The sequence below is a fragment of the Agelaius tricolor genome, unplaced genomic scaffold, assembly GCF_023055355.1.
Source record: "Agelaius tricolor isolate 1412-34295 unplaced genomic scaffold, bAgeTri1.0.p SCAF_11, whole genome shotgun sequence".
In the NCBI taxonomy this organism is placed as follows: domain Eukaryota; kingdom Metazoa; phylum Chordata; class Aves; order Passeriformes; family Icteridae; genus Agelaius; species Agelaius tricolor.
In genome coordinates, this window is record NW_027269271.1 from 19,138,982 (window position 1) to 19,427,339 (window position 288,358).

Here is a 288,358-nt window from a genome sequence, read left to right on the forward strand (position 1 = left end):
GCTGGCTGGAAAAGTCACTCCCTTATTGTTCAGTGTTGTTTGGCAAAGCTAACAGGCACAGAGAAGAATGTAAGCTGCAAGCAAAGGAAACTGTCAAAGGCATCATTCTGACTTGGAGCAAAGATGAAGAAAATAAAGCAGTTTGGAAACAATGAGGGAAGCAAATGCCCTCAACTCTCAAACTATCGGAATAAACCAGGATTTTACACACTTCACTCATGCCACCAAAATTTCTTTTACAAATAACTCTGCAAAACTGTAAATATGCATTTTGGACCTTTTGCAAGCATTAACCATGTTCTTACTAAACCAGGCACTGACTCCAGACTTGTTCATCAAGTTATAAAGCTGGTATTTATGCATTGAAAATTGTCGTCATTAAGAAGTGTTGCAAAGGGCTGATTATCACACATTCCACTTGCAAGCAATAAAGCAGCATGCTGGCAATTCCACTCCCATATTTCCAAATGCCATATTAAAAAAAGGCGTAATCATGATTTGCCACAAATCTTGAAAAATATTCTTTTTCCCTATAAATACTACTGAGACAGGCTATTTTCTTGCATATGTACTAATGCATTTAATTGAAAACCCAAGGCAGCTGTTACACTGCTATTCATTTTATTATAATCATAAAAATAATGGATGTTCAACACAGAGCTGAATACAGATTAATGCCAAAGCTATTTACTAATCCCTTTTCCCCTGATCATTCGAGAGACTAACCACAAATTTGAAAGGCCAGAAATACAGGAGGAGAGCATTCTGCAGCAAGTTTAGCAGGGTACAAATCACTGGCATTTTTTTATTTACTAGGGACCAGAAATCTAGACAATGGAGAAAACAGTGTCCCAAGCAACAGTCTGCAGCATTACCCACAGACACCATTTTGTCTGCACCCTTTCTTCAGCCAAGCACAGCTAGAAGATGAACAGAGCTTAGCTCTGCCCCCTCCTATGTCCTGGGCAACTCAGTGCCTACCCCCAAGTCTAGATGAAGAACTTCTCTCACCTGTTCCTGGGGATAGGAAGAAACCTTGGCAGCCTCCTTCCCCACACTCAAAAGTTGCAGTGATGGCTTTAAACACAGTTCAAAGATAGAAAACTTAGTGTAGCACACCAAATCCACACAAAAACCAGGATCTGTCTTTTAACACCAAAAGAAAAGTCCAGTAGCTGTGGATGGAAATGATTCTTCTTGACTTCCAGCAGCAGTAGCAAGCTCAGCATTCCAGAGACATCTCCTCCCCTGACACAGCTTCCATACATTTAGCACACAAAAGAAAAGCAAGAAAAGCCAACATTCAAAACCACCTACTCTGAAGAGAGACCTCAGGAGGGCTTTGGCATTGCTTTTCAGTCAAAAAGGCAAGTTCCTGCATTCCAGTTTTAAAAAATTCTCTACAATCCTACCTGCCTTTTCCAAATCTGTCCACATTTAAATTCAAACTGTGAGAGTTCAAAACACCTGGCAATTAAATACAGATAAAACAATTCTTAGGACCAAAAGGAACCTACTGGGGGATCACACCTTGTTTGCTGGTGCTCTAGCAACCATTTCATACAGCCTCTCTTCATAAAAGTTAAAGTTCTGCCCTAAAACCAGCCTGGTTTTTGTCCCCATGCTCTTCCCTTGTACTGTTCCATTTGTGTTAGAAATGCTCCTTAGTGTTTCCAGACTGAAGGCAGCTGTGGCCACACCTGTATTCTTGGCAGTGCAGTTGGTTGGCTTGAAAAGCCCCTCTCTCCAAGATTCTTGACACCCTAACAAATTCTTTTTAGCGGTACCAAAAACACAGGATCTTCAGTTTGATGTTTAAAGATTCTCATCATCACTTTATTAGGCCTTTTTTCCAAATCTGTCCAATGGTTAAACAACAGGGGAAGCCTGCACTGAGGAGAGGGTTGAAAATAAAAATGTCACCATTGCTCTGGGTTGGAGCATTACCTCTCAGTTTCTCCTGGTCTTCCTTCCTGTGATGCACATCAGTCACTTTTTCCCAGATGCAGCCCTCAGGTGGGTTAGTCATTCAATGAATGACAAGTGCATCAAGGTATTTTTCATGTAGCATCTCCAATTAAGAACTTCCCTCAGTCCCTAAAATTTGAAGTTATGACCTGTCATTTTAAAACACTGAAATATTAAAATACTATTAGTCACGTTTTAAAGGCAGTCTTGTTGGACAATATTCCACTATTCTTTTTTGTCATGTCATCTTTCCCAGTTTGTGTCCTCAGCAATCTCATTAACATAAGCCTATTTTTTGTGCCATGGTTTTTTTCTGCCTCTTTAAAAAATAAATCATCCCCCAGGTCAATTCTTGAGAAAGTCTTCTGGTAAATTCACTATCTCAATAGTGTGACAATTAGCACAGCTCAAGAAAAGAACTGGTTCCCTCACAGGCAATGTATTACTTGTCTTGGACTTCCTGAGCCAAACCACCAATCTGAGCTGAGTTTCATGAACCTTTCCCTTGCAGCAATTCACTCTAACCAAGAACCCTGCCAAGAAAAGTGCACATTCAGTTGGTAGCACGGAATTCTAAAAGACAAATATTGTCAAAGCTATCTTCACTTATCCTTGACACTGAAGGGAATTAGCTTGTTCTTTACCAAAGGAGAAAGTAGTTAGAGCATATTTATCTAGATCTTCACCTCAATTCACAATGCTCCTATTCCTGGAAAGAGAGCATACTTGTAACTCCCTTTCTTTTCTGGTTTGCTTTATAGATAATGAAAACATATCAACTGTGAAACAACATGCACTTTGAGTTTGTTGACATAGAAAGGACAAGGCTAACCTCCACTTTTGCAGTCCTGCAATTAGGATTTTTTCACTATCAAATTGTACTTGCTATTGGCAAACATCCATTGGGCATTTCAGGTATTGTTACCAACAGAGCTAAGATTTATGTCATTTTGTTGATTGGTTTCTGTATCTGATCATTAAAAAATTAGCTTACTTCGTTAGAGATGCTCCAAAAAAAGGCTTACTGGTTTCAAAATTTAAGCTCAGAAAGTAAAATTCTCTCTTAAAACACTCATTGGAAACTAAATCCACATTGTAAAAATAAGAATGTTTGGAAAGTATGTGTGAAGGGTTTTAAAAGAGATTTCAATACTATGATATGAATGCCAGGAGACTGTGACTTGCAATGGATTTACCATGTTTGCTTTCCCATTTCAAGCCAGAGAGGGTTTTTATACATAAAGTACAAATCTGTGCCTTTACTGGAAGAGCTGTCAAGTGAAAGGATTACACAAATCATTGTCAGGTCATCTGTGTTACAAGCACAACTTGTAACTCTGAGTCTGTCATTAAAAGCTTTTTCAACTAAACTAAGAGGTCTCCTCCCTCACTGCTCACCATTATTTCCCTGTTAAAAGCACAAAGTAAAGATTTGGGAAAACTTTAAAAACCAATCATTTTAGTAAGCAGAAGCTTGCATTATTAGATATTGTGGTGCAATATGTTTCTTCAGCTAGATCTCATCTAAAATTCAAATACCTTATTTCCTTCATATAGTTAGTTAATGCAGTTCATGCTAGAAAAAAAATACCATAAAATATTTTATTATTCATCCCAAAAGAAGGCAATAATTTCTATACTACATTCATGAGCCCACATTCCTATCAAACATTGGCAGGGCAAGAGAGCTCCTTGGCAAACATAGGAGCAGCTCTGCTGACCAGAACCACTGAGGCCATGTACCCTACACCTCCACACTGATCTGGCAGGGATTTACATTGAACTGCCTCTAGTCTGACCTGCAGACTTCATTTCAAAAAAAAGCAGACCTTTCTTCCTCCCTGATTTTCCCCCTCTTCCAAATACTATAGTAAAATCAGTTTATGACAACTTGAAAATCTGCATTAGCTCTCAGGGGACTGGGAGAACCCCACAAAATAATGATTCAGGTATAAAACCAACAGCTAAATTTCTCTGAAAGAGCTCAGACATCACAATAGAGATTTAGGTACGGAGTGGCATTAAAGAAAACTAAAAAAGCTGTTCACAACCTCTCTGTTTAGAAACAGCAGAAGAGGAGAGATAAAGACAATATCAATATATCAGGAGATTGCTTCTATTCAATCTACTGAAACTCTGTTGTTGTATTTAGACACTGTGTTCTACTTAATGACAGTGCATGTTGCAAGAGGTGAAAAAAAGATATTTTCTGTACATTTATGCAGTCTCAATCTATTTGAGTTGTCAGGGCCTGAATCTCACACATTAAATATACCTTTTCTGAGGACAAAGTCTGTACTGCAGGCTGCATACTTTTCATTCAAAGTTATTACTATGTACAAGTATTGTCGTGAAACGTTGAGGATTTTCTCTTTGATTTCCAAGTCTGTAAATTTGTTCATATTTTCATAAACCAAACCAGAAATCTTTTAATGCATAACAACATCTGAGTGCAAAATGCCTTACAAACATATTGAGTCAGAGAATTGGACAGGAAAACAATACTGAATATAAATTTCAGATGAAGCTCTTACTGCTAGAGTTGAGTTCTGAAATTCATGGCAAAGATGCCTTTCTTTCAAAAGGGGAAAGAGTCAAGGCCCTGATTTCTAATTGTTCTGAAATATCTCCTGGCAAAAAAAAAAAAAACAAAAAAGGAAAAATAAAAGTGCAATATATCATCTTACTACAATACTCAGACTTTGGAAGAGACATTCTCAGAACTCTTTTCATCAAAAACAATATTTAATTTGAAAAGTAGGATAAGTTCTCATTAAAAAGCAGGAAGAAAAAAATCTAACAAAATATTACAAATTAGCTTAATTTTAACATTAATATTGCACTTTCAAATTCACAAAAACCAAGGTTTTCAAAGCTTTATATTACATTTATCTCAAAAAAAGAGACATTAGAAAAATTGTGATGAAAATTATATAAAGAAATGAGTGTATGCATTATTCAAATATGACTAGTAGACACGATTTTCCTAAATAGACTTGATTATATTAATAGCTCTTTGAAGAATAGCTGTATGAATAGAGTTGCATAAAATCAGGTTTAACTGAAGTATAATTTGGCATATTAAAGGTGTCACAAAGATGTACCTGTAATTTGCAAAATTTGTTCCTTTAAAAGTGTAAAATATTCATTGCTCATCACATGTTTTAAATTATGAGCTCAGAACTTTATGAACACCAGATTTCATTAAATCCCCTTGTTGCATCTAAAGACTACCTAACAACTCTGCAAAAATAGAAAAAAATAGAGCTGTGTTTTCCATTGTCTTGAACATGGCAGTAAGTCTGGAAGCAAAGGCACAAATTGCATCTGTCTGCCAGCTCCCTGCTGGCCCTGCACCAAATTATAAAAATAAGGAATCAGGCACTTTCAGAACAGCTGAGTTTGGGCTGAGTTACTGTTCTGGGCTGTTCCACCAATATTCACCTCCACGTGCAGCACACACTAACAAGATGTTTATAGATAGCCCCACTCTGATCAGCACTTAGATAGAGCTGATGCCTTAGAATTAGTTTGTCTAACTAACCTGGGAGACTTTTGTAGTGACATTTAATGAAATTTTCACTGTACAAAGCATTAGTGTCATTATTGGCTAGGTTTTAAAGGCTGTATTTTATTAGTAAAACAATGTTAATTTGCTACACAAATCACTACAAAGAGAGAGAAGTATTTATCATGCTTTATAAGGCAGTGTGATTCTCATCTGACAATATATTCATGCATGGATGGAAAATGCAAATAATCTAGCAAATTAGATAGTGGTACCTGTCTTATATGCTGAAAGTATTGAGTGCTTTGAGAACACTGAAAAAGTAAGATATATTGACATGCTTTATTGCAGTAAATGCTAGTAAAATTGCAGTCACTATTTAAATCTTAGGCCTGAAATAAACTCCACAAAAATAGGCCACTGTGACAAGAGGCAGCTCTCTGTAGAATTTGAGCTTCAGAGATTATATTTATCTTACTATTTTATCAGTGCAATGAGACAAATTATTCCCTGAGTATAAATTGATTGAACATTAATTTCTCAAAATAAAATGACTGGCCAAAACACAAGGGGTTCTCTACTACAGGCAACATTTTGTGCATTATCCATAGTACTTTTTGTCTTTTTTAAAAGGAATTCTTCATTTTAATACATTTTATAACCAGTGGCATGTTGGTAACACTAATGTACATAAACACGTCCACAAAATTTGACATTTGAGTTTTATGATTCGAAACCAACAAGGAATTCTTGGCATTTCCTTTTTGCTTTTCACCTAGAAGTTTAAAGAACAAATTATATGCCCCACAACACTTTAACCCCTCATTACCATGAGTAAATTAGCTAAAGTAACCCTGCACAAGACAGAGAGTGTGCTCCACTGCAATAGAAGATTGTGGGCTCAGACTTGCAATTATTGAAAAAGAAGAAATGCTCAAACTCCTTTTGCAGAGTAATACATCCTTGAGAGCCCAAATGAGCAATGGGATGTACAAAATTTTACCATCTGCTTAGAGTTACTTCAATTTTATTTTCAAGTTTTACAGAAATTTGCTGAAGTGGAGTTTAGAATCCTTCCTCAAGAACCTAGTAATGAGAACAAGAACCTGTTCTCTCAATGATACTTCAAAGTGTCACAGATTCAGACAAAAAAACCACTGACATAGAACATGTAAAGTTATTGGCATAATCTTTATTTTAAAGAGATCTCTGCAATTCAGTGAAAGACATTTTCTTTATGTAGTGATTTAGAAAAAAACTTTGTAGTAATTATTACGTTATATTCTTATGCAAATATAAAAATAATAAAAAGATATGACACCTTCCCAGGCCAGAACCCACATTCTCATTCAATTTCATTTGCAATAATCTCAGATTTATAAGTAAAAAATTAGTAGTCAAAATAAACATTTATGTACAATATAATTGGAAAACCTAATATCTAAGATTAGTTTAACATATTTTTCAGGGTCTAGGCATGCACTCTCATCCAAACTAAAATTCTTTGTGACTTTACAATAATATCTTTTGGGTTTGAACACCTTCAATATCTCTCTTGTGTTGCCATGTTGAAAAAACACACAGACAAGAGGGGAACTCCATGGGATTTCAAGAAATCATTTAGCATATGCAAAGATCAATTAAGCACTTAGTGATACACTGCAGTCTCCAGTGCATTAATATTAATGCATTATTCAAATGCATTAATATTAATCAAAATTAACATTTATTTCTTTCTATGCAGTTCCTATTGCAATATTATGGCATCTGAATAAAGCAGCAGCTTCCTGGTTTAAGCATTTCTACTCTACTTATCTCAGTAATAACCCAGACAGAGCATATTATGACTCAAATGCAAGCAAGCCTTTCTCATCCAAAGATCTTAGTTTTCATGTTTCAGAGGAAATTTTTTTTTCCCTGAATATGGGTTCTAAAGAAACAGAGTAGCTTCTTCCCAGCTTTGCCTACAGTAAAAACAATGTCCAGGCCAAACTGTGAGAAAACATAAGGCTTTAGGTTAAGACATAGGAACAGCAGAAAACCAGGGAACTGCAGCATGAAGCTAGGTAGTTTCTCAACAGCTTTATAAACCTCTCTAAGAGACAAAATAATCCCAACTCCCAGTTGCATATGTCTAACACTTTTCAGAACATTGGTATCAAAGTGTATGTACAATAAAAATGACCTAATTTTCATAAAATTCCTGTATAAATATATCACCTTGACACTCTCCTCACAGTGACTTCTATACATAAATTAAATGTTTTAAATTGCAGTTGTCAGAAGTTTGGGGTTACCTTCATTTATATTAGAAACCTTCCTTTGCAAAGGAAAATCTCAGGTCAGAATACTTGTGCAAAGCACTCTGAATTCACATCAATACAATTATTACCATTCTGATGTATTTGTAAATCACTTTGTATTTTCAAAGAGGGGATGATAAACTGCACAGTTCTCATTCCAGTCGTCCTTGCTTAGCATCACCTATTGCTCCCCATACATCAAATACAAACTCATCTGGAAATGCAAAGTCTCCAAGAGTTTCATCCAAGGCCACTGCAAATTCATCTGGGTTTTTCTTGTCTCTTCCAGCTTCCACAATTGTTGCAGCTAAAAAGCAGCAAAACAAAAGAATGCAATTATCATGAAAGTGACAGCTAACACACAGGGCAAAGATAGGGATGGATGGGACTTGGGATGTCTATTTTCAACAGCTGGTGAGGTCAGCTTAGGGAGATGCAAAGTCTACCAGGTGAATTTAGGATTCAAGAGGAAATTATGCACTTAAAGTTCCTGCTTATGACTCTAGAAAATGAAAAAGTTATTTCTGAAAATCTCAGCCAGGTGGGTCAAATTGTGCAGAAGGAAGAGAAAGGCTTTGCTGCTGTGCACAAGAAACTGGAGCCACCAAGGAACCTCTTGGCATCCAGGAGAATGAAAGCAGAGGAGGGATACAATGGAGTTAAACTGTGATACCTTGTATGCCAACACTGTCCAGCATTTTCTCTTATTTACCACAGAAGTATCAGAATTTATCAAGTGCCAGAGCACACGTTAGAAATGGCTACACTGGAGCTGCAGCTTAGGATTGACTCCTTAGTTGCTGTGATCATCCCTCACCTTTTGCCACTGCAGTTTCTCAGACTCTAGGAGAACATAGAAGTCTATCCCAAACACGATGCTGACAACCCATGGGTATTAGAGCAAATGAAAACATCTCTTGATCATGACACCTGCACCTCCATGAAGGGTGAAAAGAGTCAGCACAGAATTTTCTCCTGGTTAAGCTGGGCCCAGAGAACCACTGGCAGCAGGCTACCATGGTTTGAGGGCAGAATGCTCTGTGAGACACATTCAGCACAAACAGCACTGCTGAATACAGTTTATTTTCTGAGCTGTATCTCTGCTGCACAGCCTCTCTTCACAGGAAAATGATGGTATAGTACAATAGATAAAACATCGAAGTCTGCTTCATTTTGTGATTACTTTACACCCCTGCCTTAAACTGCTTGGTGTCCTCCATCTTTTGTTAAACATCAAATACACACCACTTTCTTCACAAGCATATCAAATTCAAGTGTCAAAGTGAAGGATTTGATAGCTTCTAGCCTTTTCTTAGAGAAATGTCCAAATGTAAAACACATAATATAGTGCCTGAGGAAAGGAAGGAAGTTTTGAAGCCACAGAAAAACATCTTTACTGGGACAGTCTGCCATCTACCACCTGCACTGTATTGAATCAACATAGCAAAATCTCGCAGATAAAAATAAAAATAAACATTCCCTGCTCTGAAGTTCTACTAAATTTAATTAGTATTGTTTTGTTGACCTAAAACTCAGCTCAACTTTATTGACAGTTACGAACTTCTGGCAAACAGCACTTGCTGTGGTGCAAACATGTAACAAGCTGTAAGCAAGCGTGAGCCATATTCCACATTGTAAATGTCAACAACAGTAACTCTGAGGAAACTTGATGTTTTGGTTTTAACTGTGTTCAGCTGTGAGGCTCCAATCCCAGTGTGTCAAACAACACAAAGCTGTCCAAGGAAAATTTATGTAAATCTTGACAAGTAAACTGCTGTGATGGAGACAGTTCAAGTGTCCCCAGCTTCCTTCCCAGGCACCCAGGAGTGGTTCTCAAGGACCCTCAAGGCCCTGCCAGAAGAAACCCTATCCCCATTGCACTGATTCTCTCTGTGTCCCCTGTGAAGTTCCTCAGACTCTGACTCAGACAAGTCTGGACGGGAAATGAGCATTAAAAAGGGGACTCGTTCCTGGTAAGTGGAACACAAGGATTTGCTCTATAACACCACTCTATATTCCCTGACAATGGGGCACAAGAAGGTACTTACAGGGAAGCAAGCCTGGAGATAATGAAGTGAAGGGTATAACTGAAACTCCACAGATTTCTGGATATGAAGCAGGATGTAAACTTACTTTTTATAGACCCTGGGAGAAGGGTGGAGAGAAAAGAGCTGTGCAAGGTGGAGTAAGAGCAAACACATCAAGAGATGTTACACCAGATATTTAGAAATCAAAAGAGTAAGGATCTAGACAAATGTTCAAGCAGGGTGGGAGCAGGAATGTAGCCATTTTTAAGATAAATTGGCCAAGAGTTATGGAAGAACCATATGACACAGACAGCAGCAATAAAACAAGACAACAAGGCATTATATCACAGTCCCTCTGCCCTGGCTGAAGCTTCAGAATTGCACATAACAAACTGTCATTAAGAGAAAGTGTAATTTCAAACACAACTTTCATTAAAGACTGATCTTCCCAGATAACTAAACAGACTCTAAAAAACTGATTTATTATAGATTTACAAAACTTGAAAACAAAATCCACTAAAAACTTTGCGGATCAACTTTCCGCAAAAACTTTGCGGATCAACCCAATCGAGCAAGAATCAGAACATCGCCGCGCCAAAGCAGCATCAAAAAAACCCCATTTTCACCTGTACTAACAGTGACCAGCACTGCAGGGCACATTTAACGCAGAGGCACAGCGGCATTCCCAGCCCCACCTGCTGCCGGAGCCAGGCTCCCTGGCAGCCGGGGCGCTGCGGCAGCGCGGTGCTGACCTCCAGCGCCGCCCGCCCGCACTGCCGGGGCATCCCCGCACTGCCAGAGCATCCCCGCACTGCCGGAGCATCCCCGCACTGCCGGGGCATCCCCGCACTGCCGGGGCATCCCCGCACTGCCAGAGCATCCCCGCACTGCCAGAGCATCCCCGCACTGCCGGGGCATCCCCGCACTGCCGGGGCATCCCCGCCCGCACTGCCGGGGCATCCCCGCCCGCACTGCCGGGGCATCCCCGCCCGCACTGCCGGGGCATCCCCGCGCTGCCGCCGGCATCCTGCCACAGCCCCGAGCCCCCTGCACCGCCTTCCTGCGGGCCAGCTGTCCTGCCAGCCCCTGAGCTCAGCCCCCATTCCCTGCCTGATGGCCCAGGCAGCTGCCACAGCCGCGGGACGGCGCTCCCAGGGCGGCAGAACGCGCCCGGTCGCGCAGTGACATTCGCGGAATGGATGCGGAATTCCCAGGGCAAATCAAAGCCCGCTGACTGCCAAGGCATTCAGCAGATACTTGCCAGCTTGAAGAAAACTTTGCTGGTTCTCAGAGGGTGACAGCTTAGTGCCAAATTGTCTCCACTCCCCTCCCTTTTCCCCACTGCTTCTTGTAATCATTTATTGTGCAGCTCTTACAGGAATTTTATTCCAATAGAATATTTCTCCACAGTCAAAAGAGCCTCAATTGTTTTCAGATTTTCCTTTTTTCAGTTCACTTCAGGCAATGTTAGTGTCTGATTAATTTTTACATAAAATGTGGAAAGTTCAGCAATCTTAAAAGTGTTGAAAGGAATTAAAGTCTCATCAACTTTAACTGAGAAGTTAATGTCAAGCTTCCCAGAACATGCACAAAGTAATATGTTGACTTTTCAAATATAGTTCCTTTAAAATAACCTCAATGATCTTTCACAAAATCCTTATTTTCATTTTTAATGGACACATGGGGCACAAGCCATGGAAGCTAACTTCTGCCTGCCATTCTTATTATCTACCTTACATAGTGGTTTTGCTACCTATATCCTATACTGTAACTTCTGAAAAAGCTTTTTTTCAGAAGTCCTGACAGGAGCCTCAAAATTTATTTCACTGTAAACTTCTAATGCCATTAGAATTTTTCTCTTCATCAAAAGGTAACAAATATTATTGTTCTGTCCCGTCACTCTAAAGCAGAAAATAAAGCATGTTATTGCAGTTTTCAGTGTTTAACATTACTTGGTTTAAGTTTCATGTTGAACATTGTCAGATCTGGTACTCAATAACTATTAGAAATATTTCTCCTCGTTCCTTTTTCTTAAGTACTAATTCTTCTTGAAATTTATTTTGTTTAACTGGACTTGCTGCCCTTCCTTTTATCAAAAAACTCCCATTATTCTTTCAGAATAAATGAACACTGTAAACAATATACTCCTGGATGTATGCAATAGAATCCTTTGGGAAAGGAAGTCTGGTGACAGAAGGAGAAAACAACAGATTCAGGGAGAATATCACTTCAGTTAAAGAATTTAGAGATAAAAACATCTATTGAATATTGATGGGTTGGATTTGCGAGCCAAGAGAAAAAGCTCGGGTAACACAAAAGGTTTAAACCCATTAAGATATTTTGACTTGATGGTAAGTTTGAAAAATGAAGTCAAAAATGGAGAAGTAGAGTCCAATTTTTTTAAACAGAAAGGACAGACTATGCAAGGATATTTCAGCCTGATCTCAGTGGTAGAAGATGATGAGACAGACTATCTCATGTGTGATCACACACCATGGACACGACAAACAGGGGGTCAGGCCCAGCCAGCATGGGTTTAGGAAAGGCAGGTCCTGCCTGACCAACCAGATCTCCTTTTATGAGCAGGTGAGCCACCCACAGGATGAGGGAAAGGCTGTGGATGTGCCTACCTGGAATTCAGTAAAGCCTTGGACACTGTTCCCCACACCTTTCTCCCAGAGGAGCTGGCAGCCCATGACTGCACCAGGGGATGTTCAGCTTGGACATCAGGAAAAATTTCCTCACTGAAAGGGTGGTTAACATTGAATAGCCTGCACAGGGAAGTGGTGGAGTCACCACAGCTGGAAGTACCCAAGAAATGACTGGGTGTGACACTTAGTCCATGTTTAGTTGGCATGGTGTTGTTTAGTCTCGGTGATATTGGAGCTCTTTTCCAACCCTAATGACACTGATACATCATGCCTGATAATATTATAGAGAGCAACAGAAAGGAAACAATCATCCAAAAGCAGAAAAACAGAACACCAAAAGGTGCTAAAAAATGTGGACAGGAAGCCCTTTTGCCATCAATTACCATCGGTAGCATTCTGGGGTTGGATCCAGGCTTCCTCCCACCAGAATTTTTGGGATTAAATACAGTCCATAGCACTTCAAGTCTTACTGATTTAAAAAAATAAATGCCAATATTTTTAACTAGCACTGTTTTCTGAGTTGGTCCTATTAATCAACTGCTCAAATTCCTTTACCAGAAAGCATTCATAGAATTTAAAATAACCTGAATTATCTCTCAGCTGTGTATTTATGTTTTAAAGAATACTGAAGTCAAACCTTGCCTCAATTTCTAATATGCCCATAAAATGGCTGAAGAATACATTTCCAGAGCCAACTGTCCCTTCTCTGGATTACATATAGTTTTCAGTACAAAGGGGTAAGGAAGTAAAAAGGTAAAAGTGCATCCAAAAGCAGGTATGTAAATCTCAATAGCATTTAGATCTCTGAAAAGAAAAATAAAAAACTGTGCCAGAAAAAGTGCATGCATTTTCTTTAACAATTTCCAAGTATTTTGGTCCAGCCTAGGGATTTGTGTGTAGATTTAGTCAGCTATTCTTGAAACCGTCAAGATACTTAACAAAGCAAAAATTAAGGGCTTTATCTCACCTTTAATTGTGTCTGCAATTTAACATTAGTTTTTCCTTCCTTTCTTTCTAACTTATGTCTTAAAACTGGGGCACTGTTTCAGAATTCAATCACACCATGGAAGTGTCATTTTAATGGAGATGAAAGAGTAACATTAACTGACATCCAAAGATTCTGACAAACAGAAGTGCATGGAAGTGAGCAATGATTGAGATCTTAATCACTTGTCAGCTGCACTTTGTGATGACTTGCATTTTCAACTAATCTGGCTTGAGTAATGAGAGAAATTTCGAGCTAAGCGGTGATTGGCATTCTCTGAATGAATCTTTTCCTCATATTTCATTTTCATGGGTGACTGATCACATCCAGTATGTGAAAAACTGACATGTGTTAATTGAACAGATTTGTGACAGGTGATTAGCTCTCCTTTCCTAAAGAATCCTTGAGCTCTTTCATTGTTTTGAAATGGTAAAGTTGGGGGATTTGAGTCATCAACACTGGTTGTTGACTCTTAGATTTGAACTTCAGGATACGGCTTCAAAGGTGCAAACTAAAGCTACATGAACCCTATAGTCTTTGATTTCTGACAGCTTCTCTTGGTTTCACTACCTTTTGGGGAGGAAAAGAAGAGGTGAGGGACAAAACAACCACCCAGCTGTGAAGAAAAGAGCCTCTCTATGAACAAAGACCTCTTCCTTCTTTGAGTATTCTTTTAAGGCTTTTTTTTTAAGTTTCCAAACTACATACTGAAAGATGAAGGGCATTAGATCTTTTGAGGGCGAAAAAAATTCCAGGAATTCATGGGAAAACTCTACCAGGTGCTTGGCTATTAACTCAACCATATGCGTTGAAAGCTGAACTTCTCAGTCTACTGTACAAGAGCCATCCTGTTTACAGTACTGAGAGCCAAAAATACAGGGAACACCAGTTCCCACAGGACTGTTCCCATGGACACCAGAAGCAGAGCACCCACAGCTGCTTATTCCTGTAGGGCAAGGAGCCTGGGGACCTTGGAAGTAACCTGCAAGGACAGGAGCTTCCAGAAGCCCAGCCTGAGCCAGGACTGCAACAGCTGCAGGACAAAAACAGCTCCCAGAGGGACAGCTGGCAGGGCACTCAGAGCTTTGAAGCCTGAGCCAGACTGAGGCACACACAGAGGTTGCAGAATGAGATGGGACATGGAATCCTCCCTAACCTAAACATGGCTCAGCAGCACACAGGCCTCTCCATTGCATGGCAGCAGCATCACATATTAGAGCTGCTGGGAACAGAAATGTTGAGAACTTCTAGATTCCCGGGAATTGGAAAGTTTAGATAAAACCTACAAAACAGAACTCAAGTTTTGGGCAGCTCTGCCCTCTCTTGTATGCCAGGAAGCCCAATTCTGCCTTAGACTGAAGGACAAATACTGTTTTACCTACATTTTTTCCTGTGAGAAAACTAGTGGAATCTGCCAAACAGATGCTTGCTGGTAGGAGCACCCAACACCCTTTTGGCTATTGAGATAACCACCTTTTGTTCCCACTCCTCTGTGCTAGCTGCTTCTGCTGCCCCTCCAGCCCTGATGCTTCCCCTCTGCAGCTTCATGCCAGACCTATTTTCTCTTCTGCTTTGCCTTTTCCACATCTCTCTCATGAAAGGTTTCTTTTCAAGATCACTTTCCATTTAGCCTATTCTTTCCTTTTTCTTGGCTGGTTCTTTTAAGATATTACCATAATAATAAATACCTTCCTCTTTGTCTCAGTACCAGCAGTTCCACAAGATCCTAGGAGGATTACAGCAGCCAGAGCAGGCTACAACAGCTAGACTGCAGCTTCTTCCCACACAAATAGAAATTCCTATTTAGTTGTTGTCAGAATAACAAAGAAAAGCAACAGCTGCAAGGACAAGTTTGGTGCATCTTTAAGGAACTTATGACACTGGAGTTACATAGTTTCTTTCATCATAAATCAATGATTCTTATAACTAGTAAATATTCTGTAAGTTTTCTCATGTTCATCAGAACACAGGTTTTAGAGATTTTGATAAATTTGTGTAATTATTCTGTCAGTTGCCTTGCTAAATAGTTGCTTGTTCACTGATGAAGATCTCAGGTTCAGACCTTAGCAATCAACTTTGATGGGTCTATGCCAAGGGGCAAAAAAGCAAATAAACATTCTTATCCTTAAGAATTCTTAACCATGGCACACACAAGACCCACTAGAAAATATATGCCAGAAAGAATGCAGTGGTGACAGTTACAGCAAACAACTAAAAAATGCATGCAACAGTGTATAGCTAATGTGCAGAAAGAATAGAGGATTGATTGAGTAATTACATCATAAGGATTGAAGTGGGAGGGGGATTCTTTTATCAGAAAAACACATTTGTAGAAATACAGGAAAGTTTTTGAGACTGCAGGCTGGACAAATTTTGGTTCACTTACATCCAGAGACTAAAGTACTCAATAAATGTTAGACTACAGAAAATGAGAAATTATTTACTCTTGTAGTAATGTATCTGCTAAAAACTCACCTAATTCAGTATCTCTTATGCCCATGTATGTTTCAAGAAGCTCATCCACTTTTTTAATTGCTTTTTCTTCAACTTCAGTCGGCTTTGTTGGAATAAAGGGAGAGAAGAGCAAAAGTATTATTATATCCATGCAGATTTCAAAATAGCCAGCAATGTGCCAGTGATTATCCTTACTCCCATCTTGGCCCCCTAGACTTACAAAATCTACAGATAAAACACACTCTTCTCACAAACATGAGCTTTCCTCCTAATATCAAGCCACACAGCTCATGCATTCAAACTGAACAGGGGCCTTATATCTCCAGACAATACAGATCTCCACCAAATCCTCATCAGCTTTAGAAGAGCCCAGAATTAATAATATTCATTCATCAAACTCTAATCCTGGTTTTGCACAAATTCATGTCAATGTATCTAATCAGCCTCTCCTAACAACAACCCTTTCACCAACCCTGTACACTTCAGAGTCAGAACAAATTCTTCACAACCATCCCATCTCTCCCCACCCTGTCCTCCCTTCCCTCTTTTAAGCATCCCTTGGTTTAATCTAAATTCATTCATGTAGTCCATGACATCTAAATCTGGGGTTTGTGCTTCAGGTTCTTCAGCCCCATCCTATCCCTGCTAGTCATCAACTTCAGTTGTTCTCTTCAGTCCCACAAGCTTTGTAACATTCAATTTTTCCTTCCTACTTATCAGCCTTGGGGAAGAATAAATCAGCAGCTGAGGGGCATTCCACACCATACCATTTCCTCCACAGTAGCAGGGCCTTTGGCTCTCAGGCGAAGTGTTTCTCTCCCTTTGGAGATTTTAGCTTCTGACAGAGTTCTGCCTTTGGACCTTGGCTCCAGCTTTTCTAAAGACAAAACAAATCCAACAAAAATAAAATATCAGCCAAAACTACATATACAGTACAGCAGAATATGAGGTATCTGTTTTGGTTATTACAGTATCTTCACATTTAGCCTAATTGAGATCTAGACTATGTAAAAATCTAATTACAAATTAACTATTCTAAGGATAGCTTTGCTGACAATTTCTTGTCTTCAAATAAGATCTGCTCAACTGCACTGAGGCTAGAACAATTGACCAATATATCTAAGCAGGCCTATGGCATTCATTTGATATATGTACCTTGTGTAATTTTATTTCCCTATTCTACAGAGAAGCATTTATACCTTTAAATTAGATAGCAGCTGAAGTCACTGGCCAACTGCTGATTTATTTGGATCTTCACAGACAGAACACATAGCAGGTTTAGTACTGCAACTTTTCTGTTTTTCACTGATGCAATGGTGCAAACACTGCTGCTAAGCAGGTGATGATGATGAGCCACACTGAGCTGAGTTAACAATCTGCTTATCAGCACTCACAGAGCTGGAGTGGCCATAAGCAGATCTGCAGGTTTTCCACTGGTTTCACCAAAATTATTTCACAGCTGATAAATCTCCACGAAGAGCATCTGGTTTACACTAAGTGTCCTTTACCTGAATTCAGCCTTTCTTGTTTCATCCTGGGTAAGGGCAGGCCAGTGAGTAGATGGAGCACAGAATCATTTAAGATTTGGGTTTCTTGTTTCGGGATGCAATTTTATATTCAAGAGTGGCAAGGATTTAATTTACTTACTGACATGGGAATTACACAGTGAATCTGGAAAGTGCTAGAAGAGAGGAGATAATTCTGCAGAACTGCTTTTATTTGTCCTGTTTTGTCTAACAGATTATTCCTCCTCTTAATAGCAGGACTTTCTAATAAGCTCTTATTGAAGGGAATACTTTAACGTGTTATATTAATTTTGCTCAGATAGATTTCAGCTCATCATTCTAGCATAAGTGGTCACAAATCCAGATTATTATGCTGAACAGTATGCTTGAAAAGTAAATTTTATTAGCTTTCATGATACAAATAGGTATGTCAAAGTCTCATACATATCCTTAGGATCAACACTTTTTCTTTATCCTTTTATTGCTTCAAGGACAGTTTAAAACATCCTTTAGATTGTCATCATTTCTGCTAGACTTGTTTCAAAAAGTCATTCCTGATAAAAAAACCCCATATTTTTCAAATTCTGTCACCATTATCACCTTAGAACTCATGATTTGAGATAACCTTCATTTGCAGTACTTTAGACCAAAACACTCTGGCTATCACTAAACTATTTTTCATGTTCACATAATTAAAATGCCGAGTTTGTGTTATGCTGCCTTTACTTTGTTTCTGTTCATTTTTCACAATTCACAGACACTTGTGACTGGTACAAATCTTTTATTCTGTGCTACAAGCCTTGCCTAGGGGAGCTGAGACAGCCTGTGTGTATATGGTAGAAGGATGTCCAACCAGTAAATTATGCTTATTTCACATTTCACTGAGAGGAAGAAAAATAAAAATAATTTCACACAGAGGTTTGTCTCTTATTTCTGTACCCTCACCATATGCTGTTGAAATTAACAGGAATTCAGCACCTACTTGTTGAGCAGGATCTGGATCTTGTCTGTCATCTCCTCTGGGGCTATTCTTAGTGCTTAAGCTGCAGCTTAAGCATTATCTTTGTGCCTGAAGCCTAACTGTACCAAAGGCTAAAGGCAGGATGTTTTAACCTACTGAGCACTGCAACTTGCAAGTTAATTTCTGTAGGGTAAAAAATAATGTGCATATTCCAAAAATCTGCCCACAAAGCTCTGGTGCCTCTTAAATCAATGGCAGAAAAAAGGTATTGCCATGAAATTAGTGCATTTTCTCCTCTACATCACAGGCAGACTAAAAGGTATCTTAGTCACCTGACTAAAGTAAAAACTACTAAATTATGGCTGAAGTCATCCATCAAATGCTGATTTACCCTGCTCTTTACAAACAGACTGTGTAACACTTCTAGCACTGAACACAGATTACAGGCCCATATTAAAAAGAGGTATTGCTGCATTACTAATTGTGATGGACAACATATGCAATTCTTTAGCATAATGTATAACATACACATTTACTTAACAGCAGTACCAACTTACCTGCAAACACATTAGAGATCAACTCATAACTCCCTTTCTTCACAGAAGCACCAAAAGCAAAAAAAAAAAAAAAAAATCTTTCCTTTTCTCTCATTTTCAATTTCTGCTACTATTCTGACACCAAGTGTCAAGACTGGTGTATGACAGTAGCTGTAAACTACTAACACATAAAGAAATTTAAAAAACAAACATTAAAAATTTTTGCTGCTGTAGTGAGGACAGTGATATTGAATTGACTGTTACTGCAGGTGTGCAGAAGGCCTTATATAGATTTGTGATTTAGCATTATTTTGAAGTTTTTATTACAGGAAAATGTTACATGGTTTGGGGAGAGGATCCAAAAATTGAGATAATAAAATTTGTAACTCGGTCTCTATTTTGACTGTCTGAGCAAAACTTCCCTTTTTTGTTTGTTTGTTTTCTACATTGATAAGAGTTTATATATACAAGAATTAACAGTAGGCATGCATTCCTCCTATTTAAGCAGCACTTCTCATAGCATGCAGGTGGCAAGCAAAGACAGAGCTTTGCAATTCTGCTTTCTTGCAATTCTGAGTACAGCTGCTGCATGACTGGAGATCCACAAAAGGCTGGGGAGGGGGAGAGGGAGAACAGGCAGGCAGCAAAGGAGGTGCTCTGGGGAACCCCAGACAGTGCCTGCTGCAGACTCCTTCTGCATTAGAGAGCACAGACCCCAGTAAAGGGTACAGAAATAGAAAAGTCTGACACACAGAACAACAGGGGTTATGTATCAACAGAGGAAAAAAGGAGTTTTGAGGATCAGGACATTAATGAAGTGATCCATGCTTTAAAACTGTACCTATGAAACGATTCCTGTTCTAATTTTGCAACATCACGTAGTGGCAAAAGAGACTGACTAAGGCTCAGGTGAGGTAACCCACACTAGGATGACTGCTGGAGAAAGCAAGATGGAAGACAATCCATTCATCAATCTTCCACTTCAAAGAAAAAACCTAAATGTACCTTCTTGTAGTAGTTATGTTACCACAGGTGGACACCTGGCTGCTTTCTGAAAACACACCCACAATGTAATGCAAGGATGGGTGGGATTTTACTATCAAAGTGTTTTACTGAACAAGGTGGACAGTCAGGTCACTCACCAAATGCTTTCAAAGGCTCTACCAGCTCCAGCTTAAACTTCTGACCTTTCTCCAGATCTTTTAGCATTTTGGCAACTTCATAATGCCGACACTCTGACACATTTTTCCCATTTATGGTCTCTATGTGATCACCCACGCAGACAGTTTTGGTTTGGTCCATAATGCTGCCTTCTTTGATTCGCTATTTTGAAAAAAAAAACCACCACCAGAATTAGAAACATTTCTTTAAAAGGTGATTGTTTTTAAGAGGTGACACCACCAAGTTTCAAGAATGTCAGTTAACAATATCAATATTACTGAGCTTATTATTCCAGCAGTGTGTTTTGTCTATAAGATTATCATAAAACATATTTTGAAAAGCATTATTTTTCAAACAAAGTGTTTTAATAAGCATTGAATATACAATCAGGGGAAAAAAGAATGCAACCACACTTTAGAAATAAGGAATTCTGAATAACCTAATATTTTTGTGCTTTAAAACTGTTTACAGACATCTCAGTACTGTGAATGGTTATTCAAGTTTTTGGGGGTTTTCTATTTAATAGCTTGACAAGCATAGGAACCAAATTTTTCTCTTCTCAAGTTTAGTCCAGGGACTTATTAAAAAATTACATACTGTAAAGGGCTGATCTTAATAAGACCCATCCTAAGTGCTGAAACTACTGTTCTCTTCACTAAGAACAGTAGTTTTCTTAATGAAACTACTCACAGTAGTATAAATACTGTGAGCTGTATATTAAAGGATATCCTCTGAAATAATAAATAAAATTACTTTAACTGCCATCTCATGGAAAATACAAATAGTCTAAAGGTCATAACAGAAGTTACAGCTTTTATGAAGTGTAAAAAGTATGGGGAAAACTATGGGGAAAAACCTTTAAAATATCTCTATGATTTACCACACTTTAAATTTCAGTGATTCTGTTTCTTGTTGTTACATGCAGCCATATTGGTTCATCGTGTGCATACATCCCTTAAGCCATTATTATACAGCTATTGAATAGACAAGCCATGACATAGTAAAATACCTTTTATTTTGCAGATATAAATTTCATTCTAACGCGTTCCTGCATAACAATCTTTTCCACAAGGACTGCCGTGGTTCAGCTGACTGTGTGTGAGATCACAGTGAGCCAAGGCAGATGAACACCTGCCCCCTCCCACTGGAGCAGCCAGCCTGGCTGCGAGCGCTCCGGGAGCTGCTCCTGGCCCACACATGAGCCTCCATCCGAGAGGCAGTGGGAAGTGTGAGAGTGCTCACTGCCATACACTGCACTGCCATCATTTTAAGCTTCAGGCTGAGTTTAACTCTTTCTGGCCCTAAACAGAAGCCTGGTGGTGAATGTGGATGTGGGTATCGTACACACCAAAAACCAAATGTGCCAAAAGAGTTCCTGTTACCAGGACTCAAAAACTGTCCCACACAGCTTCAATCAATGTTTAGTCTATGTCAAATATTCATTTAGCTTTTCTTCTTAGCACTTGGATCCACACACTAAAACTGTTGAAATAATATTCACTGGCTGTTATTTGTGTCACTTTTTATCATCACTCCAAGTTAACTGACTGAGACAGTCAAGCTACACTGTTACAGTAATTAAGATGCAATTGCCTGTACTTCAAGTGCTCTACAGTCCATTGAGAAGCTATGAGGATCTATATTTCCCATGAAATGCCTACTCCATTTGATAATGTCTCCATGTACACCACTCAGTCATACTTCAAGTTCTACTGCTGTTCTTTGAATGCTAATTTGACTCCATAATACCTTTTCCCACCTGCCTGTGTACCCCAAAACCAAATTTGTGAAAGCAGAATGACACCAGGTTTTGTTCTTAGTAAGGCAAAACAAGATTAAATTTCACAGGAAAAAGCCCTGCAGTTCAGTGTCAGGTTTAAAATTGGTTGGGTTACCACATCAAACCTAGAAACTTCTGTGTTATTCAAAATGCAGTAAAATAACTACAACCCATAGCAACCTTCAACAACCGCCAATCAGTAAATTCAGTATTAATTTTTAATTAAGAATGGGACACACAGCCACAATTTTTTATGTATATAAACAAAAAAAAAATCAATAAAACTTTAGAGACAGTCTCTGCTTAGTCATTTACCTAGACAACGAAGTAATAAAAAAGATGCAGCCTTTACTTTTGTATATATGTGTATATACATAAATCATGAATTTCTATGCTGATTTAAAAGATCCATTAGCTAAATCTGCAACAACAACAAACAAAGTATGCTCCTAGAAACTCCTTAAAACTTCACCTTCATTCCCATGAAGACCGCATCATTTTCATTACAATGCTTGTTATTAGACCAGCACAAGGAAAAATAATATATATTTGCTCAGAGGACTTTTACTCAATTTACTGGAAGTTACAGCTTGTCTGGCTAACGTTGTGAGGGTTTTCCAGTGTGCTCCAATTGTGCAGTAGTCTATGTGAGGGCTGCTCTCTCTGCCTGTTACCAAGCAAGCACAAAGGGAGTGTCACTGCACAGGGCTGCACTCGTGAACGCTGCTCACTGAAGCATTGCTTCAATGCCTTCTTTTAAAATGCCACATAAGCAGCAGCATGACTGAATGTTATGGGCTGCATAGATGCCACCACTAGAAATTCACAGTTCCTTATAAACATAAAAGTTAGGATATAATTTTGCCAAAATGCTTAGCGAAACCTTTATTGCATTTTGACTTTCACAAACGTGACCTCAGTCCCATTTTTCCACAACAAAGACAAGCAAACTGATTTCTAAACCATGTCTTGTTTTATAGCCATGGTAGCTAAGGAATGAACAGAAAATACAACCTCTCCATACAAAAGCTCTGTTTACAGTGAGAACAACGATTGGGGCAGCAGTAATCAAAGATAATTGTTAATACCTCACTAATAATGGGTAACTGGAGTATATAAGAGCAAAGAATCTCAAAAAGGCAGAAAATATGATTAAGGTTCCTAATACCTAGTCTAGCAAGAAGGGCAGCATCATTTCATAAGCCTCTTCTTGTCTCAAAACATACTGCCTCTAGGTCACATAGAAGAGGAGAAGGAAAGCAATTATGATTAATATACTGAGTATGTTACTGCCCATACTTGCTACTCAAGCTCATTGTGGTAAATTGTGGTAATCCACATCCTTGTAATTCACCCTATCTAAGGCAACAATACAGGAAAGCTGAAAAACCACTGTACTTGCCCCTATTCTTGTGCAGCACAAAGGCTTCTGCCCTAGGAACAGCCAAAGACTGAAAGAACATGATCTCATTATCACATGAGCGACAGAAGTTCTATAAGCATCTAATAAATGACATCAGAAAATCAGTTTAAAACAGGAGGGGGCAGATGCAAGCAGTATCTAACACCTACCACCTCAGGGTAGCTCAGGAGATACAATGGTCTCATTGTAAAACTGATACACGTTACAGAAGCAATGAACAAATGAACTGATTTTGAATGACATGCAGTACAGATTAGCTGAACTAATTTTGAATTTTGTACCTAAAGAAAAGCAACTTTATTCTTTACTTACCATATATATGATGATAAAAGATTTTATAGTTCTAAAGGATCATGAAACCAATAATTAATCAATTATAGTAACAGGAGCTTCTATAGAACAAAGTATTTCACTGTTAATTAAGTTTACCTTTATAAAGGCACAGCCAGTTCCATTGTCTGTAATGGTAAGTCCCAGCATATCATCAGTTTTAAGAATTTCCACTTCTTTTCGCTGTCCTTTCACATGGGCAAATATGAAATCTTCAAGGCCAATTTGTGCACCTAAGAGCTTGTCCATATCAACTTTATGAGTGTTCAAAGTGCAAAACATGATCTGTGCAGAGGGAAAGCAAACACATTAACAGTGCATTAGGCTTGGTGAGCTCGATAGGAAGCATGAGAGCTTATAAAACGAGAGCACAGTTCAGGCCCTGTGACAGGTCCAGAGCTTAAGTGATCCCCCTTCTTCTCCAGCTATACCAGGAGAAGGAATAGTCCCCATCCACACACAACAGAAAGCATCAGTAGCTCAAAGTGCAGGTGAGAGCTGGCAGGAAACACAGGAAAGAGACCTGGCTGTGTGAGCAGCCTCTCCAGGCCTATCTCAGCACACCAGCCCTGAGAGAGGCATCTTGAGCTGGTACAGCTTGCACCAGGCCAGAGTAAGCAAACTGAAGAGCCATCACCCACCTCAAATTCCACCTGATCCAAAGATCACTAGGGACTACTTTAAAACTTGATTAGATGAAAGCAGTTTAATGGGAAGAAAAAAAAAGAGAGAGCTTATCAAAACAAGAGTCATGAGAGAGCATGAAATGCTTTGTATTGCCCCATGTGTTCCCTCATTAGCTCAGAGCACATTGTCTCCCATGGGCTTCCTTAGTTCCTACTCTTCCCCAGCATGAGCTGGGGTCATCCCTGTTCCAGTAAAAGAAGGGCTTAACAAAAAGGTCAAATTGCTTCCTTATAAATCAGCTTTTCTGAGGGATTTCCCTTCAGCACTGGATATCAGGCAGTCCTTTTTCTCCCTACACTCATGCCAGCTCTTCAGCAGGGAGGTTTCTTGTCCTGGCCAGAGGCAGGGTGAGAGCAATCCATCTGCAGTGCCTGAGAACAGAGATGCTTCTGCCCACCAGGAGCTGCTGAAGGAACCTGGCCAAGCCCAGCACACCCCTCACAGCCACAGTAATGACAGGTGCCCAAGCCTTTCCAAGCTGCAGCAGGAGAGGAGTGAGGGCCAAGGGAAGCACGGAGAGCACAGGGCAGCAGCCAAACCAGAGACTCTGTGCTCCAAGAGAAACTTGGGAAATCCCTAAAATCTACTTCACTGAGGCAAACACATGGGGTTTCTACACCAGAACACTACACATGCCCTTTTCTTTCCTGCTGGCATCACTGGATGAGAGCAGAAAAATTGAAATGACAGTCACCAACCTGTTCACACTGATTCCAGGTCAAATGAAGAGTGGATACTTTTACTAATGTATTTCACAGAGAGCATTCAAGTTTCTGGAGCTTTTTAGGACTTAGATTCTGTAACTATGGGGGTTTTAATCTTAAAAGACTGAAAGTTAATGGAGAGATTGTATTTCTTGATAGAGGTCTTGTTTAGTTGCTGTTTTAAAAACAAAACAAACAACCCCCCCCCACCAAACAGCCTTACTTCAATGGCTACTTGCTTATCTCATTTAATCCATCAAACACCCACTGCAATCTAACACCTTATTTAACAATGAAAGTTGTAACAGCACACCCTTAACAGACATTAGTTTTATTTGCTCGGGTAATGCAAAGGTTTTTAGTTAAACAATACTCCAGAAACAACACCTAGAGAAATTAATCTGGTTTTAAGTAAAAAATTGACTATAATAATAATGATAATAATAATCTCTAATGACAAGCTCTTTTTTAAAATAAAAAATTAAAACCAGATGATATCAAGTTCACACACACATTTTCAGCTCTCTCAAGCTACATAACTTTGCCACTTTAAAATGGTAACTCAGCTCTCTGTTCATTGTTCCTGTGATGAATAACAAGCACTGTCTTTACATTTTAGACATTAGCATCCTTCATCTGACCTTGTCAAACAGACAATCTAGTAAATACTGTCACACCTTTGAATAGATAAAATTGGCAACAGAGCAGAAATGTGATATTTAGAAACTTGATCCAGAGTTTCTCTTTATAGATCTTCATCTGGATGGCATTCCTACTACAGCCTATAAGTCTGCAGAATTTTTTGTGAGTCAGTTCTGTGTTAGCCACAAGGCTGAGAGAGCATCAGCTAGTCAAAAATAAAAACTTAAATCATTCTTCATCCTCTTTAGTGAACAACTGCTTTTTCTCAGAAGAGATATATGCAAAGAGTAATGTACTAAAGATGTATCTACCCAGAAAGATATACCACTACACCATCTACCAGTTATAGCATAGCTTTATTTGTACACAACTGAGACCTATTGATTCAAAAATGGCATTTTTTCATAGATTTTACATAAGTTTAATATTGGTACCTAATGCCAGATTATATACTTGAATACTTAAACAACAGGTTTCCACTCACTCAAACTTTTGCATATTTTTAATAGTACTTTTCTTATTCAAAAATGAAACAAGAAAAAAATTCAATGTGCAATTCTCATGGTTAAGACTTTTCTGTCCTTACCCTAAACCTTCATAGGCATTTGGTCTCTAACTCACTATACCAATTCTGTGAATATTTCTTGCCAACTTTAGCAAGATATTATAAATCAGAACTGTTACATCAGTCACAAAGTATCTAGGATACCTCCTTCACCAAGAGTTATCATCTTCTGCAGCACTCAGAGGAAGGAAATTCCATGTTGCTGGACATTAGGGGCTTATTCTGAGCTTTATAAAATAGATTTGTCCAATAAGATTACTAACAGATCATTCCCTGCACCCATATTTTCAATTGGAAGAGAACAGATTAGCCAACAAAACCAGGGCTATATAAAGAAATATAAACATGTGTTATGTAAAGAAATGGTATTAGCTAAGAAAAAGAGGGTTACATGATGTGTTATATAAAGTATGTATGCAGTACCATATTGCATGCTCTATACATTAATTGTACTCTCATCTTCCATATTGAGCTGACACCTTGAGAAGAACTCAAAAATGAGTTGGTTGATAGATTACATACTCAGAAGCTATTGAAAATGTATTAAAAATCTCAGATAACTTTACAGAGATCGTAATAACTTTCTGTTTAAGAGGTAGGGAACTGAGAATTTTAATTCTGATCAAGATGTAACACCCACTGACATATTTCCCTATATATGTAGATGTCATCATATCAAGAAATCACTAACGCATTTTCTCTGTATTACTCACTTTATCTTCCCCAAGGAAAATGTGAGAGCCTTGACCAGCTTCAGCAACAGGAAGAGAGTAACCAGCTCCTCCAAGTTCTAGTGTGCTTTTGGTATTGTCAGATATTCAGCCTGCTCAATACATTTAAAGGCTTATAAAATAAGCATTCAGTGTTTTGCTGTTTGTTTTAGATTTGGTTGGGGTTTTGTTTTCTTTCGGTTTTTGGTCTTTTTATACACAAGTATTACAGTGTAATACAGTGTACACAAGTAATTACAGTGTAAATTTTTCCATCCAATTATTTCCATACTAATATTTCAAATACTTTCACAAGCATCACATGCAATATGGGTGTGACATTTAAGCATTGCTTAGGGAAACAGCAAGCAAACAATTCTTGCCATAGGGTTGGGAGGAGGTGTTTTGTAGGGAGTGTTAAGTTTGCTCATTTAAAGTATTCAATCTGTAGGCGTGATTGTGAGCAATTCCTTTCAACAGATAAGCTTAACAATAAAACTTTCAACATTTTGGTGATGAGGATTTCACAAGCTAACCCTTTTCTCTAAAACACACTTCAGAATTTTTATTATTAAAAGGGCAGTTTTGTTCAGAAAGACAAGTTTCAGCAGTGGCTTATTTGTCAGCAGTCTTTCATAAAAGTTTAAACTGAACAGGTTTAAATCAAATAGTTCTATGAAAGTTTAATGTGGCACAGCCTCACTGAATACTTGACTGTTGAGCATGAGGAGGCAAGGCCTGTGCAACTACAGCCCACACAAAGCTCAGCAGCTGAACTCCTGCTACTGGAAGAGAAAGAGGGAGCTGCATTTCTGCCCTTACTGCTGCCAGCAAGGTCTCTCCTCTCCTCAATTACCCTTGCGATGCAAAATTCCTTCCACTGTGAAAGAAACCCCAACCTCCAAGGGCTCTGGACAGACACAGCCATCGAGCATCAAGTTTAGTTCACCAGCCCCACCACATTTCACCTTTCAAAGCAAACAAAATAATCAAAAGGCAAATTGCAAGTAGGCAAACTAGAAGTCCTCACAGTTTCTATGGGTTCCCTTCTCGTCTGATCAAGAAATAGCCCTGCTACAGCTGGACTTTAATATCCACGTTCTCAGTGCCTGATTAGCCACTCTGAATACTTTAAAGCCCTACCATGTGCTCTCACAGGAGCACACCACCACCAAATGCCTTAACAGACCCACATTGTCCTTCAGCCAGTGCTCATTTATTTATCATACAGGCTGCACTCAGCACTTTCACCCTCATGGGGAACATTCCCTGCTACATTCCCAATAGTCAGAGTGGAGTAGTAATCCTAAAAGGCCAAAGCTACACATAAATACTTTTTCCAACTGTTTTTCCTACTTCAACCTCCATAGAAAAAATAAGTGAAGATATTTCTATTATTTATGCAAACAGAAACATACACGTAACTGTGTGTGGGTTGTGTTTTTAGTTGAGTTGCATCTATCTATCTTTTTTTTAGCTCTGTGCTTTCTTGTTGAAAGCTTGTTGAAGTAATCAAGTTAAATGTGATGTACCTCAAACAACACTCATAATAATGATGCTGGAAATTATAAAACTTACTTTTTTAATGTAACTTTAGTAAGGGGTTGTTCTCCTTTGCACAGGGGGAGGAGAATTGAAGTTTCTCTTTACAAGACTCTTCACCAGGGTTTAAAATTTAATTTTAACATTCACAGATTGGGAGTAGCCAGAAGGTACACAAGAGATAAGAGATTATCAACCATTACCCCCAACATCAACCCCTGGTGAGGCCTGAGATACCTGGTCTGGGAAAAGACTGATGAGAGAACTGAAGTATGAGGACCAACTTAGCATTGAAGGCAAAGGGATCAATAACCAAACTAATTTAAGACCAGTGAACAAGAATTTCTTTGGTTTTTGTCTGTATTTTTTTTCCTGCAGTTTTGGTGTCAATGACACTGGCAATGTATTGCTAGAAGCCATATTCACTCCTCTTCCCTGGTGAAAGAACCATCACCTTGGACAGAGAAAAGCAGAAATGCTGGATGTGGTAAAAGTCAGAGAGGTAGGCAGAAAGGGAGGCTTCTGCCTACCCCTCAGCTCAAAAGGGGTAAGAGATATATAAAATACCTAGAAGAAAGGATGAGTACAGGAAAAGCCTCAGAAAGCAGCTGTTATGTCTCACTCCTTCATGGATAGCCAGCAAACATACATCCCCTTTGAAGCTGTACCCATCCTGTCCCCATCCTCCCCTGCTCATGATCCAGGTCTGCACAGAAGTTTCTGTCAGTGTCTGTCCAACAAATACTGTGTTTTATATAAGCTTCTGTCACTGTTGACAGTCAATCACAGAACCTGGAATGGATTCTCCAGCAGAAACTGAACTCAGCTGGTCCCGGGAGGTGTGATCCAAAGAGGAAAAGAAGTGCTTTAAGCATGTGGAGTCAAAAGGAAGAGTGACAGATTATAAGTACAGCTCATTCAGAATGGTATTAAAACACTTAGGCAGGAATTTCTCCAAGAATCCATACTGCTGCCTGCCCTGCAGTAACCTCACATACCATACTAAATGTATTCACTTCTGCAAAAGGCATCTGAATGCTCTCAGCACAGAGCTGAGCTCTGCCCCTCCACTCCCCCCCAGTATTTTCCAGCCCAGCCACTGCAGGGTGGAGATCCCTGTGATAGGACCTGTTTCAAAGGCTGTCACGTGTGGGTATCACACTGCCTGCAGGCTTCAGCAGAGCTGGGTCACTGAAACTTTCCTAGACAGGTAACACCTACAAATGGCATTTGAGTACCTGAGCATCCTGCAGTCTGCTGAGATGTAGCTTCTAGCATTATTCTTTACTATCTAGTTACTAGACTATCTGTCCAAAAGCAGTTTTAATGAATAGATAATACAATTTAAAATAAATTCTAATAAATTCACATTTCTTGGCTGTTCACTGATCTATCCTGTCTCTATGCAAAAATCTGTTGCATGACTCTATGGCCTGAATTCTTCACTCTGTTATGCCACCTTTACACCAGGAAATATTTTTGTTCACTGTTTTCACATCATACAACCTTCTTAAAGCCAACTGAATTTCTGGAGTGGAAGATTTTAAGCTCAGTGCCTCCAGCAATAATTCTCCATCCATTTTTAGCAATAAGCCACATTAAAAAAAAATTAAAAGGATGGAACACTAGGGAGAAAAAGGAAATAAGAAACTTCTCCAGTCTGGCACATGGCTGGCAATATATGCCTATGATATGTCATGCTTCCTCTAAAACCTCTGAGGGTGTAAGATTATACATCTAGCAGGAGAAACAGGAGCACACCATTCATACCAAATTAAATTTCACTGTGAAAGCTGTTCTTTCTCAAGTCAGTGGAGCCAAAAGTTCAACAGTGAAAGGAAGAAAACTAAAATAGAAGACAATCTGGTGATTATGAGAACTTGAGAATACAAGGTATAACTGAGATGGAACAGAACAAAAGGGAAACAGCAGCTCAGGATGAAAAGAAAACAAAGGAGCAGAAAGTCAGAAAGCAGCTGGGAAGGTCTGGGACACTAATGCATTGCTTCTTAATTACTTAATGCAACAGTGACTGATTCAACTGTATTCACTGCTACTGCCACTTTCCCTTTACAATTTACTATTTGAAATGCTACGTCAGGCCACAGCAAACTCAGAACAAAGCCTGTAGTAGTACTCTTTACAACTTTTTCAAAAGTCATCTACAAAGAAGAAAACAAGTAAAGCTGTACAGCCACACGTAGGCATAATGAAATGTTAGCCCTCTGTTTCAACTTGCCACTCGGAGGTTAAGGTTCAAAGAACCACATAGGAAGAACTTGATATGGCCACTACCTTTTAACTAAGAGAAAACAATGCATTTACAAACACAAATGAATCATTATCCAAACAAATGTTTAGAACATGGCTCAGAAAAAAAAAGATCAAAAAGGCAGCAGAGCTTAAAAAGGAATCCTGTTACAGACTTAAATTTAACTCCATTGGAACAGTGAACACTTTAAAAATAATTACCTGATAAAGCAGAAAACTTTCCAAACATCACTTTCGGCCGAAATTTTAAAATGCAGTACGATTCAGGGCATTTATACCACATGCCCTCCCCTTCCAATGCCTTCATTCTGGGTATTTAGCCTCATAAATCCGTTGTCCCTTTTTTAGCCAGAATGAAGCAGTGCCTAAGAGCTGTCTCAAACAGCAGCTGGCAACAGGTTAACCGAGACCCTGGAGTTTTGGTCAAGAGGACCATTGTTTTTACCGTGGAAGAGTTAAACGCAGCCACATTTATGCCATTTGCCGCACGGTAACGCGGATTTGGAATAGCCAAGGGAGATTTTTCTCCCAAGCACTGTAAAGCAGTCCCGTCCACACGAGCCCGTGCAGAGGCCGGGGCAGGGCGGTGGAACAGCCCCGGCGCCCGCTGGCGCCCCCGGAGGCCCGGCGGGACGGGGCCGCGGCGGTGCCGGCCCTACCTGGGCGGGGTGGATGCCGAAGGCCGCTGCGATGCGGGCGTACAGCTCGCGGGCGCTGCCGAAGCCCTCCACGCGGCCCGTGGGGCTGCCGTGCGCCAGCTGCGTGTGGAACTGCAGCCGCGCCGCGCTGGCCGACGGCGCCGGGGCCGCCGCGGGGGCCGGGGCCGCCGCCTCGCTCTCCACCAGCTTGAAGGTCTCCTTGGACTTGTCCTTCTTCTTGTGTCTCAGCCCCAGCGGCATCTTCCGCGCCGGCCCCGGGCTCCTGCGGCCACCGCCGCCCGCGCTGGACTCTGCCCCCGTCGCGGCGCCGCCCCGGCCCCGCGGCCATCGCGGCCGCCAGGTGCGGCCCGGCCCCGCCCCGGCCCCGCCCCGGCCCGGCCCGGCCCGGCCCGGCCGCCCAGGGCGCGGAGCGCTGCGGGCCGGGAGAGCCCGGGCACCGCCGCCCCTGCCCCTCCGGGCAGCCCGGGGCCAGCGGCGCTGCCCCGCCTGCCCTCACAGGGGTCCTTTATCCACCCCGCTCCTGCCGCCGCCACAGAGGGGTCCTTGGCCCACCTTCCACTCGCTCGTTCAGGAATTTCTGCTAAGAGCAAAGTACTGAGTACCGACTAGTATAGATTTATATCCAGCATATAAAAGAAAACCAGAAGTGTACAAGGACTTCAGGCTACTCTTTCTCATTTATCACAGACTATAAATCTCTAAGGGTTCATAAAGCAACAGTAACATAACTTAAGAGACTTCCTATTGTACTGGGCAACAGCTCTGGAATACTGAGATTTAACACAGAAAAAACACTTTTCAAGTATTTCTAATACTTAATGAATTCAAAATGTTTCCTCTACTGTGAAATAGAGCTACATATTGTAGTCAGAAGTTCACATTACAGGAGATATCTGTGCCCCAAAGTAACCACGCTCACCTCAGTGGAACTGCTCCATTTTCAGTAGTGCACGGAATCCACCCAAGATGTGATGAATGCAAAATTCATGAGCAACATTCAGCACTTCTAAAGGAAACTGCTCGAAAGGCACAGGGAGAAGCAGCACTGCCTTACCACATCTTCTGACTTGCACAATTAAAAAGACAAACAGAATTCTGGCACATGGAGTCAGACCAGGCAGGCAGAGACAATGAATTACTGTGAGGCAGCCCTGAGTCAAAACTTCTTAGCAGATCTAATCAGAGCACCTCTGATTACAAGAAATTACATACAGGTTTTAAACTGCTTATGCTGTGAGGTAAAAAAGGTTTGAAGCCAATTTGACTTCAGCTTTTCCAAGATAGCATGTAGTAGATTTAAATGAATACTCAAAAATGGCTTTTATCCAGTTCTAGTTGGAGACAATTGGATTCAATATTGTTACTAATTTTGTAGGAATTTCCATCAATAAAAAATCTAACAAAACTGCACAATAAACTTGCCTCCACACTTAAATAGTTGATTGTCCAGTTCAGTTTGAAATCACAGAAGTTAAATTGGAGGTTTCTCTGAAGTTGCAGAACTGTGTGTACTTTTTCCCCATTACTGGAATGAAATTCAGACAGCATGGTGGCATTCACGGGATCACATTGCAGTGAGACAAAATGAGATATTAACTAACAGTACCAAACTATTCATGTTCATCTTGATATTCAGGGGGTTTTGCTGCTTTTCAATTTAAAAAAAGCAACTTCTTTTAAAAGAAGTCATCTTTTCCCATTTACTAAAATGTACTATAAAGGAATTGGTGATAAGTATTTATGTCTTGTCTTGACTCATTCCTTTTCTTGTGAAAAGGTAATTGACTCTTACAACCCAGTTAATACTGCTTATTAATAATTTTGTTAATGAGATTTACTAAATGAACACAGTCAAGTTTCCATATATACAGAAGTTGTGCAGATTTATTTAAAAAATAATTCATGGACATTAACAGTCCTAATTTAGGTATCTGTCGCATAACTTTCCTCAGTGGAAGTGTATTTCATATGGAGGTGGATGGAGAAAAAGAGCTGAAGTTGGTACAAAAACTATGCTGATCCTACCTACAGCTTGGAGCTATGGCATCAGCTTTTAACAATGGAAAGAAAAAATGATGAGGGCAATGGAGCTGATCAATTAAACTGAAGACACATGTATATGCCATCATTTGTTACATGATGTAACAAGTGAAATGAAACCTTTTTTGTGACATTTAAATCAGAGGAAGATGACACTGCACACATGCCTATTTTCAAAACCCAAACCTATAGAAAAGCATATACATGAAATTGCCATAGCAGTCCCCTGCTTTGGAAGGAAGGGTAAAGAAGAGTTCAACAGTCAGTTTCATCTCTGTTACTGAAAAGGTTTATTACCATGGACTTATTTTTCCTCATCTCCAAGTACTATTTATTAATATTGCTCAGATCATGGATTAGCAGTTTCAATGATTTACATTTGATCACCATAACACAATGCTGATTGAGTGGATTGTAGACCTGTAAATTAGTCTGCTGAAGGAGAACCTCAATGAAAAGAAGGCTGTAATGGACAGAAAACACTTTCTCCAACTACAACAAATCCTATTTTCAGACTCCCTTGAATGTGCACCTTCTAAGGAAGCATCTGCCAACACTAATTAATGCACACTAGATCAACCAATCCAAATAAGCCTCCAGCAACTCAGGATACTAAGGACCTAAAAATTACTTCAAATTAACTTTTTGAAGAGAGTTAACAACTGAAATAAAATTGCTATTAGCCTTGGTTTTAGAAAGAAAAATAAACCGTGTACTTGAAAAAAAGAAAAATTGATTTAATCCTTTCATCCCAAGTATATTGCACACTACAGGCTACCCCATTCTTCAGTTTCTCACACATGATACTTGGGATGCAAAAATCGTGGCATGCAACAACCATAGTTCGTGGAGAATGTATGTGGAACAGTCACCTTGCTGGCTATGAAATGCCACTATCAGTGAGTGTTTCACTACACATGGGGTACCTACCCTTACTCAGGGAAATGCTATATGGTGTTTCAGGGTTTTTGAATGCAGGGCAGCAGGGTGTGAACGTGGCAGTTTGTCCTTGATAAAGCAATCAGGCATGACTAAACAAGATTGTTGTTTGTACAGCTCCTCCCTTGGGTAAGCCAGAATTTCCAGGGCAACAAGCACAAGGCATTTCCCCTTCCACACCCAAGGGGATCAACAACAGATCTCTATTTTCACTGTTCAAATAATAGAGCAATTAACTGGAGAAGCCTGAAGGAAACAAATCATGCCAACCAAGAGTCAATTGCTGAGCAATCTGACAAATGAAGGGTTGAGGTTCTGCACCTCATGAGGAGATTAGTGCTGCTATTTGCCCAGTTTGGGTGCTGAACAGTAAGTGGCTGTACGACAAACTCCCTGGTTCTGTAAGCAATACAGTAAGAACTATTCATGTCAGCTGCAAGAGAGGACTAGCACTTACTGACTGGAAAACTGTCTCTTAATTATATTTACTGTATCATGTTCATGGCACATATTTTTTAGGTCTAGCACATGAATTCAAGTGCACAGAATTTCACCCTAAGTTATAGCAAATTTCACTGTTTAAGGAAAACCTATTTGATCCCAAAAAAGTCTGCTTCTGGTGAGTCAGACTAGCATATAAGATGCACATACTAGAAAAGAACAGAGTGCATTTCTTCAAATAAGCTTCAGGAAGCTTCCAGCACAGCTACTGCAAAAATGGCTGAGTGAAAGAATGGAATGCTAACCCCCTCAGGACAGCAGAAAGCTGAGGAGCAAACTGAGTACCACTGCATGGCAGGAAGGACAAAGGGTTGTAATGTAGCCTGACCTACTCTTCCATCAGCTTGAGGTTATCCTAAGGCTTGGATGTTGGTGAGATTTTTAAAAAAGGATCTTTAGAAACAGAGGTTTTCAGACTTGCTGGATGAATTCCAAAGTAATGACTTCTACTTTCTATGGTACCTAAGCAACCTTCAAGAGATCAAGAACCCATCCCACAGTTTCATGAATGACCATTTTATTTTCATGTATTTCAGTAGTTACAAATATAGTAGTTGACTGAGTATTTGCTTCCTTCTCCCAAGTAGCTTTATTAAATAATCAAGTGGGTTTTAAAACATAGCTTTTAAGCACATTTTTGATTAGAAAAATATTTTTTGTGAATCCTGGGTTAGACAGATATTAATGCTTCCTCTCATACTTTGAAGTACTTTTACATGCTGGTTTCTGAAACATATACTTTTTTATCTCTCCATAAGAAAAGAAATACAAGCATTTATTTCATACCAGTTCTATAAGTTTTGTATTTTGAGCTTGAAAACAGTTGGAAAAGTTTAGTTTGCTATACACATATATATATATATATATACACCTCTAAATACACAAGATACTGCAATTCCTCAATTTAACACTACTCCTCTTACCTGAAGATGGTTACAAAAAAAAATAGTCTTAGCTGCTGTAACTTTTTTTTACAAGTTGGATATAGTTACAAGATCGTGGATTACAAAATGCTTGATTCCATTAGCTTTTAAACGGACAAATAGGTATTTTAGGTTGATATGCTTTAAAGTCGTGTAGCTTGTAGCATTTGCCATCATAACAAAATATAAGAGAAAGTTAAAAACCAACTTTACACTTTTTACTTAAAAATCACGTAAGAAATGCAATACGGAACATACTGAAATGGAAATTTTTCAACAAACAATATATAGTATTAACAATATGCAGAAGCACTAAGCAGCAATTTTTTTTCTTTGTAATACTGCTCCAGCAATTGTTTACTTCCTGTAGATTTAGGACTACAGCTAACTGGTACTGCATGAAAAGATCTGCAGTTGAAAAATTGACTTGAACAATAACCCACAGAAATTCTACTCCTTTAAAAATGGGATTATTCTTACACTCATGTAAAAAATACTGTAAATTAAATCCCAACTTCCATATGATTTACTTTCTGCAGTCACATATACAACACTGCTATTTTGTAGGCTACCTAACAGAGCAGGTGACCTCTAAATTTCCACAGGCAAAAGGCTGACGGCAAATTTTGAAATACTTTATGAAAAACAACAACAAAAAAAAATCCCAAACCCCAAACCCTTTGAAAGTGTTGTTAAAGCACTGTATTATGGTTTTAAACTCAAGTAATAAAGCATGCCCACAAGGCATTTCTTCCACCAATCCATGCTGCAACCAAGGGAACCAGCCCTATTACTGTATTATAAAACTAGACTATTACAGAGGGCTCTCCATCTCTCTATGCACCTTTGAACTCTAAAGACAACTGACTCATATTTGAACTTTGAAAAAGTAACTCAATTCAAGCATAGAAAGTCTCTGGGCAACCCCTATCCCACACTGACTCTTAAACAAACTTTGCTTTAGATACGACCTAGCCTTTTTTTTTTTTTTTTCATGGGAGTAAAGTTTGGCCTTTGAAAATAATGAATACTTGTGATCAGCATGATCCTTAAATACCTTTCCTAGCCAAATGCTTTTACAGGGTTCTTTGTGCATCTTTCCAATCTGGCACACACCTGCTCCATAGGGATTTGTCACATGAGCACCATCTTTAGAATAAGCCTCATTTACAGAATATGACCCATAGCAAAAAATGCCAAGCCCAAGTTCAAAGAATGATTTTGCTTACAAGAAACCTCCTGGCATCATGTAGTCCAGTGCCCCTGCTCACACATGGTCAGCTGGAGCAGGCTGCCCTGCACAATGTCCAGTCAGGCTATGAGTATCCAGGGATAGCAACTGCTCAAACTCTTTAGGAAACCTGTTCCAGTGTTTGATCGTCCTCTTAGTAAAAATCTGTTTCCTTGTGTTCAGATGGAACCCCTAAGTAACTTGTGTCCATTTAGTCCTGTGACTGAAAGCTACTGAGAAGAGCCTGACTCCTCCCTCTTCATTCCCTCCTGCCAGGTGCCAAGATCTCCCCCAACTCTTTTCTTCCCCACGCCTGCAAGTTCCAGCTCTCTCAGCTTCTCACACGTGGTTCTGTGCTAGAGCTGCTCCACTAAGTTTATATCCTTCAAGTACCAGGGAGTCCAGCACTCCAGATGGATGCTTATCAGTGCTGAGAAACGAGGAAGGATCAACTCCCCTCACCTGCTAGCAAAGCTTTGGCCTCTGTTGCCACAAGGCTGCATTGCCAGCTCAGTCAGTTTCCTGACAGTCTGCTGGCCAGTTACTCCCCAGTGCAGCATTGCCCCTTACAGAACTTTTTGAGAATCCTGTGTCCAGTTCTTCAGCCTGTCAGGGCCCCTCAGAAAGGCAGTATCATCAGCTGGTGGCACTGCTACTCCTCCCAGTTTATATGGTTTGTAAACTCCATCCCATAATTCAGGTCATTAATGATGATGACTAGTACTGGCCCCAGTAATCAGCCAGAGGGTACACCACTACTGAGTTGCCTCCAAGTGGACTTTGTGCCACTGATTAAACCCCCTGTGCCCCCTCATTCAGCCAGCTTTTAATCCATCTCACTTCCCACTTATCTAACCTGTACTTCACCAGTCTGCCTACTGATATAAAAGGTAAACAACACAGACTGTTCTCCCAAATCCCCAAAGCTTATTGGAGATGGCAGTAAGACTGGTCAAGCAAGATTTCCCTGTTGTACAACTATGCTGACTACCCCGACCACCTTTTAGAAATGCTCTCCAGGAGGATTCTTTTCCATCATATTATCAAGGACTTAGGTGAAGCTGATTAGCCTGTGGATTCCCAAATCTTCCTTCTTGGTTTTCTTGAAGAGTGGTATTTTCTCTTTTTTAGTCTATTGGAACATCTCAATCTCCCTGGCCATTCAAAGATAAACAAGAGTGGCCCTGCAATGGCATTAGCCAGCTCCCTCAACACTTTGGGTGCAATCTGTCAGGCTCACAGAATTCCAGGTAAAGTGCACCCTAACCCAATCCTCCACCACCAAGGTTCCAGATTTCCCCACTCGTCTCAGGGGCCTGGAATTCCTGCATGGTTGTTTTACTGGTAGTGACTGATGCAAAGGCAGCACAGAGTACCTCAGCCTTCTCCATGTCATCGGTCACCAGCTTCCCTGCCCCATTCCACAGCAGGCTCATCTTTGCTGTTCTTGTCCCTCAAGAACCCTTCTTGCTATTCTGCCTGAAGGCTGAGGAACCATCCCACAGCAAATGGCTACTCTGGCTCCTCAGGCCATGTGCCCTTTGCCACACCCACAATGCAGTCCTGACACTTCTGGAGGCAATAGAGAGAATGCTTTCATTGCACAGGGGAGCTGGTCAGGAGTCCAAGCTGATTTTTCTGGCCTATGCTTTGTGCAGTGGAAGGCAACATACTGAAATGATCTCTCTCATGTGCTCTTTAAAATATTTATACCTTTGTGTATCTCTACTATGATTTAAAATTTCTGTATAAATGTGTAATGTTACAGACACGGTGAGGATATAAGAAATAACGTACTTGGAGGCTCAAGTACTGTATCAGAAATATGCACTGGCTTTGTAAAAAATTACTGTAATTATATTAAGCAAAATAATGACTAAACATTGCTGATTAGGAAGATGTAAAACAAAATGAGTGGTTTTCCCTGTAATTTTTACTGCAGAATTCATCTGTATGACTTCTACTTAAACCCTTTTCTTCTCATGCAGCATTACAGTATTTTCCCCCCACCCATCCCACAAAACAAAAAAAACCAAAGATTCCACTAGGTGTTACAGATTGCACTTTAAAGCAGACTCGCCAGTCTTCTGCATTTCCAGTGTCCTATTTTAATCTGTTGACATACACAGTCTTCCATTTTATGAAACTGGAAGGTTTCGCCTAAGTACTTCTTTTGATGCTGGAGAAATGTTATCTGGGAAAATTACTTCAAACTCTATAATTAAGTCTCCCCGTTGGTCAGGATTTTTGGGAAATGGCAAACCATATCCTATAATTCTTCTTCTCATCCCAGGCTTTACCACTTCATTGACTGTCATGGGTATGGTTCTTCCTTCTATCGTTGGCACGTTGAAAGAGCTGCCACACAAAGCCTAAAGAAAGATTGTAATATGACAACAAGAAATTGGTCAGAACTTTTTTGTACCTATAAATGAATTTAGATTATTTAAAAGTGACTTAACAGTCTAAATACCATTTCTCAGATTTCAAAATTTTAATACTGTGTTCCTCTCTTAAAAAGAGAAAACTTTAATTTGTTGTTGAATATCACTGAATTTATGAATGTTACACAATGGCTACTGGAGGGTAATTGAGCTTTTATGTCCTTCAAAGACTTTATCAAATAATAAAGAGAGCTAAGCAAAATGAACTCCTCACTCATACTTCTCTACAGATTTAAGTCTTCTAAATTTCCATTGGAAATTTCCATTGGAAATCTAGAATCCCATTTCACTTTTTGTTTGTTTACATTGCACAGGATTTTTTTCCTAATACCTCTAATTATCAAGCTCTATTATATCAAATTTCAGAACATTTTAGTGTCTCTAAGCAGAGGCATACAGAATCACAGCTGTCTTATGTGAACATTTATGGTGCCTAAAGAAATTCAAGCAACAATATTGTTGCACCAAAATTCGAACATTACAGACCTTCTGCTTTATCCAACAGTTTATTTTCATTACAAGGATCTCTCAGAGTAAGACTTTGATTCCTGCAACTTCACCTGATTCAGCACGCTTAGTATACACTGATAATGTCCAATTTACATAACAATGCAATGAGTCTAAATAGGCTTTTATCTGTGAAGGAACTGTATTACCCACATTAACATTAAATATTGTCTTTCTCCCTCCCTCACTACTTTAAGTGCTTCACCTCACTTCACACTTATTGTAGAATCCCTTAATGTAGCTTAATTTACACGAAGTTCATAATGAAATCAAGAGTTTATTTCTCTACCTGATGCTAATTAAGAAGAAAAAAATACCTTACACACACAGCTACCATACAGCTTTAACCATTGTATCATATTGAAATAACATCAAACACTTGGAGTTCTACAGCAAAAGAAACTTACCTCCCTTAAGCTGATCTTAACAGGATAGACAATATTTGATCCATCTCTCTTGAAATGAGAGTGAGGTTTATCTTTAATGATAAAAACAATATCAGCTGGAATCGTGTTGGGTGTTTCATCGCCTTCTTTTGGAAAAGTGATCTTGGTGCCTTCTTTCCACCCTCTTTTGATCTCAATAGTAAGGATTTTGTCCTCTGTTCGGACGCTTCTGCCGTCTGGGTTAAGCCTTTTACGGGAAATCCTCATTCTTTTTGTGCAGCCATGATAGATCTCTTCCAGCGACACTTTAAGTTCATGGATTACAGGGGGATCTTGTTTGCGACGTAACTGGCTGCCAACTGTATTCCTTTCCCTTGGAAAACCATTCATACTAAAACTAGTGAAGGATCCAAATGGGTCACCATCCACCTCCATGTCTTCAGTGTCTCTGCCACCAGGCATCCTCCTCCCAAAGAAGATCTCAAAAGGATTTGTGCCACCAAAGAAAGCTGCAAATGTAGCATGTGGGTCTCCATGGAAGGAGTACCGGAAGGTACCACCCTGGCCATCAGATCCTCCAGCTCCTCCTTTAAGACCTAAATAGGAAAAATAATGCAAGTTAAAAACAAATTGGGACTTAGTATAAGCTTTCCTGCTGTACAGTGTAATGATATCAGGACTGATGAGTCAGAAAGATATTTGCAGTAGAGTGAAAGGTCTGCTTTTCAGGGAGGATTCACCATGAGAATGTGAGGTACTAACTAGCAATTCAAGAGCTTGAACAGCAAGGTTTCTGAAGCTCTAGAATGACTTCAGAAGAACAGGTATTCTGACACTGGCAATTTCATTTCATGTGATTGAAACCAGTTATTTTAATCAATGAGCATCTTAAGAGCAGAAGACAGGTTTGCGTGATTTGAACTCTTCTTACTCTGCAAAGTGTTTTGGGAATTGCATCCTTCTACAAGGTCACTTCTGGGGAAAATTACTCACTATCGTATGTGACATATTCCATAGCCTCTATAGCTCAGCTGTAACTCGGTGTTCATTAGTTTTACCAATTTTCCTGCAATTTGTTCCGAGTAAATGGTACAAAGCAGGTACAAATCCTGGAAGTCTCTTCAATGCAGCCACAAATAAAAGCATCATGGAACTTACCAAGATCCATTTGGGTACAAAACCCCTTGTATACATTATCACTGTGTCCGTGCAAAAAATCAGAATGTTCTCAACAATTTTGTTCTGTCTTTCACATGGTGAGATCTAAATCTCATTTCTTCATGCCAAGAACTCTCACTGAAAATTCTCTTGTACTTCCTGTGCTCCCATTTCAAATCAAGCTAAAATCAATTTTTTTCAATGCCTCTTTCCCAACAAGTGATCGATTACTTCCCTGTAATGGTGCTCTTCTGCTCTAACCATTTCAGGGTGCTTTCTCAGACTATTAGAAGGCTGAAAGTCTTCTTAAGGTACTTTTGTCTTAAAGTAAACAGTCTTAAAATCTTAAACTGAAAAAGCTTGTTTTCCAAACTTTTTTTCTTCAGTCTTAGACCAACTCAAAACTACAGCTGCTATCATACTTTTATAACCACAGAAAAACGAAGGCTTACATTATGAGGGAGGCATTCTATAAATTTGAAAGAGGGGTTTGTAGGGGTTTTTTTTAGCTCAGTGTTCTCATGCATAACCTTAATGTTGGGTACCGACACTAACCAGCTAAGACATTAGACATTTCAATACCAGAGCAAAAGTACTTAACAAACTGTAGTTTGTTGGATGTCAAACATCCTTCTGACACACTACTGTTAATGCCAAATATGCAGATCAGGGGATTCAATCTGTGATAGCAGAAGGACACCTCCTGGAATAGCTGGCCAGAAGTTACTGAAGGTACATCCAGTTCCTGGCTGCAAAAACACTGAAGATTCCTCCTTCTTACAAACCCCAACCCTTTGCATTTCCATTAAAACCCTCTTAGAAGAGCTTAGAGAGTAACTGAGGCATCAGGATATATTCCCACATTCAACATTTTAAAAGATCATACTTTATATCTTTGCCCAAAATACTAAATAGTGCTATTTAATTGTAAAATAATTGTAAAAAACATGGCCCCGAGCAAACAGCAATGAGCAGGCCTACTTGTCACAACGGAAGTAGTTATTTTAAAAGGAATTCCTGATACCATACACATTTATGGGAAGGGATGTTAATGACTTCCTCTGTTGCTCAATCATAAGACTTAAAGTCATGTCGGTCAAAAATTTAAAAAAATAAAAAAATCATCCTCTCCAGATAACCATTTTAGGATAAATGTGACATTTCTGAGGCCTCATTCTCTTGGCATGTTATCACTGTTTACAATTAAAGCTAAAAAATTGTTCTGGTATTTCATGACATCAGCCAAATTCTTTCCTCTCTAGGCACAAAGCCAAGGACAACTACAGGCTGGACACCTGGGCTTTTGCTCAGAAGGACTGCATTGCCTAGATCAAGCAGATTGGCCTTAAGCAAAAATTTAAAAAAAAGAATACACGCCTTTTGAATTGCATCTCAAAAACTGCTCTGGCAAAGGAAGGCAGCAGTAAGAGATCACAGAAAGCTATTCATGTGTGATAGAAACTTTTTCTGTTCAGTAACTTTTTGCCTGCCAGGTATTTGGGGTTTGTACAAAACCCCATTAAATTAAGAAATTAAAACTTTACCAGCATTAAAGCCCAGCAATGCATTCTATACTTAAAATCTCATGAGCAGAACAAAGACATTGTAAATACGCTGTCTAAAGAGGAACACATACTATATCTTCATGTTTACTTTGCTTCATTCAACACGGTGAAAGTGACCAACAAAGTATAACAAAGACATACATACCTTCCTCCCCAAACTGATCATAAATATCTCTCTTTTTGGGATCACTCAGCACTTCGTAAGCTTCTGCAACCTCTTTGAATTTTTCTTCTGCATGGGGAGATTTGTTCTTATCTGGATGCCATTTCAGTGCTTGTTTTCTGTAAGCCTTTTTGATATCCTCGTCAGAAGCCCCTTTTTCAATTCCCAGGATAGAATAGTAATCTTTCCCCATCCTGAGTGTTGGAGGAACTCAGATTTTCTTCGCTGTAAAGGAAGCAGCGTCCAGTGTCTTAGCAAGGTGGAGATGCTAGAGAAGGAAAAATAAAAATCAAACTTTGAATCGAAACAAACAAGAGCTGCTACAAAACAACAAACTCTACGCTACAGCCAGGAAAGCCCAGAGAGCGTGTCCGTGTTTCATTCCCTGCCCCGTGGCTCATTTATAAGGCAGTGCACAGCGGGCACGCAGAGCCCTCCCCCGCAGGCCGTGTCCGCGCTCTTTCTAGAACGCCGAGCCCCGCACGTCACTTCCCCGCCGCCCGGCCGCGCTCCCGCTGTCCGCGCCTGCGCACGCAGCGCCCGGCGCCAGCCCGGCCCGGCAGCGCCCGAGCGGAGCTGAGGGTGAGAGCGGAGCGGGAACAGCGCCGTGCACCAGCCCGGCACAATCCAGCCGCTCCCAGGGCCCATCTGCCCCGAGCGACATGCTGAGGCCCACCTAGAGTAATTATAGCATTTTACTTCACTGTTTCTATAGAGACAGCTGAACATAACTCTTTTCCAAATATATCAACATGGAGCTGTACCCTTTCCAGCAAAGGCTATGAAGAATTTTACACCCGTATCAACGACAAAGCTTCTGAAAGCAAAATTTCCTTGCTTTAAAAATAAAATTAAGTCACCCTCAACCACAGCTGACCATAGCCATATACTATTAAGCAGTAAGAATGAATCTGAGCAAAAAAATACCACTTTGTTTACCACAACTCAAGCCACTAAATTAAAGCAGATCAAAATGTAAATCCTGTCTCAGCCTTCTTCTATAGAATAGGAAATACCAAGATTATTATACAAGTATGGCAATATACCAAACAAATAGCTTTCATCTGATGAGATGCTAATAACAGAAAAATACTTGTTTCTTACGCATTTGTTTTAAAATATATAAAACAAATTCTACTACTGAAGTATTTCTCATGCTCCATAGAGAAAATGCTATGAAGTTTTAGCCTGCAAGATTTCTTCCATACCTCTGTTAAGAGCTATAGGTCAAAAAATTAGCTACGTTTATCAGTAGGGCAATGAACCACAGGACAGATTAACACAACCGAAAAATTACTCCTCCCTGGAACAAAGTATTAGAATACAACACTCTGGGTCATATCTAGACGTTGTCTGTATGAAGACAATTCTAGACTGAATTATGGAGGTAATTAAGCTCAGCTGCCTTCCTTCTAACAATAAAACCCACTAATCCTCTGACTCAGGGAGCATTATATTTGAAGCCGTTTTCTAGAACCTGCTCAAACTTACAAGAGACTGACTGATAAAACAGGAGGGAAAATGCTTCCTTAACCAGAAAGTACTAGAAAAAGATGTGGGACTTTACTTTCACTTTCTTAGCTTGCGTCATGCTCCTAATCCTCACACCATTATCTTTCCTTTTCCAATGTCAGCAATAGAATTTACTGGATTCCTTCCAGTGTTTCCACCTTCATGTCTTCCATCAGTACACCCATTTCCCAGAATCCTTGCATTTCAGAGGCTGCTGCTTTGTGTCCGAGTCCCGCAGGTCCCTGCAGTGTTTGGAACCGCGGCCCCTGGGCTGGGAGCTCACGGCTTTGCCCCGCAGCAGTCAGAGCACAGAGCCCCAGCGATCCTGCACAGCCACGGCTGCTCCCAGCCGTGACAAACCAGCAGCAGTGAGTCCTGCAAATCACTCAAGCCTTCCAGAAGCACTAAACTACACAGCTAGGAAATCAGTAAGGCCATAACCCAAGCCTTGATGAAGCATGCTTCTGTAAGAAAGCTAAGGAAATTCTCAGATATATAAATCCAGTAACATCCTTGGCCAGGAAGCCACCTCAAAAACATAACAGAAAAAAACTCCCTCACCATCACTTAACTTTCTCCCTCACTCTACCACATTAATTCTCCAAATGATATATCACATTATGACTCAATTAACCTTTTACATAATCAGTTATTTGTTTATACAGTCTTCAAATACAACAGCTACGTTCCATTTCAGGCATACACAGAAAAAAGTTATCATCCTTCCAGTATCAAGTGGTATCTCTGAAGCTCTTGGGTATTGTCAACCCTGTAAAACAATTTTCCACCAAAATAGGCAGTCTCAGACGTGACTTTCTGTTCTTATAAGCTACTTCAGGGTAACGTCATGGTACTCCTATTCTGTACTGAGAAAGCTAACAGCCTGTATTTGTCCAGTGCTTTTTTACATCACTGGTTTTTGTTACAGTATAAACTAGGGGGGAAGGAATTTCAGTTCAAGCTTTTTAATGTTGACTGGGGGGAAAAATGGTACATTTTCAAATGTACCAAATAACTAAAATGCCAAATAGACTATTAAAAATGTTATTGTCAGGAAAACTGAATAAAATTTTGAAAATATGCAAAACTTGCCTAATATAAGTAATCTCTTACCTAGGAGATTTTTTACCTTCTTTGATCAAAACCTACGATGTCCACTTTCAATACTAGACTTCCTTTTTTCATCTAAACACGTGTATGAAATACATACTATGAAACTGAAAATTGTTCCTTCAACAGCTGCACTTCAGAGACAGAGTCTGACTAATGCATTCCACTTGAGAATTGTTGCTTTAAAATGTCTTTTCCATTATTCTCTCGAACAACTACAGTTTAAAACTCACATACTTATGGCGAAGAGCTCTACATCTTGTTTGGCAGAAAGTGGGGGCAGGGTCATAGGAACAGTAGTGCTGACATCATCAGCTTTGAATCAGCTGCTTTCTTTAAAAAAGCCTTCACAAGTGGGAGAAATTCTGGAAGCATTCGTAATAACATACTGAACTCAAAATTATAGATTAATCATAAATTAGCTCCAGCGTGTTAAGGAAAAGCTTCTTGGCAGAACAGTGCCAATATTCCCTGAAGTTGAATAAAAATGCTCATTATTTGCTTCAAATTAAACCATTTCTTCTGTACTGCTCACTTATTAAACCACAGAAACAAAACTGAGAAAGACAGGACTAGATCACGGAACAAACTGAAGAGCAAACAAAACCACAAAGGCAAATTCCAGACAGATCACAACTATAAATACACATGTGCACATAAATGTCAAGGCACAGGAGCCAAATCCCTCCCCAGGAAAAGCTTTCACAATTAAGTGCACAATATTTGCAAACCCACATTAATGAATGGAATAAATTTATAGTCATCTACAACGGTTTGAAGAAAGCACACCCATATACAATAAAATAATTTCCTGTAACATCATCCATTGTTTTACCTGGAAAAAAAATCCTACAACTCTTTTCCCCACCATCTTTAAACTGGATGTAGCTGCTGCCTGAGCTCTGTTTGTACTTTATATACAATTTATACTGTGAATAAGAGCTGGTACATGCAAGCCCCATCCATGAGCTCTATAATTAAATCGAGTTTCACCTCAGAACTATTCAGTAGCTGGTATCATACACAGAAATAAGTTTTGGAGTTTACAAGAGAAGCAACAATTAGTATAAAAAATATACCTAACAGAAAATGCAAAGTGAAGCCTGCAGAGCACCACAGTTCTTTTCAATTGATGGCCCTAAAAGAAAAGCTTCATTTAGTCATACCCTTCATACCACAGTAAGAACCAAATGAATCAAATTCTTACTTGAGTTTTCTGTGGAAACTGCTACTGTGACAGAAGTAAAAAGTTAACTGTACATAAGGATTCTGGGGCTGACTTTACATCTAAATGAATAATCTTAAAAGCAAAGTGAAATGCCACATGACTTACAATAAATTCATTATATTTAGGTTACACCAGTCCTAGCATCAACAAATATGTTTTATATTTTTCATTGGCAATATGTCTTTTAAAACAGTGTCTATAATATTACTGGAACATACATTAAATTCTGCCAACAGGCCAAAGGATATATTTTTAAAGTCTTTTGTGGAGAAGCTTACTTAAAATACACATTCCAGAAATTACATTAATTATTGAGTGTAAAATCTCAAACCAGAGATACACTGTTACCACTTCTGAATCCCAAAAATGTATTTTTAAGCATGTGATTCACATAGTCTTCAATTTCATTTGGAAAAGACTACATGACAAGATGTTAGCAGTTTTATTAAAATTAGTTTTAACTTTCTTATTGCTTTTTGTAACAATAGACCAAAAGTCAGTAATAAAATGTACAACTGAAAATATTCATCATACTTTAAAACTTACTATAGTTTATAATAAGCTAAGTTATGGGTTGGGTTCTTTTCTTCAGGAAATTATTATTTCCATTACACACTGATCAGAACATAGCAAACTTACATCTCATACCTTATTCCTGTTTACTAAGTCAATCTCTACTATGGCTGAAAAACAAAAATGCTCTCAGAATAAACATCCACATTTTAACTTTTCACTACTAAGAGGGAATGAACACTTATGTGGAAGCAAGCAGAGCTCTTGGGATTCAGCAGTGATGTACAGATTGATGAAAACACAGGACTGCGCTTAGAAACGCAAAAGGAACCGTCCAAAGTAGGGCCAAACAAAGCAACACAAAGAATTTCCATCTACAAGTTAAGACTTCCCCCTTCTAAAAGAATACACATTCCAAAGGTGCTTTTCAATTCCTTACTCAGATTCTGCGCCCATTTCAATCCCTACCAACGTATTTCTGTGAAGAGATTCTTGCTCAATTTGAGTGATGATCAGAAAAATGCCAATCATGCAAAACATTCACCAGGTTCTCTCCTGTAACTGACTACGCCTGTTTAACCCACTACTAGGAACTTCAAGTAGTTAAGAATGTTCTCACATTCTTTTGTAAATATCTGTAGGGAAAAGTGCAGTGTTTTGGTACAGAGAAATACCCCCTGTTATTAGCAAAAAATCCCCTCCATTCACAACAAAGCTGAAGTTCTTTCCTCCAAGAAAATGTTTGATTTTTCACAAGTTCTGCACAATTCACTACTTAAGCTGTAAATCTGGGGCAAAGAAAACAGAAAAATACCCTAGCCAAACTTCTTTCTCTTAGTTTTACATATAAAAAGCCCGGATTTTTGTCCTAACTACCTGCTGCTCTGATGGTTATCACTCAGGAATTTGCACAAGCCTTAAGGAATTCTGTCCTGAAATAGCCATATGCAAATGAAGAGTCAGACTTAATCACATATTTATCACACTGTACTAGTCAGGTTTCTGACTCACGTGTCACCAACCTTCTCATGTTATTATATAACAAGTAAAGATATTTAAATAATGAACAGCTTAATGCTTTGTGTATGCTCTGCTTCCCTCCAAGACTAGCTGCTTTTAATTTGATTGTGAAAAGTCTTACAGCCCTTCTGTTAACTGTTTTAAGCAAACATACTGCTGCAATCCAAGTCTTTCAGATTCTCGAGTGCCAACACACCGAATGTTATCAATACCATCACAAAGGACTGATTTGCTGGATTTACTGGGTGTACATGTACTTTATACTTAGCCAGGGGCTTCCATGCCCCACACCGTTTTCTCAGCATGAAGACTATACCACTTAATAAAATATATGTTGTTTATAAAAGGTTTAAAAAGTACTGCTTAATTCTGATCAGTGACAAAAAGACTACAAGATTACTTGGTAGCCAGAAAAAAAAACTCCAAAAAACCAACAAGTATTAGGAGATAGTAGGACACAAAAATCCCAGAAAACATTACTGTACTCATGTAAACACTACAGTACCAAGTCCATCTACACTTAACACTCAGCTATTCTGCCTGCTTCAGCCCCCCCAACCATGTGTGTTATTTAAAATAAAAAATGTTCAGAGACCCTAACAGATCACTTAAAAAATGCAAGCATTTCCACGTGAGAAACAACTGAGGAGGATTGAATTCTTCAGTCTCCAAAAAACACAGAAGTCACTAAGGTCTGCAAGGTCAATAAATGATGGAGGAAGGAGGAAATGAATCGTTTAAGGTCTATGCCCATTGCCAGAGGCAAAGTGTAATCAGAAGAAGCTAGTTTAAATAATAAAGTGAAGAACTTCTGTAAGTGATAAGTATTCTCTGCCAAAGGACACTGGAAACTCAATAATGATGTCAGTGGGACACTGAATAAATGCTCCATAAGAGATGCACTGCAAGTTTCTTAACAAAGAAACCAGAACAGGAATGTCAGACAATTTAAAAAATACTAAAAAAATGTGTAGACTTCTACTTGTTTGTCCTGCAGATGTGTTAATTCTAGAAATATTGGAAAATAATGAGTAAGTATACTATACTATAATAAGTATATCTGTATTAATAGTTTTCCACCTAAATAAAGAGGTGGTGTTTACAATAAATACACTTTATAAAACAGGCATTTAGTTGCACTTGTTAAGATGTTTTCAGTAAACTGAGGCTTAACTTGACATTGCCAGTCAAGAGATTCAGCCCCCTCCTGCAACACAAAAGGGGCAGAAATATCTCTAAAAACATAAGGCCAGAATGGGCAGCTCATTCTGCAGGCCAGCATTCCCCACGGCACAGCCCAGGGCCAGCTGGCACAAACCAAAGCACCATTTGCTCCGGGCTGGACACAAGGGCAGGCAGCTCAGACCCTGAGAACTGCATTGGCTCCCTACCAGATCTTCCACCCATGAATCCTGGGGTAGGAGAACTCCTGTGACCTAATACGAGTGCTATGTACCGATTAACAGGAAAAGGACAATGGAAAACTCAGCACAAGTTTCCACAATAAGCCCAGCTGACTTTCCTTGAAGAAACTCGAGTTGAAGAAAGTGTTTTGAAGGCATTTATTTCAACACCCTACAAAAGGTCAGTTATTACAATTCTGACCCGCAGGAAACATTAGGATGGGCAGTATGTTTTATTTAATATCTACTTCGATGGCTGTACTATAGTACATCATCTCTTTTAGCCTTTCATCTGTAGGAAAAGGAGGGTATCTACTACCTGTAACTGTTTACTGTTTATCTTAAGCAAAGTAACAATTCCTTCATGCATAATCAAGTAACCCAATGGCGTTTTATCCACCAAACGATACAAGTAATAACCTGCCATCTTAGCAAAGATACAGAAATAATTAATCAGGGCACCTGTAGAATAAAGATATTCCTCACTGATTAGCACTTGCAAAAATGTGTCTGTGTCTCTGGCACAGACACAACTCAGATGTGACCTGATCTGAACCTGAAGTCTGTCCTTCCAATGGTTCTCAGCCTATCATTAGGTATTTGGATTTGTTCTACTAAAAAAAAAAAAAAAAAAAAAAAAAAAAAAAAAAAAAAAAAAAAAAAAAACAACACCCACTGCCCCAACACACTGCCGGTTTGGAACATTCATTAGTGGAACATAACACCCTACAGAAATATTTTCCTAACGATGAATAAACTCTACAGGTTTACACAGAAGGCTGACAAACTCATCTAGAATTTTATCACTACTTCAGTCATGTTCCATAACTAAGGAACAGACAGAAGCCATGTCTGCAAGTTATTTTTTCTTCTTGCAAAAGCATTAGATTTTTTTCTGACATAATTAAAATGCTATCAATGAGAAACAACTGATCGATACAGGCCACACACGAGATAGGGTGGGTGAAAGGTAGGTGGAAGATGCTTGCATAATCCCCATGCAAATTCTGCTTGTGTTTTCTTGAGATTTTTTCTCATTAATAATGTGAGAAGTTATTAGTTTCCAGTAGAAAATGAACTATTTTTTCAGCCTTGATGAAGAGATGACCTGCAAACACAATAAATCCAGCTGAAAAGCGACTCGGCTACACTGTATTGTTTTAATTGCTCTTACACTCATGCAAGATCAAGGTTATTAATGCACTACCAAATAAGGAACTGCCCACATTTTTGCTGTGGACATGTGATCCTACTGGTCTTACATAAGGCAAAGGAGGTGCTCACACGAGATGCTTTTTCCAGAGTGTGCTCGTCAAAATCCCACCCAGCAGCTCTGATTCATGCAGCCAGTTTTACATGCAAGGCTGAAAACACACGCTGAACTGTGGTACAAAGACAGGAGTTTAAAAAGGAGATGTCAGCACAATGCTGCTCAACATGAAAGGAGAACAGATGTCAGTAAGAATGTATTTCACCTACAGGAGACAGAAAGACAAGCAGCCCTAGCTATATTTACTACAAGCTGCTGTAAGAAAAGTCAAAATAGTTGCTCACTACTCTTTGCAATGTTTCAACCACATCCCATAGCTAAGTTGTGTTTCATAGCTGGTTTCTCCCTTCTTCATCAGCCTAGAAAAGTTTCAAGATAAAAAGCAGTTCAATAGATCTACTTTGCGGTTAATATCTTAAATTACTTTATTCCTCTAGATTAAATAGTGCTTAGCTAGCTAAGAGGTAAAGAAGGTACAACATGGAAGGTACAACTCAGCAGAAAAATATCTGTGTTCTGAAGTGATACCAAATTTCAGTATCTATTCTAGTAAGAAACTATCAGAATTCAGACTCAGAAAAGATTTACCTTTCTATGTTTGGGGTTTTTTTACATTTATGCTATGATACACGAACCATTTGTTTTAAAATAAGATGCTCTGACTCACAAATTAAGAAGTACATTTGTTAGCTTAATTAAACAGTATCAAAAAGAATACTACTAGAGATCAGGCCTGGGTAATAAGGAAGTACACCAATCAAGCTTTGTAGCAATCAAGCTTTTCCCACTTCAGGAAGAGAATTCTGAATAATAATTATGCCTTAAATAAAGTACTTACTCACTAATTAACAGGTCTTAAACGCACTCTCTTCAGTGCATTGCTGACAGAGGGATATATCAAGACACTCCCATCCTCTACAGCTCCTGCTGCATTAATCATTTGTTCTCCTTTCACAGTCTCTCAGTCCCCACCTCAGCCTTTCTTAATCCCTATTCATATGCAACTTCCACACCTCCACTGCCCAACTTTTCAAGCAAGGCCTTTCACTATTCTCCCCCATCAGGGAAGAATTTTGCAGATGCTAACAACAAATTCTCTGTGCTCTCAAAGCTTTCTTTCCCATGACATCGCCACAAAAACACCCAATCCCCTCGAACAAGTCAGTGCTGAGCACTGATGACACGATCATGCTGACTAATATTATCCAGCTGCCTTTGGCACAACATTCTTTCAACAGAATGATCCAGTCTCTTTGCACACAGCAGCTGTATCTAAGGAAGAAGTGAGTGTTCTCTGACTTATCCTCCTATATCGGACATACCCAATGCAACGGTGGCTTAGTGCCATTTGATAGCCTCCTGTAAGGTAATCAAACTTTTAAATCAAATACATATCAAACGAGAAGCACAAGAGTAAAACGTGCAAGGGAAGAGCTCTAAAGATTCTACATTTACACAGCTTCTCTATGAAGTTTTAATACACTAAAACCTTTTTCTAGGAAAGGCAGCATGACTAAATGTAAGCCAAAACCATGACTTTTTTTCCCCCCAAACTCGCTATGTAAAAGCTATCCAAATACTACCCAAATTGTGGATCTGAAAACTATAACTACTACTTTGGTGCACATGTGGTAAATATAAAAACTCACGACAGATCAACAGTTGTTTGGACAGAGAGCACATGCTCAATCTTTTCTCAGCAGTTCTTTAAGGGAGTTTCCTACTGATAGCGTTGCAGATCCTGGACACACTTTGCCAGGGCAGGAGTAGCAACTGACAGGATCTGATCAATTGATCGACATGTCCCAAAGTGAGGAAATCGTCAGACAGCGATTGCAGATTTCAGCAGAGCAGCAATGACTTGCAGAGAGCATGGCAGGCACATGCACAGCTATCACAGAGGTTATCCTTCTCTCAGAGAACACCACACTTCTCTACAGGCGTTCAGGGTACTGAGGCAAAGCTAAACAAAACATGCTACCCAGAGGGTTGCACAGGCAACTTCAAAAGAAATGCAATTCTTTACTTATGGACCTTGGGAGAGGTCTCCTTACTTGTACCAGAGAGCCACCTCTTTCAGGGCAGCCTTACCTTCTGGTCTGGTCACCACAGAGCTAAGTTGAAGTGAATTGTAGAAGAGAAAAAAAACCCAAATCAACCCAGCAGAACTCAATGCACTGAGTTATGCAGAGGATTTGTGTCAGTTCCACACTTTTACACTGATGCCTTTGCAATACCTAAACCAATCTAGAAATACCCTGAGGACCTTTTGATAAAAGGATTCTTTCACACACAGTATACAATTACTTTTTTTTCCTCAGAACCATCCATTACTTAAATCTGTGATAACCCACACAAATAAAAGGTTTTCTGACTTGTCAGGTATTTACACTCGCTGTTTCTCAGTAAGTCCATCTAGTAGAATATTTTAGTCTGATGATTACTGCAAAAAACAACCATCATGGCCTGAAAACCATGGGAGATTTCATAATCTAGCAAGCTCAGTTAAGGGAGACATCTTCCTTCAATCTCTAAAAGAAACAGTGAAAGGAGCTTTTAAAAATCCGTATTCTTCTATTTCTTATACTGCCAGCTATCTATTAAGACTCTGAGAGGTAAGATGTTCACTTCTCTACTATTCATCCTTCTTTAGTAAGAATAGTTACTGTATGAAGTGAACCGTATTTTGCACAACAAATGCTCTCATGCTCTAGCAGCCCAAGCAAACAACTCCTTACATCAAGCACATTGAACTTCCTAGAAGGCATCAAGGAAAGAGGCAGTGCAGGTAACTCCTGCAAGTAAGAACGCAGGACATCCTGCTCTGTGCTGCTGTGACAGCCAGCAACGAACTCGGATAAATACTGCAATTAGCACTGTTAAGGGGTTAGATCCTCACCCTACTCCATTAACAGATTAAACAGAATGAATTCATCCCATAGGGATAATTTTCTTAACAGAAATATCATATAATAAAGGGAAATGAAGATAAGAGTACTTAAGAGATGGGGTTTTCTAGCAGATAGGTTTTAAGTGCCGTCATGGGAAATGCAGACAGACCCAAGTGTTAATAAAGATCATTAGATCAACTTAGGAACAGTTAAAGTAAAGGCAAAATATTTATATAGTGTACAATATTGAGATCGTTCTCCTCTTCAGTTTGCTAAATCTCATGTTGTGATTGTAAACCCTACAGTGACTTCAAGAACTGAGAAGATCGAGGAATAATAGACATACTAAATATCACTCTTAGCTTTTAAATAAAGCATCACCTCAAAGAGTAGCAAAAAGCTGATTAAAAAACCCTGAAAATTAACATTCGCCTCTCATCAGTTGTTTATGAATTCAACTAGAACACTTACCGTACCAGACAAGAGTGTTTGCATTAGCCCAAGGTATTATGAATGCTTAGAAATTACCAGCATTGCATAGCTACTGGCTAGTCTCACAGAACTTAGCAAAGAAACACCAGCACATTCTGTAACTGTAAAATGCAAAGCACACTGACGCTCCCCTTCATCCAGTGACGGGAGAGCCATATAACACATAGCCACTGGCCAGGAGTGGTTTCAATGTGTCACAGTCAACTACTGTTGCTCAACTCAAATTATACAAGTAAGTACTTGCTACACACAGTCAAACTATTAGTAGCTAAAAGAATGAACAAAGAGTGTTTAGCAACAGCAGCTAAAAGAGCCAAGCATAAGAATTAGATTCCCACTCTCCAAGAGTAATTTAACTTTTTTTCCCCAATCTCATCAGCTAACACAGCTACATCAATGGAAAGTATAAACTAATTCTTATGTACAGGCTTTTCCAGCAAAAGTATCAGAGCAGCAAGTTTCACCTGGCTGTAGCAATACACTGTCACCTGCCTAGAAGCATATAGGAATTTTAAACTTTGTGGAATATATTATTCTTATAACCCTTCTCAACTCTACTACCTCGATAGTGTTACTGGAGTTAAAAATCAAGCAATTTTTTAGTTTCCTTTAGTGAAGTTACCTGCACTAGAGAATGCAGGATAATCTGAGCTCAGCAACACTGTGACTTAGAGTCTATTAAATTTATCCCAATTACAATCGCCTTAAGGCACCAAGGAACTACAAGGCAGCACTGAAGGACAGGGAAGGGAAAACACTGAGAGCTATTTTCTTATGCGAATCCAGGAGTCCCTACACACATCCCCAAACCAGACCAAGTCCAAAACAGTTTCTCAAGTAAAAGCACTGACAACAAAAAACCAACACTCACTTAAGGCTGGAAGAGACCTGCCACGCTTCAGTTTAAAAGCAGGTATGCTTAAAAATAGGTATGGCGTTTATGTAAACCAGGAGCCGATGAAAGAGGAAGAGTTGAATGCATAGAAATATTCTTTAAAAATTGTAAAGCATGTCCTCAGAACGGTACAGAACGCCGTCGTACAGCCGTTCCGATCCGGTATTATGCAGTCTCTATTGCTACGATTCCTAAGGAGATGTTCTACGACCTTATCCTGATGTAAAGCCTCTACAACACCGTCATCCCTATTCAGCATGACAGTTCATCCCCACCAGGTCACAGGACCTTAACAGGACCCAGATTAAAGCATTACAGACTCCAATTTTTCATTAAAGCTTGTGCTTGCGCAGCCAAGAAAAAAAGCCCAGCTGAAAAGATCGTACATTAACAACGAACATTTTCAGCTTGGAAATAAACAACCATGAACAACCGCAGGACGAAGCAAGCGAAGCTCCGCGAAAGGAGAGAGCTGATCCCGTTTCGCGGGGTGTGGAACGACCCAAAAATCCGTTCGAAACGAGCGGCCGCGCCCGCAGGATGGCAGCGGGCCGCGAGCAGCGGCGGGACGGGCCGGCTGCGGGCCCTGCCCCTCGGCCCAACGGCTCGGCCGCTCCGCCGCCTCGGCACCGGCCGGCGAGCCGCCCCCCGCCCCTGCCGGCCGGGCTGCCCCGCCAGGCGCCAAGGCGGCTCCCCCGGAAACAGCGCTCGCAGTATTGTCTGTGACAACGCCCGGCGGCCGCGCACCGCGGGAGCCTCTCCCCGGGACACCGTCGCGCTCCGGCGGGAAGACAGCCCGGCGCCCCGGCCCCCCCGCCTCAGCCCAGGGCAGAGTCGCCACCGCCGCCACAGCCGGGGCAGCAGCCGGGAAAGCGGAGCACCCCTAGAGCGCAGTGCGGCGCGGGCAGGAGGCGCCGCCCCAGCCCCGGGCCGGTCCCGCGTGCCCTCCGCACTCACCGAGCGTCGCCGCCGCCTCAGCCCCGGACCCGACAGCGCTCCCGGCAGCCCCCGCAGCGCAGCCTCCGCTCCCCCGCGCGCACCCGCGGCTCCACAGCAAATGACGCGAGAACTGCGCTCTGCCTCCCCCCACCCCCCCCCCCGCGCTACCCTTCCTTCGCCCCACGTGACTCTCCCGGCCCTATCAGCAGCGTCTCCAAGCGCTCGCGCCTCTCGTGGAAACATCGCGATCTCACCCCACCCCCTGCAGGGCGGCCCCGGAGGCCCCGCGGGGCCGGCTGGGCGGGGCCGGGAGAAACGCCGCGAGGCTTCTCCGCCGTTCTCTGGCGCCCACAATGAAATCCCGCCCGAGATCTCGCGAGGTTTCGGCGCGCTCCCCCCGAGCACGATGCCGCGCAGGAATGTGAAAGGCGCGCGCCCGCCGCCATTTTCTCTCTTTCTTGGCAGACAGCGGCAGCGGCCGGAGCGGCGCCGGGGAGGCCATGGCGGACTATTCCACGGTGCCCCCTCCTGCCGCGGGCGCGCCCGGGGGAGGTGGCGGCGGGGCTGGAGGAGTGAACGATGCCTTTAAAGACGCGCTGCAGAGGGCTAGGCAGGTGTGTGTGGCTCCATCGAATCAATGGGGTCTCAGGGCCTGGAGGCCGCGGTCTCGGAGCCGCGGGAACAGTGAGGGCGCTTCGCACTGGGCTGCGGGGAGCGGGGCCCCTCTGCCAGTGTGAGTGAATGAGTGTGTGTGTGTGAATTGGGGGGAGCTTTGTCCCGTCCCCACGCCCCCTTTGCGCCACCCGCCCGCCCTGGGCCGCGAGGTATTTGTGGCCCCGTTCCGCCATTGCCCGCGAACAGTACCGGGAGCGACCCGAGGGGATTCGGCGGTGAGAGGAGCGGCCCCGCGGGATCCCTCCCCGGCGGTGGGGAGGCGAAATCTCGGCGGGCGAGTAGCGGCGCGTTATCGGGCCGGGCCCGGCGCGGCGGAGGGACGGACGGAGGGCGGCGGCTCCGCGGCGCGGGCCGGGTTGTGGCGCCTGCGGCGCCCGCAGCCTGCTCGGACCGGTTGGGCAGCGCGGCGGCCTGCGGGGCCAGGGCGGCCCTTGCGGAAGCTCTTTATCCCGCAGCTTTATTTGCAGCTTCTGCACCACGGGCGATATTTTCGTCGCTTCTCGGGCGAAATGTTCGCCTTGCCTGTTTATAAGCGGTCGCGGTTTTGGTAGTGTTAGAGGACACGGTGTGGTCGGATTTTGAAATTGTTTGGCCGGTAAGGCCCTGCCGTGAGATACCGCGGTGTTTGGCGAAGAAGGCGTAGAGAAAGAAAAATCCCGTTTAGGAAGAAGGTTTTGGTGTTTAAAGGCCAAGTTCTTCCTGGGATTTTTTTTGTAGGTGAGGAAAATTGAGGAGACTTTGCTGCCGAAGTCTGAGCACAAGTCTTTTAAAACACTAAAGAAAACCTCTATGAACAAAACTGGTTTTGGCCTTTTGTTTAATGATTTGGGTTCTTTTTATTGCGCATTGTTTAAATCCCTGAAATCTTTTAGAAGATGGGGAATGAACATGGGCCGAATTAATTATTTTTTTTCTTGGCTCACATCTGCCTTTTGTTTAGATTGCAGCGAAAATTGGAGGAGATGCTGGAACAGCAATGAATTCAAACGACTACGGTTATGGAGGGCAGAAAAGACCTCTTGAGGATGGAGGTACGCACTCATTCCTGCTGCATTTATTTTTGTGGAGCGTGGCCACTGGGCTAGAAAGATTGAAGGTGGTGTTTTTGTTTGTGGATTCGGTTTTTTTTTTTTCCATGGCAGAGCATTAAAACATTTTGGTCCCCTCATAGATCATGACATATTTTTTCAGTTTAGTGGGGAAGTTTTAAATCGTTGTGCTCTAACCTGATGTGAATGTAAGCCTATTTCACAGTATTTTAAATGCGGTTTAAGTGCTGCAAATAGAAAAATGCATGCTGGGGAAAGGGACAGAAATATTCAGGTTGCAAAATGCCTATGCAGGTGTCATTAAAGTCTTTTGTGGTTGAGTGGGATTGGTTATAACTCATAAATTGCAATTAGGGCAGGAAGTGCTGGATTGCTTCATTAACTTTATTACTGCACTGTTTCAAATAAAAGTATTAATGCATTTCATTGTAAAAGCATAGGACTTTAAAAAACATAGGAAAGTAAATTTTCTACATTGAAGACTCTTTTGTATAGTGTAGTAGTTCAGCCTACAGCACGTGTGAACCCTGATAAGATCATACTTAAATCCGCTGACTTGTTGCAGCTTTTTTGATTTGCCTTGCACTGCAGTAAAGTTTTCTCCTGAAATGTGTGTGTGTCGTCTTCTGTCTCTTACAGAGAATCCACTTTGAACTTAACAGGGTTTGATATGGTTAATATACGCACCAAATCCTATCTAAATTACAGGAAGAAATATTGGAACTTACTGAAGTGTTCTCATAGGTCTCACAAAAGAGAAATGCCTTTTTTTTTTCTTTTAAGAGGATTGAAACTCAGTCTACAGAATGTAACTAAGGCTTTATATCAGGATTTCTTGTGTCCTACAGTAAAGGTTTTTTTTCTATTAAAGGTGAGGTTTTTAATATACAAAAATGAGCTAATGATGCTTCAGATGATATATGTAATGTATTCTTTTTATTTTATGTGTAGATGGCTCTTGGACAAGTCCGAGCAGTACAACACACTGGGAGGGAATGCCCTCTCCTTTTAAAGGCAGGAATTTTTATTTATTACCTGTGTTTAGTATGTAAACATGACATAAACTAGTGGATCTTTCTGGATTGACACAAATATTTCTTGGAATATGTGGCTGAGTTTTTGCTGCACATAAATTATGGTGGTTCGTGTAGCCTTTATTTTGGGGTGGGAAGGAAGCATCTGAAGTGTTATCTTTTCAGATACAGGTTCATGATGCCTTTTATTTCTCTACTGTACAGAAAGGATTTTGACAGTAGTGATGTAGTTACTGTGAATCTGCTTTTTTCTTTTTTTTTGAAGTTTTATGCTATGAAATGCTTGATATCTGGATAGAGATTTCATATCAACGTTCAGATTGAGATTGCATTGCCATGTGATACTGTTGTATTTTCAGATGTTCGGTCTAGATTTGTGGTCATTGTCAGAATTATTTTTTAAGTTATTGTTGATTTTTGTATGGATTTGATTTTTTTTCTTTTTTTACTATAGAAGCATCATTAGCTTGAGCAGCCAACAAAGCTGGACTTTGTTCCTTGTCTTAGTTGAGTTACAGTGACTGGGTATCTGTGAGCTATCTACACACAGTGCGTTCTGAAAGCTGCCTTTTGTTAAACTGATAGATACATGGAAAAACCTAACGTCTTTTCAGCTATACTAACCAAGTGCTGAGTGTTCGTGAGATTCTTTCTTTTATTCAGATGATCAACTCCCTGAAATTGGAGGAGGAAAAAGAAAGAAAGGAAAAAAAAAAATGGGGGCTAAAATGCACTGGAAATTTACAATTCACACTAAAAGGCTTAAAGACTTCCTGAATTTCTTGGCAAAAAAAATTTAAAAAATCTTAATTTTTCAGATCAACCAGATGCTAAGAAAGTTGCTCCCCAGAATGACTGTAAGTAATTTTTATTTTGTTGCCAAAAAAACCTAAACAAGTGTAACATTGTCAGAACAAGAATTTGAAAGTGTTCTGGTAGGTGACACTTGAATAAGTGAGATCCAAAATGTGGCTGGGGGTTTGTCTTGCATTGTTGAAGCAGCAGGAGTCTGCTTGGTAAAACTGACAGTGGTGGTAGCAACAGTGGAGAGTCCTTATAGTTTTTAAACCTCTTGATAACACTTCTTAAAAGTAAACTTGGACAAAAGTTTGATACAATTGAGTTTTGTTCTCAAAGGAGAAGCTTAGTTGTAACCTGTACCACTTGTTTAAATTTAATTTTAACAATGTTTGTTTGTAGCTTTTGGAAATCAGCTACCACCGATGCATCAGCAGCAAAGGTAAGAGTTTTACACTACATCTTACATAGGATTTTTATTGAAACTAAGCAGTTTCAAGCAATTTTTTTGAAAAAATGGTATCAACACATGAAGCATTTATTCTGTCTTTCTGTGATGTGTTGAAGTTTAGCTTTAGCAAGTCCCAGGTCAGACAGTTAAAATGTACCTACTTTGCTCTCCCTTTCTTTCTCCACGGCCTAGGCTGTGGATTGAGCCTAATAAAAGAAAAATATATGGGCTGGTTTTTCTACTTCAGCATAGGTAGCATAGCTAGAAGTGGGAAGCAGATCTGAAGAGAAAGGTGATGTCATCTTGTAAACAAAAAGCAAAGCTGAATGACCTAAAACCAAATAAAATCATTCAGACTACAACTTCGTTGTTTTCTCCACTCATTTCTTACCTAAACAACTAGATCCAGCTGTTCTTCTTGTGGTTTGGACACTTCTGAGATACCAGAATTTGCAACATCCTTTGATGGTATACAGCTGAAACTTAAAATGCTACAGAAAAGTAACCTTTTCTGTACTGCATGTCTGTTAATAAAGAGAATGAAGGAAACTTCTGATTGATTTCTACGACACTTGAACCTTTTGTGGTGTTTCTGTGTGTTGTCAGCTTATGTAGAACTGTGCTTGCATAATGACTTTTAATGTTACTGGGAGGCAAGTAAGCCAGGCTGCTGGTGGGGCAGTAGCTTGCTTTAGTTTAATGGGAGGATAAATGTAAATGTAGTACTGGTTTGTTCTCTGCATGGTCATGTCTTTGTTTGGCATTGCCTGTAGGTCTGTGATGACAGAGGAGTACAAAGTTCCAGATGGGATGGTTGGATTCAGTAAGTACACGGCTGTGCTCTTGTGCCATAGCGGGTGGGGGCTGTTAGCAGATGCTGGTAGTACAAATAACCTCTCTGTGTTTTCTTTCCCCAAGTAATTGGCAGAGGTGGAGAGCAGATCTCACGCATACAGCAAGAGTCTGGCTGCAAAATACAGATTGCACCTGGTAACTATTTGTGAGGGGGTTTAACTTGTCTGTCTGTCTGTCTGGGGGAATGGGGGGTGGTTGGTGGGAAGTGCAGAAGATTGCTCATTGCTTCTCATTGGCTGAACCTTCATTTAAGATACAGGTGAATTTTTTTTGTGCTAATCACTACTATGATGGGCTAAAGAAATGCAGAATGGGCTACAATGATTATTCTGCTTCATTGAATATGAAAATGCAGTAGTTTGTGTATTATGGTTAATTTCATAGTCTCTTTCTGACTTAACACTGCTGCTAAGTTGGTTTTATTTTATGATTGCAGATAGTGGAGGCCTGCCTGAAAGATCATGTATGCTAACTGGGACACCAGAGTCTGTTCAGTAAGTATTTTTAACTGATGTCAGGACTGTAATCATGATTTTGCTCTCGTGGCAGCTGACCTGACACATGTGGTGAATATATACTTGCTTTTGTCCACTGTTGTGGTAGTGGTTACAAGTACAAATGTCCTTACTTTGCATGCTGAATCAAGCAGCAGCTTTTGTTCTGAATTAAGCTTTGATGAGTGTAACTATATTCAGGGACCTTGAGGAGGTAACTTCATTAAATATGATTAGTAAAGGACCATCTTTTAAATTCCAATATGGGAGTGGTTTTATTGCTCTGCAGTTAGTTTAAGTTACTTTTGCAGATTGATTGAGATTGCTTTATATTTCTTAGTAATAATAACCATAATTCTTTTGCAGAAACTTCAAATTTTAAAAATTGCCAAGCAGAATAGGTGTGGGCAAGAGATACTTGCAGGGATACATATTTATGAATGTGTCTTTTCTTTCACAGGTCAGCAAAAAGATTGCTTGATCAGATAGTTGAAAAGGGAAGACCTGCACCTGGATTTCACCATGGTGATGGACCTGGAAATGCAGTCCAAGAAATTATGATTCCAGCAAGTAAAGCAGGATTAGTTATTGGGAAAGGTGGAGAGACAATTAAACAATTGCAGGTAGATATGTATCATCTTTTAAATATGATGGTACTGAATGTGGATTTGAGTGAGTATTGACCTCCCTGTTGTCAAATAGGAGCGGGCAGGTGTCAAAATGGTCATGATTCAAGATGGCCCACAGAACACTGGTGCAGACAAGCCCCTTAGGATAACTGGAGACCCTTATAAAGTTCAGGTAAGAAGTGCCTCACAATTAAATGCTTTTAAAAATCGTTTGGATGTTGCAGTACCTGAACAAACTTTTGTTCTTCTTTTAGCAAGCCAAGGAAATGGTGCTGGAGTTAATTCGCGATCAAGGTGGCTTTAGAGAGGTGCGCAACGAATATGGGTCAAGAATAGGAGGAAATGAAGGGATAGACGTAAGCATGGTTGAAAAACTTGTTCACTGTATTTTGAGATGTTAACTTTGAAATGTTAAATTGGGTAATACCACTGAAAGCTTTTAACCAGATTTCAAAAGTTGATTGTGGCATGTAAGTATTACTTGATCATTGCTGAGTTTATGACACTAAATGATGGGCAGCATTCACTTTACATTGCCAGCAGTTACAAATAATTTCAAGTAGCTGGAGATTTTATCAAATAAGCAAGTAAATTTTATGGTCAAGTATATAATGTTACAACATTATTGAAAATGGACTTCGGCCTTTACAGATCTTATTTAAGGCCAGCTGCTAAAGCAAGTCACAAGCTAGTAGCTTCATCAGGGAGAGGCTTAAAGCTTCATCTGCTAGAATCTGCCTTTTAGATGCTCTATAAATTCTTCCTTTCTTTTTTATTCTGAGAAGCATAAAATCCTCTGGGATTGCCCCCACTATGAGAATTTCTAAAGCATAGGATCACTTTTTTTTTAATGATCTTAGTCCAGTATGTGCTAGACTTGTGACTTGATAATAAAAAATCCATCCTTGAAAAAGCCTGAAGTGGCATTGGTCTTGCCCTAGTTAACAACTCTAATCCTTTCATTATGTGGATTTTTCAGTAATATCTGTGTCATCAACATCTTGTTTGGGGTTTTTTTTTAGGTTCCAATACCACGATTTGCTGTAGGTATTGTAATTGGAAGAAATGGAGAGATGATTAAGAAGATCCAGAATGATGCTGGTGTTAGGATCCAGTTCAAACCAGGTTTGTAACACATTCGTAAGTTTTTGTGACTTTAATGTGAATTTACTGGATTGCATATACTGGAATAGTTCGTTTTTATTCCAGATGATGGAACAACTCCAGATAGAATAGCCCAGATCACAGGGCCTCCTGACAGATGTCAGCATGCTGCAGAAATTATTACAGATCTCCTTCGCAGTGTTCAGGTTGGGTAACGTTGTTTAGTGTTTAAAATCTCCTGCCTGCCTTTTGGAAAGACCCACAGTTTTCAAAAAGTGTGTGTAACTAGAAAAAATAATTTAGTTGTGCTATCTGAATCTACTTCAAAGTTTGGTCTGGAATATAAATGTTTACAGTTACAGTTTTGCAAGTGACCATACTGATTCAAAGTCATGGCATTTCTTGATATGTCTGGTTTTAGAACTGGTCCTTCTGTTTTGTGTTAATAGCTAATATGCTCTTACTTTTGGTTGTAATCAGTGTTTAAAAGCTTGTTAGATGAGCCCCACTGCTGCATTTACAGAAGGCAGACAAAAATTGCATCTTTGTATGTGTGAAATTTCTGCTTGCTTCTATATCCTTCTTCATCTTTCATATGCAGAATTGTACAGAACATTTTTTAGAATTTAATTTAGGCCTTCCATAAAAGGTACTGCTTCAACTACCAAAATTGTCTGAGCAGTGAATCAGTTTTTTCTTAACAATGATGTAATCTAACTTGTTTGCATTATTTGTTTGCAGTAATTTTATAGAACATGCTCATTTGTTGCTGCTTCTTTTTAGGCTGGTAACCCTGGTGGTCCAGGACCTGGTGGTCGAGGAAGGGGTAGAGGCCAAGGCAACTGGAACATGGGGCCTCCTGGTGGATTACAGGAGTTCAATTTTATTGTCCCTACTGGCAAAACTGGATTAATCATTGGAAAAGGTAATATATCTTATGTATGTACCTTGTATGTTACTTTAAAAACCACTCAGCTCCTCTGTTTGGACAAACGCCATGCTACAGAGATGTGTGATGAGTATGATGCTAATAATGCTGAGTTTATACCTTTAATCCCTGTATGGGCCTTTCCCTACGAGTTGGACTCCATGGTCCTTGTGGGTCACTTCCAACTCAGAATATTTTGTGTTTCCATGATTTTGTAAAAATTTTTAATTGCCCAATTTCCCCTGTTTTGGAGACTTTGTATATACTAATGGTACACATAACTTTTCTGGACCCTGTAAGAGAAGGATCCAGTTACCTTGTCAGCCTCTGTGGGGCTTTTTTGTCATTTGGGCTTCCTTGCCCTTGTTATAGGGAGGTTGGGTTATAAGTTTATATTTACTGGTAACCATGTGTGTCAGTTGTTTTTAATGTCTAATATTAGATGTTTACATAAATAAAAAATACCTACAAGATTGTAGGAATTCTTTGCTGCTGTTTCTGAGTAATATTTTTATAACCTTTAAAATAATTATTTTACTTGTTTATTGCTATTAAAGCTCTACACTGTACTGAAGAGGTTTTATTTGAGTTGTTGGAATGTTCTTGAACAGCTCAGAAGAATAGGTGCCTTTTCATGTCTTTTTGGCTTCCGTGCAGTTGACTTTCTCTGATGTGAATCAGTATTTTTTGCTTTTATGCACATCATAAAAACTCTGTATTGCATTGCAGGTGGTGAAACTATTAAAAGTATAAGCCAACAGTCTGGTGCTAGAATAGAACTTCAGAGAAATCCTCCACCTAATGCAGATCCAAACATGAAGATGTTTACTATCCGTGGAACACCCCAGCAAATAGATTATGCACGACAACTTATAGAAGAAAAGATTGGAGTGAGTGGATAATTAACTGCTTTCTTTGTTTACTATTACAGCTAAACAGAGCAGAAAGCAAGTCTCCTTTGTGGGGATTGCTCTTACACTTCCCAGATTAATTTAATCAGATAATAAATTGGTAATAATGGTCATCTGGATTTAAAGTAATATAACAAAATATTGAAAAGAAACAATTCATCTCTTCAGCATCTCTTCACAGTGTGCTCTTGAAAATGCCAATTCTCTGTGTATATGAAAAAATTCTTAAGTTCAAAGATGTCAGTGATAGTAAATTGTGTGTTTTGTTTTTCAGTGCAGTTATGTTCGGGTAAAGTTCTAATCAAAGTTACACTTTCAGTTTCACAGCATTTTTGTTTGCATGTGTGTGCATGTAATCAAATGTACTAGAGGCTTTTTGTGCCTGATCTTACAAGCAGGTTTAGTTAGTCAGATTTAGATGAATTGATTTATTTTAGAACTGATAGTCTTGTTAGAGTGTGGGAAGTTTAGTGCAACTTGTGGAAAAATCTGCAGGTTTTTTGTAAAATCCTTCACTTCCTCAAGAAGGAGCTGAAATAAATGCAGGTTTTTAGTTGCTATTACTGCCACAGCTGCCTCTAACTACCTTTAAGCCTAATCAAACTTTAAATAGCCTGTTTTCTGCAAGGAAGTGTCTTTAAAACCAGTCAAACCCTTTAGACCTTCTTTGAGTGTTCAGATAAATGCTTTAAAAATGCTGAAGAATAGAGAAGCTCAAGGTGTATTTTCATCTCTGTCCCACCCTTGTACAGGGTCCAGTGAATCCATTGGGTCCACCCGTTCCCCATGGTCCCCATGGTGTTGTTCCTGGCCCGCATGGACCTCCTGGGCCACCAGGTCCTGGAGCTCCCATGGGACCATATAACCCAGCTCCTTACAACCCAGGCCCTCCTGGTCCTGCACCTCAGTGAGTATTGCCTCAGCTGACTTTTTTCTGTGTGGGATGACCCCGGCACTGCCTCTCACTGTTGTGTGTGTGATCTTTTATAGTGGTCCTCCAGCTCCATATGCTCCACAGGGATGGGGAAATGCTTATCCACACTGGCAGCCACCAAACCCACCAGACCCAGGTAAGAAATGCACAGCTGTACTGTAGTGCTGGAATATTTCAGGTACATCCATTCTGTCCTTACAAGTATATGCATTGTACAGTTACTTATGTTACACTCCTGAAGCTGAAAAGCTCCTGTTTTTCTGGCTTTTGTTCACTGATTGTCACTTTACTTATGTTTTGCACTTTCCATATGTGCCTTGTGAAATGTTGAAATTTAATTGTTACAATTGGAGTACGTTTTTTTTTTACAAATGTTACTGATACTGCATCACTATTTATGATACATTTTGCAAGTCTTGGTTCACTGATATTGTGCAATTCAGTTTTCTTAAAATCAGTGTTTTTGCATAAAGTTCTGTAATAAGGATGTCTTTTCTCTAATAGTAAATGATTTTGTATTTTATTTTAAGCAATCTTTACTGATTTGTCTTTTTGCAGTTAATGCTATGATATTTCTAGGTTTTGTTCTATTACAATTACTTTCAAAAGTCTGATGCTCCAGTGTATTTTGTTGACTCCCTTTTGAGGGCTAAAACCTTGTTGAATTGCTGTTAATACAGTAAAACTAGTTAGGGTTGTGTATTTTGAGCTTTTGCTTATCATAGTTTTGTATTTTCTTCTGAAACCTATCTTTGTAGATTTTGTTTCTTCTATTTCTGTTTATCTTTGTCGAGTTTGGGAGTTCTTACTTAATTACAGCTTCCAAAGTTGTAGTATCCTGCTTTTCTTAAAGTTTACATCCTTTGGTTGGACTAGAGGATATGGGGAAATGGAACATCAGCCACAGAAGGCATGGTAAGGCTAGATGGTTGAGTTTGTTGTACCTCATTGGTTTGAGGTGGAATTATAATTCCTCACAATTTGAGCCAGAATATCTCAATTCTATTTTTGTTATCAATGACAGGTATTTTATGATGGCCACTGTTCCTGCCATAGATTCAGTTAGTGCAGAAGGGACTCCATGTATGTATCACATGTATCACTTTGCAAAGAGCCCTTGCTGGTTTTAGTTCCCCAACTTCTGCACAAGGTAGCTCTGCATGTACTCAGCTCAGTGTTTCAAATGCCTGCTGACTCCATTTAGAAGTAGAATGGCTCAAAGTGACTTAGTCTCAGCAAAGCAAAGTATTTCATGCAAAACCACTGCTAAAAAGTTACAGCCTGTTTGACACAACCTTTTTTACTCTTCTGAAGTTACTTATCTACATAAAGGCTGGGTAAGAAACAATGGCAAATATTCCCTTGATGTCATCTTGATGATTCTGTAACTGTTTTTTTGATGAACACTTCTCTTAAAAATCAAATGAAGTTCTCATATGTGCCGTTGAAGTTGGTGTTTCTTTTGACTAGCATTTGTTTGAATGATTTTTCTACAGTTGTCACTTAGTTTCTCATTCCAGTGTAACAAATGGGTTGTTTTAGTACTTTTTTCAGAGGTGCTTTCTCCAGAACAGTGCTTGCCCTTGTCATGTGAAAGTGGAGCTAGTTACTACAGTCAAATTTCTTTGGAAATTAATGAATCCAGCTCTGTGTTCTTCTGCTCTAGAGAAGTAGCTAAGGAGGAGGGGGAGGAATTGAGCAATGGCTTATTTGATATTTGCAGGTAACCTTAGAATATAGGAAGTGTTAATTTAAATCCACTATTGTTGATGGAAGCAGTGCAATTTAAACAGAAAGTAGTGTGTTAACATTTTTTTCTGTGTGTATTTGAAGTGGTTACATCTGACTTTTGTCACAGGATTTCATTTAGCATTAATTTATTGCTCTGGGTTCTTCTTGAATGCCTTTTTCAGGGGAATTCTTCCTCTTCCATTACTCACTGCCTTACCTGTTTCACATTTAGGGAGGATTGTATTTCCATTCCCATGTATAGTTACTCTGTCAGTTGTGTCCATGTCCTTTTGTGAAATTCTCTCCTCAATTGGCTGAGTTTCTTTGCAGATACTTTTATTCTTTAAGACTGCAAATACTGTTCACAAATATTTGCTGGTTGTGTAAAACCTATTATGTTCTCTAATAGTAGATTTTCAGGTATTGTCAATTGCCAATCTTGTAATATAATAATTCTATGATTCAGCAAGAATAAGCCATTCCTAAAGGCTGAATGTGAGAAATAGACCCCAATAAAACCCTAGGAAGCAGCATCATTGGCCTACCTAGATGTAGATACAAATAATGAACCATGGAGTTAGATGCAGAAGATGCAACTGTTTTATTATTTTGTAATACTAAAAAGTTGTAAGTAAACAGTGATGCTTAATAGCCATGTATGTGGATTCAGGTTCTTAAAATGCTGTGTGTTTCTCTATTTTACTGTTACCTTAAAGTTTAACTGCCAAGCATTGCAAACACCTAGTAAGTCTTGTATTCTTCTGTTTCAGAAAAATGTATTTGGCATGCCTCCTCCACCGGTGCCAGTGTCATTAGCGTGAGGTTCTAACAAAAGTAAAACCACTGAAATCCTTTGGTGCTAGAGTAATTCATTGCTGCTGCCATTTATTGACATGACTGTTGATTTAAACTTGAAAAATCTGTTTCTGTTTACCACATGTGAGATTAAGTGGCATTGTAGTAGTAAAGGTTCTAAAGTTATTTTATCTCACCAGCTCTATGAAAGTACAGTTTGTATAGTACATTGGTCTGAAACCTGATCAAAAGTTTATGCTAGAAAGAAAAAATACTTTCAGGATGTACATGGATATTTTGTTTAGATAGATTTTTCCTTGGAGAATAATAAGAATGCCTAGGACAGGATTAATTGAGGACAGCATTCTGTTCATAGTAGTGCTATTATAAATGCTTATGTTCTGTTTTCATAGGTAAGCCAGGAACAGATCCCAATTCAGCAGCGTGGGCAGCTTATTATGCTCACTATTATCAGCAGCAAGCACAGCCACCACCTGCAGCCCCTCCTGGTGGACCAGCTACAACCCAAACCAATGGACAAGGTAGATATTGAGTGAAATGGACACATTTCTCATTGCTGCAGGTGTACATACCCCATTATTTTTAATTGTTGTCCTCCTGTGTCAGGTAAATTTATTTTAAGCAGCTGGTTTTCTTGGAAACCTATTGCTTGTAGCCTTCAATATTGCTTTTCATAATTTCAGCAGTAACAAGGGTAATGTATTTATCTTGGAATATACTCCAAAGAGAATTTTGCTGCAATGTGGGCTGACTTAATGACTACATAGAGCAGTCATAAATAAAAATGTAATGAGCTAAGCTGGTGATTGTCATTTCCTTAAATGGTTGCATCACTTCCAGTGGGTTTAGGACAATTACAGTTGTGGTATTTAGTTGTATTATTTTAATTTTTGTGCCTGGCTGAGGCTTACCACTTGAAATTTGGTATTTTGAATTGCTAGTGGTATGCACTTCCTGAATCTTGAAAGCATGTCTTTTTTTACTAGTAGTTTGTAATTGTAGTAGCTTGTACCACAAAGGTTTATAGTGTCAGATTTGAGTCATGTCATGTGGGACTGTTACTGAAAATTTCAGTGGATTATTACTTGAATTATGTGTGAAACAAACCCCTGTAATTTTAGTTTAACTATTTTTAATGTAATTTAGGAGATCAGCCAAATCCAGCACCAGCAGGGCAGGTTGACTATACCAAGGCCTGGGAGGAGTACTACAAAAAAATGGGTAAGTGTGCAGGGGGTTTTCTGTTTGTTTTTTCTGTTCCATGTTCACAGTGGAATGTTGTAGGAGACTTGTCTATTTTGCTGGATGAGATGAGGGCTTTTACCCCCCAAAAAATGAAATGCACAGTCATGTCTTCTGAACCAAATACTGCTGAGAAACAGACTTGAAATTTTGTGTTGTTTTTAGGCACTTCATGGTACTCAGGCTAGTAATCAGCTTTACAAAAATGCTTCAAACTTAATGAGATGTCTTTGATCATTGGGAAACAGCAACTTTTAAATGTTTCAATCTGAATATTATAAAGTACATTTCCTAAGTTTTGAAGTTCACTTTGATCTACTTTATGAAGCTATTGGTTTTTTATGTTTGGTAATTGTTTCCAATTCTCTTCAGATTACATATGATTTTTTTCTTGTGCTTTGTTTCCTGTGTTTCCAGTTACTATACTAAAGCATCATCATTAGCTATCATTTATACTGTGCCTTTTTTAAAATAGTATTTGCTTTGCAGCACTTTAGAGCTGTATTCAAACTGCAGATTATATGTTGTTGGTAGCTTTCTTTATAAAAATGAAATTAATGTGCTGGTTAAGTTGATTATTTCATTATTTTGTGTATAAGGAGAGAGTATGTGGTTTTCATGCACTGGCAGAAGGTGCCATTACCTTTTAAATCATGGTAGTGTTATGTCTGTGGTGTCCTGCCCTGGGTGCTGCAGGACATGGAGGGCTGGGCACCCAGGAATGCCAGTGCTTTCCCAGTATCTCTGGCCTGGCATACAGCACCATCTGGTTTGGGATGTGTCTTTGTCTGCAGGGGAGGGTTTGGTGGCTGTTCTGCTGTCTTCCTACTGCACTGTGTTCTCATTGGATATTAAAAACATTCAGATTTAAGATCAATAACATGCATAATTCCTCTTATCAGCCTTCTGCTGCATTGATAATTATTTGCCAAGACATAACTATATTTTTTATTTTGGCACAGTAAAAGTGATCAATTCTACAGAAAATACGTAATGAGTATTTAGTTCAACAACTGTCAGACTAAGAAAATTACACCTCCCAAACATGTGATTTCTGAGATAATAGGCCTTCCCATTTTTCTTCTTCCTGGTTCATTCAGCTATTTCTTTTCAATTTAATGTCTCTGTTAGTTTGGCTTGCATTCTGAAATGGGTGGCTTTCACTTTTCTTTAAATCATGTAATTTGTTGGTAGGCTCTCTGCTATCTTTCTAATTTGCTGTCTTGGAAAGCAAAGTCTGGGTTGCACTAGTCTTGCACTTGCACAGATTAAATAATAGCAAGTTACAAGGTGTTGGGGTAGAGTTTATGGGAGCAATTCCAAAGAGGAGTTGGAAAGAACACATTGGGAGATAAAAAATAGTTGGTCTTGAAATGTCAAATGTGAAAAATGCCAAGACAGTCAAATAAGAGGAAAAACACAAGGGCAGTTCTCATCTTAATTCCTTTTTCTAGTTCAGATTGAGTTGTTTGCCTGAAGGAGAGCTCCTGGCCGGACCTACATAACTTACCTGTAAATCATGAGAATTTTTTGCTTCAGAGGCTTGTTGTGGTAGATACCATTTATCTTGAAAGCCACTTAAAAAAGAGGAATTCAGCTGGAGTTGACATAATGCTAAATGGGGCTGGTTTTCCCCACCTCATGAACAGTAGAACATCAGTAGAAGACCTGATGGACAGCAAGGCTGTCCACCAGCAAGGTCTTGTCGTCTCCAGGCTTTCCAGTACCATTTGTGCTTCCTGTAGTACTGATATCTTCTGTCCCCATGAACTTGTGCCAAAGGATGGCAATTACAAGTCACTTGCTCTTTGACAACTCAGGTTTTTCATAACACAGGTGATTTCAGCAAGCACTGTTAGGGAGAGCTGAACTGAAATTCAGACTTGCTGAGCCCAGTCAGTTCTGGTTTTGCTGCTGAAAAAAACTGTTTTGATAATCCTTGTGGGAAGCTGAACAAGTTGCCAGTGATATTGCAGTTGGTGCTTTGGATTTTCTTGCACTTAGTTAAGTATGAGTGATCTGAAAATGCTAAAAAACTCCAGAATATGCCCATCCAAACAATAATAGGGTTTTCAAAGTGGCTTCCTACTGGTGTGATATAACTCTACTAATCATGGGGAACACTTTACTGTATTTTTCATTGAACAGTGACTTGAATATTAACCTGTTTCCTGAGTCAGAAATACAGTGGCAAAGTCCATCTCCCTTTTCAGGGGAGATGAACCCTTGAACCCTTTGAACCCTTGTTTCAGGGGCTACTGCTTTGAGTAGCAAATACTCCAAAAAGTTTCTCATGGATAACAGTTCCCTTTAAACATGAAGTTATGATCATTAGTAAATGATCCATATGTCACTATCAGAATTTTTAACTTTATTATTTAAAGTCATTCCCATATATTGTGGGCTTGACATACAGTTAAAGGACTCAATAATAAAAGAGGAGTGTTTTTAAAAGATTCCTTAGCATTGTAGTGGAAAGAAGAAACAAAACAGTTTACTTTTACTAGAATCACCCTTGATAATGTTGAACTATAAAATCTACTGGTGTTTCCTTTCTCAGTCCTCCTTAAAGGGGATGTGTTCTATGTTTCTCATGTTTCCTCTTGCAGTGACAGTAATTTATAAGTGCAGTTATTATCTCACAGTAATGGTGAAATTGGAAAGAGTGTACCCTGGGATAATTTGTAACCCTGTTAAAGATAGTTTTTGTTAAAATAATTGATCAGAAGTGTAAATTGTAAGCTGTAGTACATTAAAAGTTGTTAAATGTGAAAACAGCTCTAAAGATTTTAAGAAATGTAACTTTTTTTTTAAGAAATTCCATTACTGTATAAACCAAAATAAAAGATGGATAGACTTTCAGAGCTTACCTACAGTGCAAGTGGAAAAAACTAAGTTGTAAGGAGAGTTGGAAAATAGAAGGTTGTATTTTGATGGTTTTCAGGATCATGCTTTGCCAAATATTCATATTCTCTGCTCACACTTGATGTTTTTGAGAGGATTAAAGATTACACACGTGTAGGAGTAGTGTGAATAGCTAGGATTCTTCATGTGAAGTTTCTTTGTTTAAGTATTTAAAGAAAAACAACCAAACAAAGCCAACCTTCTGGAAAAAATACTCTAGAAAAACTTCATTAGCATTTCTGATCCTCACGTTCCTCACAAAGTTGCTCAGTGGTGATCTTGTATTCAAATAAAAAGTGAGGTGGTTTCAGGTAGAAGAGAAAACTTTGAACCCTCATCATGTGGAAGCTGCCCCTTTCTGTTCATAACAGAATGGACACTTTGGGTGCACATGGAATTGTACAGGGTGCAGGTTTGCATTTTGCTTGGGTTTATTTATTTCCTGTGGGATGATGTGATATGGTGATTTGTTTTTGTTGGGTTTGGGGGATTTTTTTCCTAGTATCTTAGAAAAAGCTTGCAGAAGTAGTGGTTTTTTGGTAGTATCCTAATTCTGACTAGAACTTTTGATTTGAAAAATAATCTGTTAAGACTATAAATCAATAAGTTTCATAGGACAGTAATAAAAGTTCTGATTTGGAAGTTCAGGAAACTTGAAATAAAGCCCTGCATATAAAACCATTCTGTCTGGGTGCCTGCAGGTGTGTGTGGACAGATATTTAGAGTATAGAGAGTGTTGCTTTGCTTGGAGTCTCACACCTCTCAGAAATTGTAAAGATGAGTGGTACTAAGAGGGGTGTATTTGGTGTTTCTGAAGTTGGAGGAAAAAGAGAGTAAAGATGTCTGTGACAGATCTCCTGTGGAAGAACAGCACAACTAAAAGGTTGGCTGTCATTTTCTTGTTTTGCTTGGTTTTTTAGTATGCTGAAGAGTCCCTGTGTATCAGTCTGGCACTGGGATTTTCGTCTGTCAGTTGATTTTATTGAAAGGAGAAGTAATTCTGAGCTCTCTTTGAGAGTGTGTCTGTACATGCTCTTGTTTCTAGAGATTAGAACTTCCACTAAGTGTGGAAGCACATTTCAGGACTGTATTCTGTACTGGAGTAAATGTTTACAACAAATTATTGCACTTTTTGAAAAATGTAACCTGCAATAACTTTGAAATTAAATGAAGTATGCCAGTATTGGGGAAGTAAATGAATTGGCATCTGCTGAGCTAATGAATGCAGTCTGTAAAATAAGGTAAAATTAGTCTAGGTGGATTGCTAAAAGTTTTGCCTCTTGGTGTGTATTTAAATACTACTGTTGTTTAGGTCAGCAGGCTTTAAACGTGATTCATGACTATGAATCAAGAGGCTGAAAAAACTGTCCTTACGGTTCCTTAATTTTGATTTATATGGGAGTCATTACATTAAAGTAATAGAATGTGTGTTCAGGCTGAAAAAAGCAGCCACAAGTTTATTCAGAGTCTTGGAGGAAAATTGCTAGGTGACACGTGTTAGGTGCTGAGATGTTGAGATTTTCTCATTTCTATTGCAACGACAGAGCTGTGTAATTCCAATTCCTTGCAGGTCAAGCTGTTCCTGCCCCCGCTGGGGCTCCTCCGGGCGGGCAGCCAGATTACAGCGCAGCGTGGGCTGAGTACTACAGGCAGCAGGCAGCGTACTACGCCCAGACAAGTCCCCAGGGAATGCCACAGCATCCTCCAGCGCCACAGGTACAGTCCTGAAGTGGTTTTTGGCTGGCTTCTGTCTCAGTGGTTGTAGATATTTTTTTGCATGTCTCCTGCTTTGTTCCTTTGGGGTATGCATCTTTTTTTCTAGCAAAATAGCTATCAGAATAATGAGTAGATGACTTTGTTTACCTGATAACTTGAGTTCTGTATCTATCCATATGTTTGGTGATTGTTTTTTTTATTAAAAAAAAGAAGAAAAACTTTCTCCTCCCAGGGTTTTGAAAACCATGCAAGAAGCCACCACCATTTACATTAACCAATTTTTCTTTCTTAAAGGCTTCACTCCTGAGTTAGCTCGATTTAAAGGATTTTCTTTAACTTTTTGTGTATCTCTTATGTATCTCTTCTGCACAGGGCCAATAATAAGAAGTGGACAATACAGTATTTGCTTCATTGTGTGGGGGAAAAAACCTTTGTTAAATGTATGGATGCAGACGCCTTGATGAAGATCTTAAATTTGGTTAAAAAAATAGTGTTTTTGAAAATGTACAAAATATCTATCACTACTGATAGGAGGTAATATTTCTGTGTAGAAATGAAAAAATGGTTTGTTTTTAGTATTAGTGTAGATGTACACATTCCAGCAAATGTATTTGCAATTATGTGGTCAATGCTTTGTGATATAAATGTACTTTTTCAATGTATACTTTATCACTTTTAAAATGCCTGTTTTGTGCTTTACAATAAATAATATGAAACCTCCTGTGTCGGTAAGTTGGATATGTGGGTATATGCAGTATTGATTATAGGATTGATTTGCAACGCTGAATCAAGGTACCGCTACACAAATGAGTTGGGTTTTTTTTTCCCCCCATAAACCTTGTTGAGTTTAAAAACTTGTCATTAGCATGTTTTTCCCCTCTTGCAGAATAGCTGTAGATGGAGGATCTCTTTCATTCATTGTATTTTGCTGCCTAGCACCAGTAATCTTGATACCTTAATTTTTTTTCTACTTGATTAAAACTGCATGTGTTTAAGAAGATGATCTTTTGGCATACTTCCATTGCATTAACAGTGAAATTTCCTTTTATACATGACCACTGTTTCAGACCTGTGCAGCTGCTATAACAGATAACTTTTGTTTTTAATTGAATACTTCAAAACTGTTCCTGCATAACTATTCTACGGATTTTTTCAGACTAGTTATAAAACTTACTTTAAATGTAATGTGCTTATTAAGCCTTCAGTTTAAAGTAGTCCACTTCAAAACTCAGTGTAGAAAAGTCAATGTGGTAATGCATAGTAGTTACAAAAATTGCGTCTGTCCTTAAAACGCTGTTTTGTTTGAGTGATGGGAGTGGTTGAGAACTTCCTGCAGAGCAGATAACTTGTCTTTTTGTAAATAGTCAAGTATTTGAATCAACTGATTATTTTTTTATATATACTTGAAGCTTCTTATTGCTCTAATGCTCATACTAAAAAGCTGATTCTCTTGAAATCCTGTGTTTGCTCTTTGCATATTTATTGGCTCTTTGCATATATTAGACTACATGCACTACAGTCTGTCTTGCCATTGTCTGTTGAAGTGCAGGTTTGATCCAGCCAGTATAGAACTAGCTCTATAGGGGTGAGGAGGACTGTGCTGTGTATCATCCTTGATTGTTCCTTCAAGGAGCATTGCACTGTAAGTACATCAGAATGACAAATTGATGAACTGCAACAGTATCTTTTTGTCAATGTTCCACATAATGCAAATGCTGTGCTTGTGTGATATTATGTTGGAATACAGTGCTGGTATCTTAGGAAATCATAATTGCTTAATTCAGAAACATAGGTTTGCTTATATATATACATACACATAATCTGAGTTTTGTGGGTAAGTATTTCTGAAACTTCTAGCAATAGCTAAAGAAAATCATGTTTCTGTTTATCTAAGAGTTTCTTTCATTAGTACTCATGAGACAGCTGTCATTCAGTGTTTTAAAGTATGCATATCATAACATTGAAGTCTTTGGAACCACTTGTTAGACAGAGTTGTCTTTGTCTCCAGATAGTTTGCGGATATGTAGTGATGTAGCTATGTTTTAAATAATTCTATAACTGTTAATTGCTTTAATTTTTTGGAACACCATGTTGTTGCTTTGAGAATAAATTTTTTTAGGGTGGCTGCACAGAGAAGTAAAAGTTAAGGCTTGAAAACTGAAGTAGTTTTTTCAGGTAATCAGCAATGTATGCATTGTGCTGTAGAAATAGAAGGAATTATTTTTATCCTTTTAAAGCTAGGAATTTGCTGGTAGCTTGAAGAAGGCTAGGACAGTATTTGCTATCTTTAGTGTAGGGTATTAAGTTTAATAGTTCAGGTATTTTGCATGGTATTTTGTGGATAACCTTACAGAATGGTGCATTTATTATGTACTAAAGTGAGCAAAATTAAATTCACTGGATTCTTTATCATTCGCAAAATGGAGGCTGTTGATTTTTATTCATTTAAGGTATAAAATCTTTATTAATTGCAAACAGTGCAATTATTTATACTTCACAGTGCCTTCCCAGACCTTCCACCTTAGGTTCTGCTGCAAAAAAGCAACAGGTAAGCACAACCTAAGGAAGTATATAAATTAATATATTTCAGTACATTAATGTTGTCCCTGTGAGATCTTTGTGGTTGTGTATTGAAAAGCAATCTGCTGCTTCCCCAAATGCATTGTTACTCACGGTTCCATTTGAGTGGAAAATCTTAAGTTTTTAAACAACTGTTTATATTTCTAGGTCAATATGTATTTTTTCTTTTTTCTTTTTTTTTTTTTTTAGAAAAGATTGTTAGATTGCAGTAATTGAACTTGATCAGAATAAGTAATTTTTGTTATTTTACCCAAATAGATAATTGTTGCAATTAAAGAATCAAAACCTTTAAAATGTGCAGGAATTGCTTTGGTTAGAAATGTCAACAGCCTTCACAAATGTTTTTTTTTTATATGATAGGGCACTATTCCCACTTAATCCGTAAGACCTAAATGTAAAGAATGACTTCTTGTTGTTATCACTGAACTTGATAACTTGTCTTACAGTTATAGTGTGTTAGTGGAGTTTGCTTATTCATACCTGACATGGTAGGAAAAGAGATTTTGGAGTTTGAGATGAGTATGTTTTAACTGAAAAAGCATGAGCACCAGTTAACAGTACAGCAAATAATATTTTATCGCTATAGCAGTCAGTGTATGCTGTTTCTTGATATTTTTAACTGAATTGCTGAATATTTTGATAGTATAAAATGTTAAATGTCTTACAGATGGTCTGGTACAGGTTTTTATTCTGAGCTTTTGTTGTTGGTTTTTTTAGCTTAACATAAAGCAGCATCTGTTTGGTTTTTGTTCATTATTCTGCTTCTAAAATGTGCTGCTCCTCTTTCAAAAGTCCTGCTTATCTGTACATCAAAGAAAAATATTCAAAAATACTGCCTTCATTTTCACACACAGTGCTGAAGATGCTGCAAGCACCAAATCATAGCTCATAGAATCAGGTCCTGAGATAGTTACTACCAGTAAAGAGGAATCCTTTGAGTGTATGCCATTGGTGAGCCGATGAGCATGGACCGTAGAAGGGCTCCATGTAGAAGGTAAAATTGGCAAAAGCATAACAGATTTGAAATGTATCCCATACATAATGATATAGGGTATAATTTTTGTTTTGATCACTTTTCATTCTTTAAAGTATTCTTTGTTTGACCATTAATGTTCCATAATCTGTTAAAGTTTTTTTAACTGTGATTTAATAATATAAACCATCTATTTTACTTTATATTCTTCTAAACAGTCAAGCTAATTTTTGAACTGAATTAATAGTTGTGCTTCAGTTTCTCAAGCCACTTAGTATTTCATCTGTAGCTTAACATGTAACTTCATTTTTGACGTGAGAAGAGGGTAGGTGGTGTGTACCATTTGGATTTTGATACTGTGGATTTAGTGTGGGGGTGAGTCATTTGTTCACTTCCTTTTTACATGGTACTTTTTCCTTCAACTGTTACTCCTAAAATATCTTGAACAGTCTTTCAGTTGCTAATTTAGCCTGTGGGAGGAGATAGAGAAGAAAAAGCCAGTGTATTGGGATGTTGCTAGTGTGGAAGGTGAGATGTTCTTCTGTGTAGCATTTGAGGTGTATTGGCTTCCAGCTTTCTCACTGCAGGGCTTACAGGCATGCTGGTTTGTGCAGAGCATAGTGTTCCTTTTCTGTTTCAACTCTTGTCTCAAAACTCAGAGTTCCTGGGACAGCAGTAGATTATTGGAGTTACCCCAGTAGCCAAAAGATAACTGAACTTGCTTTGAAATGCAGTGAACTTGTCCAAAAGGTGTCTTGAAATGTTTCCTGCTTACCCCACCCATCACCTCTTAGTGTCCCACAGTGAATGTGAAGAGTAAGAAAAGTTCTAAAAGCAAGCATTATGTTCCAAGTAGGAAAAGAATTTTTATATCACTTTCTGCAGCCTATACTTAATTAGGACATTGAATAAAATACCAGGTGGATTCTCTTTAGTGTGGCTTAATTGTAAGTCATCTGTTTCACTTGTCAGGCAGATAGGATCATGATTCACTTGCACAGCCTATCTTGAAGTATTTCATCTTTATACTAGTGATATTTTACTGGATGGTAGAAACTGTTTCTCCCCATTTCTTTCCAGAGTAATTCTTAAGTTTTCCATTGCATGCTAAAAGCTTTTTTCCATTTTGCTTTTTCTCCAGAAGTGGGGGGAGGAAGGGAGGACTGGGCTTTTCAGAAAGCAAACAGTTGACAGGATTCCCTCTTCCCTAGTAATAGCTTATGAAACTCTTGTGTATGCACAAATATTTCTCTTGCGTGCATGTGAAATGCCTTTTCGTCCTGAGAAAAGTGTTCTCTGCAGAAACTACCCGTGTGTAAACAGAAGATTGGCTTTAAAAGGCAACTGTGATGGGAACAGTGTCTTAGGGAGATGCAGCTTGGACTTGAGGTAAATTGAATGCTTTACAAAAATGTGGTTTTGAGCTTGCATTGACATTGTATGTAATATGGGTACACATTAACTGTATAATGGTTTTTGTATGGTTTTTCTCAATAAATGTAAACTGATGAATAATAATAGCAATGGTTTTGTCTTTTTTATGCTCCTATCCCTGCCTTTGTTATTTTGAAGTAACAGCGTCAGAGCAAAATTATTGTATCAACGTGTACATCTGTGAATGAATGTCACCCACAAAAAAGGAAGTAAAATGTTCATGTGGTTATTAGAGTAAATACTAATTTAAAACACCATGCAGCTCGTTACCCTTTTTAATGAGGCCAGAGAGTGACTTGCAGCAGGTAACTGTAGAAAGAAAGCAGATTCAGCCACAGTATTATACACGAGTACTTTAAATGTGACTTCTTTTGTAAAGTTACTTCTCCCAAAGCTTCATCTCTGTGGTTCAGATGGGTGTTAGCAGAGTAACATCAGTGTTGATGTCAGGAGGTCTTAGAAAAAAGTAGTACAGTAGCCTTCAGAAAAGTGTTTATAGATGTGGCAATAAACTTACTGCATTAAGATTGAGAAAATAGGCACTTTGTGAAAATATTCTCATAGATGTCACCACCGGTTTTGGTGTCATTCAACCAATGAAAAAAATCATGAGTTTTACAAGCAAGTGTTGGTACTTTGAAGACTACTATAAACCTAAAGGAGATGGTTTTTATTTGAGATTATCAGCTTCATAGGTTAATCAGAGCAGAACATTTTCAATGCAAGCCCATTTTAAAACGAAAGAAGTTAAGCTGCTTCAAGCAATGGTGAGCGGTTACGTCATCTTTTATTCTTTAAAAATAGTACACTTGGGTTTTTCAAAATCATCAGTAAGTATTTCCTTTGCCAGTTCAGTGCCTCTGGGATAAGGTAAAAGAGCTTAAATATTCAGTGCTCATGCAGGGTACACCAACAGATTTACACTACTACACAAGTTCCAGATCGTGTATTCAGCTTTATTCTTTTACACAAGAGTTGGTCTTCAAATGCTGGAGCACTGTGATAATTCAGCTTTTTCCTTCAGTTGATCTTTCATACATTGATTCCTTTTAGTTTCAGCCTTTGGTACTAGTTTTTGCATTGAGTAGGGAATTCTCACAATTTGAAGGGTATATTCTTATCTGATGCAGGAATGACAAATTAATGCACATCCTTGCTTTCTTTAGTTGGCCCCATCAGAGAAAGAGATGATGCAGTAAGAAAGTTGAGGGGAAGAAAGATTCCAGCTAAAGTAGAGCATTAGTAGTCATCAGCTAGAAAACAGAAAGAGGGTTAAGAGAGAGAGGAAGTTAGATTTTCATAACAGGAAAGATAATAAGACAGAGATACAAGCAAATTAAAATGCTAGCTCTTACTTTCAATGGTGAGAATACAGGTGCTAGCAGCTGAGCCTCTATTGTTGACTGCTTTACACATATATTCCCCTTCATCTTCTGGGAAGGTTTCTGGCAAGTAAAGGCAGTAGGTTTCTCCTCTTTCAATATATTGATAGTCCTCAGAGTCCTGCAACATTTCCCCTTCAAACCACCATGTAACTTCAGGTTTTGGTTCTCCAGTGATTTTAACTGTGAATCTGACTGGCTCGCCATCAACAACTGATGTGTTTTTCAGAGACTTCTTGAACCAGGGAGCTCCAGATCGAGCTTGATCCTCATCTTCACAAGTAGAACCATTAATAATGCTTCCCTCTTCTTCTTCTTCCTCTTCCCTTTTCTGTTTTAAAATAAGTTGAATTTAAAGTAGCAATAGCACTCTGACTGATAGTGACACATGTTTGATTACAAGTTACTGTGTTTCTGAGAAGAGGAAATTCCACATCTGTCCTCAATACATAACAATGCACCCAATCTGGGTATGCCACAGGCAGTAAAATGCATTTTAATGAGGCTGGAATGTTGGTGTAAAATACAGGCAGGAATGTCAATTCCATTTTCAGACTATTCAGAGGATGTCACATACTCTGACACAGGGTGTCAGCCGTGTCTCACGCTCTTCTGCAAGTGTTCAGGTTGGATGGAGCTTTGAGCAGCCTGATCTCGTGGGAGGTGTCCCTGCCTACATCAGGGGAGTCAGAACTAGATGAGTTTAAGGCCCCTTCAACCCAAACCATTCTTTGATTCCATGGAGAATATGTGCAAACACCAAAAGCAATTTTATATTATTTCAGCAATTCCTAGCACCTGCTAAAAGAAGCAGAACTTTCCTTTTGTATCTGGTAGTGTTGCCTACAGTGGTAATTAGAAGCTAAGTTAAATGACACAACTGGAGAATATTATTTTGCAATTTATACCTTTTGTAATGCTGCATCGATTTCTTTCTGTTCGAACTGCATGCGTAGTAATTTCTGTTCCTCAATCCTCCTCTGCTCCTCTTCTTCTCTGGCTCTTGCCATTTGCTCAAAACGAGCCTTCATGTTGACTTTGTGAGTAAATGGAGCCTCAGATTTCATGGCTGGTCTCACATCTACGTCGTCATCCTTGGGAAATGATAATTAAAAACAGGGCTTAACTATTATTTATTGCCACAGACATATATATGTTAGGAAAACTAGTTTTGTGTTCCCAGAGTTTTTTTTTAACTGAGCAGAGCCACACAGAGACCTGTTTTTTTTCAGAAGTTTGTTTGTATGTAGGGTGAGTTTTGTAATAGTTCATCCAAGGATAGGACAAGATTTTTGCAAAAGTAATTTCAAAAATTCTATGAAAAAATATTGCTGAAGTTTTATTCATATAGAAGTTGAGCACTTCTTGGCAATTGTAAATCCTCAGTGACTGGATTATTTTGCCATGATGTTGGATTGGGTTTAACACTGAAACAGTTGACCGTAAGAAAACAATGAGTGTCAGTCATTAAATTAAAAGCTCACAAATAGGACAGACTTTGAGCTGATGCTGAAGTGACTCCTGTGGAGAAGACCCAGAATGAAGTTCAGATCAGGCTTAGTACTGTTAAGGGTTTTACATTTCATCACAAAAGCTCACACTGAGCGTATGGATTACAGACCACTTTGTCACTGCTAGCTCCATTTCTTGGGGTTTCCCCTCTGAAAAACTGAAGGTTCTGGTCTGAAATACAGATAAATAGGAACCCTCTTCTGCTGTACCCTGAGGAGTGAGTGTACATCAGAGAGACTTGATCTTCAAATGGTATTGTCTGGATTGGGTAATTGAGTTTTTTATTCCATTCATGTAGTGGAGAATGAATTAAGAGTTCAGAAGGAGAAGCAGTTCCAAGTGATGATTAATAGGTAATTCTCAGGTATGGATGTTTTAAGCCCTCAGACTGGCAGGTTTCAGGTTAAAATGCTGAGTTGTAGGGCTTTGAGCAGAAAAGCAGAACTCTGCTTGACCAAATCACTGATAATAAATTGGTGCTGTCTCTTTAAGGGATGCTGAGGTGTGATATCCTTAAGCATCCAAAGGAGGGAACAGGAAAGAAGGGAAAACATAATTTTGGAAACAGCAAAATTTTATCAAAGCAGCAGCATTTTCCACTGCTGGATCATTAGTGTGCTGGTTAAGTAGATCATTAACATACACAGAATGCAACTTACCTCTTGAAATTTTTCAGCTTCCCTTTCTCTGATCTCTTTATCCATGGCTCTTCTCTTTGCTCGCTCTTCTTCAATCTTCTTCTGTATTTCTTCTTGAGACAGTTGTCCTATTTTTTCAAACTTGCTTTTTAAGTTCTTTGCCTGGATAGAACCGCTTCTTTTTAGCTTTATCAATTCTTCATATTCTTTGCTTAGCTCGAAAGTTTCAGACTCTTCCTCCAGCTGTTCAGAAATGACAGAATGTGTAAGATGGAAAGTGCCCTCATTATTTTTACTACCTATTCTCCCTCCAGATGGTATAATTCAATACATTACAGTTCTGTTAGTTATTTGAAATTTCCCCTATAATTTTTTTTCTTTGCTATCTCATGATGAATGCATTTGTATCATATCTCAACTAGATACAGATTTTAAAATACTTTGCTTGAATATGCCATTTGTTCAAGGGTTGCTGTCAATAAACTGCCCTTCTTGGATTCAGAAAACCACACACAGACCAATACAAAAAACTTGCCTGGAGTACAAAATTCACCGCTACTTGCTTGCAATATGATATGAAGTAATCCCCTAAACCACAGCTGTTTTGTTAAAAATAAAGTACTGCCTTTTTTATCTTTTCCTAATTCAGTGAAAAAGTAAATGACATTTCAAGATGTCGTGGCTGGAAAAGAAAGGGCAGTTGTGGATCCTGTAGCCAAACCATGTGGGAAGCTGTAATTACTGATCTTTTTCTCCCTCTTTTTATGACCTCTGATTGTAAAGATGTACATGCATTTTAGCTGGGTGTCTCTGTCTCTTCCTGCTTCCCCAGGATTAGTTGAGAACATCACAAGCCTTTACTATTTGCTCGAGCTTTACAACAAAAATAATAGAACAATAAATTAATGTTGTTCTCTAACATTCAAAAGGGAATAATAAAAGAATTGCCACCCACAGCCACACTGAAGTGTAAAGTTCATCAATGTGATGTTTTAAACATTTAGGATGTAAAGCAGATTTTGTGTGTGATTTTTAAAATCAACTATGCCAGTCTTCAAACCCTTGAAACACCAATTAGAAAAAAATTGAGCCCACTGTATTCTCATTAGGTAGCACAGTATCTCTCTAAGGAAAAGCAAGAATATTGCCCTGTCTCTTACTTCTGTTTTTGTATTGTCTTTTGGGAACCAGATATTTATGTTCTCCCAAGATCGTAAATATTATCTAATCATTTTAGTAATTGTCCAGAATTTTCAGAAATTATTGCAAAACCAAACTACAAATTCATAACTGTACTTGCTTCTAAGGTGGGAGTGGATAAACATATTTTCCTGATAAATTACTGACAAAAAATGTCATTACATAAAATGTTTTACAAATAAGGTTTTCTATTTTTCTTTCACATAATATTGAATGCATTAACTTAAAACTTCTTTCAAAGGAGTTTTTCTTTCCAGTCTTAAACTATTAGTAACAAAGTGATAAATTTTATTTTTACTTAGAGCACACTTAATATATAGCTTGATGTACAAACCTCTCCCATTTCTTGTCTCAGCTGTTGAAATTCTTGCCTTTCCATTTCCAACTTTTGCCTACGCTCTTCTTCTGTGCGCCTCTTTTCCTCCTCCATTTTTTGTTTCAGCAACTCTTCAAAATTAATTTCCAGTTTACCAGGTACAAGAGATTCTTGAGAAAAGGTTTTAAACATTTCTGGTGATTCATCATCCAGCACCTGCTGGAAATTCAGAGCATTAATTATATCTGTGATGAAATCACAGCATTGTTCAGACACTTCTGGTACATAAAGACAAGTGACTATTTGTCACATCTGCCCCAGCACAGACAGGTGCACTGTGCCAGTGTGGCCATTCCTCTGATGCTGTGGGAGGGAGTGCTTTGGGGCTTGGTATTTAACTTCAGTTACAACACTAAACTTTTATAATGAAGATTAGGTGGTTTTTTAAAATGCAGTATTTTCCCTCTGTAGGGGAGGATGTCCTCTAAATGCACCTTTAGGACCTAAACCAATTAATTCTTGTTTACTTCAGACAAAGTGTTTGTATTTAAATGTCATTGCTCTTAATACTGAAGTACATTTATCTGTGAGCTTTCTCTTAAGCAATCTGAATTATATTTGTGTTCTAAAGCAGTATTAGTACTCCCAGTAAGGATAAAGGAACAGAACATGCAGAAGAAGCTCTTCTTTTTGCACAAATTGTTTAAGTTAAGCTATGTGGCTAGTTTATTGATTTATACACCCACTAGCAGGGGTTTCCTCCTCTCCCTGTCCCTGAATGGCTTCAGAGCAGGGTTATCCTGGTTGGCATTGGGAGCAGCTGCCTATCTTTTAGACTAATCTGTAAGATAGTAGGGCCTGGGAAAGGCAGCTTTCATTATGTCCAAAGCAGCAAGTGCAAGAACTAATATTTATCAGTCTGAATTTGCTGAAATACTAAAATACGAATCTGAATACTACAAAAGCAGCCAGTAGTGACAGTGTGTTATACAGGAGTTTTAATGGAAGTTTATGAATAAGAATATATGTGTATGTAACTATATAAACTTACTAACAGAGATTGTCTCAACAGGAATGTTCTGTGGGTAAAGGTGAGGTGAGGTCAGGCACTGGTCAGGTACTGAACTGGGGGGTGATGTGGCTTTTGGCACTGAAAAGCCTTGTGGCAAACATGGGAGAGCTCAATGTGCCCTAAGTTGTAGGCATTTCCAACAGCAGTAATCAGTCAAATGATAGCAATAATTAAAGGAGCAATATTTCCTTTTGAGAAAGTGTTCTGACTATAAAGGGACAGAGAATAGGCATTTCTGTTAGAGCCTCTGGCACTACTTGTATTTATTGCTGCTTACTGCCACTGTAACCCACACCTTTTTCTGCTGTTGGTGTTATCTTGGTTCATACCACACTCTTGGCCTACTTTGCCCATATCATCTCTTTATTTGCCACAGCTCTTTCAGTAGTTTTTTAGCCCAATCCCACTCAAATTCTCCTATTCACTACAGATTTTACTCAGCTTTTCCCTCTAAGCTCACAACTGGACTTCAGCACCACCATTCCTTCCATTCTTCATTTGTTTTGTGTGATATGAGCATAATTGTTGAAATTGTATTAGAGAGAAGTGAAGTCAAAAACCAAAGCTGTGAACTCCTCCCTACAGTGAAAACTATGCCTCACAGTTTTTAGAGGCTACCCATAACTAAATTAGCAAAGCAACATGAAATTCTCTTGCTGGTGGTGCATTAGTTCATAAGCTCATGACTTCAGGAAGATACCAAACCTAAGTGACCACAAGAAGCATCAATTCAGAATTTGCCCTAAAGAATTCAAAAGCTGTGCATGCACTAGCAGCTGTCTCTGTATTGCTAAGTTATGAAAAGACAGCCACCTTATCCCTGGTTAAAAACCACAAAGATTTAGCTGAGCTGTGTGATGTGGTTAGTTCAGTAAATATTTTAGCCATATTTTGTGAAATTAGGCCACACTTCTTTTTTTCTGCTCAGTGGAAATGGTTGGTAGTGATGAACATTCCTGTAACAGTCATGGTTTGCAGCACAGTCAACAGGATTTTTTTTTTTTGTATTGTTTTGGGGGCTTTTTGTGCTAAGACAGGGTTTTTTTGCAGTCTCTACGAGAAAAAGATTGATGGGGGGGAAAGACAACTGCTTCAGTGCAGAAGTGATCACACTGATGCTGGGGAGCATGGAAATAGCACAAGGAAATGTGAAAGAGGGAGATCCAAAAGGAGGTGGCATTTGTGTTTTCCAGCCACAATACTGCCATTGCTACACCTTCCAAAAGAAAATTGAAATGAATGAACATTAAAAAGTTCCTGGAATAACAACTTAATGTTCATTTTTACTGCCTTTGAAAGGGAGGACTATTATATTTTTAAACATTTTAGGACAATCTTCACTGCTGTTACATTTTGTAGCAGTGGGAAATAAGGAAAACAGAGGATTATATTCTGTTAATAGTAGAAAATGTAGTATTCATATTCAGGATGCTACTTAACAAAGAACTTTCAAGTGCATAAATGCTAAAAATATATTTCAGGGTTTTTTTAGTTCCAGACCACCTTCACTGTCTGCAAGTAGAGCAGTCACAGCCACTCTGCTGCATCTCATGGATTACACCCTGTTTATCAGTGAGGCTTTTCTTGCCTGGACACTTGGGTTTAGGTTCTTGCTACACTGAGGCCAAAAAAAGAGTTTCTCAAGAAAGCAGGAAAAAACAGAAGCAGCACATGCTTTCTGTGCTTCCTTTAGTTCTCTACTGCCTTTTCATAAAAAGTCTCCAGTAGCATTCTTTTGTTGGATTGAGGGTATTTTTAAGTGGCTTTAGGTTTTGTTTTCTGTCTTTGGAGATACAGACAGACACTATTTTTCAGTATAGTATCAAATATAAATTCACATTGTAGCTTCTCTAGGTAGTCTTTCAGCACAAGTCTTTGGCCCAATTTCCAGGCAGAGGGAGCCCTGCTGGCAGTATCAGTACTCATACAAAGTTTTCATTTCTCTCCCAAGTATTGCTTTGAGTGATTAAGAAAATGTTACTGGGCACACAGTTGGCCTTTCCCAGTTCAGCCACAGAGGATGTAGGAAGATGCTACCAGATGCCTGGGTTATTCCACAGTTCTAGCCTGGCAGGTCCTGCCCTCCCTTTTTGAAATAAACACTACTTCATTCTAGTTTATATTTTTGTAATTTAATGCTGTATTTCCTGATATCCACCAATAAGTAACTGGCTTATACCCAAAAGCCTGCAGAATCTTGAAATGGTTGGACTAAGTATGAGGACCACAGTTAAAAGCTCTGTGGCCACTTTTTTTTTTTTTAATATAAATAGTAGCCAACCTCTGAAATCAGGCATCTTTCTATGCTTTCAGGTAGTGTCAGTCAGTCCTAAGCCCCTGAAAATTTCTCTCCAGTTTAATCCTAACTCAAATTTTAGAAGTCCTTGCATAGGACAGAAATCTGTGTTTGTCAAGGGAAGATAGTATTACAAAGTATTCTAGTGGTAAACACCACAAGTTATTGTTGTTTTTCCCTGAACAAGCATTAAAAACATCAAGTAGCAGAGCTCAACCTTTTAATTTTTTCTCCCTGAAGAGCCACAGATGGCTGGAAGATACATACTTGCAGTGAGCATTTTTCTATTATGTCATTAATTAGTAGTGCTTTTAGTAGTAAAAGGTAGGGGAATGTAGAGGTAGGGGAATAAACTTGGAGCTGTAAAAGAAATTGCTCTTCCCAAAAAAAACCCAAAACAATTAACCCTCCTTGTGGAAACATTTTGCTTCCCAAGTATGTTGCATCTAGTGTAATAATACCCACTGGATATGATACCTGGTTTGGACTAAATTATCTGAAATCCTCTCTAGGCTGGCTGTGTGGAGGGATTGTTCTCTGATGACTTTTGGTAAATGAACCTGAGTAGTTTACCCCATTACCTTATAATAAATAGTAAGGTGAACTAATTAATGAAGGAGTTGAAGCATGTATTCCTGACTTTATTTAAAAGTTTTTCCCAGAGTTTCTTTCCAGATTGGGATTTAGGTAAAAATTAAATTCTGTGCTAAACAAAATACCATACCATGTTCTTCCTTGCTTCAGCAAATGCTCTTTTCTCCTCCTCTATGCGTCGTCGTGCATCCTCTTCTGCTTTCCTCTTTTCCTCTTCTCTCCTCTGTCTTTCTATCTCCTCAAAACTGAGTCTGAGTTTACCAGGGCGGAATTCTTTAACAGCATTTTCAGATTCTTCATCACCATCTTCATTTATCTTAAGAGAATAGGGAGAGGAAAACGTAAAAAGCACTTACCCAAGCAAGAAAAAATATTCTTTATTGCAAATAAATACTCCATTCCTTTCTGATCTTTTATAAGTACTGTTTTCTCTTTGGGGGAAAAAAATGCATCAAGACTTAGGTTCCTGTGAGAATCATTTTAATCTTTGTTCTAGCCAGGGGAGCAAGAAAATAAATTTTCAGTATCCTACACATAGCTTTTATAATTTTTAAAACTGTGTTGAGTGTGTAATTCAAAGAACAGTGTGTTACCAGGAAGAGGCTGAACAGTTAAGTACATACTTTATGGTCTCATTGTTGGATCATTTACTGTAAATCACTCTCTATTCTCTTTATTTACATCATTTTTGTAGATGTTTATATCATCAAGTCTTTTTGTTTGTATAGAAATTGCTTTCATCCGTGCACCACCTAAAGAAATGCTGTACAGTCTTATAGCAAAACTGAATCAGTTAGCATTTTGCTATTATCCCAGACTGAGATTTTTGTTTCTTTTATTTTTAGACATTTAATCATCACTGAAGAAAAGGAATTGAGATACTCTGATCTCCTCGCTATAGTTCTCTCCAGTGAACTCTGACGTGCTAAGAGAAGCCTGTGGTTTGCAAGCTGCAATCAAGAGCCCCTTTCAGAGGACATCCCAGAGAACTTTATCTGTTCATGGAGGAAGTGACTGGGAGCTGTCAGAGCACTGATAATCCAGATCTCTATACTGTAAGCAGCCCTGGGACTGCTATATGGGATAGCCCATTAAGGGAATTAGAGAAATCTTTGTTTGAAATTTGTAAGGGAAAAAAAATTGAAGAATTTAAGGAAATTAACTGCTGAATTCTTAAGAAAAAGATTTACTTCAAATTTTGACAACCACTGGTCAGCAGCTTCATGTTAAAAAATTTATTTTGATGTGGAGAATTTGTAAATTATTTCATATTACGTGATAAATAAATGCATAAGCATAAGGAAGGGAGATGTGAACTAATCTTCAGTTAGAACACCTAAGTGACTTCATGGAGTTCACTCTCCTTCAGTTTCTTCACTCTTCTCCTTCACTAGAATCCCTTGCCCCAAACATAAAACAAACCTTCTTGTTATTGACATAAAAGCAAGGTTTTTGGTGTGAAACAACAGCAGTTTACTGGAGGTGGAGATGAAACAGTAAACTACAGTTTGGGTATCTGCCTAAACTAGAACTCTCTCAATATGGACCAGTTGGGAATTTGTGTGTTTCAGCTTTCTAGAAGTTCTGTGTTGTTGGTTTTGTTTAAGTTTGTTTCTGTAGAATATAAATGTCCTGAATGTTTTGGAAATATAATCGAAATAGTGATCTAGAGCTGTTTTTCTAAAATTGTTCATGCATAATTATACTCTGTTAAAGCTAGCAAATTCCTATAAATAATATTTTCCAAGTTTTTATGGAAGATTAAAATCTCATTTCTTGTTAATCTTGTTTGTATGTGAATTTTGTATGCGAATTAAGAAAGTCATAGTGATCATGACTATACAGGGGAAATGGAGCATGGAAAAACAAGCTAAGCTAAACTATCTGGTTAGCTTAGGTTAATACTAAGTGTGTGATTCCTGCAGTATGATTAAAGAACAAACTATATAGTGAGCTCTGTTTATAGCTGATCTAACTCTGACTTATGATAAAGAACACATATGGAGGCAGTTTTCCATGTAATACAAAACAGGATCTGAGGGCTGCATTTCTGAGAATTTGGGGCACTCCCTCTAGTAATCTATAGTTTGGGGTTTTTTATGTTAGTACATAAAAAAGAGCTGATCTGTCTTTTTTTTTTGCCTTTCTTCGTAAGAGGAGAGCTGTAATTGATGTATATTTCTATCACATTTACAAATAAATAGGGGGATAAGAAACAGCATTCTGTTACTAGGGAATGTTTACATCAAAAACCAATTACTGAACCATCTGCAGCACTACTTCAGAGAAAACAGCCACTCATCTTCTTGAAGGCTTACAGCTTAAGATACTACAAAGCATAGATAAAAAATCTACTAAGTTGCTGGCAAAATCAAAACACTGTTATTTTTTGGTTTACTAAAAGAATGTCTAAAGCATTATGCCAGTGTGGTTACTGAGTTAGAGCAAAGCTCAAAAATGTCTTTTAAAAACTCATTTCCAGTCTCTTAACAGCTTGAAATAGAGATAAGGAATAAGAAAAGAGAAGAATCACATACAGGAAGGAATGTGCAAATTGTGTACCAGCATGAACAAAACATGTGCTCACCATTCTCTGCCTGGCTTCCTCAAAGGCACGTTTCTCCTCTTCCAGGCGCTGCCTCGCTTCTTCCTCAGCTTGCCGCCTTTGGTTCTCCTGCCTTTGTCTTTCCAGTTCTTCAAATGTGACTTTAAGCTTACCAGGAGACAGAGGATCTTGAGCTTCACTGTTTTCATTTTCACCCTGTGTAAGAAAAATGAAACAGTTGTATCTGAAGCCAATAAATATCTATTATGTAGGTATTTTTGGATGACTGCTTTACCTGGACTAATGAAAGGCACTTGGGTTCCTTAAGGAGTTGGTTTTGTTCCTCATCTTTTAGTGCCATTTCTTCATCCCGTGTCTTTCTTTGCTCTGCTCTCTCCTTTCCTGTATTCTCTGAGATTATTTTCATCTTCCTGGTGCTTTTTACAGGCACTACTGTAACTAGCAGTGAATCATCCCCTTCCTGTCCAAAAAGATATTTATTACATTTTCATGAAACTTGACTTCTAGGTAGCCTCATTTCTTAATGAACCTGCTGTTTAATGTGCGTGCACCAAAGCTTCCAAAAGATTTACTTGTAGTGAATATTACCCACAAGAATAAAGTCAATAGTTTTCTTCTAATATCTAAAGAATATAAAGAACTGAATTATATTTTAAACATAACGACTGGCAAACTCCTTAATTTCTTTATGGATTTTCATTAACTGTTTGCCATAAAAACTCAAGGTTTGGGACAGAACAGGTGTAATTTTGAATACACAACAATTGTAACCACACTCTACTTCCAGTTTTATATTTATTATGTAAATTATAATAAACTGCAGCTGGAATAAGCCAATAGCTCAACACAGAAATATGTAATTTGTAATTTCTAATACGTAATTTGTCAGGTACAGTAATTGTTTCTTGAAGGATGTTGCTGCTTCAACTCTCTATTTACAACTTATTTGCCAAAATATAATTTACCCATATTTTTCCCTCCTGCCAAATAAGTTAAAACTGATGAATTTGCAGGTTTAGTTTTTTCTTTCCAAAACTGTAGTAGGAGTGTGATTTTCTTGTGTTAGTGAAAGACAATAGGACCTGTGGGCCCAGTTTTTGAAATGAAACATTTATTTGCAAGATAAATCAAAACCCATATGGTATATTAGTAAGCAAATAACAAAGTTAACTGAGTGAGGTGTTCAAACATCTGTATATTGTCAGAATCCCCCTTTAATTTCAAGTTTAAGGCAAAGAGCTTTTAAGATAATTCTTTGCAAAGCCAGAGGACTTAAAAGAATCCTTAATATATATATATATATTAGGAAAAGAATTCCTCACATATATAAAATAATTCTGGTGGCTTTGAATATTTACATTTTAGATGTTCTTAACTAACCACAAAGTATTCATAGTGCAGGCTCTTTTTCAGACTTCATTATATTGACTTCAAGTAAAGATATAGTTCCATATACGTTAAAAATTTGTGAACTCCTTGGTTGAACTTTAGTTAGGTATTTCTGTGCTGTTTTCTAAGTTTTCCCAACCCAAATTACAATAATAAAACAAAGTGAATAAAAATGTAGGTGAACATTCTTTTAAAAAATCTGATTACCTCAGCTGCTGATTCAGTTCCCGTATTGTTAAAGTCATCAATCTATTAAATGAGAATTTCATATGATTACATTAATTTGGCTCTTTGCCTTAGAGTTGCAAACATAGAACTGGAAATTCTTTTTGTATCAGTGATATGTATGTAGCACATAAATTCACAGAGGTGGTAAGGCCAGAGGCTCTGCTGGAATACTTCAGATAGGTCAGCTTTTCAAGGAAGAGGCAACAAGACATAAAACATCCCACACAAAGTCTGCTAAAGCATTCTCAACACTGCTGAACCAAGAACAGTACTTGAGATGTCCAGTCTTCATTTAAACATTCCAGAATTGTGGAAAAAAAAAAAATTAAAAAAAACCCAAAGCAAAGTCAATGATCATTTCTGATTCAAGTGACATTGTCTTCCCCTCAGTTCCTGAAAAAAGCCTAATGCTGAGCTTGCTTCCTATGCTGTGCCGATGCTATGGCCTAAAACTGACACACATTTTATAAAATTCTACATGTAAGTACTTCTGCCTTGCAGGGTAGATTAAATATGTGCTAGATACTATGCAAATTAAATGTACAATTTTAACCATGTTAGAAGTTCTAGTAGAAAAGACTATCCAAAAACTAACTTCTCCTATAGCACTGCTTTTTATTTCTTACAACAAATTCAAACCTAAATGAAGTACTACTATCATTTGGTTAAATAGAAATTTGCATATGTTTTTAGTCTATCATTTAAATGCTTACTCTCACTGCAGTATTTGCAGCACTGAAGAAAACTTGCAAAAGGAATTAAGTTTGATATCCTACAAAAGACAGAATTTGCTTTATTGGCATCAATAAAAGTTGGAGTCTGTTCATATGTTATATATATATATATATATATATATATATATATATATATATATGCAATGATGATTCAGAAAATGGCAAGTGAATAAAACATGACCTGGATCTTCATGATTTATTATTTTTACTGCATTAGTGTTGTCTCATTGTTACCTGCCACTGGCGTTTTCTTACTACTTCTTGCTTACCTTAGTTCATGTATCACTGAGCTCTATCCACTAACTTACAAAGAAAGGTTGTCTAAAGTATGAGTTTATAAAATACAAGAAACATTTTCAAATTAGTTTAGTAAACTTATATGCATATGACACCAAAATTTGTGCATGGTTTTTAACAGGTTTATGCCTGCCCAGTTTCATCTGCAACTCAACTCTGGAGCTTACAAGAAAATTTTTACTGTAAAGAAATGAAGACTGTTTGAACATTATATCTCACTTCCACCCCACTGAGCATCTCCCATGTAAATCTCTACTATGAGAAATCTTAAGATCAAATCTTTCTGATCAATACAAAACATTTTTAGTGTTTGTTGTTTACAATTACATCCTGACTGTTGTGATCAGATAAACATACCTCCTGTGCCTTTTTTGCCAATTCTCTTTGAATTTTTCTTTTCTCAATCATATCTTGTTCAATTCTGCGCTTTCTTTCTTCTTCTGTTCTTTTTCTTTCTTCTTCTTGCCTTTGCTTCTCCATTTCTGCAAACTTGCCTTTAACAGTTCCTGTGGACATGAAATGCACAGCTCAGCAGTTCCATCTAACACCCAGGGAATTCTGTGGCCTTTAAAGCCAGGCCTCTCTTACCTATGAGCTTTGGAACATAACCCTTTTCTGTTTTAGTTAGTTTGGTGTCATCCTCTTCATCAGATCCAAGCAGTTCTTTCATCTAGTTGATGAAACACAGAAAGTAAAGTGTCTTTATAACTTAAATGAAATCCCAGTAGTATTGTCTTCAAATAATGTGAATAGATTTTTAGATATAATATTAAATATTATAACACAAAATATTAGCAAAGACAATAACCTCCTGCTTTCTCCTGTTCCATTCTCTCTCTCTAACATATTGTTCTTTTCTTCTTTGCTTTTCATCTCTAGATCTCCTTTGATTTCTTTCTTCCCTTGCTTTCTGCATAGCTTCAAATTTATCCTTTACATCACCCTTGTGAAGCTTGGGCACATAGGACTTTTGGACGGGTTTAGATGAAGAAAGCAGAATCTTGGTGAAGATATAGAAGAAATGAAGATAAGAAAAAGAAAGGTGAAACAGATGGACAGAAATATTCTGATAGATTGGATTAGAAAGAATGTAAGAACATAAAACAGAAGTGCAATTGAGATTATGAACTTTGTGCCATGAGCCATCAGTTAAGCATCATTATATTTGTTCATAAATAGTCATAAATAATAAAATATCCAAAACAAGATTCAGCATTATATTAAACTATTAAATAAGGTACAGATTTTTATTGTTGCTTTCAATCTTAAGCAGTCACCAAAGAGACTCTCTACCCCCAACATTTAAAAGAGATAAAAAGACATAGATACATAATGCAATACATGTGAGAGTTTTTCTGCAACACTTCAACGGCCATCTATAGTTTTTAAATAAACAGTAGTACTTCTTAATTTAAAATTTGCAATATGCTTATTTTCAATATCTAGAAAAAAAACAGGAGCCCAGAGATTTTATGTTACAAAGTGCAAAGATCACTGGACCACCAGGGCTCTGATGCTGATACAGCAAATGGACACTTCTTTGCCAATGGTTACTCTGTGGGTGTCCAAACACCAAAGGTTCCCACTTTCAGAACTACTGTGAACTTTTGTCTTTCTACAGTGATGACAACAGGAATGTTCTCAATAAAGTAATACTGAGAAAACTGTCTAAAAACATGCTTTGTTTCATATTTTCCCTGTCACACCAGAAGTTTTTGTTCCTGCTACTCAGTAAGTCTGTGGAGAAGAGGAAATACTTGAAGTAGCCTAGTATATTTACATTCTAGCATCAGATGTAAATGTTACCCAGAATTTCGCCACCAACATTTAAACCTTTTCAATATTTCACCCTCCTCCTTCATGTTTTTCTAATAAGAACATAATTCACAGATTCCATCAAATCTTAAGCTATTTAACAAATCCCCTTTCATTGTCTAAAAATAATGGCAATACCAGCAGACTTTCAGTATAATTGTCTTTTACAATTATTTGTAATTATTACTTTTGCAAGCATCAGTTGTAAATTATTACATTGCCTTGATTACTTTAAAATTGGTACATACCTCAGTTTTCTGTGCAATGTCATTCATGGTTACTGTATTGTGCTCTGCACCTGGTATGTTTAAGATGGCTTTCAGTTTCTACCTAAAAGAAACAGTTGTAGTTACATTCCTTTCTTTTCCTTTTAAATCATGCTTTAACCATCTTCCTGTAAATAAGTTTGCATCGGCTGAAATTGATGGATCACAATTTCACTTGGTCCGCTGGGGCTTTTGCAGACATGAATAGGCTCTAAGTATGCCACAGTAATTAAAAGAACAAGCTAATGATTCACTATTCATGCTCATAACTCCTCCATATAGTCCTAGATATTGGGTTCTAATTTCCATTTAACAAAAAGCAGAACTCGGAGCCAAGCCCTGGCTGCCGGTGCTGCTCGCTGCCAAGCTGCTGCTCCCGGTGCTCGTCCGCAGCTCCGGGTCCCGCCCGGCCCGAGCCGTGAGCGGGGCTGCGGCCGCCGAGGAGAGATGGGCTGGGGCAGCCCCCGCTGCATCTCCGGCCCTTCGCCCAGCACACGGGCACCAGTCCTGCTGTCCCTCCTCCCAGGGCTGTTCTCCAGGGAAAAGTGGTGCCAGTAACGATGAAATGGGAAAGGTAAGCCACGTACAGATAAAGCATTTGTATAATTCAGCTGTGTTCCGGAAATTACATAGCATTTTTCAGAAGAAAATTGTTAGAAATTTTAAAGTACACTGTATACTAGGGAGCTAACAGGAAGGCACTTTCACTTCTTTTTCTTTTCAGCTTCAGGTCTATCAGAGCTCGTGGGAGGAAGGAAATCATGATGTGACTCCAGTGCTACTGCTGTTGTATTGTATTGATCCTCTGAGTCCCAGGAAAGCCTAAACTCAGTGTGCCAAACATGGTGCAAATAAGGGGCTCAAAGATTTTAAGCAAAAATGCTGGAAAAGCAGCTTACTGCTGGGGGGAAGGGACTTCTCACTTGTGGTTTAGAGGAGCTGAAGTCAGGGATTTTCATGATATGGAAAGTTAAGCTCTAGTTTTTCAAATTGTCTAAGTGATAATTGCAAACAGATTATAAACACAGAAATATTTATGTACTTTTGAAAATAATTAATATTAAGAGTTGTTTCCATGTAAACTCTTCAAAAATATACCAACATCACCAGTGCTCACTGGCACAGCTGTAGCTACACGAAAGGAATGGGATTCTTAGAGATCTTGGGATGTTTTTCCCAATGAAAGCAGTCACAACATATGAAATAAGAGCATTTAGCTACCAACACGTGCCCTGATTATTTACAAATTCTAAACGCTTCAAATTTGCCTTCAATAGAGATGTTCTGGAGAACACTTTGGTGTTCCCTCTCAACCAGTTAGTAGGGAAAGTCACACCACCCCCAGCCCACTCCTTCATTTGTAGACTGATAGGATTCCAAGGTATTTTGGTTTCTCACTAGTGAACACATGGACATATAATCACTAGGTAGCAGTTCCTACTGAGATGGTTTCAGGTCAGCAACAGCATGTTAGAATTGTGTGGAGTCTAGAAAGGCAGATAATTGCATCAGCATTCTGTAGCCTCAGGGTCTCCATAGGCTTTAGCATCCACTTGTACACTGCAGGATTTGCACGTCTCTGTAAGCTTTAGCTGACTTCTATGCATGTAAGTAAATCCCCACTGTGATCAGTGTAACTTCACTTCAAATCTTTTAACTCCCTTGTTTCTCTAAGCAGGTCTTAGAGAAAGTTCTCTGTTCTCTTCTTTTGCTGCTCTGCTCATTTGATGGCTCCTTCCCCACTTGGGGCTGGCATCCTTTAGCCTTGTACTTAACACCCAGCAGCTGACTCAAAGCTTTACTGCAGGAAGCCATCAGAAAACAAAGGAATGTCATGAATTGGTGCAATCTTTGCACTGAAGTGACCTGGGACACAGAGACCTTTTACCCTTGACATGGGCCTGGAGCAGAGAACACTCCAAGATAATCTGTCACAAGAAATTCCATCTTACCTCAACACCTCAAGGTAAGGTTACCACAAATCGTGACCACAGTAATGCACCCCATGGATAGGGCTTCATCCTAAAGTCATCTGAAAAAGGACTATTCCAAAGTCATTTGTGCATTGTGAGACTATTCCAAAGTTTATTATGTGCAATTAATTGTAAGAAGATGATGTTCCTGAGTCAAGACTTTGTCTTGAACCCTTCTCATAGCTCCAATTACCTGAACCTCTTGACAGTGGGATAACAAATCTGAAATTTTCCTTAGAAGTGCGAATGTTGGAAGAAATCTTCTTTGCAAATTCCTGCTGTCTGAACTTCCAAAATAGTGCCAGTCCAACAGGTTGTGGGCCTTCAAGATGGCAGATATGTTTCTGCCATTTGGAATACTGCCATATCTGCTATTACTTTAGGCTACTTTCCAGTTCATTGGCATCACTAACTCTAATATGTTTGAAGGTTAGCCAGCTGGCTCTAAGGCATTTTGCCTCTGCAAGTCATCCTACCTCCACCTCTGATGCTAAAAGATATTGATATAAAGCACCAGCACACTGCTAAACATGATAGCACCCATGTGTGCACTCCCACCCCGCTCCATGGCCATTAAACCTTGAGCAGGATGAGCAGCTGGACTCTGCCTCAGGCACCCCTGAGGGCAGATGAGTCATTTCCAATAAAGACAACCAAAATATTGAAGAAAAAAAGAAGCACTCTTGATTTTTGGGTTGGGTCTGTGAGGCAGTGGCCACAGCTTCAGGAACAACCACTGCAGACAGAAGCTCCTTTGCATCTGCCTCAGGGAGCATCAGGAGAGGCTCATGGTCAATGAATTGGTGCTGAGAAAACCCAAGTGGCTGCATCAGGAATTCCTGACACCTACAAACTGTGGAAGAACAGTGCCCTCCTCACCTGCCAATAGCTTTGCAAAGTATGCAGTAATAGATTTTCCAACCCAAGAAACCTTGACCTACTAATTCCCTTTTGAGATGAACTAGTTATATTAAATCACCCATTTATATGTATATATTCTTGTTTTGTATTTTCCCAGAGTTCATCTAATAAAAGCAATTCTTATTTTTTGAGGCAACACAAGCCTGCCTGTTTAGTTGCTTACTTCACAAAATGTTTCTTCTATTACAAATCTGTCCAATCTTAATATTCAGTCTCACCTTTTCTTTCCCAAGATCAACATAGCTCAGCAGAAGATGTAAGAGCTCCTCATTGAAGCTTCCCACTCAAAAAAAAATCCCAGATGATAATTTTGAACATAACTGTGATCAAAAAACAAGTTCAGCTTGTTACCCTTTGCATCCCAAACTCATCACTCCAGCATTCACCTGAAATAGTGCAATTTTTTTTTTTCTCTCCACATTTTATCTTTCCTACAATTAAATGACATATATTTGATAAAGTTAGTCTGGTGTTAGGAGCTTTATACTGAAAGTACCAGACTGCAGGGTCCCTTTGAAGGGTCCTCTCCTCAAGAAAAATTTAACCTGCACCCAGTGATCAATGGTCCTAGCTCTGGAATTGGAAAAGAGAGAAAATGCCACTTAATTTGACTGGCTGTAATGCAGAGAGAGTGAAAAGTTCAAGTGAAAATTTAATACAAAAGCAATTACTACATAGGAAACCAGGCAACAGATCAGAAATGTTCTGTAAAATATAAATTGCTGCTTTCAAACATCTTACTCATTTACTGTAAATGGACAAGCAATCAGCTCTGATATGCCTTGACCTGTTATGATCATAGCACTTTTTAAACTTTTCATGCAGCCTCCCTAAAATCTTACTTTGGGCAAAAAAAGTCAAAAAAGAAAACCATTAAGGGGACACAGAAAGTTTGATGGCTCACAAGTCCCAAAATCTATCTCCTTAAATTTAATTAATTTCCATTTCTGAAAGCAGGTCATAGTCCTCAATTGATAAAAAAAAAAGTTGTGCAGCTTTAACCAGACTAAAAAATAAAAAACCTTCCTATAAATAATAAAATTCACTTTCTTTTAAAAAATTCTTGGTTTCAGGGGCATGATAAACATCTTCACATGAGACACAAAAAATACCATCATTTCCCTGAACCAAACAGCACTCTTTACAATAGGAGTATGAAGGCAGGACTTTAAAAAAAGGTCCAGTTCCTCTGTGATTTCTCCTTTCAAAGGGCCCCCTGCTCTCCTCCTGGGTACTGTGAGTTATAAATAAGCCCTTCATGGCACGGTCTAAGCTACGTTTACCATCTGTCTCCTCTTTGTGATCTACTTGCAGGGAAGTCTCCATTATATAAGAAAACCAAACTGTGAGAGTTGGAAACTCACTGCTTGCAGCCAAAGCACCAAGCAGAGACAAACACAGTCCACAGCCCTGGAATATTTAATAAAACATTAAACAGAACTGGACAGAGGGGGGGAAATGGTCATCATTTATGTCCTGCCTGTAACTGCTCTGGAATGACACTACCAGTTGTTGTACCAAATTACAGATACTGAAGTAGATACTAAAATTATCATGCACAGGGGAACATCCTGAGCTGGCATCAACCATCAGCTCCACTGCAGCCAGTAAGTTATGACAATTAATACCAGCTGTCTAAACTTCTCATTTTGTATAAATACAAAATGCAAAACTACTTCCACTCACTTGTATTTCCTTCATTAAGCCTTCATCATTAAAGACCAGAATGCTTACCAACAAGTGACCCAGATAATTTTACAATCTTTTCCTCAATCTTTGAGCTTATCACACTTTGACATTTATTGAGAGTCTTATTTTGTTGTAGAATACTCCTTGCAGATAGGGTGTTATTTATAAAAACATATGTATTATAAAGGATGCCTTTATACAGCTGTAAACACTCCTAAAGCAGCAGTGCCAATCAGCCCAGCTGTTAAAAAAATGTAATCACCCTTCTCTGTACAAAAGGTCTGTTGTTTCCTTACTCTATTCTGCTGTTATGGGGTACACAGGCTCAGAGCAAACTTAGTGGGGGTTCAGAGACTGCTCTGGTAGTGGGCAAGTCCTGCTGGGATCTTCTGGCCCACGATTTCATGTTCCATGGTATCTGCTGATCCTAATGGAAGTGGCAGTAAATTGTGAACTGAGGTCCCCAAGAGATAAACCAGGATATTTTGTCCCACGCCAGAGTTCCTCCATTCCCCGCTGTGCCCAGCAGCTGAAGATGAACCATGTGCTCTGTTGACTTCAATGACAGGACTTCAGAGACCAAGGAAACACCAGTGCTGGCGAGGTGCTATTGCAATTGGTATCTTCCCTGCTGACAGGACACAGCCTTTCTGCCTCTTGTCAGAAATGCTCTTGGCCAGCTCAGACTCAAGCAGGGGTGGTCACCCACAGTGGCCATGGCCTGAGCTCTGCCTCTGCCCTAAAGGAGAGGTCTCCAGGGCTTCCTAGAGCCACGCTGCTGCTTCCCCTGGAGCAGCCCTACCCTGCTGGTGGTGCCGATGCCTGTAAAAAGCTGCATCACGAGTACCACCTTCACCTGAGCAGGCACAGCTGCCCTCAGTGTGCAGCAAGGGTCGCTTCCATTGCCTCCCGCACTGCTCTCCCAGTGCCATGAGCTTTCCCACTGCCTCCCCACAGCCAGCTTGACCACGGCACTGGTTCTCCTTAAAGGAGTTTCAAAGCTGGATAACCACATCAATGCTTGCCTGGCTTCTTTCAGTGAGAAAACTACTCATCTAATACATTCCAAATGCAGTCAAAGTATTCCTTACTAATGTCTTAATTGATCTACCCAGCTCCTGTATTTCACCAGACTGTGCTTTCTGCATAGACCAGTCATATTCTCATACTTCTGCATGCTCCTTAATGATACAGTTGGCCCTCCTATAGGACTAATTATAATTCATAATTTCGTTTACTTGGACAATTTTCTAGGAGAGCTAATGTCTCTTAGGACCTGAGATCTAAGGTTAAGAGTACAGTGTTTTCTACCGTGCAACTATTTGCTGATTAACTCTTGAAATTCTAAGATGCTTCATTAAACATGTTTTTTTCAGTACTTATCAGCTTAAAAGAAGCCCTTATTTACCTAAAACAAACGTGATAATAACTAATTTGCAACCTGTCACAGAAGCCAGATATTTCTTCCAAGCCCCTCTGTTTTACAGCCATCACTTCAGAGTGAAGCAGAACCAATGGACGCATCCAGTATGCCCTCGCTGCTGACCACCACACCAACAAAACTCAACTCCGCGCCTAGAGACACGCAGCTTCCGAAAATCGGGGATTTCGGGGATTTTCAGCTAACTTTTATGAACCGCACATCACTCACCGCGGGTCCCTCACGGCAGGGCCGGACGGCCCTCCCGGGCTCCGCGTCCCCCGGGCCGCCTCACGGGGCCGGGCGGGCAGAGCCCCGCGCACGGCGGCGCCTTCGGTTAAACCGCTGCGGCCGCGCCCGCCCGGCCCCGCGCCCTCAGGGCCCCGCTCCCTCACGACTGCGGCCGCACCGCCCCCGGCGCTGCCCGGCCCGGGCCCTGCCCGCCGCGGCCGCGCTGCGAACGGGCGGCTGCCCCGCAGCCCTGCGGGCTGTGCTCGGACCGGCGGCCGGCGGAGCGGAGCGGCTCTCGGCGGCGAGAGGAGACGCCGCTCCCGCCGCCGCTCCGGCCGAGGGGCGCCGCGGGCATCCCCAGCCCCAGCCCCGCCGCCCGCCGGGGCAGCGGGGCCAGCTGAGGGGCGGCGGGGAAGGGAGCGGGGCGGGGGGGCCGGGCCTCGCTGTGCCCCGCGGCGGCGGAGCCGCTCTTACCTGTGCGCTGCCCGCGCTGCGGCTCGGGGCGCTCCGGCGGCGGGCGGGCTGCGCTGCCGAGCGCCCCTTGGCTGCGGCCGCCGCTCCGCCGCTGCAACTTTCCATAAAAGTCGCGACGCGCGCCCGGCGCCCGCATTCCAGGCGAGCCCCGCGCCGCGGCAGCTGGCCCGGCCCGGCCCGGCTCGTCCCCGGCCCTGCGGCTCGGCGCGCCGTGCCCGGCCCCTCGCTGGCCGTGCGGGGGGCGCAGCCAGCCAGCCCCCCTCCCGCAGGCAGGCAGCAGCACGGCCAACAGGCTAATTTTGGGCTGGAAGCAGCACCGAGCTATAAATAACCGGGGCGGCGAGGCTCAGCTGCGCGTCCCTGGCCGTGCCGGCCCTGCCGCAGGGCAGCGGGCGAGCGGCGGGCGGGGGCTCCGCGGGACGCACCGGGACCCACCGCCCGCACCGGCACCCACCTCCCGCCGCCCGCTTTCGCCCTGCCCGCCCTCGTCCCGAGCATCGCGGCTTCTCCCGGCTCGGTCCGGAGCCCCCCGGCCCGGTACCGGCGGGGCTGCGCTTGCCCGGCAGCCCCGCGTCAGCCCCACTCACCGCAGCCCCGGCCCCGCACGCAGGGAGCGCTCCGCTGCCCCGGCTCTGCCGGCCCGCGGGGTTTTATACCTACGGCGGTCCGGAGCCGGGTCGGTTAATGGCACATGGAGAGCGATCAACTAATAATAGTAATGTGACAGTTCGCTGATGGAGCGGGGAGGAATCTCCCCAGTGCCAGACTGCGAGAGGCAGAGCGCGGTGGCTCGAAGCAGCGCCTGTCGCTGGGAACTTTACAAAGCAGCGGCAGAAACGTGATTTTATTACATCTGAACACATTCCTTTTCCTGCTTGAAAATGACTTTTTTCCTACGTGTTCAGCTGCAAGGTTTCCAGTGTAGAACTTTCCTCTTCCTATCTCCCTTGTATTGTGTCTGCCGGACTTGAGCCCAACTTTCAGCTGGGTTATCAGCATTAGGACAATAAGCACATGACCCTAGGCTGTGCAGATCTGAACCATGGCCATCACAGCTCAGACACGAAAGGCGTTTGCCTTTTCAAGGACAGAGCAGGCGCTTTCCCCCAGTGCCACCCTCGTACTGAAGCACAGGAGCGGCGCCGGGGCTCCTGACTGCCAGGGACCCACCCGCTGTCAGCAGATGAACACATAAACACGCAACACAAAACAAATCTGGGCAGATCAAAGCACGGGCACATGGCCCTTCCACAGCAGTAGGGGTTAAACTCTTTATGTCCTCCATTTCATTATTCATATTACTCCATAAAGGAGGTCTTAATCCACAACTGGAACTCAGTACGGTAGTTTGGCTTGGAAATAAGCCTGAAAAAATTGATCTCCTAAAACCAAATGAGACAACAGCTTGGCTGTTACAATGTAATAGCTGTATACAATGAAACTGGACAGCCCAAAGCCTGCTCCCATACAATATTTTTTTAATTTATATAATAAATTTTGTAATAGTTGTTCTTTGTTGATTTCAGGCAGAAAACTCCAATTTCAGGATGACTAACTGGTATCAAAATTCCTCCCATAGTAAATGATTTTGCATTAGATTTCAAGAACTGTTCAAATTTCAGATACAGTTATATGAGCAACAGTTGTTTCACTGAAATATTTTATTTTATATACACAGCTGCAGTTCATTTAGGCAATAGAAAGGTCACAAATACTCTTACTGACACTTGATTTGACACATTTACTTTGACAGAAACCAAACTACAAAAAGGAAGAATAATAATCATTAAGAACACATTTAAAGGAAAATTATTATTACAACTAAATTACAAATTATATAAATATTTGATTCTTCATAATCCCTGTGCATTCAACATTTCTAATCTTAGGAGTACTGTTATGGAAGAAGAGGATGGCTTTTAAACTTAGTTTGTTCTTATTAGGATGGAAAGTATCATTCAAAACTACCTAAATTTAGACACTATAAACTAAATTCTGAGTCTGATTATGAATGAACTAGAGTAGAACTGCATCATGCTATCACTGCTGTGGTGCAGCTCTGGCACTTGTGTTTGCAGAGATGGTGCACTTCTGAATTCTTTAGCCACACTTTAGCTGGTTATCAACAAATGTTGTGTCCAGCACAAGGGGCAGGCTGTAAGAGAGCTGACTGCAGTTCTGTGCTGCAGGGAGAGAGCCTTCCCCCACTGAAACTGGCATCTCTCTCTGGAGCTAGTTACTCACTCAGAATAGATGGGTGCTTTTTAGAAAAAGATCGAAAAAGACTCAGAGATCAAAAGCCTTCCCACCTGTACCCGGACATTTCCCTGTCTCTCTATTTCCTTCTTTTTGGTTTCTTTACCATTTCTCAATCACGTGTTTGTTGGTGGCATCTTATAACAACCAGATCCTGTTATTTCTTATTTTGTATGGGAAATACATTGGTTCAATTCCAGCCCAACTCTGTGGACTTTTGAGCTCTGTGAGTGTCCAGAAGTGCTCCTGTTTGAAAGGGACACAAATGCTGAAGTCAGGTATTATGAAGTTCTCCCCAGTTTCTAAATAGTTTGGTGTTTGATTAGACCTTTCTTATTCTTCTGTTTAAAACAATCTTTTTGTTTTTGACAGAAGACCAAGTTTCCAGGTTTAATTTTTTTCCAAGTGTCTGGAAACATTTATAATCTCATCTGCAACTCCGTTTCTTCAAGAGCTTTTTGTAAATAATATGAAAATCTCAATATACCTCTAATTCTGTGAAGAAGTGCATTTCTGTTTCTTTGTGATATATGTTAAGGTATAATTTTCTTCATACAATTTTATTAGACCAGACAAATCACAGCAGACACTTTGCTCTGTTACCCACAGGTCATACATTTGCTGTAGAATATGCAGAACACTTACTCTGTTCCTTCTATTTCCAGCTATTTCTATCGATTCTGAATCCAACAAGACACCGTTATTGTTAAATAGAATTTCTTTCATAACTTCCAAAAAGCTGCCAAAATGCACATAGCTTAAACATATTTGTCTTCTCAAAATTTAAGTGAGGTGGGTGAAAAAAACTTCACATGCCTGTATTGAAGACACATTGCAGACAAAAAAAAAAAATACAGCAAGGAGGATGGTGCCAAGCTCAGCAAGTTAAACAGTGGAAATAGGCCAAGAATAGCATTTGGAATTTCTGGTTTATTACATATAGAGTATACTCTTTTTTGTTAAATAAACTATAATCAGTTGGCATTTCACACAAGTAATATGACACATTTTCATCACTTTTTGTATTTATCAAGTGAGTACAACAAAGGAGCAAAATGCTGGCTTCAGTAAAATCTGTGAATTAGACAGGCCCTCATTTTGAATAGCATCCTTTTGGGTTGTGTTTGACATGAAATTTGAAATGTTGCTAGTCTCAGTTTGTTTTGATATCCTAGATTTTAACAACATGCTTCTCAAGTATCTGAATATTTGGAATTACTCTGTATTTCTTGACATGGGATAGATTCTTGTGGGCTGGCTTTGTGCAGCAAAGGCATGTAAGTGCAGTTTTAGAGACTAAACTAACTGTGAAGCATTGCTTCAGTTGACAGAAATTCAAAGATAACAGCTCACCATTATTTATCACCTCTGGAACAGGAAAAGCCATTACTGCAAGGTGCCTCATACCTTCTGAAGGTGCTGTGCTCCTGTCTGAAGTTCAGGGCTCCATGGCCTGAGCCACAGTTTTACACTGCACAGAGGTGGCCACAACTGCATAAATCTCCTCTTAAACAGACACCTGACTTCCCACAAAGAAGGGAGGAAGACACAAATTATTAAATTATAAAACACTGCCTTCAATTCTGTTTCATTATTAATAAATCTTATAATACATACTTATTAAAAAATATATTTTGAAATGCTACATATGAACTGAGAATAATATTGGTTCATTTACCACCATATTGAGTAGTAATGGTTTTAGAACAGGAAAGTTTTAAATTAATTGATGAAGCTAGCTTTTCAAATATAAAGAAGTATTTTAAAACACCTTAGTGATGTTTAGATATTTTAAATCAAAATAAAGTAAAGATTGCATACTGGCAGTCATTCCTGCCCAAATGGTGCTTGCATTTCCTGCACTGCTCCATCACACTGTAGTACAAAATGGCTGCTTACACCCACACAAATGGAATTCTGGGGCAGGGGCAACATGTTCAGTTCTGTGCGTGTGATTCCTTTATTGCACGTGTCACATGACTCAGAGACTGCAGACACCCCAGTCAAAACACCTTCTAGATCTAGACACCTAATGCTTTGGAGACTCTGCAATGAACATTTTGTACTATAAGCTTTTAAAGGAAACAACTCCATCAGCTTCACTTACGAATTATTTGTGCAAAAGTACAGTATTTCATAAATAAACTTTACCCGAATATTACAGAAAAAAGCTTTGGGATACATGAAATATAAATACAGCGACAGCTGAGCTGCAAAATTAATTTAGGTATATACAGTAATACACTCCCCAGTTCTTTCCACAGATGTACATTTAACCTCCCTGAGTCCTTTTCCATACTTAGCAACACGATGCATTCCCAGATGCTTGCTCAGTAACAGCCACAGTAGAAAAGGGTGGAAAAGAGCACATCTGTGTGCACTCCCTGCCATTCACCAGGGATTTGAAGCTTACTGTACTTTTGCTTCCAGGAGCCCTGTGGTCAGGACAGGCCTGTGGCCGCTGACACAGGCCCCAACGTGCCTCAGTGAGTCTGCCCCCAGGTAGGCCAGCAGCAGCTCCGTGTGCCGCATCAGCAGCTGCGTCAGGTCCTCGGCCAGGCTCTCCATGCTTGAGTATCTCACCTTCTCAAAATCAAAAATGTCTTTGAGGAAGAAAAGCACTTGATCCTAGTAGGGAAAAAAAAAGGAAGAACTTGTTTTCAGTTACAAAAAGGAAAAAAAAGTATGCAATGCTAACAGCTCTTTCTTTAACATGTTCCCAAAAAGCATCCAATTATGTATTATTTTGGTGCTGAGACAGAAGTGTGCTAAAACAGCCTTTGCAAAACAGTTCCGGGCTTAAAACATTCATATGAAAGTGAATGTTACTTACTTCTTATGGTTTCTTACTGTTAGCCTTAATCTTAGGAAAATGCAAGTGTATACTAATAAATAAAATCTTAATTTATTTTAGTCTGAAAGATTAAAAAAATTATAAAAGTGGTAATTAAAAAGAAGTTTCAAACCTTGAAGAAGCAGCATAGATCATACAGTGAATTTCTAGGGCCCAAAAAGCCCCAAGCCAAAACAGGGCTGATATGTTCACATATAGCATAGAAATGTGCAAAAAATCCATCAGGCACCTAGTGATGTAAAAATCGTAGACAAAAGTTACACAGTAAATTTAGTATGTAGCCCTATTATTCAGCATTAAGTCTTCATAGAAGTCTAACACTTCCCTCCTTGGTCTAATAAAATCCCCCAAAGGTAGGGAGCTGTGGCACAGAGTTCTACTGAGTCCCTGCACAGAGAGGTGAGGATGCAGAAGGGGTTGAGGGGAGGCTGCAGCAGAATTCCTGGTGCTGGTGAGGAACATGGGGCTTCAGGCAGGGAACAGGGCAGGACTGGATGGGATTTGGCTGTGGGATTATGCAGGGAGATGGGGCTGACAATCCCAGCACAAGCGGGTGAGACACAAGAATCATGACCTTGGTGTGCAGAACTCTGTGATCTGCATTAGGGCAGGAAGTGACTGACACCACCACCAACAGAATGTAAACTAAACGTTGGGAAAACGTTTCAGTTAAGGCTTTTTTGCTAAAATAGGTATTAGGGTCCCAGGACCTAAACTTCTGCAACTGGCAAACCTTTTGTCTAAATTAACAAGTCTACAGGACTAAAGGTTGATCACTCATTTATTTTGCCAAACCTACAAAAAGAACTTCATATTCTTAGGAGATCAATACCTTTGTTCCACATAATTTGAGGGGCAGCTTACCTTCATTTGCTGTCTTTTTTGCTTCAGTACTGACCAACAACTTGAAGCCACAGCCTAATTGTAACAAGAAAAAAATAAAGCAAGCCCGAAATAATTTTCCATCTCAAAAGAACTTATCTGCAGAATACTGTATTTCTATATGCCACATTTCAGGGACATGTATTTTCTTCAGTTTCAATCTTGTGACAACACAAAGTTCCAAACCATAAAACAGCAGCTGATATAAAGAACAAGTTTATATGTAGCTCACACTTGCTATTCCAGATCCATCTTTGCAACAATTTTGTTAGTTCAATTCAAATGTAATTTGGCATCCTTGACTGATTTTACAGCTACCACAGTTAGCAACACTCACTGGGTTTAAGTCAGGACCAGTCTTGTATATTAAAGTGTGTGCTCAGACATCAGTAACTATTTTAGATATTAAGTGGCATGTGAACACATTGAAATGTACTTTTTCACTTTAGCAAAAACATTCCTGCAATAGCTTCAGATTCAGCTATGGAGCTTTGTCCAAATATGGACCTGTGAAATACAATATACCAACATCAGTACTGGGCTTTTTTCCCTCCTAGCCTCTGACTATCCTCATCTGACTCCCCTCAGTACTGCAAAGAGAGTTTAATACAGACAAAGCACACTGTATCCATGAAACTACAAAAATATATACATGTTGTCTTTATTTTTTTCCTCTAGAGGGAATATTTCAATTGAAAAACAAAAATAAAAGGAAAACTTGCAGTGTACAGATGAAAATGGATGAAATGACAGTAGTCTCTGTACCAGCTGACCATGGCACTAGCCTGTGTCTCTACAAGAGGGATGAGATCTATGTGGCAAATAAACAGCCACACATGAAAAATCATTAGTTGTAATCAACAGCTGAATACCTGTATTGTATTAATTTACTTTTGTTTGCTTGTACCTTTGTCCCTTATTGCTAAATCTCTGGTCTATGAACCAAAATCTGGACCTGATGTCTAAGATGTGGCTAACAGAAACTCCCCTTCTAAAATTCTACTTCCTCAGAGAAAGGAAGGACAAGGTTAAGTATTTTCTCCAATACATTCAATCATTCTCTGTTTTGGGCCAACTTGTCACTTTTACATTCCTATTATGAAAAACCTGATAATAGAATCTCTTAAATTCTTCTGAGGAAGATCTCAGGTACATACTCAGTACACTGCAATGTACTACAGATCAATTAACACATGAATACTTACAGTTTCTTTAAAAGAGGAATTTAACCAGCGGTTATTTACGACATTCTGTATAGATATTGGTGGATTTTCTAAATCTTCAAATGAATCCATTAATATGAAGTCCAGGACAACATCATAAAAATTCAGATTTTTCACCTATATTAAATGAGAACATGATCTAAGTAACCTAGTTTCTCTTTCAGCAGTGGAATTCAGCATGCACCGTATTGTAATTTGCAGATGTGCAATTGTTTTTAATGAACATTAAAAATACTTTGTCAGTAAAGGAGAAGTTTAAAAAAAGTGTGGTTTCTGGTACTACTAAACTGGTGAATGCCATTTCTCTAAATCAGCAATATAAACAATAAAGAGCTGCCTTTCCCACAATTCTGAACTGTAAAAAATTATTTTTAGATCCTATGGCATTAGTAAGGGTAAAAACACTTTTCAGAAATGCAACTCACTCCTCTAGCAGCAAGTTCCATTTCGGTATTATCCCAGTGATCTGTTTGCTCCAAAAAATATATCATTTCATCAAAGACATCTTCAAATTTTTTTGGATTCTGTAAAGTAAAAGCAATGAGTATCAAGCAAATGTAAAAAGAGATATGGTTGATCTTCCCTGGACAGTGAATTCAGGTAGAAGTTACATAAACAACAAAACATTGGTAAAAAAGGCTTTTACCTTTCGCGCTTTCACAATTAAAGCAGACAAAATTTTTCTTCCACTTTCAGCAAGAAATATTCTGTTTGATGTTTCTGAAAGAATTATCTAGAAAAGGGTTCAGAAAATAGAGACAAGTTCATTCACAGGTTATACCAAATGACCTTAAACATTTCAATCAATTTTAATTATCACCTCTAGTATAGTTAACAGGTTCCTAGTAAGCTTTGGGTGCAAAGGTTCCAAAGCTAATCATAAAATCTGGACTCCTCTGCAAATACATCTCATTTTAGAATAACAAAATTGTAAAAGCAACAAGAAAATATTTAAATACAGATTACATTATAAAAATGCTTGCACAAAGCCCAACAGTCAGTTTCAATGCTGGGTACTTTAGGTTAGGCTTAACAAGACAGACAAATCATCCCTTCCAGTTTACCTGAAAAGCTTGTCGAATACAATGAAGCTTAGCAAGGAAGTCACTGTCTCCTAGACATTCAAACATTTCAGTCCTATGCAAAATAGAAAAGTTTTCAGAGACTATTTAAAAAAAGCAGCACAAGAATATCCATCTAAATTGAATTGCTAGAAAAAATACCTAGTACAAGTAATTTCTAAAAAGTGATTTCTAGAGAGAATATTAAACTTTAATTCTTGCCTTTCCTGGAAATAATTAAATAGACATAAATCAATACCTTAACACCCGTGAATAAATTTTGCCTTCTTCTGCTAAGTGCATGGCTTCTTCATACAGGGGGCAGTGGCAAAGGGAATCCAGACCATACGTGCTACGAATCTCTCTGTGCTCTGAAAGCTGAAAAAAAAATGTTTTGGAAGTTCACTAAAGAACTTGATGATATAATTTTTGTGAAGATAAAAAAACAATTAAAGAAGTTTTCCTGATGTTCTACTTAAAGATGCATCCTTTTCTGCATCTGCTTAAAACAAAGGGGTAACACAAGTGAACAGAACAGATATACCAGGTCACAAGACTTAACTTTGTAACTCTTAAAATCTGAAAGCTACAGTTTCAAGTTTCAAAACTTTTTAATTAATAAAAAAAAGGCAGCTTACTTTTGTATTTCATTTGCATAGTTAAGTTTTTGAATTGTCTCGTTAAAATAAATCTAACGGGTCTCAAAGCTGTTAAAAGAAAGTAATTGCCAGGATACAAAGTACAGAATGATTGCACCATACAATTCCTTAGGAAGCTGGAAATAGTAACATCCTTCCACACCTGTTTTAGTTTCACTGGTAAATAAGTCTCCCAGTTACCAAACATACTGTACAAAACATGAATATTCAATGTTTTACACTACAGGCTCCCTAAATGTTTTCATTATTGACAGTGTTAATTCTATAGTTAACATAAACATGAACTTCTAGATATTTTCAAAGAAAGAAAACAAACAGATCCATAACAGAGCACATAAATAATACAGAGAACTCCTGTTTACAGGGTATCATATTTAATCCACAAAACAATGTCTAGTGACAATTTCACTACAAAGATTACATTATGTTATTAATAATAAAAGAAAACATCTGATGTTTACACATCACTCAGTTTAGTTAATGACTAGAAAATTAATTCTAGCTTTCTTTTTTTTTTTTCAATATCCTGTATGGGGCAAACAAACCTGTGTTTCTAGGTTTCTGTGTTTCTGGCCTTTGGGGTCACAGATTAGAACAGGGACTGATACCTGGGTATTGGGTGAGGCCCTTGATTATATATATATGTTTTTTTTAAAGAAAACAACAATTCCTCTCAGGCTAACAGTTAAAATAAAATATCAGGAGAGAAAGGTCTAACTTCCTCCCCTGAGAAGATGATTTTAATTACAGATTAATTCCAACAAATAATGTTTGGAAAGGGGGAGCAAATTCCTCTACTGCTGACTTCTCTTGGCATACAAAAAGTGAAGGGGAGAAAAACCAAACAAACTGTAAACCAGAAACTAAATGCTTAACTAGAAAAGGTGATTCCAGACAGGCTCTGAAGTTGCACCATTAATGCTCCTGGAGTCATTATGGATTTTCTTTGATGCTTTCTAGTATTTAAAAATATATTGCTATATCACTATTTTATATCTAAACATATAAAGTATATAGATGTAACAATATATAGATGTAACATAGATTATTATGCTTAAAATGATCTTGCAACCAGTAGGGGCCATTCTTTGGGATTAAATTAGGTGAATGCTTGCCTATATAAACATCCTGCTTAAAGTAAAACTCATTAGAGATGATTTGTAAAGATACATCCATAATTCTAATGTTGAAGAGTTCAGCTATTAGGAAAATTCACAAATTTTATTCAATATTTAACAAGATTCAGAGCATACAACATTTTCTAGACAAGAACCTCCCAAGATGACATCAAAAGGAAAATAAACTCTTCATTGTAGAAGTCTCTGAGGACTTCCTGCCTTTGAGGAAAAAGGTGGGCAGAAGGGTTGGTTTTCAGTTAGATGGCTCACTGCAAGTAACTTATATCAATTGGCATGTTATTTATGCTCATGATATTTATTCAGGTACCTGCTTTTTACCTCACTGTGTACCCCTAAGCACCACATAACTCTCCTCACCAGGGATTTGGTACTAACCAGAAGTTACCAGAAAGCTCAAGCATCCAACATCTTGGCATCACAGCAAGCTGAACACTTCCAAGCTCCCCAGGTCCCTTCCTGCCATTCTGTAGTGGCCACCTCTGTGCACAGCCACTGCCACTTTGAGGCTCCTCACACCCCTCTAGGCATGACAAGGAGCTACATCACAGCTACCCCAGTGCTGGCAGCAGCCAGGAACACAGAGGCTTGTGATGGTGGAGTGGATGTGCCACCCCCTAAGTGTCTGCTATTTCCTCAGTGTCAGGGAGGTACTTGGAGAAGAAAATGAAAGTGCAGACAAAGAAGATATAGAAGATGATTGACACTAGAGCAGCAATCTCATCTTTTAAGGCTTCACTTGTATCCATTCAAGGCTCAAGAAGGAGAGAACAAAGAGGTGACCACCACAAGGACATTTCTGATGGCCTGCAGGGGATTCCTAAGATCATGATGTTAGAATAACACATACATCTTCAAAACTCCAGAGCTTGTAGCTCTAACTTGTGTCTAACTAAGCCTGCTGTGCTGCAGAGCAGCCTCTGAAAATTCCAACACAGATATTGTCCAGATGCTAATCAGTTTTCTCTGTTCAGCTTTAGGGCTGTATCTGCAGTAAAGAGATGCTGAAATCATTGCTCTAAAGCATCAAACCTTTGCCACCTGCAATCGTTTTTAGGTCTGAGATGCTCTGACTGCTTTGGTTTAAGGAACAGGCTCAGTACTCTCATTTGCCACTCACAAATTGTTTCCTAATAAATAGAAAAAAATTCTCAGCTGTGCATCAAGACCTTGTTGACTACCAAAATAACCATCTACATGAATGTAGCAAAAATAAACAATGCTAGACCTTTCAGGAATTCTTGCTTGCTTCTCCTAATAGAGAGGTCACTTTACTGGCACATTCAGCATTCCTTACATTCTGAGAAATTAAGTTTACCCTATATTAAAAAAGCTGATGATGATCTCCTTAAAATATAAAGACATTCAGAGAAAAGATTTCCTTAAAAAAAGTAAGTAGCTGCAGGATGAAAGTGAAACATGTTTGGGGAGTTGGAAGATGTGATGGTGATTAGTAACTAAGACCTTTGAGATGGCATTTTAATAAATTGAAATGATGAAGCGCTGTGTTCCACCTAAGGCCTGGAAGAAAACAGGAAGGCTGTTACCAATAAAAACCAGCAAATGCTTTATTCACAAGTCTAAAAAATCTCCCAAGCTTTGGACTAAGGAAAGCAAAGTTTATTTGATAATAGACCTACAGATTCAGTACTAGTCAAAACATAAAAATAAGATATGATAAATCCATGTGCACTGACAAGGAAGAAGCAGCAACAAAGCTCACTGACAGGGAGGGCAGGAAAGAGATTCTGTTAGGAAGATGGAAAAGAAGCCAGGAAAGAGAGGGCAGAGGCCTTTATCTGGCACACTCACTGCTGTATTGTTGTCAAAGGTGGCAGCTATTTTGGTCACAGTCGATGGGAAAGCAAGACTATGAAAAGCATACAAACCCTCATCAACACAAGCTGAAGGCAGCCAGGCTCAAATGGGGAAGGAAATACCACTATTTATCACAGCAGGAGTATTAATAACCTAATTAGGGCAATAGTTGTGCTTACCACCCATTCTGCAATGCTTCTAGAGCCTAAGTGTGTTTAAGAAAAGAAACCTGCCTGGTCATGGGGATGGCAACTGTGTCTAAATTGTCTTTAAAAAAGATTCAGGCACCTGTGTATATTGTAGCTGCCAGACAGGCACCACTCTGTATGAGAAGTCATCAAATGAGTGATCCTCAGCATCCTCTTGATCACCAGCCATAGCCAGATGAAGTTTTGGCTCACCCTCCTGCTATCCTATAGAGCTCATCAAAAGGGCACGTGATGCAAACCCTGCCAAACTGTCCCAGTTTTGTACAGCTCTTTCCTATATTTTGTTCTAATATAACAGAGCATGACATTCTTGTTGCCTCCTAAGCAGTATCCCTATCAATTTCCATTCAAGCATCTATCTGTGTCTTGTTTTATGAATGTTCTCTCTCCTGCGGGCAGGGAGCTAAATTTGACCTGACTGTGCCAGCACTGAAACATGAACACAGTCTCCAGTCTCCAAAATCAGAGTCACACAAAATACTTAGTCCTGCTCCTTGGGACAGGATACAGTGTAGAATGAAGCCAAGGAACTGTCAACACAAAGCTTGCAGCATGATGAGGCCACAAAAAATGGTACCACATTCTAATTTCCTGGAAGGTGAAATTATTAATTCCAGTAGGGCATAATCACAGAGCAGTATAAACACACATATGAATTTCAGATTTAAAAATGTTGCTAAACATTTCAATCAAGACATGGAGTTTAGGACAGTTACTACTATTGTAACTGCAATCAGGGAGCTTATGATGAAGGAAGTTCCTTATTTGGCCCTTAGGTGAGACAAATCCAAAGCTGGAAAAGCCTCAGACCACTTAGCCTAAATTAAAACATTCCACTGTTTCCCTAATGCAAGAAAAAAAAATTAAGAAGTAGATAAGCTAGAAGAAGCTACTTATCATCATGTCTAGAGTAAAAGAATCTGGTATGTCAATTGTAATCCTGTTAAATCAAAGCAATTACTGTTCTCTGCTAACAGCTGAATACACTGGGAAGCTGTTACTGCTTCTTCTCATTGCCATAATGTGAAGCATTTCCCCACCACAAACCCTCCTGAGGATGGACAAAATATTAAATCCAGGTAGCAGTGGGTTTGTACCAGAATACCAATTGACAGCTTTCTTTTCCCTGCACCACACAATGATGCCCTGTAGCTACAACTCCCGAGCTAGCTGACCCTGCAGTTTAGGCCTAATGGCTCCCATTTAACCCAGAACATTGATGGTGCTCTGGCTCAAACACCAAACTGCAAGTTGTTCATGTTCTATTAATCTTCAGGACTTCTGTCACCTAAGAATTTCACTAGATTCTTCAATAAAATCTGAGAAAAGAGAATTTGTTCCATTGGCAAAGGTTAGAACAACTGGAAAGGATGAGAGAATCTTCATAACTTTATCCTGGAAGAACAAGTTGACAGAAGTGGCTTTGATGTATCAAAATGTGAAGAATGTTTTTAGGATACTTAAAGACAATTACATGTCCAATTTTGATTGCAATGTTTTTTTGCAGATACTGGGACAATATAGCTTCAGGAAAGGATGATGATTCCACTGATACATCCTGGGGTTTCTGTTTGCTTGGTTGATTGGTTGGTTTTCCCTTTCTTTAAAGCCAAGCATCACAAATGAGCATAAGGGGTTGTTCCCATCCTCACATACTTGCAAAAGCATTATGAAAGTTCATATGAAAAAAAACCAAAAAACAAACCAGATACAAAATGTACAAACTAAAATGGTTTACAGCTCCTCTCATGAGCTGGTAGAGTTGAAGCAAGCTTGAATTGTGGTGTTGTCCAAATTACAGCAAAGAGCAACCAGTCTCTATGGATACAGTCCTCGTTAGGAATGGATGCAAGGCACCACAACTTAATGTGAGTTACTAAATCAAGGAAAACACTATTTAATGTGAGTTACTAAATCAAGGTAACTGTGTTATGGAAAAAACAAACCCCATAAGAGACAGTCAAAACAATTGCAAAGAATGTGTGTACAATTCTCTCTTCTACTGACTTCAGTAGCTTAGTTGTGGTATGTATATGAGAGCAGTATCTATCACAAAATGGATCCTTTGAGGCCAACTGCCTCTCCTGTTTTTTGGAGAAGAGTGCTATTCAGGATCACCTCAGCTCCCCAGAGACTACAGAAGGAGATATTCCTCATTCAAGTAAGTGTGTCACTGCTCATGAGTCTCTTCCAAATACTTCAAGGGAGCTGTAGCAGACTCCAGCTGATAGGCTGGTACCCAGAGGTTACCGCGTGTCCTTTGTGCCCTTATCCCACAGGATTAGCGCGTGTTAGATCAAGCACTCTACGTTGCCAAGGAAGTTTCCCAGTGTGGCCAGTCAGGAGGCTCCCTGGCAGCCCCACTGCACCTCCAGGGACTGTCACTGCCAGCCCAGGGCCCCTTCCCGTGTGGCTGCAGGGAGCTCTGGGGTCCCTGCACACCCACACAGCCACACAAGCTGCCCCAGCTCAGCCCAGGGCTCCAGAGCAGCCTCACACCTCTGGTTCCTGCTAAGTCATTTCATCCCCGTGCAACAACAGAGCAACAGCTCAACCTGGTGCCTTCATATCGTGCATGGAATGTGCTAAAACAGGTAGCTGTCAATTTCTTATCATTTCCTCTCAAAAAACCCCTCCAGGTTTAAACAAATACAAAGCCTTCTTCATACATCTTTATAGTATGGTAAAGCAATAGGAAAAAAGAACAGAAAAATATAAATCATGGTGAAAGGAAGCACTATAGCCTCAACTGACTGCTTCTTCACTCATGAAAATGTGATCTGTTTTTCAAAAGCAACTTCTATTTAGGAGGAGCTGGGGATGCATTATGCCAGTACACAAAAAATAAACCCAAAACAACTGGGTCCAATGAAGCCTGGAAAAGCTCTGTTTTCCCCCACAAGAGAAATATAGTTTTGCTTACAATGATTAGCAAAAAATAAGGATTCTTCTGTTCACTGTTGAAATAGATCAATAAATCTTTAAAAAAGCAATCTTTAAGAGTCTTACCTCAGCTGTGGAAACAAAGGAATCCGTGGATGCAATGCTTAATGTATCTCGAAGGCAGAAATCGTCCCCATTATCCTTTACAGTAATGTCTGTATTTTTATCTTTAAAATTAAAAAAAAAAAGTTTATTAGACAATCAGAAAATTTCGTTTACATCTTGAAAATGTATTCCATGTGTACTTTAACACAGTATTTCATTTGGAAGGCACAACGTTATACTACTGTAAGAGTAAATTCTTTTATGACCCACTAACATATATAAATGTGACTGTTTTTCTGCCTTTAAAGTGGATTTTCAAATATCCACAATGAACTGGAAGAAGACAAAAAGACTTGGCCAAGGTTTTGGCCTTTCTTTTATAGACTACTGATGATCTCTTTATCTTATGATATTACTTTGCTACATTGATCTAGATCCTCAGTCAAGTTCTTGACTTGGCTGTGTTATGTAACAAACTGCTCCATGTCCTAGCCACCACTTTTATTCTTCTAAATAAAAGTTTATTAATAAAAAAAACACCACCACATTTTAGTTTTACTTGAATTTGCTTCACTTTCTACTTTTCATGCCTTTTTCACTTGCTGGTTCTTCTGGAGAGCAAGTGAAGCTTTTAATCTTCACTGCATCCTCTTTCCTCAAAAAGCTTCATCACTGAAATAACACATCCAGAAGTATTTCCTACAGTACAAGAACTCTTAAAGCCTTTACAATAACTGTTATTTTTTCTTAAAATCTTCTACAATACAGTTTCTTTCAGTTCTGCTTTACTTTATTCTCAGATTTCAACTCTTGCACTTCAGGAATGGTTTCATTTTCACCATATAGAAACACTTCCACAGAAGGATTAAATCCGTAAGTCGGTAAATCAGACTTTGGCTTGATGTGACCCATCCTACATTCCCAGTAGAGCAGATACATTTATTTTGGGTTCCTTTACCTTCAGACATTACACATGTGTTCCTAAAAGCCTGTTTTATCTCCAAGAGTCAGCAGCAACCAGCTACCCAATGTCATTCAGGCTTGTTGCTAAGGCAATACTTCACTAAAAACTCCATTACACAGTGGAGTGGCCAAATGCCAATTTACTGGGATGGTTTACTCATCACTTGAAATGCTACAAAGCCACATTACTTAACTATTACTTTGGTGGTTGTTATGGTTTTATTAGTTATGGACTTGGAATGACAGCTCAAAAACTGCACAGAACAAATATCTGTCTTTGGGAATATTCACTGAGGGAAAAAATTATTCAGAGTTTGGACAAAGATTTTACTAGAGCAAGTTAGGCAAATTGCAATCACGACTTCACCACTATTCATATGAAGTCTGATTTTTTTCAGCTCACTCTTACTATTTCTTTCTTTTGACCTCTTCAGACAAAGAGGAAAAGTACTGCAGCTTAAAAGTTGGTCAAGAAACAATCACATACAGAAATCCAAAGTGCTGGAACAGAAAAGCAAACTGTGGTTTGTAAAGCACTAGCTTGAGGTCTGCTTAGAGTGGATGGGTAACATGATTTTTTTTCTTATTTCTAACTCATTATTTGCATTAATTCTCTTCTAATATTACCTTAGATGATTTTCTAATATCACTTTTTCACAAAAGAGTTTGCTGAACTTGCAATAATGCTGTTAAACCCAGGATAGTACAGACATTATAGACTGGCTGCAGATTTTTTGGCTCTCCTTTTTTCAACCTCTCCTTTTGCCTAAGTTGCTTTTACTGTTATATGTGAGTTTATAGCTCAATAACAAGAACCTATCCCCGGACTGATTCTAAATAGTTTAACTCTGGGTTATGTGGTTGATTACATATAAATGGGAATTATGCTGTTTAACTAAAATGTATTCCGTGTATGTTAAAAAAATAATTGGTGTAAATGAAGGAATCACAGCCCAGAACAACACAGAATCAGGAGTTCTTCCATAGATCTTGTATTCAGCCTGTTAAAGACTACATGAAGCTCTAGAGTTAATAAAATTTTTACTTAACCTATCTTTGTTGAAAAAGTCATACTTCCAAGTTTTCTAATATGGCCTAAAACTAACTAAAACTATCACCAAGCCAGTATGTTTTCAGCATGTTAATTAGTTGAATATGGAGTATTCTGAGTTTTCACTCAAAAAAACCCTCACTGCTACAGAAAAAGACACAAAATTTGCATTTTATGAGGAAGAAAAAGATTTAAAATAAGGTTGGAAATGCTGAGTGAAATAATACCTTTGGCAAGTGATAAGTGCACATAAAGCACAGCCTCCCTAAAGAAAACCAAACAGCCTTGTCAGCTATTTCTGACTTTCAGGCCATCACCGCCCTAATACCCTAAAACATCCTTAGCCAAGCAGGTGCTTATCAATACCCAGGCTGTGAAGGGAGCACACTCTTATCAAAATTCACCATGGAATTTCACTAGGGTGAAAATTAACTTACAGCTGGAGTACATACCAAGCAAGCACCAGCAGAACATTCTTAGACACAAGAACACAAAAAAAAAAAAGAGACAGTGGCACAAAGAGACTCCTGGAATGAACAGCTGCAAGAGGAACCCACCCAGCAGCGCCTGCAACTGCTCACACACTCATCCCTGCTTCTTATGGACTCCAATAACTTCAGGAGGGGAATACTAACAAGTATGTGAGCTTCAAATATACTTCACCTATTTGAGGAGCCAAGGAGTTATTTTGGGTTCACTTATGTTTGTAAAGTGAATGAAGCAGAGTTTCAGATGTTACAATCATGGCTCTTGATTGTAGTGCCTTAAAATGTATCTGTGGTCCCTAAATTATATTACGGTATTAAAAACATGGAACAATATGGAGGACTGCTAAAGCTTGTAAAATTACTCCTAGCTTTATAAGGTTTTGCAAACAACTATCTATTTAAAACTAAACAAGATTTAAAGAAAAAAGAGCAGAACCAAGCTATTTTCATATCTATTTACAAATCTAATCCAGAATAATTGGTTTTGTTCTGGTAGGTTTTCACAGTAAGACAGAGCACAGAGCTAACCCCCTAAACTCTCAGAGCAAAATCTGACCTTCATAACTGCACAGAAATCAGCTTTTTAGTATTCAACTGGGAAGCATTCACCTTCACATAACGTTTTAGAACTCTGAAAACCGTTTCCATGTTATCTTCCTGCCAACCCTGAATGAAACATGGCAGGAGATCACAAGTGAGTTTGGCACTTAGCTGACACATTTAAAAAAGGAAAGCACTTACCCACTAGTAAAGAACTCACTGGGAGTTACAGATTTTAGTTTCAAGCACCACCATTAAAGTCATGGTTCCCCATTCTGCCCAGCCCTCCCACTTCGGTGGAAAATCAATGCAGTTAAAACATCACAAGCAGGAAAGCAGGATAAGAAAGGAGAAACTTTATAGACTCTGAAGAGGAAAAAACCTTGCAAAGGAACCACTTATGAAAAGTCATGGTACCCTCAGAGCAGCAGGGACCCAGTGTTCTGCCAGCCCACGTTGTGTGCTCAGACCCCTTCTACGTGTGGCTTCCTGTCCAGTGAAAGAAATTCCAATAATCCGGTTCAGACAGCAGCATGAATCAGTTCAGTTCCAGGAGAGTGTGCCACAGTCTTCTAGCTAGTCACAAGTGACACAGTAGTTTTGTCACCCCTTGCTGCAACATCCAAAAGCAGCTTTATTTACATTTATAAATAGTCATAATTCTGAGAGTGCTGATCATCACTTCTACCAAGTAGCTGCTAAAGCATTACATGAAGTCTTACAGGATGCACCCTGAAAGCAGTGAATTTTACATCATTTCCTATTTATAAAAAGACTACAATCACAGCCTTCATGCTCACAGACCTTTGTCAAAGTAAGCTGTGGCTGAGCTTACTGCTGAGCCTTCAAATGACATCCCTAACAGAAACCTCAGTAGTTTTCATGCAGGGAATAATCTTCTGCTTATGTGTGAATAGAGAGCCAAATCTTACTTCCTTGGAAAAAAGTTGACTCAACAGAGCTTTCATAGTTGTTTCCAAGCACAACTATAATATTCAGGGTTCACATAAAAGCCTTCTACTTAAAACACACTCATACAGGTATGAAAAGGTCAATTTTCCAAGACACTGGGTTCTCACCTAATTATCATTATGGAAAAGCCAAGATGTTGTTCAGTCACTGTGTTCTGTATCACTTGGACATCATTCTTAAGACAAAAGTAGTACAGCTGACTAAAAGCTGAATTAAAAGCACGTGTATAGATGACAGTAATATATTCTTCATAAGGAGAGAATGCTTATAAAAATTTAATAGTACAATCCATTCAGTTTAAACACACATAAGCAATAAAATCCACCTGAAAACTGTGATGTACTGATTTGCAATATTTGTCATCTGGAAAAAGATGCAATTTGCTTAAAATAATCTCATAATCTTCAAGAGATTTTCCAAATACTTTGGAAAGAAATAATAACAGTTTATGTGATGTTGATAATAGTTTGATTATTTTCAGACATCAAGATGCCGACTTTGTCCCTAAAGTTATATTACCTGCAGAATACCACATTTAATGGTGTATAAATAATATAATATAATAATGGCAACACAACATGGCTACTGTCTTATATCCTATTGCTCTCATTCTGCAAAGGTAAATAAACAGCACAAAATTACATGTGTAATCATTTTCGTCTCTTCATGTAAAAATCAAGTGTACCTGAGAAAGGAATGTAAGTTCAATTTATTTCCCACAATCCATGCACACAGGTACATCAAATTAGAGAAAAGTATTAGGAAATACTATATAAATTTGATATTCTGGAACGGTGATAAATGAAATGATTCTTTCAAGATTTAAATCTGGTAAAGCATTCTTCCATAAATTTGATAACAGAGTTGGAATATTTTCTGATAGTTGTTATTTTTTTTAAGCAAAGAAAATACCAAAGGCTAAAAATATAGTTTTATTATAGAGAATATGGCCTGTGAAAGCTGTGTCTGAATCATCATAGCAGATTTATTGTAAAACCAACATTTCAAAATGGAAAGACCTCATCATGAGAAACTCTATGATCTCAAGGAAGAGGCAGAGTAAACACACGTGGTACTACATTGCTGAAATCTGAATTTTAAGAAAACAAAGCAGCATCTGATATGTATTTAATACCCTGAATTAACATATCATGTGTACTGACAGCTGAGAAATCAGCTTTGTAAACACAAAATAGATGTATGCATGTGTTCACTTATTTTACTTCACTGACTCTCTGCTTTACAGACATACGATTCTGAAGTAGATTTGAGACATATCTTGTGTAAACTACATGTCACTGAGAGGTCTCTCCCTATCACACAGCCTTTCATTTCACTGAAAATGTAAACATTGATTCATAACTGCACATTATATGATTTTTACTCTTATACAGGGTTACATTTTTTTCACAATTTCTTTACCCTGAACCTAAATATCTTCCCTGATTTTAAGGTTTCAATCCCTATTCTTTATAGAAAAGTTTTGCTTCTGAGCACTCTACTGTTTTCAAGTCCAATAGTTTAGGTAACAGCTTCTGTACTTAGATTTGATTTGAGAGAAAAGATTTGGCAACCGAGTGAATTTGCTCAGTTGTGTAATCCAGACAGAGTCTGTTTGGATGGATGTGCAGCACAAAGTTGTTGCTCCTCTTCACAGGGGTGCTCCATTCTCCTGCAGTTCAGAAAACACCGTATCTCTGCTGCCCACAGCAAAGACCAGCTTGAATTCCAGTGCTGCTTATTTCAAAGCTGAGACTTTGAGGCCCCAGGCTTTACAGCACAGCCCTGTGGAGCCTGCCAGACACCTCAGTCATCAGATTTAAACGTCACTGCCTTTTCTCAGCTCTTCACATCTCCAAACCAAGTGCAACCTACTGCTATTTTTGTACAGCCACCTTCCAGTGACAATGGAATGGTCTGTTCAACCCCATTCAGGGTGACAGTACATTAACTCATGGGGATGCAGAGCAGATTCAAGATGCAATGTCACATTTAGAGAAGAAAGAAGTACAAGGTTAACTTTCAGGCTTTCACAGCTAGAAATCAGTGCCTTCAGTACCTTTCCTATACCAGAGGCCTCCACAAGCAGGTTAGGTAGAAAGGTGCTCTCACCAGACTGACAGAGGAGTTTCAAAAGTGAATTTCTCCCTATGGTCTCAGCTCTTCCACACCTGTGAGTCAGCGGGTACTTAAAGGCAGGATGTTTATACCAGTGCATTACCAAGAGTATCCCTTCCTTTTTTCCAAGGCAATTCTCATTGCACCCTTCTTGCCTTTCCCACCACACATTTCTTCAGAGAGAGACATTACCACACATAGTGATGAAAAGGACAGTAATAACCAGCAACTGTTGCTCAGCTCCTGAAACTTGTTGTGCTTCTAATTGTTTCTTCAATTTACTTCTTTTTCAAATCAGTTTCTTAACATGTTAAATGAAACTCAAAAGAGCAAACATTGTAGTATTCTGGCACAAAAACTACTTGGCTGGACACAGCATAAGAGTATGGGACTATCCAAGATGATCTTGTCAAACTAAGATTTCTGGGAAGGTTTTTCTTTAGCCAGTACATCATGCCATAGGGATGCTGACACTTCAAAGCAAGAAAGACAGCCTGACAAAAGGAACCCACACATTCATTTGTTCTCCCATTAAAAGAAACAGATGCTGCCCAGCAGTTGATAATTCCACTTACATGTATGAAGGCAGTATCAGAAAAATCTGATAGCTTGTCATCCCTGAATTATCAGACAAAGACAGAACCAGCTATACAGCTGGTGATCCTCAGTGAAATAAATACCAAAAGATGCAGGCATACATGTGTGTTTTGGGCTCAGACTTAGACTCTGTATTCAGAATGTTTGACACAGAAAAACTCTGTAAGAACAGCCTAATAACCTCAGTGCTCCCTTCAATTTCAGGGCAGAACTATTTAGCAGAACACTGCAGACTCCAGTGACACTGATCAGGAATGTGACTGGCTTCTGCAAACCCAGCTGCACACAGACATGGTTTAACAATTTAAATTTCTAAGAAATATGCTTAACTTTAAGCAATAAGACTTAAAGAATATCTGGAGTGCCCCACTGACTGGAACCTACTTGTATTCCACTTGTCCCCAACAATGGGAAAGAATGAGATAAGAATTCTTATAAAGTTGTACTCTATATAGAGTTCTTCTGAATCTTTAGCTCACTAAATAAGACCAATTATCAAACTTAAACCAGAAAAACAAATTAATAACACTATAAGGTTGCAAATGCATTAGTAACAATACATTAATACTTGAATCATAACGCAAGTAATTATTAGAGCAACCTGACCAGTGCCAATCACCTAAGCTATGTACATTCTTTACTATTCAAGCCTTGCTTTATTTTCCCTTACTCTGGTTTACCACAGATAACTAATACATTGACTAGACAGCAACTTGAACTGCATCTGTTTGAGCAGCTGCTAACCAGTGCCAAGCCATGTGGAAATATGCATACATTTACCTTTAAATACTCACAGCCTTTCTCCATGTAGAACAAGGGCAGCTTTAAATAGCAGGAGAGAGAATAAAGCCTGGTGTGATCGACATGTGCTCTTGAATCAGTTACACCACAGCTCTTTGCTACAAAACTGGATTATTAGGTAAGGTGGGACATGTGCACAGTCCAGAGAGCTCACAGAGAATTAGAGACAGTAATTTATTTTAAAAACACCCTGTAGTTTGAACCATCAAAAGGGAAATCAGACACATCTCAAAGGCAGTTACTTTTTCTAAGAGTTTTAGCAATTAGCTGCACAAATGGAAGCATGAGAGAAAAATAACACATAAATAATAAATTTTACTCCCTCCATTGTTATTGTTCACTATTGCTATAACTTTCCACAAAAATTAATTTACTCCCACATAGTTTCAACTTCAAAGCATTTCAAGCTGAAACAGAAGTTTAAGAAAATTGTAAGATATTAAAAGGCCATTAGGAATGAAATGCTTACACAAGCTACTTGAGCCTTCCAGTTATAGGGTAAACAATTAGAAAAAAAAATCACACTCCAAACGAAATGCTTGGCAAAAATATGTACTTTTAAAATAGTTTTTTAAAAATTGAAAAAGAGACAATTGCAGCTGCCCACATATTGTAAAGAACAAGCAGAATTAGTTGAGATGCATTTTGTGTTAGGAGGCCTGAGCAGGGATGCACAGGAACAGCTAACTGAACAAAGTCTGGGAAATAAAGTCATGTTGGTGGATTGTGGCTCCATTATAAACAGCTTTTAGAGGACCAGCTTGTATTTCATTTGAAGAGAAGTTCCCAAGGGAGAGAGACCTCTCAAGAGAGGAATAATCTGGTCAGAAAAACGAGCAAAGGTGATTTTTATAAACAACAGTTAAGTCCATGTCAGACAAGCAAGTTTTAAATGGAGAAGGCAAGACAAAGCATGGCAGGAGTCAAGAAGTGAGAGAGACAAGGGCAGAGACAGGACTTTTGGTGTGGACAGAAAGAAGACAGGGCTCAGGGATGCCATTTAAGGGAAAGCAATGGGGTGTATAAATAGCCTGCACTGCTGGATCTAATGGCAAAGTTGTTGGGCAAACAGTAATGAGAGTCCTCAAAAACCAGAAACATTCTTTCTCATCTTATTGGAAGTGCTTTTGGAAAAACTTCCAAGCTAATTGACCATAGTAAGTGACCTTGACTTCTCCATTGCTGGGTCAGTGAAGAGTAAAATAGAAATTCTTGAGCCACTGTTGAAAAGATTTCAGTTTCTAGTTTTAACATAAAAATACACTCCATGTTAGCAAATAGCTACAAAAAGATACATACTACAAATAGCAATATTGTCCAGCAGCAGTAACTTCACTGCCTGTCTATGCAAAGCTACTTTGCATTTTTAGTAGAGTATTGCCAAAACTAAGAGTATCACTGAGAAAGTCAAACATTATAATATTTTTATAGACAAAATGTTCGCAAAAATATTCTTGCTTCAGGATTAGATTGAACTTCTAACCAATCTTATTCTATTCAAGAATTGTACCTAGGTGCTTTGTGATAAGAAAATTTACGGACAGCCATTTAGAAAGGAAGTGTTATTAATATTGGACAAAATGCCTTTAAAAGGAAGATTTAAATATTAATGATTAGGGAAGACATAGAATCCAATTCAAACATTTGCACTTTGAGTATCTCTTGGGTGTCAGAAATAAGGAGTTGCAGCAATAAGCTTCAATATGTGAGACCTCATGTTTTAGCAGTTACCGAACTCCAACAAAGTGAAATAGCTAAAAATTATGTTTAAAATGTGCATTATTTTTTTTAAATAGGATTGGAATAACTTCTGTGGGCTTTTCCTCAGACTTAGAAATATTGTTTTCTTTCCTTTTCCCTCATTTGTTGGGATGAATGCATTTTCACACTCAGAGAAAAAGCTGCTGTTTTCTTTTCGATTTCAATCCTGTTCGAGCCACTAGAAAAATGTTTAGGCCTTCTCCAAGAAATTAAGAAATTATTTAATGGAAATTTATCTTGAAGGAACAAAGCAAGCAAAAGTTTCCAAGCTAACATAAAAAGTCACATGACTCTAAGTTATTTTATAGCATTACATACTATAAAAGTATGTAATAAATATAAAAGAGCTCACCTAAGTGAAGTATTACAAACTGCTCCTCATTGGAGATTAAGAATTATAACTAGAAATATTTATTGTATATAGGCAAATAAAATACACTCAAAATAAAATTTTTCCAATAACATTTAGAGGAAGGAAGAAAATACAAGCTGTAGATATTAATCCATGAATAGGAAGACATTAGAGAAGTCTGCGTTAATAAATTATATAATAATTAGTTTTCAACAGCTTCAGTGATTATGCAAAGATTTTGGTTGGTTTTAAGAGCTGCTGAAGAAAAGGTTCCTAATATGTAAATCAGTTCTCCAAACAGTTTTGAGACTAGGTTAAAGGCTGTGCTTATTCTCTCCAAAATGCCAGGCATATCTTTGAGTGTGAGAAGAAAATTAAAAAAAGAAACAGACAAACCTTTCAACAAAATCATCCAACAGCACAGACCTTTGTGACAGATTTTACTGTGGTAGCTCAAACACTTAATTTGTTTTAAGCTGTGTAACTGATACACAATAAAAGGTAAGTATTATAAAAATAAAATGTATTAACTCTAAAACATTTTATTATTGTCAAAAAGTTTAAGGGCCAGTGTACACAAGTCACCATCAGTTTGAATGCCTGCATTCCTTTTTACAGTAGAAATTAAAATAATAATATGAAGTATTAGGAATTTAGCACTGACAAGGAACCCTACGATTTGAGAATTTTCCCCTCTGACCTGAAATTCTGCTTGTAAGTAAAGCTATTGTTTCTCTCCCAACTCTTTGCATTCCTCCCAAGTTAACTCGACTAACATTTCAGTCTGCTAGAAAAGTTCTAAACAGGAAAAAAAAATGGAGAGAGCTTTCTTCAAGGGCAGACTACTGAAAGTCCTGGAAGCTTTTAACCCTCTACACACCTTTACATTCATCACTCAGAAATAACAGGATGAATATTTTGTTTCCCAGTTCTGTGCCAACCTCCTCCTTTCTGACAGACTGCAGCCTCATGGCTGCCTCAGGACAGCCTGTTGCTGTTTGTGGGCTTTCCATGCTGGTTCATGGTACTAAAAGAGGCACAGCGTAAAAACAACCACAGTTCAGCCCTACATATTTCTTTTATTTCCATGACCAGAAGTACTTTTTCTACAGAAATCCTATTTTAGCTCACTGATTTATATGATAATACTGAAAGTCCAGTGGAGAATGCAACAACAGTGAACGCAATGGAATTCCATTATTTCATCTATTTAAAATGCAAGTCTTTTCCAGGGTGGTATTAATAATTTATAACTCAAGGACAGCTTACCAAGTTGAAAATTATTATTTGCAATTATTTTTATTATTATTATTCTTAATAGTATTCTACTCACAGGGAGAAAACATAAATATGTTTGTTTTTTTTATTTATACCTCTGTCTTCTGCACGGCTGAAAGCTGAATATTTAGAAATATCAGAAGTAGCTGTCATAGCAGGCAGAAGAGAGGCACTTGAGGCACAGCACATGAAGAAAGACAGTGGCTGCAGTGCTAAGCTTTTGTATTCCAACAGGCCCCCAGGTAACTAATTCCTGACTCTCCCTTGTGACACGTCCCCACAGCCTCCTCCAGAAGGCTCCTGCTTGGCAAATTGTTTATCATGCACAACCAACTTAAAATAGTAAGTGGGATCACAAAGTGCAAAGCAAGTCTGTGGTATGATTTATCAATGGCAGCACTAAGATCTAAATTTGATTTGGTAGAGGGAAATGTTGGGAAGAGTAACATTTAAAGGTTTTGGGAAGGAGCAGTATCTCTGAACCATAGATAAATAGCAGGAGAGGGGTCTCAGGAGCTCCAGAAGTTTGATAGAAGAATTTCCAGAGAAAGCCAAAATTGAGAAATTGCTAAAAATTTTCACGTCTCTAAGTTTCCTTCTGAACAAATTTGGAGTTCCTTATAAATCAAATTATAAACATCTTCCATTCTTATAAGGAAGAACAATAAGTGCCTGTCAGGCATTTATGTAGCACTTGATAGCATCTGTCCAACTGTCAGAGCCTCAACTCCAGCTGTGCCTGATCACAAGCACTTCAGGCAGAGGAAACAGAAGAAGAATCCACAAACCATACCTATCTTTCCTATGTATAGGAGAAAAAAACTAGAGCTAAACATTCTCTGATTATTGTAGCTGGTGAACAGCTGAAACCCTGAAGCACATGAGCTGGTTATAAATGTTTTTAACGAGCTCTAAGTGTCATCACAGAATGGTTTGGGTTGGAAGGGCCATTAAAGACCTTCTAGTTCCAACCCTGCCAACACGAGATCAAGTGGCTCAAAGCCCTGTCCAGCCTGACCTTGAGCACTTCCATGGATGGGGCAATTATGAATTAATATATTAAGGACAAAGGGTTTATCTTATTCACTCCAAGACTCACAGAAGAACGAATAATAGTAGCAAGGGGAAATACTTAAATGCCAGAAAGACCACACTGACCATTTAACCCCAGGTTTGTATCTTCCTCTCAAAGAATGAAAATCCCTCAAAACAGCACTAAAAAAAAAAAAATTTGCCTCTAAAGTGAGTTGAGGGTAGCTTACTACAGAACTTCACTTGTTTCACTTGAACAACTAGAAATTTGATCTAGTTATGACTCTGACAACAAGGTCTACAAGTCCCCCAGCACCACATACCTCTTCCATGTGTAAGCAGCTATTCAGAACAAGTCAGGCACCCCTCAGTGTTTTCTTCAATAAGGAGCTGACATGCTCAACATGAACCATGGATTACCTTGTTTTTCCAAAACATGGAAAATTTTTATGGCTTGTTTTGAGCTGTCTAGAATCTCCAATCTTCTGAAATATGACCAAGAGAACTGGACACAGCATTCTAAAACCACACCAACCCAAGACTGCATCTCTGCCTCTAGGCTGTTGCTGTTCTTTGCACACAGCCAAAGGTTAGAAAAGTTTTTTTTCTGCAGCCATGTGCCAAGAGCTTACACTGATTATGATGTGTAATTTTGCTTAAGTGTTTCTTCATGATTTTTCTTTTAAAATCTCTCACTTATATGTACAATTCATACCTGCCAGGATTGGTAGTACAAATGTAGTTTGTTACTATTTAAAGAGATTATTCAGATCTTTACTACTAATCTTTGCTTTTTGTTCATTCAGTACTTTAAATGCCCTAAATTATAAAATTTTATCAACTTCCACCTCTACAATGATTTTATAATCAATTATATGGTTGATAAAATTACAGCATTTAACTAAATATCTTCCCTAAAAGGTAAATCTTTCTTTTAACAGTGGGCAGAAATATAAATAAATGTTCATGTCAGTGAGCTAAATATTATCACCTAATTTATGCTATACCAATTCACCAAACTGCAGATCTCTCAAAAACCTTCAGTCCAAGAAAACTTACCTGCTTTGAAATTGTATCAACTGGCACTATTTAAATACTGTATTATTTTGGCTGAGGTAACAGAACTGCAAATTAGCAACTCTTGTTTCACAGGCATGACATGCTGGAGATTGTTCCAAATGATTGGGAAATTGCCCGTTTATCTCAAAATCTTAACAAACAAACAACTCCCATTCTCATTTTCCCAGATAAGTGAATAGTAAATGGTAGATTAGGATGCTTTCTTTATCTAATTTCTTTAAGAAGATTTAGGTATAAATCATCCAGAAAAACATCTCAGCTACCTCTTTTGCCACAAATTATAGTCATTCCTACACAGCATAGGACCCTCCACTTTTGTTTCTGTTCAGAACTGTAGTTTGTATTTTGCAGTAGAGTATTATTCCTATTCTTAGTAGTGCAAAGAAGGCTGTACTATCTTTATTTCTTTTGATCACTGGGATTTCATAATTTTTTTGGACTTGCTTATTCTTGTGACTCTTGAACCCTTCAAGGCACCCTAAGTGCTTCACAGGAGATTGTCCTTCTGATTTTTTATTAAAACATTCTGAAAAAAGTGAAGCATCCTTTAATATACTTGCTGTTCAAGTCAAAAATTCAAGAAAGATAATGATGAAAAGCTCCAAATCCTGAACACAGAAAACAGTATTCACTAAACCAGTTCATTACTTTTTTCCTCACTCATCTGGGCCAGTACAAATAAAATTTAAATAATAAAGTAACTCAAGAGATCACAGATTATTTCTACAAAGAACATTTGAAAGGAATCAGATTCTCAGAACATTCTTGGTAAACAAGAATTTAGTTATCACATCTGAAAAATGAAATATTAATTGTAAATACTCCCAGGGTAATCAAACAAAATAACTAATCACATTGAGCATTCACATGAAGTCCTTTGAGTACCATTTTATTAATTTGGCCTGAAGACAGAAATCACAAATGAAATTCTAATTATAATGGATATACAATGCAACTTGACTAGATGGTTTCAGATACCAAAATGAAATGTTCAAATGCTTTTTTGCTTTAAGGGTTACATTTACAGGTGTATGCAGACAAGTCAGAAAGCCAGCTCTGACCCAAATGTAATTCCCCCCTTGTCAAGGCTGCGTTTGGTGGATGCAGGAGAGGAGGGCCAAGCGAGGACAGCCCAGCACTGCCACCTCGTGCCAGGCAGCACGGCTCCTGCCAGACTGAGCCAGAACGTGCTCTGCCTTTAAACTCCACACTCCTTGGAGAACAGATGCTGCATCTTGAATTATCAAAGGGTACAACAGCATCCATCTTTAATATCCAATTCTTTCAATAAAAATAATCAATCTGTAGTTAATCAGCATGTCAGGCAGCAACTACTCATTATATTCGCTGCTGTAACAGCCTAGGCACTCAGAACTGATATATTTCACTCACCAGAGATGAGACCTTTGCTAATGGACATCTGCTTTTTGATTAAGTCTTTCTAGTATAATTTTCCATTTTGGTAAAAAAATTATGAAAAAGCATATCAAATGTCATAGTTCAGAAGATGCATAAAACCTCTGAACACCCATGCTATAAAAAGGGTCATATATTCTTCCTGTATAAATGTTTAAATATGACAAGTTACAAAGAAGACAATTTCCTTTCAATCCATTGTTATCTAAAGTAGAACCACTTCATCAAACACAACATAATAACATAAAGAATGTGATTTTTTTGTTGTTGTTGATTTACTGATAAATATAATTTTGCTCAGTGGATATTTCAGTCCTCTGCCCAAGAGCCATGATTACAAACAAAAGGGGTGTAAAGTAGCAGTACTCACCAATATCATTAGCTAGAGCAGCAGGATCAGAGACCCCAAGGGTGGCTTCAAACTCTTCCTGAAGACGATAAGCTCTTTGAAGAAGAGATTCAAGCTTATGAATGAATTCAGCACTAATGATATCCTGCAAGAAGACAGACATTAGCTGCTTTTCTATTTGCTTTCAGCCTGTAAGACTCCTTTGTAAAATCCAAGGATATTAAGCCTTCACAGAACAAACCGTGACACATTAATTTCCTACAAACCACACAGGGACACTGTCAGGTGAAAACTTCAACATCCACAATAGATACACTTTTCAAAACATACACATATTTTATTTAGAGTAATGAAAAAAAAATCTAAATTTAAAAATAATTTTAAATTATCTGTGATATTTGCTGCACTAGAAATAATGAAAGTAACACATCTGTTTATTTCAAAATATTTTTTAGCATTTTGTTTATAAGAAAGGAGGAAAACAAATAAAGTTTAAGCACATTGTTTGTGAATATGCACAAATTGATTATTTTTCCCTGAGACATTTATCTTTGGCAAGCAGATACCCTCTCACATAATCATAAAAGAAAGAGAGGACCCAAGGGATTATGGGCAGGGAAGCTGTCTGCTTGATAGCTCAATAATACTGTCCAGAAGCAAACACTGATGCATCAACAATTGCCAAAAGATAAATACTGTTGGTTCCCTTCCCATGCCCTCCTCCAAATAACCAACCAAAAAAGTCAGAAGAATTGACCTCAGATCTCCTTTAAATACAATACCACTAAACTGGAAATTGAATCAATTGTCAAGTTTGGTAATTGAATTTGCAAAGATTCAGGTAATCACACAGAACAAACTGTCAGGGCAGCACCAGCAGATTACAGATGGGATGTACTCACTTCTACACTTTCTTCTGCAATTGCATCTCCTGCTCCCAGCTTAATGGAACCACAGATTGCCTCATCTTCAACTTGCCTGTTCCGAAAAGTTAGAGCCTGCTCCCAGCGCCTCAGTGCCTCCTCAAACAGCTCCATACCTAGGGCAGAGCAGGAGCAGCTTCAGCTGCACTCATGTTTTACAGACACGGGAAAATATGTAGCTAAAATAAGCATAATTATCAGAGAGATGTAAGCTGAAACAACATCACTTCCCAGCCTATATCAGTATATACCCAGTACATATTTACCTTCTTTTTGTGTAAAGAAACGTGATCATTTTCCCCATGTGTCAGGGCTTGATTTTAAGGATTACTACTGCAAATAGTGGAGGAAAAAGTGTTATGGAAAACTAACTTTAGATCAAGTATGATTTCATTATTTTATGGAAATGTTCTCAGACACTTGCCAACAGGACACTGAGAAAGAACACAGTAATATTTTGTGTCACTTTACCATAAAGCAAAGAAATAATTTACATACATTGTAAGCCAATGCTGAATATTCTTATTATGACTTACCCATCAAATACAAATTTTCAGGCGTAGTCACTGGAATATTGACAAGCTTAAGGTCATCTTCATCTGCTTTATCCCAGGAATTAGAATTGCCACAAGCACAACTGTGACAAGAGGTGGCACTCTGAACCTTGAAAAACAAAAGAGAGTACCCTTAAAACGTTCCTGCCTGAGTACATGACATCCAAGCCATCTGCCTAGAAACTGCTTTTACACTGTGGTAAGGACAGTGGCTTCTCAGCATCTCTAGCTGCCTGTGCAGGTCATCCAGGAAGCTTCCTTCAGCTCAGTGAAGCCTTTAGATGCATGTTCAATACAAGTTAACAGACATTCAAGAGCCTTAAAACATTTTTACTTACCGAGGCCAGGCTTTGAACTGAACCAGAGTATTTACTGAAAAGTCCTCCATTTGCATAGATACAGGACTGAGATCCTTTTTCCTTGGCAGAGCTCAGAGAAAGAGTCAAGTTTTGTCGACTGCTGGAACAACTAGAACCTAGGAGACACATTTGTTTTAAAGCTCTTGCAAACTCAATATTGCTTCTTGTGCAAATCTATCAAGAATTGCATTTACTCTTTTCAATAAAATCCAGTTTAGAAGCTAACAACAATCATTCTTTTATTTACAGTTCTACTTGAGAAACTACACATTAGAATTCACTGTCTGTAACAATAACTATGCATTCTACCTTAATAATTTGCCTATTCTATAAAAAAGCAGATGTGAATTTCTCCATATTGAGATACACATGTAAGAATGGCAAAACCCATTGTTAACATACTATTGATAAAAAGGGTTTTAATCCTGGTTCATGATTAAAACTTCACCTTTGACAAGAAGCCCAGCTTCTTTATAAGAAAGATACTGTAATTTTGTTTCTAATTTGACAAATTCAAAATTCAAAGTCTAAAAATTTGAACCAACTCAGGTGTTCCATCCTATGGAGATGATTAGAGGGATGGAGCACCTCCCCTCTGAGCAAATGCTAAAAGCTGGGGTTATTCAGCCTGGAGAAGGTTCCAGGGAGACCTTACTGCAGCCTCTCAGTACTTGAAGGGGCCTATAAGAAACATGGGAACAGACTTTTCAGCAGGATCTGCTGCAATAGGATAAGGGGTTATGGTTTTAAAACTAAAAGAGGGCTGATTTACATTGGATGACAAGGAAGAAAGGTTCTACAATGAGAGTGCTAAAACACTGGAATGGATTGCCCAGAGAAGTCATGGATGCTCCATCCCTGGAGACACTCAATGCCAGGTTGCATGGGTCTATGATCAACCTGGTCTAACTGAAGATATCCCTGCTCAATGCAGGGGTTGGACTGGATGAACTTCAAAGGTCCCTTCCAACCCAAACTATTCCATGATCAAAGGAAAATAGTTTGATTTACTACTACAGTTATGCATACCCATCCCCTCACACAACGTTCTTTCCTCTCCAAGAAAAAAACAAAAAAACCCCAACTTGAGGGTTCCATGCCTTACCTTTTTCTGAAGCAGCTGCTTTGGTACACTCTAATACAAGATGAGCTGGCTCCCATGGTGGCACTTTCTTATTTTTCTTTCCACGTCTTCTTTTAAAGTGATGGGCCAGAAAAATCACAGATATTGCACTCACTGCTGTTACTGTGAAAAGTTTCTTTAACCCCGGGGAAAGCTTTATCTGAAAATAAAAATGTGATTTAATTGCAAATATACATACTGAGAGACAGACTGCAGCACCAAGAACTATAAAGTATATTGTAAACCCATAGACTATGGGGATCTAAGCAAATGACTTTCAAACAAAAATTTGGGTTTTTTTAATTTCTTCTTAATGCCAGGACAACGCAGGGCTTCAAGTAAATCTCTATTAGCAAAAAAATACTGAGAAGGAACTTGCCTTTCCCAACTACACTACTTCTTGCACTGTGAAAGAGTGGAAGATCCTAATGCCAACATTCGTCTGTGTTTCAGTTTGAGTAGAACATGTATTTAAACACATTTCTCTAAAGTAGGCTTTGAAAAAAAAACTTTACATTTTATTTTGGATCTCTTTCAGTCATGGGTGTATAGGTGTTTAAATTAGTAAATAAGAGCCACATACACAAACAACTTGTATCAAAAGCCATTAACAAAATTTGTAACATGCAAAATAACAAGGAAAGTGCCATTTAACTGGAAACCACAGTTCACATTCATAAAATCTTCTGGAAACTTATGCTGCTTGAGGAACAGAATGCTGGGAGAAAAGCAGATCCACAGTCCTCGGGCCTCATATGGTGTTTGTGTAACACGATTCCTCATACCAGAGAGAGCACACAGAGCACTCTGGCACTCCTGGCTGCGGTGCAGTTGCTGAAGACTATCACCACTGTGCAATGTGAAGAAACACTGAAGGCTTCTCTCTGCACTGAGTTTACAGTCAACAAGTCAAGCACCTTTGACATATTGAGAACCCTGCCCTTCCTGGTACCATGCCTTGACTGAAGTCTACAACTATCACTGTACTCCAGCACCAACACAAAGCTTACAAAATTTACAAGACTACTGCATTTCACAGAAGAGAGTTAACAACCAAACACCTGAGATTAAAATCTCTGAGATCACAAAATTAAATGTTAACACATTGCAGTTTCAAAGAACTGCAAAAGGATTTTTCTAAATTTGTGTGTGCCTACAAACATGACCATAAATTGATTAACAGTGAAATGAAAACCTCTAAAAAGAGGAATGTTAATAGCTGCACATAAGGGAGTTGCATGTGGTATTTTAAAAGGACATAAGTATGCTACCACATGAAAAAGAAAAGAGTGATCTTGCAGTGAGAGTTTTGAAGTATTTAATATAAAGAAAAAAAGTGGAAATGAGCATATGCAACTAAGACTCAGAATATCTTACCCTGGTTTTATATGCAGTAAAAGCAAAGTACTTATAGGGAACTGTGAAATATGACATAGCTTTTGCTTTCAAGTCTGTAATTCAATACAGTCATATTAAAGACCTAGTTTGAAAAGCAGAACTCAATACTGTTATTCAAAGTTTAATGACAGTTTTGTTTAGCTTGTAAATACCAAAAAAAATCTACAAAAAAAAAAAGGCAATTTGAAAATGTTGATATCTTGAGAATCACTGCACTGTTACAAAATGGAGATATACAGACACTGCAGGTAAAGCAGATGCAGGATGATGTACTAAGTATTTATTAGCAGAAAAAGACAAAAATACACACTTATTTTACTGCAGTGTTATAAACAAACTAAACCCCAATGTATTCTGTACAAATTTGATTCACTGTCATAAGAGTACATACAACACTACAATAAACTTTAAAGGTATAACAAAAGTAACAAAATTTAGATAATGTATTTATTACCTGGTTAAGAGAATAATACCAGGAAAGGGGAAGATGAAACACCCGCAAAGCTACTGTCTTCAGAGAAAATCGTGTCTCAGTAACAGCTTCTTCTGACATGGCTCCTTCTCTCCCATACCTCATTAAGCGAAACTATCTTGAAAACAATCACAGATGGTCTCTGGAATATTCTGGCAAAAGAAGGATACATACTATGAAGATGTAAAGGATGCATAACTATGGAAGGATGCATCCTTCCTAAAAGAAGGATGCATAACTACACAACAGAAGCCCAGGACATTTTTCTTCTACAAGCTCGAATCTCTTCAATCACAAGTACATTACTTGTTTGATTGATGTTTTTGACTGGAGGCAAGACTTAATGTGGAGACAGCAGATTTGCTGGTTCAGCTTAGGCCCCGTTTGTCCAGCTGCTGTGTGCAGATGGGCAGCTGCACAACGCCCAGGACTAAGGCGGGCTCGGTGTGCTTTCATTAGCGGCCGCTCCCGTACTACATACAGCCTCCAAGGCACGCACGACAACAACCCTGCCTCTGAAACCGCGACTGTTGGAAGAACCTATCTGCCGCCTGAAAGAATTAAAAGATTTGTGAGCAGCTAGAAAAAGTTTATCTCATTCAGCGCCTCGTTTATTTGCAGATACACCACGAGACACAACCACTACAGCCTGACGTAATCTCCCCGACGCAGGCACACCTCTCTCACTCCCCGATGCTGAACACAAGGCGAAGCCTCCGAACCGCGACCCCGGCACCGCAGCCGTGGCACGGCGGAAAGCGATGGAGGCCGAGGGGCAGAAGCCACCTCCGCCCAGCCCGCCCGAGCCCTCTCCAGCCTGGGCAGCCCCGGCTTCAGGGGCGGGCAGCGGGCAAAACCGGGCGGGCAGCGGGCAGAACCGGGTGCCCTGCGCGCTCCTCAGCCCCCTCCCCGCACCCGCCCGGGTCAAAGCGGGCGCCCCTCTCCCCGTACCGTGGCCGGGTCGCTACAGCTGCCGCACTCAGTTGTCACCTACCTGCCCGCCGAGCACCGGGGCACGGGCAGCTCCCTCCGCTCCGGCCCCGGCGCTGCCCGGAGACCGACGGGATCCGCTTCCGGCAGAGGGAGAAGCGGCGGCTGTCGGCCGGGAGGAGCCGCTACCACGTGAGGGAAACCTGCGGCATCAGAACTCCGCGCCCGCCATCTTTGCTGCGGGCAGCTCCCGTTGCGGGCAGTCGGGCGGGGGCGGGGTGCGCGCCTGGCGCCGCCATCTTTGTACGGGGCAGCACTCACATGAGCGGCTGAGGCTCTCGGCGCGGCCATCTTTGTACGGGGCAGCGCTCACATGAGCAGCTGAGGCTCTCGGCGCGGCCATCTTTGTGCGGGGCAGCGCTCATATGAGCGGCTGAGGCTCTCGGCGCGGCCATCTTTGTGCGGGGCGCGTCCGCGGCGGCGTCGCGGCAGCCGCGTCCGCCCGGCCGCGCGTGTGCGGGGCGGCACCGGCGGAGCCGCGGCCCGGGCGCGCCCAGCTCCGCCACGGTAGCCCCGCTGCAGCGCCGTTGTCCCCGCAGGCAAGGGCGAGACGCGGGGCTGGTCGCGGCCCGGCTGAGCTCCGGGATCCGTGCGCGGCGCATCCTCCCGGCTGCTCCGGTAAGAGAGGAAGGGCCCGCTTGGGCAGCGGCGGAGGGTTCGGGCTGGCGGGGGCTGGCAGCGCGGCGGGCCGTGTGTCCGGCTGGTCCCACAGCCCGAGGCGCGTTGGTGCGGCGATGGCGGCCGCCCGGGAGCCGTCCCGGCGGTACCGCAGGGCTGGGCGGGGGACGGAGGTCGGCGGTGCCCGGCCCGGGGCAGCGGGGCCGTGTGGGGCGGGACCGCCCTCCCCCCGGCTGGAAGCGGCCGCAGAGCTCCGCAGGTCCCTGCTGAAGGTGCAGCTGTGCGGAAGCGGGACCGCGGCCACCGCGCAGTCCCTAAAGCCGGTAATTGAGCGATACATGGCCCTGTTCGCTCCTCGAGTTACCCGTGCGGATGGATCGTCGGTATGAGGGCTGGAACTGCCTGCGGGAAGAGTCCGGGCTATCACCTAGTGGAAAATCACTGTAGCCTTCTCCTGCGCTCAGGCAAAGCCCGAGTAGGACAATCCTCTTAGAAATATAGAGGTTAGCTAATGGGTTTCATAGTTAGGATTTAGCGTGGTGGAAGAAAGAAACGAAAGAGTGGCCTGTATGCCCTGAAAGCCAATATAAAATGAAAACTGTCTAACCTTGTAAGAGGATATACCCTCAATTCCAGAATATTTTTAAATGTCTTTTCTCTGTGGGAGCAGTACTTAAGGGCAGAAAAGGAAAGTAATGGAAGTGACTTATCAATTTGTGTCTTGCTTGAGTGGGTAGCTCTTGGTGCCTGAGGAGAAAGAGCAGGTACCTTTGACCAGGTTTCTGAGCACATTTTTGTCATTTAGTAGGAAAATACCAGGTTTTATGCTAAATAGATATAAAGTAAGTTCTCTACCAGTGCTGGAATTGGTGGTGTCATTTTTTCAAGAAATGCGATGCACTTCTTTATTGTTGATAGATTGAACAAAGATAAAAATACGGAGGGATGGGAGATAAAATTCAAAAGTACCTATTGATTGATGAAATATAAAGGAACTTAGGTCAAGAATAGGAAAGATGAACCTTAATTTGACACACTAAAAAGATTAATTTTAAGTTTGGTAAAAATGTCATTCATGTACAAAAGTAATTGAAGGAATTTCTGTAAAGTCTAATCAAAACAACACAGATTTTTAGAAAAGTGATAAAAAATGTATCTTAACAATTGGTATATGCCTAAGGCTATCACTTCAGTGGGCTTTTATAGCTCTGAGTGAATGCTGGTGGGTTTTTTCTGAATGTGAAGAATATTAATATGGTAAGTAATTACTGAACTTCCAGACCTCCTTAGTATTCTAAGTAATTAAGTGTTCAGGTACAAAGTTGCACTCTTATGTCACTCTTGCTTTGTTGCTATAAAATATAAATAAATGTTAAATGAAATTGTTCCAGTGCTTCACTGGTAAAATAACCATGAGTGCAACGAAGAAGCCTGAGCTTACAGATTACTGGTTTGAGATGCTGTAATTCAGAGCTGTACTGACAAAATAATAAAAGCCTGTAATGAAGACACAATTGCTGCTTCATGTAATTGATGTCTTCAGAATAATCCTTTTATTCTTAAAATCTTCCATCAGCATTCCCTTACTGAACTCTGTAAAATGATCTCTTAAAACAGCTCCATATTAAGAACATCAGTGGAATACATAAAACATACAATTGTTTTTTTCAATATCTGTTGAAGTGTTAACTACTGTAACTAGGCAGATGAAATCATTAATCCAAAAATTTTTCAAATAATTTAAAATTTGTTTTGTTTCTTTAGGAGATATTGGGTTCCTTATATGACCCAAAGATAATTTTCGAGATCAGGTGAATTCCATAGTGTTTGATGGGGGTTTTCTGTGGGTGTGATAGGCTTTCCATGGTAGGCACCACACAAGTCTGTGATGCTGTGGAATTCTACTGAATAATAAGCAGGTTGCTGGTCGTGATGCTTTGAATTACAGTCAACATTTCTCTGAAGGCTGGATTTTGTTCTTCTTGGGCAATGCAAAGACTTGTCAAGAACACAAAAAAACCCTCCAAGACTGGACTTGAAGAGAATTTTTTCTTTGAAGTGTGAGTCTGTGCATGCTCAAAGCAAAGTTCTGTTGATGAGTCCTACTTTGGAGCATTAATTGGTTCAGTTCATGGGATGGAATAGTATGAAGCATTGAGATAGGTGAACTGCAACCTCTGAGGGGAAGCAATGGAGAGAGCTGGCAATAGACTGGGAGAGAAATCCTCTCCCAGACCTGTGGGAAGCATTTGTTGAAAACCTTATTGCATGAGTGTGATCACGAGTAGTTGGTGTGGAAACAGGCTGAGAGAGCTGGGGCTGATCAGCCAGGAGAAGAGAGGGAGGCCTTACACAAGAGACTTGGAGCAGGACTTGTCACAAGGGCAAGGATAGGACAAAGGGAATGGCTTTGAACCCAGAGGACAGGTTTAGTTAGATATTAGGAAGAAGCTCTCTATTGTGAGGGTGGTGAGGCACTGGAACAGATTGGTCAGAGAAGCTGTGGATGCCCCATCCCTGGAAGTGTCTGAGACCAGCCTGGATGGGGCCCTGGGCAGCCTGATCTAGTGAGTGGCATCCCTGCCCTTGGTGGGGCTTTGGAACCAGATGATCTCCAAGGTTCCTTCCAGCCCAAACCATGCTATGATTGTGTGATCTCCTTGGGATCATGGAATGGAGATATGCTCCAGCTTCAGAACAGGAGTATTAACATGGAATGTAAGAGAAACTATGAATCCTGTTGGATTATTTTGGGCTTTTTTTCAAGTACTGAAAATGCAGGAAAACAATTTTTTCTATGACGCCAACGCAATGCAGAAGCTGGTGTAAAAGCAGATGTGATAATGAGCTGCAGGGGAAGAAAAGCAATCTCTTCACATAGAGTAGGAAGTGGTGAAATGGAGGAAGGTCACTGAGCAAGGGAGGGGCTACCCTGGGCTGGCTAGGACTTAGGTGAAGGATGAGTCATGGGTTTTGAATTAATTTTACAGTTTTAGACTTTAACATAAAATTCTACAAAATGTGTTTCTACAGCTATGTGTATTAAGCTACCAAGGTTATGGCAGAGTTATCATAGTGCTGCAAGATGGAAGGAGGTGTGTAAAGAAATTGTTAACAAAAGGTGAAAGAATGGCCACTCAGCTTTGTTCATATAATGACACGTGAAGAATTTGTAACATGAAGTACACTTCCACAAGAGGTGCTATGCACAGGAATAGGGACCACATCCACAGGGACGTGAGTTTGAACAGCTTTGGCATTTCTGATCATTGTTAGAAAAGAGATGCAGATTGCACCAAGAAACAGAAACTGGCATGAGCAGAACTCCTGGGTTTGGGTTTGTTCAGGACTGCAGGTTTGGATTTGTGGAGTTTTGTGTATGAAAAGTTAAATACAAATTAAATACAAATCTGGCAGCATGAGATGAAGTCTCCATTCATTGCTTGTATTACTTGTAATAATGCATTCAGAAAGCTTCTGCCATAAAAAAAGCCTAAAGCTTTACTAATCCATTATATCAGTCTTTTTAAAGCATTTGTATTAAATCATCTCACTGCATTTAACGTGCTCAGGGCTTTATTTGAAACTCACTTGTCCTTTTTAAACATTTTAACAGACCTTGCAAACTGTGGGAGATGTAACATGCATTCATGTTGCCATTTCTGTTCTGGAAGGGAACCTTGCAGTTCAAAGAGGAATTGCTAATATGATGGAAGTTGAGGAGGTTTGGCTTGAAAAACTGTTGCCTTATTTGAAGTGTCTTTCAGTAACAGTGCATATAGATTATAGTCAGTCACTGAACTGAGCAAGTGCTTCTCCAGCTGGAGCTTATGTTTTAGAATAATGCATTTTAAATGTCATGCCACTGGTCCTGGAAGAGAATTCAGATCTCATCTGGAAAAAAAATCCTAAATGATTTTAAAATCCTGTAGTATTTTCAGTCTTGCGAGATAAGTTCTGAAATACCTTATTGAACAACTGTTAACATGATATTAAAAAAGACTGAAACATTTATACTCATGAGTCTATATATACAATTCTAGATGTAATAATTATACTGTTATATATAAGGAATTGTTTATATATAAAAATGTATTTAAGTGTATATGCATGTGTATACATACATGCATGTAATAGGACATGAAATATCACATGTTATTCCATAACAAATAATATATAATACTTCAATAATATTACCTGTGTAACAATTGTTTATAGCAATAAAATATTTATACACATACACACACATATATAGAAAAATGACCAAAGGGAGCTGAAATGGCTCTTGATTCAGAGGTATCTTACTGCATGGCAACAGAAGGAAAAAGTAAGTCAGACATGATAAGCTGAAAGTTTACCTGGGAGTGTGTCTGAGATGCCCATTAGGCAAGGTTTGATTTCCCCACTCTGTCAAAGCTGTAGGGTGCTTAATATTGAAATGAGTGATTGGTCCTCTGAGTGGAAGGAGCAAACCTAAAGCTGCCAAAGCACACAGGCACACAGGCAAAGTGGAAAGAGGTGTTGGTAACAGTGCTAAAGGCTGCAAACAGATCAAGGAGGGTACATTACTGAGTTGAAGTTTAGTTGCAAGGCTTGATAAGGGAGTGCTACATTAGACAGATATTGGGCAGAATAATTGAACAGAACAAGTTAATTTTTTTTTGGCCTTTAGAGAGATTGAGTCATCAATAGTAATTGCTTAAGTGACAAAACTGAAACAAAGTTATTGGATAGTCCCTGTCTGAATGAGTCAGTTGGAGTATTTATATAAAAAGAACATTACAGAGTTAGTATTTTTATTTTCCTTCTGTTGTTTTCTATGCAACTATTGACATAATAATAACAAAGTGGTTGTATATAGCATTCTTTATTTCTGATAAGTTTCTTTGTCTACACCAGAGACCTTGGATGGGCAAAGAGAGCAAGATAAAAGTGTTGCTGAGTGTTTAGTGCTACATGTGAGTCACAAGTTTGTCTCCTTTTGATATATAATATGTCTGAATCTAGAATGTGTCTTTGTAAATAAATAAAACCAAGATAAAGTTTCTCTATCCTGTGATAAATGAGTCTTGTGTTTCTGCAGTTCAGCCTTCACCGCTTTAGCAGTGTTGCAAAGATCCTTTTCCAGAACATGCAGGCAAAGCCACTGCCAGTCTAGGTTGGCGTGAAAACTAATGTTTATAGCATTTGGGTGCCATGGCAGAGTGCAGAAAGTTAAATAATTGACCCAAATCACCTCTGCTCCATTCAGAATTCTTTTAGTTTGACTTAGAAGTCCTTGGATTTCATTTTAGAAGTCAGCAATAGTTTTGGGCTATTGGAGTCTCTTTATAAAGTTGTTTATACTAACTTAGTCTAAAGAGGCACATTGTTTTAAAAGTTATGTATATGTTGCATGTTAGATATCTAGTATTGCTGTCTAGTCTAAGGAATTGGGTTTTACTCATTGTTACTTCTCTTGACAGGTGATTCCCTGGTGTTGAAAATTACAGCTACAGCATCTCAGAAAATACAGCTTCAGCCATGTCATCACCCAGCAGCAATTGCCCACACCTGGAATCAGTTGGTGAGATAACAAAGGAGGAGTTGATACAGAAATCTCATGTGAGTTGTAGCAATTCACTTTCTTGCTATCACTGTTAACTGGTCAGGGTTTTTAGGTCCACATTTTAGTGTATTATTAGTTATAAGGTGCATTTAAGTGTCAAGCATGGGTAAAAGCTCCTCTGCTGGAATAGTAGGGTTTAAATAAAGTATGAGAAGAATTGTGGGATTGATGAAGCTGCAAATCCATTTTTCAGCACTTAAAGAGCACCTTTGCCACAATTGATGTTTTATTGGACTCATTAGTTAGAGTTATCAGAACACCAAGCTGAAGTTCATTTTCATTGCCATTGCAGCATTTAGTTATTCAGACTGTCAGTGTAATATAGCACAAGTGACTTCAAGTAGAAACTGTAACAAAGAAATTTATGCTTGAGTTTACTTGGGTAACAGTTCTCTTTTTGATGGAGAACTCTTGGTTTCAAACTAATATTAATAATGGAGCAAGAAAGATCTTGTAGCTCATTTAAGTAGCTGGGAGGTGATGAAAAGTGAAAAGTTTTCTGTCCATGGTGCTTAATTTCTGTAACAGTTCTTTTGCTGCTGAGGAGTACAGTGTTTTCCTCCTGTTGCATCTTGTTTCTGTAAACCTTTGCAGGTAGTGTCTGCATGAAGCAATATGAATTTACTAAAAGTTCCATCACTATAATTTCTTTTTATGTTAAATTCATAGCAAAGACCAATTATGAGGATTATTATAATTATGTGATAGGGTGATATTTATGCCTTACTTAGAAAAGCAAGTTTTGGTTTAAGATGAAAACTCAGAGATAAATCTGAGATTTTAGTCAAAAAATATGCTGATCTTGAGATTATGGGAAGCAAAACCTGGATTGGTTATCAAAATATCCCTTTTTAAAAGCTAACTTTAAAGTCTTAAAGGTATTAATCTGATACTAAGCTTTACAGTATTTTTTCTCATTTTGTCTTGAAGTTGTGGTTCACTGGTGAAAGTAAGTGAAATAAAACTTGCTTTTGTGTTGAACTTTATCAGGGCACTTGTCAGGACTGTAAAGTCAGAGGACCCAACCTTTGGGCATGCCTAGAGGTAAGTTGTTCTGTTGTTCTGCAGAAGAGTAATTTTCTAGTAAAGATAAAGTTGGTAGAATTTTTTTAAAGAAAGATCTGTAATGAAGTACTTGAAGTTAGTTTGTTTAACTTCTCATTGAAAAGCAAAATTTCTTCTATAGTTCTTTATTTTTTAAATTATTTACCTTCTATCAGGTACATACTTCTTGTAATTTAAGAAGAATATGCTTAAAATGATGGTTTTTTATAAGAAGGAAGATAGCATATTAGTGTTTTTACTTGAGTTATGATGCTTTTTAGCTCTTAAGTTTTGAAGGGTTTTTTTAATCTTTTCCCTGGGTAGATCTAAAAAATAATGTATTATTCCTGAGTTAATTAAATTATTTTTTATAAGCCTTTCTTAGCAGTTGTAGTCATAACATCTAGTAGTAAATGCAGACATTTTACAGAATAATGCATACTCTGACTTTTATTCTTAAGGAAAACAAATAAAAAATTCCTTGTTTTGAAACTTGCATAATCTTATATGAACATTCTCCTTATTTTGTACAAATTTCATACAGTCTGGGTATGGCTCTGTCATAAATATGCTTTTGCCTGACTCTCCTTGCTGTCTACAAAAAACTGTAATTTTCACTGTGTTTAAAGAAAGTACAAATATGTTGCTGAGGGATCTATGATCCCAACTGGAAAGCATATAGTTAACTTAGTTTTTAAAATGTCTTGTGAGTTCTTTGGACTTTTTGCAGATGTTTACAGAGATTGCCCTGTAGGCTTGACTTCATTTAATGGCAATTTTTCTTTAAGTACTGTCATAAGGATCTCTAGGCTAATGGCCCCCTCTAAGTGTATGTATGAGCATCTTAAAATGCTCTTCATTTGTGTCCTTTTAGGTGGACAGTGGTAACAATTAAGAGATCATCTTATTTTGCTCCTTCTTTCAATAACAGACATGAAGGGGGAAAGAAGCAGTGTTTAATGTCTTTTGTTAGATGGCCTGAATTTTTAATTATGTATGAACAAACCTCTTGGGAGTGGGGAAGAGGTGTTCAGGGATGCATCTACCTGGCAGGTGGGAAAATGCTGTGAAACTTAAACCAAGGTTTTGTATTTTTCACATAGAGCTCTTAGACTATTACTGAAAAACTAAATTTTGTACTAACATTTCCATAGGAGAGTCTTGTAGTTGCAGTAGGACTCTTAATGTCATGCTGTGATGTTTCTCCTCTTGGATGAATTGGCATCTTGTCTTCACCTTTTTCAGTAGAAAAACCTGGTGAGATCCCAGCATGTAAACAATCTGCAACTTATCAAAGAGCTGTGATCATTTAATATAGAAATTGGCCGTGTTGAGCTACTATTTGATTGCATAAATTAACATGCTTAGAGTTACACAGATAACCTGCTGTACCCTCCTGTGTGATTGGCCTGACTCATGCAAATGAGGAATTAGCAAAAATTGCTTGAAGATCAGCAGCTGCAAGATTCCACACTCGACTCGCCAAATATATTTTGCAATGAGCAGGATTAAAATAGGCAATTATTTTGCATGTTATAACTGGAACATGGCAAGTTCTTAGCCATATAGTGCTGGAAACTTATGTAAAGGTGAAGAGCCTTATTAGTTGCAAAGTAATGCTCTGATGAGTAGGCACTGCAGATAGGGACATGCAGGGATTTTTGTATAAATGTGTCTGAGGCTGTTGCCATTCAGTATTTCACCACTCAGACACTGGATTAACTTTGCGTTTTCTGTAACAATATTTACCAAATGAGGAATTGTAAAAATACATGTTGTCAGTAATATGAATAAATATATAGGAATTGCCAAAAATATTATATTCTACACATTGCCCATCAGTGCGAGAAGTTGAGTTAAATCTTGCAGCATTCTTTTTTGCTTTAAGTGATATTTATTTCACTGTTTTCTGTGCATGTCTCTTGGTTTGTGTAGGACTCAAGTCCAACAAGTTTGAAATTTGAGTGGATTTAAAGGGACTGGCAGTATGTTCCTATTCTGTAAACCTATTTGAGACCACGTTTTAATTCTCTGTACTTCTGTGTATGTTGCCCAACAGAACAGGTGTACGTATGTTGGCTGTGGTGAATCCCATGATGATCACAGTACCACCCATTCCCAGGTATGTGTGTTTGCTGGTAACACAGTTCCTTGAAGCAGTGGAGTTAAAGAACTTTTATTTCAGTGAAGTCAATAACCTATGTTAGCTAACTGTGTGGAGGTTTGATTAGCTGTAATTGTTTTTCATGTTACAGAAGTGGATCTTGCTAATTTAGGAATATGTGAGTTTGCAGGTTCTGTGCAGCTGCATAATTATGCAATTCTTCTAAAGAAGATGGTGCAAATGAAAAAAAAAAAGACAATTAATACTGATGATTTTCAAGATGCACAGATGAAAGACTTATTGAGTACCTCAGCTTATGTCTAGTACTTCACTACTTCAGTCTAAATTTCTGGGACTGTGGCTGCCTGATTGGTAGGAAGAGGAAAGTTGCATTAATGGGCAGCTGAAGAGGTGCAATATAGGGAGTATAAATTACCAGAGAGAGGTGCTTTGTTTCTGCAATATGCTCCTTGTTTCAGATGAAGAAACTGTAGGCTGAGCTGAGCATTTGCTTTCCTGCTCTGTCCTGATCCTGGATCCAGCTTGGTGGGAGCAGTGGAGTGTGTGCACTCTGTTCCCCAGCATGCCAGGTTCTGCCAGGGCTGGGCAGCTTCTCTGCATAGGTTTGGCTCTAAACTCACCGTGTGTTCTGGGCACACACGTGTGCAAGGGCAACACTTGCCAAAACAAGGTATTCTGGGCACCAAGAGGTGGCAGTATTATAAACATGTCATTTCTGAGTTGCTGATTTTGAGACTAATGAAAGTCTTGCCATCAGTTTACAGTTGGTCAGTAAATGCATCTAAAGTTCCACAGAACAATTTTTGATCCCTACAATTACTGAAAAACCTTGGTGAATATTAAAATGAAAGAATAGTTTATACAGGGGTTTTACAAGAGGTATGTGGTGTTATGACTGGGTTTTACCACCACTCCTGATTTTTTTTTGTTTTGTTTTGAAACAGGAACTTGAGAAGAAAGAGTACTTATACAAATAGGTAGTGCATTAATGTAAATCTATATAAATACCTTCACGGGTTCTTTATCAGCTGTTAAAGCTGAATCACAGTTCTAAAGCCTTTACAAGCGACTGAGAAATGAGGTGTTTCTAGAGTAGTTGGAGACCAGATGGTCCCTGAATTTCTTGCATCAAACCAGTTGAAATAAACATTGTAGAGATGGTAGCTCCCATTGTGGCTAGTTACAGATATTCCTTGAAAACTGGTTCATTGTGAATTGTAGCACTTCTGACAAGAATAAGAAAGCTTTCTTCTTATTTTTTTAATTACAGAGAGGCATGTTAGATATTGCAGTGTCTTGATTCTGATTGCATGTTATTGCTAGTTTGAGTGATTGTACTAAAAATGAATGTTTGTGTTAGAATTTAGTAACTGAATTGTTCTTTTTCAATATTCTAATGTGCAGACTTGTTTCATTGTTGAAAAACCTAGAATTTTGAAATATCTATTCTAGCTTGCATGTAGCAGTATTTAGTCTTTCCCAGTTTCTGAATCCCAGTTGTGGTTTTTGTTCTGTTTCAGGAGACAAAGCACTGTCTAACTGTCAACCTTACTACTCTCCGTGTTTGGTGTTATGCCTGTAGTAAGGAAGTATTCCTGGACAGAAAATTAGGATCTCATTCTCCACTACCAAGTACAAGATTGTCTCACCAAGCACAAGAAAACAGTGTGCAGGTATTTTTTAACCCAAGGGAGCAAAGGCAGCTGTAGTTTTGCAGTAAAAATTATGTTTTCTCTTAAGTGAGAGACTAACTTTTCCTCCATTCTTGTGGCTGAACTTTCTGTTAATTCCTCTATATTTTCATAAAACTTTTTTGGCTTTACTGGCATCAGTAGTGTTCACTCTGATCTTTTTTTTTTTCTTAGATAAATGTTGTCTTAGAAAAAGTTACACTGCAATTGTTTGGAATAATGCTTGTAGCTGAAAAAAGAAGTGCTATTTCTTATTGTGTGTGTCATGTAGTTACATAAACGTGACAGGTAACTAGGTTAAAAGTCACAAGTAGAAGTACTGTATTTCTAAATGTGTTCTGCTTGAGACAGAGAGCAGTAGAAGATAGATCATCATGCACTGGTTGAACAGAAAGATGGGCAGTTTTTCAATCTGTATAATAAATATATTTACTTCAAAGTTTAGTATTTAATATTAATGTAATCTGATCATTTTCTCAAACTGCCAGCAGCTCAATTGGAATGTCATGACTGGAATTTAAAAAATTCTGTTGTCTAAAAATTCTTGTCACTTGATATAAAGTTGAGTTCAGACTTCTGAATTTCTCTTCTATTATATTTAACCTTTTTTAGTTTTCCAAGGAAACAGGTATAATATGCAGAAAAATCAGTGGAACTTAAAAAGTTTATGAAGCATTTTGTTCAGGATTTTTATTTATGTGCTCACAAAAAGAGCCTGTAATTCAATAAATGGCTGCCTGTCTACTAGTTTGTTTCTCTATTTGTACATTTTTCTTTCAGGAGTTTAATTTGTCTTCATTAACTGTAGTGAGCCATCTGGTGGCACATCAAAAACACCTACATGAGCTTAGGTGATAACTCCTGCCTTAGCTGTTCCATGCTGGCTGCTTTGTTATCCAGGGGGAAGAAATGCCATCCCTGGCTTTGTTTTGGTTCTTCAACTGTTGTTATAAAAATCACTCAGGGATCTGATAACAAAAACATGAGGGAGTTCTTAGTAAACCTTCTGAGGGTACCTGTGAAATCCTGGTGTTCTCACTTCTGTGCAGTGAGATTTCAAAATACATTCACAGAATTTTCCAGCTCTAGATTTGTTGGTAAAATTACACATAAGCTTAATTAAGTGGAAAAGTGATTAATTAAAGTAAATATTCTTTTCCTCCTTTTAAGGATTTTAAAATACCCAGTAATCCCACACTGAAGATTCCATTGGCAGCTGTATTTGATGACTTAGATATAGAAGTGGAAGAAGATGAATTGAAGACCAGAGGTAATAAAAGCAAAACCCTGTGCATTATTTTTCTGCTCCAACTCAGGTGTTTAGTTTTAGTTTTTGTCTTTCTTGCAGCAATCTTTCTTACCTCCAGAGCAGAGGCTGTTGCCTGAGTTTGGCTATTGCCAGAGCATGTTGGAGTAATGTTCAGTGCAGTTGGTATTGTAGCCACTCTGGTTCCAGTAGGCCGTTTAAAAATCTGTTCTACTGGTTTTGCCTCTTCGCCCTAAAAGATTCCTGATTTAAATACTTTCCTCCATTTTGAATAATCCTTTTCTGAGCCTGTAGTATCCTAGTGTGGGGTTTTGGTTATTTGTTTTCTCCTTGATGTAATTGATTTCATGCACTGCCAAACTTTCTCATATCAAAGATTACCCCACCCTAATACTAAATCTAGTGTAAAGATGAAAATTAGAGTGATGAAATCCTAAGAAGCAAAGCTAATCCCAAGCAGTGAAGCTTTAATCTTTCATTTCATAAGAGAACATAATAATTACTATTTCTTTAAAGCCTCTAATTATTATTGATAGTTCTAAAAACTGTCTGTGTATTTGATGGTAAAGAAAATACTGCTCAGTACCATTTTTTCAGAACAATATGACTAGCAGATTGTTGAGCTGTTATTTTTGAGATACCATTGCATATGTCAAGGCAGTTTGTTTTCCATCAGTGATGAGAGAAAAGTTATTCTAATTTATGCATGTGCCACTTTTGGCTGGGCAAGAGTGAGTTATCTTCAGAGTAGCTGTTATGGGGCTGTGTTTTTGGATTTGTGCTGAAAACAGGTTGATAATGTAGAGATGTTTCAGTTATTGGTTAGCAGGGCTTACACACAGTCAACCTGTGCTGTTTCCCACACCACCCACCAGGGAGTGGGTTGGGGGTGCACAAGAAGTTGGGAAGGGACACAACTGGGACAGCTGACCCAAGTGATCAGTGGGATAATCCATAACAAGTGGCATCCTGGGAGAGGAAGGAGGGAGTTTCAGAGTTAGGGTGTTTGTCTTGACAATTATTCATGATGGAGCCCTGCTTTCCTGGAGATGGCAGAACACCTCCCTGTCTGGGGGAAGTGGTGGATGAATGCCTTGCCTTGCTTGTGCAAACAGCTTTTGCTTCACCTGTTAAATTGTCTTTCTCTCAACCCATGAGTTTTCTCCCTTTTACAGCTCCCTGCCCATCCCAGCATTAGGGAGTGAGTGAGTGAGTGAGTGAGTGAGCAGCTCTGGGGTGTTGAGTTGCTGCCTGGAGTTAAACCACAGCAATGGGTCTCATTTCTCCTTCACTCAGCTGCTACCAGCTTTCCCTCTCCTGAGTCTGCTGGCATTGGTCAGAAAACGTGCCTTGTCCCTTCTGTTGTCTGGCACAGCCTTACAGGATGTGACACCACCCCACTAATTTGCCATCTGCCCTTACATCATTACACCATGTGTTCTATTCCTAGTTAGTGTCTCCAACTAACGTGTCTATTTGTATATTTTTATCTCTTCTTATATTAATATTTTGGGGGGTGTAGCTTACCTTGCAATAATATACAATTAGAATTGCATTTAAGTTCCCAGTAATGATGATGGAACTGTTAAGAAACTTATTCAAACTGAAAGGAAGAATCTTCTTTAGCTTTGTTTTAACTTTGCTCCTAAAATTTCTTTTGAAATGCTTTTGATGAAACAAACATTAGAATATATCTTCACAAGAAAAGAAGTCTGTTTGAAAACTTTCCTTGCAATACTGCAGGCTGGAAAAATGCAGTGAGAGTATCTTCCTGAACTATGTGCTGCTTCTGAAAAAACTGAAATAAAATCAAAATCCTCTAACTGTTCTTGCTTTCAGATTTCAGTGTAAGAATGATTGTTCTCTTTGTAGCAGAATTTTTAATGCATGTTCAGATGCAGGAAGCAGGACTGCATTTCCATTCAGACAGATAGAAGGACATTTTAAAACTTAATTTTGAAGTCCTGTCTATTAGAAACTGTAACTGAAGTAACCCAAGTGGTTTTCAGATGTAGAAAGATTTTATTAGTAACTTTTCTTTTTCTGCCATAGACCAAAACTACCAGGAAGGTTCCTGTACTTCAAGAATTGCGTAGTCATCAGTACTGATTGCTGAATGTTTGTCATGATTTTTAAATTTTGGGTCTTAATGATTCTTTGCTTAGAAATGTTACTGTTCCCTCATACAAAATCAGTTTTATTTTGATGTATTACTTCATTAATGTAATACTTTCGTAGCCATGAATAGTATAATTCATAATTATGGAAAGAATATATGTCAATTTGTAACTTTCATGTGTGTGGAAAAGCTATATGTGACTATCTGTAAAGAATGTAAATAGTGTGACTTAGAAAATAAACAATGTGGGAAAGTCTGAATTGAGCACTCTGTTAATAAAAATGAAGGTGTATCATTGGAATGGAAAAGGACTAATTGCAGGACTAGCCTGGGATAATCACATCTTGAGTAGGTTTTGAATATTGAGTGTAATCTGATTTAGTGTGAATTTGGAACAGAAGAGTGAAATCTTAGAGAAGCTTTTGATAATGTGATTAGTTACAAATGCAGCATAGCAACAGTTGAACTGAACAGGTAAGTCATTAAGCTGAAGTAAAACTTTGGCGTTGAGAAACATATTTTAAATTAAAATCTGCAGGTGTCATAAACCATGAAAAGTTAGTAAGATGAAATACAATCCACTTTTCTGAAGTGTTCTTTAGTCAATTGAGATCAGAACAATTAATTACTACTTCTAGTTAGATTGGTATTCGTTTAGGAGTCCTGTGTTTCTTTTAGTTACAATTCTGCATTATATTTGGCATCCCAAGTGTTCCATGAGTATTTTGATCAGTATATATTTTCTAGGAATTATTGGATTAACAGATTTGTATTTTTTCTGTTTTCCAGGTCTAACAGGATTAAAAAATATTGGAAACACTTGTTACATGAATGCAGCTTTACAAGCTCTTTCCAACTGGTAAAGAAAATGATAGTTAATGCAATTTTATATTTGCTTATGCATGCATTTTTTTTCCTGATGGGCTTAAGGGGTTTGGAGAGGTGCACTACCATGGAGGAAGACATCTATTTGTTGAATCTGTCTTGTATACTGCAAGCAATTTATTTTGTTATATGGCCCACTCAGCTTTTTCTCTTTTTCTCTCATTCTAATGCCTCCTAAATAAGAGTATATGCAGTTTTAGAGATAAGAAGAAAATCTGAGAAAAGCTGCAGAAAAAGCAGAGGAAATGCATTAGAATAAACTTTTAATTCAAGAAAACAGATATTAGGATCAGAGCATGGCTGTACTGCTGTATACATTTATACAGTTCAAATGTAGGAACTGTATAAATGTACACAGTTCATACATTTATCAACTGTACTTCCTACATTCATAAATGCTGCAACCAAACATTTCCTGTCCTACCAGGATTTATGAATGTAGGAAGTGGAATTGTTCAGTCATAGAATAGCATTACTCTTATGATATAATCCTGTATGAAATGCAGAGTTCCTCTTGTATTTTAACAACCTGAACAAATTACTGTTTTCTTCTTTTTATTCAGCCCACCTTTGACGCACTTTTTTCTTGACTGCGGGGGCTTAGCCCGAACGGATAAGAAACCTGCAATTTGTAAAAGTTACCTCAAGCTGATGACAGAACTCTGGCACAAAAGCAGGTATTAAATAGTGATGAAATAATAATAAATAATAAATAAATTCCAAAGTCATGAGGGATGCATTAATCTGCCCTAGGTTTATAATTTATATTTTATGTGTTCACAGAATTCCTCTTAAAAAAAAAATCAGGAAGGAAAGATTGACCTGCAGGGCTTAAGCACTCTTATAACCTGTTATTTTTTATACATACCAAAGATAGGACAAGAAATAGATTGGATTACAAGCATTTAGCTCTTAAAAATGATTATATTTGCCAGAAATACATCTAAAATATTTAGCTATTTTATCCTCTCTGTGTCCTTTGTTCCGTAACAATATTTTATCAGTTTCTCTTATTTCCTTATATGGAATTTATGTAATATCTAGCTAAGAAAATACTTCAAAATATAAATACAGAGGTAAAGAAACAGTAATTATTCACAGAGCCAAGAGTATGTCTGATTTGTTTGATTGTCTGACAAGAAATGTGCCATAAGATCCCTGATACACTTGCTGTTTCAGTTGGGTGACAACTGTTTAAAAATTGTGTAGTTAATAATTCAATGCCACTATTACATTTTGTTAAGATTAATATTATTGGTTCAGTTGCAGGTAATGGTATGATCCCAGTAAAGATAAAAAAATCCCTTTAAATTCTTTATTTTTCAGTGTTTATATATTTAAAACTTTTTTTTAGGCCTGGATCTGTTGTCCCTACTGGTTTATTTCAAGGAATTAAAACTGTTAATCCAATGTTTCGAGGCTACTCTCAACAGGTAAAACTTTCTGATATCTTTTAAATCTGCCTAAACCGTAAAATTATCTCTTAATCAGAAATCTAATGCTTAAGATACCTTACTTCCTATATTTGTTTAAAGCAGAAGCAACATAAACTTTAGTTAATATGACTTGAATGTAGATCATCTGAAATGGAATAATCAGTAGTTAAGTCATGTTTTATATTTATTTATATCAAATTCTCAAAAGGCTTTCAATGTGGAATAACTCCTTTTCTTTCAGGAAAATTCAAATAATATCTGAACTTCTCCTTTGTGGGAAATAATGCTGCTAATGTTTGAGCAGTCTCAGAAAATGAAGATGTTAAAAAATAAAAAATAATATAACAGATTTTTAATATATGTCTATCAATGATGTTTTACAAGAAATACACAGGATGCAGTTTCCATTTAGTGTCTTGGAAAAAAGCCCCACTGTTTGTGTGTTATGGGAGCCACAGGCTGATAGCTTGTTAAATGGGCAGGGTTCATTTTATAGGAAAAGCATTCTTCAGTTGCTGCTTCATACAATATCTTGGTGCATTCATACAGTGTGGAGCACTATCATTAAAAGCTTTAGGAGTAGGGGAAAAATTTAAACCTTGTAATTAGCAAAGCTTACTGGTGTCTTCTGGGAATCTGCATGTATTAATAGGAACTTTGCTGGTTCCATTATGTTTCATATTTGTGGAGTGAAGGATTAGGACACATGTTTTCATGTTCAATTGCTGCATGATGCTGTAAAGTCAATGTTTAAATACTAAGCTTAATGTTCTGTAATCTGCTCATGAATTTCTGTCTGAAGTGCCACCTAGCTTTCTGAAAAAGCAGAAATTCAGCCTTGATAACCAAAAAGAAACTGTATGGAAACTTAATTCTTGCAGCTTTGAATCCTGATGAAAACATCTTTTTCCATGCAGAGCAACACTTAACGAGAACCTTTTTCAGTTAGGCCTGGACCATAGTTCAGTTGTATGTTCAGCAGTTTCATGGCAACAATTAAAACACAGCAGGGCTTTCATAGCCAGCACTCTCCTAGGGCAAGTTGGGCAGCCACGTCCAATCTTCAGGGAGAAAATTACATTGATCAGTGAAAAATGTTGATCTCTTAATTGGTGTCTTGATGGTTTTGTTAATTTTGTTTTTTTTGTGAAAGAATTGTCAGCAAGTAGGCATACTGGGGTTTTTTTCATTACCCAAATCCAAACTCAGTTCTGTAAGTTGCAATTTTTAAGAAAAGAAATGTTTTGTAGTCAGCAGTTTTGAGCTTAATAAGTAATTGCTATGATAGATGGGAATGTTGAGCAGCAAAAATTACTATTATGAACAACCAGAATACAAAAAGGAAAACAGAAGAAAATAAAAGCAGTAGTAGTTGCCAACAAGAGGCTTTTGTTTTCTCACATACCTGCTTTATTGGATATTTTCTATTGCCAAGATAGAAATAGATACTGCACTGATTGATGAAATTTGGTGGCTTTTAGGATGTTTTCAAACACAAATTAGACTTGTAGTATTACAGCTCTTTGTGGGAACACATTTGGGAAATCTTGTTGAGGCTTTAGAAGAAGAATTGTAGTATTGTTGGCAGTGTGATGCATTGGAAAGACAGGCTAAGTAACTTCGTAGTAATTTTACTTCCTACCCAGTGAAAGCAAGGCTCTGGTTGATTTTAATGGAGCATTTTATCTCTAAATCTTAATTTATTTTGGGAATTGGAGTGTTTTGGAGGAAACTTGTATGATAAGATTACTTGTGACATGCAAGAAACGTATGCAGGAAACATACATGGTCTGGTAATAAAAGTGGTTTTGAACATTAGACCTGGGACAGAGGAACTTTCTTTATTCTTCATTAACAGGCAGCTTTCATTTTAGTTATCTGTATCTTTTCTGATGTGAATATCCTCCAGATAAAATAGAGTAACATGGTAAAACTTGTTTAAAATTCTAGGATGCACAAGAATTTTTGCGTTGTCTCATGGATTTGCTGCATGAGGAACTTAAAGAACCAGTTGTAGAACTGGAAGATGCCCAGCCTATGAGTGTTGAAGAGAGTATGGAAGAAGATAAGAGCCAGTCAGACTTAAGCTTTCAGCCCTGTGAATCCTGTGTAAACTGTGATAAAACAGAAAATGACACAATTTTCAAACCTGTCTTAGAGGATCCTGCAGAAACAACCATGTTAATTCAGGATGATGATAACAATTCAGTCACTTCCAAAGACTGGCAGAAGGAAAAAAGCAACAAACTTAAACGAGCAAATTCTATGGAAGACTTGGAAAAAGACACAAACACTGCTTCAGAGACCACTGAATTTTTAAATAACCAAGGAACTGTCAAAGTACAGATACACAGCAGATTCTCAGGTAATGCATTGCTAAAGTGCAATTGAAATAGTCAAAATCTTAGCCAGAATATCTGTGGGAGTAGAAGTGAGTTATAGAATGTAGTAGAGGTATAGGCCAAATTAGCTAGGTGGTTTTACTTGTAAACCATGTCCCTACTTAGTTAATTTTGTCTGTTTAGGTCTTCTGAATTTGATTTTAATTCCCTTGGTGAGCTAACTGTTTGTACTGAGTAAGGTTTCAGATAGACTGGGTTTTTTTGTTTTGATCTTAACTGCAAAGGAACTGAAGTGGTGCTACATGCCTAAATGTCCAGTGGCCTGACAGTGGGGTTAAATAAGTTACACGACCACTGTGTCTGTTCATTCTGCAGTAATTTTTTTCCCAGAATTTGTGCAACTCTGAATTGCAGATTACATCAATGACGTTCACATGAATGATGTATCTGCTGCCCAAACACCATCCTCAGCTGAAGGGATGAACACACGCTTATCAAACAGCCCTCCAAAGTCATTCCCATCGTGCTCTTCACTGGCACAAGTCCACAAAAAAGGTAGAGGCTCTTTATTTTCTCCTTCCTGGTACTGAATTAGTCCATATTATAGTTCTCATTGTGTTTCTTATGTCTTGTGTAACAATGCAGGGTTGTTCCTTAGGGGCTTTTAGCTGGTGGGGAAAAGAGTGTGTTATGTAAGCTGGACATGCAAGATTATTCCCTGTATTTCTATCATCTTCTGATTCTTTTGAAGCATGAATAGTATTTGCCTTTATTTTAGGAAGGCAGAATATTATTTTTAGACCATTTTCTCAGTTGTACCAGTTTGGAGAGAAGAGAAAGGTATGAGAAGTTAGTAACCCCAAAGGTAATGCTCTCCAGAGAATAAGCTCATTGGTTATTCAGCAGAAGTTAAGTAAATCAGCATTTTAGTCAATTAAGGTTTAAGGAGCAAAGTGTAATTGTACTGTAGATAAACCTGTAAATGCTGGCTGCTTCGTGGATGTTAATGTCCCTGCAGTGCTGAGTATTTCTTTTGGCACTGCAGCAAGATGCCTTTATGAGCATCTGGAATTTTTAGACTTTTACTGCCTTTACATATAAGACAGTGCTGCTTTAGGGCATGAGGAACAATATATAATTTTATTTTCCCTGATTTGTCTAACAGTAGATTACTTTAAGCTAAGCTTTTCTTTCAGGGCATGCTTTTAAGGCATTGCACCAAACCAAATCAAAAAACAAATACAACTTTAATATTATGATCCTGCTTCATTTGATAGCCTGTGCAGATAAGTTCTGAACATTCATATTATCTTTTTAATGCTTTAGCATTGGTGTTGCATGACAGTGATTTAATGGACTTAAATCATTGACCTCCTTGGTTTGTTTGTTGAGCAGCTTTGACGCTGCATCTGTGCTACTGTCTCCAGTTTTGGCTTTGCCATTACAGGAGGGTTTTAGACAACCTGAAGTGAGTCTGTCAGAAGAGGTGCTCGGTCACTGGTGCTTGCCCAGGAGAGGTGTTTAAAAAGGTGTATTAAAAAACCTGGGGTTTTTTAATAAGCAGCTGTTAGGCTGGGCTCCTGTTGTACCTTTAGTCTGCGTCAATCCTCTGTCATCAGTGTTGTGATACAGTAACCTTGTGATGCTGCTCTTCCGCCCAGCATAGTTGAAACTTCCCAGGAAGATCTGATCAAATTAAGTGTCAAATAAAATGTTCCCTTTTGTACCTTGGGGGATTCCTGCCAAGATAAATCCATCATGTAGCAATAGGCTGTAGACTGACAGTTTTAATTTTACCTACAGAGGAAAATGTTTCTGGTGATTGTCCCCAGTGGTTTGAGGAACCCATAGGAATTGCCTGTAATGGCAGTAATGTGATCTCATAATTCCTAAGAAATATTTAGTAAATAGAAAACAGGGCTTGGCTCATAATTTAACTCTGAACATGAGACTTCTAATTATATTACACAAAGCTGAAGTGCAATCAGAATCCACTGTACTTTGCCTTACTGCAGCCTTTTACTTTTGTCATTTTTCTAGTTTCAACGGTATCGTCCCCAAAAAGGAAGAAGCGCAAGAAGTACAGGAGTGTTATCTCTGATATATTTGATGGGACTATAATAAGTTCAGTCCAGTGCTTGACCTGTGATCGGGTAAGAAGAGAAAGTTCTGGCTTTTAATATGTTCTTTTCTTACTGCTTTATGAATACACTCATTCTCTGGTAACTTTATATTCTTTTGTGGCAGATTTCCTCAGAAGGTTGGGGTGTTTCATACTCGTTCTCTCAAATTGTAATAGTGGCTACTACCAGCACTTTGTGTTTAGAATAGCTTGTATTCATTGAGCTGAATATTTACTCAGAGCTGAAAAAAAAAAATTTGAGAATTGGTTTACAGCAAGGATGAAGAGAGAAGCTTATTCTTCAACTTCATTTAGGTCTCATTCGTTTTTAATAATGCTCTGAATATCCTAATGCATACATGCTACAGTCCTAAATTCTCAGGTACCTAATGTTTCAAAGAAAAGATAAGACAGTGATCTAATACAGTGCTGTAACTGTCTTATCAGATAGAGACTAACAAAATAAGGTCTTTCAAAAAATGCAAGTAAAGACACTAACTTTTGCAATGATATGAATCATTAGCTGCTCTCTGAAGTTGTCCTCAGGTGAACAAGTTCAAAAAACAAGGACAAATTTCTAAAATGTGTTTGATGTTTGACTCTGTGACTATGTGATCACTAAATGAAGCACAGGAGCAAGGAAATGCACAGATGGGTCTCCCTTGCAGCGTGTGCAGTTGCATCAGGTCAATATAATGTCAGAGTAAAATACTGTGGAAGCAATGGACTGAAGCTTTCTGAAACTATTATGTGTAACATGGCCTGAAGCAAAAATCATAGTGCTTTGTATGACTGATATGAAGAAAAATAATAATGACCTAAAAAATTGTTTCCATGATAACAATGCACAAGTTAATTTTAAAATGTTATTTTTTGGTTCCTCTTTTTTAGAAAATGAATTCTTGTTAATGTGCTTTTTTATAATACATTCCTACCTAGTGGAATTTTCAGTGATGCAGTGACTTGGTAGTTACTAGTGAATTGTACAGAATTCAGTCTAATTAACCATTTCTCTTCAAGCCTAACTCCACTGTGTTTCATTTATTTTTTTCCTTAGCTGTCTGTAACCCTGGAGACCTTTCAGGATCTGTCCTTGCCTATTCCAGGGAAGGAAGATCTTGCTAAACTCCATTCTGCAAGTCATCAGACATCTCTAGTCAAGGCAGGGTCATGTGGAGAAGCATATGCCCCCCAGGGATGGATAGCCTTTTTTATGGAATACTTCAAAAGGTAAATAATATTTACCTTGTTTGATTCAATTATCTATTTTGAATTTCTAGTTTCTGCTCTTCTGGCAGAACATTTGTTGGTTTTCTTTCTTTTCTGTCAATGATGTTTCAGGTTTGTTGTCTCATGTGTTCCTAGCTGGTTTTGGGGTCCAGTTGTAACCTTACAAGATTGTCTTGCTGCCTTTTTCGCCAGAGATGAGCTCAAGGGTAAGAGGTTAATTACCTGAACATGTTTCTTCTGTGTATTTTTTCCTCCTGTCATAATGAGATGATTAATATCTTCTTAGCTTAATGCAGTTAAGCAGAGGCCACCTGTTAAGGTGTAATACAGTCAGTCCTTGTTCATTTGGGATCATTCATTTCAGAAAGGTAAGCTTCTCATTCAACTGAGTATTTGAGATAAATGCCTATGAAAGCTACTTTAGAAATGTCACGTCAGTCTGAATTTGGTTTAGTAAAATTGTATCGACTGAAGGCTCATAAAAATTTCAAACCCACTATATTAATATTCATTCTCATAACCTCAATTTGGACATAGTAAATTATTTCCCTTTCAAATTATATAGCATTGTCTCTTCAGATTATACTGTACTGCTTCAGAGTTGAAGACATAAAACCTAAGAACCTCTCCTGTAGTTGCTATGTCAACACTATTATGACTATTAAATACTGAATGCAACTTAAATTCCCTTGACACTGTTTTCTATCAAATGTACACACTTAAAGGATAACTGTTTGGATTTAGAGAATGATGGCTGGTTTTCTTCTCCCTGATGTTTGCAGGTGATAACATGTACAGCTGTGGAAGGTGTAAAAAGTAAGCTGGCTTTTACCTTTGTTTTACTTTGTCTTAATTTGAGGTTTTACTGTTTCTGTTAGTCAAGAGACATTTATTTCTGTTGGGTATGTCCCAATACTGTTCATCTTTTGATATGATCCTGTGTTGTCAGAAATTCTGTATTCCCAAGGAATACTTTCCAAGGAAGCACTGACTTACCCTACCACGAGTGCTTAATTCTTTCTCATGCTCTTCCAATTTAGATGTAAATTGGTTTTGTTTGGCAAAATAAAAGCTCTTAGCCCTCTCTAACACTAGCAGCTTTCCCTTGATATGCAGTAGCTCACTAAGGTGTGTTAAATAAATAAACTATGGCTTTAAATACTGAAGAATCAAGAAACAGAAGTGGTGTGAAGGCTGCTTGAAGCCCTTTTTGGTACTGGAATGTTATTCCTTCTTGCATGTGCTGTAGATAATTTCTTAGAAGTAAACTTAGTTCATCTTTTTTTTTGTCTTTTGCTGGATAATCAGCTTTCATGAAGCCTCAAGTTTTTTCCTCTATGTTAAGAGAAACTGTTAGCTAGCTGGGACTTGATTGTACTTGCTGTTTTGAATTTTTCAGCAGTACAGATTGTCTTGTCTTATGAACCATCATTGTTTGTATCATTTTGGCTCCTCCGTGTCTAGTCTACATTCCAGAAATATTTTGGGTTTACTAAGGCAATGTTCAGCTTAGGCTTTTGCTGATCTAGTGCAATAAAGTAAAACCATTTCAGAATTAATTATTGGTTGTTTTGGTTTGGTTTTTCCTTTGCTTAGGTTAAGAAATGGAGTGAAATTCTGCAAAGTACAAAAATTTCCTGAGGTACTGTTACCATATGCACTTTAAAGTGCTTTTTCTGCATGATTATGAATGTGGTAAGAGTAAATGAGTTGCACAGAGTAAATTGTGTTTATAATGCTGTGTGATGGAAGTCTACCTTCATATTGGCATTTGTTAAGAATGTGAGTAACGTGGTTGTTCACCCTGTAAGGAAATGAATCTTGTACGTGACAAGTACAGGAATGGGATTTCCCTGTGTTATTGCTGTTGGTCTGCAGGCAGTAACAACATTTCTATTCTGTGTTAGTATATATGCTACTGTTTATATTGTGTTCACAGAATTAAACACCACAGCCAGATTAGAAAGCTTTTCTATAGTAACATTTGTAACTTTGCATTTAGGAAGTAGTCCAGTCTTACACTTGAAAGCATGAGTTGATATCTGCAATAATCAGGAGGAATTAGTGTCCCTCATTACAGGATTGTGCAATATGTGCATTGAGAAAAGGTACATTTTTCAGTGCTGCATCAATGTTAGTAGCCACAGCTGATTAAAACACAGAGTTTATTAATATGCTTGAAGTCATAGGGAAAACTATCCTTTTTGGGATTATAAAAGGAAAAGATGGTACACACAGTTTTTAGGTATTTAATATCAAATAGCATGTATAGTTCTTGGCTGAATCTGTCAATCCTTACAGATTCTGTGCATTCATCTCAAAAGATTTCGACATGAACTCATGTTTTCCACAAAAATTGGGACCCATGTGTCCTTTCCCTTGGAAGGCCTTGACCTTCAACCTTTCCTTGCAAAGGACAGTCCAGCTCAAATCGTGACTTACGATCTCCTGTCTGTCATCTGCCACCATGGAACTGCCAGCAGTGAGTATGAGCTGATTGTTTTATCTTTGCAGCTGGTACATCAGCACTCTTCTTCAAGGATGAAAACTGTATGCTGAAGGGTAGAGAGATAAACAGTGGTAATTAGAATGTGGAAGATGAATGCTGTGATTTTCACCTTGATCCTGAAGATTTAAGGCTTGCTCTGAAAGAGTTGGCACAACTTTGAAATTAAATGGCATACCTAAATGAAATTGAAGGTGGAAAAAATTTAACAGATCCAGGAATATTAAGTAAGAAAACTATTGAACAACATAAATGTACAAATAATATTGCCAGCAGATGACCAGTTGATCAGCTGCTCTACATAACTGCTGTTCATGTCAATGCTTTAATATTTGGAAACTGTTTACCAAGCACTACAAGGATACCAGTCATTTTTAAAAAATATATTCTTTTGTATGATCACTGCCATTTAACCCCAAAAAGAGATTCTGTTTCTCCCATTTAAGACTTGGGGGGGGGTTTATGACTTAGTTCCTTTTCATGTGTTACAGAGTAAAATGGGCAGCTCTAGACCCTCTTTGGTAACTCTTGCTTCCTGCACCCTAGGTGGACATTATATAGCTTATTGTCGCAACAATTTAAATAACTTGTGGTATGAATTTGATGACCAGAGTGTCACAGAAGTATCAGAATCCACAGTGCAAAATGCAGAAGCTTATGTTCTCTTTTACAGGTAAGAAAGACATCAAAAGTACAATCATACCCCTATGAATCATGTATGTAAATACCTTTCAAGCCATTGGGCAGCTTTCAGAATTAGCTGCCCCGTGAGAATTATAATGGAAGAATTTGACCAATGAGAAAAGCCTATGCTGGCAAAAAACTTAATCCTTCAGTTATGTCCTTTAACACTTGCTCTGTAAGAGCTAAAGTGTTTATGTTAAAATGAAATCTGCATAGTAAGAGAACTTTAAGCATCAATTAAGAAGTAGCCACCTTATTTTCAGTTAGAGGAAGTGAATTCTGCACACAAGGAGGTTTTGCACACAGAAAGTTTTTAACTGTTAGAGCTCTAACTGGAATTGTCCCAAGTATTTATCAGATGGATTTGGATGTAGGACAATAGAGGTTTTAATGTGTTGTAATTTAATCCATTGTATTATACATTTTATTATGCATTTAGTTTAATGCTATTTATAGGCTATTCTGTTTCTGAGAATTTAAATAAAAGGTGAGAAGTCATGTTATTACCATCTTCAGTCTAGGGAACTTTTGTGCTTTAGATAATAAAAACAACTCAATATTCAGATTTTAAATTTCTGGTACTAAGATCAAATTTCCACTAAAAGTTGGCTGCAAAATAGATTGTTTCAGAGTTGCATAAAAAACAAGATGTGTTCTGAGTGTTTGAGCTTTCATAGGAGCACTCCCACCTGTCACTGTTCAAGTGGAGCCCATGAGTCTCACTTAGTGGGCCTTTTAAAAGGAATTTGGAAGTCATGCCATATTGCCAAGAAAAAACACTAAATCTTTGATTGTGGGTTAACATATTCAAATAAATAAGAAAAGAATAGCATTAATAAAATATGGCTTTAAAAAAGAATATATCCACAAAAGACTACTACTGGCTTGGAGAAGAGAGATTCTATTCCATCTAAAATGGGAGAGCAGAGTTACTTCCAGTTTACAGTGAGAAAAGCAGGAGGATACAGGAAGAGTAGGGGAATTACCTGATCTGCTTACTGTAACCCTACTTGTGAAGGTAAGAAAGGATCACCTGGCCAGGAGTGCAGCTTGCAAAGCTTTATCTCAAACACTGCAGAGAGGAGCTGAGCAGATGGGCTCAGCCCTTGGGTGCTGCACCCCCTGTGCAGCACAGCTGGCTGCTCTCCTGCAGCACAGCTGTTCGCTTTCTTAGGCTGTGCTAACTGGGAAGCACAGGCAAGGCCCAGGTGATTTACTCACAGGCAGAGTTTTCTTTTCACAAAGTAAGTTATCTGCACTGGACACAAGGATCTGTATCTGCACTGGACACAGGATTTGTATTTGTTTAATGATTTCTGTTTCTGTAATAGAAAGAGCAGTGAAGAAGCACAGAGAGAGAGACGGAGAATATCAGGGCTACTGAATATGATGGAACCAAGTCTTCTGCAGTTCTATGTTTCCAGGCAGTGGTTAAATAAATTCAAGACTTTTGCAGAGCCAGGACCAATTTCAAATAATGACTTTCTCTGTATGCATGGAGGTGAGACTGTAACTGTGAATCATTTAAGAATAATTTGTCAACTTCTAGCTATAACAGTGGTGTAGACTTGTTTTAATTAAAGGAATTTGACTATACTAACTTCATATTATAACTTCTTTGGTAAATTATAACTTGTAAGTAAATTCTTTCTTATTTTAGTAGCTGACTAAGTAGAAATTATACTGTGTGAAGTTGTCCTATTTTTTTCTTGTCTCTGCACATTTGGTTTTGTTTATAAACTTTCCTGATTCTTAAAGAGGAACAGTTCCGCTTGTCTGCTTGCTTCTTAAACATGTATATTCACATTTTAAAAAATCCTGTCACTGTATCATCATCCTTAATACTTTCATCTGCAAATTGAAATTATTTTCTCGGCTTGGGGCTATAAGCAGTGAGAAGATTTGAAAGGTGCTTTGGAAGAAATTGATCTGATGCAGAGTATCCAGTGCATAGTAGTGTGAAAATCAAGTAGTAATTCTGTGTATTTTGTATAGGAGCATAAAAATTTTACGTTGTGCTATATGTTAAAAAAAATAAGAGCATTGCAGTAAGCAAAACACATTTGTGGAAATAACCCATATTTGAGTGCTAACAATCCAAGAAATCATTACTATGTAGTACCTATTTTCTAATAAAAATACAATTGCAATAGATTGGAAGATGGAGGTGCTGCCCCTGTTGCTGAGCCAAAATTTTAACAGAGGATGATTGTGTCCCTGTAGCCACCTGCAGGGTACCTGTGAGCCCTTTGGCTTTCCCTCTGCCGGGCTGCAGCAGATGACTCTTGATGTACAAGTGCCCGAGTACTTGATTTTCTCTGTTCCCAAGAATTCCTGCATAGTCCACTGCTGTTTACCATGTGCTTCAACTCAACACTGCTAATTCTGCAAGCCCCTCCAAATCTGCCTTCCTCAAAATTTATCTGCTCTCAAGTATTCATGCTGTTTGAAGTAATTCCAAAAGGTCTGCAGCAAATAAGTGAATTTTGAGTAGACAGTTTGTTAGTGTTTACATGCATAATCAAGATATTTAATCATCCTGACATTTTAACTGTACACCTTAAGAAGCTTTTGGAACTCATTATGTAAAATGGATTCTAGCCCTTTAACTTTAGCCATTCATATAGTTAGTTTGCTTCTGCTTTTTATAAGCTTTTTAGCCTCATAAAGGACTAAAATCAGTGGTGTCTCTAAATACAGTAATAGATTATGCCTGGGTAAAACTTATTTGATATAATTTCTCTGAATTCATTGAAACGTTCTGTTTTTTATTTATTTATGAACGTGTAATCCACAAGTGTTTTTTTATTGTCTGGGGGGTTTATTTGTTTTTGTTCCTTCTGCAGGTGTTCCTCCACACAAAGCTAACTTCATAGAGGACCTCGTTGTAATGCTACCTCAGAATATATGGGACAATCTGTATAGCAGGTAAGTTTGGAGCTGTAATTGGGAAAAATCCAGTGATAGTTTGAGAGCCAAGCAGCAGCATCAGATTTAGAATTAGGGGCTCAGGAAAAAGACAGCCCTCTGGGCACCCAGCTGAGTGAAGGGGCTGCAAACAGCCAATTTATATCATTTCCTTATGCAAAGTAAAAGACTGCATAGAGTAGTATGTTACTGGGTTAGTACTTCAATATTAAAGCAATAAACATGTATGGTATGTATGAAATAACACAAAGTAGGTCAGCAAAAGTACGCTTGGCAGAGGTTTTTTGAAAGAGCTCTCTGTATCAGCTTCCTGTTCTCTTGTTGGCTGGAGACAGCTTTTCTTTTAAGTTGGCTTTGAATCCATAGCCTCAGCTGCCAGTACTGCTTCAAAATAACTTATATCTGAGTGTTCTGTGTTACTGCCCCACACTTTAATGTCAGTCGGGTTTGAGTGCTTGCTTACAAAGCAGGAATTCTTACAAGCCATGCCTTATTCTAAAGTAACAAAAAGCTGCAGAAGAGCTTTGCTGATGGCTTTCAACACTCTGTATTCCACTTGCATTAAATATTTTTAGCTGTTAATTTCCTGCCACCTGAACGATACATCTAAGGATTTGGGGAATTTTTTATTGATGTTTTAAAGTTTTGGTGCACATAAGTAAAAAATAAAAACAATGGTATTTGCAGTTTATTCCCCTTTTCCTAGATGTACTGGATTTTTCTTCCATTATCCATTTTCTGTATGTAAAAATAGCCTTCTCAGGAGGAGTGCCCCTGCAGACTTCCACGGATAAAATTTCACACAAGAAAAACCTGAGGGAAGGGTCAAGAATAACCTATTAAGAGCAAGACTATAAATAAGTTTAGAGGCTGGGGTCAGGGAGGTAGCAAAGCTAATGAACTCTGCAGTGGGATGGAGGAACATGTTTAAGACAGAACTGGCTGGAATTTCCATAGGTTGTTTCTTAGAATAGGATTAGAATCTTCTTTGGTAAAATCACACCTGGTGTACATAGAACAATACTTGCTCACTGGCATGTTTAACCATAGCAGCTCCTTCTGAAGTCTGTGATGCAGCTGAGTTTGAGATGGTTTGTACTGGCATGAGGCAGTCAGAACTTGCAAGATGGTCTTAGGATGGAGAACAGAATATTACTAAGAAAATAAACTATGGCTTTTTGGCATCACTGTGACTGGCATGTGTCAGCCTTCTGTTCATACTGACATTTGCCACATCTGCAGGTGCATGATCTTTTTACATGATGTTTTCCACAAGGCTGATTGTTTGGGGTTTTTTACTTTTACTGCAGATACGGAGGAGGACCAGCTGTTAACCATCTGTATGTTTGTCACACCTGCCAAATAGAGTCTGAAAGAATTGAAAAAAGAAGGAAAAATGAATTGGAAATGTTTATACGGGTAAAACAGTACACACTTATCCATTCTGCTACTGGCCAACACCTGACATTCATGACTAGACCCAAGGGATTACTAGAATTGCACAAGGGATTCCTGTAACAAATGGACTTTATTAAATATCTCTATACCTATATACCACCCCACCTCTCTTAATGGCAGCAGTAGTGTTCTTGTGAAATCCCAGATAACTCTTATGTGAAAATGTACTTAGAGAAAATTATTAATGTATTTCTTAAATTGCTTTTTTATAGTATGGAAACAGCCATGTGAGCAGTTACACTGCCAGTCCTCTGTTCTGTGCAGCCTGATACGGTTTAAGTGCAATAATACTGTGCCAAGAAAAATTTAATGAAAATCATTAGTTCTAATTTTAAAGAAAAGGCATTAGAAATATAAAGAAATGTAAGTGATTCAGTGTGAGGTAAATATGTTAGTATTGTAATAGATCTGTAAAATTAATATCAAGGAGCTAGTATATTTTCCCTGGTTAGAGGTTTATGTGCTTGAGTCTGAATAGTAAAATAACTAGAGGTAATGATTTTGATGTTCTTAAACCAAAATGTGTTTTGAAGTTTTCAGTGAAAATAAGTGCAGAGATACTGGAGTTCCATTTCTGCTATCTCAACTCATGAAAGGAAGAAAAATAGAACTGACTCTGTTTTTTCAGTTCTGTTTGTCCTTTCATCACACTTCAGAGATTGTCATATTTTCCACGTTTTTCTAAAATTTTTAGGAATTTTCATTACTCTGTATTATCATGGGATAGAAATTATTATTCATGACATTGAGTCAACCCCATTTGCTTTAGCAGTGTCTTCCCAGTAAAAGCAATGATTATATGTGCACTGTTGTGCCAGTATTGTTACTGGTTAGTACACAGAAAATTCCATTGTTCTCTATAAAGATGGCTTTAGGGAATGATTGCAACACTTACTCTATATGAAACCTTAAGAAGTTGTGTTGATGCTTTAGGTTTATGACTTCAAAGGGGAAGTGTAGCTGTGTTATTACAGAGCTAAAAAGATAATGGTTTGAAGGTTTAAGTGACTTTTTGCTTGTTTCTTCATAATGTTGTAAAAAGATCTGTAAGTCATGAAAAGTCCCAGTGTGTTAGTTCACTGTGCCTTGCTTGGAATTGTAGTGCACCTGCTTAGAATACTTGAGGAGAAAGAAACACAGATGAAGATACAGTTCATCACACAAAGAGCTTTCCATAAAATTATGGAAGAAAATTTTCAAAGCACTTTCATTTTACAAAAATAAGATCTCTGCTTTTTTTGCTACTTGAAAGTTCTTAGTGTTTGATGAGTAAGCACTTGTGCTTGAGAAGAACTTGTTGCTGTTTTTAGGAAATAAAAGTAATTTCTCAACTAAACAGTAAATCAGCTTTTAATATGAAGGCTACCACTGCTTCAGAATCTCATTTCACCTGTTCACTAGGTATTTACTTTTTTTATGGTCAGTGATTCTTTAAAATGTTCTGTTACAGTGTAATGGTATGGTGTTAGTACAGCTCAAAGAATTCAGTATTTTAAAGAAATGAAAGGGCAGAAAACCAGGTTTTTTTTTTTTCTCCCTGTAGCTTAATAGAGCATTCCAAGAAGAAGAATCTCCATCAACGTTTTACTGCATCAGCATGCACTGGTTCAGAGAATGGGAAGGCTTTGTAAAGGGTAAAGACAGTGGTAAGTTGTGCTCCATTTCAAAATATAGGTAATCTTCTGTCATATTGTTGTTTGTTTCTGCTTTGGTACAAAACTGTAGGAAGGGCAGATAGCAAAGGCAAAGAAAGCTCTTAAATATCTAAGACACAGGTTTTATAGGTTACAATACATCCAGGTTACAGAACATAGTAAATAATTTACAGCAATGGGATAATGGGGTGGTGTTGGGAGGAATGTTGCTTCTTTGCTGTTAGTGGCAGCAGGAAAATTGGATCTAAGCACAGGAGGGAATGGATTTTGTTGTGCAAACTGATAGATGATGCTGCAGCTTCTGGAGGAAAGGTGACCTTGTCAAATGTAAACTCAGATAGCTCAGTAACAACTGTACTGATGTCAGTTTAGCTGACTTAGATGCCTCCAAAGTTTTAAAATGGAAACTGATAAATTGTTCTACAATCTTATCAGAGTCTGCTCTGGGACAGCTTTGGTAAGGGAAAGAATTAGGATTAATTTGTGGTTTATGTTGCTTGAAGACTTAACTGTAATCAGGAATGCTTTGGAAAACTTGCTCTTAATTAAAATGAGATTAGCTTTTAACAACTTAGAATGTACTGTTAAGCAGTAGAAGAACAAGCAGTAAACAAATGATCTGTTTTTCCTTTCCTTTGCAAATAGAACCTCCAACCTGCTCTTTGTTTTCAGCTCTCCCAATTTTAATAATTTTTCTATTGCACTAGATCCTCCTGGCCCCATTGATAATGCTAAGATTGCAGTAACAAAATGTGGCAATGCTGTGCTAAAACAAGGTAGGTGTCCAATATTGCTGCAGCTTTATGCATTTGCTGGAAGTTTGGGAAATTTATGATTTTTAAAAATTTATTTATTGTTACAATAAAATGAATGGCAGTTTCTAATTAAACTGTGTTGTGCCCATTTTTGGGTAATCCTTTTATTCTTAAAATGAATTACTATATGCAGTAGACTAATCCAAGTGCAGTTGAGAATGTAGGAGGTGTTTCAAGAGTAACTTGAAAATGGAGAAAGTGTGCTTTAGCTTTGTACCACTTGGTTTGATGGGGGTTTTCTTAACAAAACTGGGAGACTGCTCTATATCTGTAAGTAGTTATGTGAATCTTGAAACCTAACTTGAATAGAAAAACATCTCACAGAGAGAAAAACCACTGTACGTAAAGTCTGTTGCTCATTTTTCTGCAAGTCATTTGATACTGTACATTGCATGTTAGAGAAGTTTTTGCAAATATACAGATTTCTTCATTATTCTTCAGAGTTAAATGCTCAATGTCATTTATTTGGAATTCATAGCTACAGAGGAAAACATTCTTATATGACCTGCTTTAGGAAGTCTTTAGACTTTTTAGGAAGCTTTAAATTCATTGCAGCTCAGCCTAAAAGAAGAATCTGCATCAATAAGATTAACGTTTCTTTAACTTGATTTTTTCCCAATTTTGCTTAATGCCTCAGCATACACTAGATATACCAATAAACCTACCATAAACCTCACCAACTGTAGAATGTCTAGAGTTTATTTTAATAACAATGAGTTTTGGCACTCATGAGTTTTTTAGTACATTTTAATGATTTAGTTATTTGAATTAATTTGAAATTTAATTAAAATTGAAGCAAATTAGCCAATTGTTGGTTTACTTTCAGCTACATTGGTACAAATTAGAGCTTGGTAGAAAAAAAGATGAATAGGATGTAGAAAATCTTTCTCATAACTTGTAAGGGGTGGGAATGCCCCTAAGTAGGGTCCAGTACTACACATTTCTGTGCTTCAGTGCCTGAGTTCACTGTGCCTGTTCAGTTTAACCTGACTGGCTGCAATCTGGATGAGTGAGTGAAGATCTACTCTGTTGAGAGCCTAAAGGTAAAAGAGTAGAAGTGAGGCATAACATCATTAGTACTGGCATGGGATCTGCATGATGACTTTTAGAGGAAGCTTTGCACAGTTGAGTTTGTGTAGCTAAACAAACATGCAGCTCTTTGTACCCTTCCCCTTTAGAAACTCTAAACAAATAAAGCACCACTGCAGCAGGTGATGAGGACAGGGAAGTACAGGAGGTAGGAGGAGAAGTTTGTAGTGCTGACTTCCTTTTTTTAAAGTATGAGGGTGCTGAAACAAGGCTTAACAAGATAAATTAATAATGTCTAATAAGGCTGTCAGGGAAAACTTGCTGTCAAGTAGGGTTTTGATTTGCTAAAAGAAGAGAAGGCTTATTCTGGTAGAACAGAAATGTGACCTCTCTGTGGGTTAATGTGAGAAAATCACTCAATATCAGACAGATCTTGTATTAAAACCTAGAGGGGAGATGTGCTGATGCATCTTGTCTTTGCCACTGGAAAAAGTTGTGGACAATCAGAAATGCTTGTTGGATGCTGGCTTGAGACGGGAGACAGCACGGAATCATAAGCAAAGACTTTAATCAGTGAATGAAATCAGGCTGACCCATCAGTGCTACAGGAATATTGCTGGAGCTCTTATTATCCTAACAATAGTCCTCTGTCTCTGGGAATTTCACTGTGCTCATCATACTTTTATTCTTTACTATCAATTCAATATAATTTCTCTGATGAAGCAAGAATCTTGAGTCCTTGAACTTTATGTGATTGATGTCCTTATAATAATATGAGGCATTGTTTCCTGAGTCCCAAGATTTACTGGCTGTGAGCTTGATCAGTAGATATTAGATAAGATGTTTATCATAGAATTTTCATGTGTTTTCTGCAATTACTGCATAATTTAGAGCAGATAGTTGTAAGAATCAAGAAGTATGAAACTAACACAAAGGCAATTTCGTTTGGCAGCTGGTGCAAGATTAAGCAAAAATAAAGGATATGGTGTTAAATTTGGATCTGAATGCTTACAGTTTTAAATTTTAATCTGGATTCTTTTTTCTTTTTGTATCTGTTCCGGACTTAAATCATTAAAGATTTAAATAGTAATTAAATTTTAAAATTTTTTCAGGTGCAGATTCTGGACAAATATCAGAAGAAACATGGAATTTTCTTCAGTCAATATATGGTGGAGGTCCAGAGATTATACTCAGACCACCTGCTCCTCCAGTAGAGCCTGATATATTGCAAACAGAAGAGAAGATTGAATTAGAAACTCATGGTCTGTAGCTATTGAGGAAAAGATGAACTTGTAAGGAATCCAGCTTCCTTACAAAATGCCCAAAACACATTCCTAAAAGTTTTATTCTCTTATGTCTGTTGGAGGCACAGCTCACTGGGCATTACATTAACTACAGAATAGTAAGTTGAAATATGTATTGCAATTTGTTTAAATAGCGACTGTTTCTCTGTTTTGGAAGGCATGTGGTTTGTACATTTTGGAATGTTTGGTCCATGGGAAAAATGTAATTTCTGAATTTTTTGCTAAAACTCAAGATTCTATTATATCCTTAGACTTGAAAAACAGGGACAAATTTTAGAGATGTTCAGTAACCCTTCTGATTCCTGATTGGGCTTCTGATATCTACAAACTTTTGCCTGGCTTAATTGTACAGTCTTGACAAGCCTAGGTATGTGAGGAGTATATTTTAAATGGACTGTAATCAAACATAAAGAAAAAGGATTTTCATTTCCTAAATGCTCAGGAAAAATTGTCTTTTACTTTGCACTGTAAGTATATGAAATGGGTAGTATATAACATCCAAATACTTACTGTATTTGAGTGGCTCAAACATTAGGGTAGACTGAATAATGGTTTAGTCAGCAAATGTCATAACTTATTACTGCTAAATTTTACATCTTATTATAGTCTTCTGTAACTCTATAAACCTGGCTAGTGTCTTTAATAGTATATGTGGCAAAAAGATTTAGTCTTCTCTAGGGTAACATTTGAGAGCATGAAGTGTGAAATGTAAAATTATTATGGATATGAGTGATATAAATTTCAGAAAATTAAATTGTCTGGTCTCTTGAATTACATTCGTAAGCATTTCTATTTGAAGGATTTTATTGTATTGTTAAGAATTTTCATTGGCATGATGACCTTTAATGTCAGAAGCTGGATAAAATGTATATATTGCAAAACTTTATTGAATAATTCATATTGGAATGCAGAATGACACTTGCTCATGTTTTTGCCTGACATTGTTACCAAATAAGCAGCATTATTCAAGACTGGATCAATAAAAAAAACAAAATTAACTGTGGAATAGGCGGGGGGAGCTTTCCTAGATGTTTTTCATTTATTATATAAATACAAAAAAACCTTTGAGGTAATGCTGTGGTACTGCTCTCACACCCATACAATTGTACTTTTTGACCATTTTAAGTTTAGACAATGATGTTGACAGTTCTAGTTCCGAAGTAAGAAAATCCTGACATAACATTCCTCTGAATAATTTTATATGTAGTTTAAAAACATACTGGTTTGTAGGACTTCATGCTATTTTAGTTCAAAAGCCATCTATAACAGCCTAGAGAGAATATCCTCTAACAGTAAGTATTTGTAAATGTGATTTGATGTTAGTAGATAAAGCAACCTGAAGCTAATACCACATTACCCCTGTAATGTATCAAGTGCTTACTGCTGACTTGTGTTACTGATTAGGTAAAGTTAACTTGCTTATGGACAGTCATTAGTAATTTACTGATGCTGGCCTGTGAGCTACTGTTTGACTGTCTGATTTCAAGTCTATTTAAAGTCTTTTTTTTCTTTTTTTCTTTTTTTTGGCTAAAGTTTTCTAGTTTTCTTTGATTTAAGGTTCTTTAACATACTAAAGATGAAGAACAATGAGTAGAAGAATTTTTCTTACACAACGTTCTAAATTGGAAACTCGAACTATTTCCTTGGTTAAAGCACAGTACAGCAATCAAGTTTACAAATTTATTCAGTGTTTTCATTAATAGTCTGGATGGTAGAACATACTGGCCTTGTAAAATTTGTAAGGGAAAAATGGATTGAGTGTTAGGGGCATCAGCTTGTCAGGGAATGAAGCAGTTCTGTGCTGAGTATTCTGAGTATTACTGCAGATCATACTATGACTTAAAACCCAGTGATACCAAAACAAAACCTGTTCTGGGTAATAGTAACAAAAGCATCAGATGTGAGGCACAGGAGGTAATTATTCTGCTCTACTTGGTGCTGTGCTTGTTGTGAGATCTCATCTGTACTGTTCCCAATTTTGAATGCTATATGATGATAAATACAAGTTGAGATTATTTAAGGGAAAAGCAACAAGACTCAGTGTTGAAAAAGAAGTCGTTTTCTCCCTTAAAAGAATGCTGAAAATGCAAGACTTCCAATGTGTAAATAATTGCTGGATAATACTGAACAATTTCTTTTCTGAGATAAGCCAAGATATTTGCCTCGGCTGTAGCAGTGGGGACGTCTGCTGGGTTTAGGAAGCTGATTTCAGGAATCTGGGAGTCTTCTAGTCAGTCTTTGCTTCTGGGTGTCTGATCCATAGTCCAATATAATCTGTGATGCATACAGATCAGTAAGGAGACACTTTACAGCAGCAGAGTTTGTGAAATGCCTTTGTCACTGTGGAAAAAGGCATCTTCACACTGGAACTCTGTCATACTTAGAAAAAACCAAACCCCTGCGTTTGCAGAGATAAATAGATGTGTTTTAAGACAGTTCCAAAGGGATGACTGTCTTGCTTTCAGCCCTTTGAGAGCTCTGCAAGGGGTATTATGTCACAGAAATGGAAGTAGTCTTTTAAAGGAAGGCAGTGTGGGAGAACTCCAGATGGATGGCTTGTGTACGCTGGAGGGAAGGCAATAATTTAGAGAATAGGTAAAGGAGAGGCCTTTACTGGGAAAAGCTGTCATGATTCGTAGCAAAGAAAGAATGCATCTCAGGAAGGGCCTGTGGAAATTATTTTTTTCCATAAGCCTTCCACCAGACTATTTGGATTCTTTGTTCATTTGTTTCAAGTTGAGGAAACACAGCAATGTGTTTGTGTGCCAGAGAAACTGTCACTTCAAGAAGGGAAAAATCCAGTGGACTCCTTGTTGTAGGCCTGGAAATCTAGATATGAACTGTTAAAAGCCTGCAGTTCAGTCTGGTAACTTGAATTCTCTCTTCTGGGGAAAACTCTGGAGGGTGTCAGGGACTGAGCAGCTCAAAGCTTGATTTCTCTAAATTTCTGAAGGTTTTTTGCAAGCAATATAACTAATTGTTCATCTGAAAACCTAACATTGAGGAGACTGCTTCAGATACTGTGTAATGTAGCTGAACAGTGTAATTGGAGGGAAAAAGCATAGCAGAAGAGCTCAATTACTCAGTAGTAAAATAAGGCAGTTTTGTAATGTGTTCCAAAGGTGAGAGCTAAGTAGTCTGGCTGCTGAATGATTAAACTGAGGAGTCCTGTTTCTGCAGGTATCATCCAAGTTGGTCCTGTGTATAGGGATACACATATACTTATGTGTATTAATATATTATACATACATATATGAAAGACACGTCTGTGTATATAAATATGTATATAAAAATGCACATCATCTACTTTTCCAGTATCCTAATTGAACTATGGCTAGAGTCACTACAATAATTCTTTTGGGGTGTAGCTGGAATAGTGGCCTCAAGTAGCTACATTTGGTGAAGGTTGTTGGGTTGACACTCAGTTTACTGCTGTAGTGGGTGTCAGCCTTCCCATCAGTAACGGCTTGTTTCAAGAGAAGATAAAAAAGCATAAAATGTTAGAAATGTGTTTGGCTATATGATAATGTGGATGAAGAGGTTTTCATTTGTGAAGCAAAAGTTCAATATACCCATAGTTCAATAGTCCTGAATTTTTCTTATGAAATCTAATATAATTTGATATGCTATGCTAATGCATTATTTAGAAATTCTTCTTCTCAGATTCAGAACTTACAGTGACTGGGTTTTTCCAGCACTATATATCCTACTTTTCCTAAAGCAGAAGGCATTTATTTGTAATGATGCTGCGAACATTTGACTTTTTTTTAGTACCCCATTACTCATAAGTTCATTTGGAAAAGCAAGCCTGGGATTTGTAAATTTTACTGAAAAACTTAGATATTATGTGCTTAAAAGGGACCAAGTGCTTTCTTCATATTTGCCATACAACTGTTTTATACTGAACTAAAAAAACTCTATTTTGTTTATTCCTTTTCAATTCCCTATATACATCTGGCTTAGTGCAGTCTAAGCAGTTTTCTCACTGAAAACCTTTCAGTCTTCATTTTGCCCAGGAAATGAGTAAAACAACTAGGCTTTCTCATTCTTCCTAACAGATGGCTTTTCTGGCTTCCCTCTATCCTTAAGCCATCCAGAGCTGACAGTTAATAGCAGGAAGCAAAATAAGACTTCTGGGTTTCTGAAGTGTCACAGAGAAAGACAAATCACTTTTAGTGTTAATTCACAGAAATTAATCTGGTTACAAACTTGGTTTATATTAGCCTTCGGAATCTTAGGAGATTAGAAAATAGCCTTGTTCAGTAAAATTTTAGATATGCTATTCTCACTAAAAATGAAAAGTGTAACTTGTTTTCTTGAATATGTTCTATTGTATATATATTACATATATATATCTGTTTAAAACATATTACTTGTCTTAGGGTAAGCTTCAGGCTAGCTTTAGGCCATTCAACAAGGTGACAAGTCTGCTTCTCCATAGAAACCAGTGAACACTGCCACAGCAAGATAAAATATGCTTATGCATCTCATGTTACACGTTTGCTTACAATGGCAGACTCGTGGTTTTTGCAGAAAGTTGGAATTATTTATTCTATCTCAAAATGTTTCCCTCTTCTGTGTGTCAGTTCAGACATGCAGCTAGAAAAAGAAAGTCCATTTGTGAGAAACACATCACTGAAGTGTCCATTAGGTTTTCTGCACCTGGACTGATAGTGGTACAACATGCAAAGTCACTCGATGGCAAGTTTCCCACATAGGTTGCACATGGGTGTATGTGTGGGCTTTAAAAAAATGCAGCAGGGACTAGATCACTGAAATAGGATGTTTATAATATGAATAAGCAAGTAAATTCATTCTCTGTTCTGACTTGTTCAAGATGGAGTTGATTAGCTAAAACTTCAAGTTCTGATTGTTGAATGGACATGTAAAAATACGGCTGACACTTGACTGGCTGATTTATATACAAGTATAAAATGAACCATCAGTAAAAAAGTAAAGCTGGCATAATAGGAATACACTGGTTTTTTATGCAGTTTTGAGATGCCTTTATGCAATGGTAGTGAATCTTAAAGCACTTTTCTTCCTAGTCATTGGGAGCATGGGAGGTACAAAAGTAAAGGAGTCATCATCCACAAAATATTTTTGTAACACAAATCAAGTTGAGAAGATTTCATTTCCAGATATGTTCCTCCTTCCTCACTTGGAGATCACAAACAATTTATTATACATAAAATATTTTAGTAAGATCTGGTTTTGGAATAACTTAGCACATGAGAAAGTAAATCTAAAAGTACTTGGTTGAGAAGAATAAAGAGGGCAGAAGAGAGGAGGCATTTGATTCATAGGTGTAGGAAAAAGGCTTAGAATAAATTGTCAGCTGCCAGAAATGAAAAATAACAATATTTGTTTCATATCTCACAGGACACAGCCAAGAGCTTTTCATGTTCATTGTTCATGAATAGTTTTGCTCAGAAATGAATATTTTTCTAGGTGACTAATTTTTTTCTGTCTGGTGTGTTTAATGTTAAACATGCTAAACATGTTAAACATTATAAAAAAAGATGTCCTGGTTACCATGGGGATACACTGCTTTTTTTTTCCCCCACCTCCCCTGGGTGTCTGTTAAAATGCCAAACCCAAATGAACATGCAGCACTTGCTCACACTGTGAATGCATGTTTGTTTCCACCACTGCACACTGTGTCTCTTTAGCACCAGACATAAGGTTACTCTGAGATTTTCAGTTATAACAAAAGAAATGCACTCATGCATGCCAAAGTGCTAATGAACTGGCAGCTATTAATTCACTTAGGCAGTATTTTCAATTAAGTGTTTCATGTAGTATCAAGGTTTACAATTTAACTGTAGAAGTAAGAAATAAAACATGTATTAGCTATGAACTCTGAGTGCCCTGTCTTCTGAATGAATTTTTAGTAAGGGAAATACGCTCTCTTTTACCTCGTTTGCTTATAGTATAATTAATTTGCTGTCCAACCAAGCAGGGTAGTGGAGATAATCTGTCTTTTGAACTTGATCAGTAGGAATCTGAGCTTCATATGTGACCTTACCTTTGCACACTCAAGTGCAGAGACTGGTCTTCCGAAGCTCTTTCTGTAGATGTTGGAAAAGGTTTAGGTAATAGAGGTAGTCTCTGTGCTTCTGCTCTGCTTTTAAGTTAAATCTGAAAAGGGTCTGCTATCATTCTGGATTTGAGCCCTGAACTGGAATCTCTTCTTAAACTGTCGGTGGTGCTGGTGTTCACGCCTATGTGATGGCAATTTGTTTGAAATTTTATTTAAATCTTTCACATCCTGTGTGAGAGGGCCCAATTCACAAGCTTGTCACTTTTCTGTTTGGAGGAAATGACCCTAAAGGCTAGGCAGAAGTGTGTCAGGTCTATTTATTTATTTATTTTATTTAGACACCTCTATCTTACTTGAAGACTGTTAATTTAGGTTTTTCTGACATTGAACATTCTACATACTGTTTAGAGTAACAACAGAGCCCTTTATTGTGTTGTAAGACCTGAAGGAATATTAAGGTAGTCAAAACAGTAACAGGCATATCCTGTGACCTGATGCACCTTCATGTAGGTTATGCATAATTCAAAACATTAATGCAGAGCCACTATTACCTGAGAGTGCTCCCAAACATGTAACAAAGGGATGTTTCTGTAGGAGAGAGGAAAGATAAAAAGGATTGTTTGGACAGGAGTTGATCATATCTGTAAGGACTAAAACTCCCTGACAAAACTCACTCCAAGCCTGTGTTGATGAGGATGCTCCAGGGAGGTAAATGGAGATGATTCGGGCTTCAGGGTTTTACTAGCCTTAGGCAAAACCACTGTGCCTATGCAGGTCCAGCTCACCCTTTCATCCTGTTTAGTCAAAACTTCCCTAATTCACACAGGTAAAATGTCCCAGAACATGGAACTCTCTGGATTGTTGTTTTCTTGAAGCCTGAGTCAAATTTCAGACACCACAATAATAACACACTCGGAGAAACTGCAGTAAAGCAAATTAAAAAAGATACAGTTGGTTGACAAAGGTAGCAATATTTCTATTTTGAAATATAAAAACCCACTCTTGAGTAGTAAAAACTAAGAAGAGTAATACATTCTGAAAAACAAAGATCTTCCTTTTGGCAGCTGTTATGTTTATTGGGTTGCAATCTAGAATGTTGTTTTTAATAATGCACTACAATCTTGCTGTCATTTCATATCGACCTGACATTGAAGCCTCTACTGAAATTAGAAAAAGCCATTTAAATGGGAATACCTCATATGTGAGGGGTATTTATGCATAGTACTCAATAGTCTAATTAATTCAATTATTAAAAACAAGTATCAGATTACTTCACTGCAGCTTCTTAGACCAATTTGAATTAGATTGTCTCTACTTTAAATATACAGACAGAAAATGTGAATAATAACTTCCAAAATTCAATTAACTTTTGTGATTGGTAACTTGCTTTTTCAGCATGGACTATGACTAATTTCAGTAACTAAAGTAAAATCTGCAATAATGTGTGTGGGTTGCAAGACTCCTGAATTGTCTAATGTACTTACCCTTTATCAGTGACTGGAGATAGTTCTCTTTAATGAAGAGCTGAAATTTTATTTCCCCCTACCTTGTTGCTACCCCCCCCCCCCCCCCCCCCAAAAAAAAGGCATAAAACCTAGGCATTCCACACTTAAATACATCAGTAGAGTATGTCTTCAGGCAGAATAGTTCTTAAAGGTTAGACACAAAACAGAATTGTTTCTCTAAAGGATTTTGCTTCGGGTAAAACCAGGGGAAACATTTCACTGAGGGCAATCTAGCCTTTCTCATATTTATTCTTTATATATGGTAGCTTTAATGGGAAAAAAAAATCAGAATGTGGAGGTGTCCAGGGAATAGAGCAGGCAGAACTGAGCAAAACAGAGGACCTATAACAATACATGACATGATTGTGTAAGGATGTGTCATGTTTTCAAGCAGAAAATGGTTTTAACTCTTGTTAATTTTTTTTTGTTTCCTTTTGTCTCAACAAAAACTATCCTTCAATAACTTTATCTTCTGTAACTATCTACAAGAATGCAAGTACTTTTTCTTCTCTTTCTCCAAAGTGCCACCCATAAAGTACCTACAGACAAAATTATTGAGGTGATGAAATAATTAATGCAGAGGTTGTGCTGAGCCAGCTCTCATCCAGTCCAGGATGCTTTATTAGGTTTGGGCCATGGAAGTTGACCCAACAGAACCTAATCTGGCTTTAGGAAAATTCTCACTGTCCAAGGCTTGAGTCAGATGAAATAAGCCTCTGGAGCTGAATTGAGCCATAATCTCCCTTGTCCTGCATGCCCTCTTGAAGAGCCAGTGTAGATCCAGAGCTGTAGCCAAGGACATAAGCCCCGTTGAACCAGAGCTGGGGCAGGAACCAGTAATAGCTTGTTAATGCTCTTTGGAGGGCATGGGGGAAAGAGCAGAGCAGCTGTCAGAACTAACCTAGATGTCCTTAGGCTCAGCTTCTCAATTGTGCTGAGTTCCAATGAGTGAGTTTCATTAATCTTTTGTCAGGAAAAAGAAATCACATATTATCTGCTCTAATAATAGGAGAAGCAATTAAGCAATTTCATGGATCGAGATGGGTGGGAACAGTGATGTTGCTGCTGAAAGCAGGAGCTGTGTCACAGCTTCTTCAAAGCTGGAACTTGTAATGTTGGCAGTTCTCCATGCACAAACGTGAGCTGAGGCATCCCACAAACATGGAGGGATATAAAGCTTCTGCTCTTGTAGAAAATGCTGCTTTGGGAGGGGTCTGATCTACTAATTTATAGCTCGTCCCATTGTAACTTGATGAAAAGTTGTCATTAACGCTGTTATCCCCTGATGAGAATATGGGGTGGTTTTGTTGTGGTTTGGGTTTTGTGGTTTGGGATTTTTTTTCCACTACCAACATTGATGAAGCCTGAGAATTTGTTATTGCCTTATAAATGAGTAATATGTAAGGGTGCCCATAATTAATACAGCTACCAGCTACTGGTAAGAGATAGATGCTGTAGCACAGAGGAAGCTGCAGCCACAAGAACTGGAGATGTGACATAGTTTGGGTAGAGTAAATGAGGAACAAGGGACACCAACTGGAAGTGAAAATGTGTTGGAGAAAGCAGTGTGGTGCTGCTAGGCAGGAGTATATTCCTTTACACTTAGGAATTATTTCAGAGCTGCTGTGTAGGGAAGGGGCTGTAGGATAGCACGAGTGGGTGAAAAAGATTTTGAACTGTGGGGACATCCGAGTAGATGTAGAGCCTCAGGCAGCTTCAAACAAAGCAGGTTTCTCCAGGTTTTAATGTAAATTCTTTTGGGTGGAGGTGTTAGTGAACCTGATCTCAGGCATTATTACACATGGGCTGCTTTATCTTCTTTGCATGTTGTTAATTTTCCTCTGGAAGGTTAACAGAGCCAAACTACACAGTAGGTACACAATGGCTGGATTAGATCCAGGGAAAAGCAGGGAGGGTGCAGAGGTGGGGCAAGAGCCTGAGGAGTATCCCTTTCATTAGCAGGAGCCATGACCTCAAACATCCACCATTAGCAGGTTAACAGGTCTTTGTTAACCTTCCATCACTAGGCATTGCTGCTTCTTAGGCAAGATGGCAGAACCTAAGATTTAAGTGTGAATTGAAGGCAAATCCTGGTGTAGGGTGTGGTTACAGTATAGTCGGACTGGTTTAATCCTATTGCCAGAAAGTTACTGGTGCCAAAGGAGGATTGCCTGGTTCCTCGCCTCTACTGGCAGCACTCCCTCCCCCATCTCTCATGCTGGCTCTTGTCAGCCCTGTGGTGTGAGTTTAATTTCTAGATGAAAACGAACACACCAGAAACAGGAACAGCTTCTTGGTTTAGGAAATCCAGCTGATTTACCGTGTGTGTAGATGAGCAGCAGAGTGGGCAGTAGGAAAGACTGTGGGGCAGGGATGGAGAAGTGCTGCCTCCCGTGTCAGCAGCCCCTGGAGTCGGTCAGGTCTGTTTCTGTTGCTCAACTGCATCTTTGCAGCGCCACGGCAATCTGAAAAAAACCCCACCATCAAAAAACCCAATCGATTTTGCTGAGAAGCAGCTGAGCAGAAGCCTCAGTTCTCCTGTGGAAGCGCTAAGGCTTGTCTGCAATGCAATAATATCCTCAGCCATTGCAGCTGTTCAGCTAAGTGAGCATATTTCTAAATGGATGGCAAGGCAGAGAGCTTTAGTGCACGCAGGTGCTCCTGCAGTAATGAGAACACCGCTCCTGCTCGGGCACACGCACAGCAGGGCTGCAGGAGAGCGGCACAGAATCCAGAGAAAAATTCCCTCTCTCTCTCTCTCTCTCTCTCTCGTGGGATTTCTGTTGGTTTGAATTTGATCACAGAAGACTTCCAAGTCAGCAAGACGTAGGGAAAAGTGAGAACTGCTTGGGAGGGTGGAAAAAGCTGCTGAGGTTTTTCTGCAGACTCTGAAGGAAGGAATGTGTCTGTATGACTAGACTTGCAATTTGGATAATTAGGATTTTATTAAATGTGCTTTCTTTAGAAAAGTATCTATCACTTGAATACAATCACTAGCTACCTTTAAAAGCAACTGAAAATATTCTGCAATAGTTAACTCTGTTACAGACAACTGTTTTACCTAAGGATTTTCCAGCAATCTAGAAATGTTAATTATTATTAAGAGAAAGGTTTTTTAAATTTCATTAGCATTTAACAGAAAACGTGAGTCTCTGTGTTTCTTGTCTACACAAAACTCTTCCAAATGCATTTTAACTGTGGTGTTTCAGGAAAAAAGCAATGAGAAGTTCAAGAATAGTCAGAGACAGACAGTAGTTTTGTTGTCGCTGTAGGAGTACAGGTAAATGATGTATTAGAACAGGCTGTGGGCGGAAGGTAGTAGTAATTCTTGGTGATCGCACACCGGTGGGCTGAGAACCAAGCAGCACTACAGGAAGAAATTTGAAAGCACAATCGATTAATATTTAGTCATAACCCTGAGGACAGGAGTACCCCACGGAGCCTTTTCTTGCGGCACAGCTTGAGCTCAGTCGGGACACCGTGGTGGAAATTATTCTGGAGCTGCGAACCGAGCAGCCCCGCTTTGGGGGCACGAAGCTGGCACTGGGGGCAGGATCGCCTCCAGCCAGCCGAGCTCTGCCCCCGAGCCGCGCTCCGCGTCCCGGCAGCCCTGGAGCGTTCCCGCGCTGCCGGCGGCTGTGCCGGAGCCGCCCGCCGTCCCGCTGCCGCCGCCCGCGCGGGCGGAGCTGTCCCCGTCCCTCGGGGCGCCCCGGCGCACAGACAGACAGACAGACAGACAGACTGACACCTGCCCGGCCGCGCTGCGCTCCCGGCCCGCGCCGCCGCCGCGCTCCGCCGGCAGGGGGAGCTGCAGGGAGCGGGTCCCGCCGCAGCGCGGGGGGGAGGGGAAGGAAGCGGAAGGAGCCGCCGCCGCGCTGAGGGGAGCAGGCGCTGTGCGGAGCCGCCGCCTGGTGCGGGCGGCACGGAGGGAGCGAGCGGGGCTGCGCGGCCCGGCCGCGCCGAGGAGCGGGCGCCAGGTGAGGGCCTGGCCCGGCCCCGGGGAAAGGGGCGGGGGGGGGCCCCGGGCGGCGGCGAGTACGGAACCCGCGCGGGGAGGGGGAAGGAGGAGGAGGGAGCGAGCGGGGGAAGCCCCCACGTGACCAGCGCGTGCGGGGAGGAGGTGGCGGCTCGCGCGCCCCGTTCGAATCAGCTGGCCCGCGGTGGCGCCTCCTGCGCGTGCGCGGCGGCCCCGCCTCCCCCCCGGCTTTACGTGTGCGCGCGCCCGGCGCGGCGGCCCCGGGGCACGTGCGCGGCGCCGCGGCCGCCATGTTGTGTCTGAGCCGCGCGCGGGCACGGTGCGCGCGCGGGTTGGGCCGCGGGAGGCGGGGGCAGGGGCGGGCGGGGAAGGAAGGCAGGCGGGAAGTCTCGCGAGGTCGCGCGGCTCCCGCGGGAGCGGGCCGGGTGCGGGATGGCGGCGGCGCTGGGCGCGCTGGGTAATGGTACCGGGCCGGGGGCGGGACCGGGACCCGCCGCCCCTCCCGCCGCGGAACGGGCGCTCGGGAGCGGGCGGGGCGCGCGCCCCGGGGAGCGCCACTGGCTCCGCGCCGCCGCCTCCTCCCCCCCGCCCCGGCCCTGCCCCGCCTCACCTCACATCACCCCGTGCCTGCCCCGCGGCCGCCCCCCCCCTTTCCTCCCCCGCTTCGGGCTCTCCCCGTCCCGCCGCTTCCCCCGCGCTGCTCCGTCCCCGCGGCCCGCCAGCCGCGGGTGCCCACAGAGCGCCTCGGGTCGTGCCCCCGCCGTGCCACCCCCGCACCGGCTGTCCCCGAGCTCCCCGCGCTGCCCCGGCCGTGCCCTCTCCTGGCTGCCGGCCCCAGTTCACAGCCGGGGCTCCCGGGTCCTTCCTCGGCCACCCCGCAGCCCCGGGCCCCCGGCAGTGTCCCGCTGTGTCGGCCTGCCCCGCGCCCCTGCCCCGCAGCCCCTGCCCCGCGCCCCTGCCCGGGCTGTGCCCCGCTCCCCGCCGGGGTTCTGCTGGGCAGCCCAAGCGGTGCCTGCCCCGCAGGGACAGGGGCGCTGATGGTTGAGGATGCAGAGCTCCGAAAGAGAGCTCTTGAACGTCCCAAGTCTGCTCTAGATGGAGGCTTTGATATATGTCCTGTTCCAGCACAAACTTGTAACATGCAGTTCTGTTTTCTCTTGTATTTAGAAAAATTATTCCAGTCGTATGCAAGTGTCCCAGCTCAGCAATATTCCCTTTGTCTCCTAATCCTGATCTCTTTTAAGGGAGAGCATATGGTTCTTCTTCTTCCTTATGGTGTTTTGTATTCTGTCCTTGTTTTTATCCAGTAACATTGGCAGGTTTTGTAGTCTTGGAGTATTTTGCTAATCTGGTTCTAGGCTATCACATAACAGAGACTAAATTTTTTTAAAGGATATGTTTTTGAGGCTTTGATGCTCCAAATTTTATTTTGTAAATATGCTTCCAGTTATTAAAAAAGCTAGTAGTTCTTCCATGGTTGTACATATATTTGCATGTTTTCCATTGATATTATCATTATACTGTACTAATCACTGCATAGCAATTGTTTACTGAGGCTTTTAAGTGAAGCTCTACGTGTACCCTGTATTTTACATTAAATACTGACTTGTGCAACCTCTTAAGAACATGCTTTTTGGGTGTATTTCTAACCTGTGATTGGATACTAGCTTCCCATGCTAGCTGCTCCAAGGACTGGTCATCTAGTAGGGACTGGTAGGTTTGGGATTAGGAAAATGGGATTCTTTACATAAGCAAGTGTAACTTCTGAGAAAAGAAGTTGACAAAGTGCTGTTGTAGTTTGTTTTCAAGTATCTTCAATCTTACTGTACTGTCTTTTGCATTAATAGTAGTAATACTTGCTTAATCAGAAGTGGAAAAAAGTGTAAGGGAAAAAACCATGGTGTGTGTTAAACAGCAGGGGAGAAAAATGCATTCTTTAAAGAGTATGTTGGAAAAATGTTCAAAAAAACAACTATCAGGTGAAAATTGTCACTCAAGTGAAGAAACTTCCCATTACCTTAGAAGGGCTTACAGTTAAGTCAGTTTGATGTGTGTGTGACTTCTAGCAAGTCATTAAGAACCTAAACAACTTTGCTTTCAGGCTTTTTCCAGCACTGTCATGTTTATTCCACAGAAAAATTCTGTGCTTTGAATTTACAGGCTTGAATTTAAAGGCTTTTTGTGAGGAGTGTTATGCTGTGCAACTGTGTGTGTCAGTAAGGAGCAGCAGTGAATGACCTTACATTGAAATACTGCTGATCATTTCTGTTTCTGGTGTTTAGTCTATCATAGGTAGTTGTTGCAATTCTCAGTTGTACCACTGTTAAGTGAAATGATATTTCCTTTGCCTTGCATACTCCAAGTGTATAATTGCTAAGTGAGAGGCTGTATTAAATAGCTCAATTATTGAGGTATTTAGTGATGGAGCTCAATCGTGTGTCTTGTCTCATCATTTTGAACTGTTCTGGAAAAAGAGAAATAGCAAATGGGATTCTTTGCCTTGATGTTATTATGGATTTAATGTGCAAAAATAACTAGATCTTTATTTCACAGAATTTGGGAATGTGTCCTAATAAGGGCTTTTGTTGTACAGCTGAACAGCATGTGACTGCTCTGATGTTTATCAGTGTTTCTAACATACTTGTGTAGTGAGATTACATAGTGAGATATGCTGTCCTTAGTCTCCTACAGAATGAAGGCTTTACACTCACAGTATTTTCAGGAGATTGAAGTTATTGTGGGGTTTTTTTGGTTGGTTGCTTGGGTTTTTTGGTCCATTTGTCTGTGACTGGTTCTTCAGATCATTTTAGGTACTTAGGTTGACTTCTGATCAATAATAGTTGTGTGGTTGATACAAAGTGGAAAGACTTATACTCTGCTCTTTTCTGATAAGGGAAATAAGAAATGTGTTTCTTAACATTTCTAAAAGTACTGGGGAAGCTGGAACAGAAGTCTTTGCAGTCTGCCCTGCTTCCAGTTGTGCTTTTATTTCTTGTTTTGTTTTGGGTTTTTTTCTTCTTTTAAATTATCTTTCACATTTCCCAACCCCTCTTTAAGATGTCTAGGACTAATCTATTGAGGTTTGCTTTGTTTTGGTTTTTCCAAAGTCTTGGAATTGTGTGGGAACTAATGATATAAGTCTCTCTGGTCATAAGGAACCAAATTTGCAAGAGAGAATTTATTCATCAAGTATTTGGCACTTGCATCCATATATAGAGCTTGCACTCGCAGTTCTAGAAATGCAGTACTGTAGGACCTATTGTTCCCTTTCTCTCAGGTTGGTTTAAAACAAATTGTATTATTCCAGACAGATATTTGTAGACCTTGTCCTTAAAAACCTTGAAGAAGAAAAATTCTGCCACTTCTGTAGGCGTGAGTGAAGTTGCAGAACTGAGAAACTTTCTCACTTCTGTAGTGAGGCTTTTTTTTTTTTTTAGTTTCCAAATTAAGTGTTCTTTGCTGTCAGTCATGCTGCTGCTGATGAGAATTTGGTCCTGGTAAACTTTACTCTAACACTTAAGGGTATATTGTTCCAGTTTTAAGAACACTGTAAATATAGTTTGTGGTTGACAAACTGCTGTGGTTGTAAAAGAACCATCATGGTAGTTGCAGTTTTCTGAAAACCTTCCTTCTGTTTGAGTAACTCTAAAAGACACTTCAGAAGAGCAGAGCTGAACATTAAATGGTGTGTTCTTATTGGACACTTGTGTTTCAAACAAAAAGACCTTTAAAAAGATTCCCTTATGGAGTGCAGCTTTGTAATCAAAATACTTAGGGTTTGTAGGTTGATTTATATGGTTTGTGTTCAAAATTGGAGTATTAGTTAACAGTTTGCATTTAATTACTTTCCCTCATACAAGCAATTGGTTGTATCATCTGTCCAAAAGCTTAGTACCTTAACTTACAGTAACTGTTCTTTAGAGTTACTTCAGTGTTTTGATGCTAATAATGAATTCAGTTAAACACAGATAAACATACAGCTCAGTGAGTCCAATCCCCTGCCCTTGGAAGTATATTGGGATCATTCCCTCTGGTGGCAGAGCTCCTCCTTGTGTTGCTTGTTTCAGCAGCTCCATCACTCACCCCATGGTAAAGTTTTGCCTAATACTGAATTTCAGTATTTTTGCTTTGCATACAGCTGACTGCTTTGTCTCTTGTTGCTTCAGAAAAGAGTTGATTCTCCTTGTAGCAGTGGTTTTGATTGCTATTAGCTGCTCTCCAGTTTTTCTGGTCTTTTGAACCTCATCACAGGACAAAGGAATATGAATGTGGGCAAGATAGACAATTTGATTGTCCAAGATTTTAAAGATGTTGCTAGTAGTTCACATTTAAGTACAGTATTTAAACACAAGTATTTGGTTTTTTGGGGGGTGCATATGTGCTGACCAAGTATCAGTAAGAAGTGTAAAAGCTCATCTTTATATCTTAGTAGCAGAGAAGTGGGATTTTAATAGTATCTTGTCATGAGAAGTAGCTGATTTTTTTTGCCTCAGAAGGATGATTGATTTTGTTTAAAACACTTAAGTTAGAAAATTTGAAAGTCAGAGAGGAAGGGGGTGTTCCTGAGAGTTTACCTGTTGGTACATAAATTATAACATCCTGCTTTTTACTGATATTTTAGTTTTATTAGCATATATATATGTCCATGAGAGCTGAATTTTTCAGAGCTAGTGGTGCGGGGTTTTTTGTGTGAATTGAAGAATCTCTAGCTTAGGAGGAAAAACAGGGAGCCCAAATTGCAAATTGGAGAAGCTATGCAACTGGGTTACTGTGCCACACAGAAATGAATTAAAGAGGGAGGAGAGTGACAGAGCCTCCTGTGTATGTTTGTGTTTGAAACATACTCTGCTTGCACAGTGGTGTTGAAGTTAGGAATGTTATCTCCACAGCCAAGGAATCTGAAACACCAAAGATAGATACTGTCAGAGGAGTTCTGCCATGCTGCTTAATTGCTTATTAAATAAATGTTTTAAGAACATTGGAGATTGAAGGCATGGGTGTGTCTTTTGCAGTTGTATTTTATGAATTTACTCCTGGTTATTTTTTTGTTTTGTGGCCTGGGTGATAGAACAAAGCAGATTTACTAATTGCCTGGGCAGGACAAATCTGGGAGTGACTGTAAGCATTAGTGTAAAATAGTCTTGGAAAACTGGATCAATGACCTGAACTGTATAGCATGCAGTTCAGTAAACAGAAACACAAAACAGTACCTCTGGGTAGAAATAGTCAATTCAAATATGAGAAACACTTGGCTGGGCAACAGTTCTGTAAATAAGCAGCTGTATCACAAAATGAACACAGTAGAGTCGTGACAACTCTGTGAAAGCCAGGATCTCACTGGGATTTATGAACAGGATTGTTGCATGTGGGAGGGAAGTTGCTCTGCAGCCTCAGTGGAAGGCCCCAGATAATGCAGTGTCTCTGTTCTTGTTACTCTGCTTCCAACAGATTTGGACCAGCTGAGAGTATTTAGAGAAGAGTTGCAATAATGACCTTTGAGAAAGGACTGAAAGAATTGTACTTGTTTAGTCTTTAGCAGAGGTGGGGAGACATAATAATAGGCTTCAAATGTGGTAACAAAGTTTGCAACAGAGAATAATGTAATAAACTGTTCTCTCTAGGTGGGAGAAGAAATAATAGTCCTGAGGAGCATTAGAAGAGATCTTGATGTCAGGGAAAATTTTCCAGCTTCAGGAAAGATTATCTATCCAGGACAGATAATCACAGGGTTATATATCTGAGGGAAGTAATGGGATATCTGTTGCTGAAAGTGCTCTAGAAAAGGTTAAATAACCTCCTTTTAGAGGGGATTGAAGTGTAGTTTTCTGTCCTTGGCATAGGAGATAAGATGACTTTTTAGCATTAGATCTCTGGTCATTTTTAGATTTTTGCAACATTGGTGGCCATGATTTAAAAGAGTAAAACAACAAAACAACATGGTGGAGAAAAAAAATAGTGATGTAACAGTTGCAAGATTTAGTTAAAAACCCTCCATCAAATATATTCATTAAAGGTTTTTTATAAAGTATTTATTAAAGCCGTCTGTAATGTAATATTGAAGGTAACTTTAATAGAGCTTTCATTGTAGATTTAATATCTTTGACTTGCCTTTAGGTGGTTTTAGTGATCCAAAAGAAAGCAAGTGAGCTAGAGTCAAAGTCTTTCAGAAGACTTTATTCAAGAGAAGCAAAGCTCAGAAGATAAATTCTAATGAGCCAGGGAGTCAGGTGCGTTCCAGGCTCTGAAACAGAGCACACCATGCAGCTTCACCTCTCTGTAAAATCGAGATGACAGTAAATATCTGAGACATGGATGTTGGGGGTTAATCACCACTGATCGAGTCTTAAGGTTCCTGAAGGGTTTGTTATATAAATATATTGTTATTTAAAATCAGTTTATGTTCCATGTATTAGGAATAGATTTCAGTCTTTCATGCCCATTGCTATGTAATAGCAATATAAATAAGCTTGAACAGAAATGTGCCTTGTCTACTACATATCCTAGTTTTATACAAAATTTCTCCTTTGGGACTCTTTTGGGTGATTTAAAAATATTGGATTAAACTGGAAGAGATAACCTTGTTACAAATGAGTTATAAAGCTTTTTAGAGTTGAAAGTACTGAACAATTTGATAGAATTTTTTGAACTAAATTCAGTTTAATGCCTTATTCTGCGTTTTTTCTATTCAAAATCAACTGCCTACATCCCATGTGACCTTGTTCAAGCATTTCTGATTTTTGATATTTGACAAAGCTGCCTCAGGGTTAAGGGCAAGTGAAGGATAGGCTTTGTGTCACATATGTCTGAGCTCTGGAATTAGGGAAGGGGTTAAAGGGAAACAAATGTCACATTCTCAGCCATTTCAAAAGAGTGTAGAAAGTTTAGATAAAATTATACTTTCAATCTATTATAGCCTAATTTTAATTAGACTTTTAGTACATTTTTCCATCTCACCATTTATCTGGATTAAAGTTTATGTGTACTTTCACTGCACAGGCTATCAGCATTGTCTTTGTTATACTTGATGGCAAATTGTGACCAAACCATCAAGAAACAAAGTGTTGCTGGCAGGGCACTGGGTTTAGATCCTAGTGTAGTGTTTGCTTATATAAACCTGGAAATCAATAAAGGAAGAATGCAAACACTGTTCACCATATTAGACTGATGTCAGAAAAGGATTTGTTCCTTTTCTCAAGTATTTTATATCTTCCAGGGATTTTCCTTCTATGTATCACTGCAGTACAGAGGCTTTTTTGTAGCCTATTATAAAGGGATCATGGTATCTCATGTAGTAAGGGCACAAAGGCTTAAGTCTTAGGCAGAGGCAGATGCACCTATTCCCTGAGCTCCACCTGAGGAGCTGGAACTGAGGTGCAATTGTCAGGCAGAGCAGCCTGGAAAAGGCTGCTTCAACCTGGAGTTTGGAGCAGCAGTTCCTGCAGAGTGACTGGAGTGGTGTATAGGTGGTGACTGGCTAAAGATTTGGAGTAGAAAGCTGTTAACATTTCAGCAGATGCCATGGTTTCTTTGCTTTGGGTTATTTTCCTATTTCCAGTGTAAAAAAAAGGCAACTTCAAAAATCGTATCTTATTAATAATTTTGAAATTAGAATATATTAGTACATGTATTCCACTCATTACCTTCTTTTCATTTACTTGTGCTTTCTGTGTACATGTCTCTAAAAGTCAGAGTACAACTAGCAGCAGGTTTTACTGGTTAGGGATACATGATTGTATTGCTTTTGTTAGTAACTAATCTAATTGTCACTTGAAAAGATTTGACAATATTTCTGTGCCTTGCTATACTGCCAGCACTGTTATTTAGAGGTTTCCTTAAAAGCTAGACTTCAGGAAAAAGAAAGCTAACTAGATGTTCTCAGGTCTTCTAAATCCTCACTTGTCAACATTTCTGGTTTTGTTTATTTATTTATTTAATTTTGGGAAAAGAGGCAAAATGAAAAGCCAGTATAGCTTATGGGTTTTTTTTATTTTTAACCAGTGTTTTATTTTCAGTGGAATTGTGGTGTTTATTGCATCAGTTTTCTGGAAATTCTGCTATATTCAGTGCATTCTAAAAAAAGCAGACTGACAAAAAATCTTTATTCACAGTATTATTGTAGAGGCTGCTACAGTGCAATTACTTTTCATGTGCGTGGATAGTTTTAAATGCACCTGTGAGGAAGTGGTTTCTAACAGAATAAAGTGTAGTTACATAATTTCTCCTAAGTGAGGTCAGGTGAGAGTTTTTCTGGATCATGGGAATTCAGTGATCCTTTGTTAAGAGGATTCCTAAAATACTTCAGATGAAAAAGGTTCTTCATATATCTGCTCTCTGACAGCCAGTGCTGAAAAGGACAATGAGAAGCACTCACTCCTTGTATGATGTCCCAGTGCAAATAAAACTGCCCACACCTCCCCCATCTCAAAGTGAAGTCTGTCTTTTTCAGATTTCTTGACTGTATTTTGGATGTATTTTGGAGATCTGAATTGTTGAACCAAAGTGAATTTTGCAAATCCTTGAGAATCTTCTATTCTCATAAATGGGTTGCTTTTTGGAGTACAGTTTGCTGTCAGGACCATTCAGATGTGTACAGGAACAGATTTGCTGCTGTTAAGATCTTGATAGGAAATCTTCTGTTGTTGTTCTAACTGCACCTCAAAAGAAACCAACCAGAAACCTTCACCAACATTACAGGTAACAAATTTCATCTTAATATTGATGAATTTCAGTTACATCTCTCATGATCTGAAAACATCTCTGGTTGATTCCAGCCCAGAAGGTTATTTTTTTTCTTTGATCAGAATTCTGAATATATAGAGAGAATTTTTTGCCTCTCTTGGGTTCTGGAGGTAAAAGCAGGCCAGTTACTATTATTTTATCCAGTGTGACTCATGTCTCATTGATTTTCCACTTGAGAGGTAACTCTGGTGCTCAGACCTTGTGTTCTGCTTTTAGGGTGTATTTCATAATTGAATTAGTTGCAGTTAGATCAGCTACTCTTTTAAAAAACTTTTAAGATTGTTGTATGTCTGTATTTACTTGGCCAGAGAAATTCCCTTGAAGAAACCATTCCAAAAAGTCAGGAGATTGTGAGAAACAGGAGAGCTCTGGAGAAGCTTACTGTGTGATATTCTTGGTACCATTTTCAGTTTGGATTCATGTGTCACTGCAGCTTTGTTATATGACTTGTACCAAATAATCATGTGGGCATTTCTTCTCATCCTGTCTGTTCTGTCAGCAGGCCTGATTTGCACACGTGGCATGAGCTCCAGTTTAAGTTCTGTTTGCTTCTCTTCCTTTAAATGTGCCCTTCCTTTGTGTGGGTTGTAGCATGGCTTCCCTGCTTGGTTCACTCCTGCAACTGCCTTGAAAGGAAAGTTTGCTTTTCTAATACTTAGAAATCAGCTTCTGTTGAAGTGTGGACAGCTATTGCTTTTTTGACCTTCACTGACCATACTTTTAATGATGAAATGTTTGAATCAGGGGTTTGAATCAGTAACAAATAAGAATACAGCAAGTTTGCAGGGATTTTTTTCCCCTCAGGTGCCTCTCTTTTGTGCCTGAGATTCTGTTAGTGAAGACTTACATCAGCTGGATTTCAGTTAAGTTTTCAATAGAGTTTTAACAGATTTATATTAAAGTGAACAGTTAACAGAATGAAAATAGAGTAAAACACAATGCTGTGACCTCTGCTGTGTGGAAACAGACATGAAGAATGTTTCCCCAGCATTCACAATTCCAGAATAATAAAGGTTATAGCTGGGCACTATATATAGATGGAAACAATAACCTGCTGGAATTAGTCCTGTGCATCAGTTAGAAAACTCTTCTGTCCTCAGCATGGAAGTTTAGAATTCCAAGATAAGAGGAGCACCCGTGCTGCTTAGGCTTACAAAGCATGAGGGAGAGCCTGAGAGAAGGGCTTCACATTACAGCAAACCTGATCCAAGGACTGTCTGTCACCAAATGCAAAGTCGTGGGCCCTCTTTTCCACTGGCACCTGTGCTTATTTCACCATTACAGTGAGCCTGTCTAGGAAGCTAAACTAGAACAAAAATGGCTCTTTTGTAGGGCCTTGTGATTTCCAAATCAGCTCACTGTGAGCTTGGATTGAACACAAAAGCAAATGCATGGGAAAAATAGGAATGATGTGCCTGAGTTACAGGCGAGTGGGATTGCTTCTTTTTGTAGATTAAATCACTTAATGGTAAATGAAACCTCACCTGGGAAGTCTTGTTGCAAAATTAAAGAGAGAATGGTTGAAGGCTCACCACCAGCCTGTGAATCCACCCTGTTGATAAAGGAGTGGGAATGTTGATGGGTGTGGTTTTGATTGCTGTGATAGGAAGGTGGAGGGAAAGTGGTGTCCTGGACAAAACAATAAAGAAGGAAATGCTCTTTTGGGAAGTATCTAAATGGATGTAATTGAGCAGGGGCAGAGAAAGGACCATTGCAGTAGTTCAGATGCAAAATGACAAGATCCTTATGAGAGTTACCCTCTTGGAGTGACAGTGAAAACCTTTGGAAGTCAGCCCAGCTGCTGAAAGAGGGTTCAGTCTGTAAATAAGCTGTTTGCTGTCTTTGTAACCTTCATTGTTGATGGATGGGTAACCTTTGACATAGGCCCCTGGACTCACCAACGTATTTTTAATTATGATTCTGGTGTCTCACACATGGATTTGCATTTTTATTTCCATAGTGGCTGTTTAAATACACATACATTGCAGAGGTGCTCCTTTCTTATCACTTAGAGCAATTAAAAAAAAAGTTTTAATACTTTCCTCAATTGAGCAAGGATCATCCAAACTGTATGCATGCAGAACTCAGAAAGGAAGCAGTGCCCACGTTAGCTGGCATGTAATTTAAGAGGGGCATTTTAAGTCAAAATAGGCAGATGTTTAGAAGATGGTAATTTCAATTTTTATAAATACTGATAGTGATATTTCAATAATATTATTTCAGTGATTGCAGAAGAAAACCCTTTCTCTAGTCTTGTGGTGATACAAATCTGATGACTCTTTATTTCACCACTGTCTTGAGTCAGAAGAATCTCAAAAAACTGAGCAAATGGGCATTAAAATAGAAACTCATTGTTAGGAATGTGAAGTAATGCATAAGAATAAAAGAACTTTATGCAAAAAAGCCCAACCCTGACTTGAAATCAGCTATTAGTGCTCAGGAAAGTCTTCTGATAGACATTTCTGTAAAGACATCAATTCAGTTTTCACTGTCAAATAAAGTAAATAGAGTTGAGTATTAATAGAAGGGGGTCATGACATAAAATATTAACTATTCTGTGGTAAAAATCTATGACATACATAGGCCATGCTTTGAATATGATTATCCCACACTGATCTGTCTGCTAGGCTTAATACAGAAAAGGGCAATAAGAATAATCAAAATTTGGGATAGCTTCTTTATGCAGAACACCAAGGAGATAAACCAGATAAAGTAACCATTAATTCTAGGATCTTAAAGCAAAGGTATGTCCTCAGATACTGTGCAACTTAATTGTTAAAGGTATGAGAGTTTTATGTAGGGTTTTTTCCCTACTGTTATCAAGGAAGGAATGTGTTTAATTGCTTATTGACCTAGGAGAGATAATATATCACTGAGTTATGTGTACCAGATACAGCAAAGGCTGCCTAGGAGATATATTCTTACTGTATTTATTTTTCTTTTTTTTATGGCTACAGCATTGTGCTCTGAGTAATACAGTTGTTCACAGCTGAATAATTTTGTATTTTTTACAGAAATTTTAGATGTTCTCAAAGATAACTGGCAGTTGGGGTTGGGGTTTTTTCTGTAGTATTTTTTAAAGGGTTAAGCAGTTTTATGGATGGTATATAAACTACATTTGTCAAGCTCATCCTTACTTAATATTTCATGTCAGCTCTTCAGAGGTACTAAGTAAGGAATAAGCACAGTGCTTGTTTTGCTATAATGCTGTTAAATTCCTCAGACTACTTTGTAAAAACTGTGCCTTAGAAAGAGCCAGTTAGGCTTTTTTAGGACATCACTGGCAGACTCTAAGTTATGTATTATTAAAAAGAACCATCTATAAAGCCTTCTGCCTGATATCTTTACTCTAAAAATGTAAATGTGCAAAAGCAAACCATTATGATTTCTAACTTTGTAACTGCTTTTATTGATAATTTTCAAATTCATACTCCAAAGATTCCAAACTGTTTCTATGGCATATTCAGAAAGCTGCTGATCCTACCGGTTTTGGTCTTGTAAAACATAAACATTTGGAGTAATCCTATCTCTGTAGCTGAATGTTTTGGAGGGATAAAGTAGAAAAGAAGTCAGTTTTATATTGTATTTGTGTAAATTGGTATCTAAGCCCATAGTAAATAATGTAACCATTTAGTCTAAGCTTTATCTAATTCCTGCAAATGAGAACTTTCTAAATGTGTTGTCATTTGATACAGAATGTGAGCAATCCTGGTGTGCAGCTCAGAGACAAAGCAATAAAGAGGAATTAACTGCAAGTGCAGGTTTTTTACTGCAGTGATGGGTTGGCCATTTAGGGAAGTGTCTGAACTCTGGCAATCTGCTCGTGTTTGCACAGGATAGGTATGGAAACTACATAATTCACACTCTCTGACCCACCTTCTAGCAGCTTCTTCCTGCTTCCTGAATCTGTGATAAAATGTGCTGAAGGTATCTCTTTTTTTTTTCCTTTTTTTTGTGCTTCAAGAAATTCTCTAGTGGCTGAACCTGGAACTTGAATAGCCTTTTAATGTTTCTTCAGTCCTTTAACCTGATGTTACAGGATAATTGCAAGGAATGGTAAAATGAGTGTCTCTTTTTTATTTATGGAAATAGATACTATTGAGAATTTTAGATACCATAACCAGACATGTATTTTTATATAAAAGGTTAAAGGTTCTAATTGCTATTCTACTAAAATGTCGTCAGTTTGCCCTGAATTATTGAATTAATCACTGATTAAGTATAAAGTCCGTTAAATACTACCATAGTCATGAATCCTATTGTCTTGAGACAAAAGAGGAAAGTCAAATCTGTGAAAAATTACTTCAGTTTCAGAAAACTAAAATGAGAAAAGGCAAGATGCTGTTTAAAGCCTTGAAGTTTCATGTGTTTATTAGGGTAGATAAAACTGCAAACATGCACCTTTGTTACTAGAGCTGAGTGTATGTATTTGCAGTATCTATGACATTACAGTTGCAATGACATGCTTTTCCATCATTAATAATACCACGAGGCTTTTTGTTTTCATCCCTGAGAAAGTGTTTCTTAGACAAAGTCAGAAAAACTGAAGTAGAAGGGGAAGCTCTAAATAGAACAAAAAATTTATTCTGCCAATAAAAAAAGACAAAGGAAAACAGGAAAAAGCCAATTGAAGGCAGAATGGAGAAAGAGTTAAAATGAAGTTGCTGTGAGAGTTGCATTGGGTATCTAACCTTGCCTTTTCTTTTTTGCCAGGTCTTTATACCCATTTGTAAAAATAAAAATACAGAATTCTCTTTTTGTAAAAACATCAGTGATAGCCTGAATGCTAAAAACTTATGGGGGCTCAAGGGAAGACAAGGAAAATTCATGGAAGAGAAATTCAGTGAAGTTTAGAAAATAGATATATATCACATATGACTTAGGAGGACTCTGAGCTAAAAATATTTGGAAGCTATAATGGTATTATACACAGCAGCTCTTGCCTAACCATCTGCTTATCACGGCTGTTGGAGACAAAGTACTGACTGCAGAGACGTGTGGCTTTGCTCTGTGTGAGAAAAGAGGCTTGAAGTTTAATAATGTTGAGCATAATTGATTTGCATTTAAATTTAATGAGGGAGAAGTTTTGAAAGTGAATAGTCAATTAACATGCAAGGGGAATCAAGTGTCTCTGTGCATAGGTGACAGATATGCTCATGTGCTTAGGCAGTAATAAGTACGTCCCTTTTGCTCTCTCAATGTAGTGCAACATCTCAATTTCGAGAGATCTTTACAAAGTCCTTGATAAAGTATTCAGCTGCTGGGACAGGGTAATAGAATCAGAATAAATTTTTCACTTCATAGGCGATCTTTCATTTTATACTTGAACAGTGAGCATAGTATTGAAAGTAAATTGTCTCGTGTAGTTGCAAGAAATCATAAACTGAGTGTTGCAGAACAAAACCCTGAAGAACAATAAATTCAAAGCAGAATATCTGGGTATTCCTTGTATCACAAAGTTGAATAAAGGAAGCCAAAAGAAAAGCATGTGTAGGGTAAACTGTAGTTGTATTTCAGCAGTGTGTTGACAGGTTAATTGTAGGTTTAGAGTAACAGTGTAAAGTCTTAGAAATGCTTTGAAATGTATTTTAAATCTATCAAATATGTATATTTAGCATGGTAATAAGATACCTGGAGAAGAAACAGCTGATGAGTAGCAGTGCTGTATGAAAAGTTGTACTCTCCCAGCTTAGTCTTTCAAGGGAATAAATTTGTGACTTTGAAAGATCAAGAAAGTGTGAATCAGACTATTCTGAATTTTTACTGTGCAAGGGCTGTAGCAGCTGCAAAACCTATGAGTAAGCCTACATCTAGGTGAAAAATTGAAGTGGAGCAAGCCTAAAGGTTCTTTGTCAGTGGTCACAGGAAAAACAAAAACCTGTAGGAAAAGAACAAGCAACTCCCTGCATTCTTACAGGGCAATTATGTTAGCAATTAATTAAATTTAATGCCAAAGTATTCGAATGAAAAAATATTCATACTGAGAAAATAAGAGTAACTGAAAGGCTATTGTTTTAAATGTAAATGTAGGCTAGACAGAACTTCCTTTGTATTTCCAGTTGGTACTGTAAGCATAGGCCAGACAGAACACAGAAATTGTGGGAAATAAAAAGCAGCATATTGTTTATCAGTGAATGTGCTGGCCTACGAAGGCCTTCTGAGCACAGCAAGAGAGGAAAGCAGAATGGCAATCAAGTAAAACAAAATTACATGTGATGTGGTCATAGTTCTATTTGAATTATATCTTTTAGACTAGAACAGTAAATTGGGCTACCAAGGTACTGTTAAATCAAGGAAATTGTGGCTAAGTATCCTATTTGGAAGTAGTTGGATATGAACAGTAGCAGCTAGAAAAAGGTCATGTACTAGTTGAACTGGGAGCAGTCTTACAATAAAGTCAGTGCCTTTTTTAATCAAGGCCTCTCTTAGCAGTAGATGTGCTGTGATTAAAAGGAAGGGTATGTGATATTGTTCTTATTGCATCTTGCTTTGTTTCCTGTGCCTGAAGACAGGATAGCAGCAAAACAGAAAGCAGCTGCTCCCTGCCCCTTTAAGAGCTTTTGAAAACCACAGTTCCTAATGCACTTAAAACACCTTCAGTACTTGCCAGTGGAAACTCCCAAGCCAAGTAGACTGAAATATGCATAACACTCTTCTTACTCAGAAAACATAAATACAGCCTGAGCATACAGTGAGAACATGAGGCTACAGAGGTGTATTGAAACCTCTCTGCTTAACAAGCTCAGTGTCAGTCACAAAGCAGAATTTAGACAGCATCTAAGAATAAGCATTTTCAGGTGCTGATATCTGCAGTTTTGTCAGGTTACCCAAGCATTGGGAGAAAATTTCTGTCTGCCTTCAAGTACTTGTGGGGAGAAAGGCACATTCTTGGTGTAGATGATGCTGACATCCAGCTCACAGAGCAGGAACGTGCTCAGAGCTGCTTTGAAAGGCTGCAATGCAAAGCTGTCACGGATGGCTAAATATGGCTGTAGCAGTTGTGCTGTGTATTAGACCAAACTGCAGCATGAGGCAATGAAAATAGGCAATGAAAATAAACAACATCCTCTATGGAAGGCAGAAGGAGGGATGGGTCTTTTTTACTGCAGATCACTATTTTGAGAAGTGCTACAATATTGAGGTTCTAGCATAGAGTACAGTGCTGAAACATGTCAACAGCTGTAGCACCTCAGACAGTTTAGAAAATAGATGTTTCTCTGGCTGTTCACCAGAGAAATGACTTGGTGTAATACAGTTTTATTAATATGTCACAGTCAGTTGTAATAGAGCCACATGAGCACTTAAAAGAGCTGGGGCTCTTAAAAAAACCTGCCAGTCAAAAAGTGACATAAGGCAAGTCATTTACAATTGGACACAGTGATCTTAAGAATCTTTTCCAGCCTGTGATTCTGTGGTAGCAGGCTACCACAGTGTTTAAATTCAAGTTTAAGGCATACTTGGCTTCTAAGCCTGTCCATTACTTTGCCTAGCCCATTGCATGTGAGAACTCATCTGTGTGCTGGTAGTGACTGGTGCTATGATTATACACACAGGATCAGCTGGTGTGCCAAGGGATGCCTGGAATTCTGGAAGCATGAAAATGCACTGGGTGAGAAGACACAGCATGGCCACAGCACAGCTGTGACAAGCTGCAATTTTTTTTTGCTTCATTTTTTGGGGGATAGTTCTGCATCCCCTCACTGCCCCCAGTCTGTCCAGAATATATTTTCAGCATTTGGAGTGTGATTTAGATCAACTGTTTAGGTGTCTCTCTATTTGTTTACTGTTGTCACTAAGTAATATTTGAATCCTTAGCAACTCCTCTAAATTTAGCTGAGAGTAAACATCTCAGAGCTATGGAAATATTGCAGCTTTCACAAAAATTGTAGCCCCCTTTTTAAGGGGGATTTCAGCCCAATAGCCACCTGCTATACATGGTTTGCAAGCAGTCTAGTCAGTGCATATATGGGTTGGAATTTGTCTCACCATCCTGAAGGTTTGGAGAGGCCAGAGGGAGGAACATGACATTTTTCAGAACATGGAGGTGTGGTGGGATGTGTGGCAGAATGGTGCCACGTTTAGGACTCCAAAGCCAGCCCATTGCTGATCTGCTTCTGGAGTAGTGTGTATTCCTCTAGATAGGGGAAAAAGCCTAGACTGAGGTGAAAGCATTATCAGATGGAAAATAAGTGGTTAAAATAGTTTTCATGAATCTAGATTGCTGGAAAAACAGCCTTCTCACTTTCTGTTTCTCTGGGAAGTGAGGGCATATTTTAAATTTTGAAGAAAAAATTAGAACAAAAACATTTTCGTTCTAAAACAACATTGAAATGTTTTACAGGAACTGTTGCCTCACATGTCCCTTTTCCAAACTCTGGGTTTATGTTTGCCTTAGTGTAAATGCAGGAGCACTTCAAAGCACAGCTCACACAGGGCACCTGGTTGTGTGTGTGGTGCTGCTGTGAGTTGTGCACCAGCCTTGTGAGGCTCATGGAGCTGATGCTGTAATTTTGCATATAAAAAGCTGTATTAATTGTTGCATTTCAAATGCATGCCATTGACTGAAAATCATCTGGGATAAAAATATGTTCTAGACAGTATTTCATAGAATATGCACTTTACAGTTTACTTCATAAGGTAGCATGTTCATAGTCACTGCTCCAAAAGTAAATCAGACAGAATAGTAATTTCCAGTGTAATATTGTACAAAAATGAGCAAATGGTTTATCCTAGCTTTGAAGAAAAAGTATAGGAGCATTAATTTTCTCCCATCAGGTTGCTTTTCATCTGTAAACTGCTAGCGGGGTTATTAAGTACTTGATGAACTCTTAAAATTGCAGCCTACCTATGGGAAAAAGCAATGTCTTTTTATGCTAGATATTTTCTGTATATTGTAATAATAACTTCTTCAGAGAATAAATAATAGTTTTCCTATTTATATAAAACTGTGTTCTTTGCTTAAAAGATTAAATCTTATTGGAGTTTTCTCCTAGAGTAACAGTTTGATAAACGGTTACTGTAATTAAGTTAGTGTAATTAATTTTATAATGAGCTTTTCAAGAACTTGTGTGATTTAATGTATCTCAAAGATGTAAGTCATGTGTTTTGGTAATCCTGCACAGGAGATACTCTTTGGATAACAGGACAGCTAATTAGCAATTGAATGGTTTCACATGAAAAAGCCATATTATAATTTAGAGTGGGACTTTCACCTAGGATGATAAAGTGGATTGGGTAGGTGTGGTGATAAGGATATAGAGGGATGGCCAATAAGTGAGGCTAAGCATATTTTTTTTAAACTGGAACATGGAAGTTATTATAGCTTAAATAATATAGCATAAATAGCTGATGCTTCAATTTTTACATAGTCTGATTTCAATTTTCTTCATAAGTTAATTCTATCAGAGAGTAGTGACTTTATAGTTGTGGTCTTTCTGTCTTCTAGCAGTTCCTCAGGATTTCCTGTGTGTCTCTTTCTCCAGTCAGCATCCACTCCTTTTGCCAATGTAGCTGGGCTCCTTCCCTGTGCATTCACATTTAGCATTGCCCTCAGCCTGCCTTCATCACAGCTCCACCAGGATTTTTGTTCTCAGGCAAACTCTTCTCTATGGCAAATCCCAATTTCTTACTCCAAAATATGGAGGAAGAAAACCTTCTTGAGGAAACAGTCAGATGTATCTTAAGCAGCAAGAAGGGTTTAAAATAATTTCCATATTTGTGCACAGAAATGAGTAATTATTTTGACTGAAAATTCAGGAGAGAGACAGCAGGGTGGGAATATCAGTCTGAGACAGATGCTTCAATGTATAATTTCAGCACAAACTCTAATTTGGCCAGGATACAAGAAACTGAAAGCAGTTAAAGTGTTTCAGGCTTTAAAGAGAAGAAATTTGAAAAGCAACCACTGCTGCTTTTCTAGAGTTCTGCTGTAAAGTCACACTTGTGTAATTCATATTTAGTTTTATGTGAAGTAATTTTGCAGTCTTATCCTGGAATGTCTGGCTGGAAGAGGGGTGATGCCTGTATCACACTCATCCTCCCAGTGAGTTTCCTCATATAGGTAGCCCAGAAGAGTGAGAAATAGCAATGCTGTCAGCAGTTGTGATAGCACTGCTCAGTGGAAGGGCTGCAGAGGAGCAGACGTGCATTGCTGGGCATTGTCATACAACTTTCTGCTTCAGCCTTTTTTTGTGGTTTTAGAGAAAGAGTAAGACTGTGTTAGGAGGAGGCTGAGCTTTTGTTTGTTTTCATACATCCCATTATTTAACTACCAATTCATTTTCACTGCCAATTATGGGTTTTTTTCTTCCAGAAAGAAGTAGAAATAGATTTCCACAAGAAGATTCTTTCTAAAGAGTTTCTTTCCTCTTATGTAAGAATAGGTTTGTCTAGCCTAGTGAACCCATCTCTTTTAAGGAAGAAAAATAGCATATTGAATTATCCATTCTGGTTCTTTGCAGTTTCAGTTTTGAGTAGAACTTTTCCCTTGGCAGTTTACTAGCTTTTAAAACCTGTTGACTTCTTTTTTAATATTATTCTATTTTTTTCTTTTACTTTATTTTATCTTACTAGCCTTTTATATATAAGACTAATATAAGTAGTCCCATTCTGAAAGACCATATTTTGACCATATGCAATATAATCCTACTGTGTCAGAGACAGCTGAAATCTCAGAATAACTTCAGTAACATTTATTAATTTTTATTGCTTTTAAGCTTTTGTTATAGCTTTAAGCTGCTTATTGTTAGGTATTATTTCAAGTAAGATCTTCATAATGTCTTTTGATGGAGGTTATTTCTATCATTTGAAAGTACTACTTGTTTTGATGTCATGTAGAATCAGAAGAATAAAATGCTGTTCCCATAAAACTGATTTCTCGCTAATGTAGTTCTGTGAAATTTGGTGTGTGTGGGAAGAGATGCTGGCATACTCTAGATGTGATAGACTGCTGAAGATAATTTGTTAAATGAAATTCATCCCTAATTTAGTAATACTACTTTGTTAGGAAGTAATGTATTTTTTATGTGGAGATAATCCAAAATCTTGGTAATCTGGTGTCTGTGCAGATTCTCATCTTTTCAGAGGTGCTAATTTTTTTGTCTTGGGCAAATACTTCTGTAAGGGATTAGATTCTGTTTGCATAAATAGCTGCTGCTTTCACTTTTTAAAGATGTACTGTTGTAAGTAACATTCCATTGCCCTGCAGAGAATTTAAGAACTGCTATTTCATACCACAGAGATCCACCAGTTTATTACTTTGGGTAATTATATGTGTGTCACATGTGCTCTTATAAATGGTAACTTTGCCAATAGCAGATACTGTCTCTGAAGTAATTTGGGGTTTACTGAAGTATGGTACTAGAGAGTGCTCCTGCTATCAGATACCCACAAATGCCATATCTGACCACTTGGAAAAATCTGAATCTTTATCACTGCAGTTTTATCACTGAGCATATGGATTGTTAGATGAGACTCAGAAGAAAGATAACAGATTATTTCTCTTCAATATGAAAATGATTCATTATATTCTAGATTAGATGAACACACTATTCTGTTTCCAGGGGTTGAATTGTTGTGGAAGACTTTAGATATTGCCCATTTTCATCAAATAGTCACATCAAGAGACTTCATCATTGGAGACTTGTCTTGAAAGTCTGTTCTCCCCCATCCTGGGTGCACTTTTTAAAAAAAAAATTGTTTAATTTTGTATGTACTGTTAATTTATCCATCTTAGGTTCCATATATATAATTTACCACAGTTATAGTAGAGACATCTCTTGGTTTGCTGGTTTCAGCTCTGGTATACACCCAGTATGTTCAGGTATTGACTGCTTTTTTTCACTGCCTCTTTTCTGGCTTAGGGCCACATGGAACATACTTGTAACTGCATCCATGTTTCTGAATTCCTTTAAACATTTTGGCTCGTAATTGACTCTCAGACAGTACTGGCATAATCCAGAAAAAAAGTTGGTTATTCTGCCTGTTTAGGAAGGGTTTTCCTTATTCTGCTGTCTTTAACTGTTGTTTTTCATCTCCATGTAAATTTGTTTCTTTGTTGCTAGAAGTTTTCATGCACACGGTTGAGCATTCAGTAACTTTACTAAATAGGCTTGTGGCTAAGTTAAATAAAAATTGTAGCATAATGTGAATATGATGCTATGTATTGGTAGAGTCTGCCTAAAGCTGAGTAGGTGTAAGGGTTCTTTAATGCAAAAAAAGCATACCCAGATATGCATCCTATATTGTCATCAAATGCTTGATTGTATGCAAGATGTACAGACAATTTTTGCAAGCAGTTGAACTTCAGTCTCACTCTGAAGATTGTCCATGCTGATTAATGTGTGACCATTTCCTGGATGGTTTCAGTAGCAACATTTGCTCATTGCCTTCCTACACAGGTCCTTCCCCACAAGAGACAAATTCAGAGTCCCTTACTTATTTCAAGAGCTCTGTCTGCATTACACTCTATTTAACCTGTAACTTCTTAATTTTTAGTGGGCTCTGCAGACCAGAGTGTGTTGTTTCTTAGCTGATTATCACTCTTCAAACTTCTAGTCTTTATTGCAGTATTTCAGTATTCTTTCTTAAATGTTGATGTGGTTCCCTGAAGAAAGGCTTTTAGACCTAAAAGCTTATATAGTTTCCTTGCACTCCTTATCCCAACTCATAAATAGCTGCTAAAATGAGTGGTGTACAAAATATTAAATTACTCTTCTATTGAATTTCTCTGCCACAGAAGATGTGGTTGTTCTAAGTGAAAAATGTCATTGTAATTGGTTATATAATATAAAGAAATAATAGTTAATTATAGTTAATAATAACTATATTAACTATAGTTAATAGTAATAAAAAATAGTTAATAATAATAGTTAATAGTTAATTTTCAAGACAGCTTTTCCAAGAAAACTTCCGTGAAAAATTATATAATTGTTCACTTGTTAGGCCCTTGTGAATGTTGTTTTCTATGTTTTAAGTGTAATTAAGGGCCGTCATTTCACTGTATCCTGATTTAAGTTTCCTGGTTTTGTAAATTGTTATTCCCTCCTTCATCCCTGGAAACTGCTACCAGACAAAAAATTCTGACTAAGTAAAACCTTTTTTAACCACCTTGGGTTCTTCTCTGAATATATTTATGCAGTCTTTTTGCTGGGTCTGAAATGCTTCAGCTGTCCCCAAAGGCAAATGGACACAGCAGGGGTTGTGTCTTTCCTACTGTGAGTAAAATAGGCTTGTTTTGGGCAAAAGAAAATTGAGAGAGATGAGGTGTACAAATCTGACAAAATACTGGCATTACTATTCCAGCCATTCCTCAAACAACTTATTCATAAGTTCTTTATTTAAGACTGGTAAAGTAATTAAAAATGATGATATTAGGCCACCTTCTGATTGGCCCACTGTTAACATTTTGTTTAAATGTTTTCTCTGAATATTTTTTGTTTAAATATATTTTGTATTTTTACCAAAGTTACTGAGCTACTATTTTTATTGGGTATGTTGTTCTTTTGCAAAAATTGGTCAAACTTTGTCATACTTTTAGTGTCCCCAGATGCATCAGTTAAAGGCATCTTTAGGAAAGGCAACAATAAGGATTAAGAGTACCATGCATTTTCAAGTGGTTGTCTTTGCCTTCTTCTCCCATTCTTTGTTTGTCTTATTATGATGATAGTTCTCTGCTGTTTGTTAAATTGAGAAATCCTACTGAATAAATGAAACCTGATTTGATTTAGTTATCTACATAATAGAATTTGTGATACTTCATGTAGCATCACTGAAGAAACATCTTCTGTTACTGAACTTCACTGCAATTAGACATAATTAATCTCTCCTCCTCTTACGCAGCTCAGTTTGTATTTTGAATTGGCAACTTAATGGTGAATTAATTTTCCATTCTTACCAGTATGAAATCATAACTAGGTTTAAAGTAAAGACAATTTTCAGTAATCTAAATATAAAAACTGTGTAGAATGAAGAATATGGAGGAACCTGTCAGCTTGTGGTTTAGATCATGAAGATTTGAATTGTCAAGATGAAGAAAAGGTCACTTGTATGAAGTCAATAGAATATGAAGAAAGCTTCAATAACCACTATTCTTTAGTGAATTATGGTGCCTTCATAGTACTAGATGTTCTTAAATTAAATGTGATTGCTGGTGGTTTTTTTCAAGTAGTAACTTGGTCTTTGGCAGAGATGCCCAGATTGGAGACGACTGAAATCGTTGTGTAACATTTGGATCTGTGGATGTATTTTGTCTTTCAATATCCAAAATATTTTACTTCCGCTACAAATGAGGTGCTATACATTGTTTTCCTTGGATGAAGAACAGATTTCATGTGAACTCTAGAAAGCATTTTAGTCCCATTGATCAATGAAGGTTATTCAGGGATTTGGAGCCAATATAAGTGTAGAGGTCTGCTCAGTTAATTAAACTTAAACCGCAGAGTTTTTCACTGTGTATCTAATTATAAAATACAGTGCATTTCATAATTCATTAGTTGTAGTAATACCTGTCACAACTTGTTTTCTTATGTCTCTTCAAATACCTTCTGAAATTTGAACACTCTAACATGACTCCTGTGAATTCATTTGCTTGCACATTTAGTGTGATACAGTGAATCACTTAGAAACTACTAAAGAAAGCATTTTACATTTGAAACCTAAATTAACATTTCACATACTTAATTACTTCATAGCATATTAATCTTTCTTTCAGTAGGACGCTTTTAAAATTCATAATTTCTTCTTTAAAAAGCTGTTAGTCTTTATATGTCCTGTTGCATTCTTCTTCTTTTCCAGTGTGGTAATTTAAATGTTTTATTGATATCTTTGTCTTTTTCTCAACAGTTTTCAAAATCTGGTTGATGTGATGGCATAAACTAGTAAAGCATTTGGATTACATGATGGATATCAGCAATGGTGATTGATATTATTTGAGTGGTACAGTAAGAGTCTGCTGTATGAAATGCCAGAAGTTTACATTTCTTCTAGTTTTGCAATGGTAAGTTTTTTTATATTTTTACTAAGGAAGTAATAACTTTCTTTCTTGTCATGTAAGGTGTATTTCTTGAGAAAGTATCATATCAACAAATTAGTAAAGATTTCTTTCTTACATATGATTTCTAAAGTCTGTTGTGTTCAGAAGTAATTACTAACCAAAGTATACGTTTGAATTTGGTTTAAGTTATTTTATTGGTACTGATTTGAAATGTCAGTTACTCACCCCTAATGTGTGCTAGCTTTAATTAGAACAACCTAGGGGAAATGGAATCTCTAAATAATGTTTGGGTTCAACCCCAAATGGGATCACTCTCCAGATGGTATTGAGCTTGCATGCAAAGAGGGACAATATGCAGGCAAGTCTATCCATGTGGAAAATAGGTATAAAAACCATGATAGAAAACACATAGTGTTTCAAACATCAGTCAGCTGCTGATGTTTGACCATTTGCTGCTTGACATATTATTTGTATTTTCTCTTAAGGCAGAGTGTGTTGGAGGGCTCACACTTACTTACTTCTAAGTGGACAGAACAAAAGTTAGTGCTGCAGCATCTCTTTAGATACATTTTCAGGAATACAAGGAGTGCACCTTTCCAGGCATTCATCTGAGGCAGCAGGAGTAGCTAACAAGCAGGAGGGTTGTAGCAGCACAAATAAATCACGGTTTTAAGAACATTTGAAATTTTCACTTTATAATTGTCTTTTTCTTTGTGCAAAATGATGTGCTGTCATAGCAGTTGTTTATGAGCTATGCCACATGTACACAAAATTAATGTGCTTTCCTCTACAGTTTTGTCCAAAACTACACTAAGCAATGCTGTTAGGATACATTGCTTTCCTTAAGAAATACTGCTTGCATTGTGAATTTCTAAACACACAATACAGTAAACACTGGTAATTGTTAAAACAGAATTTTATTGGATGAGAGTGTACTTGTCTTGTCCCATTCTCTTTCCTGTTCTAGGACCATCTGACACTTAAATACTAGATTTGGGAGAATTTATGAATTTATGTTCTTGTTTTCCCCTTATTCACTGAAAATGAAAAATGCCTCTTGAAACAATTTTCTCCATTTTTTATTTTCAGCATTTCTAAGTAATGTGTGAAAGGTTTGATTCCATATTTAAAATTTGTACTCTTCACATCATATGACAGTTGAAAGGATTTGTATAATCTGGAATTTGGGTAGATGAAAAAGGGAAGATGTACTATTATGCACAAATGTGAAATGAATCTGTTCATTAGCAAGGCTATTATGACAGGTCTGTGGTGATACGGAGTTTGACACATTGAACTTTTAAAGATTAAATTAATAGAAGGGTAAGACTGAACAGGGTTCTCCTCAAAATTATTTTGAGATACTGGGCAGGTCAAGTACTCCTACATGTCATCCTGAAATGTGAAATACAGCCACTCTTAAATGGGATGTTTTAAACTTACCTTTGAGTCTGACTTTACTTAAATCCGATCTGAGTGGTGATCCATCTCACCAGCTGAAACAGCCTTCCAGTACCTCAGATGAGATTCCTGATAGAGTTGGGCTTTTGTTGTCAGAAGTGATACAGGAGAGGCCCCACCTGAAATAAGAAAAATAAGAAAAAATATTTTTGCTTTAAGGACTGGAACAGGTTACCCGGAGAAGTTGTGGAATATCTGTACTCAGTGTTTTGCAAAACTCAGCTGGATAATGTTCCATGTAACAAAATCTGAATTTAGGCCTCATGTTCATTTGAATGGAAAGTTGGATAGAATTGGCTCCCAAAGGCTTTTCCAGCTGGAATGATTTTATGCTTCTGATTCAGAAATTTTGTTTTATTTCATTTTTACTAATAATAACTGTAAGTATTTTTTAGTGGTGTGCTTTATTTTTTTAATTCCTTGCTAAATTAGAATTGCAGTTCTGTTTTGTTATATATGAGATTTGTTTTTTCTTTAAGCAACAACTGAGTAAGCAAATGCAATTTTAATGGTTTACTTTTTAGTCTGTGAAACCGTGTAACTGGAAACTGTGGGATATTAAAAATACAGTTTTGTTTTTTAACTTAAACAGAAAAATGTAAATAATAATACCAATACATTATAATATATGTACAATACATAAAAACAGTGTATTTTAGTAACTAGAGCCTAACTGGGACATTCCAGCCTTACATAAGGCGTAAATATGAGCAATACTCACACAAGTACTAAAGCCAGAACAACCACAAATACCAAGTCAGCTACTTTGTAGCTGAGATGGAAAAATTTAGTGCACTAAAGAAACGCCACGGAAAGAAGCAGTATGAATCCATTAAATGGCTTATTCAGTTTTACATTGGTACATTTGTGACAATACATTCTTCACATTTGCTCTGTCTCTAGGTGTAATTTAATATTTTTTCTGACTGTTTTGTTTACATTTTTTTCGAAGGTTTCCCAGTGAGTGGATCACAATGAACATACTTTAGGGACTTGCCATAGTATGGCTGCTTCTCGATCTACTCGTGTTACAAGATCTACAGTGGGTTTAAATGGTTTGGATGAAAATTTTTGTGGTAGAACATTAAGGAATCGCAGTATCGCTCATCCGGAGGAGGTCTCAGCCCATGCTCAAATCCGATCCAGGTCACCAAAGAAGAGGCCAGAGTCTGTGCAAACTCAGAAGGGCGGCAACGGTGGCAGAACTACTGACTTGAAACAGCAGAGTGCTCGGGAGTCATGGGTGAGCCCTAGAAAGAGAGGGCTGTCCACTTCGGAGAAAGATAATGGTGATAAACAAACTGTGGAAAATAGTGAGAAAAAGCAAGCAGAACCTGTTTCACCAGTTTTGAAAAGAATTAAACGCTGCCTGCGTTCAGAGGCACCCAACAGTTCTGAGGAAGACTTGCCCACTAAGGCAGAGAAGGAGCCATTGGAGAATAAAAGCTTGGTGTCAGACAATGATGCAGCCTCCACGGGGACTAAGCGAGCTTGTCGATGTCTTATATTGGATGATTGTGAGAAAAGGGAAGTTAAAAAGGTGAATGTCTGTGCAGAAGGGTTTAATAATTCTGCAGTAGTTGAGGAGGTTGCAGGTTATCAGACTGTCAATGGAGTTGGTGAGAGAGACTCAAATTCTCTTAACTGTGATGACTGTCAGGTTGATGGGAGCGCTAAGCAGAACAGTGCTGGTTCCCATACGCCCAAGGACAAAACAGTAGCAGAAAATGGAAACTCATTTGCCCATTCTTCGTTGCTGCTTAATAGCAGCAAAGAGGACAGTGTTGTAGACCATTATGTGCCTTGCACAAACTCTCAAGAACAGGTAAAGTTAGAGGACCACAAACCAATAAATGACTGCTTGCCTGAGGAGCATGCTAATCAGGCATTTGAGCCAGCTACAGGGTCCTTTTCTGAAATCCAGTCATCTTTGTTAAGGGATTCGGAGGAGGAGGTGGATGTTGTGGGAGATAGCAGTGCCTCTAAGGAACAGTGTGCTGAAAACACCAATAGCAACCTGAATACTCACCAAGACAGTGCATCAATCTCAGGTGAACCTGAACCACATTCTTCAGTGCTGAACTGTGTTTCGGCTCAGATGACAAATATGTTGGAACTTCAAGAACACAGATACACGTTAAGAACTTCACCGCGAAGGGCTGCCCCTGCCAGAAGTAGCCCTCCTAAAAATAACTCTCCTTGCAGAGAAAACGGACAGGTTGAGGAAAATAATCTTAGTCCTACTGAAAAGAATGTACCTGTAGGTATTAATAATATCAATGGATCTCCCAAAAAGTCTGAAGAAATCAAACAGAATGAAAAAGAGAGAAATAGTAATACAGGGGATCATGGGAGTGATGGACTAAGAAAGCCACTTTCTGAGTCTAGGCTTGTTGCTGGATTTGTACCATCTGCCAAAGAGAGTGCCAACATCCACACTGCAGAGGAGGATGAGGAAGAGCCTGATGTGTATTACTTTGAATCAGATCATGTGGCTTTGAAACACAACAAAGAGTATGTGTAACTATGGTAACCATGAATTCTGCTTTTGTTTCTTACCAAAAATATAATATTATCGCAAAAATTATTAAGTATTTAACATACTTCCACAAAAATTTAAGTGCTTTATAATTTTCATACTCTTCAGTCTTCATTTTTCTTGTTTCTACCTAAAACAAAATTAAACTCTATTTAATATGCAGTATGGTACAGCAATGTGGTTTATACATTTCTAGCAATCAGGATTCTTGAACCAGAACTTGTTTTTTTTTTTCCTTTGGGTATTTTTTTCTTTAAAAATGCATCTGTTATTTATTTTCTCTTAAAACTAGCTGGAAGGAAAACCAAAGGAATTATAACCTTTAATTAGATCTCAGTCATTTATCAGCATATCCAATGGACACTGCAGATAAAGCTTATACAATAATCATTCTGCTGTACATAAAAGTGAAAGTTAGATACTTTTTTCAGAGTGTCATGGGAAACAACTCAGCATTATTGTGTTCAGGAAGATGAATTTAACAAATGCAGCAACTTTCTACAAAGTAAATTATGTCTACATCTTTATTTATATTAATTACATGTAAATATAGGATTATTATTATTATTATTATTATCATCATTATCATTATTATTATTATTATTATTATTATTATTATTATTATTATTATTATTATTCTGCTGTGAGTCATTTTAATGTTTATCATCTGAATGTCTGTGAGTAGAACTGTGGTAACTATACCTTGTGGTAAATGTGCAAGAGCTTTTGAAACAAAAGGGCAGTTCACTGAAGAAAGGTTACATGGAGAAAATTTGTCTTCAGGTAGTAGATCAGGACACAGTTTTTTATTTCAGTCTTTGTAATGCTGTTTTTACTCCTGCGTTTTGCTCTTTAGTAGGTGTTCTGTATTTTGTTGTGGGTTCTGAAAGGCCAAGAGCAGATGATCCTCAGTTTGCTTTGTATGAAGGGTTGAAGCACTGGTAGTAGTTCAGTGTAAATGTAGTAAATGTTCACAGCACAGTTCCTGTGAATGTGGGGCACAAGGCACAGATGATTGTTTAATCCAGTATGACTGGATTTTTGATATTAGAGTTGCATTGTTTATATAGTAAAATTTTGTTCAGTATTGGATATGAATAAATCATTTTAATCAGAAAATTTTGAATTCGAGCATGGGTTAGACAAACTGATTTCAAAATAATGATCAAATATTTGCAGCTTCAGCCATCAGTCCAAAGTGGACACTTTCCCAGTAGATAGAAAGAAAATTACAAATGGGGAAAATGGACTGTTGTCTTTTGACTCTCTTAGGATGATTTTGGATCTGTATGAAATATTACTTCATCTGATGTTAGTATACAGATTCATTAGTAATGAGGTTTGGTGTCGGGGGTCATATTTATTATAAATACTATAAAAATAATAGTAGTTTTTTCTATTCCTAAACACAGATCTAAATTGTCCTTGGAAATTTCACTATGTGCCCTAGTGTTAGCTTTTGAACATACTCAGTTCTGAAGAAATGGGTAGGTGTTGTTCAGATTGGCAGCCTGTTTGTGAGACCTTGTTGGGGAGCTTTTGAAATTGCAGGTAGGACTTGGTAACTTGCAACTAACTTGTTGCCTGAATGCAAAATTCCAAAAAAAATGGTTATTGTTTTTATTCTGTCTTATATTTCTACTTTCCCAAAGGGAAGCATGCTACTGAGGGGAGGGAGTGTTAGCCTTATCTTTTCTTCATTTAAAAAAATTTTGATAGAACTGGTAAACTACAGCCATCCTTTTTTGTTGTTTACATTTATAAGAAAATAAGCCTGCTATATTGTTGGTTCTGCATTGTAATAGGATCCTTCTAAAGAACTGAAGTCAATATTTTGACATATGAGTGCAGTTGTCATTTATCCAGAATTTCATGCTTCAAGAGTAAACCTCTAAAACTGTCCTCTATCCACTTTTAAAAATAGCAAAGTTCATTAGAGGATGCTCTTAATTCATGTAACAATTTTTGAATAGTGTCCTAATTATACCCTTGTTTAATCATTTGGTTACTTATTTTCTAAAGTATTAAAGTAAAAAAAAAAAAACCCAAAACCAAAACAAACAAACAAAAAAAAGACAACAAAAAACAAAAAAAAACCACCAAACTCTGCCAGTTTATCTGAAATGTATTCCCTGATGGGTCAGATGCAAAAAATTCCAGGGTTCCCATGCTATTAATGCAGGTTCAGCTGGAGGTAACAGATATTCACTTTGCTTCTGGTAGTTCTGGCTAAGCCAAATGTTCTGGTGTTCTGCATGTCACATCTTCAAATGATGCAGTTCTGTTTTTCTGCCCTTTATCAGTTTGGGATTGTTATGGGTGATTATTTCTCTGGTTTATGTTTCTGTTCTCTTTGAAAGGCCAGTTCAGGCATGAGCATCTTGGCTAGGTTGAGGAGGCAGATTTCTCCTGGATGGCATTAGTGTAATTCTTCAGGTGTTCCATGGCAGAAAAAAATACATTCCTCTGTGTCATAGAAGCAATTTTATGTGGCTGTAAATTTATATTATTTCTTGTTACATTACATAGCTTGTTGACATATGTATTCATACAGTTGGTTTTCACTGTCTAAGAAATTATTGTGACATTGAGAAAATATGAATATACTGAAACCTTTAAGGACCACTGATAAGACTTGCTATAAGAAAAAACAACCCCTAAATGTAAATTGTTGTATTTCTGTATGTATTTTGATGCTTTTTGAATATTAACATGTTTAAGCAATAGTCATATATCAATATTTCTGGGAAAACTGGATGATATAATAGGAAAGTAACTATCACAGATTATGAAATAGTATTATTCAGAGAGAAGGCTGAAATGATGGATGTTCCCACAACTTCTTTACTAAAATAGATCTGTCCTACAAAGACAGAGATGAGATCTCTAAGCAGAAATTTTATCACAATATAGACATGTTTGTAGGTAATAACAGACTGATCTGGGGGTTGTATAGTTGTGAAGTGTTGTTAATGTTGTCTGTTGCTACACACATAATTGGAATTTTTGTGTATTGTAACTGCTCTCAGAAAAGTATGGTTTAGTGTATATTTGAGAATTTTGCTTCTGTGTTCTAGCTCAGAAATGTTTGCATTTTCTCCTGAGATACTCTCATCAACACTGAACTTCCTGATGTAAGACTTTCTACACTGCTGAATTTTATAAGCTGTTCCTAGTATTTTGCATATGTCTTTCCTCAGGCATTTCTCATATCTCTTTGCTGTATCTTTTATGCTGTAATTCTATCTCATACTATAGCAGCTTAATTTAATTTTCTGTCTGGTGCAGCATTTTATTCTCAGAACTTTCTGCCTTTGCCCAGTGTTTCATTTAGTGTCCTTTTCTGATTTTGTTTTTTTTCTTCTTCCTCTCTATTTCCTTTGGAGATTTGTAATGTTTGGCAGGTATTAGCAGGCACAAAGGCACAATCTGTGTTTGACTCTTAGTCCTGGGTTCTAGATGAACTTGTGATTGAGGAATTGAGGTGTCACAAGCATATAATGCATTATAGAATGCATTTCTAGGACTCTATAAACTGCAGTTGGCCTTACAGGAGCCACTTAGACCTGGAGCAAGATCACTGAAAAAGAAGCCTTAGGCATGAGCAGTTTCCTGCAGACATTTAATTCTAAGAGTTTGGACTTGTTCAGTAGATAAGTATTTTCATGTGTCTTTATTTCTTGATAATGTTTAAAATTACAACAGCTGCACTGGCATTTAAAGGGAAGACAGATCAAATGAGGATTTTAATACATCTCTTAAAACCCAGATTCTGACCTACAATGGGTTGTACTGTTGCAGAGTTCTTGGCAGCACAGACAACCATGCGGGATCATGCAACAATCAGATTTACATATTACAATTTACATTTACATATTACATACAGATTTACTTAACAATTGATAATAATACTGTTTATGTCTTTGGATCCACCTTTAATATTATATGAATGTGAGAAAGAAAAACATTTTTAGCATTTTCTGTGGCATCTATATTTTACTCAGTCACAAATTTTCTGCCTACAGAATCAAATTAAAGCAGTTCTGTAAAAAGTTCATCTGACTGCACTTGAATTGTTAGACTAGGACTTGGTGCACCTTGCCATGCCAGTTATTTGAAAACTGCCTTAAACACAGTCTTCTTAAAGTGTAACTGTAATGTCCTCTTTTGAAATTTCTAATATTCTAACTTTACCTGCACCATGTTTTTTCCTTAACTGGAAAAGATAAAAATATCCATGTCTGTCTTTGAATATATATTGGCTAATCATAATAGATCTGTTTTATAAATAGATCCGGTATATTCAGCTATGTGTCTCCAAAGTAAAGTTAAATTGATCATACAGTAGGGATTTATTTCAATCTACAGATAAGTGTTAACATTCCTTTGTAATTATGTCATTTAGCTATGAGTAGCTAATAATTCATTTTCTTGAGATGTTGGTTTTAGTCTGTGGGAACTTTGTTTCTGACTTTGTTTCATCTTAAGGAATAAAGGTAATTGGTGTAAATCAGGTTACTTTTCATAGTAGCAGTTTTAATCCATACCTCTGAGTAATTTGTAGAATATTACCAATATAAAAGAATTGATGAAGTATACAATTTTAGTGAAGAAAAAAAGAAGTTAATAATTTTAGAAAACCAAGCATAAATGCCATATGTATTAGATTACAATGTGATTTAATTCATCCTATGTTCCACAAAACTGGTGTGGCATACAATGATATTTTTCTTAAATTACCTATTAATGTAAAACTAAAACATGAAAAGTCAGTGTTTTTACAGAGAGTAGTTTCTATTGTCTGGTAGATTGGTCTGTGTTCTAAGTAAACAAAACCAAGATTAGCTTTAAGTAAAATTATGTAGAAGTTGGATGCAGCAGGTAGTTGATCCACAAAATAGAAATACAATGGAAATCAATTAGAAGCTTGTAATATGACTTTCTGATCAACTTCAGTTTGCCTTTGCAGGTAATTGTATTACTAAAATCTTACAATATAACAGGCATGCAACCACATTTATTTATTAAATCCTTGTATTTTACTACAGCTTAACATATGAAGTATTTTGAGAAATTTTTACTGCCAGCGTTACTGTTTTATTATGTTCCATAAGATAATTTCTGTCTATACATACTTGTCAAAGGAAAAGTTATGTGACACAAAAGTTTTGCAGGACTAAAGATTAATGTTTGGTTAAGAATATTGTAATCATATAATCATATTTTTTATTACATAAACTATTCAGTAAAGACTAGAGCTCTTACTTTTCAAGAGGTGATGCCTTGGGCGTGTGCTGCATCAGCATTTTGCTCCCTAGGAATGGGCACGCTCTGGGAGCCATTAAATGTCAGGTCCATTTGTCACAGGCATTTTTCTTCCCTGAGCAGAGGCAGCCACAGCATCATCCCAGTCAACAGCCCTGGCAAACACAGTGCATTCCTCACTTAAATAGTGCATTCTGTGGGAAGTAAGGCTTGTTTTCTTTTGGATTTGTGTCCTTTACCCCTTGGATTCCCTCTTGATTTGCCTCCTCTTCTTTTTCTGCCTACATCTATGTAGGCACTTCCAAGAGTCCCCTGTTGCAGCAGCAGCCCACTCCTGGAAGAGAGTGTGAACTCTGCAGTGCAGAGATGATTCCTTTTGGCTGCCTTGGTGTGGTACCTCTGCATGTGTGGGGTTAGGGATTGATGGAGGAATGTGACAAGTAACAGCTGAATTCTGCTTGCCTGTCTCTTGAGTTATGGTCTCTCCTCCTTTCCAAGCTGCCAGCTTTTGGAGAATGCACAAGAATTCAGTTTGTCTTCCAGTTTCTTTGGTCAACATGGACCAAAAATCTTGGAGGGGAGGAATACACAAATATTTTAAAAAATCCAGCCACAAACAACAAGAAACCTATTATTCTAATAGAATAAAATGTAGAAAATTGTTTTTCTGCTTGATTATTTGGAAGTGCTTACTATTTCTAAGAATGCTCATTAGTAAATTCATCTAAACTGGAAAGTTAAGGATCAATAAATAATAAAAATGGTTTTGAGGTGTAGGAAATACCACTTGGAAGCAAATATCAAATACCATAGGAATCACAGTCCTGATTTAAAAGAAAAGAGCAAGAAAGCCAAGGGAAGATGGGGCAGTAATGTATTGACCAGCACAGCTGTGTGGAGAGTGAGGCTCTGCCTATGGTTTTGGCTGCTGACACAAGGATGCTTAGAAGCAGAAGCAGTAAATTGTGGTTATACCAGTTATGTCAGTGTAGAGTTGTGTGGTGGAACAAGGAATAAATTAATGCCAGCATAATTGCCTACTTGGTAGGGATCACTAAAATATTAGTAGGCATAATGATGCCACCAAGAAGACAAGAAAAAAAGTGACTACCATTTGCTTTGAGAGTGGATTATCTTTAGCATTATCTTTGTATAGTCAGTTTTAACTAACCCAGCTTGAAATTGCTTCATGACTAATTTTAAGTTTTTGTTCTGGTCTTCCAAAAAGTTTTAACAGCATTTCTAGCATGAACTGCAAAACTGACCAGCAGTATCTTTTAAAAAGAAATTGCACAAGTACTACATATTGTACTAGCTGCTTTCAGCCAGCTGGGAGCCCTAATCAATCCAGTTGTTCCTTTGGTACAACAATTCATGCATTTGGGAGTTAGAAAGCTCCTACTTTTTGGTTTCCTTAAAACTTTGTTCTTGGTAGGAATAGCCAACTGATTTTTCATTTTTTGTTATTGCACATCTTTATTTTGCTTTGGAGAGCTCAAAGTAAAAATATTGCTGCTCTTTTGTATTAGCAGTCTTTGAAAGCCTGGTGCTTCCTAAGCCAAGGACCAACAGCTGTTTTAGTCCATGGTTTATTACAGTGAGTACTAATAGCACTACATATTTTACTAATATTCTTCTTTATTTCTAACTTTTTTTCCACTTGTTTAGCAAAAAAATAGTGATGAATAATGCTTTGTATTGCTGTTAGAAATTCAGCCACTCATGATTGTAGATCATGTTCTTGTAATTCGGTTCTAATATTCAGATATCACTGTAACAGACACTTGAGAGGAATATGTTAATTTGTTCCTATAGCAAGAATATACACCTGAATAATTGAGTGTATGTGTGTGTCTTGTTGGGGTGAAAACCTGCAGAAATAATTTAGAGTGAGTTGAAGGAGTTCAATAATCAGTGTTTTCAGCTTTCTCTGCTTGTTTTACCTGAGGATTTCTGTGCAGTTGGGTCAGTTTCAAGGGAACACAGGTCACTCTTACTTTGTCTCTGGAATAAAGCTCCTTCTGATTGTTTGCTTTCCCCAGCATCTTTCTAGAGAAGAATATCCAAGTGGGCATGCTGGAGGAATTGGTGAGATTTTCCCTCAGTAAAGGAATTGAGACCATTCTCATTAGAGATGATGAGAGGGAAGGAGAAAAAGTTTGGGGTGTGCTGTCAGTCTGTCTTTGTTCTATTTGTGAAGAAAACAATTTCTGTCATTATCTCATGTCAGTTCAAGCCTGAAAAATAGAGGAATGACAGGGACCTGTATCATCTTCCCTGCAAAATGTCACTGTCCTGCAGGCAGATGGTTTAGAGTGCTGTCAATATCAAAAAGCTGTACTGAACTGTGTTAACTGGGAGAGGACTGATGGATGCTGTTTTGTTGACAAGACTGAAACAAGTTCTGTGGTTTTTTTAGAGGCACAGAGACCTAATTTCTACTAAAAATTCTGAAAAGTTGCTGGAGATGTAGGTATTTGATAAGGGTGTTTTTGTGCAGCTACTGTTAAATCCTGCTGAGTGTGTTGGACAGCTCTTGATGAGAATGAGGCCTCTAGAAATATATGAGTATGTGTTCTGTTTATGGGGAAGAACTAAAAATTAAACAAAGAAGGGGACATCACAAGTTGATAACCAATAAAATACTTTTCAGGTGGTTGAAACACAAAATCTGAAGCCGATGAAAGGTAAAATTTGAGTGGAAAATGGGTTTTTTGCATCCAGGTAAATTACTGCAGTACAATTTACTTTTTTGCCTTAGGATTTGTTGGGTTCTTAAAAATGTCCTTTAAAAATGTGCTTTTTGGGTTAATTCTGTTTTGTTTTAAATAGGTGTGAGGCTGACATTCAGAAATAGTGCTTTGTGTTCCGTTCTTGGCTCAGTAGACTTGAAGAAGCCATATAATATGTACTTCAGTTGTTTAATGTATAACATAGAGATGCAGTTCAATTATTAACTTACCTTTGAACTACTTTAAGATGTCTGAAGTGTGAATATTAAATATGCATAGTGAAAGTGCAGTAAATGACAGTATGTGTAAAGAGGTTAAGCCAGAGTAGAAAGCAGTTTAATAAGTAGATTACCTTGGTCACAGTGTCTAAGCATTAGGTAGGTAAAAATCCACCATATGCTGCTTCCTCCAGGCATAGGTGCTTTTAAAAGCCCTGACAAGGGTTGATATATGAATGCTCTTATTGATTATACCCTTTAACTCTTTTCTGTTTCTGAAGGGAGATCAAAGAAGGGCCGTTCTGCATCAGTCTCTTGTGCTTTCTAATGGCTGTTGTGCTCTGCATGTCCAGCATTGAATCCCAGACTCTTCAGGAGTGCAGTTAGAGATGTTTTAAGATCTTAGTTACGTGTCAGAATAATTTGCAAGAAACTCTGCAGTGTCAAAATTACTGTATTTTAATTACTGTGTTGTGACACTGGCAAAGATTTCAGGCCAAGCTTAGGAGCTGGGAGATTTTCTGTTATTTATGAACTCAAACAAAATAAGCCCAAACCAAAAAACCATACTTCTTTGAAATTACAGGGTTGTGTTTGATCTGATTCACAGGTTTCTCCAGGGAGCCAATTTCTTTAACTACAGCTCCTTGGGTGACTTGGAAATTCTAAGTGCAATTAATGTTTCCCTTTTCCTACATAATTTACAGTCTTTACATTTTTAATATCCAATACTTTCTCTTAGCATCTAATGAAGGATGCTAAAGTTTTTTTTAAATTGCTGTTAGTAGAACAAAGTCCAGAGTAATAAATGACCTGGGTTGAACAGGTTGTAATCTGTACTTTGCTGGAGTGCCAGCAGATGGCAATGAAACAAAGACTTGCTCAAATCCTCCTGGTGACTAACAACCACTTTTGTGTCAGAGCTCTTGGAAATACAAAATAACAAGGTTTTTATATATATATTTTAGCTGTGTTTTATTATGAGACGTGTGTACACCCTCACAGTTCCTACCTGCACAAGAACTAATGAGTACTTCTAAATTATGGTACTCATTTTTAGTGTCAGAGCCCCCCAGAATTGACGGTACTGTACATTTTAACATGCTGTGAACTATATAACTGGAGAAGTGCATTTAGTTTTGGGATAGGAAATTGATCACCACCAGCTGCACAGCATTTTAGAAGTCAGGAGGATAAATAACTTCTTTTTAATTAGGCATCAAAGTACGTATCTTTGCAAGTACTGAGTGATGTAAGGCAAGTGTAGCTGCCAAAGTACTTTCAACTGACTTTGGATATTGATTTAGAGTTGGGGGTTTTTTTATTGGTGTGAACATCATCAACAGCCACTTTATTTCCCCCACTAATTTGATTTAGCTACCTAAAAGGTAAAAATCTTTGTTTTGTACTATCAGCTGCTCGCATCACTCATTCAACTAAGGATGTTCTCTTCAAGGGAGAGGAAACCTGCAGAAACTATGGAGAGACTGACTGACAGACTGTTACTGTAGAAATGAAATATTTTATTTAAATATTCTGAATGATGTGGCCCCTTTTATAGGTCAGTGCCAAGTTATTTAGTATAGAAAAAAAGAGTCAGCTTAAGAAACATGCAGTTTTTAAGGCAGATTTATTCCATATTTATATAGTGTTTTGTAAAGGTTGCTGTTAGGTTCTGACACATAGAAACTAAAATCTGTGATGTGACTCTGAGTACTCTGATGGGAAATGTAAATGCTATTAAGACAGGAAAGAATGGAGGGGAGAGGCTTTTTGAAAGTAGATTTCAGCAACCTGGATCGGAATGGATGTAGGTCCCACTAAGGCAATAGCTGTGCTGTTCTCAGGTTTTGTCACAGGCAGGAGAGGAGAGGAGGCTGCTGTGTCCCTAATCACTGTTAGAACAAGATTCATGGAAATTAATTGTGTAAGACCTACTTGCTTATGGCATGACTTCCATAAATCTGGCTCTGCTCTGTGATAAGGACTTCATGGAGCAGTCCAAAAGAGTGGAATACTTGTCACTGCAAAAGAAAAACTGAATCAGCAGGAATTTCTGCTGATCACTGTCAGTCTGTAAGAAACAGCTTTCCTTTTTGAAATATCAGTCCCTCAAACCCCTATGTTAATCAAGGTTTTTCAGCAGAGATTCTGAAGCTGTTTTGTGCTATGGGGAATGATTCAAGTGTTCATCCAGAAGCTTCCTGGCAATTAACATGATGTAAGAACTTGCAAGAGTGTTTCCATACTGGGATTGTGGAAAGAAAATTACATTCCCTGCAGTGAAAGTTTTCCTGCAAAGAAAACTGCTTTGGGTTAATAAAATTAATAGAAGTTAATATTTGGGTTAATAAAATTAATAGAAGTTAATATTTAGCACTGAGGAAAGTGTAACTTCAGTCAGAGGAAGGGACCTGTCTGTGAGTTTACTCAAGAGTGTTTGGTTTTGGCAAATGATATTTGCCAAAAATGTGGGATAATTTTCCTTGTTAATTCCTGACAGATCTTCCAGAGAAAATGATGCAGCTGTAGCTGGATGATGTAGAGGTGGTTGCTCTTTGAGTGCCTCATTGGAGGGTGGAGCTGGTTTTGCAGCAGATTAATGAGCTACTTTTTGTTTTAGTAAAGACTTTCAGTTTTGGGGAATTTTAACACAACTGCAGGAGGTAGTTTGGATCAGAATTGTGCTTACTTAAAAAGAATCTGAAAAGACAGAGAGTAGAATTGTTAGCCACTTATTTTAAAATACTACTTGGCATAAAGCAGCAGGAGAATTCTGGTACCGTTTGAGGCTAAGAAGCCAGAATTGACAGAGGCTTCAAGAAAGGGCTCAGTGTGTTTGTGTTTTTATGTAGCTTGCTGCTTTTTCAGATAAATACTTGGCTTTATTACAGTCATACAGGGTGAGAGAGCCTGTACAAACCTGTGGGAATAGTAGTTGTTCAAAACTTAAAAGAACATTTGCAGACATACAATTCAGTAAAAGGTCCTGTGGAAGTTGAAAGGGATGTGCAGTGGTTTGGGGAGAATGCAGTTCTGTAGCAAATACCAGAATATGGAGTGTGCAACTGTGTATTTCAGGACTAGTATTTTCAATTTTTTTTCGCAGGCAATGAAAGATCCCAAAATCCCTATTTTTGTGTATTTCAGTACTTCTGATACTCACTTGATAAAACTGCAGTCTTATTCTTGGGCTTCAGAATGTATTAATGCATAAAAACTGAATATGGAAGTTACAATAGCTCCAAGTTAATCCATATCTTAGTACAAAAAAGTGCTGGGAAACCTTTTATTCTGAACAATTGGTTCAAAAACCCCTTTTCTCAAATTATAGTGCTACTCAGTAGCCACAGATCAGTATCATGTATTTTTACTTAATTCCACAAAGACCACTTCAGTGAGGTCGTGTGAATGTTTTAATGAGGGAAATAACTGAAGTTGAATATTCTTGGATTTGTGTTATTTTTCCCCAAATGTAAATTCATCTCTTTCCATTCTGACTAAATTATTTACGGCCACCTCATTAAGATGATTTCTTTCTTGCCTTTACACATGTGAATCATTATTAAATTATCACTTCATTTAGATCTCCAACATTTGGTTACTTTTTACTTCTATGTATTTACATGTTTTAAATGAAATTACTACTTTTTTTCAATTTCATTTAGAAAATCAATTGCTTAAATACAATTGGAATAAATGAAGTAAAATGGCTCAAGAAAGAAAGGTTAAATACCTGCCCTTTTTTAGATGCAAATTTGTGCAGCTGCAGAGCCTCTGTTACTGCGGCTCTGTTAGCACAAGTTTGGGCACCTGCTGATGGAAACAGGCTTTTTGCTGTCCAGGGTAAATCCTCTCCCCAGGTATCCTTAAGCTGTTCTGTGTTGTTACAGCTGCATCTGCTGGCATCCTGCCTGTTTGATTTCCCTGGAGCCTGCAGGGCTCACACGTGCTGTGGGCAGGGTCTGGGTAAAAATCTTCATCCACAGCCACTGAACAGCCTGGGCCCTGCTGTTGTCCCAGGCAGCTCTGATCTGGGTCACCACTTCTGTAAGCTGCTGCTGCTGGAGTTAGTTTTTCACCTGCTGAAGAATAGCCACATTAATTATCTTGCTTTATGCAGAGTTATTTTGATTAGAAGAAACTGGAGTACTTTCCCAGTAGTGAAAATATTCAGTACTGTTCAATATTAATGGCCTAATAAAACATTTTAGGTCTTCGTGCCATGTAAACCTGAATATATGCAGACGAATGTAGTAATAAATTCGTAACAGAATCATGTCCTATTGTTTTTAAACAAGCTCAGTATTTTAGTTGCAAACTTCAAAAAGTATAGCAATATTTTATAAATTTTTGTAAACGTTACATTTGACTGGAAAGAAAATTACTTTCTCTCGTGGAGAGGCAGCAGTTTAATGTCCAGGTAGAAACTTAAATTTTTGAAGATAAAAAGCCTGTATTTTGCCTTAAAGCTGTTTACTTCTGTCCACTTAAAGCCTTACCCAATTATTAGTGCAGTCAGTTGAAAAACTTGTATTACCTCAGTAAACTCTGGATCTTTTCTGTAGTACACATGGAATTAATTGTGCCAGGCTTGCTTGTTTTAGCAATAAGGGAACAGAAAGAAAATATACTGAAATACTGTACTAGTGAACTGCTCTTACCTGATGTTAGTATGTGTATTTTGTGCTGAACTAAATTACAGTTGTAATATTAAATGTCAGAAAACATTGGCGTGAAAAAAGTTAATAGATAATAATTTGCAACAACAGGGGCCATGGGTAGCTATGGGATTTCAGAAACTGAAGTGGGCAACTGTTACTTTTAGGCTAATAAAAGGTATTCAGTGTAGTTAACTGTATTTTAAAGGCTGTGTTAAAATGTCATATGGTTTCCAGAGTCTGAGTTAGCTTTATGAAAACAGTTTGGAATGCACTCATTACTGGGTACAGGCATGGCAGTCCCACCAGTGATGCTTGAACGTGTCTGTCAATAGACACCCCAAATGGTCTGTGGCTCTGGGGGGACACTTTTGAGGGAACTCAGGCATTTTCATTCAAGCTTCTGTATTCTTAAGGGAATCTGGTTTGAATTTATTTTGCAAATTACTTATTCCTTGATTTGTTGTCACATTTCAAAAATTATTCTCATATTCTGCTCTGAGGTGGGGCTTCTATAAAATGCTGCATTTATAAACCATTCCTGTCCAGTGTTTGGATGGTTGAGGGAGATGTTAAAATTCTGTGGTAGCCACTTGTATTGGGGTAGAAGGAAGCTGATGTTGAAGAGAAATTAGCTCATTTTGTTTGTGGTATTTTAACTTTGTAAGCAAAGCCTGTTGGTTACAGCTGTTGAGAATATGAATACAGTTTGTCCCTGATACCATATTGTTTCAGCTGCTGTAAAATTTACCGGTTTAAAGGAAGCCACTGGAGAGTTAAATATATTTTCCCTTATGGGTTTATATAAATTCATATAGTCTTAAAATTAATTTATTTTTACTTTAATTCAGTAAAAGTGTTTATGAAATGGTTCAGATAAGCTATGAAATCTGGTAGGTTCTGGCAGATAACCATGGCTAGTGTTTAGGTGGGGGGTGTCACTTGTAAAGGCAATTGCAGTAAGATGTTTTCCTTTGTCTCTGTAGTTATCAGAGACTGTTACAGACGATTGCTGTACTCGAGGCTCAACGTACTCAAGCAGTTCAAGACCTTGAAAGTTTAGGCAGACACCAGAGAGAAGCACTGAAAGATCCTATTGGATTTGTGGAAAGACTCCAGAAGAAGGTATTTCTATGGACTTTTCCTAAGTCTTCCTTGGAATTTTTTTAATAACTAGCAATTCAGCCTCTGTAGAAACTGAAGAATATACTTGCTTAAAAAATATGAGCTTAAAATCTTTTAACTACTGAGCAAAAATAGCTCTTTGCTTTCTTACTAGATCTATAAGACATAGGTCTTCAATGATTTTATCAGATATGCTTCCTTTCCTTTTTTTTGGAATGTAGAAATGAAATTGTTAAATTTCAAATTATAGTGTAGGTATTTTAAGACCACTTGAAGTCTACACATGACTGGTAGTATCTGATCAAAAAATTCTCATCTTTCTCATTTGAGGAATGAAATGTTGTGCTTGGAATGAATTTGGTAGGGCATGTTTAAAGAACAGGAGATGTAGTCTTTATTCCAAACCCAAAGTGAACACTAGAAAACATACCTGAGTTACAGATAACAGAATTTAATATTGTCTGATAGAGGAGAATCCATTTCTATAAGGAAACATTTTATTTTCAAGCTTTAAAAACCCCTGTAATAAATAACAGGAGTATTGAAGAAATGTTTTCAGCTTGAATCCTGTATCGCTGCAGCATCTACCATGGCAAACAAGGTTACCTTCTAGTGTGACAGCAACATGTATTTCAGTGAAGAATGAAGTTATGGTTCTCTTTTCCTAGGTTTGTAGATACCTAGGTCACATGTAAGCCCCTTGGTTTCAGTAGTTGTCTTTCTTTTAAGTTTGAGATTAGTTAATAGCGTGCATGATGAAAGAGTGTTGCATTTGCTAGTTATTTTATGGAGAAATACTAATGACAGTTTCAAGTACTCTGTTGTACTTTTGTCCAAAAAAGACCAAAGGAATGATAGTCTTGCAGTTGACCTTTAAATAAAGAGGTGAGCTTTGCAAGAGTTTTGTTACAGGCAGAAGACAGCAAAAGCAGTGCAAAATAGGCATAGATTTCTCTGATGGGAGGAGTTGAGGTATCAGGTGATAAAACTCTGGATCTTTTGGGTTCCTGGGTTAAGAAAGGTGCACATTCTCACCTAATGGTATGCTTAATAAAAGACCGTCAGAAACAGGTTATTGAAGTGTCAAACACCTGATTTCAGCTGTGAAATGCACTCTTTAAAGTTTTATGCTCAATAAGCCATCATTGACCGTGCCGCTGCATATTTTATATGCACTGTTGTGTATAATTCTTGAATGATCTCACCTTCTCTTTAAAATAACTGTGCTGCATGGCACTTCAGAAATTCTGGTTTTCCATTCTTCTGTCAAATAAAAAACACTATTGGGCTTTGGAGCATTTCAGTATTTGTAGGTTTTTGTTTGGATATAAAGTGATTGCATTAAATATTGCTTTTTACTTTTCATTCTTATTTTTTCAGGTTGATATGGGTCTTCCATTTCCTCAGAGAGTTGTTCAGCTCCCTGAGATTGCCTGGGACCAATACACCACTAGCCTTGGAAACTTCGAGAGGGAGTTCAAAAACCGAAAACGTAACAGTAGGAGAGTGAAGCTGATTTTTGACAAAGGTAAAAGGAAGTGAGCATATGTTACAAGAAAGAAATGACCAGTGTGGAAGTTCAATAATTCTCCCTTTGTGTTGCTTACAGTAGGTATCCCTGCAAGACCAAAAAGTCCTTTGGATCCCAAGAAGGATGGAGAGTCTGTTTTGTACTCTGTCTTGCCTTTAAGTGATGGTCCAGAAGGTTCCACAAACAGTCGTCCACAGGTAGTTGTTCAAAAGGAAAGAAAAAAGTTACAAAATCGTAAATTGAATTTTTTTTTCCTCTTTTGAGTATGGAGTGTGAGTGTCTTAACTGTTACTTCAAATGTTCATGTTGGTGATGACATGCCATTCCTGTACTCAAATCTTGGAACTAAACTTTGGTTTCAACAAATTTTGTTTTGAAGTCTCATGCTTTGGTTTGGTTTGGTTTTGGTTTAACTTAAGTAGGAAGAGGGTTCAAATCTATTATCCCAGCTAAAACTTTTCTAAACAGATATTCCATTTTATGTCCTGTATTTGAGCAGATGATAAGAGGGCGACTTTGCGATGAGACCAAACCTGAAACTTTTAACCAGCTGTGGACTGTAGAGGAACAGGTAACCCGAAACTCTTTAATTCTGTAGCTGTGACAACATACATGAGCATAAAAGCAAATTGTGTGATAATGTTTATAGCACTTGGGAGATCTAAATCATGTATTTAGATATTTGGCAGCTCATAACTGTACTTGGAAAAATGTGTTTATTCCTTTTTGCTGTTGATATAGAAAAAACTGGAGCAGTTGCTTTTGAAGTATCCACCAGAGGAGGTAGAGTCCCGACGGTGGCAGAAGATAGCAGATGAACTGGGAAATAGAACAGCAAAGCAGGTAACATGTAAAACACTTCCAGAAGTAATCCCTTATCTTCACTTTTATTTTTAATATCAGTTAAGAAAATTCAGTGTATTTCAGTAATCACTTCATTTTAAGAACGTAGCAGCAGGGCCTGCATTTCACCAATAGCAATGGCTCTCAAATACAGAATGTTAAATGTGCCCCAAAGCCCATGGCAAAGCCACACCTAATTGTTCATTAAGATCTTTACAGCATTAATTTAATTCTATACAGCAAGTGCAGTGACACCAACTGTGCTCAGGCTGAGTTACACTGTAGTGCCCAGTTTCCTGCACCTCAGTACTCTAGAATGGGCACACATGTAAATATCACAGACAGAAGAAGGACACTGATGAGGAGACACGAAGTATTTCTGCATCTGACTTGTTGGAATTTTTCCCCTAAGATGACAGAATTTCTCCATTTTGACCAGAAGTAAAAAATACTGATGTTCTGTGTTTACAGTATTTTAATTTCATTTATTTCATTTGTATATTTCAGATAAAAATATAATTCAGTACTTCAGTATACTGGATTGCCTAATTTCTGATCATATCTGTATTTCTCCACATCTGAAGAAATAGACATGCTGATTTCATAATGGAAACCTACTTTCTGTGTGCTAACCATGGATAACGTATTTGGCATTGCTAAGAAGGAGTTTAGCTGCAGCTGGAAGTAAACTAGTACTAAAGTTCTTTCTATCACAATTTTTGCAAGATCTTCTTTGTATTTTTAAAGAAGGGTAATTTTTTTCTCTGAAAGCTGTCAAAGCATCTGGAAATAGCACAAATGCAGCACTGCAAGATAGGTTCCAGTTAGAGTAGTTGTCGCAAAGTAGAATCCAGAGGATTTCTTTTCCTGTTATTCTGAATCAATGTAGCAACCCTGGCAAAACTTTGAAGACCAGTTACATTTCATTTGACATTGAGTTTGTTGTATGTTGGTTTTTTCTAGGTTGCCAGTAGAGTGCAGAAATATTTTATTAAGCTGACTAAAGCTGGTATTCCAGTTCCAGGAAGAACACCAAACTTATATTTATATTCCAAAAAGGTGAGACAATATTACAGAATCCTGTGTTTCTGTTTGCATTTATGTGAAAGTTGAGTTGGAATCAGTAATACTTTTAATGGATTAATAAAGTTACTTAATGAGGTAATCCCTTTCTTTTGCCAGTAGCACTATGGAGTGAATTGGATGTTAATTCTGGTTTCACAATGGCAGCTCTTGGGAAGGTGAAGTGTTCAGGTTGCAGCTGAACAGGCAGGGTAGAATGATGGTCTTGGGGTACTTCTTCCTCATTTGTGAGTTTACCATAACTGATCAGGAAGTGATAATAAAAACCCTGTTGGAAGAAGATAAGGAGCCCTATAATTCAAACTGTACAGTAATCTAATTAATAAAGCCATAGAAAATGATGTACAGCTGAGCATGCTGAATTAGCTCAGGCATAGGCTTAAGGCCAAAATGTCCATTAAAATACAGTGCTTTTCTGATCTTAGAATGGATGAGAAAAAATATAGTCCCAAAAAATCTTAATTAACAAAAGCAAAGACTAAATTTCTGTGCAGATAGTCACATATTTTGATTTAAATAATCTTTAAGGTGCTCTTGGGTACTAATAAGGTCTATAGACAGTAAAAGAGGACAGTCTCAAGTTTCATGGGTGTTTTATTTATTTGGTTTGGGTGGGGATTTTGTTTACTTGGTATTTACAAAACTTCTTCAAAACCCTTTACCAGTGGCATTTTATAGAGTAACATTACCAGTTTGCATCCAGGTATCCATGATGTTTTCTGATAAATATTGAATAGAGTAAACTTTCCATTGATTCTACAGAAAGGCAGACTTGCAGATTTAGTTCTTTGCAAGGTTAGAAACAAAAGTTGCTGTCCATGGGTTGATACAAAGATCTACCACAGCTGGTGTGTAGTGATTTAAAGTGTTACACACCCTTAGTTGTCTCCAGGTAATGTCTGAAGTTACTGCAAACAGTAACGCTTGTATTGGAGCCTTTCCAGTTTGCCATCCATCATGGTAATACCATTTTACTTTCACCAGGGTTTTAATCTACTATTGTGCTCTATAAACAGGCAGGGAAGGTGCAGACATGACTGTCTGCCACCTTGTCTATTGGAAAAGTGCTTTGTTACTCCCAGGTCTCCAGTGGAGATATGATGTGGCAGAAAGGAAATGCAAGGGCTGTTGGGAGCCTGGATCATGCCTGTCCTAATTTTGATATTGAGTAACTGTAACTGCAGTGTATCTGCAGTAAAGCCAGTAATAGAAGTTTGAAACTGGATGCTAATACTTAAAGCACATACCTATGGGAAAATAAGAAACATAGATATCTTTAATGTAAAGATTTGTGTCAAAAGGGATGCTTCATAAGAAAATGCTTACATTTCTCCATGGGGATTGTTCAGGATGCTTATTTAAAATGGTTACTGGAGAGGTTAGAAACCCGTTCAGTTTTTGAACATCTTGTTGAAGTTAACTTTGTATATCTGCTCATATGACATATGTCTCTTCTAACTAATGATACTGGAAATGAAGCAGGATGCATCAGTTTATTTTCCTGTATAACCATTACCTACTGCTGGTGAAAATAAAACTGGATCAGAGACTTATGACTCTAGTATTCAGTTCTTCAATTATGGCTTATCATTTTCAATTTAATCCTTATATAATATCATTAGTGCACCTGCTTTTAAGCCTGATCTAGAGATATATTTCCCACAGGGAAAATGATCTTTAACTGTCTACTTTTAAGTAATATGTTAGTTCATTCTTCACCAAAGGAAGATAATTCAAATCCTGAGTTCAATTTGTAGGTCACAGCACTGTCATGCATGGCAGTGCTGCTGTATAAGCATAGTCACAGTTTTCCTTTCCTGACTCCAGATCTAGTATTGAATGCAGATCTGTTTTCTATTAACAAAAAATGTAAATCACTGTGTCAGCTCAGGCTGAAATCTCATCTATACATGGATGTATTTTAGAGAGGTTTGAAATCTTAAGGGAAATCATAAAAGCACCAAAACTCAGGTAGCTGGTGATCATAAGGCAGAAAGTGGAAAAATCCAACACAATAGATATAATACATTAGTCTTAGAAGAAATTCTTGTTGTTTTTGCACTGTAGTAGCTCTGCAGATCAGAGGTAACACCTTCCAGTTGTTACTACAGACTTCATCTCTTCCATTAAGACCAAACAGAGCTAATCTCAATTCCTCCTGGTACTTCTGTCTGCATTGATCATTGGTGTCATCTGTGCCTTTAGTTTTTAAACTGTGCACAACTGTAAAATAAGGCTACATCCCTCTTTAGAGATAAAGGCTTGTACTAGAATATTACAGGTTTGTAACTGATACAGGATACAGGAACCTTTTGGGGTAAAAGCTCTTGCTGAAAAAGGAGAAAGTACTAACTATTGCAAGTATTCCTTTTGTTTTAGCTGTATGAGCAGCTAGGCACTGTGTAAAACAATCCTCACTTTTATGATTGTTGGGAAAAACACTTTTCATGTTTACGTTTTTGATTCACACTGTAGGGTTTTTTTAGTCGAGGAATGTAAGTTTTGACATTAAATGTCAAACTGCTAGTCTGGAAAGCAGCTAAGTAAGGGGTTGAGTCAGTTTCATTCACCCCAAATTCTTCTTTTTGATATTTAATATTCTCCCACTGGGGAATAAGTAATAGGGGCAGAGTGCCTTTAAGTAACTTCTTTTAAAACTGGCATCATTCTACACCTTCAGACGGTATTAAAGTTGAAAGTTTCTAGATGTGCACTAATGGAGTAATGTATTCCATCTAATGTTTTTTATGTTCCTTTTTCTTGCAGTGGAAATGAAAACCTTTAGGGAGCAGTTTTTTCTAACTCTTAGAATCCTCTTTTTATTGCAATGAATTGCTTTATCCCTCCTGCACTAGGACAATAGGTCTAGACATGGGGTTTTTTTCTAAGGCACAAGTACAAGAAATTGATAAGTGCCAAGCATGGACCTTTTGTCTCTTGGACCTCTGCAAAATTACTTCCTTGCTTGGTCTCACACACTGTTGGAAGTTTTTTAATATTTTTGCTCTCTGGTCCTCAGTCTTCAAAACTGTAAGAGCCTTACTTTGTGTTTTACTCTTGCTGTCAGTCTCACCTGTTTCGGTGGTTGGGGTTTTATGGTAAGGGCTCTTTCTTTGCTGCATTTTTACCAAAGTACCACACTGTTTATTGGATTCCATTTGCTATGGGGGAAAAGAACTGCAGCTGTGATACAGAGATATAAATATAAGTAATTGGAAACATTATAGAATATTTCATGTGAAAGAACAAATTCCAGGCAAAGTTTTGTCAATGAGGATTATTTATTTAAATGATAGCCAAGGAATGTTTCTTAAAATATACCATTTTTTCACTGTAGTCATCAAGTAGACGGCAACATCCTTTAAATAAACATCTTTTCAAACCTTCAACTTTCATGACATCTCATGAACCTCCAGTTTATATGGATGAAGATGATGACAGATGCAGTTTTCACAGCCATATGGACACTGCAGCAGAAGAAGAAGTGTCGGTATGTCATTTAATCAGTCAGAGAATGTCTTGCTTGCTGTCATTTTGACCTTGTTTAGTGTTTAACAGATAAGGTATCTTCACCATAAAATATCATCAAGGAAGTTTTAAATTGTAATAAGATTCATGAGCCATTTTGAATTATAAATACATTATTACTGTAACAGCTTCTGACAGCAAAGAATTTAGACCAAATCAGGAGGGAAGTCTGTAAGTCATAAACAGTTTTGTCCTGTAATATCTCGAAGAAGTTCTAGTTGCATATTTTTAGTAAGTGATCTGGTATGAGAGAGGTTTGAAAATCATGTAGATGGTATAGTTGGGATTCTGGTTAAAGATGTGTTTTAGAAAGGTTACATAGAGTCCTGGTAAAATTCAAATGCTATTGGCGTCACTGGGTTTTTTTTATCTTCTACTGGCTGAATTAATTATGAATTTTGTAAAATCCACTTCAAAGTGTGAACTAACAGAGTGAATTGGCAATCAGCAAGCATATTTATGTATTCTTAGAGGCACATTCTAGTAGACATCCTAACCCAGTGAATTGCTGCATCATGGAGTGTACTACTTTCCTAATTTATCCCATGCAATAATACAACAGGAATTTAGACATATGTTGTTCCCATTTCCATACAGAATCGTAGAAGGACTATATCCTACTGCTTGGGAGCTGGGCAAGTTTCACAGCTGGTGTGAATCACTGTGGTTTTCCTGTTTTCCTTAGACTGAAGAACCTGACTAGTTAATTTTTTTTTGTTGTTGTTTTTGGTGAGCCTAGTGACATCTTGTGTGTGAAAACCTTGTTGCATAACACAAGTATTGAGGCCACCCACTATCAGTCCATTCATTTTCTTTAGTGACTTTTTTACCTGCACTGCATAGTATTCCTTACGTACTACATTTACTTATTTATTTCCTAGTCTTAAATCCCATCTGTGCTCATTTTCTGTGTTCTCTCTGCGATGGTCTTCCAGCTCTTCCACAGCCATTCCTGATAACTTTGCATATTCCAATAAGAATCTTAAAAGGCCTGGAAAGCAAAATGCGTGTTAGAAGAGATGCAATGCAACCTCTTTTTGAGCTAACATGCTTTTGTTCTGTATTGGTTTTAAATACATATTTTCTAATTGTTCTGAACAGTTTCCTGAAACATTTTGGTTTTACCATGGTGCCCTAACTCATAATTAATGTGGGCACCATAGCAGTGATAAGAGTGGTCGTGTGCCACGCAGTGACATTTTTTTAATTTGGCATAATCTTTTCTTCCTTCACTAGAGTAACATTTCCAGAGAGATCCAGTTCTGGCTTTCAGGAAGGTAGAAAGACACAGGGGAGCTCAGTTATCCAAAAGATCCCCACAATCAGTACAAAATAATAGCAATTTGGAAGCAAAAAGGGACTGTAAACTATATTCAAAATGAAGGCTTCTATTCTAGTGTTACAAGTCAGATCTCTTAGTGACAGTCGTTGTCTTTGTGTCATTTAGCAGAAGAAAAGCAGTGTAGCAGGAAAAAAAGGTTTTCTTTGATTTCACAGTGGAATTACCACATGCTTTTCCTGTGTAAAGACAAAAAGAATTGCCTGATTATTACCAGTCATAACTATTCCTGAAAAATTATGTTTTGGTATAAACGAGTTATTTTCAAGTGAAGACCCACTATTGCTAACAGAGTTCATTTACTTTTCAGTTATTATTTCTTAATTTTGTGAGTAGTCTATAATTATTCTAGAACACAGCTATTTACTATTCCAGAATGAATTGTCCACACAGGGAGCTATTAAAGCATACTTTATTCAGTAACCAGTTATTGTGTGATGGGCAGTTGTTCTCAGAAAAGCTTTTGAGATTTGCGTGGAAGGTGAATCTCTGTTTTATATTAAAGGAAATGTAGCTTATCACTGCACAACTGAATTGTGTCATTTAACCATAACTTTTTCTGATAGTTTGCAGCCTAGCCCTTTATATAGGCTCATAATTGCAATTAAATAATTGATAAAGCCTTTCAGAAATGTAGTAAAGCTTCTTTCCCTCACTTCCTTTAATAAACTTACTAAATAATACAGAATCTTCAATCTTCACAGATTCATAAAAAGAAATGGAAATTACACATGCAGGCTACATTAGAAGAATTTTAATCACTATCTTGTAGTTGTAGTTGTTCTCCCTACCTGAAGGTTTCTGTCAGTGTAGAATGTGAAAACTGCTCTTCATCAGTAAAGACTTGTCATCTTTGAAAACAGGTGACATCTACCAACTACAGCTGCTACAATAAAACCATTACTTGAAATGAGCATCTGAACTAGAATTAGAGCTTCTGTCCTTTCTTAGCAGATCCTCAACCTTTGTTGAAGGAAACAGTGTGAGAAAAAACAGAATTTGCATGTCTTTGAAAATGAGAGAAGCATTTGTTGTACCTCTCTGGCAAAGATGTCTGCACTGGCCTGCAGGGAGACAAACTGCTTCATAATTTATGAAAAAACAGCAGTCTGTTTTTATAAGCTCTTAAGAGACAGTAAAGGGATAAAGGGAGTTGGATAACTGTGAGTTCTACTCTTTCAGTCATGGCATGGTGCTTCTCATTGCATTTTATTCTTACCAGTAAAGGTGAGAAGTTAATACTGGATATGGCTGTTATGGTTTTAAGAATATTTTTCCAGTATGTTAGAGTAGTGCCATCAATTTCTTGAATACTATTAATCATACATAATGATTTATGGAACAAATTCATGTCTTACTAGCTACTGTATTCCTAAGTAAGAATATTTTTCTGTCTTTCTTTTTACCTTGAACAGGATGAAGAGAGTATTCCAGTAACATATCGAGAGTTACCCGAATACAAAGAACTGTTAGAGTTTAAAAAATTGAAGAAACAGAAACTCCAGCAGATGCATGCAGAAAGTGGGTTTGTGCAGCACGTGGGATTTAAGGTGAGTGCAAGAGATGTTCTTCTGTTGCTCAGTGGAATGCAGAAGTTTTCCAAGAGAATGTGGTTTGAATGTCCTGAAAAGATTTCATGGAATATAACAAGTTTGGCTCCTTGGTTCTTGTTCACTGAGTCTGTTTTCCCTCATTTTCTTTAAGAAAAACAGCCTACATAATTCAGTCTTTCTGGTAGCTCAGTTTTCACTGAATGCTGATGTTATATGGAAATTAATAAACATGCTGTCTTTTTCTCACCACATTATGAAAATACAGCTTGTATTAGAGCCTTGTTAAATCATAATAGAATTCCATTTGACACTACATTCTGTTTTGACAGTGATTATTAATGATAATTTTCTGATTATGAGTTTAGAGCAATTTTGCCTCCACCTGAGGCCAAAGAAGGGACAGAAATTTTGGATAAGAGTAATAGATTAAAAATTTTTTGTTTTGTAGCTACTTCACAATCTAATCAAGTGATAACTGACAGAAGTCGAAGCAAGGATATAAAACAATGTTTATGTAAAATTAAGAAAAAAACCAGTAAGGTAAACTGATGTGTTGTCTGAGCAACAACCATTAATAGGCAACATGAAAGAAAGGGCACTCTGGAAATCTTATTTTCTGGTTTGCAAGGGATTTTGTGTCTAACTGGTTACTGTAACTGTTGGAACAGGGTTTTTTCTTTAGTGTTATGGAGATGGATTTCTTTTCTAATACCCATTTACATAAGAATGCAAGGACAGTTCAAGGTTCATTTCAAATTGACTTTAAAATTAAGAGAGCCTCGTCAGTTGATACTGACAGATTTAAGTTATTAGACCACCAAGGTGCTTCTTTCTTATTTTTGTTGGATTTAGTTGGCATGGTATGTTTGGTGTTTCATTTTGTGGGGATTTTTTAAATAAGCATTTTCTTCCCCCCAAAATTTGAAGCTTTAATCAGTCAGACCAGACTTCAACAAACTTCTTTTTCTACATAAAATTATCCTGAGAAGTAAATTGACATTACACAGTGTCAAGCATTTAAAGTTTGAAAGTTTCTTTGCATTTGACTTTGATTGTATAATGCATTATAGTAAGCTGAGAAATCAGGTGATTATGGGCTGTTTTCCCTCAGGAAATTCAGTCTGTGGGCTGGACAGATCTCACCTAATAAGCAGCCATTGAGAGCAGTTTTGGTTCTGCAGAGCCTTTGGCCTCATTTACTACACATTATTCAACCTGTGCTTTGAATATTGAATTATTGAATCCCTTGTGGGCTTTTTATGGCTTTCACTGCTATAATATCCAAGCAATTTGCAAATACTTCTTTTCTTCATTAAAAAATGAAAGGCACAGTATTATTTCTGTTTCACAGGGCAGAGGGGAGCTGGAGCATAAAAACTGAGGTCAAGGCTTTCCACTGTCTCGGTTCTCAACTTGAGATAACTGGAGCCAATTTTTCAGTTCTAGCATTGTTCTGAACTTGGTATTTTCAAAGAACAGCTCTTGGTGTGCTCAGTCCCTCCTCATTCCAGCCCTCACACTGGAAAAGCATCTGTGGACAGAGGGGGTGCAGCTGTGGCAGGGCTTGTGTGAGGTGTTGGTAACCCTGAGTGCCTCGGTGGTGGCAGGAGCAGCTGCTGTGCCCCACTGGGTTCCACAAGTGCTGAGACAGCAGTTCAGGTTCTGATGGATGGACAGAGGATGAGCTATGGGAGCACAGACTTGTTTCCCACATTCTCTTTTCCTTTTCAGTCCTGTCTCTGCAGCACTCTTCATAGTTCAGGTTTTTTAAAAGCTCTCCTTGCCTACAAGTACCATTTTCCCAGTTTCTTTTTTTTTGATCAAATACTTTTGCCCCTTTTCTGTACCACTGTGAATTTTTCATCTAGTCTTTCATGTTTTGTTTTATCTTTGATTTTTTTCTCTTCATGCCACACTCTTGCACTTGGGATTAGTTCTTGTCGCCTTGCTCAGTTTTAGTTCCAGACCTCTGTTTCCTTCTCTGAACATGTTATTCCCCTTCCTTCCTGGCCATCTGGCTTTTAGTTCCAGCCCACCCATGATGTGTTACTACATTTCCTGAGTTGGAAAGGGCATCAGTGTGCCCTGATCCACAGCCCTAGCAGCCCAACAAGCTCTGCTGGTCTGGTCTTACTGCTTCCCTCTGCCATGGAAGGGCAGACATTCCATGTAGCTGGGCCTGTGTGAAACATCCCGTCCTTGTGCTGTGTCACAGCAGCTCTTGGAGCCACCTGAGGATGAGAGTGTCTGCAGGCAGGGCTGGGCTGCTTTGCTCACACAGGGTGGTGCCAAGGTGGAGCACTGGGGGAGTGGGAAGCAAGGCAAAAGCTCGATGGATCCTCAGGGCTCTGGAGGGCCTCTCCTGGAGAATGAGGATTCTTTATGCACGTGGTGAGGAGAATTCAGCTGTGGGGCTGGCAGTAGCCCAGGGACACACAGAGATTGCCATGGGGTGAGTTGGTGTGCACTGGTAGCATGGCAGTGCCTCCCTCAGCTGCTGCTTTCTCAGTGCCCTTCCCTCTGCTCCACAGTGCGATAACTGCGGGATTGAACCCATCCAGGGCGTTCGGTGGCACTGCCAAGACTGCCCTCAAGAAATGTCCTTGGATTTCTGTGATTCCTGTTCTGACTGGTAAGCAGCCTGTGCTTCTACTTGCTATTTGTCATTACATTGAATCTCTCTGCTGCAGAATTGCTATGTAGGCTGGAAATCCTTGCTCCAGCACGGGACACTTACCCTGTGTTGAATAAAGTGGAAGATAATTTAGCATCTCTTTGTGGGAGATACATTTTGTAAGCAGATTCTGGATGTATAATTTAATTTTCTTTAATACAGTGGACAAATAGGTTTGGTACAGTTAAATAGAGGGGGGAATTAGACTTTATGAATGAACTGCTATCCAGTTTGGTTTGAATCTGTTCATATGATCACTGTTTCTGAAAGTTAAATATAAGGAAAGTATTTGACTTTTAAACTGTTATCTTTTTCTTTCCCTTGCAGTCTGCATGAAACAGAGATTCATAAGGAAGATCACCAGTTAGAACCTATTTACAGAGCAGAGACATTTTTAGACAGAGACTACTGCATGTCCCAGGGCACCAGTTACAATTATCTTGACCCAAACTACTTTCCAGCAAATAGATGACATGGGAAGCAGATCTACCAACTTGGGTTTACTATCCTCTTTGAAAAATAACAATGGCACCATTGTTAATTCTGTGCACATTTTGGAAAGACTCTGCTTTCCCTGAAATGTCACTCACAGCATGACAGCTTCCTGGGTGTACTTGTCAAACTACAGCTTTGAGCTGTCATGGTTCTAGATCACTGAACAGCAGCTGAACATTCCTAGTGTGCAGAAGGTTTCACTGGGAGACTTTTCTTTCACCACATTAGTCACTTTTAGGTGGTGAATCTAAACAAAAGAAACACATACAAAAGGGTGAGCCAGAAATGAGAGCACACATTAAAGATAGAGTAAATTCCAAAGGCTTTGAAGAGCTTGGTTATAATGAGATCCAGAGGAGATGAAGTATTTATATAAAAACAGTTTAGTAGCTTGCAGTTTTGTTGTGAAATAGTTTTCAGCACAGTAACTGACTTCTTTAGGCAAGGTTTTAACCAATGACAGTGTTTGCTTCTAGGCTGTACTCTAAAAATACTCACTGTCTCAGCAATGGTTGGCTACGGGCCTTTATTAAATCGGAGCTGCTTAATCATGTTGACCTTCAATTTTTTAAATTTTTTTTTTTTAAAACCACAATGAACTCTATTTACCAACAGTGAAGCACTACAGGGGGCAACTGTGGCATTGCTTCCTTAACCAGCTCATGGTGTGTGAATGTTATAAAATTGTCACTCAGATATATTTTTTAAATGTAATGTTATATAAGATGATCATGTGATGTGTACAAAATATGGTGAAAAGTGCCAGTGCTAGTAACTGTGTAAAGTCTCTAATACTCAACATTTACTCCTTTAAAATAAAATACACAGCCTTCTGCCTCTGTATTTGGAGTTGTTAGTGCAACTCATCAAAGAAAACTGCCTAATATAAATCATATATATGGTAATAATTTTTCCTCTTTTGTAGTCTGCACAAGATCCATGAAAGATTGTATTTTTATTACTATTTAAACAGTGATTAAATTTAGCCTGAGCAGTGAGCAAGGGTTCACATGCATTCTTTTATACTGCTGGATTTTGTTGTGCATCATTTAAAACATTTTGTATGTTTCTTCTTATCTGTGTATACAGTATGTTCTTAAATAATGTTCAATTGTCAGGAGAACTGTGAGAAATAAACTATGTGGATACAGTCTGTTTATATATAGAATGCTTGCTGTGACTTCCTTTCTGTGTAGTTCTGACTCTTTAATCAGGATGGAAAGTTTGGACAGGACATTTGGATCGGGCCCCCAGCGCCGCCTGTGCCGCTCCCGCCCGGGGCTCGGCCCGCTCCGGCCCGGCAGGATTAGCATTCCAGTTCTCTCCTCCTCACTCACAGACTTCTTTGTCAGACCACAGAAAATCCAGATTTTAGTAGCCTTGGTACAGTGTATACCATTGTCTGAGAAGCTTTGTAATTATTGTGACATATTTTACTTAATATATTTTTTATTGAAATGTATAGCTTGTGATTCAGAAACACTTGATTATTTTATAACTGTAATAGACTTCCAGTTGCTTTGAAGCTAGAATACTCAGAGCAATTAGCTAGAAAACAAACTAATTTGACTTCAAAAGATGGCAATAGGAAGGATAATTGGCTGGCTGCACCTAGTAACTTTAATTATAAATTGGTCAGTATTTTTGCAATAACTTTAGGTGTAGCTATTTTTTGCTTCAGAAGAAAGAATGTAGGCATTTAATCTATTTAGAAAGTAATACAGTACAGTTACTAAAACACTGAGCAAGTATCATATTGTAAGCATATCTCACGTATCTCATATACTTAGATAAATTTAATAAACCTTAAAAAAACACAACACAAAACTCACGTGATGTATTTTAATTGGAAAAGATACTGCTCTGAGAGGCTTTCTAAGGCCATGAAAATATGCTTTCCACATCATTCATGGTCTTTATAGGAAACTAGAGTTGGTGAAGGTATATTATCAGGAAGAGGATCTGTGGTAACATTAATTTTCTGTTTATATCCTGAAAAAATTATGGGAATAAAATAAGAAAAGTAAATTAGAGAAAATATTCAGTCATCAGTTTAGGATAGCTTGGAAAGAACAAAAGATCTTGGTATCCTTGGAACAAGGTTGGAAGCCAAAGGATAATTTCAAGTCTGAATCACTCAAGAGTGTCTTGGATAAGTCCTATTTTATTGAATATGTATAAATATTAATGTTTCCCTATGCATGCATATGCAGCTATTGTTCCTGCATACATTATGAACGTATGCAAATAGGTATCTAATGCACATAACACCAAATCAAGCATGGGATTTTTTTGGTTTTTTACACAGAAAAGACAGAAGAAGCAGAAAGAAAAATTAAACTGAAAGTGTATGGTTAATAATTTTTGTAATTTGATTTAAAAAACCCCAACAAAATAGCAGCTGATTGTTGCCTTTGTTCCCATCCTGCACAAGTGTGAGACTCCCACACTTTATAACTTCTACTGTAATTAAATATCATAGAAAATACTCCAGAAAACCTACCCAGATGAATTTGCAACTTTGTGGTAACTGCAGAGTATTCTTTTAAAAAGAAGCAGCAGCAGCTGCTGGTGCCCAGGGCTGGTGTGGTACTGCAGGCGCTGCTGCTGCTGCTCAATGGCACTGGCTGGAGCTGGAGAAGCACTTCTAGAGCACCAGAGGTAAAATGTAGGCTATAGAAGGACCCAGGAAAGAAGGAACATCCATGATGTGAAGGATAAGAACATACGTAAAACAGACCCTAAAAAATAATTGAATTAGCATCTACAGGGCAAATGCTAAGGAAGAAAAGGAAACAGAAGAATCTGCCCTGGTTGGAAAAAGGACATACTCTGTAAGCATGCTGATTTGAGCTATATTTTCAAGTCATGTACTGTGCTTTGAAAAGGATTAAACCCACATATACTGTAACAGAAATCATTACTCCTCATTTTTGTACATGTTTTATTTGTATTATGTCTTCATTACAAGAAAGGTAACTTTAAAAATGCAAATCTGCATAAAGTACACCTTTGACAGTACAAGCAATCATGCAACCCACTTTCACTGTAAATTCATCCAGTAGTTCCAGTAAGAGGATGCAGTTACTTTACAGCAATGTCAAACAAGGTTTTATTTAGCTGTCAGTATTACCAAAGAAACTCCACAATATTTTAGTTAACCTAACAGAAATACAATAGCACTTTTACAGACTTTTTTGCAGATTACAGATAAATGGCTTACTAAAGGTGCAAGCAATATGAATCAAATAATCCCTGACATTTTCCTATTTTTTTGGTTTCCCACCCCACCACACCTTCCCAAGCTTTGGCAATGCCAGTACAAGACAACAGACGATGATCTGAATTTTGCATTTGAAATACTTCCAAAGTGAAATTTAGAGATGACATGAGATGTTCTGGCTCATAACCAACTTTACATATGGACTTTAATAGCTATAGCACAAGTGCTGTCAATATGGATCATTACTGGATTGCACATTTAACTATACAATACAATAATCATTCTCAGCTCACAAAACTGGGAAATCAGTTACAAAATCATAACATTCCCAGCAGAAGACAAGACTGTCTCAAAAATGGTGTCTGCTTCCCAATAATGGGTTGACAGACTTCCACAACATTCAGCTGTATCTTCAGTGAATTTTTCTCCTTGCAACAGTGTTCTGGGGATGTGTGAAAAGGTTATTTTAACTTGTAGCTTGAGTAATTCCAGCTCTCTTAGAGCTACATGTTACAGAGAACAGGTTTCAGGCACTAAAGCCCAAGAAGAAGCTAAGTGACACCCCAAAAATGAATACTGTTAATAAAAAGAAAATAATAATCAATGGGGAACTTGTGTGCAATAGCCCTACTGTCAGTCTGCTGGACAGTGGCTGGGGTGGGTGGGGAGCTCCCTGCTAGCCAGGCACTGCCCCCTTTCCCATGGCATGTGTGTGACCATGAAACACAAAACCAGAGCTGCTGCTCACCTTGCTGCTTTTAACCCATGAAGAGCAAACACCCAAGAAAACAAAATACAGTTCTCAGAGTGGGGTTAGCATACACACCACTTTCTGTTGGGTGTACTTCCAGAACTAAGATTTCATCTAGAGTAATGCCACGTGCACAAATTTCAGATACCTCTCAAGGAAGCAGCTCTGCTTTGACCAGCAAATCATGGCTGTGGGGTGCACGTGGGCAAGGCTGGGCACCTTACACACCATTACTGCATTTCTGGTGAAAAAAATGCCGCCTCTTCCTTTTTCAGAAAAGAGTCAATTGTCTTGCAGATTTCCAGGAAAACATCCTCCTGTGTTCCTTCTGCATCAACCTGTGAAGCACAAAAAAACCCAGTTTTGATTAGGTTACAAAGAATTATCTCAGAATCTAAACACTGCAACAAAAAACTGGTCTAATATAAAATGAAAGTTGTTCTGCTTCATGGTAGAGGCATTCTAATGTAGAGGAGCAGCTTAATAAAGCAGATTACTCATTTTGTTTCCACAGGTTTCTGTAAGAAGGTTCTGCAGGCTCGGTTGTCTGTAGCAAAGTACATCAGTCAAGTGAGAGAGCTTTAAGTACCCATGTTTTAAAGTGAAGTTACACCTTTGATGCAGATCAGATGCCAAGGGCTCTTTGCCCATCACTCCAACCTGGCAAGGTCCTTCTGAAGGGCTGCACAGCACTCTGGGTTTTGGCCACTCCACAGTAATTTAGCAAATCAATGTATTCCAGTGCATTTGTATTTGGAAACTTGGTGAGCTGGTTCTGGTTTTATGACATCCTTTGCCCCTATCTTTTATAAGAGCACTGCTTTTGGGTAAAGAACTCAAATTTCATTGAAGCAATTTTTTTCTTGAACATCCCAAAGATTCAGTTTTCTGACCAAGCTATTTTTCATTATCGTACTTCACAAAAACAAGATGAATTTACACTCCTGAGCTGAAGATGAGAGAGCTGCATTTCAGCAGAGAGGAATGGCACTTGCAGCCAGTAATACTTGTCTGTGTTCCCTGGAAAACATGAGGCAGAACTGAGCTGTTCTGAGCAAGGAGTTTCATGTCCATCCCATGCTGTGCCACCTGAGGAGGGAGAGCTGTCTTCAGCCCTCACAGCAGTGACAGAAGCAGCTTTCACACTGGCTGTGTACTCCACACAGATGCTTCTGCTGATTATTCCTTTCCTCAAATGCCTTCTGAGATATTTGGTCTTTACACAAAAGCAAGATTCTTCTGTGCTTCTCCATGCTTAGTCCTTTCATGTATGCATGACATGAAGTTTGCACAAGATTAAAGAGATCCATGACAACTTTGTGAAAGGACCTTTTTCTGAACTGCCACATTTTCATCTCCAAGTTGCTGACTAGAAAGCCAGACAATTGTAGTGTTTGAAGGGGACATCCCTGCCTATAATACTTTCTGCCATCTCTGGTCTGCAGGAGAATTAAGGGAGTTTCATGTTCAAATAAATGTATTTTTAAATAGGCCAAGAAATTCTGCTCAGATATGAAGTTGTCTTGCAGCCAGCTCCTGTACAGCTGACTGCAGTCCATGTACATGGAAGTCCCTTGGTGCTGAGTCTTGTGTGGGAGTCAGCAGCTGCTCCTTGCAGAGCTCCAGCAGGGACTGCAGCCACTCTCCAAGCTTGGCTTTCACTCTTGGTGGCACCTGCAGATGCTGAGAAGTTTGGTCCCTGTGGGAAGTGCTGGCACATCTCATCAGCAGAGCTCCAGCACTGGGTACCCAGCCAGGCCAGCCTTTAGGAGCCCTGCCTGGCTGGGCCTGTCCCCTGGGGCTGCTGCAGGGTGTGCGACTGTGTGAGCTGAGCTGTGCTCAGTGCCCTGGCCGGCTCCCAGGCTGCCTCCCTTGGCCCCTCACTGCCCTTCATGCTGCTGCTGCTGCTGCTGCATGTCTTTCAGAAGTGTTTAGAAGTGGGGGGTACTTACTAGCAGCAAAGAGAAAATGGGGGTGATGAACCATTCTGAACCAAATGTCTGCCTTCTCCAGTTAAAACAAAACCAGCAACTCCCTTCTCAGCTGCTATAAAACACCTTGTTTGGCCTGTCTCAATTGCCAAGACAACTATTTTCATATGGCTATCCCACAGGAAATATACTACATGCAGGGTGAAAGCCACAGCCATTTCAAAGCTCTCATCTTAATATGTATTATTATTATTGTTATTATCTTTTTACTTCATAAATACTTCTGCACTGTCTAACTGATCTAATCTTACCAGCACAATGATTGCCACTGGCTTTTTGGTGACCTCTTTAGAACTGGGACTGCTCCTCAGGTCTAGATCTAGGGAGTTGTGATGAAGAATTAGTTCTGTAAGCATGGAAACGTCACCCTTTATGATGGGCTGGAATGCTGACTTCCTAACAGCACAATAAAATATGGATGGGCCTGACTAATGACAGCCCCAGTGCTTCCCATGCTGGCCTCCTAAATAACAAAGGCCCAATTCATAAAACTAACTAAACATTGTGGCACAAAACTAACTTAATGTGCCAATAATTCACATCTAGTACTACAGTAATTCAACAATTCTCAGCGGCTCCAGAGAAAAAACTGTGTATTTCTCTTCCTCAGATTCTAACAAACCTCATAAATTAGGCCTGTTTTCAAGGCTATTTAAGGCTGACTTCTCATAAAACAAGATCCCTATACAGTTTTCCACAGTTTTGAAATCCAGCTATGGCTTTTGGTAACTTCAAATACAGAGAAATTTAATGAGCTCATATGAAAAACTACAGGAGTAACCATCCCTATGGTACAATATTGCTCCTTTTGTCATTAAAATCAACCAATTTAAGTTTTCTGTCAACAAATCTACCTTTGTTGTAGGTTTTGAAATTTAGAGCTCTAAACATATCCTGCCACTGAGGAGAACCTGACTGTCTGTAGAGAGGATGGCTGAGGACAGACTCTGGAATGAGCTCAGTAGTTAGAAACCTCTTACTGAAGGTCAGTCAAGCTCAGCTGTGTTGTCACTAACATTTATGTCTTTGTCACTAGAGTGTGTTAGAAAATCTCTGAGACTGTGCAGCACCTGGTTCTCACAGCAATGGATCAAGCTGTGAAAAATACACTGAAGCACACTGCCCTGAGACCTGTTCATATCAGGCATGCATTTTCTGTTGTTTTATCCATGATCTCCGCTAATGCTTCTGATGGATCTTTCTAGATCAGTTTCTCATCTAATGGGCCACAAAGCACCAAGGGGGGAATAGAGAATCACTTGTTCCTTTGTTCCCCACATCCTTATCTATGAGGGTTAATGGGTCTCAGAACCTTTCAAAAGATGGAAATAAACCACATAACTGCTCTCACTATTACCATTGATTACCCCTCCTGGAAAGGGGGAGGTCGCCCCTCCCCACACACGCTCAGAAAAACGGGGAGAGGGTGGAGGGTCACATGTTCTATGATAATGGTTATGGAAAATGTGACTGCAAGTGATTTTAGAAAGAAATAGTAGAACAGCACTGAGAAAAAAAATAATGAAAGGAAATAAGCACAGAAAAAACTAACTCCTGTTGGATTTTGTAGGCTAAGCTTTTGTAGCATGTTATCTGAAAGAGTCAAAGTTTTTGGGCACCCTTAAACCTCTGCTCTGCCCTGCTTGGCTTATTTGTTATAATTATGCCCTTTTCCTCAGACTTTGAATAGGAAATTTGTATGTAAGGCACCTACCAGGTGTCTTAGGTAGGATCAGGGCTGTCTTGCTTGAGTACCAAGGCATTGCTCTTCTCTTTTACTTACTACCCTCCTACATACTGTCACATCAAAAAAGCTTTAAAGGATGAGTCAGATATTAAAAACAATCTTTTCCCCCCTCCTTTTCTTCTCAGTTGAGAGAGAGCCATATATTCAAAGGGATTTACATTTTGCCATGTCAAAACACAAGTAGATGTCTACTAAATTTTCTGATGCACTTTTCTGTCCAGGTGCCTTGGAACTCACTGAGAAATAGATTTAAAACCAACAGTGTCTACCTGCTTACTGCTACTATAATGCATTTAGTTTCATTTCATTTAATGCCATTTATCTGAAGCACCTAATCCCCACAGAAGCAGGCAGCTTGCAGGCAGTGTTTTAGAGAGCAGTGCTTTCAGCCCTTGCATCTCCAGTACAAGGTCTTTCATGAAAAGCAGCTACTTGCAGCTCCTTAGGTGGGTGTTCTGGAACTGACTACAAAAGAAATTATGGGATATTAAATCCCCAAAACATGAATTAAAAAAAAATTGAAAAATTTCTAACGTGTTAGTCTCAACTACTTTACCTTCCAGAACACAATTTAGAAACTGAATGCCTCAGCAGAAAAGTGAGAACACTGTTGCCTTTGCCCTTCATTCTTCAGTCAGTTCATCTTCCCTTGTAAATATGTACACAGTTCTTCATCTCAGCAGGGTGCTGGAAGGATTGCTGTTCTTTATTCCTGTCAGGTTTACAGGTGTTTCATCTGCACCCACAGCCTTTACCCTCTGTCCATGCATGCCTCAAGCCTCCACTGCTGAGCAGAAACACAAAGAGGGAATCTTGGCTAAAAGGAAATTTCCAACACAATTCCGATATTTTGTCAGCTTCACCAGGTCACTGTTCTTGTTCAGAGGTCAGCAGAATGGAAAAATGTTCCAGTTCCAGATATCATATCATATTAGTTATGAATGCACCTATGCACAATCACTCCAGGTTGGGGAAAGTCATAAAATCCTGGAGGATTGAAGTGGGAATGCTGTTACAACCAAATACCTTTGTCTCTTCTGTAAAGCAGGGAGAGAATTCCCAATGAGTGCAGAGCAAGCCAGGTCAGAGCTGAGTTTTTCTGTCTGCACTGTGTTTGTCAGACTCCATCCAACCATGCCTTAAAGCCTGTTCCAAATGGAGTAAAGCATTTCTTACTCTGTGTTCCAGTGCACAGAGTAAGAAAGCTCCTCTGACACTGGACTCTCACCACACCTTGATGTGGTGTGACAAATCAGTTCCTCCTCTGCTGAGTGCACAGCCAACATCTAATTCCCACACCAGACCTTTTGCTGGCCTTCTGCCCAGGACTGAATTTTACATTTGCATATTTAATCAGCCTCTTTCAGGACTGAAAACCTTTGGAGTGGATAGGAGAAGTTAAATACATCCCACTGCTGTCATGTGCCGTTCCCAGTCAGTGGGAAATTTTGTCCAGTCCTAAATTCAGATTTTAAACTGGAGATATTAAATTACACCAATATGCCAACCCCATTTTCTTGTTACACAAGTCTATTTCTGATTTTCTTTTCTGTGGCCACGTGGAGCTGGATGCTACAGTCAAGCCCTATAAAACATGATCACTTACACAATTAATACCTAGAATTTAGTGGTCCTTAGCCACATGCTGCAGTAAGCTGGCTAGAAAAGGTTAATGCCAAATCTTTGTGGAAGTTAGCAGGATTTAGACTCCAATATTCCTCTAGAATCTCAACACCCACTCCTCTGCATGCTTAAGAAAGTGCATTGCTGCACTCCCAAGGGACATAAAGCTCACGTGGGCCTTTCACTGAAGAGCTGCTTCTGTTGAAAAACCAAACCTAGGCAGGAATCAAAGACTCTTTAAGACTCTTCTTCTCTTCCTCTCTTAAACAGCTTCTCTTCAGATGCTTTGGCCATTGCTTATCCTGGGATCACAGACTGATCTAGGTCACCAAATAGCACCTTCATGAAGGCATTGCTTCCCTGAAGCTCTTGGATCCCACCAGCTTTGCCTAAGGAAAAGAGTACACTAGCCTCTGATCTGTAGTTACAGGGAGGTCCATGGGTGATTTAAAATAAATCCAGGAATGCAGATGAGAATTTATTTTAAGGGGTCTTCAAATCAGCACGGGTAAATTAACTGGTGACTTTGTCTGAAATGGATAGGAAACACACACAGTTCTCTCAGGAAACAGAGTTATAGAGGCAGCAGCATCTCCATGGCAGCACAAACATCTTCAGCCAGCTTTGGTCAGTGTTGGAGAGTGATAAACCCACTTAGGAATGAACAAATCCCCAGCACTGAAAATATGTGATGTTTTAATTAAAATGGGAAAGAAAAATATTAAACATGTTCGACTGCCTCTAGGTAAGGTCGCAGTCTTCTGCGTGCATGATATTACAAATTTAAAAAAAACAAACAAAGACTATTTTAGCCTAGCCTGCACCAAAAAAAAAAAAACAAACACAACAGGTAGTCAGAAGTTACATTTGATATATTTGATCAGAAGTTATTATTGTCAGTTTTTCTTCTTTCCACCTGAATTTCCTTTCATCATTCAGAGAACACCCAGTGGCTGCTAATGTCAATGCTTGGCTGGGTGTAAAATCTGTTTCTATAAATAAGAAACTAACCCCGTTCTTGGGGAATTGCAAACTTCCCCGTGACACTCTGCTTTCTTCAACATATGTAGCTTAAATGTATTCACCACTAAAATAGTTTTAAAAGACATTTCCCACAATAATGTTTATAAAGCTGATTTCACAGAGCATTCATACTCAATGGTTCCACCTGGAAGATGGATATATGGTAAGCACCACATTCACCAGAAGCAAGTTCAGACAATGTACAGACACTGTAAGAAAAGTAGTGTAGACTCAGCAAAGCACAGGTATTTTCTAACATGCAAACACACAATGTCAGCTTCCCCAAAACTAATGGTACAAGTACAAATCACATATCCCCAGCTGTGACCCACAGATTTGGCAGGTTCCTTGAGGAGCTAATGAGCTGCCAACTTTCAAGAAAGGACTGCATGTTTTGCCATTTTGTAGGGGAAAGACCAGGAACTTACAGCAGAAGCATTAAGGAAGGGCAAAGAAAGTGCACATCATGTGAAATGAGGCAGACCATGACTGCAAAATCTGTGTGAAAGTATTAAGTGCAGTTTCACTCTCTTTGGGGCTGTCACTTCCCTGATGCTTCAAAAAGGGAAACACTGTGATAGGCACAGCTCCCTGGAATAGGATAGTGAGACAAAGAGCTCTGTTTTCCTTGGCATTGTGCTGTGTTGGTGTATTGTGTATTGTACTGAATTCTTAGCACATCCTTGCAATTTTGGCAAGATAGCTTCTCAGAGAAAAAACAAATAAACCACATAATCCTTTGTAAGCCTAAAGATTAAAAGTAAGCAGGACCTTTTTTCTGACACTTGGCTTTGTCTTATGTGCACTTACTGTTGGGGTAAGGAAAGGCCACAAATCAGAACTCTTCCTTTGAGTATCATTTTTCTCAGCATTGTGTCATTTACCCCGTCCTCAGGTCAGGATATTGGTGCATAAATTAGCTGCACATTCCTCTTTTAGGAACTTTGCAAAGGAGAAAAGTTTGGGGCAGGTGATTTTCATGTTTGCTACAGCCCTTAGAAAAAATAGATCCCATAATATTTCCAGAAATTGTTATTGGATTCTTTCTCTTTTAGGACAAGACAGAGCAGTAGGACTAAATCTTTCTGTGGCTGAACTAAAGGACAGTTTGCCATGACAGAGCAGAGAAACAAAGAAAGAAAAAACCCCAGAATCCTATGTAAATGAGTCTACAGCTGTGCCAGCTAAGTGCACTTTTTCTTGTTTCTCTTGAAGTATTGATTATAGAATAAAAAGAATGCTTAAAATATCACATCCTGAGCAGGTGCAAACTGAGGCAATTCACTGAAATTAATATAACTATGTTATTTATTCCAGCAAAAAGAATCTCTCTTGTATGAAGGCCTGTTTTATTTCAGGATATACACTGTCAGTTTTGAAAATTTTACTAAAAGGCTTTGGATTAACATAATCTTTCATCCGAATTCTGAAAGCTCTTATATAGTAATAAATCCTAATACTCAAAGAAAAGCTTTCTAGAATTTATTTTAAATAAGAGCTTCTACACAGATGAGTTATTGATTCAGGATATGTTCTCTGACTAAGGATAAATCTGGGGTTTTATTCTTTCAAACTGTACTGTGGAACTCAGAATTTTGCAGAAGTTGCAAACAAACCAGGGAACTGTAAAATGAGAACACCTGAAAAGTGTGGGAACAGTTCATAAATGGTGACATGTCAGTGTTTTCCAAATACTGCTAATATAATTGAAGTAAAAAGCAATCATGTAATTTAAAAGGTCAAGTATTTACCTTGCATAACTGTGTCCTGCTTTCATAGTATGCAATCAGAGGGTTTGATGCTTGGTAGTAGCTTCCAATCCTGTCCTCAGTGGTTTCAGTGTTCTCAGAGCTCTGACTGCTCATGCTTTCTGCAGAGCAGTCCAGGCAGAGCACGAGCTTTGGCTCCCCAATCTAGAGACAAAGGAAAACAACAAATATTCAAAGCACTGGCCCAGCAAAAGAGATTTTGTTTGGATAACACCAAAACAGTCACCAAGGAATTTGTGAGCAAATAGTATTTTTCTATGGGGAAATGATGCTTCTTAACAACCACCCCTCACTGTGGCAGCACGAAGAGATGCCAGCACTGAGGAGCAAGGCTGTGCTTGCCTGGGCTCTACACAGAGAGATAAAGAGATGGGATCTGACAAATCCTGGCTACTTGGACTCAAGAGTGTCAGTTCATTATTTGCTGGATGCAAACAGTACAGGACTTATGCAATACTTGACTCAGTTATATTTGTAGCCTTTTTGTTGTTCAATGTGTGAAAAGGGAGTGGTAAACTTAGCTTAGTATTTCAAGATGCAGTAGCAGGAAATGTTCACATAAAAGTGTACCCACTTGAGATGGAAATGAGTAACAACAGGCTCAGGGACACCATCAAATATTCACAGGAATACATCCTGTGAATTACTTTATGTCACACAGTATTTTATGTCCTTGTTTGCAGTGTACCCACACCATTCCTCCCCATGCTGCAAAGGAGGGATGTGATACATTTCTCTGCATTTTCAAATTGGCAAGTAATTTCCAAATTCTGTGGGAAGCTGGTCATTTAATGCTGTTTGGCTAGTGCCAAACTAGTCATGAGGGAGTCTGTCCTTTAATAAAAATAAATACAGATTTATTTATTTTGATTCTTAGGCCTGGAAAAGGTCATAAATAATCATCTCTTTCTACATTTGATCATAGATATTGCAGTATATTATGGGGAAAAAAGAAATGGCAAGAAGGAGCAAAATGTTCTTTATGGTTTTTCAGGAGAGAGCCAAAAGTTCTAAACACAAATCCTCATCATTCTCTCCCTGAAATACTCAAAATATGTATGTCATTTAGCATAAATCTTGGAATGCACTGTCATGCACCCTGCTCAGGCACAGTACTCTCTGACACAAGATTTTGTATGAACAAAACCTGCTGGGCTGAGTCCAAAGCCATAAATTCCACTGTCTCAAGCAAAATAAAGGTGTTACAGGATCAGTGGGGAAAAGAAGTTTATTTTTCCATGCAGTTATGTATTTAATCCTTCAATGACACGCTCACTCTTTTTCTCATTCCTTCCCTTTCCAGCAGGGATCTGGAAAACACTTTTACAGGAAAAAGTGAGAAGTTTTGGAAAAAGATTACTTCACACTAGTGACAATTACAAAATCATATTTTTACCATGGCTACAGTAAAGAAAGTCTAAATGACTGATATATGGGAATTGTCATTGTTATCTTTGTTGACAGCCCCCAAAGGAAGAAATATTCTAAAGGTAAATATTTCATGTCAGGGCTTCTGCATTTGACTGAGGATGTCTGGATTGTGTTGACCTTTCTACTACCCTTAATGACTTTCTAGGAGAAGCTGAAGTCAAGGGATTATGTCAGACAGTTCAATGAAAGGCTTTTATCTACCCATTTTTTCCACACAGAAAACATTAATGCAATTAGCTGTAGCAGCATGAGTTTGGGGATTAAAAAAGCCAACAAGGCAGTTTTAATAGTGCAAGAGACATAGAGAATTAAAAAAAAGAAAAAAGAAGTGGGCTTAATCAATGATTTAAACAAATGCCCTTTTTGTATAACTGGATTTGGATGGTGAGAAGTTATTTCCTCCCAGTTTTACATGAGGAATTCCATGGTCTGTTCTAAATTAGAATAAATGGGAAATAATTCCTTTTATCAGTTATATCGTCACCTTACAATGAGGATATGAAGGACTCTACTGACTGATAGGATCAGATAATAGCTTCTTGCTTGATACAGTCAGTCTGAGTTGCTTTTGAAAAATGTACATGGTTTTCTTAGAAGTTTCAGTATTGCTATCTGGAATTCAAACCATTACAGAAATATCTTTCTTCCAAACTAAAACCCACAAAAAGTGAAACTAATGCCCTTATCAGGTATTACAGCAATTTTTGTTTTTTTTTTTTAAATTACAATTTTCCTCATACAATTTAGCTTAAATAATACATACCAAACAAGTCTAATGTTTTGGGTCTTTACTCTGTCTCACTGGGTACTTCCTGCCTGGTGCTGTGGAATATATAATCTAAAAATGTTTTTTCACCTTGTAGAAGGACTGAGGAGGGAACAGAGTTTTGTGCTTCTGTAGAATTATGGCTGGGTAAAAATACAATTGCATCATAGAAGGGAATTGGGTTATACTGGCTGGAGAATCTGCTATTTCTACATAGCTCATTCTGTTTATTCTCTGAAACATAAGCATTATTCTTGATGTCTTCTAAATAAAACAGGAAAGAACTGCAGAGCATTAACTCAAAAACGATTCATTGAAAAAAACTTCACAGTTTTACTGAGCAGCTCACAGCCAGCCTGTGCAAAGTGGATACAAGGCACAACAGGGGGGACTTAGCACCTTCAAAACAGTCACTTGAAGTCTTTGTCTTTTACTCCAAATGCCAAATGTAGTCCAGGACTAGGGGATCTTTTGCTGCTTTCAGGGAACTTAAGGAGCTCTGCTTCAGCCTGGGATGCATTAGGACTTACTTGCCTGCAATACCTCAGTGCAGGACACCCCAACCTCTAAATCCCACTTCATAATACAGAGGAGTGTCCACAGGACACCAACATGTATGCCTACCAGAGAAATAGCACTGCTGAAATAGCTCCTCCTCAGACACAAAATGAGAGAAATCTCCAGCATCTTTTTAATAGTCTAAAGCATTTTATTAAAGGGACTAGTAAGTCAACATTTCTGTAAATGGCTTCTATAGCAAATCCCATTGCTCATTATTTTGTCTGGCTTCTGATGCCTAAATCTTGGTAAGCTTTTATGGTAATCAACTAAATAAATAAAGCAGCTAAAGGCTCAGTGAGAAAACAGGGGATTCACTAAAGTTTTATTACCTTATATACTTGTTTAGGACATTTTTGGAGTGTAATATGATGTAACATAGATTATCTATTATCCCTAATTCACCACTTCTTTTCTCCCAAGCCCTGGCAGATTCATTCATAGTCTTAGACAGAGTATTTCCTGCAGGCTGAGAAATGCACGGCTGAGGCTTCTCACGAGGTCTCAGCACATACTGGGGAAATCGAGAGCTCTCGGAGCTGCCACGCAGGCACTTGCAGAACGCTCTTTTTATGGCTGTGCCACCTGTTACTCACCACAAAAATTAAATCTGGTTTGGCTGCTGCAAGTGACAGCAAGCTTTAGCAGAGCTGGCTTACTGGTAATAAATATTAACTGTGAAGATAAATAATTTTATGATCGTGCATCAGATTTTCATGAGAAGTACAGCACTATCCACTAGAACCAGAAAACTGGTTCTAAAATTATGTTTTCCCCAAAATGTGAATTGTTTCTGATTTACATTAAATTTAGAAAAAATCAGCCTCTACTTCTCCTTGTATTCTAGATTCCTTATAGGTAAGGGCAACAGCTAGATTTGCTATACTGATGGGGTGCCAAAATTTCAGTGATCAGCAGCACAGCTCTCCTGGATTGGCTTTTTACACGTCCCTGCTGCAATCAGCTGAAGAGAGGGACTGAAGCAGCACAGAATTACAGGAGTTACAGCAGCATTACAGTTGTATGGTCACCTTGCTCTCAAACTCTTCTGCATCTTTCAACTCTTGGGGATACCCATCAATCAGAAATCCTTTTGTGTCCCCTAGCTTGGAAACCATGGCTTCCTTCAGTAGCTCCAGAACAATACCCTGTATAGGAAAGAGAGGGAATTAGTTGGTTAATTAAAAAGAGAGATTGATACCTTTGTTTGTTGCACTGACTTTGGTCCTACACCCTTGAAAACAGCTCTGTGAATGCAGGTGTTTTTCTTGTCCTGCAGGCAGCAGGCCACCCTGCTTTTTATGCTCTCAGGACCGGCGATGCTGCACAAATGTGATGTTGCAATCCACCCAAGATTTCCCAAAATGCCCTCCAGATAGGTCAGAATATTTCATAGTTTCAAAATGAATGTTAATACCTGTGAAACTCCAGAGTACTGCTGCAGTACTCTTTTCCAAACTGATTGCATTTTGCTATGTCACTGGTCTAATTATATTACATGGAAAGTGACCCCATCTGACCAAACACACTGAAGAGCAAAGCAATCAAAATCAAGCCTGAGCACAGCTTTTAGTTTCCCCTGAGCAAAATTTCCCAGTATCTTTCATTAACAAACACATCCTCTGACCTAGCTGCAGTCGCTGAATACCCACCAAGAGTTGGGACTGTGGACCTGCCATGTAAAAGTCAGGTCCAGCTGAGAACAACATCCTCTGCCTTCACAATCTCCATTAAGCTGCAGTCCAGCTACTCTGGGATGTCAGCCAGCTCTGCAGGGAACTGCTGCAGGTACTGTAATTTAAAATACCTGCCAGGAGGACCAGCTCTGAATCTGAAATGTAACGCTATAAAAAGGACATAAAGTTTCTGTTTCTTGTACTTACACTTACATTTTGCAATGCATCTGTCTCACTGTATTTCATGTCTGATATATTGCCTATGTGAAACATAAAGAAATACTGGCACTGAAAAGGGAAACAAGTGCCATGGATTTGGCAAAGAGGAAATGTCTCCCTGAGGTTACAGATTAATTTTACTGAAATGGGAACCATCAGCTCCAGTATCTATTTCACTGGTTTAGACAATATACCTACCATGGCCTTTGTTTAACCATTAGAACCCCAAATAAAACCATCACTCACGCCAGGCACAGGTTCACCACATTCCACAATGTCTTTGATCAATTTACTTCTCTCTGATAATGACAATAATTCATTTTGGAGAAGGTCACTAGTGGACAGGTGAGTAAATCCGTATTTCTTGGCTAGCTGTTCACATTGGCTACCTTTGCCAGAGCCAGGCCCACCTATGTGAGGGAAAAAATAACTAGAATTAGAAAAGAACAAAGATCTTCCAATTCTCAAACTGTACCCACCAAGAAAATGGGAGGAAATTGATGACACTGACTGTTTTGAAATTTTTTTTTTTTTTTTTTGGTAGAGAAAATATCTGCAGTAGAACAAGTCATATACCTATATATCCCTCTGATACAACTACAGTGCTGGCTGAAAAATGTGTTGAAGTTGAAGGAGTCACAACAGTGTGAAATCACTAACAGAGGAGAACCTGTTCCTAAAACACCATTAGCATGTTAAGGAAAAACATGAAACAGCCTGTGGAAAAGGGTATTTCACTCTGCACTCGTTCAGTTTGACAGCTGCAACAAATTGTAGCAAGTAATGTTCACTGCAGCACCGTGAGGGGAATAACAACGAGGGCCCGCCTGCACCTGCCCACAGGAGCTGTGGGAGACAGCGCCAGGAGGGGAAGGGCACTGACCCGGGAATGCTGGGGTGTCCCCCTGGCAGGAATGGCTCCTCCAGCCTCCTGCTTCCCTGGCCAGCCAGCAGCCTCAGCTGAGAGCCCAGAGCTCTGCCTGTGCCGCTCTGCAGGTGCAGGCGCTGCCTGGCCCAGCTCCTCCATGCAGGCGGCCGCTTCTCCCTCCACTCCAAGGCTGCAGCACGGAAGCCATGGCATGGAAAGCCATGGCGTGGAAGGCCACAGCATGGAAGGTCTCTCTCTTCAGGCTCCTGCTGAGGCATTGCAGCCACCCCTGCCTGGCTGGAGAGAGGGACAGCCCACAGAACCTTCTGGAAACCAGGTGTCCCAGGGCAGTGCCGTCAGCGCCGCTGGCATAGCTGAGGTGAGGCCCTGAGGCGCCATGGCGGTGCCAGGGCATGGCGGGCGGGAAGGCCAATTCCTGCTGGGAGTTTGTGGAGAAACCTCACTGCCTGTAGCAGCAATTCTGCAGCCTTTGATGGATCTGTTCAGAAGATCTACTGCAGTAGGAGGTAATTACAGCCTTGGAGGGAGACAATGCTCGAACTCTTTTCAGTAGGGTTTTTTCAGCAGGTGACCTGTGTTATTTATCAAATGCTGGGACTTGCCGGTAGGGCTACACAGCTCTGCTACATTCATTTAAGAGGCTAAAAAATATGATGCTTTCCTGTTTCCTTATCCTTCCACAAACAAATATAGGAATAACACATTCACAATAGAATGATTTTAGCACTGTCTCTTGCCTCACTTGAACTTTCTTCTAACTTTTACATTCAATGTAAGAAATAATTGCTCTGAGCATATAATTTTCAGAGAAATTACAGTACTGTAGCTGAGACTAAAAATTGGGTCACAAAGGAGTAGCATCAAAGGAAGGGGTTTGTGTTCTGTGATGTGCAGTCTTTTACTTCAGCTTCACAAGGAGAATAAACAGACTCTGGTGTGAGAATCACACCTGTGCTACAATTTTTCTACAACTATCTTTGTTGCAGGCTTATCTTCTGGCCAATGTGGGTTGCATCTTGTTTTTCTGTTGCCATAATATGAAGAACATTATTGTTTTCTAAAAACACTAGTTGAAAGAAAACAAGGAAAAAATAGGAGTGGCTATAAAGAAACAGATGTAACAAAATTACAGGCAAATTACTAGTAATGAATCCCTTAAATATCAGAGTGGCAATTAATTGTATTTCTGGCCTGTGCTGGGGTTTTTGTAGATCAGTAAATGTAAAATGTTTACACATTTTGTCTCCTGGCCCTTGAATATGCTAACAGTGCAGTAATTTAATCCTATTTATTTGGTGTATATATGCAGTATTAAAAAAACCCAGCTGTAAAGATTATTACATTCTTTTTCTTATATAACTGTTTCTCTTCTGAATGCAGAGCCCAATGAGAAGTTTCATAATTTCTACTCATACACAAAATTACTAAATCTCGTATTAGAAATAACAATACAAGGACATTTTTTGGTTTTTAGCAGGTAAATATTCAGAAAATTTGATGTGCTTCTAATACCTTTGTGTGTTAGTATTTTAAAAGAGAACACTGTAAGAATGGCAGAATATGCAGGGCATACACCATAATGAGTGTTTCTCCAAAACATTAATTAAAATGGCCATTTTTTTATAGAAGAGTTCAAACAAAGCAGAGATAACATGCTTAGCTCTTTAAAGAGTAAAACCATATTTGATTAAGTTATGTGCTAAAATTGGTAGTTTTTATGGCCACTGGTATTAATTTAGATTCATCTCATGAGTAGCAGAGCATCCCACTGCTTGACAAATGCATACAACCCACTTTATCAAGTCTTGTGCTTTCTTATCCATGAATGAGACCACAGTTCTTGCTTGGCATGATCTGAGAAGAGGCTGAATTCCCCAGGAAGTTCAGCATTGAGGGCTGAGCACAACTTGGCCTTTACACCAGTATTAATTTACATGTCTGAAATAAAAGTATTACCTTGTCTCCCTCTGAAGTTCCTTAATGTGACTGAAATAGAGCTATTCAGGTGAGAAAAGATGTGAAAGTGCATTTTCTTACTAATTAAGTGTTGCCTTCTTGCTCAGATTACATACTTAAAACACTGCTACATAAGCAGCTTTAACAGCAAATTAATCCTGCAGCCATGAAGCTCACAGTGAATTTATAGTGTTACAAAAATTGTACCTGGTCTTTTAGTGGATATTCTTCTTAAATCTATTCATTTTTCTAAAGAAAAAAATAATGTGAAGAAAGTTTATCTGGAATAACAGCTGCATATGAAACACGACAAAGGCTAGCAAAAAGATCTTTTCAGTTAAGACTTCACTGCAACTTGTTACAGTGTTTTTCATATGGAAAATATTTAAGGCATTGAAAAAGGCAATCGAGTTTTCCCAGTGGCTCAATTGTTCATAGAAAAATATATCCCCACTTTTGTTGTGAAGGCGTAAGATTCTTTGTGAACACTGTTATTTTTTCTCTATGCTGTCATCTTGTGATCTGCCTACGTATACTTGGGGAAAAAAAAGTGTAGGTTCATGATAACTTGTTATTCAGATTAATCATGTTGTCTTCTGATTTCTATATATGTTATGCAGAGAAAAAAAGCTAAAGCCTAGAAAACAGCCAGAGGAATTAGGAGTGTGATGTGACCTGTAGGACAATATAGAACTGCCAGCAGTTCTTCAATATTAGCATGCTTTTGTATTTTCCTAGTATTGCTCAGTGCAGTGGACCTTGCTTTAAAGCTCATTTGGCAACTTAATAAAAATCCAAAAATTGCAGGTAAAGAAATTAAGAACATTGTATTAATCAGTGAGATTATTCTTGGAAACAGAACTCTTTGAGTGTCCCTTTGTGCTTTTTGATACAAATGGTAAGCAAGAATATGGAACCAGAGTACTAACACAGAAATTAAATGCAGTTCTCTATATTGCTTTTCTGCAGACACAGCCAGATTAAAAAGTCCATGCAATCCCTTAGAGCAATATTCCCTTCCATTATGTTGATTCATTGGCCTGTGAGAGGGGATCTTCTGGTAAAGAACTTTCTGGCAGCACTGCTGACTTAGGTGGTTACTTTTTAAATTATTGACTGCAGAAATGCTTCACAGAGAGTCCTTCAAGGGGAGAAAAAGAGCGTCTCCGTGGGTGCAGTAACAACCAATTGCCCAAGCAGCACTTCTGGGTGTTCAGCTGCAGTCAGCCCTGGATCAAAGGTCTCAGCTCTCCCCCCTCCTGCCCAAATGTCCCCCAGAGTGGGAAGGCCAAGGAGCCTGGGCATGTGACTGAAATGAACAGCTCTGATCTAGAGCACAACATCACCAGCAGAGAATTAATGATGACAGAGAGAGCTGGGACTGCTGCTGTGAGTGAGCAGGGCCAGGAACACGCAATATGAGCAGCGCATGGACCGGCTTTGCTGCCAGAAACACTGCTAGAGCAAAAGTGTCATGCAGGCAGACTGAGATGCCTCTATTTTAAATCTTACAAGTTTATTATATACCAAAATATCATGAGCATTTATATAAAAAGCCAGCAGTAGGATTTACAAGACAGTCCCACTATTTATTTTAAAATCTATCAATTTCAAGACCTTGTTATCATAATGAGCATCATCCCTGTATCAGGGAGAAGTGCCTACAGGGGAAATCTAGCTGCACAAGAGAGCCTCAGAAGTCTGAATTGAAACCAAAATAACCCCAGTCAGTCTATCCCTAAATTCAAGCAAAAATTTTGGATTACTTGATCAGTTTGGCAGTTTTACCAATGCTACTTGGATTTTATAGACAAGTAAAAATAAGCCTTAACTTCAAAATATGGTATTTGAAGGCTTCTCAATAGCACCTCATCTGCTGTTCACAAATTATTTTAGTCTAAGTGAAGCCATACAGGAATTGTACTATTACTTAACAACAACAACAAAAAAGGCCTCAACACTTTCTTTGTATTTCTTTTTTCTGAGAAATTATTTTTCATTAGAAAACAACGAGTTGTGCATGTTGGCAGAGTAATGCAATATCCTGGGACATCAGTGAGTTTTCATCCTTCTTAAAGAAAATGTGAAGTTTATTTCACAGGAAGTCAGGGAAATCAACCTTGCACAGCATCCACAGTTAGCTTGGACTGACTGGGGGTTTAATTATCAGTACTGCTCATTCTGTGCTTTTCTGATTGCAGGTATTGTAGCATAATTTACAATGGAAGGGACCTCATCTGGTTAAACCTTATACTCAAAGCAGGCCTAAATTAATGATAAATTGAATTAGGTTATGTTATTTAAGGTCTGACATACCTGGGACAAATAAAGAGTTTGAGTTTTGTGATATATTACTTGTTGAATTTTGGTGTGTGTGCAAGCTCTGTCTCTGATAATGTCTACTTCTAGGTGTAAGTGGTGAGAATATCTTCCGTGTCAGCTAAAAAGCTGGTCTTTCTTACACTGAGTTTAAGCAATTACCAGATTTAGATCATCAACAAGAATATAACAAAGATTCTGTAGAGGAGAGTGGTTACATTAGCTAAGCTTTAAACACCTCATTTACAAGTCAGCAGGGAGTTTGTTTCTGATCCAAAGCGCAGAAAGATTCCTGAACCTCCGGTTTTACTTTCAGGCTCAGCTGAAGCCAACTGTTTTGTGAAGCTCCTGCAGAGGCCAGGGAGGGGGAATGCTCCCAGAAACTGTGCTATGGATGACACTTCTGTGGATGCAATATGGAATATTACAGTAGTTAAGAATTAGAAGATCATTCAACATTCATTGTGGTTAAAATTGATGACATAGGTTTTTTTGTTTGTTTTTTTTTGTTTGTCTTTTAATGACTGGCAATGATTACTTAAGTTTTGAATATTTATTAGAGCATCACCCAATTTTATCTTTGTGCCTCTTTATATTTTTTCTTCTTTGAATTTTACTTTGCTGGCCAAATTTATCTTTGTTTTTCCTCTTTTATTATCCTGCTGTTTTCTCTTATATTTTTTACTTGATTGTACTCTTTCTCTGCTTTACAATATGAATAGAACATTGACATTGTTGCTTAATTAATCCAACTTGACTGTTATTCCAATTAATTCCTACATTAGCTCTAATGTAAACTTTTGCTAATTAAATGATTTCTTTTTCTTTCCCTTTTTGGAAAATTTTCAAGGGTAATTAGTGGGAGAGGGAACTGCCTGTTTCTTTCCCTTTGTCATAAACAGTATCTCTGTTTGTCAGGTATGGCAGATGGTGCATTCATTTTGATTTGTTTGCAAACTTCTTCAAATGTACGTGTTTAAAATTCTAGCTTCAAAACACCTTTATAAGCATCTTGTTATTTCCTCATGAAATAATACACACCTATGTAATGAGTCAACATCCTTAGTGACACCTGAGCCCAAGACAGTTTTTCCCATTCCAGTATCCCACAGCAGCCTGCTCTGACCCAGCTCCTCTGCTCCCTCTCTAGTCAGGGTATCATGGACTGAACATCTCTAGCACTGCTCACTGCAGCAGAGCACTTTAACCACTGACATTTGGGGCTTTTTTCCCCATCCCCAACAGTTTTGTTCTGCTTCTGTAAGATTTCTTCGTATTTTTCTTTCACTGTTGTACCATTCACAATGATCAGATTCCAGCTCTTGACTGACGTTTCCTGCCTGCACAAACGTGTGTGCATGTGGGTAGTGTGTATAAAGCTAAAGCTGGAGTGGCTGTGGATCAACAGGTGATCCCTGCAGATTTAACTGCCTGAAAAGGACTCAAGGCCAAAGAGCTTGTGGCCACTCCAACTTAGCTGCTGCAAGAACTCTGTCTCTGGGAATAGCATTTACTTTCACTACCTAAGTCGAATAAGGTCAAGATTTTGCAGAAAAATGAGCAACCATGGAGCTCTCATTTTGTTCAAAAAACCCCAACAAACCCACAAAAAACCTCTCACTCTTCTCATAAGACTTTAAGAAACTTTTTCAGGGGTGCAAGGATGGGAGTGGAGATGGAGGTATTTTGGGAAAAAGAATAAATCATTCTAGATTTTTTTTTTGAAAATTAACCCACATTTGGACTCAGTAAAACTTTTCATAATAATCTTTTTAACAAAGAAAACTGTGTTTTCATTAAGGCACAATTTATCTCTGCACCCAGAAAGCATTTACTAGAAAATCAGAGCAGGAATAACTAGGAAAAAGGTGTGATTTCAATTTGAAGCTGCAAGATGGCTACTGGATGTCCTAGAAAAATTATAAATGAGAATTCAAAATGACTCCTTGTAAAATAAAAAGATTCCCAGAGGCAAATGAAAAATATACTTTACCATGGACAATTTCAGAGGCAATATTACTTGAGTGTGTTCTCATTTTTTTTCTTAAAAACCTGTTTGTACAAACCCAAATGATTTTTTTTTCAATATGATACGTGAGACAGAATTAAAATTTTTCACTGTAGTGACTAGCAGGAAGGTGTACATCAGTAAGCATAGATTACAGTTTGCTTAAAGGACTGAAAATTAGGTTTTATGCACCCTTCTCTTAAGAAAAAGTCTCCAGTGAACTCTTCAGTAACCTCATTTTACTTTTTCAAACACATAAAAATTGAGTTGCAATAAATTGAGTTAACTTGTATTTGGCATAAGAGAGCATGAGATAAAATTGCAACATGAGAACACTCTTTTAATAGAATCTTTTAGGTTGCAAGGAAGTTCTTGGAATCATTTATTCAAACAACTGTGTTACACAGGGATCAGCTATAGCAGGTTGATCTGAACTCTGTCAGATTGGGGTTTGAACATCTGTAAGCATGGAGACCCTACAGTTTCTGGGCAACTTGTTCCAGTGTTTGACTACCCTCATAGTAAAAAAGTGGTTTTTGTGTTCAGGCGAAATTGAATGCATTTTAAGTTGTCCCATTTTCTCTTCTCCTGTCACTGGCTACTACTGAGAAATTCAGGCTCCCTCATCTTCATTCCCTCCCATCAGGTAATTATTTATACTTAATGGTAAAATCCTCTGGAGCCTTCTCTTCTCCAGGCTGAATAGTCCCAGTTCTCTCAGCCTCTCCTCAAATGACAGATGCTCCTATTCCTCAAATATCTTTGTGGTCCTGCACCACACTCTCTCCAGTAAATCATTATCTTTCTTGTACTGGGAGCCCAGACTGGACACAGTGCTCCAGATGCATCCACATCAGTGCTGAATAGGGAGAAAGGATCATCTCCCTCAACCTGCAGGTATTGGAATGCTTTTTGATGCTTCTTGAGTTCTGGTTCTGAATGAAACTTCCATTCACTTATTAATTTTGGAAGTTTTGTAATTTTTATTTCCCCAGGAAAAACAATGCACAAATTGATTTAGTTTTATGTAGAATCCCCCATGTTCTGGTATCTGTCCTTAGGTCCTTGGAAATGTGTGTTCCTCCTCTGGATTGTAAAGCAGTTCTAACAATTGCTCAATACAAAAGCAATTATTCTTTCCAAGTAATTAGTACCAAGCTTTAAAATCAATCTTCTGGTTATAATTTGTTTTAAAAGACTGCTCCAAGTTTATGCTAATTATATTACTCACATTCATGTGATAAAAGGCATTAACATGGTGCTTTTACTCTGTGGATTTCCAAAGGCAATATAAAAGTAAACCCTGAACCTGCAGAGCTTCAGTGCTGAGGATCATGCCTGGTGAGCAGCCTGTTGGCTTTTAACATGATGCTGAACACATGCAGAATTGAAACCTGTATCTAACAGAAGTTGCCTCACAAGTAAGGAAGGGAAGAGACCTGATACTTTCCAGCCAAATCTTAAACTTCTGAGTTACAATCCAATTTAGTAAAATTTTAATTAGTGCTGGTGAGGCAGCTTTGGTGTGGGAAGGCACAACTTAACTGTAACTGCAAAAGAATTAAGGTTATTTTGAACATGTTCACAATCAAAGGAGCTGCCTGCTCTGAGCTTTACACAACTGTTGATAGTATGGTTAGACCCAAGTTAATTACATATTATTAAATCCTAGCTGCCTTTCAAAAGACTAAACCAACATTGGAGAATAAATGTTCTCAGCCAATCTATTTTCCTAAATAAATAAATAAATCAATCACATAATCAAAGCTAAATAACATGGGAATATTCAAGAGTAGCAGTTAAATTAGGAATCCTACTTACCGACAACAAAAATGATGTTTGATTTCCTTAGATCTTCTGAAAAGTCTAAAATGAAAACAAAAATTCTTTAGTGGCAGGAGCTACTAATTTTAATGCCAGCTACTTACCACACCAAATTGTGTAACACTCATGCAAGGGGATCTGCTTTTACTAGATTTACTTTCTGCTATAAAAAATAGATATGCTTTCTCCATTCCAAAAGGAGCTATTATCCACAAGTCTATTAATCTCTCAGTTTCATAGTTGTCATTGCAGATATGATAAAGACATTTTACCTGAAAATAGACCTTGCAATACACATCAGTTCTTTAAAAAAAGAAAGAAGAGAGAAGCAGATTCATCTTGATGTAATAATGTGATGTAATGCCTCCTCAGCCACTGCAGTTTCTACTGAGCATATTATTGCATTATAATTGCTATAGAATCTTGTCCACCTCCCATTTACATTTTATACTCTCTGAAATGTAGTTCTAAATTCCTGTGAGCCCCAAATTCAGCCAAATAATAACCATCTTAGCTGAAATCCAGGCAATACACTCACCAAAACTACGGTGTGTATTACAGTTTTGACTGAGAATGTACCTTTTGAAAAAGCAATTCCTCCTGGTCTGAGTCCCAGCCACTGCACTGATTATACAGTACAGAGGGTGATCTTGCACCATGTGAGCCTGCTGAAATTTTATTATGTCTTTGAGTTAATCACTTACAAGACACATATCTGATTTTGTTAATCACATACAAGACGCCTCATACAATTTTTGGGGTTTATTTTGTGGTGTGTAGATCTCTTATTACAAAAAATCATTAGCCATGAAAAGTCTTGCTTTATCCTTTCTTTCTCTTAGACTCTCCTTTCCAAGGAGACTTTCATAACTGCCAATTTCTGAAAACACCTATGAGATTTGATGCTGATTAACAGTAGTATTTTCTAATAATTTTTGATCCAGCCAAAAGAGTATAGAAATGTGTTTTACAAACTTAAAATTTCATTTGAAAGAATTCACATGATAAAAATCCCTTGAGGCATAAAGTTCACAATACAAATCACCTGAGTTCACTTTACTTTCTAATTAACTATTTAAATAACGGGAAATCAAAGGTTTCAAAATGAAATGGCAATTGACACTGAAAATGAAACTCACCTCCTGTGCTCTCATAACCAGAAAAACTTGACTGATCCTCCTCCTGTTAATTAAGCAATTGACAAATTGAAATGGATATTCTGCATAGTTTGCATTTCTTCTTATATCTGCTTATCTATATATCTTAATATGTATTTCTCTAAGGTCTCAGTTTTGATCTATGTTGAGATATGGTTTACAGTGTCACAGAAATGCTGTTAGTGCTGTTGCAGTTGCTAGAACACGAGCACAGAGAACCCAAGATATCTTGAGATGATTCAGTATCCCATATAATTGAGTGGAGTTCCTCAGGGTTGGGAATGGGGACTGGTGTTGTTTAACATCTTTGTTGGTGACAGGGACAGTGGGACCAAGTGCACCCTCAGCAAGTTTGCCAATGACACCAAGCTTGCTGGAGGGAAGGGATGGCATCCAGAGGGACCTGGACATGCTTGAGAGGTGACCTAATGGAGTTCAGGGCCAAGTACAAGGTACTGCTCCTGCCTCAGGGCAATGCCAAGCACAGTTACAGGCTGGGTGGAAAATGGATCCAGTGCAGTCCTGGGAAAAAGGACTTGAAATCATTGGTGGATGAGAAGCTCCACATGACCCATCAATGTGCATTTGCAGCCCAGCAGGCCAACTGTGTCCAGGGCTGCACCAAAGGCAGCGTGGGCAGCAGGCTGAGGGAGCAGATTCCACCTCTCTGCCCTGCCCTCATGAGACCCCACCTGGGCACTGCTCCCGGCCCTGGGGCCCCAGCACAAGGGCAGGGACCTGCTGGAGTGAGTCCAGAGGAGCCCACAAAGATGCTCAGAGGGCTGGAACACCTCTCCTAGGAGGACAGGCTGAGAGAGTTGGGGCTGTTCAGCCTGGAGAGGTCTCTGCAGAGACCTTACAGCAGCTTCCCAGGACCTGAAAGGGGCCTGCACAGAGCTGGAGAGGGACTATTTCCAAGGAGATAGAGTGACAAGGGGGAATGGCTTTACACTGAAAGACAGTAGGTTTAGATGAGATCTTGGGAAGAAATTCTTCACTGTGAGGACAGAGAGGCACTGGAACATGTTTCCCAGAGATGTTATAGATGACCATCCCTGGAAGTGTTCAAGGCCAGGCTGGATGGGGCTTTGAGCAACCTGGTCTAGTGCAACATATCCCTGCCTGCTGGGGGTTTGGAGCAAGATGATCTTGAGGGTCCCTTCCAACCCAGGCCCTTCTCTGCTGTAATACTGGTTTTGTGAGGAATGGCTCTTCAGTGTCCAAATGCACAATTCCCACATGATATGTAAGCAATCAGTGTGCATTCTGAATTTCTTCTGAAGTCACTATAGTATGATCAGCTGTTAATAGTGAGAAAGCAATATTGGAGAAACTTCTAAAAGCGAGCTATAACATAAAGATGGCATTGGTCTTTAATCTCAAATGTGTTTACCTTCTGAATGTAACACAAACTACAAGTTGTTATAGAGGCTGTTCAACTACAGGGAGGGACTACAACAGGAAAATGGCGGATGTAGCATGTTTTGTCTTCTGAGATTCAGCCACTTAAAATTATTTTGTGACTGTATATTACAATCAATGAGAAATTACAAATATTGGCCAGCAAGACTGTCAGAATGGGAATTCTTTATTGTTCTGATAAGTGAGAATTATATATATGCTGGACATAGTCTAGGTTATGAGGTGTAAATATACCCACATCAACAATGCTTTAGCCTGGTCTGTAAAATATCCATAATAGCATTGACAGTAACTCATCCTCATGTGACAGTATTACATCATCAGTGCCTAACATCAGCATGAAACATGTTATGTGAGTCATCTCAGTAGCATATGGCTATCAAGCCATCGCTTCTGGCAGCACAGCTCTCAGAAATAGCCACCTTTAAATGTGTAGAGCTACAGGAGTAGATGAAGTGACATGAACTGCAAGGTGACTGGAATGGGTAAACTGCTGCCCACTGTAATTTGCAGGGCTCATGCACTACCCTTGCAGGTTTCTCCTTGTATTCCCATCACCACTGAAAATGAAGTACTCTTCATTAGGCTGAAGTACCATTACACTGGTTACACAAATTATTTTCATTTTTTGATTCACAGTAATTCTCAGCCTATTACTGCAGCAGAAGAACTGCTGTCTTAAAAAAAAGAAAGGTGTCATTTTCAAATGAGAAATTATTCTCTTTCCTACATTTCAAGTGACAATATTAACCCTATGTCCATTATTTTTGCATGTAATAATACAATCAAATAATTGACCCTGCAAAGCATATATTGCATGCAAAAGGCTTCATTTTAGATTCTGCTTCTTATAATGCCTTTGAAAGTTTATGGATCAAAATCCTTTTAGGCACTAAGTTTAGAGTAAAATTACTTTAAAAATCTGGATCAGAATTCCAAGCTTACAATCAAATTATAGAATTGGAAGCAGCATTACTGCTTTCAAGTTTTGCTGTTGTTCTCCCCTACGATTGCAGAAACTGAATCCAACCAGTTTTTGTGCTGATCTGTGTGAGGAGCTAGATGTGCTGTTTGGCTGGAGGTCCCTTACAAAGAGTGACAGTCTGGCATCCTGTTTAATACAGTCTCTTTATGTTTGCATTTGACAGTATTTGACAGAAAGACTCAAAGATTGAGTCTTTTTAGCAAGTAGGTCTCTAAACTGTGAATGGCTTGGCCTGTATCAGGCTGAACACACTGCTCTGCCTCCTTCCCAGAGCTCTTTGGAAAATAACTGTGGGATTTAGCAAGTGATCACATAAGGCAAAGTCCCTCCAGTTAGATAGCAAATGGTATTTGACACCAGACTGCCATCAGCAATACAGTGATTTAGCAGCAGTCTCTGTACTCTCAGTATAGCTGTTTCCATGTACTTGAAAGCAAAGTGAGGAAGATTACATCTCGTAATGAGCTCTGAAGAAAGATAGGTAGTTTGTAATTTCATATGCCTTTACAGTCAAGTTATATTTCTAAATATTATCTGGAAACATATCCATTAGTGGAGCACAGATGTCTGTGTAACTACTTAAACAATATCAACAGTACATTAAAATAATTGCTAATTAGAGAAGTTTGCTGCCTGTAAAGAATCACTTATTTGAGATTTGTCTTTAGAGTTGGAAAACACGGGCTTTTGACTGCCATTTTACTTGCCACTTGTGTTGTAATTAGTAAATATCTGACTGGTAGTAGATACTTCATTGGTTAATGACTTTGCAGTTACTGTCATTGCTAGGTTGTGAGGTAAGTCCACAGAATCATAGAATGATTTGGGTTGGAAGTTCATCTAGTTCCAACCCACCTAATTTCTGTAGTAACAAACTATGACAGTAAGTCTTAGCAAACAATAATGGAATGATACAGAATTCTTCAGAAGTTTCAATTTTGCTGCCAATGAATGAGTACTCATAAGGCATATCAATAAAATAGATTTCATTTTTTAATCTACTGAAGGGACATTTTCCTCATGAGGACTTAGTGACAGCTGTTATGAATGTCAGTTACCTGATGAAATGTGAAAGCTTTCCTGTTACCCAGTAATAACCTCTGCTCCAGTCCTTGCGTGTTTTAGTTGGGGTTTTGTTTCTTTTGTTTTACATGGACAAGAGTTCTCCCTTATCACCTCATTGTTGTTTGAATGCTTCTAGAAAAGAGTGGTAAGAAGTACCTGATACATTTAATTCAGATTTCTAACAGATATAGCCAGAGTTTCTCCTCCAAATTTACCAAAGATGATAAATAATCACAGACAGAGGAGAAAAGAGGCAGTAGAATGAGACTGAATTTGAAATACAGCGTGACTGCTGCTTAAAATTATGCTCAATTTTCAAGCTTGAATTTGAGATTGTAAATATTCCAAGGAATGTTTCAGACACAAATTATTTAAACAAATAAAAATCACATGTTTCTTTGTTCGTTTTATGCAAGGGCAGTGCTCCCTGGGTATGGATTTTATGAGCCATACCATTAAACTTGATTTATACTTCAAATCAATTTTTCAGCCTGAGCTGCTTTCTGCAAGCTGAGTGTTATAGTATGCCTCTGTAAAGCAGAGGTGGCTGAGCTCTGACTTCCCCTGCTACAGAACTAATAAATAAGGTAAGACACAGTAGGAATATCCTCACACTTCAAGACTTTTTTCTCCATTGAAAGTCAAATTTTCTTATATACTTCATACCGCTCAGCAGAGTGGAGTTATTTGTGTTAAAAAGGACTAAAGAAATTAGGATGAGCGTACAGAGCTAATGTTTTTCGAGGTGATTTTTATTTGTTCACAATGCATAAAACTGCAAAAACATCAGTGTTCATAATAGCATCTACAGAATTCTGACAGATGAGATCACCGTGATTCCCATTTAATTCCGGGTTCCTACCAAAGACAAAACTCCGTGCCATGCTCTCTTGTGAGGGAGCTGAGGGAACTGGGCATGGCCAGCCTTGAGAAGGCTGAGAAGGGACCTAATCAATATCAATCAGTGTCTGAAGGGAGGTGCCAGAGGATGGACCAGGCTCTGCTCAGTGCTGCTGGGCAGTGGGACAAGAGGCAACAGGCACAAATTGATGCACAGAAGTTCCACCTAAACAAGAGGAAGAACTTGACTGTGCAGGTGACAAGCACTGGCACGGATTGCCCAGTGAGGTTCTGGAGTCTCCCTCACTGGAGATGTTCAAGGGTCATCCTGTGCCATGGGCTGTGGGATGACCCTCCTTGAGGGTTGGACCAGATGGTTCACTGCAGTCCCTCTTCCCACCTTCCCCTTTCTGTGATTCTGTGATCATTCTTTTAAAACAAAACTTATTATCAATTCTGAAATAATAATAATAATAATAGAAAATGATACTCCTTAGTTAGAGATTAACCCATTTTTAACAGTCAAAAGCCAATATCAAATTATCCAGCTTTTAAATTTGGTTGGGTTTTTTTCAGATTTTGCATTCCAGTTCTTCAAGAACATCAAGAATATCTGTAGGTACTTTAAAGAGGAAAAAGCCAGAATCTGTGTGCTATAGTTTGGGGAGAATTGGTTTTTGTTAACTTCTGTACATATTTGCCCTGAGAGCTGTCTTCTGAGAGGTGAAATTCAGTCATTTGGATTTTTTGTTGTTAATGGTTTGGTTTGGGTTTGGTTTTTTAAGTGTATGTGCATTTTGTGCTTTTCTGGGGTTTTTAAAACTTAAGATGAGAAAGGCTTTTCTGCAGGCCTGTCTCAAATCAGTTTTCAAAAAGAAAAAGATCTTGGCATGGAGAAGGACAAGAATAGAGTGTTGCAAATAAATCCCCAAACCCAGTGTGCAACCTCAGATCCTATGATTTGCTGCTATTCAGATAAAAATTGACAATTGTGTTCAAATTTTACCTCTCAAAGGCCTTCTCTGCTTAACATTTCACAAGCATATTCAAGGTTTACTATAGCACCTATTTATCTATTATTAGGCAGTTCTGTAACTTTCAACTTCTGCAGTATTTCTAAAGGACTTCTGTGTTAAGAAGGAATTGAACTATCTGAAGAAACAGTCCACTGATTTGAGATGCACTGCTGTGAAGGAGTTCTAAAACTAGGCCACTTTTCACTCTTTATGACTGGTATTTAAGCCCAAAATGACTAACATTGACTGCACAATCCTGGGATACATAAGGAATAAAAAACCAAGTAGAAAACATATGGCTTTCTGAAAATACATAGGGGATTTTTTTTTAAATTTTCCAGTGTACCCAGAGAAACCACTTTTCTGCTTTGATACAATACAAATAAGTGATTTTAAGAGCAATTTTGTACCTCATAGAGTAAAACAGCATCTTTGCAATCACTGCAGTTTTATATGTGTATGTAAAAATATACAGGATGTACTTTGACAGTGGTTAAGAAATATAAAAGAAATAAAAAGGCACTTCCTTCTGCAGTGTTTTAGAATATAGGAATTGTTACAACATGTTTTCAAGAAAGGGTAGCTGTCTTTAGGGATGCTGGGCTTTGTGAACAGAACCAATTCACAGCCCTGAGTGAGGCCTCTAAATCTAGGAGGCAGAACGGGTTTAAAATACACCTTTACATTTCTTTATCAACTTTTGGTAGAAGAGGAAAAGTTCTGCTGTGGATCCTATTTGCATCAACTGTGTGGGATACCTGATATTCCCCAAGAATTATGCAAGTTCTCTGGACTGTAAAGGTAGAACTCATAAATTTAGCTGGGAAGTTATATTTTGTTCATGAAGGCATAAAGCCTCGCTTTGCCAGGGGAAGGGCAAGCTGGTGTGAGGAAAGAAGGTGCAGTATCCTACTGCTACTGCCTACAGCAATGATGGTGAGATACTGTAAATTGTAATGCTTTTACTAAGGGCACTTCCACAAGCCACAGAGAAGGACTTCATAATTTACTGCAGAATTATTCAGTGAGGCATAAATGCAGCACCTCTTGAAGAATAATGTTGTCACTGCTGTTTAAATCTCCAGTAACTCACTTGAGCTCAGCATCATTTTAGCTGAATCCTTATGCCCTGTACTGGCCACCAGAGCTGCAGGCAGCAACTTTGGGTTCAAAATTAGGAAAGAATTGGAATGCAAAGACTTCAACTAACCTTGGCAGTCTAGCCCTACCTAATATAAGTATCACCAGAAAGTAAGTTCAAATAACATCTGTGAAAGAAGAAGTAAACAACTGCTTCTGGCATTTCACATAAGAAAGTGCAGGCTGACTCTGGTTATTTTTTGCCCATTTTGCCATGGTTTGCATGGGGGAAAATAAAGCAGGAGACTTTCCAACACATGCCTTTATTACAGTGTACAATGGTGATTTGAAAGAGAAAAAAATTCTTTGCATTTACAAAATTATTTCAAAGCACCAAAATACACATGATTTGAGCTTATTCAGGAAACATTTTGTAAGGCAAACTGTAGTACTTTGTTTCTAGAACTGTTTTTTTTAAAGCATTTAATAGGATAGTTTCCATGGTAACGTGAACTGAACAGATTGTTCACTGACTTCAGTACATTGCTATTAAACATCTTTTCTCTGTAGTTAGACCTGCCTTTCCAGCTCTTTCATGTCTTTGGATGCTTATTCATTTTGCCTTTTTGCAGATATCCTTAAACTAGATTGGACTCCACCTTTGACAAAAAACAAGTGTTGAGAGAACAGAGTTTTACAACCATTCTCTGAGTATCCTCTCATTTTCTTTTCTGTCCCATATTCCTGTTTTAATCAGTTTCTCTGTATAACCAGAATCTGTAATTCAAATTGATACCACTTTCTATCAGCAAAAGAGAAATGGACACTGCAGATATGTTCAGCATTAAAAGCCCTGGTCATTTTACTAAGACCTGTAATGTTTAATGCTGCACAGCATATATGAATAAAACCACTGTTACACCAGAAGTTCCTTATGTTCTCAAGTAAAAAGAAAGCACATGATTAATATATGACATTCTAATCTGACTCCTTGAAGAATTTAATTAATGTTTATCTGATTTTTGAAAGTCTGAATGAAAATTTCTCCTGCTAATGAAGGTGTGCAGTTTGCCCTCTGTAGTATTGTAATCCTAACCCCAAAGTATTGTGTCTGAAGGGTTAAATAAACTATTTGGACTGAATCTTCAGAGTAGGGAAAAGGGAGTCAAAACAAAGTGACAACTGATAGGAAACACAGTAAATGGATGAAAATGGTCTTTGGTTTAATCCACAGAGCTTTAGTTAAATGAGGCTTTTACTTTGCTCAAGCCCAACAGTTTTATTAATATTTGTGTTCTGCCTCTGCATTGAAAAGACTCTCAGGAACTTTTCATTATGTCTCTTGAATATTTAAGTTTCAAGCTATGCTAATCAGTCAGGCTGGAAATATTATTATAGTCTTGGTAGCAGTGGAGTCTGTTTTGCATCAGTTCACTAAAAGCTTTTCTCCTGCTCTCCTAAAGCCTGGATTCCTCAGTGCTTTGGACAGGAAACTACACCAAGCTGCAAAATGAATTGTAACTACATGGCAAAAACTTCTAATTGAGAGCCTGTTTCCTCTTTTCCTCTTGTTAGAATGAGTAAGTGTCTTTCAGAGCTTTTTTCCTCCACTTGATTTTGGTTTTGCTTGTGAATTTTTCAAGTGAGCTGTCACATTTCTAATTATAAAACATTCTGAATTTGCAGCAAAGATTGGGTTATTCAATTTATTTCATTGAGTTGATTGCTTGTCATTACTGAACAGAAAACATTTTGGTTTTTTTTTTAAATCTACCTTTCCTAGGTCTTTGATACATTTGCAGGGGGGTCAAAAAAAAAAAAAGACAATCTTTTCTTTGCACTATAGCATTTATCTAATTGCATTTATCTAATTGAATCAGTAAATGCAGCATGACACTGCAAGGGCATGGAAATCTCTCAGTTAAGAACTGGTAACTCCCTGAAAGGCACAAAAATGCGTTTCCATGTTTTGTAGATGTGAGGGTGGTGAGGCACTGGAACACGTTGTCCACAGAAACTGTGGATGTCTCATCTCTGGAAGCATTCAAGGCCAGGGTGAGTCAGTCTCTGAGCAACCTGGCCTAGTGGAAGGTGGTCCTGCCCATGGCAGGGAAGCTGGAACTGAATGATCTTTGACATCCCTTCCAACCCAAACCATTCTATGAAATTTGTGACTTCCTGTTCCAAATATTACTAGAGGCTAAATATATTTTTGAGGATTTTACTTGAAGTTGACCTGATTTTCACATTTCCCAAATTCTAAAGTTCTGTAGCACTTGTACAAGATTGTATCCATTCTCCAGTTGCCTGACAGTGTGTTTTAACTTTTTCTTTAATTACTCTAAATATTCATCAGGCTAGTTAAGGTTCTCCTGAAAGGCTTGTTTTCATGACAAAATAATTGAAAGCTCTCTTCTTCTGGAACTCTTTGATAGGATTCACTGATGCCAATTCTTCAGTACTCCCTTTTGCCTGAATGCACTTGAAATAAAACAAACAGTAGGTTTCTAATAAAAATCTAATTGTTAAAAATAAAAACTTTCTGGTCTCTAGAAACAAGGGCATTACATTGGTAGTCTCTCTGGCAAAGTTGAGAAATTGAATGGCAAGTATAAATGAACACAGTGAGCATAAAAACCTATTCCAGCAGCAAAGAACCATCCTCATTAAACCGGACACTAGTCACCACAGCAAGTTCTGCAAATTGAGAATACTCTTTAAAGTTGCAGCACTCAAAAATTCCTGGCCCAAAATATATTCCTGAAGTCTTAATATGGGTTCAAATATCTGAAACTAGCCATGTTACCTTGCTTTTATGTTATCCAATCAAGTCATGAGTAGTGTAATCATTATTCCAGAAAAGGCTGTAGAGATTGCTAAAACAAGAACCTTGGTTTGGTTCTTCCATAAGTCATTCTCAATGAGAGGTACTATCTCTTTCATTTCTTTACTTAATACTTAGAATGTATTTCTAGGTAATTCTAAATATATATATATATTATATTATTCCTTTTATAATACAGGATCTCACAGATCTGAGACAAAACCAGAAAAACAGTTATTAATGATTTGGAGAAAAAAATGGGTTTTAATTTTTTTTTAAGGGTATTTCCCTCCTGCTTTTCAGTGCTGTAGGGACTTAGTGATTACAAGTGTTCTAGTTCTTGAACTCTTCATGCATAGCCAGTAGAAAACAATCAGCTCACTTTTAATTTAGTTACATAAAGTTAATTGAACCATCATTTATCACACGTACAATTCAAAGCTCTAGCTTTCTCTGAGTTGTTTTAAATTCAATTTCCCCTGCATACTCTTCCAGAAAAGCCAGATGTTAATTTGGACTAGTGTTGCTTTGCACTGTCTCAAGGAGAGTTATCAGGTGTTTCTGGGAGCACTTGGCACTCCTACATGAGCCAAGCACTCCATCAGTGCCTGGAACCACACCACTCCATCTCCTTGCTCCTGCCTACCAGTAGGAGACATTATTCTGGAAGAACTAACATCTGTACATCTGAACAACTCCGATACTTTTTTGGTTTAGTTTACACTGGAGATTTTCCTGGCTCATTCCAAGAATGAGAAAATGCAAAAGTATCTGTGTAAGTCCATTTCAGCTGCACCAAGGCACCCATTGCCAGCTGTGGCTTTGTCTTCTGTGTGACCCCCAACTCCCCTTGTTCAGTGACTACCAAGATGTTCCCCTAAAATTCAGCCATTTTTAGCAGCTCAGCTGTGTAAGGTTGCTTGGAAACCAGCCTTCTTAGCCCCCACATTCTCATGACAGATTTCCTATGCAATAACATCACTGCATGACACATTTGTATCCAGACACACATTCTTTTTCCACTTGAGATTCTCTGAGTAAAGGTTGTTGATGCTTCACACAATTCGTAAACAGCATGTGGTAAATCACTGGAGGATTAAATCACTGCCACAGTCAAAATGAGCTCAAGTTTTGAATGTGAGCAGTTCCTCACTCCTGAATTTAGTTATTGATCTTTCCATCCTGAGAGTAATTTCTCATTTGGTTTTTCAGACCAGGCAGCTAGATGGTATTATGACTTCATGGTAATCTCCACTCCCTTTTTTGCTTCTGTATATGATACTTGCTTCCACAATTTCAAATTGGTTGCAATTGCTTTCTCCTGTATATTTTCTTTATATTTGTACAAGGCATTTCATATAAACTGTGTGTACATTTATTTATTAGTAATAGAAATATTTATTTTTTTTAATGTTGCAAAAAAGTATCAAGATACCAACTTGCACTTAAAGTCAGTTAGTGTCAGCCACTTCATATTTATATAGCTGTCCCTGATTGATGGGCTTTTAGCACTGTTTCAGCTTCATTTCTCCTTCTTTGTTAACAGTACTGCACTCTTGCCAGAGTGGCAATGTGTTAGTTTAACAAAATAATGAGAAAAGCTAACTGCAATATTCTGGCAGAAGGAATATTTGCCATTGAGAAAAGCAATAAGGTCCCATCATAGCCTTGTTCAAGCTCATGTGAGAATCGCATGCATTCAAAACTGCAGTGCTTTTATGGATGGTGTAATGTATCATCAGTGAACTATATAGTTTGAAATTATTATGATATCAGTATAATTTTCACATTTCCATTAATTTTATTTTATTTTGTAACTATAAAACTTGTGAATATTATGTAAACATTATGAACCAAGAGTATGATTTCTTTAGTGTATGTACTCTTCCCAAAGAACCTATTTTAAACGTCATTAAAATGCAAAATTTAACATCCAAATAGCCAAACATAATATAAATACAGATTCTGCTTTATAGGCCTAAACCCCTAAATAATAAAGTGTAGTACAAAGATGATGGGAAATTTAGAAGTTTCCTGGACATAGAACATTTTAAGAAGGGTTTATGAAAGAATGGGATTTAAAAAGGGATGTGAAGACAGAGACAAGCTGCCTTCTTGAAAAACAGCCAAGCTGAAATAACTGAGCCAAAAAGAACAGTAAAAGGATCTAAAAATTAAAATAAATGAATGGAGCTAGAACATATAATATTTTCCAGGTGAGGATAAAGTGTTGCATTGAATACTGTGAAAGAAAATCAATGAATGATCCAATCATAATGAAAATTCAGTTTTGTTGGCCCTCATTTTGTCACTAGCTTTGAAACATCACAAGAAAAGATATCTTTTGCAAGTAATGAGAAAAGAGGTGAGAACATTTGCAACTGCATTTTGTTGAATGACAACAGAAACACAAATTAGCATTCTGTGCCAAGCTGCTTACAAGTCTAGAGAGATGTTTGTGGTATTCATGAGGAAAATACAAGCAAAGTCATTCAAAAGTGGAAGACAGGAAGCAAAACATACGAAACCACCACCCTTAAGTATGGTGGTGTGATAGACAGATGGTTTTTTGGTTTGGTTTTTTTTTTAAATTCTAAGTCATTCTCTTAAATGCTTATCCACAGCACAGTAACAAGCACACAACCCTTATTCTTAGTACAGCATCCAAACCTCAGGAACCTCCCATGCTTCAGTTTGTGCCCATTGCCTCTTGTCCAGTCACTGCGCAACAGAAAATGCCTGGATCCATTTCCTCTGCATCCTCCCTTCAGACTTCTGTACATTTTGATGAGGTGCCCCTGAGCCTTCTCTTTCCCAGACTGAACAGTCAGGCCTCTCAGCCCTTCCTTGTAAGAGCGGTGGCCCAGTCCCTTAATTATCTTAGTGGTCCTTTGCTGGATTCTTTTAAGTATCTCCATATCCTATATTAATAAATCCAGAACTGAACAGTACTCCAGATGTGACCTTACCAGTGTGGATGTGAATATTATAGGGGAAAGATATACATAACTTCCCCCCCACCCAGGATTCTTCCTATATAGAAAGAAAACTCGTATCAAAATTTAGTTTTTAGATGTGGATTGGACAGGTTCAGTAGAAAGGCTGATTTCAACATACTGTAAGGCTTTGTTGTTTTTTATTCTTAAAAACATTTCTTCATAGGGAGAACGTTTGATTTGGCTGTAGTTATATTTCACACTTCTAATTTCATACTGCTCTTTGGAAAAGTTTTACTTCTTAAATATACAGCAGACTTACAGTGCATTTTAGCAATTCTATTTGTCACATTTGCCAACGTTTTAAAATTTATGGAGGAAACTCAGCAATGCACAGTAATAGAAGATACAGGGTCTTAATAATATAATAATATTAATTCTTTTTTCCTAACCAGAAAGCAACATCTGTGCATCATGAATTTACTTATGTTGCACTTAAGAATCCATTTGCCCTATCCTTAAAATGCCATCACCTTGTTTAGACAAATGTTATAGCACAGTATATACATAAACTAAAAAACTGTCTAGAGAGAAGCCATATGTACAGAAAATTACCTGATCTTCAAAGTCAAATTCTGTATAAACAGCATCTCCAGAATCCATAATCAGACTGCAATCAAGTTCATTTCGCCCTAAAATAGGAAAGAAAATTAGAATTCAGAAATGGATTGAAAACTTTCACTTAATGTGGTAGAACACTATAATATTTCCAATTGTCTGTATCTGTGCAAAAACTGTGATCCAAAGAACCAACCATTCAGGTTTGCTGGAGTGCCCAGGTGAATGGTATTTCATTAGCAAAGCCTTCAAAATATCCATAAAAGTTACTGCAGATCTTAATAAGGAAGGGCTGTGCTAAATGGTGAATTGTTTTAGCTTGATTGCATATTTATTGGGCAGGGTGTTCTGCATGCCATGACTTGCAGTTTTAAATTTCCACACTCAAGGGAGAATACAAACCAGTTTAAGAAAGAGAAAGGAAATGCTGATTTCTGATTAGCAGATAAGGGTCCTTGAGTGGTGTGGATAGGGGACCAAAGCAGCACGCTTCCAGCAGCAATTGTCTCCATTTCCATTCTCTTCTACCCCTTCCCAAGGAGTCTGTATGGCTCTGCCCCTTCTCCTTGTCATCTTCCTGTGGCAGGACCAGGAAGAATGCAGTCTCTTGCACTTGGGATGACAAAATCCAATTGCTGAGAAGCCTTGACTTGGCTGAGCTTTACAGTTTAGCTTCAGCTGAACTGCTGAAGGTGCAGGACAACAGAAACTGAGCTTGATATTTCAAGAAGCCATGTAGGGGAGGAGTCATTGCTAAACCACAATGGGAGGATAAACCACCAATAATGTTTCTATATAAACATAGGGAGGCTGTAACATGGTCATCATATTCTGGCACTGTCACCCATTCAGATTATCTCAGTCCTGGGCAATAAAGAAGGAAATGTTCTCCTGAGTCCTCCAGATGGTGCAGCTCTAAACCAAATACTGCATATATTCTAAACGCATAAAACTGTCAATAGGCATGAGACTATAGAAGTCACTTTCACAGCATTAGTAAAATGAGAATAACAAAAATATTGTAATGATACACAGAAACCTAAAAATTATAACCACCTAGCCACAGATGAATCCAACCACTCACATCATGTGGGCAGCAACAGGTAACACCAGGGAAAGTGTCAGCTGTGTTTTGTTTTGTCTCCTCATGTCCTCAGTGAAACAAGATCCCTGATGAAGAAAACAACTCCTCCTTCCTGGGTTACAGGTGTCTCTTGTTCCTGCAAGCACTGGCACTGAGGGTACATAATTTTAAGCCTATTGCTGACCTGGGGTTGTTTTCTCACCATTAGAGTTGTTTGTATGGGTGGCTTGCTGTAACAAGCACTATCAATAACAGATTTTGCAGTTCAATTTGTGCCAGATGCATTTATATATTATCTGGGTTTGTTTGCTTTAGAAGTTTGCATAGTAATAATCTATGTGGGTGGTGAAGTAAATATCGCTGACAGAGAGAATAGAGGAGAGGAGCTGGATGTCATGATGACCAAAAACTGTAACTGCATGGTACAAATGACGATTCCAGGGTGTCTTAGTTCGCAATCCTTATCACAATAACTGCCAAATTAATCTTCAATTTAACTTTCTGGACTACCTAAGAGAAACCAGGGAAAGACCTGCATCTACCATCTGATGGTGCTTTTGTTTTGGTTCCTCACTCCCCTGCCCCAACCCCCAATGCTCATGTATAGTTTTTCAGATTGCTACAGAGAAATTACAGAAAGGAATTATACTCCTGGTATGGCAGTGTCACATGTACACACACAGCATGTTTTCTGGCATGTACACTTCATGGTCTTTTGAAAATAACTTTCTCTGAAAGATATATGCAAGGAAATAGATTTCCAGCTGCTGAAAGAATCTTAATTTTTTGATTTATCTTACACAGCTGACATCTCACTCTTAATACCGTGTCATTGTTGATAATATAATTTAACTAAGTCTCAGTTGTCACTGGCACTGGCCTACTCTGACACATCAATCACTGCTAAAGGCACTTGTTGGCACTTTATTAAAGGCACTTGATTAACTGTCACTTAACTACCAAGAGCAGTATATATTCTTAGCTAGAAACATTAGTATGAAATATGGTGCTGCAAACTTAAATGTAAAGGTCAGGCTGAAAATGAATACTCATGCATAATGTATATTAAGTGATAAAAGCCATAATGGTTATACAATTTTAATATGGTCAAGCATCTTAAAGCCTTTTTCCCTTGAATTAGAATACTGGTGTCCTCGGAAAAGCATAGCTTCTTCCTAGGTTATATTCAAGAAAAATTGAAAATCAGTCTTTTCTTTCATGCTTTAATGAAAACTAACAAACCCCATAACCATCTATCACTGAACAATGCTCAGACTTCTTTACCCTTCTCAAATTGCCTAAAGACAAACCCATGAGAAATGAATTGAAGCAAATGGCTACTCCCAAGACAAGATAAAGTAATTAAGGGACATATCAGAGTTCTTGCGATATCCCTGGTGCAGCATAAGTAGTTTGCTATGCTCCAGCTCAGTTCATTGTTGGAGGGAGCATATTTTGCTAAGGTTGGACTAAATCTTCCTCAACAGGTCTTGCAGGGGAGAACAAGGAGCTCACTAACTATGGCTTGTAGGCAGGCAGCAGAGGCACAGCAGGGAGCCCCTTGGCAAGGTACTGGCAGTCGGGAATCCTGCTCTAGGCAGGTCTCCAGACAAGGCTAAAGCCAAAAGGAGAGCCTTGGAAAGTGCAGAATTCAAAACTTGGCTCAGGTTTTCTAAATGTGAGTTTAAATCAGCAACATTTTTCATAAAACCTGTGGCAACGTTTATCTCTCAAAGGTGAAATGCACAATGTCATCTTAAGGAAAAGAGTTTGGAAGCAAACATGCCCTGCTACTTTCACTGAGACTGCAGGCTGCACATCTCATGTCTGACAACAAAACAGTTGATCATAAATAACTTTTATTGCCTTTTCTGAGCAAGTTGCATTGTTTTTCTTTTGCTAAGTTGGTACCATGAGAACTAGGCTATAAAAACAATTCACACTTGTCTATTAGGAGGAAAGGCTTACAGTCTGATTTGTCTTAATTCCTTCAAAAGGGTGTCCCCTTCCACCAAATAATCTCTTGGCTCAAATAAGCTCTTGGGTAACCTTGGAGCCCTCCTGTGCTTTTATGAACCTTTAGGAAGTGATCTGAGTAACTTTATCAATTGCAAAAGGGGAAATTCAAGTTAAAAATTTAAGAAAGCCCATGAAAGTTCAACTGCCATGGAGAAATAACTTGCCAGCATGTGATCTGAAAAGGTACCCTTAGGGCTTAAAATATGTTTCCTTGATTGCTTGAATAAAGTTAAGGAAAGGGACACCTGGTCACTTTCATGTGCCCTGTGTTTTCCTTAGAGGAAAAAAGAGAGGATTTTATTAAGTGCAGTACTGCACAATTTAAAAATAAGGCAGTTGAAAGTTTTTATTAAATCCCCATTAACTGAATCATCAGGTCTCTGGGGAGGAACAGGCTGAAATGCAATCCCTTTTTTTGCCATGTTTTATGTCTTGACACTGAAGGTGTCTTTCATAAAAACTTGTCTTGTGAGGAATCCAAGAGGATCCAGTGACACAGCACAGAGGACAAGGTTAATTAAAGGTGGCTGCAGTTGTACAAGGATGTGCTGACAGGTGCTACCCCTGCCAAGCCTGACAGTCAGGGACAGAGGGGTGCATGGCTGTGCTCAGTCACTTCCTTCACCATGAAGCTGTATTTCATGTTTTATGCTGTATTTTCCATAATGTTTGTTGCTCCTAAGCTGAATTGCACAATATTGATCATGGAAAGCTGAGAGAGTGTGGCTGTCATAGGCAGGTGTGTAATTCCTACCACAGAGATGCAGCCCAAAGCCCAGGGGATCATGGCTATAAAGTCTCTGGTCCAATAAAACACTTCAGTGTTTTAAGCCTGGGTTCATGGCACTTTCTCTGAAAATTTGTTCATCCTTAAGTTGTCACGAATGCAAATGTCAAGCATTGCTTTTTCACAGTTCACTAAATTAATTTATACAATGAAAATAGACTGTACTGATCTGTCTAAATTTATCTGCAGTTGACTTCACTTCCCATCACAAGGTAGCTATGACCCATCATGCAAATTAATTAAGTCTGCTCCTTGGACCATTTGTGTTTAGCAAATCAGCTAATGAATTTCCAATCTTTGCTTAAATACATTACTTATTTTGAATCCTGCTAGCACTTCTATTCAGTATGGTTCATTGGCTCAAATATGCCCATACTCATATTTTAACAATGATAGTATTCACACAGTTCAGCACTGACTGTCATAAAAGCAATCTAAGCCTATCCCATGAAACATACTGCTTCTCTCAATAACAAGTTTAAACTGAATAAAATAAATGTGTCTTTTTATGTTATGGAACATGCTCTGAAGCACCATGTAATAACTCAATTAATACATATTGCATATAAGCATTTGGGCAAGACAAATGCTTAGAAGATAAATTTCAAGTGGAATATTATAGAAATAATTTGTTGAAGCACTGATTAGCATTAGAATGATTACATTTTAATTTTCCTCTCTGTAAGATGCTTCTAATACAAATTTTATTGCAACCTTACACTGTTGAGTTTCATGACAGGTTGTTGCTCTTGGCAACGGTCTTAATATGTTGTAGAAGGCAACAATGAGAAAATTGTATTTTCATCTATAAACATTTTACTTTTTTTCTTTTGGTACATATTGTTACAAAGTTGATTACAACTGGATTTTACAGGTATAACATGAATTAGATTGATGTGGAGGCATGAAAATATTAGAAATACTATGTTTATGTTTGCTACAAGGAACTACAGTATACTGCAATATAACTAATAAGATTAGAAGACAAGAAGTGAGATCAAGACGTGCTGGAATTGCAACATCTGGAAATTAAACACCTGATCTCATAAAAACATTCATAGAACCCTCAAATCTCCTTATTATTATCAGTGCTCAAAGTAGGCACTAATTAGGTGAATGTGGCATGGCATCTGCTCATGGCTACCCAATTATTTTGGTGAGGGATTTATTAAATAGATCAGACTTTCGAGGAACTGACTGGAACTCATCCAGAATCACAAACAGTTTGTGCAAAATGCTTAGCTCTTGTCAAGCTGTTTGTCAGAGCTTGCACCTTTATGACCCTTCTTTCCTCTTCCTCCTGTCAAGAATTTAAATCATTTAGGGAATCCAGAGGCAATGGATTCCCTATGACACAATGTTGTACAATGGGAATGCGATTTTAGGTTTGTGATCAACCTGTTGCCTCTATGAATAAGGCTAAGCACAAAATAAATAAGTGTGCCATCTAACAGAGAAAGAAAGTCATCTTTATTCTTGTGCCTCTTATCTGAAGGGTGACCACTAGAATCCTGTGGGCTTTTTAGCTGCTGCACTTCTTATAATTCTCATCATTGTCCCCAACCCCAGCTCCCCTTGCATTCACTGCCCTCACCCTCCCCACCTCGGTACTTCATCTTTATCTCATTTAGAACATTATCCAAAATTTCTTTTTGTGTGCTGGTTCAGAAGGCATTTATGACATCATCTACATATGTAACCCTAGGAGTTGATTTGAAAAACAGCCAGGGATGCCACTGTAAAAGGAAGAAGTTGTGAAGTTACCAAGGAACACTCCTCTGCTGCCCTCAAGCAAAACATTTCTGACAGACGTTACATATTTTCAGTGCTTTGATTTTTAGCTTCAATTCTTTTGCAGTCCTTTGTCTCTCAAAGGCTTTACTTTGAAGATATTCAAGCCTCAGTAAGCATAAATAATAAATAAACAAATAAATGAAATCCCCAAACACTTGACTTATATTCACACACCAATTATTAGGGAGGAAGTATGATCATTAATCTCACAGGACTGATTTTCTGGTGAACACCAAGGTATCACTGGAACTGAAACAGCTAACAACTGAAATTGAAAACTTACATGATTTTTGTATTAATAGTATAGCTTAGTGGACTTGCCACAGTATTTCAAGGCTAACTGATAGACAAACAAGTTGTTGGATAAGCTATATGAAGTTTCCAAATATAAAGAGATTTTTGTCCCCGATTGTGCAAATGTTTGAGGTCGGTCAAGACTGCTACAGTACCCACATCCAAACTTGAAGAATATGAAGGAGGCATCCCAATGTCAAATGCAGTACAATAAATATGGTTCTTTAAATCTTACATTAACTCACCTGCTGCAGTCTCTTTGTTTGCAAATAGTTTATTGTCAACTGCAGAACTTATGTCAGAGAACACTTCTTCTTCATCTCTGTCTGCGTCAAACTAAAAAAAAGAAAAAAGTTGGCAATCAGGCACTGCTTACTACTTGGCTGAACATCAACATCTACTGTGACTTCTCACCCCAAGCCTTCCTGATAGGAGCCTTTCTATTTTAATGTGTGCAGTCCATTGCTTTAGGTATGAATCATTTAAATGTTGACTTTAATTTTGTAAAGTTTTTTCTAGGCTCTGTCTGACAGGTTTCTTTTTATGGCCAGGTGACAGCGGCAGTGGGGAAGTTCTGCTACAGTGACATGCTTAACAGTGGGTTTGTGATTTTCCTTATTGTATTTATGAATTTTTATTTATTTAGATCATCACATATTCAGATAGATTATCCTACTATAAATATCAATATATGGAGTTTTCTGACAGGTTCTAGAAATGGAGTTTGAGGGTCTGACCTGAAGACCACTCAGAAGTTCATCCTGCAGCAGTCACCATCTGTCTGGGCAGACATTTGTCTAATCTTGAGAAATTCTTCTGCCATTTAGTATTTGCCACAACTCAAAGCACTTAAAAAAAATCTAAAGCAGAAATTTGTTTGTGTTTACCTGTTAGAGGGATTACACTTTAATTTGTGTCAAAAACAAGGCTTGTGGAAGAATAGCTCTTAAATAAAGCTGTTACTATAACAGCTGTTAATAAAATAAAAGTTTTGGGCAATTCACTATCAATACACAAGGAGCAGCTTTGGAATGTCCTTGTTGATAGGAAAAGAGTGCTCCTAACGTATGCTAAGGAAGACATATATCATCTTTGTGGGTATGTGTATGCATAAAACCCAGTAAATTGCAATCAGGTTGTGTCTGATCATTATTGTGTAGGTCCCACCACACTTGAAGAGACAACAGACTTGCTTTCTTATTAATAGCATTCCTCTGAATAATCCAGTTCACCATGAAAAAACACATGATCAGTCTCAGAATCTTCTAAAGGTTCCAATAATTTGAAACACCAACTTTCCTATTCAAAGAACACCAGCTGTGCTTCAGCATTCTGAAAAGTCTGGGCTTTGTAATGAAAACTTATATTGTCACCCAAAGAAAACCAATTATTTGAAGCTTGCACATAGATTCAGTATTCCCCTCACAAAATGAGAATTGTAATACCCTGAGCCACAGGAAGGCAAGGTAGCTTCCATGGAAAAATTATTTTTGAAAGAAACTAAGTAACCTTGTGAGTTCTGTACTTCACTGAAATGCTAAATATTTTAAAATTAAATCCTTTGGTAATTAGTGGAGGCTTGAATAAAAGAGAAACGGTACTCAAACAACCCTAGTCACACAGAACAAACAGCAGTAAAACTTGTATTTTTAGCAGAACCTGTCTAAATCCAAAGGTTGCTTTCCTTACTGAAAACAAATCCCTACTTGTTCAATACATAGCTCTTTGCAACTAAGTCATCTGGGGGTATCTTAAGGGATGTCTCAGTTTAATTATAGTCAAGGCTTATGTTTTATAGAGGTGTAACTTTATTAAACATTAACTGTATTGTTGTCTGCATTGTTATATTCTTTACCAGTGATGCAGGAAGAAGCAAAGTGTTTCTTCCCTGTGGGGCCAAAGGGGTTTGAGGTCTGACCTTACTTTATGGCATGTCCCTCCATGAGGCACTAATGGTGTTTTTGTTTTATGCTGTCTCTGTTTTGTTGGGGCAGGAAAAGATTAGGGAGGACCTCAGTGGATAAGAGCATCCCATTTGGAAACCAATCAAAACCTCTGAAAGGTTTCACAAACCTTCCTAAAGAATACTGGGGGGTTGTACTTGGTTTTGTTTTTTTAAGTAAACGATGACTGGCTTAATGATGAGTTATCTGGAAAATGTATCTCATTTTCACATGAGCATTGTTGAATTGCAGAGCCTGTCACTGGCATGGTGTTATATAAAAATGATGAAAAATATTTTCTAGATTTTCTCTATTGTAAATAATAGCCTTAGGAAATGCAGGTGGTTGTTGCTGCTGGCAGAGAGAAAATGATTATTGTTTCTAAATAAGCACCCAACAAATCCTAGCCAACAGAAGGAGCTCCACAGAAAAATTGTCTGAGTTATTGAATATTGCAAATCTCACCAGTCCATGATGATAAATGGAGGTTTGGTAGTACCATGTATTAAGTTAAAGAAAAAAGTGCAGAATTTTTTCCTCACATCTGTCAGGGGACAAACATCAAGGAAGGTGCAGTTAACTAGAATTTTGGGTGAGGGTGTCATTCAGCCTGGCACTGCCCCTTCAGGGCTGTTTCACCTCCAATGAAACAGCTGGTTTTTGCACGTGGTTTATCTAAAACATTCCCAAAATAGGGGGAGATGCCACTAGTCTTTCAAACTGGAGTACAGGAAAGCTAGTAAGACTTGCAGGAAATTCTTGTTTGTGCAGCTTGAAATAAAGTTAGAAATGGAGAAAGCATAAAAAAACCACAAGCAAACTTATAGTTAAATAACAGTTAAATAACATCTACAACAGTAGATGAAAATTTCCTCTATTTTAGGACAGGATAAATGTCAATGAAAAGAAAATAAGCCACGTGCAAATTAAACATAACATAACCTTGTGGTTTTTGGCACGGGGTGAAAGCTCCTGGTTGCTTGATGCAGTGCCAGTACCCACAGCTGATAAACTGGAGGGGCTTCCAGAGAGGCTATAACAATGATCTTTATCCTGTACCTTTCCATGGGAAGGAAA

At 38.5% G+C, this 288,358-nt stretch overlaps 9 protein-coding genes across 44 annotated transcripts in view; 4 read left to right on the top strand and 5 right to left on the bottom strand.

Moving 5' to 3' along the window:
- Window positions 1-6,648: 6,648 nt before the first annotated feature.
- Window positions 6,649-31,719, bottom strand: GIPC2 (GIPC PDZ domain containing family member 2). 2 transcript variants are annotated; one of them, XM_071436442.1, is made up of 6 exons: window positions 31,373-31,719; window positions 23,692-23,877; window positions 20,041-20,221; window positions 16,664-16,773; window positions 15,918-15,999; window positions 6,649-8,086 (listed from the first exon to the last, which is right to left on the bottom strand). In XM_071436442.1, exons 1-6 carry the CDS (start codon window positions 31,610-31,612, stop codon window positions 7,932-7,934), a joined length of 954 nt encoding a protein of 317 aa, XP_071292543.1. In that variant the 5' UTR covers window positions 31,613-31,719; the 3' UTR covers window positions 6,649-7,931. The 2 variants fall into 2 exon arrangements, with proteins under 2 accessions (XP_071292543.1, XP_071292544.1); XM_071436443.1 differs by lacking the exon at window positions 31,373-31,719 and adding an exon at window positions 30,915-31,313.
- A 3,633-nt stretch (window positions 31,720-35,352) lies between these two features.
- On the bottom strand, window positions 35,353-56,647 carry DNAJB4 (DnaJ heat shock protein family (Hsp40) member B4). The gene is made up of 4 exons (XM_071436470.1): window positions 56,521-56,647; window positions 43,212-43,497; window positions 40,365-40,939; window positions 35,353-39,378 (listed from the first exon to the last, which is right to left on the bottom strand). The coding sequence occupies exons 2-4, from the start codon at window positions 43,420-43,422 to the stop codon at window positions 39,145-39,147; spliced, it is 1,020 nt and encodes a 339-aa protein (XP_071292571.1). The 5' UTR covers window positions 43,423-43,497; window positions 56,521-56,647; the 3' UTR covers window positions 35,353-39,144.
- A 244-nt stretch (window positions 56,648-56,891) lies between these two features.
- FUBP1 (far upstream element binding protein 1) lies at window positions 56,892-90,553 on the top strand. 14 transcript variants are annotated; one of them, XR_011680624.1, is made up of 23 exons: window positions 56,892-57,116; window positions 58,118-58,208; window positions 59,178-59,240; window positions 60,079-60,117; window positions 60,461-60,500; window positions 61,283-61,332; window positions 61,428-61,499; window positions 61,801-61,858; window positions 62,319-62,481; window positions 62,561-62,659; window positions 62,742-62,843; window positions 63,510-63,612; window positions 63,697-63,797; window positions 64,375-64,516; window positions 65,249-65,409; window positions 66,183-66,337; window positions 66,421-66,500; window positions 69,304-69,432; window positions 70,058-70,132; window positions 74,628-74,773; window positions 76,318-76,415; window positions 77,274-77,321; window positions 89,616-90,553. XR_011680624.1 is itself a non-coding variant. In XM_071436464.1 (21 exons), the coding sequence occupies exons 1-21, from the start codon at window positions 57,003-57,005 to the stop codon at window positions 89,631-89,633; spliced, it is 2,001 nt and encodes a 666-aa protein (XP_071292565.1). In that variant the 5' UTR covers window positions 56,892-57,002; the 3' UTR covers window positions 89,634-90,553. The 14 variants fall into 14 exon arrangements, 7 of the variants coding, with proteins under 7 accessions (XP_071292565.1, XP_071292564.1, XP_071292567.1 ...); XR_011680622.1 differs by lacking the exon at window positions 89,616-90,553 and adding an exon at window positions 78,208-79,844; XR_011680619.1 differs by having other exon boundaries at window positions 76,318-78,347.
- On the bottom strand, window positions 80,529-103,546 carry NEXN (nexilin F-actin binding protein). Of its 16 annotated transcripts, none has more exons than XM_071436453.1 (14): window positions 103,361-103,546; window positions 96,048-96,125; window positions 94,793-94,984; window positions 94,573-94,654; window positions 94,342-94,490; window positions 92,933-92,974; window positions 91,611-91,796; window positions 91,358-91,531; window positions 88,901-89,086; window positions 84,827-85,027; window positions 83,314-83,535; window positions 82,051-82,236; window positions 81,116-81,473; window positions 80,529-81,013 (listed from the first exon to the last, which is right to left on the bottom strand). In XM_071436453.1, the coding sequence occupies exons 2-14, from the start codon at window positions 96,072-96,074 to the stop codon at window positions 81,000-81,002; spliced, it is 2,019 nt and encodes a 672-aa protein (XP_071292554.1). In that variant the 5' UTR covers window positions 96,075-96,125; window positions 103,361-103,546; the 3' UTR covers window positions 80,529-80,999. The 16 variants fall into 16 exon arrangements, with proteins under 16 accessions (XP_071292554.1, XP_071292552.1, XP_071292553.1 ...); XM_071436451.1 differs by having other exon boundaries at window positions 96,048-96,129; XM_071436452.1 differs by lacking the exon at window positions 103,361-103,546 and adding an exon at window positions 103,228-103,344 and having other exon boundaries at window positions 96,048-96,129.
- Window positions 103,547-104,416: 870 nt separating this feature from the next.
- On the bottom strand, window positions 104,417-138,641 carry MIGA1 (mitoguardin 1). Its single transcript, XM_071436476.1, has 16 exons — window positions 138,481-138,641; window positions 137,469-137,638; window positions 135,599-135,776; window positions 134,473-134,609; window positions 134,117-134,243; window positions 133,560-133,696; window positions 132,679-132,802; window positions 117,881-117,981; window positions 111,309-111,427; window positions 111,053-111,125; window positions 110,635-110,721; window positions 110,414-110,512; window positions 109,971-110,105; window positions 108,748-108,801; window positions 107,996-108,112; window positions 104,417-107,657 (listed from the first exon to the last, which is right to left on the bottom strand). Exons 2-16 carry the CDS (start codon window positions 137,589-137,591, stop codon window positions 107,439-107,441), a joined length of 1,830 nt encoding a protein of 609 aa, XP_071292577.1. The 5' UTR covers window positions 137,592-137,638; window positions 138,481-138,641; the 3' UTR covers window positions 104,417-107,438.
- A 210-nt stretch (window positions 138,642-138,851) lies between these two features.
- Window positions 138,852-174,348, top strand: USP33 (ubiquitin specific peptidase 33). Of its 4 annotated transcripts, none has more exons than XM_071436471.1 (25): window positions 138,852-139,094; window positions 143,994-144,052; window positions 144,560-144,698; window positions 145,693-145,746; window positions 147,806-147,868; window positions 149,392-149,544; window positions 150,733-150,832; window positions 153,738-153,807; window positions 154,397-154,510; window positions 155,188-155,266; window positions 157,220-157,634; window positions 158,026-158,166; window positions 159,652-159,764; window positions 160,791-160,962; window positions 161,065-161,169; window positions 161,746-161,779; window positions 162,560-162,605; window positions 163,265-163,445; window positions 164,016-164,142; window positions 165,485-165,654; window positions 167,000-167,081; window positions 168,392-168,500; window positions 170,083-170,185; window positions 170,902-170,970; window positions 173,151-174,348. In XM_071436471.1, exons 3-25 carry the CDS (start codon window positions 144,618-144,620, stop codon window positions 173,306-173,308), a joined length of 2,739 nt encoding a protein of 912 aa, XP_071292572.1. In that variant the 5' UTR covers window positions 138,852-139,094; window positions 143,994-144,052; window positions 144,560-144,617; the 3' UTR covers window positions 173,309-174,348. The 4 variants fall into 4 exon arrangements, with proteins under 4 accessions (XP_071292572.1, XP_071292574.1, XP_071292575.1 ...); XM_071436474.1 differs by having other exon boundaries at window positions 138,853-139,094; window positions 160,791-160,963; window positions 161,075-161,169; XM_071436475.1 differs by having other exon boundaries at window positions 138,853-139,094; window positions 160,791-160,963; window positions 161,099-161,169.
- A 10,381-nt stretch (window positions 174,349-184,729) lies between these two features.
- Window positions 184,730-240,812, top strand: ZZZ3 (zinc finger ZZ-type containing 3). Of its 3 annotated transcripts, none has more exons than XM_071436477.1 (13): window positions 184,730-184,867; window positions 208,447-208,600; window positions 211,011-212,572; window positions 226,460-226,598; window positions 227,979-228,126; window positions 228,208-228,326; window positions 228,629-228,700; window positions 228,871-228,972; window positions 229,936-230,031; window positions 233,393-233,545; window positions 236,338-236,472; window positions 239,007-239,107; window positions 239,477-240,812. In XM_071436477.1, exons 3-13 carry the CDS (start codon window positions 211,062-211,064, stop codon window positions 239,619-239,621), a joined length of 2,721 nt encoding a protein of 906 aa, XP_071292578.1. In that variant the 5' UTR covers window positions 184,730-184,867; window positions 208,447-208,600; window positions 211,011-211,061; the 3' UTR covers window positions 239,622-240,812. The 3 variants fall into 3 exon arrangements, with proteins under 3 accessions (XP_071292578.1, XP_071292580.1, XP_071292579.1); XM_071436479.1 differs by having other exon boundaries at window positions 228,211-228,326; XM_071436478.1 differs by lacking the exon at window positions 184,730-184,867 and adding an exon at window positions 185,235-185,323.
- On the top strand, window positions 185,299-185,904 carry LOC139594064 (uncharacterized). The gene has a single exon (XM_071435647.1). It carries the CDS (start codon window positions 185,299-185,301, stop codon window positions 185,902-185,904), a length of 606 nt encoding a protein of 201 aa, XP_071291748.1.
- Window positions 240,813-242,571: 1,759 nt separating the features above from the next.
- Window positions 242,572-288,358, bottom strand: part of AK5 (adenylate kinase 5) — an 82,483-nt gene continuing 36,696 nt past the window's right edge. For both annotated transcript variants that reach the window (XM_071436480.1, XM_071436481.1), the window contains exons 7-14: window positions 285,584-285,674; window positions 279,358-279,434; window positions 266,557-266,599; window positions 265,415-265,459; window positions 256,668-256,831; window positions 255,558-255,674; window positions 251,754-251,915; window positions 242,572-243,956 (exon numbers count right to left, since the gene is read on the bottom strand). In XM_071436480.1, the coding sequence (XP_071292581.1) occupies window positions 243,849-243,956; window positions 251,754-251,915; window positions 255,558-255,674; window positions 256,668-256,831; window positions 265,415-265,459; window positions 266,557-266,599; window positions 279,358-279,434; window positions 285,584-285,674 (807 nt within the window). In that variant the 3' untranslated portion in view covers window positions 242,572-243,848. The remainder of the gene's footprint in view (window positions 243,957-251,753; window positions 251,916-255,557; window positions 255,675-256,667; window positions 256,832-265,414; window positions 265,460-266,556; window positions 266,600-279,357; window positions 279,435-285,583; window positions 285,675-288,358) is intronic.

Bases quoted from the DNA above. Each gene is read 5' to 3' on its own strand.
- GIPC2 (XM_071436442.1), bottom strand. From the start codon at position 31,612: ATGCCGCTGGGGCTGAGACACAAGAAGAAGGACAAGTCCAAGGAGACC. The intron at 23,878-31,372 runs GTAGGGCCGGCA...CCCTCTGCACAG, and splicing joins TCGGCATCCACCCCGCCCAG to ATCATGTTTTGCACTTTGAA. The intron at 16,774-20,040 runs GTGAGTGACCTG...TTTTGTCTTTAG, and splicing joins AGAGCCTTTGAAAGCATTTG to AAAAGCTGGAGCCAAGGTCC.
- DNAJB4 (XM_071436470.1), bottom strand. From the start codon at position 43,422: ATGGGGAAAGATTACTATTCTATCCTGGGAATTGAAAAAGGGGCTTCT. The intron at 40,940-43,211 runs GTATGTATGTCT...TTTCCTATTTAG, and splicing joins TGATCAGTTTGGGGAGGAAG to GTCTTAAAGGAGGAGCTGGA. The intron at 39,379-40,364 runs GTAAGTTTCTTT...ATCTTTCTTTAG, and splicing joins TTAAGATCAGCTTAAGGGAG to GCTTTGTGTGGCAGCTCTTT.
- FUBP1 (XM_071436463.1), top strand. From the start codon at position 57,003: ATGGCGGACTATTCCACGGTGCCCCCTCCTGCCGCGGGCGCGCCCGGG. The intron at 57,117-58,117 runs GTGTGTGTGGCT...CCTTTTGTTTAG, and splicing joins CGCTGCAGAGGGCTAGGCAG to ATTGCAGCGAAAATTGGAGG. The intron at 62,844-63,509 runs GTAAGCATGGTT...GTTTTTTTTTAG, and splicing joins GAGGAAATGAAGGGATAGAC to GTTCCAATACCACGATTTGC.
- NEXN (XM_071436445.1), bottom strand. From the start codon at position 102,878: ATGGAAAGTTGCAGCGGCGGAGCGGCGGCCGCAGCCAAGGGGCGCTCG. The intron at 91,797-92,932 runs GTAATCAGATTT...CTTTTTGGACAG, and splicing joins GAACTGAATCAGCAGCTGAG to GAAGGGGATGATTCACTGCT. The intron at 91,532-91,610 runs GTAAAGCAGTCA...TTTCTTACACAG, and splicing joins AGTGCCTTTCATTAGTCCAG to GGTGAAAATGAAAACAGTGA.
- MIGA1 (XM_071436476.1), bottom strand. From the start codon at position 137,591: ATGAGGTATGGGAGAGAAGGAGCCATGTCAGAAGAAGCTGTTACTGAG. The intron at 132,803-133,559 runs GTGAGTACATCC...GTCTTCTTGCAG, and splicing joins TTGCAGAAGAAAGTGTAGAA to GATATCATTAGTGCTGAATT. The intron at 111,428-117,880 runs GTAAGACTCTTA...TTTTTTTTTCAG, and splicing joins CCTTTGTTTCCACAGCTGAG to CTTTCAGAGCACAGAGAGAT.
- USP33 (XM_071436471.1), top strand. From the start codon at position 144,618: ATGTCATCACCCAGCAGCAATTGCCCACACCTGGAATCAGTTGGTGAG. The intron at 154,511-155,187 runs GTATTAAATAGT...ACTTTTTTTTAG, and splicing joins GAACTCTGGCACAAAAGCAG to GCCTGGATCTGTTGTCCCTA. The intron at 165,655-166,999 runs GTGAGACTGTAA...TTCCTTCTGCAG, and splicing joins CTTTCTCTGTATGCATGGAG to GTGTTCCTCCACACAAAGCT.
- LOC139594064 (XM_071435647.1), top strand. From the start codon at position 185,299: ATGGCGGCGGCGCTGGGCGCGCTGGGTAATGGTACCGGGCCGGGGGCG.
- ZZZ3 (XM_071436477.1), top strand. From the start codon at position 211,062: ATGGCTGCTTCTCGATCTACTCGTGTTACAAGATCTACAGTGGGTTTA. The intron at 226,599-227,978 runs GTATTTCTATGG...TTATTTTTTCAG, and splicing joins TGGAAAGACTCCAGAAGAAG to GTTGATATGGGTCTTCCATT. The intron at 233,546-236,337 runs GTATGTCATTTA...TACCTTGAACAG, and splicing joins CAGCAGAAGAAGAAGTGTCG to GATGAAGAGAGTATTCCAGT.